The sequence below is a fragment of the Pelobates fuscus genome, chromosome 1 (genome assembly GCF_036172605.1).
Source record: "Pelobates fuscus isolate aPelFus1 chromosome 1, aPelFus1.pri, whole genome shotgun sequence".
NCBI lineage: Eukaryota > Metazoa > Chordata > Amphibia > Anura > Pelobatidae > Pelobates > Pelobates fuscus.
The window spans coordinates 264,653,834-264,857,084 of record NC_086317.1 but is presented as its reverse complement, the minus strand read 5'-3'; the positions used below and the strand labels follow the sequence as shown (position 1 = coordinate 264,857,084).

Genomic DNA, 203,251 nt, shown 5'->3' with positions numbered 1-203,251 from the left:
TACACGCTGTAGGCCTGACACACCTGCTTGAAGACAAGTAACTGCTATTTTATCTATAACAGTGGAAAAAGTTTTTTGGTTTTAAATGCACGCTATTGTGACACCAGATATGAGTGGCAATGTGCACTTGCAGAGGTTGGCAGAGTACACGCTGTAGGCCTGACACACCCGCTTGAAGACAACTAACTGCTATTCAATCTATAACAGTGAAAAAAGTTTTTTGGGTTTAAATGCACGCTAATGTGACACCAGATATGAGTGGCAATGTGCACTTGCAGAGGTTGGCAGAGTACACGCTGTAGGCCTGACACCCGCTTGCAGACAAGTAACTGCTATTCAATCTATAACAGTGAAAAAAGTTTTTTTGGTTTTTAAATGCAATCTATTGTGACACCAGATAAGAGTGGCAATGTGCACTGGCAGAGGTTGGCAGAGTACACCCAGCTGTAGGCCTGACACACCCGCTTGAAGACAAGTAACTGCTATTCAATCTAAACAGTGAAAATAGTTTTTTGGTTTTAAATGCACGCTATTGTGACACCAGATATGAGTGGCAATGTGCACTGGCAGAGGTTGGCAGAGTACACGCTGATGGCCTGACACACAGATGCTTGCAGACAACTAACTGCTATTCAATCTATTACAGTGAAAAAAAAGGTTTTGGGGTTTTTAAATGCACGCTATTGTGCCACCAGATATGAGTGGCACTGTGCACTGGCGGAGGTTGGCAGAGTACACGCTGTTGGCCTGACACACAGACACTTGCAGACAACTAACTGCTATTCAATCTATAACAGTGAAAAAAAATGTTTAAATGCACGCTATTGTGACACCAGATATGAGTGGCACTGTGCACTGGCAGAGGTTGGCAGAGTACACGCTGTAGGCCTGACACACAGACGCTTGCAGACTACTAACTGCTATTCAATCTATTACAGTGAAAAAAAAATTGTTTTTAAATGCAAGTTATTGTGACACCAGATATGAGTGGTGGCACTGGGCAAGTGGGCATAGTATCCACTGTGATCCTGACACAGAAGCTGGCAGGCAACTGCAATTAGATTACACCAAAAAAAAGACTAATGTTATAGCCCTAAAAAAGGCTTTTTGGGGTGCTGTCCTTACAGCGGACATCAGATGAGTCCTTCAGGACTGTAGTGGACACTGAATACACTAGCCTAGCTATACATTTCCCTATCAAATGAGCAGCAGCTACACTTTCCCTCCTCTATCTAAGAATGCAGCTTCAGAATGAATCTAAAATGGATGCTGTACAGGAGGTGGTAGGGTCTGGAAGGGAGGGTCTGCTGCTGATTGGCTGGAATGTGTCTGCTGACTGTGAGGCACAGGGTCAAAGTTTAGTCAATGATGACGAATAGGGGGCGGATCGAACCGCGCATGTGTTCGCCCACCGTGGAACGCCAGGAACTATTCGCCAGCGAACAGTTCAGTACATCACTACTCAAGAAAAGCAGCAGAATACAAAGTAGCAGCACTTCCTAACTGCTTTCAGGGACCTTGGAACGCTTTAGCCCCAGTCGCTAAAGCTTAATTGTCCATCTTAGGAACACTTGTAACTGACCATGCTGCAGTTTTCCTCCACACAGGTATAAATTGGGTTATTCAGCTCCTTTCCTACACCTCTACCTGAACTGTGGCCAGCTACTGCCTTTACAATTATATTTGTGGTTCTTAGAAGTGGGTCTTAATGATTTATCCCAAGATCAAGGGACTTAACATACAGCCAACAGGTTCAGAGACAAACTTACAGGGCTCCATAAGTAACAAACCAGAGGAACCAATTCAAATTCCAATAAAAACTTACACATTCACAGACTAGCTTGTATTCTCATTAGATAAAACTTACAGTGACAAATTAATTTTAAAATAAATATCCAAATCATATGGGGAAACATGTCGGGACTCAAAATAACATATTAAAAAAAAAAAAAAACCTTATTATCCAGTAGATATTACTAGTAAGGGTTGGTCAGCGTTGGTTGTACCAATTCCACCCTAGGGCTGAACCCTAATTAACTTATAATGGTTAGATTTCAAGAAGTGTACCTTATAAATACCAATCTAGGGATCTCCTTCTGGGATCTCTTGAAATCTAATCACTCAAAATAACACACAACATATTCATAAAGGGAGGGAATATCTCAAAATATCTCCCCTGCCTGCAGAATTCTTAATATGCAAATCTACCTAAATATGGAAATGAACAAGCCTTGCTATTAAGGAAGTCTATATAGCTGTTTCAGTTTAAATTTTACAAAGCGATTTAAAATAACCTATCTTAGCAAACAAATATGGGGATTCAGTTCCACCATTTGGCCAATTGGTCATATTGTGTTAAGCCCACCACTACGCCACAGTACCCCAACATCAGCCCTGCGATCATTTTAATTAAACATTAGACATGTGCAATTCGTTTCGGTCCGAATATGTATTCGGACGAATTTCGGACAATTCGGACATTCGGGTACTTCCAAAGTTCTGAAGTGTCGAAGTTCCGAAGTGTCGAAGTTCCGAAGTGCTGAAGTGCCGAAGTTCCGAAGTGTTGAAGTTCCGAAGTTCCGAAGCACAGTATTGCCTAAGTACTAATAAACTTACCCAGTGAAAGAAGAAGAATGTTACATTGTAAATAATTGTAAATAAAAAGTATACAAACATAGCCAGGATTCAGCTGTAAGCATTTGCAACACTTACAACAATCAAGTAACACACATTCATATAAAATGTAAGTTACTTGGCCAGTCAATGTAATGACAGGAATGAATAAGTAGATAACTTCCTAATTCCCATGGCATTAGGGAGCTATCTACTAAAAGGCTGAAAGACCTAAATTGGTCTTTCAGCCAAATTTACTAATGCTAAGTAAAGATTACTTAGTATTAGTAAATTATGCCCCTACTCGCTATACCGCGAGTAGGGGCATTTCTATTAAACAGTGAGCAGCCTGTGGCAGCTCACTGTAAAAAATAAATAAATAATAAGTTCCCCCCTCCTGAGCCCCTGACCCCCACCCCTGAGTGGTGGGTGGGGACCCTAATGTAAAATAATGGGGGGGGGCCTATTGTCCTCCCACCGGGCCCCCACCCCTGAGCAGTGGGTGGGGGCCCTAAATCAGAATAAGGGGGGGACCTAATGTCCTCCCCCCTGGCCCCCACCCCTGAGCGGTGGGTGGGGGCCCTACAGTAACATAAGGGGGGGGACCTAATGTCCTCCCCCCTGGCCCCCACCCCTGAGCGGTGGGTGGGGGCCCTACATTTAAATAAGAGGGGGGAACCTAGTGTCCTCCCCCCTGGCAACCACCCCTGAGCGGCGGGTGGGGGCCCTAAATTGAAATAAGAGGGGGGGACCTAGTGTCCTCCCCCCTGGCCCCCACCCCCCAGCGGCGGGTGGGGTCCCTAAATACTAATAAGGGGGGGGACCTAAGGTCCTCCCCCCTGGCCCCCACCCCTGAGCGGCGGGTGGGGGCCCTAAAAAAAATCCCCCCACCAGGTGACTAGGGGTCCCCAAACCCCTAGTCACCTCCTCCCCCCAATAAAAATTATCCCCCTACCTACCCCCCTCACCCTAAAAACTAATGAGGGGGGGACCTTCAATTAAGTACCTGTAAAAAAAAAAAAAAAACTTACCATTCGATGTTTTCTTTCTTCTAAAATCTTATTTTTTCAGCCCCAGAAAAGGCCAAATAAAAAAACATAATAACCGCCGCAATTCTAAAATAAAAAAAAAAAAAGGAGCGCGAAAAAAAAATAATCCTTCTTCACCCGGCGAGGGCTCCGCGCAGACTGAGCCTTGCACGTCCCTGCAATTAGGCTCAGAGCACTCTGATTGGTGGGTTTAAGCCATCCAATCAGAGTGCTCTGACAGGTAAATGAAGAGACTGACAGGTAAGTCTCTACATTTACCTGTCACAGCACTCTGATTGGTTGGTTTGAAATCCACCAATCAGAGTGCTCTGTGTCATTTTACACAGCGTGGGAAAGTTCTTTGGAATTTTCCCACGCTGTGTAATTTGACTCATAACTCTCTGATTGGTGGATTAAGTAACCAATCAGAGAGTTATGAGTCAAATTACACAGCGTGGGAAAATTCCAAAGAACTTTCCCACGCTGTGTAAAATGACACAGAGCACTCTGATTGGTGGATTTCAAATCAACCAATCAGAGTGCTGTGACTTACCTGTCAGTCTCTTCATTTACCTGTCAGAGCACTCTGATTGGATGGCTTAAACCCACCAATCAGAGTGCTCTGAGCCTAATTGCAGGGCGGGTTAAGGCTTTATAAGCCTTCCCCCGCCCTGCAGAGCTCAGTCTGCGTGGAGCCCTCCATGGGTGAAGATGGATTTTTTTAATTTTTTTTTATAATTGCATCAGTTATTATGGTTTTCTATTTGGCCTTTTTGGGGGCTGAAAAAATAAGATTTTAGAAGAAAGAAGAAATCGAATGGTAAGTTTTTCTTTTTACAGGTACTTAGTCAAAGGCCCCCCTCATTAGTTTTTAAGGTAAGGGGGTAGGTAGGGGGATAATTTTTATTGGGGGGAGGGGGTGACTAGGGGTTTGGGGACCCCTAGTCACCTGGGGGTCATTTATTTTAGAGCCCACACCCGCCGCTCAGGGGTGGGGGTCAGGGGGGAGGACATTAGGTCCCCCCTTATTCTGATTTAGAGCCCCCACCCGCCGCTCTGGTGCTAATTGGGTGCTAATTTTTACTTAGTATTAGTAAATTTGGCTGAAAGACCAATTTAGGTCTTTCAGCCTTTTGGTAGATAACTCCCTAATACCGTGGGAATTAGGGAGTTATCTGCCAAGCGGCTGCAAGAGAAGTCCCGAAATGCCGAAGTGCCGAAGTACCGAAGTTGGCGAATTTCCGAAGTGTCAAAGACATGTGCAATTCGTTTCGGTCCGAATATGTATTCGGACGAATTTCGTACAATTCGGACATTCGGGTACTTCCGAAGTTCCGAAGTGCTGAAGTGCCGAAGTTCCGAAGTGTCGAAGTTCCGAAGTGCCGAAGTTCCGAAGCACAGTATTGCCTAAGTACTAATAAACTTACCCAGTGAAAGAAGAAGAATGTTACATTGTAAATAATTGTAAATAAAAAGTATACAAACATAGCCAGGATTCAGCTGTAAGCATTTGCAACACTTACAACAATCAAGTAACACACATTCATATAAAATGTAAGTTACTTGGCCAGTCAATGTAATGACAGGAATGAATAAGTAGATAACTTCCTAATTCCCATGGTATTAGGGAGCTATCTACTAAAAGGCTGAAAGACCTAAATTGGTCTTTCAGCCAAATTTACTAATGCTAAGTAAAGATTACTTAGTATTAGTAAATTATGCCCCTACTCGCTATACCGCGAGTAGGGGCATTTATATTCAACAGTGAGCAGCCTGTGGCTGCTCACTGTAAAAAATAAATAAATAATAAGTTCCCCCTCCTGAGCCCCTGACCCCCACCCCTGAGTGGTGGGTGGGGACCCTAATGTAAAATAATGGGGGGGGGACCTATTGTCCTCCCACCGGGCCCCCACCCCTGAGCAGTGGGTGGGGGCCCTAAATCAGAATAAGGGGGGGACCTAATGTCCTCCCCCCTGGCCCCCACCCCTGAGCGGTGGGTGGGGGCCCTAAATTATAATAAGGGGGGACCTAATGTCCTCCCCCCTGGCCCCCACCCCTGAGCGGTGGGTGGGGGCCCTACATTTAAATAAGAGGGGGGAACCTAGTGTCCTCCCCCCTGGCAACCACCCCTGAGCGGCGGGTGGGGGCCCTAAATTGAAATAAGAGGGGGGACCTAGTGTCCTCCCCCCTGGCTCCCACCCCCCAGCGGCGGGTGGGGTCCCTAAATACTAATAAGGGGGGGGACCTAAGGTCCTCCCCCCTGGCCCCCACCTCTGAGCGGCGGGTGGGGGCCCTAAAAAAAAAATCCCCCCACCAGGTGACTAGGGGTCCCCAAACCCCTAGTCACCTCCTCCCCCCAATAAAAATTATCCCCCTACCTACCCCCCTCACCCTAAAAACTAATGAGGGGGGGAACTTCAATTAAGTACCTGTAAAAAAAAAAAAACTTACCATTCGATATTTTCTTTCTTCTAAAATCTTCTTTTTTCAGCCCCAGAAAAGGCCAAATAAAAAAACATAATAACCGCCGCAATTCTAAAAAAAAAAAAAAGGAGCGCAAAAAAAAAATAATCCTTCTTCACCCGGCGAGGGCTCAGCGCAGACTGAGCCTTGCACGTCCCTGCAATTAGGCTCAGAGCACTCTGATTGGTGGGTTTAAGCCATCCAATCAGAGTGCTCTGACAGGTAAATGAAGAGACTGACAGGTAAGTCTCTACATTTACCTGTCACAGCACTCTGATTGGTTGGTTTGAAATCCACCAATCAGAGGGCTCTGTGTCATTTTACACAGCGTGGGAAAGTTCTTTGGAATTTTCCCACGCTGTGTAATTTGACTCATAACTCTCTGATTGGTGGATTAAGTAACCAATCAGAGAGTTATGAGTCAAATTACACAGCGTGGGAAAATTCCAAAGAACTTTCCCACGCTGTGTAAAATGACACAGAGCACTCTGATTGGTGGATTTCAAACCAACCAATGAGAGTGCTGTGACTTACCTGTCAGTCTCTTCATTTACCTGTCAGAGCACTCTGATTGGATGGCTTAAACCCACCAATCAGAGTGCTCTGAGCCTAATTGCAGGGCGGGTTAAGGCTTTATAAGCCTTCCCCCGCCCTGCAGAGCTCAGTCTGCGTGGAGCCCTCCATGGGTGAAGATGGATTTTTTTATTTTTTTTTTATAATTGCGTCAGTTATTATGGTTTTCTATTTGGCCTTTTTGGGGGCTGAAAAAATAAGATTTTAGAAGAAAGAAGAAATCGAATGGTAAGTTTTTCTTTTTACAGGTACTTAGTCAAAGGCCCCCCTCATTAGTTTTTAAGGTAAGGGGGTAGGTAGGGGGATAATTTTTATTGGGGGGGAGGGGGTGACTAGGGGTTTGGGGACCCCTAGTCACCTGGGGGTCATTTATTTTAGGGCCCACACCCGCCGCTCAGGGGTGGGGGCCAGGGGGAGGACATTAGGTCCCCCCTTATTTTACTGTAGGGCCCCCACCCACCACTCAGGGGTGGGGGTCAGGGGGGAGGACATTAGGTCCCCCCTTATTCTGATTTAGAGCCCCCACCCGCCGCTCTGGTGCTAATTGGGTGCTAATTTTTACTTAGTCTTAGTAAATTTGGCTGAAAGACCAATTTAGGTCTTTCAGCCTTTTGGTAGATAACTCCCTAATACCGTGGGAACTAGGGAGTTATCTGCCAAGCGGCTGCAAGAGAAGTCCCGAAATGCCGAAGTGCCGTAGTACCGAAGTTGGCGAATTTCCGAAGTGTCAAAGACATGTGCAATTCGTTTCGGTCCGAATATGTATTCGGACGAATTTCGGACAATTCGGACATTCGGGTACTTCCGAAGTTCCGAAGTGCTGAAGTGCCGAAGTTCCGAAGTGTCGAAGTTCCGAAGTGCCAAAGTTCCGAAGCACAGTATTGCCTAAGTACTAATAAACTTACCCAGTGAAAGAAGAAGAATGTTACATTGTAAATAATTGTAAATAAAAAGTATACAAACATAGCCAGGATTCAGCTGTAAGCATTTGCAACACTTACAACAATCAAGTAACACACATTCATATAAAATGTAAGTTACTTGGCCAGTCAATGTAATGACAGGAATGAATAAGTAGATAACTTCCTAATTCCCATGGTATTAGGGAGCTATCTACTAAAAGGCTGAAAGACCTAAATTGGTCTTTCAGCCAAATTTACTAGTGCTAAGTAAAGATTACTTAGTATTAGTAAATTATGCCCCTACTCGCTATACCGCGAGTAGGGGCATTTCTATTAAACAGTGAGCAGCCTGTGGCTGCTCACTGTAAAAAATAAATAAATAATAAGTTCCCCCCTCCTGAGCCCCTGACCCCCACCCCTGAGTGGTGGGTGGGGACCCTAATGAAAAATAATGGGGGGGGACCTATTGTCCTCCCACCGGGCCCCCACCCCTGAGCAGTGGGTGGGGGCCCTAAATCAGAATAAGGGGGGGACCTAATGTCCTCCCCCCTGGCCCCCACCCCTGAGCGGTGGGTGGGGGCCCTAAATTATAATAAAGGGGGGACCTAATATCCTCCCCCCTGGCCCCCACCCCTGAGCGTGGGTGGGGGCCCTACAGTAACATAAGGGGGGGGGACCTAATGTCCTCCCCACTGGCCCCCACCCCTGAGCGGTGGGTGGGGGCCCTACATTTAAATAAGAGGGGGGAACCTAGTGTCCTCCCCCCTGGCAACCACCCCTGAGCGGCGGGTGGGGGCCCTAAATTGAAATAAGAGGGGGGGACCTAGTGTCCTCCCCCCTGGCCCCCACCCCCCAGCGGCGGGTGGGGTCCCTAAATACTAATAAGGGGGGGGACCTAAGGTCCTCCCCCTGGCCCCCACCCCTGAGCAGCGGGTGGGGGCCCTAAAAAAAAGAATCCCCCCCACCAGGTGACTAGGGGTCCCCAAACCCCTAGTCACCTCCTCCCCCCAATACAAATTATCCCCCTACCTACCCCCCTCACCCTAAAAACTAATGAGGGGGGGACCTTCAACTAAGTACCTGTAAAAAAAAAAGAAAACTTACCATTCGATGTTTTCTTTCTTCTAAAATCTTTTTTCAGCCCCAGAAAAGGCCAAATAAAAAAACATAATAACCGCCGCAATTCTAAAAAAAAAAAAAAAAAGAAAAAGGAGCGCGAAAAAAAAATAATCCTTCTTCACCCGGCGAGGGCTCCGCGCAGACTGAGCCTTGCAAGTCCCTGCAATTAGGCTCGGAGCACTCTGATTGGTGGGTTTAAGCCATCCAATCAGAGTGCTCTGACAGGTAAATGAAGAGACTGACAGGTAAGTCTCTACATTTACCTGTCACAGCACTCTGATTGGTTGGTTTGAAGGTTTGAAATCCACCAATCAGAGTGCTCTGTGTCATTTTACACAGCGTGGGAAAGTTCTTTGGAATTTTCCCACGCTGTGTAATTTGACTCATAACTCTCTGATTTCGTGGATTAAGTAACCAATCAGAGAGTTATGAGTCAAATTACACAGCGTGGGAAAATTCCAAAGAACTTTCCCACGCTGTGTAAAATGACACAGAGCACTCTGATTGGTGGATTTCAAACCAACCAATCAGAGTGCTGTGACTTACCTGTCAGTCTCTTCATTTACCTGTCAGAGCACTCTGATTGGATGGCTTAAACCCACCAATCAGAGTGCTCTGAGCCTAATTGCAGGGCGGGTTAAGGCTTTATAAGCCTTCCCCCGCCCTGCAGAGCTCAGTCTGCGTGGAGCCCTCCATGGGTGAAGATGGATTTTTTTAATTCTTTTTTATAATTGCATCAGTTATTATGGTTTTCTATTTGGCCTTTTTTGGGGGCTGAAAAAATAAGATTTTAGAAGAAAGAAGAAATCGAATGGTAAGTTTTTCTTTTTACAGGTACTTAGTCAAAGGCCCCCCTCATTAGTTTTTAAGGTAAGGGGGTAGGTAGGGGGATAATTTTTATTGGGGGGAGGGGGTGACTAGGGGTTTGGGGACCCCTAGTCACCTGGGGGTCATTTATTTTAGAGCCCACACCCGCCGCTCAGGGGTGGGGGTCAGGGGGGAGGACATTAGGTCCCCCCTTATTCTGATTTAGAGCCCCCACCCGCCGCTCTGGTGCTAATTGGGTGCTAATTTTTACTTAGTATTAGTAAATTTGGCTGAAAGACCAATTTAGGTCTTTCAGCCTTTTGGTAGATAACTCCCTAATACCGTGGGAATTAGGGAGTTATCTGCCAAGCGGCTGCAAGAGAAGTCCCGAAATGCCGAAGTGCCGAAGTACCGAAGTTGGCGAATTTCCGAAGTGTCAAAGACATGTGCAATTCGTTTCGGTCCGAATATGTATTCGGACGAATTTCGGACAATTCGGACATTCGGGTACTTCCGAAGTTCCGAAGTGCTGAAGTGCCGAAGTACCGAAGTTGCCGAATTGCCGAAGTGTCGAAGTGCCGAAGTTCCGAAGTGCTGAAGTGCCGAAGTTCCGAAGTTGCCGAAGTTCCGAAGTCTTGAAGTGGCGAATTGCCGAAGTCCCGAATAGCGAAAATCCCGAATTTTGGAATGCTGAACCGAACCAAAAATTTTCCCCATGCACATGCCTATTAAACATGGGAGACAAATTAAATAGTGCTAATTTTCCAAATGTTCCAGCCCTATTACTGCTGCAAGAAAGTCAGTGCTCCATCAGCTGATCATCTGCAATAAGCAAAGGTAGCCTTCTGGAAGACCACACTAAGACTCTATCCTGCACAGCATCATTTAATCAACATATAACGTAACCATCCTGTAAATTTACTTTATTTTATACATTCTTTGTGCATTGCATATATTCTTACATTTAAGTCTTGTATGCAATGCTAAAGTGTAGTTTTATTAGCCCTGTATATAATTGTTTTATTTACATATATACATATCTCTATTTCCCCTCTGATTTCTGCCCTTTGACCCCTCCCTTCTTTTATTGATATCCACTCAAATGTTTTTGTTTGAATAACAATGCCCTCATCTCTGTGCTTAGATGCATATCTATGATCCCTCAGCTTTATTGCAGGCCTATGTGACCCCCACATACATTTCTTCCACAGCCTGATTTCCAAACTTTCCAGCCCCATTACTGCTGCAAAAAGTCTGATACCCGCCCACCTCAAGCTCATTCTTACATTTCTAGATAGTCTGTCATACCCAAATTGTAGATAAGCAGAAACAGCAGGTGTACACACTGCCTCTTATCAGTATACGCCTGTACTTTCTTAACCTCTAACATTTAATATTTACCCTTCTTACTCCTGTTATTGATATTCCATATTATTATTTTTCTCCAAGCTTAGCAATGCTCTGTCTTCTCCTCCTCTTCATTTCCTCCTTCTCCCTCAGTATCAAAATCTCTCCTTACACCCACTTTCCTCATCCTCAGGGCCGGCGCCACCTGTAAGGCGACCTAGGCAGCCGCCTAGGGCGCAACTTACCAGGGGGCGCCAGATCCCTGTCCCCGCTGCGCCTCCTCATGCTGCGCCGCCTGAGCGCTTTAACAAGCCCCAGGCGGCGCAGCACTGCTGCATGGAGGGCGGCCGGGTTTCAGTGACCGGCAGGAGGGAAGCGCAGAGCGCTCCCTCCTGCCGGTCTCTCCATGTAGCGTGGCCGGGCGGTGCGGAACCCGGGACAGGAACCTCTGTTTCCTGTACCCGGCCACCGGCGGACTGAAGGGAAGCGCTCACTGAGTGAGCACTTCCTGTCAGTCCGCCGGCGGCCGGGTACAGGAAACAGAGGTTCCTGTCCCGGGTTCCGCGCCGCCCGGCCACGCTACATGGGCAGGAGGGGAGGGTAAGGACCACTATGGGAGGGGGGGATAACGGACCACTAGGGGAGGGGGGGATAACGGACCACTAGGGGAGGGAGGGAGGGGGGGGATAACGGACCACTAGGGGAGGGGGGGGAATAACGGACCACTAGGGGAGGGAGGGGGATAACGGACCACTAGGGGAGGGGAGGGGAATAACGGACAACTAGGGGAGGGAGGGAGGGAGGGAGGGGGGGATAACGGACCACTAGGGGGGGGATAAGGACCACTGGGGGTGGGTAAGGACCAGGGGGTAAGGACCACTAGGGGAGGGAGGGGGGATAAGGACCACTAGGGGAGGGAGAGGGGGGGATAAGGACCACTGCGGGTGGGTAAGGACCGGGGGAGGGAGTAAGGACCACTGGGGGGTGGGGGGGTAAGGACCATGAGGGGGGGAAAGGACCACTAGGGGAGGGGAGGGAGGATAAGGACCACTGGGGGTTGGTAAGGACCAGGGGGGTAAGGACCAGGGGGGTAAGGACCATGAGGGGGGAAAGGACCACTAGGGGAGGGGAGGGAGGATAAGGACCACTAGGGGAGGGAGGGAGAGGGGGGATAAGGACCACTGGGGGTGGGGGGGGAATAACGGACCACTAGGGGAGGGAGGGAGGGGGGGATAACGGACCACTAGGGGAGGGGGGGATTAACGGACCACTAGGGGAGGGAGGGGGGATAACGGACCACTAGGGGGGGATAAGGACCACTGGGGGTGGGTAAGGACCAGGGGGTAAGGACCACTAGGGGAGGGGGGATAAGGACCACTAGGGGAGGGAGGGAGAGGGGGGGATAAGGACCACTGGGGGTGGGTAAGGACCAGGGGGGGTAAGGACCACTGGGGGGGGTAAGGACCATGAGAGGGGGAAAGGACCACTAGGGGAGGGGAGGGAGGATAAGGACCACTGGGGGTGGGTAAGGACTAGGGGGGGTAAGGACCAGGGGGGTAAGGACCATGAGGGGGGGAAAGGACCACAAGGGGAGGGGAGGGAGGATAAGGACCACTAGGGGAGGGAGGGAGAGGGGGGATAAGGACCACTGGGGGTGGGTAAGGACCAGGGGGGTAAGGACCACTGGGGGGGTAAGGACCATGAGGGGGGGTAAGGACCACTAGGGGAGGGGAGGGAGGATAAGGACCACTAGGGGAGGGAGGGAGAGGGGGGATAAGGACCACTAGGGGAGGGAGGGGGTGGATAATGACCACTGGGGTGGGTAAGGACCACTGGGGGGGGGGGGTAAGGACCACTGGGGGGGCGGTAAGGACCACTAGCGGAGGGGAGGGAGGATAAGGACCACTAGGGGAGGGAGGGAGAGGGGGGATAAGGACCACTAGGAGAGGGAGGTGGTGGATAAGGACCACTGGGGGTGGGTAAGGACCACGGGGGTAAGAACCATTGGGGGGGGGTAAGGACCACTAGGGGAGGGGAGAGTAAGGACCAATAGAGGAGGGGGAGGAAGGACCACTAGGGGAGGGGAGGGTAAGGACTACTAGGGGAGGGGAGGAGGGAGGAAGGACCACTAGGGGAGGGGAAGGTAAGGACCAGTAGGGGAGGGGAGGGGGGGAGCAAGGACCACTAGGGGAGGGGAGGGTAAGGACTACTAGGGGAGGGGAGGAGGGAGGAAGGACCACTAGAGGAGGGGAAGGTAAGGACCAGTAGGGGAGGGAAGGGGGGAGCAATGACCACTAGGGGAGGGGAGGGTAAGGACCAAGGACCACTAGGGGAGGGGAGGGTAAGGACCACTAGGGGAGGGGTGAGTCAGGACCACTGGGGGAGGGGGTGAAGGAACACAGGGGGAACGGGGGTGGGAAGGTAAGGACCACCGAGGGAGGAGGAGGGGAGGTCCACTAGGTGTTTGGGAGAGGGAGGACCACTAAGGGGGGGTAAGGAGGGAGGACTACTAAGGAGAGGGAAGGAGGGTAAGGACCACTAAGGGGGGGGGAGATTACCACTAAGGGGGTGGTGGGAGTAGGGGAAGGTCTACTAAGGGGTTTGGGAGAGGGAGGACCACTAAGGGGTTTGGGAGAGAGAGGACCACCAAGGGGGGAGAGGGGAGTGAGAAGACCACCAAGGGGGGACTGCAGAGGGACAGGGGGCCAAGGGAGAGCACTAAGTGACACACACACACACACACACACACAGAAACATACAATGCATTCCTACTCACACACAATACATCCCTTACGTTCTCTTACATAATTAATGCACCCCTTACAGACACACACTGCATTCAATTACATACACAGAAACAAACCTTGCACCCCTTACACACACACACACACACAGAAACATACAATGCATTCCTTACACGCAAACACACACTACATCCCATATAAACACACTACATCCCTTACACAAATTGCACACATAAAAAATCCCCAACTCATGGATGGGCCATGTAGATGGATTTATGGGTGGGCATTGTAGGCGTATGCCCCCTGGGGGCCCAGACCTTGAGCTGTGTAAGAGGCCCTAAAAATGGAGCTGCTTCCTGTTCGTTAATTGTTGTGAGCACTGTTAAAAACAGTCTCCAGAGAGCCTCTTCTACACCAGACCTGTGGAGCCAGACTGAGCCCATCATCAGCCTCTTGTCCTCATCTGGTGGTAAGTAGGCAATCCAATATATTATTAGTGGCACTAATCTCTAATTTACCTCACATTAAATGGATACTATAGTCACCAGAAGCACTACAGCATAATGTAGTGGTTCTGGTGTCTGTAGCCTGTGCCTGTAGGCTTTTTAATGTAAACACACTGTCTTTTCAGATAAAAGACACTTTGTGAAGACTGGCGTTGGCCCATATGGCAGAGCATATGGGCGGGGCATTGTGATGTCACATGGTGGGCAGGACATATGGGGGGGCGGCAAAATTTTTTTTGCCTAGGGCGGCAAAAATTCTTGCACCGGCCCTGCTCATCCTCCCAACAACCTTTACATTTCCCCCTCTCTTAACTCATGCCCTGCACTCATTTTTCTGCTCCCTCTCTCCTACCCACAATCGATCTCATCTTAGACCCCATGCACATAAAACCCACTCACACATCCTGTCACTATTTTAAATCTCTTCTTCGCCATGTGTCTCCTCCTACCAACTTAACGGCCACAAACTTTGTAACTCACTTCACTGACAAGCACTCTACAATCAGGGAAGAGATCTCTAATTTCTCTCCTTCCACTTACAATACTTCCCCCACCCTCACTCCCTCTGCTGTTCTATGCTCATTCGCACCCGCTACAGCAGAAGAGGTTTCTGATCTGCTCCGGTCCTCCGGCCCCACCACCTGCTCCCTTGATCCTATTCCCTTGCATCTCATCCATATTCTGTCTCCTTCTCTTGCTTTGCCTCTCACTAAAATTCTCAATCTCTCCCTCTCCTCTGCCATATTTCCATTACCCTTCAAATATGCAACTGTAACCCTGATTCTAAAAAAGTCCAACCTTGACCCTAACTCCCTCTCCAACTACCGCCCTATCTCGCTACTGTCTTTTGTGTCCAAGATCCTTGAAAGACTTGTGTATGTGAGATCGACAGACTTTCTCAAATCCAATTCTCTGCTCGACCCACTTCAGTCCAGTTTCCGCGCTCAGCACTCTGTGGAAATGGCTCTGACCAAAGTATCAAACGATCTACTCACTGCAAAATCTCATGGTCACTACTTTATCCTAATTCTCCTTGACCTTTCTGCTGCTTTTGATACTGTTGATCATCAACAGCTTCTTCTCATCCTCCGTAATCTCGGTCTACGAGATATTTCTCCTGGTGCTCCTTCTACCTCATTCAGCACTCTTTTAGCGTATCTTTCTCTGGCTTTGCCTCTTCCTCACAACATCTCTCTGTTGGTGTCCCCCAAGGTTCAATCCTTGGTCCCCTACTGTTCTCGATCTATACTGTCTCCCTTGGTAAACTCATCAGGTCCTTTGGCTTCCAATATCACTTCTATGCAGATGGCACGCAAATCTATCTGTCCTACCCTGATCTCTCCCCACCCCACTTGACTAATGTCTCTGACTGCGTCTCTGCTTTTTCTAACTGCCCACTTCCTTAAGCTCAACTTGTCCAAATCACTTTGTCTTGCCTCCCTCAAGTGTTGCTACTCCCATTTATGTCTCCCTCCACATTAATGGTCCACCATGCAGGCTTGTTGACTAGGTGTTCTCTTTGACTCCGACTTCTCCTTCACCCCTCATGTCCAGTCTATCGCCAAATCCTGCCCCTTCCATCTCAAAAACAGTGCGCGCATCCGCCCCTACTTAACGTCAGATGTGGCTAAGGTGCTGGTCCATGCCACTGTTCTCTCTCGCCTTGACGTGCTCCCAACTTACCCCATTGCAGTCTATAATGAATGCAGCGGTGAGGCTCATCTTCCTGTCCGCCCGCACCTCCCACACCTCACCCCTCAGTCTCTGCATTGGCTTTCCGTAAGATATAGGGCTCAATATAAAATTCTTGATCTTGCTTTCAAATCTCTACATAATGCTACTCCCACCTATCTATCCTCCCTAATACACAAGTATGTCCCGTATAGGCCCCTACACTCTGCTGAAGACCTGCGTGTATCCTCTGTTCGTACTCCTACCTTTGATGCTTGTATCCAAGACTTCTCTAGGGCTGCACTGTTCCTTAGGAACTCCCTTCCCTTTTCCGTTAGACGCTCACTCAATTTCCACTCCTTCAAAAAATCATTAAAAACTCACTTTTTCACAAAATCATATCAATTAAACTGTTAATGGCTAAAAAAAAAAAACACACTAAGTCTTCATTGAATACTATTCTACCGATCTATTACCCTAATACTTCCCTTACCTTTTGAGTCACTTTACCCCATTCCCTCTATCATGTAAGCTCATTGAGCAGGGCACTCAACCCCTCTGTTTCTGTTTGTCAAACTTGTCTGGTTACAATTACATGTTTGTTAGTCCACCCATTGTAAAGCGCTATGAAATTTGTTGGCGCTAAATAAATATAATAATAATAAATGAACTAAAGTGTATTTAATTTATCTGCTGTAATAGCATTGTGAATAAATATCATGCAAAATTAATGTGATGAAAAAACATAATAAAAAAAAAATACAGTGTCATAACCAAATAATTAAAGTGATAGTGCTTTGATGTATTTAGTCACAATGCATATCATATACCTGCTCTATATCAAACAAAAATTATTATTAAAGTGACATGGCTATGTAAAACCTCCTCAAATATATACTTTCCTGTGATCACCTCCAAAGGGGCATTAGAGACTTGCTGCTGAAGTGCCTTTGAGGCCCAAAATGCATACGCATCATTGTGGTTGTGACTATCCCCTGCTGAACAGACTTAGCCAAGAATTGTAATATGAAGCAATGCAGATTTTACATTGTACTAAGGATGTAATATAACACAAAAGTACAAAACCCCCAGAGGGAGGCTGGGTGCAGGAAAAAGAGATGGCACAGTGTGCCACGGTAGAGTGAAGGCTAGTGAAGCAACAGAAAATAATAAAATATACCATACAAAATACAATAAGAATGTTAAAATACAATAAATATATACAAGTTAAGTTTAGAGAAATATGGAGAAGTACTTAGCTGAGGAGGCAGCAGCAAAGAAAGAGGGGTGGCTTAAGGTCACATGGGACATTATTGTGCAAGGAGCATTATCATTGGATAATATGTTTATAATGTAGTTACCCCGTTGGGGTATATGCTATTTGTTTTTTCTTTGAATATTTCAATATCCTTTCTTTACTGCTGAGGAATAAAGATAGAGATAAAGCATAATATGAGCCTTGTTGTGTCCTTTAATAAAATTAATAAACGTGTTAAATTAGAATAACGTAGTGATGGCTTTCCTTGGACACTAACTTTGTGACTGCGATACTAAAAGTCATAGACAGAGGGAACTCAAGAGCAGAAAATAATCAATAGGTTAACATGCTCATATAGATGGAACATAATAAAGATATTGTAAGCTGATTAAAATATTTGCAGCAAATAACATCATACATGTCTTGCATTACTTATTCTATTTGCTGTGTTAGGAAGAGGATTGAGAGACATGTGCCCTGTCTCAGGGATTTGACTTGTTCTTCCTCTTTTAACCAAGCTCAGCATTTTGTTTTATCTGTTGCCAATAATAATTATTACTATGTTTTAAAGCCTATTTACAGCATTACAGATCACGATAGCTCTGGTATATTTCAAAGTGGAAACTGTGGGCTTGATAAGCATTTGTGGGTTTATTTACTAAAATGTGAGATGTCGTGAACTGACAATTGAAATGCAAGATTTAACCTATGAACCTTTAGTGGCTTTATAGTTCCAAAAGTGGAATTTCTAATTTCTATTTATTATGTGTTTGATTAATCTGAAAGAAGACACAAAGAGGGGTAAGATACACAAAAGAGCAAAAGTGGCAAACAGGCATTAAGAGAAACACATGTTATACTGATGAAGACTTATTTTGGGGGTGGCAAAGTGTGTCTTCACCTATATATCCAAAAATCCTTGCACTGGTCCTGACGGCAGGGAGATGGTCAATTATTATTATTGCAATTTATATAGCGCCAACAGATTCCGTAGCGCTTTACAATATTATGAGAGGGGGGATGCGGAATGTGGAGAGAAAGGGAGGCTACGTTTCCATGCATCTGTCCATGACTTGAATTATATACAGTACTGCATTAACAGAGCAAGCCCTGCTTCTATTTCCTTTATATTATGGATTAAGTGCCTGTATATTCTGCAGCGTTGTACCAACAAGTAGTTGCAACAATACAGTACAGGAGATGTGAGTATATAAATATCACAATCAGGCACAACACACAGTAAAAGCAATTAAATACAAAAAATATATACAATGAAAACTTTATTTGTAGCTGCACCATGATCAGGGCATCCTATTATTGGTTCCCAACTGAAAATAAACATCATAATAACAACTCGTTTTACTCTGAAACAGCACAGCTGTCATTGGTTTTGACTTATCTTGCTATCACTTGAAATCCCTATAACCATATAAATAAACTTCTATCTAAAGTCAGAGTCACTGTGTGTTAGGGAGAGCAGTATGGAAGCTGCACGAAACACATAGGAAGCATTAACTACAGCAAACTGAAAGCTGTGCTCTGATTGGCTAATGGGCGTGTCATATGCAAAATAGTATCTACTTGTTTTTAGAGCGATAATCAAATACATTGTAAATAAAACAATGAAGGACAGTGAAAATATACATTTAATAGTCTTCAAAAATATGTTTTCCCCTTATTATAATTTAAGGAAAAGTGTACAAAATGTCACCACATGCTTAATAGCAATGCCTAACAGCCTGTACCTTGGTTGCAGCTGAAATTCGTTAAGACTATACTTTCAGGGATCATTTCTATAGTTTGTAACTGGTGAAATGTGCTCTAAAGTGTCCAAACTCAGTAACCACGAGGAAGAGCTTAAATGTTCGCTCCTGAGCGTGAAGTGGGTATTTAGTGCTGCTTAATTGTAGCTGCTAGATGCCGTTGATGATCGTTCCTCTCTTCAGTAATGGAGAGTTGGAGGGAGAGAACACAAGCTGAGTGGTTACTAACTAACTGGAAAAAAGTAGAATTAATTTAAAAATTCTAGCAGTTATTAGAAGTATGTTTGATAAACGCTGCATGTTTATTAATACATGATCGCTGTGCGATTGGTTGATATATGTAAGGAAAAACACTAAACGTTACTACTTATCTTATTATCAAGGTCTAAATGATATTGGTGGTAAGGTTATACAAAAGGATGTACCTGTAGTTATCCAAATATATAGTATGGTGATATGTTATTGCCATTAGTGTTAGAATCGCATACTTATTTCGAATGCAGTGTAAATGTAACAGAACGTAAATACACCGTTCTGGCGCCATCTATTGGCAGATAGGTGCATTATATTCTGAATGAAACAACGTCTTATTCCTAGCACTATGAAAGTGTTAACATTCTAGATCTGTTTGTTCTTTTTACCAGTGCTAACCACGAATACTCAGCAATCATGTAATGCTAGTTATATTACTCTATTAATATCGGGACAGTGAGAGGGTCTGCATAACTCATGCAACATGTGTGCATCATGTAACTAAGTTTACCTGTTTCACTATAAATCACTTATCTGTGTGGATGGGCATTACATGGAAAGTGGTGCCCTGCTGTAGGCATCATTTAAGTGCTGCAAGCAAGGAATCAAGCCATGAATTATATAGCGATCCTGCAGCACATTACTTCTTCACACTGCAGAGTAACGTCGTGTATTGCCCATCAACTCAGGAAGAAATGTTAGTTCAGGGAAACGTTAGAGATTTGGCAGCCCTGCAGTATCCATACTGAGCAGCATGCAACATAGGCCATGTGAAGCGTGATGTCACTAATGTCACACCTTTCAGAGAGCGATTCATGGCGTGGAGCGCTAAACACTAGAGAACTGTCAGTATACAGTGGTCACAATTCATATCAGCCTCCACTGACAGTTCTCTCCAATAGCCGTACAATACGCTGAACGTCGACCCGTGTGCTGTATGACTGCCCGTACATGAATCGGGTGAACGCTGGTACGAACTCTGTGAATGTCCTGTATGTGTCTATAACACTGGGCTTCACACACGTCACCAGAATTATAGTCATTGGAGGAAGCCGCGGCCATCTTTGATCAGGGCAGGTTTGCTATAAAACGGATGAGTTTTTTTAAGTGTGGGTTGAAAATGATATAAAACATAATTAAATAATCAAATGCTGAATTCCGTTCCTATAACACACGCTACATCAACACAATCCTTCCTGTCTACAATGACTGCTGTATAGTCTCCATGGTAACCCAGCTCCCCCCTGCTTCCCAGAGTGCTTCGCGGTCCAGGAAGCAGCCAGCGTCGTCCAGTGGGGAGCAGCTGGTTGTAGAGATGGACGAGGATGAGCTGGAGGTGGTGGAGGAGTTGGAGGCCGTGTTACACCTGTCCCCAGAGGTGCAGCAAGCCATAGAGCAGGTGGGGCACCCTCACACTATTATATTAGCCTTGGAGGACTTGTTTAACCCTTTAGTTAACTTGTGTCAGCTCATCACTCTGGCTATCAGAGGGTTAATGCTGTGGGTGACAGTAAAATAAAACCAACCAACCAACCTGTCTACAACATGAATTTAGCATTGCTCTACTTGGGCTCATATGTCTTGTATGAAGCCCATTTCTTGTAGGATTTTTCTTAATACCTAATGTTGGTTTTTGAATGGAGTGATACATGGGCAGTAGGATGGAACTAAGTGTTTGTTTATATTTTCCTTTGTTAATTCAATTTAAATCATTTAGTTTCATTGCCAGCTGTATGCTTATAGCAAATATTAAATGGTTATTGCAAGCACCATAACCACTTCAGCGATTTGTGATGGTGCCTGGAGTCCATATATGCGCGTTTTGTCATGAAGCTACAAATACAGCGTTTAACCCCTCTACTGCCAGAGATGTTACTCCACCTCATTGGTCAGCATCATGGGGTAATGTCAATTCTGTGCGACTTTCCATGCACAGAATTGCAACCATTGCCTGAGAGCAGGCAGCTGTCATACTCATCCAATGAATACCAAAAAATTGCTGTTTCCAGAGTCTGCAACTCTGCAGAAGCCATAAACCTATCCACCAGGCAACCTCAGGGCCTGTTAGAAACCCAGGTAAGAAGGCAAACCGTTGCTAAACAGTTGGCCCCATTACTGTAAACTGGGCTAGGGTACTGGCATCATAACCACTACAGCGGACTGCAGTAGTTATGATGATTGGAGAAACCCTTGTAAAGGTGTCATTCATGCTTGGGGTTCTGAGGCCTGGTGTTCCTTTGAACGGTAAAAGCTGGTCAGTGTGGGCGCTGCACTGCCATCTTTTGTATTCAGCCTCTGGCACTTCATTCACCAAGAGCCGCATCAGTGTTGTTCTGTTCTGTGCAAGAGTACAACACTGTCTACTGAGGATTCTGCAATATGGGAGCCTAAGCAAAAAAAACCTCTCACAGCCCATGAGAGCCTCGTTGTTAACAATGGCTAGTGGAATTGACTAAACTTGACAGTAGAAGCAATGCATTTTTGTCAGCCTCAGCCTTCACCATAAGACAGGCAGACCCTGCTTTTTCTTATGGTTGTTTTAAAAAAACAAAAAAAAAAAAACACACGTACTGCAATTTTCTTTCCCCACTTGTAAAGTTTGTGTTTTCATAATAAAATTACAAGAGTCAGTGTACAATTATATGGTGTTGCAGACAGTATACATCTCTGAATATGGGTTACAGTATCAATTCTGATATTTACATAATAACATGTGACAATTACAAAATAGCTTAGTTCTTTTTCCTGCCAATGTATAGATTCCCCCCATAGTAGGGCCATGGATGTCTATTGATGAAGGATTAAGATGAGCAAACTTTGAAACAGATTCACAGCAAGCCCTTTAGACCCTCCCTATAGGAAAGCATTGCTTAAATTTTTACTGACGCTGGATGTCCTAATGCAGAGCGTGGGGACTTCCAGCGTCAGTTAGGCGACCAAAGGTTGAACGTCTTTGCGATGGTGGAGTCAATAAGACTGTCCGGATCCTGCCCCGTGTTAGATTAGAGTCCTTTATATCTAGCCATTGGACCTGTGTTTGTGGAGCAAAGAAGAGAAAGCTTTGGCATAATAGTGAAGCTTGGTAATCATTCCTTAAATCAAATTTAGAGTCTCGTCTGGTGCCTGGATTGGCATTGTGCGGAATGGGTATAAAAGTTTTGGTATTACATTCGCGATTCTACCAGGCCATGATAAATCACACCCCCTCAATTTAAACATGTCACCTTGAATGTGTTTCCATTTAGCCTCTATATTAGGGATCAGAGCACCTGGGGTCTTTGGAATTTTGAAATTTGATATATGTATTTTAAATAGTTGGTCCTTCAATAATATCGGAATGATTGTTTAAGTTGGTTTATATCCCTTTTGGATATGCCCAGTGGAAGAACTTTGGTGATTTGGTGACCGCTAACTTTATTATATGAAACTGCTGAATTCTGCTGGTGTTATCTGCAGGTTAGAGAGAGACATAAAGGCTTTAGTCAGAGATATCAATATGTCTGCAAACATTCATCGTTTGCATGTTACTGAGAGGGAGAATGTTAATTCTTTAATGTTAAAGTTGTCCCTTATTGCTAGTGGGGCTAAGTCTTATAATAATGAGGACAATCGATATAAGAAATTTAGGGGAGAATAATCCTGCTTCGAGGACAGAGGCTGATTAGCGAATAAGATTTTTATTGATGTTATGAAAGTTACTGGTATTCCGAATTTTAAAATTATGAACATATATTGCTAATGTACTCTATCAAATGCATTTCAACATCTAAAGAGATAGCAAACAGGGATTTTATTTGTATACGAGTGGTAGAGTAATTTGATAAATTTTCTGGTGTTATCGACCGGTTGGCGAGTTAACACAAATCCCACATGATCGTTCTGCAATAAGTGAGATAGGAGAGGGTCCAGTCTGTTCACCAGGACACTCGCATATATCTTCGTGTCTAAGTGTCAAAGAAAAGTTGGAGTAAAAGTTATGGCAAACATTTATTTCTTTCCCCGGTTTTGGGAGGGTGACAATATGGGCACGTGTGAATTCCTCGGTGGGATGGGGATCGATAGGAGGTGATTAAAGCACCTGATCATCGAGGTGAGATTTACCAGAGGTTGAGTAATATGCCCTTCACAAGCTATCTGGCCCAAACTTTTGTTTTTTGGTAGTCCTTGTATCACTTTGGAGATTTGTCTCCAAGATTGAGAGTAGGAATAGACTAATTATCGGTTTGGCCGATATTCCGTATTTAGGCAAATATCATTATCGGCCACTATTGATATTGCTGATAATGTGAGAGGCGGCAGTGGCCCGTGCGGTCCTAGGCGGGACACGCGGCGCATTAGGGCGCACCGACTCTGGGGAGCGCAAGAATAGAGTGACCAGCAGGAAGGAAGGGCACAGCACTCCCCCTACCAGTTACTCTGTATAGCGTGGTCAAGAGGAGCAGACTGTGGTACAGGAGCTTCAGTTTCACTAAGGGACGGGGAGGGGAGAAGAACACTAAATATTCTTGAAAACATAAAGAAATCTGACTGGCATGTATATTTTGTGGATTTACCGTTTAATAAAATTATTTTTTTTGAAAAAATAATAATAAACATAATAATAAATTTGTGTAGAAATTTTCTTTTTTAAAAACTGTAAATGTGCCAAGTATCGGTAAGTTATTGGCTGTGGGCCTTAAAGTTCACAGATTATCGGTATCTGCCCTAAAAACCTATATCGGTCGATCGCTTGTTGAGAGAGTTTAAGTATAATTTAGTTGGTTGAGTCTCTATGTAAGTTGTCTAGAGAGGAGTAAAAGTTGTCAAACTCTTCATCTATCCTGAAAGGGATAATGATCTTGTTGCCTGCAGCTTAGTTAAGATAGTCTCTTGTGGAATTTGCCCTACGAGCTTTGTTTCCTGGCTAACCATGCACCCTAATTGTTAGACTAGGAGTAATTGGTCTGTTTTTGTTTACAGAGATGCCATTCAGTTTTCTGGAGCTCCTGTATTGCATTTTTGATTTGTTTAAGTTTGAGACTGGCATTTTTAGATGAAGCTATCTTTTGTTTGGAGTCTAGTAGTATAGAGCAGGGCTCGACAAATCCCAGGTCGCCATGGCGACTAGAAATTTTACCCTGGCGCCTTGGATTTGTCAGCCCTTTACCGGCTGGGCAAACAATGGGGCCGGCCGCCTGCCCTGGGGAGCATGGAGACGGCCGGTTCATGGAGCCGTTGCAGCTGGCCGCCCGCCCTGGGCTTCGACAGCCTGGGGCAGCGCGCGAAGGAGCAGTCTACCTTTGGCTCTTCTGCTCCCTTGCGCTGTATAGTTATGCCGTGAGCCGGAATGCAACGTCATTCCGTCCCCGGCATCACAACAGAGAGTGTGAGGGAGCAAAGAGGAGTTGCAATTAAATTACTGCTCCATCGCGCGCAGGAACAAAGCAACCCCACTGGACCTCATGGAAAGTCCACTCAACTCTCCCAAAGGTAGGGAGGCTGGGTGGATTAAAATTAAAAATGTAAATTCGTGAAAGTGTGAGAAAATGTGTCTCTGTCAGTGTGTATGCCTCTGTGAGTGTGTGTGCGTATATTTGCCTCTGTCAGTTTGTGCATATATGTCTCTGTCAGTGTGTGTATGTATGTCAGTATTTGTGTGTGTCTGTTTAGGTACCTGACCCCCTCCGAATACATGAGAGGTGTTTTTACTCACATTTTGTCACTTTTGATGATCTTAGCCAGGCCAATGTTTTCCCATTGGAAGCATCGGGAGTCTATTGCTCGTGCGCGACAAAACGCTGCGCCGTGCCAATCAGCATCTCCTCATAAAGATGTGTTAAATCAGTCCATCTCTATAGGGAGCAATAATCCTCTCTCTACAGAGTGTGGAGACGCTGAACCTAGTTGCTGCACACTTAGAAACTACACTGTCATGGGCACCAGCTAGGAAATCTAATTTTTATTAGATTTAAAACTCATTTCACCCGAGCTGTGGCAAGATGCTTGGCTACAGATCAGATCTGAGAAGAAACTATGGTGTCTTTATTTTTTTTTATTTTTAAACATTACAAATTATTTGTCGGGGTGGAGCCAAGCCACGAACCTGAATGGCCGCATGTCACTGGAGCTCCGAACCAAGCCACAGCATTAGACCCGCTAACACGGCACCAAACCATCACCAACCAGCACCTCTAAATAAGTGTGAAGAGATGGGCTGGAAAACTAAGAAGCCCAAAGCCCTGGTTAAGCGGAACTATTGGCGACTTATGGCGGCAGGCCTGCAACGCCACAGGCTCAAACATGGGCGACTACGACGACGACTACTCCGAAATGTCTGACGATTTCACAAGCGGGCCTGACCTACACTGCCCAGCCGCCCTAACTGCTCCTGCCCAAGCAAGCCCGCAAGCGGACAACTCACCCGTTACCGCCGCGGTGATGAAAGAATTGCTGGCGGGGTTACAACTCACCATACAGGCGGACATGGCCCAGATCAGGGGAGACCTGCAGGGCCTGACAGGCTGCCTGACCACGTTAGAAGCAGACACCCGCCGTAACACACAGGAAACATCGCGGCTAAATACAGCTGTGCAAGATCTGCAACTACTGTCCCGCACAACAGACCAACGATTTGCTGACCTTGAGGATCAGAGGAGAAGCCTGAACATTAAGATCAGGGGCCTCGGAGAGGATATCCCGGAAGCAGAGGTACCGCATTTCATACAACGCCTACTAGCTGATCTGCTACCCGCCAAACAGGCAACTCTAAGGGGGGGGGGGGGGAGGGGGGGCTGTTCCGCCTCCCACGTCCACCTAAAGCCCCAGCTACGGCACCGAGAGACCTCCTAGTGCGCTTCGTGAACCACGGGGACAGAGCAGCGGTCCTCCAAGCGACCAAAACACAGTCACCATACGTGTTCGAAGGCAATCAGCTCACATTTTACGCGGACCTCTCAGGACCGACACTGGCCTGGCGCCGTACTCTGAAACCCTTCACGGCCCTCCTCCGCCTACATAACATCACTTACCAGTGAAGGCGACCCTGGATCCTGCTGATACAACACGGCGACACTTCATACAAGGTCCACGACTTCCAAGGGGCCAGTGATCTCCTGCCAACCCTGGGACTGCCGCAGAACACACTAACCACCGCAGGACCGGCAACAAGGTCGACAATAAGAGACCCTCCGACAGCGACACCGAGCACCTTCCGGCGGGCGAGAGCAGGCGCACCAACATCGCCAACAATGAACAGCCCCTGAGAAGCACCGGGACTCAAAACCACCTCATACTCACCTACTAAAAGCCCCAGGGCTACATGGACACACTGTTCACAATGACCGGGACTCTTCTTTCCCTCACCCACTAAGCCTAAATATAAGTACACACCCCCCCCCCTTTCCCCGGGGTAATGGGGCATGCCTTACTAGTGGGAGCAAGTAGCTCACGAACCCACGCACCAGAAATAGCTCCCTAGCAAGAAAAGGGTATCATACCTAAAATATATAGCCATCTAGCCAACAGCCTAACAGCCCCTAGCGACGCCGGCTATACCGGCCTTACGACCATGCCACTAGACCCCCAGGCTTACATGTTATTACCGATGCCCACTACCCAAAATAAAATTCCCTCAGCTCATGGCCCTTGGTTATTTAACCCCATATGAATGTTCCACATTGTTCAAGTTTAACGATATGTATATGCTGTACTGTTCACACTGTTGCCTTTCTTCTATAAGACTCAACGGTTACACAGAAACCATGACCTGAGTCAAAAATAAAGAATTTAAAAAAACAAATTAGTTGTCTTCGCTTTTTAGAAGATTCTTGATTTAGGCAAAATGTGTTTTAAGTGGTAGTTTCCCAAGTGTCTTTCTCTAATTTTTTGTGTTTGTTTTTTTCTTATTTTTTGCATTTCTTTTCACTGTCTTGTGATTACTACGAATAGGTGTGCAGTTGGATGTTTTATGGCCTATGGGGAATATCATGACCTGGACCAAGGGTTTCTGTTTTTACAGGAGTACCTGTCTAGAGGTCAAGGTGAATACCCACTTCTGATTACTGCTAACACTAAGGGAAAAAAAAAATATTTACATTAAAATTAACATTTACTTATGTCTGAATTGGCATACTCTAACATACTGTATTCTAAATTCTCTCTTTGTAGGTTTTTCCGAGTCAGGACCCTCTGGATCGTGCAGATTTCAATGCTGTTGAATATATCAATACTCTGTTTCCAACTGAACAGGTGCGTTTAACCAGTGTTCCTAAACATTTCTTATTCTACTTGTTTTGTTTGACAATAGGTACATATAGAAGGAGAATAAATCAGCTCTATTGTATTACAGTAAAATGCTTTCATCCTACAAACCTTACAATGTAGCACAACAAAAACTGTTCTCAAGTCTAAGCAAACACACATTACACATCATGACAACAGCGATTAGCAATTCGCAAGGTGTGTTTCTATGGTTTGTTGATCTGTTATTTCACTGCTCATGCCATTTTGCACCCTATTCCTCAAAAGCAGTAGCTGTTCTTTATGTATTGTATTAATGTACTACATGTTGATGATATGAATGTTATTTGTTCTGTAATGGGTATAACTATGTGACAGTGTGATGTAGACTTTTTTTAAAGCCAGACTTTGTCAAAATACATTATATAAAGGGAAAATTCTTGCTACTTCTGTTGGTTCACAGTCAAGCAATCGAAAGCCCATCTCAGACCAATAACAAATTCCGTCTATCAGGAGCCTTTCATTCAGATCCAGCAGAGGTTTAAGAAAGATGCCTTGGGTGGGAGTTCCAACCTACATCTAATGAAGTGAAACTGTAAGCTATGCCTCAGAGGCCACACAGAAGAAACAGTTTTTTGTTTTGTTTTGTTTTTTACTTTAAAGTAATCAAGAACATTAAAACAGACAATGGACAATGAAATAGCCGCAGCAAATCTTCTGAAGGACTGCTGACTATACTAGTCCTTCTTCCCAGACCAGCTTGAGTGATAACAGTATATTTTTATAGAGGTGATTTTTGTGAACATGGCTGAAACTCATGGGGAGTTAGAGACTTATATGGCATATGCTCCTCAAGTTTACACAATGTACACACAACTTGGGCAGGTTTTGGTATGTCAAAGTATAAATGAAAGCTGCCACCATTTGTACGAAAAAGAGCAGTCTTTTAGCTGTAGTGATGTTTTTATAAAAAAAAAAAAATTACATTATTGTATGCAGGGACACTTTTACAATGAATCTTCTGTTACACATGCAAAGACTAAAGTTGTTATGGTGATTGGAGTGACCTTTTAAAATATATCTTTCATTGTACCCACTACTTACATTAATTTTAAAGAGCATTAAAAGGACACTATAGCATTACGAATACAAGCCCTCCCCTAGCTGAGATCATGAAGATTGATGATATCAGCAAATCTAATGCTTCCCTACAGAGAAGCTTTGTAAGACTGGTGCAGAATGTGCTGCAAATTGCCACACTGCGCCCATCAAATGCTCTCTAGCAGCAGCATTTAATTAAGAGTGGAGTCTGATTTGGATCTCAGAGGGATGGCAAGCACTAGAGGTGTTTTAACTGTGCAATCATAACATTTATCTACTAAACAGCAATTTTAGATTGAAGGGTTTTATAAGTAAAGATGAAGTGGTCTGGTTGCCTTTGGGGTTCTTTAAATTCAATTTATACTTTATGCTTGCAGAAATTTTTGCAAATGTAAAATTTTTAATTTAATGCTTTTTAAAATTTTGACCATTCCCCATCTGTCAATACTTTTCATTAGGACCTAGATGCCAGCAGCACAGAGAGGGTCTTTGTGATTGACATAGAGGGGAGAGCATGAGAAAGTTCACCAGGCAGTACATTTGCTCCCTGTCAAAGAGTTACTCCTATAGCTTATGTGCTTGCACATTGGCAGCAGTGATGATTGCCCTACTTGGTTAATTGTCATAACAGGGAGCAGCAAAAGAGGGTGAGTTTACAAAGTGTAACACTCACAGCCCCCCCCCCCCATAAATACAGGTGATACTCGAAAAATTAGAATATCGTGCAAAAGTTAATTTATTTCAGTAATGCAACGTAAAAGGGGAAACTAATATATGAGATAGACGCATTACATGCAAAGCAAGATAGTTCAAGCCGTGATTTGTCATAAGTGCGATGATTATGGCTTACAGCTCATGAAGCTGTGCTGTTTCTGTTTGCATGGACATGTGCTAGTGCAGCAGCTGCTGGGATTTTAATGGGACGTATCCGTTTTTACAATATGTGTTTTTTCTTTGTTTTTTGTGTGCATATTTCTATTGTATTCTCTATATAAAAATCATAAAACATTAAGCTGCATCCAGCCTGGTGTTCCATTTAAGCAGTATAATATATTCTCCAGTTTTAACTTTATTCTGTTATTTTTGACTGTGCCATATTGCATACGTTGGCAAGATTTGTTTTAAGAAAGAATATCTGAAACATGTATGTGCTGTTCTCTTCATTTCCACTAGAGGTCTCCATTTACCTATGTATTTTTATGGAGTCATGTTCGCTGTGCAATTACTGCATTCACTTCTTTTCAGACGTATATTGATTTGCATACAAAAATATTGTATAAATATACATTTTGAAAAGATTCAGAATGGGTTAAAGGGATATTCTAAAGACCCTATCACTAACAAAAATAATTGGTGTACTATTAAATTAAGCTTAGACACCGCACTGTCAAAATAATATGTTGAGCACTTTAGTGAAATAAAAAAATAAATATATTTAGGATAAACTAGAGTTGTAATTTCATTGATGCTTGTAGGTCATTTGCTAGTACCTCAAAACACAGCATTCGGGATTTATAGTGTCCCCAAAATTAAGTGCATTATGATAAAAAATAACAGGGTTGCAAAATATAGAAGATAAGTACTGATTTGACAAATAAGTTCCAAATTGTCTATAATCACAGCTTGGCTATATTAGCTTAAATTTAGCAATTTCGTTTTCAGTTAGTACAATTATGTGTTTATTGAACTATGTCATATGTATTGAGGTTAAAATTCAGCGCAAAAGTTACAAATAATAATAAAATAGGTATATAATAGCTATACATCAAATACATAGACAGCTGCTGTTACATAAATGGAATTTCTTAAGGTTTTTGTAAAATGTGTAAATTTGGAACCCCACCTTTTTTTCCCTCATCTGTGGATTTTGATTATTATTATTATTTCTATAGATTAAATGGGTGTGTAGGTGTATTGTGCACACGTTCATATATGATCACTATTGAAAATATCCTTACATATTATCAGTGTATTGTTTACTTTATTTTCCATACATATGTGCATAGTACCTCTCCACTTTAATGTTCAACTAATATCAACATATAGAAATCTTTACTAAAACTTTTTGTAGGATCATATAAAACCATCCATAGTGTATTAAAATGTTTATTCCTGTATATGTTAATATTAAAATAAACAGAGCTATTGAGATGTGCCATGTGTCTTATTTCCCTCTGTTCTTTTCTTCCAGTCCCTGTCCAATATTGACGACGTAGTGAGCAAAATTCGGTTGAAAATAAGGTAAACTCTTTATCATTTCATCGTTGTGGTGAAGCCAAGTTGTGATAAATGGGTACCTCAAGGCCTAGGAGCTGTTTCTGTGTTGTATAGAATATTTTTAGTTGTTTGACAGCAAAGCTTGTAAACTTTAATACCCATATCCTAAATGTGACTGTAATGTCATAAAAAAGTAAGAACTCAGCTTTTTCTAAATGCAAAGGAATTATACATAATACAGTATATAAGCCTGCAATTGGGATAATAAGGTGTGGCTGCCTCAGATTTCACTGTTCAACTCCTCAAGAGCATGAAAAATTGCTCTTTTCAAGGTGTAGTTTGACACAAATGTGGGTAATTTCATTATAGTTTTTTAACTTGTTGCAAATGTTTTATAGTTCTCTATATGAAAAGCATTGTGTCAGCTTTATTCACTAAACTAGAAAATGTGGGAAAATTGGCAAGGTAATTCTAGAATAGCACAACTGGAGAAAACAAATATATTGCCTTAAGTGTCCATTGTTCCATTATTGTTTGTTTTCCACAATCCCTGGGTTTTGTAGATAACTATATTTTGTTTGTTTTTATATTATTTGTATTTTTTTTTTCTTCCAGGCGTTTGGATGAAAATATTCGAACAGTGGTTCGAGGTCAAACCAACGTAGGACAAGATGGACGACAGGTATTTTCATGTTCTCTCCAGGCTGACTTAATCCTCAATAAACATGCTTCATCGCTATACATTATAGAATGTTTAACCTTGTCATTATATAGCTGGTTCATTTTCTCTATAGCTCTTGTCATGCTTTTTATACATCATTTTTTTTTTTTTTTATATAACCTGTGCTGAAATAAGATGTAAATGTAAAGCTTTCTCATTTGTATTTTGGAAAAGAGTAAGAACATCACTTTGCAGTCTGCTTACAGCAAGCATGTGAAACTTGCGGCCCATGTGCCGAATTCGGCCCACAATGAATATATTTGCGGCCCTCCTGCCCTGGGCCACTTTGTGCTATGGCTCTGTCTGTTACTTGTTTTCCCTACGGCGGCCACAAGAGGGCACCCCTTCCCTCCTGCTCGCAGTGCCAGAAAAGCGCCTGGTGTGCTTGAGCAGAGCAAAGCTGAAACTGGAGGATGGGGAAGAGGGGTTTGGGGATCCTTCCTGTGTAGTGTGTTAAATTGAGGAGGGGGGCCAGTGTATTCATTTGGCGGAGGGAGAGAGCAGGGTATTCATTTGGGGGAGGGAGAGAGCAGGGTATTCATTTGGGGGAGGGAGAGAGCAGGGTATTCATTTGGGGGAGGGAGAGAGCAGGGTATTCATTTGGGGGAGGGAGAGAGCAGGGTATTCATTTGGGGGAGGGAGAGAGCAGGGTATTCATTTGGGTGAGGGAGAGAGCAGGGTATTAATTTAAGGGAGGGAGAGAGCAGGGTATTCATTTGGGGAGGGAGAGAGCAGGGTATTAATTTAAGGGAGGGAGAGAGCAGGGTATTAATTTAAGGGAGGGAGAGAGCAGGGTATTAATTTAAGGGAGGGAGAGAGAAGGGTATTAATTTAAGGGAGGGAGAGAGCTGTGTATTCATTTGGGGGAGGGAGAGAGCTGTGTATTTGGGGGAGGGGCAGTGTATACATTTTGGGGGAGGGGCAGTGTATACATTTTGGGGGAGGGGCAGTGTATTCATTTTGGGGGAGGGGCAGTGTATTCATTTTGGGGGAGGGAGGAGGCCAGTGTATTAATTTTGGGTGGGGGGGAGGCCAGTGTATACAATTAGGAAGGGTGGCAGTATATTAATTTTGGGGAGGGAGACGGCCAGTGTATAATGGTGGGTGGAGGCAGTTTATTAGAGTGGTGGGAGGGGGGCAGTGTAATAAATTTGAGGAGGGAGGGGACAGTTTTTTTTAATTGGGGTGAGCGAGAGGGACATTGCATTCAATTAGAGTGGAGAGACGGGAGCAGTGTATTTGATTAAGGAGCAGTGTATAAGAGTGTATGGTGGGGGCAGTGTATTGGAGGCATTGCTGGTGCAGCAAAGTAATTGTCACACATGCCCCCTGTCTCACATGAAATTGTCACACATGCCCCCTGCCCCCAAAATGCTTCTCTATGAGTCTATGTATAACCATTTCTGAGCAAGTTAACACTTGTCCCTGGCCATCTAAAGCCCAGCCTTCACTGGAGTTATGGCTAAGGCAGAGATTGAAAGATTGAAACCTCGTTTGTACAGGGCCTTTTTTTATATTGCCTTTCTCTAATTGTAGAGTGCTGCAGAATATTTTGCTAATAAATGCTAATAATAATAATTACACACGTCCTTCTAGCCATACCAATTCATACCAGCAGTGTGTGCTGTAAGTTTATGGGCTGCTTAGGATTCTCATTAGGATTAAAATACTAACCAATTAAAAAATTCACCTGTGCCACTTAATCTCCAAGAAGTGGTTTGGATGCAGTGGCCGGGTCTTTAAAACCCTTCAATGTTTAACCATTGCAGTTTTGTAGAAACACTCATCTTGCGGCTGTCTTCTCAGACGGCCTCTAGAGTCACTTCCTTTACAGCAGTCAAGTAAAACCTGGGCATGTGATGTTGCATCTCAATGCTTTCATTGTAGAAGCATGTTGATGTGTGCAATTGTCATTCACAGTGCATGCGCATCAGTGCATCAGTGCTCCTCTATGAGGAGAATTGGATCGGACCATTGGCTTGAGAGCCAGATGACGTCAAGGGAGGAGGAGTGGACGCCAGTGCAGAGGGACGAGGGAATCTATGCGCTAGGAGAAACTGTATATGTATTCGTAATGCTATGGTGTTTTTTTAATATTGAATGGAAAGACAGTAGCAGGGGACTCCATACACTACAACCACTTCAGTTAAATGCCTACTGTGTCATTTAAATACAAACTGTACACAAGTATGTGGTTTATATCTGCAAACCAGCACATTACATAGATTTGACTGCTTGCTGTAGCATCAATTGAGTTTTGCTTTGACAGGTGCACTTTGAAGTATGGATATGTTGTAGACACAACATGGCTTTAAATCATTCAATTTTATATACATTTCCTTGTTAAATTGAGACATTTGGTTCTGGAGGAGCTAGCAGCTGGTCTTTGTAAAATAAAACTTCATTTTGAGAACGCCATAAAATAAATCTGCAGAAGCTAGTCACATTATGTTCCCACAGCAGCAAAACTTCAACTTTGTAAAGCTGTATCATCTTTCCATAAGGAAGTTGTCATCACTAGTACTATGCAAAGCAGAACATAGGTCGAATAACGCACCCATTAGCATTTTCCTGCTGTAAGTGTCCCCATTTGAACCCCACATACCCAGGATAAAAAAAAAAAAAATAAATGGTTTATGCCATGTTCTGCAATGGCAGTTCAGACATTTTGTATGTTAATGCCATAATTAGTGCTGTTTAAACATTCAGCATATAACGTACTGCCTTACTAAATCATTAAAAGTACAGTTTTAAGTTTATATTTGTCTAATTTACAATTTTTCTCATTATCTAAATAATCATGGAATATTTGAATGAATGTTGTGTAATATCATATATATCCTCCAATACGTCTTATTGGAGGATAATACAGTGCAATATTGAGCACATCCCAAAAACTATTCATAATTACTGCAATAGTGAAAATGTTTTTTTTTTTTTTTTTTAACATAAAAACAAAGCACAAGAGAATAGTGAGAATGGATAACAGCTCAGTTAGCTTGCTCTTTCCTTGGTTCATGCTCAGTTCTCAAGCCGGTTTCAGCAAGCCCAGACAATCGTTTTGGCTTTGTTGCCTCTCATTGTATGTGGGAAAAATAAACATAGTTACATATAATTACATAGTTACATAGCTGAAAAGAGACTTGCGTCCATCAAGTTCAGCCTTCCTCACATATGCTTTTGCTGTTGATCCAAAAGAAGGCAAAAAACCTAGTCTGAAGCGCTTCCAATTTTCAACAAACTAGGAAAAAATTCCTTCTTGACCCCAAAATAGCAGTCAGATGTCTCCTTGGATCAAGCAGCTATTACCCCACTAATTAGAAATTATATCCCTGTATGTTATGTTTTTGCAAGTATTTATCCAATTGCAGTTTAAACATCTGTATAGACTGACAAAACCACCTCTTCCGGCAATGAATTCCATATCCTTATTGCTCTTACTGTAAAAAAACCTTTCCTTTGCCTTAGATGAAATCTCCTTTCTTCAAGCCTAAATGTGTGACCTCGTGTCCTATGTATAGCCCTGTTTATGACATCTTACATTCACAATATATAGTGTAATACAGCGATCTAAAAAGGTGATCGTAATAATAGGGAGTTAGTTCAAATGTTCTCCTACATGTAAAAAGTAAGTTTTGTTATTCTTTGGAAAAAATAGTCAACAAAGTCAAGCATATTGCAGAAGTGCCACGCCTTACATCAAAGCTCAAACTAGCAGCTCTTCCTATCTATGTTAATTAGGAACACAAGATTAATTGTTTGTCGATATAATGTGCATACACTTGCTCAGGCTTAGAACTCTTATGTGATTTTGTCAATTTACATGTAATTGCAATATTTAAAGTGTGTCTGTCATGGTGCACACATGTACCGTATATTGAATTCAACAGTAAATAAAATGTTTGAATTTTGGATAATTAAACCTAATTTAATACTATTGTCTGATTATAAATTGAACATGAGACCAGAGCTTTATAAGCATAAATCAATATAACATCATGTACACATATGTACTTGTACTCCGTAAATGCCTATGCAACAAAATCATGGATACACTATACATTTTGAATAATATGAAAAGCTGGAAACAGCAAAATTAGAAACAATTACAGTCCTTGCTTCTTACAAAAGATCATACTCCTTCCATGTTATCCACATAATAATGATATACTTGATAACTGCAACAATATTATCACTCCCAAAACAATAGTTAATCAAAGAACAATCAATAATGGTCAACACTATTAATAGCATACCCTGTAAATGAAAGAAAGAAAAATATATACAAAATATAAATTAAAGTGTGTGTGTGTGGTGTGGAAAAAACAAATTGGTGAAGAAAAAAAAGTGACAAAGTGACTGCTCTAAATCTGTGCATATGCTATTGTGAATGAGAAAAAAAATACATGTATGTGTAAAAAAAAAATTAAAAAAAAAAAATATATATATATATATATATATATATATAATCTAAGTGGGAAAAATCAACCATGTCTAAAGCCAAAAAAGTTATATTAATGAAAACATTCTGAAAAAGTTGATAAACAAAATAGCTGTTGGCAAAAGGCTTTTGTGTGTGTGTGTTTTTCTTTATATATATATATATATATATATATATATCGTCCCCATGGTTTCCTTTTAGATTGTAAGCTCACGGGCCATCTAGCCAAGCACTTTGTATAAAAGAGCTCCGATGGCTAGATATTAGCTTACGGGCAGGGCTCTCTTATTTGTCTGTGTATATTGTACGTTTCTCCACTAATTGTACAGCGCTGCGGAATCTGTTGGCGCTTTATAAATAGCAATAATAATAATAAATAATAATATTATATATTATTGTTTCACACACACTGAAAAGAGCTACCAATATGCATAACTGTTTTTAATGAGTAATTAACTGTGTAGTGTTTACAATTTTATAGCAATTTATTTAAGTAAAATATGTACTTGTGTACGACAAATGCAAGAATTGTAAGAAGGACAGTACATTGACGTAATACTTATTGATATCGCTCCATGTTTACAACAATACTCCTATGTTTACATCAATACCCTCGCTTCTCAGTTGCTTTTTACTTTGTTACGTCAAGCATCTGAGGTACACAGCCAAGTCTGTGCGCATTGGTGTTGCTTTGTCTGTACCAAAGCTGCAGCATGTAACTCTTGTGTTTGTGACCCTTTAGTGGTGTGTGGCCCCCTGTGTGGCCCCTACACCCCCTATATGGGTGGGTGCTCGGACATTGTATCGTTGGAGCGGTGGATGTGGCTCTTTGGGCTCTGGGCCTACCACCTATCTCGATGTTTAGTTAGCTGGCGCTGTGGAGACTCTTAGGCGACGGAGTCGTGAAAATCTCAATGCAGGGGTAAGAGGTGACATACAGGGAGAGGGAGGATGGGGAGAAGGAGATGGAGAACAGGCGTCTGAGTGGGACCAAGGTCTCTAACCTAATTGGAGTTACTCTTTGGGGCTTTGTTAGGGAAGTGTGTTGGCCTAGAATTGTTGAGGCAGTGTCTAACCATCTAATCCTTCTGTAACTCTGCCCACGCCCCCTAGTATTCCCTACCTGCCATCCTTTTATGGGCTCTACTCAAGCTCAAGAAATTTCCATCTCCTTGCTTTTAGTAGGGTCGCTGATATTAGGATATGGAATACCAGGGTCTCTTGGGCTAAAGTAATGTCGCCTGGGAACATAAAAAGCAAAAAGAATTTGATTATCCCTTGTATGGGTTTGCCCAGCAAATTATGACAACAGTGTGGCTATCATTTCCCAATATGGTTTGAGTGCTGGTCATTCCCACAAAATGTGTGACATTGTTCCCCTACCCGATCTGCACCTCCAACACATGTCAGACGTGTTAGGGTATATTTGAGCTAGCCTTGTAGGCACTACGTACCATCTAGTTAGTATTTTTCTAATCAGCTCGATGTGGGACACGCAGTTAGTATGGGGTTTGTGTGATCTGGAGGCTTTGAACCATTCGGACTGTGAGATGTTATAGCCTAATTCTGTTTCCCATGCTTTGTTGTAGCTGGGTAGTGGAATGGACACATCTACCATTAGTGTGTCTTAGCAGGTCGAGATTTGTCCTCTTTTCGGGCACCTTAGCGATGCACATTTTTTTTTTTCAATTATTGACATATCATGATGGGGGGGGGCAAGGACTTGGATTTGGTTTGTTTGAAATTGTATTTGGAGGTAAGACATGTACATGGATGTGGGTAGGTCGTGGGCGGAGCAAAGTATTGAAAACCGAGTTTGTCACCTTTCCAGATGTACTCTAGGTGTGTTAAACCTCGTCCCTCCTAGCCTCTGCTGTTGAATGTGGGAGCAAAGTATTTTAAACATCTGAGTGGTGTGGCGAGTGAAAGGGGAGTCCAGGTTATAATTTTCTGTTTATGGTCATCCCAGGTTTTTAACCTAAAATATATTTTAAAGCCTTCTGCAATGATGTGCTTTAGCACATCTGCTATTCCTTATGAAAGGAAGACTATAGTGATAGGAATACAAGCATGTATTCCCACAACAACCTTCCAATGATTTAAAATACACCCCTTATTTAAAATATAAGCTTTGCATACCTTACTTCCCGCAGCACCCTGGTTTCAGGATACAATCATCGAGAATGATGATATCAGCCAATCCAATGCTTCCCCATAGGAAAGCATTAGAAGGCTGGACACATGCGTGGCAGAATGCTGCACTGCACACATCAACTGCTCTGTATGAGATTTATTTTGCCTCTAACAGAGTTCAACTTGCTTATAGCTGCTGAAGTGTCTCTAATGACTGTATTCTTAAGAGATAATAGAGGCGTGTTATCCCTTCAATGAATACATTGCCGTTCTGTCCAAACGGCAATATCTTTCGCTTCCAGTGTGAAAATGATGCAGTGGTCTGGGTGGCTATAGAGTCTCCTTAATATTTTCTGATACAGCCCTTCCTTCCTGCTATATTACATGCTATAACTTGGTTAAAACCTCTAAAGTCAAAAGGCTATATAACTGCTCTCGTTCTTGTAGATGCTACTCAAGATGTTCTTTCTTATTCTAATTTTGTAACATAAGAGAATTCCTCAATGTTAAACTTCATTTGTTTGTGCCTAAATATCATTTGGATGGGAACTGTATGCTGGAATAACATTTATATAAATTAGCTATATAACCACAGTTGGCATCGTAGCTAAAGTGCTACACTTTTTTTTTTTTTTTTTTTTTTACCATTTACATAGAAACATAGAATGTGAATGCTTACCATTGATATCCGTGTGCTGTGACTTGATTTACATTTTAGAGCGGTTTGGCATTATGGCGAAATAACTGGAAAAGCTCCATAACATTGTAGTTATTACATAAACACTTTAAAAGGAAAGCTTTTCTATTGTTTTAATTGGAGGGTTCCTATTTGTCTATACCAATTCCAGCACTAAAGGATTAAAAAGCTATTAAACTATTCCAGCCTTGGACAGCTTCAATCCGTCTCCCGTGAAGACATCATTACTGATGACTTATGTCCAATCAAATGTTTCTCAAACAAATGCCTTCGGACATGCGACACATGCGCGTCAATCACTGTTATTCACAAATAATGCTTCTCACTTCTTCTTTGTACCATAGTTAACTGTGAGTAATGCAGGGTACCCTCCCTGCTCTGTTTCCGAGCCATGAGATGTTACTAAGGGGATTTTAGACGAAAAGATGTTAATAAATTATTTTTAAAAGTCAGAGAGGGCATGCGGTTAAACTTTAAAGCCCCATAGCAAGCTGAAGTGCTTTAGGGGCCTGGAGTATCCTTTTAAAGATTTTATGAATTTGCTCCGAAACTGCTCTGTTATTCTCTCACCGGAACTACATCTCACATGTATAGTGTCTCAAACGATTGTGTTACTTAAAGCACCATGGCCACTTCAGTGATTGGATTTTTACCAAAATATGTCTTTTAATGCAGATTTCCAGTGTGCTTGTTTTTTTTAATATGAAGAGCAAAATGTTTTTGGCATTTTACTCGCTTGTGGGCACAAAGAGAAAGAAAGGCACATGAGCAATGTGAGTGAACAAAATGCCACAGGAAAAATGTAATGAATTATGAAAATTACAGCTACAAATGCAGCTTCCAAGGCTGAAGATTGACATGTGCACTTTCTTGAAAAGAGGAATTGTGCTTCATCTGTTGTGAATTTACAGGTGATATGTCTGAAATATATAAAGGATAACCGTAGAATGTGGATTCCCAAGTGTATACGTAAACTGCGCAACAGATATACTGCCCAAAACGGCAGTTTATTATTTTTTGGAATTGAAAAAAAAGTGATTATTGATGTTATTTTAAGTGTAGCTAAAGTAAGATGTGTGAAAATTGTAGAGAGTATCCCAAACTCTCTCTATGAAACAGATAACCAATAGTAAGTAGAAAAGAAAGCGCAAACGTAAAAATTCTTACACATACATTTAAAATAAACACATTTATTGGTCTTATTGCATCAAGATGATGATTATATACAAAGTACAAATTAATTAATAAAACATATTATTTAAAAGAAAAAAGGTAAATTGCTGGTATTGTAATAGAATTCAGTGTGCACACTCATATTTTAAAAAATAGATAAAAATAAAATTAAAAGTCCAAACTTAGTATGAAGAAAAGGGCTTTGTGCCCATTAGTTTTGTTGGTCTGAGGTGCTTATGTAGATATGTTGGTTGAAAGCCCGGTATGTGTATATACCTTCTAGGCCTGGAGCAATATACATCAGCTGGCGTATATACGGTACATACAAATGGTTGTAGTATGTAAAAGAGATTCCTCTGTATAAGATGGTATAAATGCTGTGGAGTTACTGGTGTACAGGTCCACGAGCTGTGAGAGAGAGTGCCTCCCTTCGTCTGTATATATCTGTGATTGAGCGCGCTCGAGCGGCTAGACTGAATACGGTGACTCACTGGGTATCTCCGTTTGAATTCGTAATTCAGTGTTCATTTAAATCCTACACATTTCGTAAGTCTGCGTTTACTTCCTCAGGGAGTGTTGATGAATACGAGTAGTGAGAAGGATTTTCTTATATAGGTTTCTGATCTTGATTATCATTAATTGCATCTGAACAGGTGAACTAGATGTCGAGTATACAGCAATCATATGTATTGCAAAAAGCATTACTAAAGGATTTACAATAAATAAAAATTGTGTGTGTGTGTGTATGTATGTGTATATATATGTGTGTGTGTGTGTATATATATATATATATATATATATATATATATAATGCTGTTCAAGCTATAAATCATGTAACTGTTTAAATTGTATGAGCTCTATATTTTCCTTTTCTTTTGTACATTTTTATTTTCTAAAATGTAACTTCAAATGATACTTCGTATACAATAGACCTTGCTGGTAGATTATGCTAACTAAATAGTAAGTTACTAATTGTATATAAAATAGCATTGAAAGAGCATATATTGTGTTAATGAGTATTATTGAGCAGTGGTTATGTCCATACCTAGTGATAAAAGTCCATATGTTGGAACCAGTTTGATGGACAATTCGGATAGTAAAAAAATTGGTGGTACTACTTGAAAAAATATATAGATAGGAATACATGTAAAGGTAAAAACAAAAAATTTATAAGAGATAGAAAAGTATGTATATCAATACAAAATAAAAATAAATAGAAATAAATAATGAAAGTAAAAATGAAAATAATAATAAAAATAAATATAGAAATTAAAATAAATAAAGTAGAATTGAAAATAAAATTGGCATATTATTTATTATTTATTATTGCCATTTATATAGCGCCAACAGATTCCGTAGCGCTTTACAATATTATGAGAGGGGGATTTAACTATAAATAGGACAATTACAAATAAACTTACAGGAACAATAGGTTGAAGAGGACCCTGCTCAAACGAGCTTACATTCTATAGGATATAGATGAATAAATGAATGTGTAGTATAAGGAGTGTAAGTGAAGGATTAGGATTTCGTAGAGCATAATAGAAATAGTTTAAGCTTTATAGGACAGACAGATGTTTATAGATAGTGTGCATATGTCTGAAATTGCAGGCTTGTGTCCATATCGTATAAACTGGATAAAAGAGGTTGAGCCTGGGAATACTAAGAAAATAAAAAGAAACACAATAATAAGCTAAATATGAGACCACATATATAACAGTATTGCATAATATACTGAACATTCATATACTATGAATAATAATAATAATATGGAAGAAAAAATTCCAGAAATATGGTTGTTTGCCTTATGTTCGTCCAGAGTAGATTAAGAACTTTCTGTGGAATCGATCATTTTTAGGGCAATCAGTTGTCTGCAATACTTAAGTGAAAATCTGCCAAATAGTTTAAGATAAACATGAGTTGTTTTCTTTATTTGGGCACTGGCAGATATACATACTCTGGAAGAGTAGATAAGGTGAGTAGGCCTGGTCTTGACTATAGGCTGATGGAACTTCTCATAAATGATATGTGAACATAAACACATGGAGAGAACGCCAGTAGTGTAGTACTTCTACACCAGGTGGTCTGGGTGATAGAAAGTCAAAAACACATTTCCAAACAAAGAGCTCCACAATCAGCTCTAAGGAATCAGCATACAGTGTAGTACAATCCTAATATAGATATGGGTCTCTTTCCAAAAAAATGTCAGTGGAATACAAAAAAACAAAAAAAAAACCAACCATTTACTGCTCACTGTTTTTGACAATGCTTAGAAATGCAAAGTTGTATTCCTAACCTCTGAATCCCCCCCCCCCCCCCCCCCTTTCCCTCGGGCTCTTTATTTACTCACCCGATTCCAGTGCCAATTTCCCTCTGCGCTAGGTCGGTGCTCCGCCTCCCACAGGGGGCCTAATGCACATGCGCAGGGCTAATTTTGGCAAAATGTGGCCTTAGGCACAGCTTCCACTAATGCATCTTGGCAAGTTCTCATACTCCTGTGATGGATGAACATACAGGAATCTTTACATTAGTCATGATGAATGAAGAGACAGACATCTTCTTGTCCAATATGTAATAGATGCCTGTGACATCCAATTTTGCTTGTGCAAGAGTACAAAAGTGGAGCAGCTCCTGGCAATTAAAGCGACCAGGACAAGTGTCAAAAAAAAAAAAAAAGAGAGGTTCAGGTGAGTGCATTTATTATCACTATTACTGGCATTTATAAAGTGCCAACATATTCTATAGCACTGTACAATGGGGGAAAATAGACATTACAATATAGATAAGTCAGTACAATCGCAATAGAGGACCCTGCACATGTGCTAAGATAAAGCATTTAGATGTATCTTGCCCCCTTTTCTCCACTTTTATTTTTTATAATGCTCTAAAAAAGTAGTGCTCACACTAATTTATAAGTTTGTTGACATATTTGGTACCTAAGGTCCACTAGCTGCTTGGTCTTTGTGGCTGTCATTGGGTCATGGGAGTTGTAGTCCGGTAGTAGTTAACTTGTTCAACTTGCATCATTGTATCTCACCAAATCACTGTTAATAAAGCTCCACTTCAATTTAATATCCTTACTAAGAAATGTAATCACTAAATTCCACTAAGATTGTCAGACATGATATTAACATTTACAACTGCACAAAAAAGGTGCAATAAGAAGTTATAAACAGTCCAGTTTATGAATGTTTGTCTTTGTCAGTTCCAAGGCTGCCGTTTATTTCCTGTATAGTATGTGTTAAGAATGGTGTGAACATACTTCAAAACTGATCCTGATAATGACCCCCTTTTATAGAAGGAAATGGTTCAAGCTTGGTGTGAAAATTCCTCCAAAGGGCGTTGCGTGTTTCCCTGATATCCTGCATTGCTGTTATTTTGGGTGCACTCAGAGGCTGGAAATTCAGAGCTGCGGCTATTTTTTTTGTAGATTGTTTTAAAATATATTTTATATGTTTCAAAATATATTTTCGCAATAATGCAGCTAATTTTTTTCTTTTACATTTTGCCCTCCCCTGTTATTCATTTTCTATACGAAAACTATAGCTATATAGTTTATATAGTAAAAGCTATTTGATAACTTTTTATCAATGACGGTTGTAACCTATTTCCTAGGGGAATAGATATGTGCCAAACTGTATTAAGACTATCGGTTCTGTGCTGTCTCTTGCTAATTTTCCTCAGTCATCTACAGAAATGCCTTAGGCCAGGAGTTCCCAAGTACCCCCTACCAGTCAAGGATTTAGGGATTACCCTGTTGTGACTTAAGTGATTGTTTTTTTTTCTTTTTCTAAAAAAAATACCTTAGATACATTTGGGTAATCCCTAAATCCAGGACTATTAGGGCGTACTTGAGGACTGGGTTGGGAACCACTTCCTTAGACAAACTGTCTCCATACATTTTACCCCATGTGTGTAAAAATACATTATTGTGGATGATTTCTGCATGAATACCAATCCTATACCTGTGCAATATGTTTGATCTTTTATAGTTTTCTAAAAAGGGAAACTCCAGTGCCAGGAAAACAATCCGTTCCCTCCCACCCCCAATCCCCGAGGTAGCGACGATGTCCCACGTCGCTGCTTCTTCCTCCGCCGCTGCTCCTCCCTGTGATTGCGTCGGCCGGTGGGCGAGACTGATCCCGCCCACCGGCCGGTGTGACCTAATGCGCAAGTGACTTACCAGAGGCAGCGACGATGTCCCACGTTGCTGCTGCTTCCGCCACCGCCGTTCCTCCCTGTGATTGTGTCGGCCTGTGGGCGAGACTGATCCCGCCCACCGGCCGGGGAGACCTAATGCACATGCGCAGAGCTCCTCATAGGAAAGCATTAAAAATGCTTTTTAATGCTTTCCTATGGGGAAATGAGCAATGCTGGAGCACAGGTTTTCAATGGGCAGAAGTGGTCTGGGTGCCTGGAGTGTCCCTTTAAATTATGAAAAGTTTCCTTTTATATTCAGCTCTCCCCAGTGATTTAAAGTGGTCATCGGGTCTGGAGTCTGTATACAGCATTTTTACTTTGAAACGCTGCACATTCAGAGATTAACCTCCATATCTGCTGTAGGTGTAACTCCACCTCCGGCCATGTCCTATTGGTACCATCAACCAGCCCTGAGCTGGAGTTCTAGGCTGGCTAGTGTCAATTCTTTGGCTGAGAGTGGTCAGCTGACCGGTTGTAGTGGTTATGATGCTTGGAGAACCCTTTAACTAAAGAGTGAATAAATAGTGATGTATGTGTTAGTTAATAATATTCTATATATCTCCCTAGCATATATTTCCATACATTAGAAAGCTTCACAGAAAAACAAATGTAGATTGCAAGCTCAGTGGTTCAGTTTGACTTTAAGTCATGAACCCAGAGATTTGTGCCCATCAGGGCAACAAATTCAGATAATGTGAACGTTACAGTTCTAGCAGTTCTACTATTAAAGAAACACTATAGGGTAAGGAACACAAACATGTATTCCTGACCCTACAGTGCAAAACCCACCATTAAGGTGGCTTGCCCCCCCCTCCCTCTTACCCTCATTAAAAGCATGAAAAACTCACCTTATTTCCAGCGCCGAGTGGGGTCTGCCGGCACTGGCCCCGCCCCCTTGGTGACATCAAAATTGCCGATATTTAGCAAATCCAATGCTTTCCCAACGGGAAAGCATTGAAATGGCTAAAATCGTCAAGGGGTCGGGTCGAAATGCCGTTTTGGGCAATCAGCACCTCCTCATAGAGATGCATTGAATCAATGCATCTCTATGAGGAAAATTCAGCGTCCCCATGCTACTGTGCAGCACTGAGCCAGGAAGCACATCCAGTGGCCATCTGAGTGGCCGCCACTTGGAGGTGTCCGAAGGGGAAATGTAAACCCTGCCTTTTCTCTGAATGATTATCAATGATTATACTCACCAGAACAACTACATTGAGATGTAGTTCTTCTGGTAACTATAGTGTCCCTTTAAGGATAGTTATTACTTTATTGTAAACTATCAATCAGAATTTCTTTTTGTTTCAGTTAAACGTCTACATTTTTATTTTAAATATACCTTATATTAAATAAACCGGTATACTTGTATGTCCCTAATACCTTCTATTTTACTTCATGCTTTCAGTTTTAGTTGACTGCAGTATTTTTATTTCTCTGTTGTATTCATGTGACTTCTATTTGCATAGGTCTCACTGCAAAATGTTTTTCATTATTTTTCATTAACAATATAAACATTTTTTTGTTTTGTTTAAAGCTGATTTTTTTTTTTCTCATAACATTCCAATGGATATTTAAAGCTAGTTAATTGGAACTGTTTGTACGTTCATTACCACTGCCAAAGTAACACTTCGTTGAAAGGTTTTGATATAATTACCTAAATTAAACCTCTAAAGAGCATTTCAAAAACCTGTTTCACAAAAGTCAGCAATACATTGCAGCAAAATATTAAACCCATGCACTCATTGAGTCTGAAATCAAACTATTTTTTATTTTCCTAGTCTTTTTATCGGAGAGGGTTTTTTCAGACTCAAGACATATTTTGATAGTGAATGTTAAAGGTGTCACGAAGCATGAAAGTTTCCACAGTTTTCAAAGCTGTCATAAGATTACAGTGTTATGTCTTCCAGACACTTTGTTGATGTTAGCCACTGCATGCTTTAGTCTTTATAATAAAATGAAATAAAACCAAAAGTGGAAATACAGCTGTGTAAGGCAGAAAAGAATGACCTGCAGGCTCCGCCAGCTCTTGGGAATGTATTTTCTGATACTTCTGCTATTTATTTTTATTGGAAATGTTATTAGGAAAGAACTAAATAGATGGTAACATTTTTCACGCTTAAAGAAAAAAAATCTTTCTTCTTCTAACTTTCTTGAACCCATAGTTTGGTGTTTGTAGCAATTTCCATTCTTAAAGCACAAAGGCGTAAAAGTTCCCAGAGATGTAAAAAACTGCTGCTGAGAACAAAAAAAAAAAAGGCTCTCTGAATGTGAAGCATAACACATATAAGTGATGGCACTGGGAAAAAAATAATTCATTTTTTTTAATAGTATGTTTAAAGAGGAAAATGTGTCCTCCTAAGAATTTTAATATTGTTTACTCATTCCCGGTGTTGTGTTCACTTTTTATGCGTTTATATTTTTGTTTGTTTGCTTTTTTACTTTTTTTTTCCCAAAAGAGGTAAAGTATGGTTGAATAGATATAAAGCTCAAATTCTAACTTTTGTTTTTGCCAGAACTTGTTTATTGCCTCCGTGGTTAATGATTAATGTGTTAATATCAATTTAGTTTCAATTTGGCTTTTGATAAATATCTGAATTTCCTTTTTTACTATAGTAAAGTTTGAGCCGTGGTTGGGTGTGTTTTTGTTTTTATTTGTATTTTCAGGTATAGCTGAATCAGTATGAAAATTGATTTATTTTTTTTCACATCCCTTAGCATTCTCTTTATAATAAACCATATGTCTCTTCTTCCTTGATGTTATATTTTAGTTACGGGTACTATTTTCGCTCTTAGTCCTTGCCAGAAAACATTTATTGTTGTTACTGTCTACAATTCTGCATCATGTTAAGTAGAGCCGCATCCTGAAACTACGAATTTCCGATCCTGGAGAAAGCATTCTGGAAGTAATAAGTTAGACAGATGTGCCCCCCATATCCTATAAAAATCAAAACAGATTTTAGAAGAGGGAGATAATATGTAGACATTTTATTCTTTGAACTTTATTATTCATTATCAAGTGTTTTGTTGGAATAGTTCATTAGAGTTTGTAAACCATTTCAGATGTATTGATTAATGTGCATAAAACAGCATAACTTGTTATATTCATTTTCTTTTTAACACGTTAGACACTAAATAAAGGACCACTAAAGTCACCCGGACTAGTTTTAATGTTGCAATGTAAAACATGAATTCCATTAATTCATTTCTGGCCCTCTATTTCTCCAGTATTTGTATTGTGTTTTTTTTTTTTTTTTAAATGTATATTTATTTGATTTTTTTTAACATAAGAAGTAGGGGCTACTTTTTTCATGGGAAGCATGATCTTTGGAAAATGTTGGCAATGGGCAGAGCTTAAACAAAGTTCCATTTCAGATGCTAATCTGCTTTACCCACAATCTATCAGTCAAAAGAATCCCACAGAATTTCTAAGTTCAGATAGAGCAGCGATGCTACCATATGTACCAAGCAAGCCTCAGATATTTTCAGCTAGCATGTTAATCCCTAGGCTGTAAGATTAATCAGTATACTGCATTACTAAACTCTGAGACAGGCAGATTTTCTGTGCAACTATGATCCATTGTTTAACCTTTCACATATCTCTTATCTTGAATATAAAAAAAAACTGTGCTATAGCCAAATCTATGTTTCCAAACCTGCTTGCACCTGCTATTGTGGCGGTACAAACATGATTGTTCAAGCTATGCACAAATAAAATAAAGAATTAAAAAAAAAAAAAAAGAATCCCACAGAAGGGCAGACTGCTAACTTTACAGACCAGTTTGCTTCCTCACTTTCTACTATTAAATGGACACTCCAGAACCCTAAAGCACTTCAGTTTGCTGACGTACTTTGTGTGTGAAGAGTGTTCTGATTTTTCATTTGACAAAAATTGTTGATATCAATGGAAATTGGCACTTTTATAAATAAGCCTGTTTACACCGCTGGATGTCAGACAGCCCATCTTGTTACTTCCTGGTTTGTTTAGCTCAGTGTGGCTCACCTCAAGAGGCAGCAATGGCCCAGAGCACCTGCCTTACAAAGACTTCTCATTGAACTGTCGTGGGAAGTCTGTGATTGGACAGAAACACAGAAAGTCCTGGCTTCATAAAAAGGGGGAGGACTTGCAAAGGCTTTAGACAAGTGATCTGTAGCTTTTGCAAGCTGTTTTTAGATATACCGTATATACTCGAGTATAAGCCGAGGCCCCTAATTTTACCCCAAAAAACTGGGAAAACTTATTGACTTGAGTATAAGACTAGGGTGGGAAATGCAGCAACTACTGGTAAATTTCTAAATAAAATTAGATCCTAAAAAAATTATATTAATTGAATATTTATTTACAGTGTGTATATAATGAATGCAGTGAGCGTATGAGTGCAGTGCGTGAGTGCAGTGTGTGTGTATGAGTGCAGTGTGTGTGCGTATATATTAATTGAATATTTATTTCCAGTGTGTGTATATTATGAGTGCAGTGTGTGTATGAGTGCAGTGTGTGTGTGATGCAGTGTGTGTTTGTGTATGTGTTGGTGGGGGTGGGCATTTGATATATTATTAATTATTTTTATTTTTTTTATATTATTATTTTTTTTATTATTATTATTTATTATTTATTTATTATTCATTTTTTTTTTTTTTTTATCTTTTTTTTTTTTCACCCCCCCTCCCTGCTTGCTAGCTGGCCAGGGAGGGGGGCTCCTTCCCTGGTGGTCCAGTGTCATTGGCAGTTCAGTGGGGGGAGAGGGGTGCTGGCAGAGCTGTACTTACCTTTCCTGCAGCTCCTGTCAGCTCTCTCCTCCTCCGCGCGGTCTGTGCAGCTCCCTCTGTCAGCTCCCAGTGTAACTTACACTGGGAGCTGACCGAGGTGCTGAACGGACGGCGCGGAGGAGGAGAGAGCTGACAGGAGCTGCAGGAAAGGTAAGTACAGCTCTGCCAGCACCCCTCTCCCCCAGTCTGTATTATGGCAATGCAAATTGCCATAATACAGACTCTGACTCGAGTATAAGCCGAGTTGAGGTTTTTCAGCACAAAAAATGTGCTGAAAAACTCTGCTTATACTCGAGTATATACGGTAACCACTAATGAAAAGGAAAAATTAAATGCATGTCTTCATTGAGGGGATATTCACTAAACAGTGATTTTTAAGAGGTGCTCTGGGCAGTTGCCTGCTTCTTGAGTGTAGGTGCTCTGAGTAACAAGGTTATTAAAGTGCCAATTTCTATTGAAATCTGAACTTTTTGTAAAATAAAGAGGACACACTCAGGAAATTAAAGTGCTTTAGTGGATATGGGGTTTTCCTTTAACCATCAGGTTCTTGGCCCATCTAATAAATAAACAAAAAAAACACAACCCCACAGAGTGTACATAATATAGATTCAGTTCGTGATAATCCAAATTGGCTCTTCAGGTTTATTGCAGAGGGTTTACCTCTCATGCATCATTGCTAAAAAGCGAGTATGATCCCATCTAACCACATTGCTACCTTTCTATTCCCATTGACTTTGTTTTCCCTCACATTACTGTAGGGTTGTTTGTTTTAAATGATGTCTATTTCTATGAGTATAAAATCGAAATATATAGGCCTCAGTTGACTATCGAGATTGGTAAATTTTACAGGGTTATTTTGTAATCTTATTTTTTTTGGAGGGGAAGCCTTAGGCCGGTATTGAGTTATTTTCCACTTAGTTGCTGCAGGAATGCACTGGGCACAACATGACACTAATTTACCATGGTGCCACTGTGTTTATAAAAGGTGGATAAGGGACAATATATGTGCTTGGGGATATGGGGAACAATTTGATCTATTCTTTTACCAGAACAAGCAGAAGAAATGTAGCAAGGTCATGAGGTGCCAGGAAAAAAAAAAAACATAGTTACTGTAATACATCATATCAGAATACTGCTTAGATACACAGGTTAAAAAAAATAATTGTGAATACTCAAAATAATATATATATATATATATATATATATATATTTTTTTTTTTATTATTATTTTAAACAGTAGTGATGTCCCGAACAGTTCGCCGGGAACCGTTCGCCGGCGAACACGCGCGATGTTCGGTCCGCCCCCTATTCGTCATCATTGAGTAAACTTTGACCCTGTACCTCACAGTCACCAGACACAATCCAGCCAATCAGCAGCAGACCCTCCCACCTCCATGACGAATAGGGGGCGGACCGAACATCGCGCGTGTTCGCCGGCGAACTGTTCGGGACATCACTATTAAACAGCTATGAGCACCAGCTTATCGTTCAATGTATCAGTCCCATCTGATAACACGTATGGTAATGGTATTAAAACTTGCACTGTATGCTGTTGCACACCTGATTAAAAATATATATAATATATTATATATATATATATATTTGTTTTAATTCTTAAATACCATAAGTGCGCTATTTGTTTGATATACTAAAGTGCTGGAGTTTGACACCAGGGCAAGAAACACTGGGAGACGGGCAGGGTTATTCAAAGTTCAAACGGAACTGCAAAATGTATGCTAAAATAGTCAAGCTACAGTATCACTATAGCTGATCTCAAAAGATCATTTTAAAGAATGGATGTACTCTATGACACACACTCACTGTTGCTCACTAACATAGTTTCACTGACCCATATATGCTTACTGTCAGATACACAGTGATCACTGACACAATCTCTGATGCCCACATACACTAGTATATACATAGATGCACATATAGTGACCCATACAACCACACTGACTTTCAATCATCAATGCACATACTCTGTGACACAGTGGCACACATGATGACCCATACTGACACATTGACCAATGCAACCACACCAACACACAATCACCATTGCCCACATGCACTCACTAACACACAATGGCACACACTCACATACACTCATTAACACATACTGACACATGTGCATACATACAGTGACCCATACAAACATATTGACACATACACACACAGACCAATAGAAACACACTGACAGACACAATGACTAATGCAAACAATGACACACACAGGGACTAAAACAATGGCACACATTGTGGGTATAGATGTCAAACTGAAACACACACAGGGATCAAAACAATCATACTGACAAAACAGTGACCCATACACACACTGACACACACATAGTTACACCCATTCAATTGTTGCCAAAGTCTTAACAGTCCCTAGCCTGCTGCCTGTGCTGATGGAATATAACTTCTTATGTATCCCGGGAACCTTCAGCTCTCTGCATTGTGAGGAGTGACTGTCCACATTTGCCCCAGTGGAACAAATAATAAATATGTTATTTGCCTGTCCATTCCTACTCCAAATATTGAGCCACGCTGTATAATCAATTTTATTTTATTTCTTTCCTTTTAATTAACCTGGAGTCACAGGAGCATTCATCGGATCCCACGTACCCAAGGGGCTGATCCTCCCTGGGCGAGATAGCTTAGAGTGGGGCTCATACCACTCTACATTTGTGAGTTGCATTCTTAAAGAGACAGTTTATTTTAGTTTAAATTTTAATAATTGTATTGCACTAGGAGTGCTTTCTCTGTTCCCTCCCCCCTACTTTTGTCTCCTTAAACTACAGATATCAACTGTACAGTGTAACAGGCTATAAGTATATACACATATACCCCTGGGCTTGTAGACAACCTATAAGGGATCACACTTGCTTGCACTGTATCATCTGTTTGTAAATACTTCTCAACACTTGAGGGGTTCTGTACATATGTATACGCACCAGCACTTTTCTGTTTTGTGATTGTTTCTGTACCTTATTACCTGGGTATATTGTGGGTGCTGCAAACCTATTTATATTTTATCTGAATTTTTTGCGCCAACTTATCTACTGCACATTTTTTTTGGAAAAATATTATGTTCAATTAATTTTGTATCATGGGAAAAGTATGGAGATGACGTTTCCACAAAATGATCTCATTCAGAATTTTCGGCACCCAAATACAAATCAATTAAAGGCATTCAATATATTTGTATATATTCTAGATTTATGGATTGTTAAGTACAATACAATTGAGAACCAATGTAGAATATTCAGTCTTTCTCTCTCTCTACAAAGCCAGTATGAGGTTACAAGCTGAATAACTCTCTTCAAAGGACATATAGTTCTCAATTGTCTAAGCTTTACTTTCAAGGAGGTCCTTAACCTTGTAAAACTGCTAAATGCCAGAGCCAGATTGTAACAGCTGTCAGCATTCCATGGGGCTATTTAACACAAGGACAAATTATCATTTATTAAAGGAAGTAAAAACTTGAAATCATAATAGCATCTTATTCTCCATCTTGGTTGCAGAAGTTGTATTATTTTGCGATAGTTTTTTACTTGAGACATTAAATATATGATGTATTTACATCTATTTAATACATTTGTATGTAAGATTTTTCTTTTTGCTTATTACACAGGTACATTAACATCGGTACTGTAATTATTGGCATTTGAAGAGAAAATGTGGTTTACAGATCTAAATGTATTGCATTATCCAATAGTCCACTCTAGACCATTCCACTTAAGAGATTCAGTGGCTGGTGGTTTGTCAACTGACCTTAAATGGAGACTCCAGGAAATGTAAAGCTAAATGTAGTTGTTATGTTGCTAGTAACTAGAGTCCCATTGCACCCCACCAATCATTTTTAAAAATGTTAGAAAAAAACTTCCATATCTCCAGTGCCTAAGGCTGCCCAAGCACAAGGAAATTTCACTTCCCCACTCTCCTCCAAAGTTCTTTAACTGTTTGAAAAACTGTCAGATCTGTATATTATAACTGACAGAATTTAAGTCTCTCAATGTGGAAACTTTTTTTTTTTTATTATTTTTTTTTTGGTGGGGCTGTCAGTGTAATTTTGTGTACATTGACAGCTTTTTTTCAAAACCGATTAATTTCAAATTATTCAAGACTTTATGGTCCTTTTTCCAGACGTGGAAAGGAAAGATTGACTTGTGAATTTAATGCTGACTGTGCTCTAACTAGACTATAATTTACTAATGGCAACTGTTATTGTTATTCCAAGCTCTATGACCACTTCTGCTGCCAGAGATGTAACTCAACTTCCATCAGCAGCATTGGGGCTTTATTAGCCAGCACAGAACAAGAGTTCTGGGTGGCTAATGTCAATTCTGTGCATATTGGACATCTGATGCTTGCAACAGGAACCCAATGGTATCTCTGCTCTCCCTGATATCCGTACCCTTCCAGTGAGGTGGTAATGTCAGTGGAAGAGAATCGGTCAGAGGGAGAAGTTTGTCTCAGCACAGGAATTTAATTTTAATTGGGTGGGTCAGAGATATGGTTTCTCTATCCAACAACTGTTACAGATTGTGAAGCCTCGGCGTTGTAGCTGTGACCGTATGCACAGAATCACAGCTTACCAATACTTGTCAATGAGTAGTAGTACAGCTCATTGAGAAGGTTGGAAGGGAGGCCCACACAGAGACAAATAAAACCGCAAATTCTGAAAGCAACCATATCCAGATCTAGCCCAATGGGCTAGAACCTAACCTGCCAAACTATTTTAACCAACCCCAGCAGTGTGTATTTATGAATTCGGGAATTACGACTTTTCCTTAGTCCGTTTCCATAATCAAATATGTTGCACTGCTTATGTTCTTTCAATTATGCCATTCCAGATAGGGCATATGACAGTAGTGAAATAAATATATGGACAAATAGAACAGCAATTTCAGCAGAAGTCATATTCTGCCTCCTTTGCAGAATTCTGTGGTCACCTCCTCCCATGCTGCATTAATTGTGTGTGTTATGTCTCTAGCTTAGTGGCATAAAATAATACTTATGATATTGTGACATCTCTGGAAGAAGAACTTTTGGCAAAGGACCGAGCAGTACACTAGTACTTACATTCACTGATACTGCACACATCTCTACCCTTATTCCTCATTCAGCAGTCATATTCAGTCATAGTTACATAGTTACATAGTTACATAGCTGAAAAGAGACTTGCGTCCATCAAGTTCAGCCTTCCTCACATTTGTTTTTTTTTTTTTGCTGTTGATCCAAAAGAAGGCAAAAAAACCCAGTTTGAAGCACAATTTTGCAACAAGCTAGGAAAAAAAATCCTTCTTGACCCCAGAATGGCAGTCAGATTTATCCTTGGATCAAGCAGTTATTACCCTACATTGAAATATTATATCCTTGAATATTCTGTTTTTGCATGTATGCATCTAGTAGCTGTTTGAACATCTGTATGGACTCTGATAAAACCACTTCTTCAGGCAGAGAATTCCACATCCTTATTGTTCTTACAGTAAAAAAAACTTTCCTTTGCCTTAGACAAAATCTTCTTTCTTCCAGTCTAAACGCATGGCCTCATGTCCTATGTAAAGTCCGGTTTGTGAATAGATTTCCACACAATGGTTTGTATTGGCCCCGAATATATTTGTATAATGTTATCATATCCCCTCTCAGGCAACGTTTTTATAAACTAAATAGGTTTAAATTTGTTAACCTTTCTTCATAGCTGATATGTTCCATTCCTTTTATTAATTTTGTAGCCCGCCTCTGCACTTTTTCTAGTGCCATAATATCCTTCTTTAGAACAGGTGCCCAAAATTGCACAGCATATTCAAAATGTGGTCTTACCAGTGATTTATAAAGAGGCAAAATTATATTCTCGCCCCGAGAATGAATGCCCTTTTTCATGCATGACAATACCTTACTGGCCTTGGCCACTGCTGATTGACATTGCACATTGTTGCATAGTTTGTTGTCTATAACAATTCCCAAGTCCTTTTCGTGTGTTGTTATCCCTAATTCGCTTCCATTAAGGGAATACGTTGCTTGTGTATTCTTTACGCCGAAGTGCATAACTTTGCATTTTTCAACATTAAATTTCATCTGCCATTTGAGTGCCCAGTCCCCCAGTCTATCTAAATCCCTCTGCAGCAAAGTAATATCTTCCTCACATTGTATTATTTTACAAAGTTTTGTGTCATCTGCAAACACTGAAACATGACTTTCAATGCGGTCTTCAAGATCATTTATAAACATGTTAAATAGAAGGGGTCCCCTAACAGACCCCTGAAGGACACCACTTGCCACCTCTGTCCAGCTTGAAAATTTACCATTAAGGACAACTCTTTTTACTCTGTTTTTAAGCCAATGTTCTACCCAAGAACAAGCATTTTCATCTAGACCGATTTCCTTGAGTTTGAACACTAATCTATTGTGTGGAACTGTATCAAATGCCTTGGCAAAATCCAAATAGATCACATCCACTGCAAAACCCTGATCTATACTTCTACTTACTTCTTCGTAGAACGCAATCAAGTTAGTTTGACATGACCTGTGTTTCATAAAACCGTGCTGATATTTGCTGATAACCATGTTCTTCTCAAGGAATTCTTGAATATTATCCCTTAATAACCTTTCAAATATTTTACCAGCCACAGAAGTTAAGCTCACAGGTCTATAATTTGCAGGCAAGGATTTTGAACCCTTTTTGAATATAGGAACCACATCTGCCTTCCTCCAATCCTCCGGAACACTTCCTGAAAGAAAAGAATATTGAAAGATTAAAAACATTGGTTCACTTATTTCTACACTTAGTTCCTTAAGAACACGTGGATGGATACCGTCAGGCCCGGAAGCTTTGTTTATATTAACTTTCTTTAGTTGCTGCAGCACCTTGTCTTGAGTTAACCAATTACAATTATTCTGCGAGTTTTTAGTAGCAATAATTTGCACATCTATTGCTATGGGTTCTTCCTTAATATATACGGAGGAGAAATTGTTATTTAAAATTCCTGCCTTTTCCTGATCTTCATTAACTACATTTTTTTTAGAATTTATGTACTTAAAAATGCTTTGGGGTTGGTCTTGCTCTCTTTAGCTATCATTTTTTCATTTTGAAGTTTAGCAATTCTAATTGCCTTTTTGCACGCATATTTTGCTTCCTTATATCTTTTATTAGATGCATCTGATTTGTCCGATTTAAATGCCCTTTTCTCTTGTTTTACTTCTCTACTAAGCCACATTGGTTTTAATCTGTTTCTTTTATATTTATTTCCTAATGGTACATACTGAGAAATGTACCTTTCTAATATTTGTTGGAAGATGATCCATTTAGCCTCAGTGTTCTTTTCACTAAAGAGTTTATGCCAGTCAATATATTGTAAAGCTTCCCTTAACTTATTGAAATTGGCCTTTTTAAAATTATATGTTTTAGTATACCCCATGTGCTTTTGTTTTTTCGAGTTTATTTCAAAGGACACTATATTGTGATCACTATTTCCCAAGTGCTCACCTACTTGAATGTTGGTCAAAAGATCAACGTTGTTTGTTAAAACCAGGTCCAGACAAGCGTCCATTCTAGTTGGTGCTTGTACAAGTTGTGACATGGTGTAATTTAACAAGTTTAAAAACCTAATTCCCTTTGCTGAGCTACTAGTCCCTCTGTCCCAATTTATGTCCGGGTAGTTAAAATCTCCAATAATTAAAGTGTTACCCAGATTTGCAGCTTTCTCAATTTGCTCAACCAGCTGTTGTTCCTCGTCAATATTAACATTAGGTGGTTTATAACATATCCCAACCAATAGTTGGTTTCCCTTCTTTTCCCCCAAGCAGATATTTACCCATAAAGCTTCCACATTTTTCTCATCTCATTCCATTTGCTTAAGATTTGGTTTTAAATCATGGTTGACATACAAACATACCCCACCACCCTTCTTGTTTTTCCTATCCTTCCTAAATAACATGTACCCATTTAAGTTAACTGCCCAGTCATGTGTCTCATAATGTGTCTCATCCCACCATGTTTCAGTTATGCCTATTATATCATATTGTTTAGTGTATGCCTCTAGTTCCCCCATTTTGTTATTTAGGCTCCTTGCATTAGTCTAGTCATGTCTAGACCTTTCAATCCTTCTTAAATTTATATCCTACTCTTTGCCCTTTGACTTGACAATTGATGTGTCCCTATGTCTAATTGAACAGACATTTCTGCAAGCCTTTCTCTTTTCATGACTAAAATTAATGCGGAGGAAAAAATATGATCGATAACGAGGCAGACATTGGCCTGGCTGCTTAGGCATTAATTTTAGAGGTTGCAGTAGCCAAGGCTGTGTATTATTGCTGCTCCCCATCTGTCAGAGAGGTGAAGTGGATCTGTCCTTCAATTCCTGAGCATGTCAAAGAGATGTGATTCAGTATGTCTCTGTAGAGTGGATGGAATTTGCCTACCTCCACCTCCCAAACATGCCAAGCTAATCCAGGTTGGCTGATATCTGGCTGCACTGAAATGTACTCACCACTAACATTGTAAACAAACATTTGTTTAACTTGTGAAATTACGCATGGAATTGCCCCCATTATTACAGACATTACACAAATGTACTCATTATTTTAATTGTCCCACGAGTTGCATATACTGACATGGCACACATATAAGCACACATGCAATCACAAAGCTACATAAATGCATGTGGAATGCATAACATTTTGTACTTTGACATTTGTTCATAATAAATGTTCTAGGCCATTAGAGTCAGAAAAGTACCCTGTCTGTAATCTGAAAATATTTTGGCAAACTTGTATTAAGATTACTCTGTCTATATTTTAACTCACTGTGTTGATTTCAGTCATGGATAAAAATACTTCCGGAGTAAACGTAAGCAGATACTTTTAGAAGGACAAAACAGATGTCTCATTGCTGGATTCAGAAACGGCTTAGATTAGCTTTGTATTTTTAATAAAGCTGGCAAGTACCAAAAAAAAAAAATCTGTACAAAATAAGACAAAGGAAGTTAATGTGTAATTCAATATCCTTTTATTTCCTGCCGTTTTGTACTATTATCTGCCAAAGTCACTGATGCTCATTGGTAATTTGCTTGCTACATTTAAAAGATCATTATTTACATCCACACTGTATTCTCTATTGGGTATTTGGAGCAGCAGAGGTATGTGATATAATAAGATATGACTGCCGTTTTCTTGTTTTTTGAGCACTACACTATACTGTCTACATATACCTTTCATTTTGTGGGATCAGACTTGGCCGTGCAATTGTATCAGTTTACTAAGTAAGTGTTTATGGCACCCTTGAGTAACATAGTGTTGGCGTAGTCTGTTGAACAGCACACCATCTCCATTAAAAAAAAAAAAAAAAAAAGTATCAGATCTCTACTCACGTTTGCTCTTTTTTTGTTTTATATGCATTCTGTATGTATTGATTTTGAATAACTGACGTTTTAAAATGACTTGACTAGACAATCCCGAAAAATGTATCTCTATTTCTCCTTTGATAATTTTTTCCCATTTTCCTTCTTTGCCCTTTTCTCTTTACATACAGTAAAAAAAACAAAGAAAAAAGTTACCTGTGCACTTCCCAAATAACCTATGCATATTTAAAGGGACACTATAGTCACCAGTGCAACTACATATATTCCTGTTACGCTACTAGGGGTGATTTGGATTGGAACTCAACTGCAGCTTGTAAACTCCCTAATTACAATAGTGAAGAAATGGAGAATCCTTAAGTATCAATACTGTAGCTTTAAGAAAAGAGAGAATCTCTGGTAACTTGATTCAACCGAAGTTTTAATAAGTGTTAAACTTAAATGAATTGCATTTAGGCAATAATCCAATAAGAAGAAGGGCAAGTAATCAACAACACAAAGTTCATTATTAAGTATTTCTTCACAGATCCATTAAGTAACATTCTTTAAGTTCATGAGAATAATCTTCAATAGGAACAATAATCAAGTAGCTAAGAATATTTGCAAAGCAAGAACAGTTCATAGTGAATAAGCATGATGGGAGTTGTCCTTCATGAGATTAGTAACTTGTAGCAATGAAGGTTTGAGTAAGCAAGCATTAGTTCATTAATAAATGATTTTGTAGACCAATATCTGAAAGATATACTTAAGGTTAATATGGGTAGTCCTCCAATAGTTCAGAGATATGGTCCACTTGTAAAGTAGCAAAGTATCCGTTATCCAGTAATCCTTTATGGCATGCAGCATTCCTTGCATTTGCTCAAAGGCTGGAACGACTTGTCTGAGCTTGTGGAGAGGCAAGTCCGGTGGAAGTAGATCCCAGTAGCAGAGCCTGTGGAGCCCGCGGTCTCGAGGCAGCTCACACGTTAGCTCACACAATCAATCACCAAGCACCCTCCCTCTGGCCCAGTCTCCCTAAATACCATCAGAGCTGTGTCAGAGGGGGGCGGGGTCCGGCTCCTCACAGCTGAGTGCCGAACCTGGAAGTGTTACTCCATGACAATTCCTGACCCTATAGTGTTAACACGACCATCTAGCCCCCCTGAATAAAAGTATAGTAAAAATCTTACTGTACTCAAGCCAGAAGCTGTAAATCTGCATGCTGTTAGACTCCGGAAAAAACAGCAGTCTGCTGACATGTGATAGCCTGATCCAATCACAGTGCTTCCCCATAGGATTGGCTGAGACTGACAAGGAGGCAGATCAGGGGCAGAGCCAGCATGATTCAAACACAGCCCTGGCCAATCAGCATCTCCTCATAGAGATGGATTGAATCAATGAATCTCTATGAGGAAAGTTCATATTATGCCTCCATCAACTCAGAATTTCCTCTGGTTCACTCTGAGTGACTGCAACTGGAGGTGTTCCTAGCTTTCAATGTAAACACTGTATTTTCTCAGAAAATACAGTGTTTACATGAGAGAGGCTACAGGGAGCTATAGTTCTCACCTGAACAACCTCATTAAGCTGAAGTTGTTCAGGTGACTATAGTGTCCCTTTAAATACATGGAGATTATTTTGTAACTCCAATGGCCATAGGAGCAACTAAGTAACCTCCTTTTATTTAAATATGCATAGGGATTTGGATAGGTAACACAGCTATGTTACAATGCTGCGGCTAACCCCATGTGTTCCCTATTAAGGGTTTATAACAATTAGGTAGGGGCTTAGAAAAAATACCCTTCTCTGTCTCATTAAAGATTTCTTTGCCTGAAGGTCAAGGAAGCAAGGTGAAGTTGGTGTAGGACCCACCTAAGCGGTTTGCGTTGATGTGGCAGATGGGCTTGCTTCTAATGGCCATTGGGGTTACTAAATAACCTCCATGTATTTAAATATGCATAGGGATTTGGGAAGTGCGCAGGTAACTTTTTTTTTTTCTTTTGTTGCCATCATCAGTCACTTTCACCTTAAAAAACTTGTCCTCCGCTTTTGTACAGAAGATGCTAAGGAGCTTGTTCATGATCTTGTAATTTCTTGCATTTGATTGTTCTAATTCCCAGAAGCCGTACTGCCTAGCTGCAGTCTGTAATGAATGCTTCTGCCAGACTGACTTTTCTCTCCTGTTTTTGCATTTATACCTCGCCCCTTTGTCAATCCTTACATTGGCTTTTCTATCCGATAGGAGTTCATTTAAAATGTTAACCCTTACAGATAAAGCTGTAAACTGTAGCCTCTGCTATATTTCTTCACTGATCCATAGATATGCCTCTCCTAGGTCTCTCCACTCTGCAGGTGACCTTCTCTTGTCCACTACTTGTACCCTTACTGTACCTCGTACTTGCAGGACTTCTCGCGTGTGGCTCCTTTAGTTTGGAACAGCCTGTCTATCCTCATCAATCTCTCTCCTAGTCTTCAATCATTTAAGAAGTCCCTCAAAATCCATCTCTTCAGAAAAGCTTATGGCCTTCCAGAGTAACTTCTACTTCACAAACTCTTACACTCTCCTTAAGGACTCCACTCTCACATTCCAGTTCTGCTACTTTGCTACCTTGTCATTGGGTTGCTATCCCCCTCGATGACCTACCTATTGTGTTTTTATACCCCACCTCATCTAGACTGTAAGCTTGTTTGAACAGGGTCCTCATCAACCTATTGTTCCTGTAACATTTTGTAGTGGTTTCATTTATTGTTAAATGTCCCCTTTTATAATATTGTAAATCACTGCAGAATAAGCTGGTGTTATATAAATGCCAATAATAATAATAATAATAATAATAATAATAGTGGATTTCTACCAGACAGCCACTAGAGGTGCTTCCTGCTATTATTGGCTAGAATGGTTAGATTTTATAATTTCAGAAACCAATTTTAGAGATTCTTTTGTTCTTGTCTGGGAAATGAATTCTAGATAATTCTCAACCACTTCATATTACTAAGAAGTAAAAATAGGGAACAAAATATACTATTCATGTTTTCCTTAGATAACCCCTGAGTTATACCGTCTGTACAAAGAAACATGTATAACAAACCAAATGAGTGTACTTTAATTTATTTCTTTAAATACTTATTACTGATTTTTAAACTATGAGAAATCAGAGGTATTATTTAAAGTACCATAATTGTTCTGGCAGATAAGTTTAACATTTACCTCACAAGGATTCATATATCACTTGGAGTTAAAACTGTTATGACAAGATTAAGTGGAGAATAAAAAAAATAAATACATTTTATGTTAGTTGTGTATTTATGTGATACTGCTACATAGATGGAGATTGGTATATATATTGCCTGGTTCCCCAAAAAAATATTTTCCTGGTCATTTACATGTCCACTTATGTAAGGAACAAATTCAATGAGTAGATTTTGAAATGCTTCTAGATAGTCATTTCTAGTTACAGAAAAGAAAATACTAAATTTAACATAAAAAGTTAAAAAGCAAGAGCAGAAGTAGGCACGAGGGAAATGTCCTGCTCTGTGTTGTGGGTAGCACTTCTTTCAATGGGAGGCCAGTGATAAGCTGGACCATCATGTACCACTCTCAGCCTACCACCAGGTACACATGGGGTTAAATAATTTGAAAACAATTTAGAGGGAAACTATCATGTCTCTGGAATTTACACTATTGAATAAAACCTTGAAAATCGCATCACCTTTTTTATGTGATGCTCTATTTTTATTTTAATTTAGTAAATAACATCAAGATCTAGTTCAGACAAGGCAAAACAGGGGTATGTATTTTAAATGAAGAGGAGAAATAGCAACATTGATTTCTCCTCTTGTCTGTATGCTTTCTCTGTGATGGCTACCAGGTGGAATAAAGAGTTAAAACCCATTTTTTCCCCACTTATATCTTGACTCCTCCAGCGCCATGGTGATAGGGGAACCTAATGCACATGTGCGAAACCTAACAAGCAATATGTATTTCCTGTAGAAAAGGTTTAAACCAATGCTTTCTGATGGGGATTTTGAAGACTAGGCGTCCTCATGCAAACCGCGAGGAAATCAAATTTTGTCTCACAGAGTTAAACTTTGTGAGAAGCTTGGAAGCACCTCTGGGAGACAGCCACTAGAAATTGTCTTAACCTTGTTTCTTTAAAACTGCAATGTTATGGGGACAGGGGCACTTCACCCTCACCACTCCAATGAGATGAAGTGGTCTGGGTGCTTTATAGGGTCCCTATATTCTCATATGGTGAAATGGCTAACAGAACCTCCATACTCTATAATAACTATATTGAGATGAAGTTGTCATAGTACTTGAAGCCCTCTAATGTATCAGTCTTGGAGCCTAGATGCTATCCATGTAGACTGGCAAAAGCACGTACTACTGAATTAGAGAAACGGCAATGTTTACATTTGTGAGTATGTCTCTAGTGAATGTCAATCAATAGAAGCGCTTGCTCCAAGAATGCCATAATCCATGTCTGACATGATGACAACTACAAATGTAGAACATTTTCTTATAGAAAAGCATTGATGCATCTCTGTGGAGAACAATTGGATTGCCCAAGAGGAGGTTAAAATAACAGTTGGTTTTAAATATTTTAATGATGCTAATGAAATGTGAATTATCAATCAATATATTTTCCAGTTGCTAAATGCATTGGAACTATAGGAAAGGAAGTGTCCACTACTTCATTGGAGATATCTGGATTAGGGTCCACGGGGCCATAACTGGAGATGATGATAATAACTTATGTTGGATATCTGAAATACTGGAAATGAGCCCATGCAAGTAGTCTTTGATTAATCTCAAAATGCTTAAATGACCTCTGAATAATCCGGATATTTCTACGCTTAGAATAAACTCTCAAGCATTTCCTAAATTATTCCTGAGTTTTATTTATTTTATTTATTGCCAAAAAGCAATGAATTAAATACAAATAAAATGAAAGAAGTTCAAGAGACTATAACCAAAGCGAACAGAAGCATAAACAATTGTCTGAGGGTCAATTTCTGGCTTGTCCCATCATCCCCTCATAGGAAGCATAGTTGATATTGTTGCACTCCATGTGATATGGATGTAAGTACAACAGTTGATAATGGAGGTTGTGGTCTCCGAATGATTAGTGCATGTCTGAATATTAGTTTTGAAACAATTTTTTGAATTTTCACTGATATTTGCAATTTGGGGGCTTAATGCAGTTGTGTGAATACCACCAAAATGACCTTGGCAGTCTGAACATCTAACAACTAATCCAAATTGAAATCTATTTTGAAATGATAAAGTAATCATATTTTGTGAGAGTACCTTGTTTGTTTGAACAAGCTTTCAGTAGAGACGATTAAACTGTGCTCCTATTCGTGTTTCATAGTATGCAAGTACATGTTGTATATGTTGGTTTGGCAAGTACCATTGGCGCTGCAGTGTAGCGTGTTTATTATTGCAAATTATAGATAAAAAAGTGTTTAGAAAAGAGCAACTGTATATATAATGTTTATTTGAAATTTTATATACACACAAAGTTTATTTACACTCATACATTTTATGTGTAACAAAATGTAATGGTATTGTGCTCAGAATAAATACATTGTTAAGAATTTGCGTGTTGAATAATAAATACTGTCATCGTTATATAGAATTGATAAATTGCTAAGGCTTTTTTATTTTACACACATAGGCTCTGGAAGAAGCCCAGAAAGCCATACAGCAACTCTTTAGCAAGATCAAAGACATCAAGGATAAAGCCGAAAAATCAGAACAAATGGTATGTAGAATGAGGACTGTCCGTTTAACTTTAATGTGAATCAAGAGTCTTCTAATTTTTTTTTTTAAATTTAATCCTTAATGCCAGCATTTTTTACACCACAATCTATGATGTTTTACTGCTTAAGCAATGTTTACCTTTAAGCCATTTTTGCGGTGTACTAATAAAATTAAGTAAAAGCTCTGTTTTGCATTGGAACATGAAGCTAATAAGTATGTGCATTACTTTCCGATGTTTTTAAGTTAAATTCTGCTTTATGTGCCCGTGATTATATGGTTTTAGGAAATGCCAGTAAGGAGATTTTCTATAAGTGAATCTGTATGTACATATTCCCAATGATTTTTTATTTTTTTTGCCGCACCTAAAATATATAATATAATTAATTTGTGCTATAAAACTTCAAAATCCCTTTGCTTAATTTTGATATTTCATTTGTTTAGTAAATAACACCCTTATTATCCTTATGTTGGATTGCCATATTTAAGGATACCAAATTTGGGTGCTTTCTACTAAACACATACATATGTATATACAAATACACATAACCAGATGTACACGTATACACACAATCACAGACCTTTATACAGACATACACACGCACACATACTCAGTCACAAACACACACATTCAGATATACCTACACAATCAGACCTATACAGACAGATATACACACACAATCACAGATATACACACAGACCTATACACACAATCACAGACACACAATCACATACAGAAACCTTTGGTAATGAAGAGGTCCACCCAGCCTCCCTACCTTGCTCTAGGAGGGCTGGAGTGGAACCTCCCTAGTGGCCAGTGGTTACATAGAAACATAGAATGTGAAAGCAGGTAACAACCATTCGGATTATCTAGTCTGCCCAATTTTCTAAATACTTTCATTAATCCCTGGCCTTATTTTATAGCTAGGATAGCCTTATGTCTATCCCACGCATGCTTAAACTCCTTCACTGTGTTAACCTCTACCACTTCATCTGGAAGACTATTCCATGCATCCACTACTCTCTCAGTAAAGTAATACTTCCTTATATTATTTTTAAACCTTTGCCCCTCTAATTTAAGACTATATCCTCTTGTTGTGGTAGTTTTTCTTCTTTAAAAAATTGTCTCCTCCTTTACTGTGTTGATTTCCTTTATGTATTTAAATGTTTCTATCATATCCCCCATCTCGTCTTTCCTCCAAGCTATACATGTTAAGATATTTTAACCTTTCCTTGTAAGACCGTGTTTTCTGCAAAAGGGAATGATTCTACTTACCAGAACAAAAAAATAAGCTGTAGTTGCTACTGTGATGGGATCGCTGCTCTTCCTGCACCGGTCCCTCGCGTGTCCAGTAGGAATGCCAATGTTGGGATGAGATCATATCCCAGCTGTTGACTCACTGCAGGGCACGCGAGGGAACTGTGCAGGAAGAGCACAGTAAGTCATGGGCTCTCTGCCTCCCTCGCTGCCAAGATGGCAACTGGGTTGCATTACACGCCATAAACTCAATAAAAAACTAGATATTCTGCAGCCTTTTAACTTAACCCCTTAAGGACTGTGGGCGTGCTATGCCATCCTTGGGGACCCGTCTCTAAACGCCGGCGGGCAGCTTAGCACGTCCACGCCTTCCTATTCACTTACCTGCTTGCCGGCGATCGTCACTGCGAGTCCCCCTGCTGCTGATCTGGCCAGCAGGGGGTGTGCCTTGGATGACAGGTAGTCCCCTTGCTGCCTGAAATATAGTAAACAAAAGTTTAAAACTGTTTAAAATTAAATATATACTTAGATCATTCTATATATGATCTAAGTGTGTGTGTATATATATATATATATATATATATATATATATATATATACTTACATAGATATACACTTACACATACATACAGATACATACACCTACACTGTCTAAGTATATTTTAATATTAATATATATAATCAAAATACACATAAAATTATATTAATTAAAATATATATATATATATATATATATATATATATATAAATCTGTTAAAAATTAGAAATAATAAATAAATATGTGTAATTTCGTTCTAACTGTATTTTGATATCAAAATACGCTTAGAACAAAATAATACATAGATCTATAGACATAAATATCTGAAGTCGGGTAAGGGAACTCTCCTTATTTATAGTCAGTCATTAATGGTACATGCTATTTGTGTCCTGATGAAAGTTTACTGAAGTGAACTGAAACGTTGACTATGGATTAAAAGCTATTTTTATTTTTATAATGTCCTTGAGTGCTTTACTTGGAATCTGTATGTTTGTGCAGCTTTCCATTTTAAAAAGAGGAAAGCTGGAGTGCAAAACCCCAACAAATTGTATATCACTATATATACGTAAATATGATTTAAAAATACATTATATATACATATATATATATATATATATATACACAGACATACGTATATGTTTATGTAATATTTTTACATAATTAAGTAATTTTATTAATTACAATTTGCGGGTCCTGTCTGATAACCAAAAGTCCAGGGAATTTAATTTGCTAGCACTATATTTAACCCTGTAACTTTCCAATAAACTATAAAACCTGTACATGGGGGGTACTGTTTTACTCGGAAGACTTCGCTGTTTCAAAACAGTAAAATTTATTACAATGATATCAGTGAAAGTGACATTTTTTTTTGCATTTTTCGCGCACATACGGCACTTACACTGATGATATAATTGTTATAACATTTACGGGTTTGAAATACTAATATTTGTGTTCAGCGAAGTCTCCGGAGTATACCAGTACCCCTCATGTACAGGTTTTATGTATGATGTTTTTAAAAGATACAGAGTAAAATATAAGGCTTGTGTTTCAGTTTTTCACATTGAAATTCGCCAGAATGGTTACGTTGCCTTTGAGACCATATGGTAGCCCAGGAGTGAGAATTACCCCCATGATGGCACACCATTTGCAAAAGTAGACAACCCAAGGTATTGCAAATGGGGTATGTAAGTCTCTTTTAGTAGCCACTTAGTCACAAACACTGGCCAAAATTGGCGTTCAAATTAGTTTTTTGCATTTTTCACACACAAACAAATATTAACGCTAACTTTGGCCAAAGAGATCCAGGCCATGTTTAATACGGACATTGCGCCAGTCCGTGAAGCAGTGTCCACCCTCACAACACGTGTGCACAAAGTGGAGGAAAGCATGGAAGGCTCCAAACTCGCACAATCAGCTACAGATGCTGCCATAGGAGCATTGCAGAAGCAGTGTGCTGACCATCAGTCCCAGATAGCCAATATGGAGGACAGGGCCAAGGCACGCAACCTGAGGATCAGGGGGGTGCTGGAAACTAATTTCAGGAGCAGAGCTCCCTCATTACAGAAGACTCCTTGCCGCTCTCCTCATGCCCAAACAGACCAAGCCGCTTGTGGTGGTTTCCTGCTTCCAACTCAACAAAGCGACCAACGCAGCCCAGGGATGTCTTATTGAAACTGGTGCGGGACTCTGACTGTGGAGTTATCATAGGGGCAGTCAGGGGCACCCCCACAGTCTCTTTTGAGGGGGCACATCTGCCATTTTATCGGGACTTCTTAAGGCATACTTTGACATGTCGGAGAACTCTCAAGCCAATTACCCAGCTCCTCCAGGAGAACTCGAACTCTTTCAAGCGGGCAAGACATATGCCATATCACACCCTACTGAAGCACCAGCCTTCCTGCAATCCCTCGGCCTGCCAGAGGAGAAGTCACCGCCACCAGACCACTCAGCCTGGAAGGTAGCGGACATCACTCCGTTTGTGCCCAGAAGGAAAGCGCCCGCGGCTGCCGAACTGCCACCCTGAATTCTGTGGCTGCATCTTCCTGTGCCCTAACTTGCACATAATGCTCCTTAAATATGTAATTTTTTTTCTTTTTCTTTGATGTTAGTTGAGATTATCTACCATACCCCTGTTGTCTTGGCTCTGTAGGCTTCAGATATAGCGCTAAGATAGCATATCCCTGGTCCCCCCCCCTCACCACACAGAGCGCGCAAGTGGTACCCCTGTACTATTACAGCCAACCTCTGCATGCCCCACATACGACCACGGCCTCCTATTTCAGCACCAGCGTACTAAAGCTCTGCTCCCTAGCCATTGAAGGCTACCCAGCTGCATATACTTACCACACATGCCTTACTAGAGCCTTTGTTTCAGGGCGCTACGACAATTAGCCACAAGGCGCATGAAGCCCATTACTAGCATCCCCCAAGTTATAAGCTCTGTTAGCTGCCCTATAGGGGAGTCTGGGTGTCTTAGTTAATAACCATAAAACTGAGTTGGTTAAGCTAGGTGATGTCTGTCCAGCTCCGGTGTCCATATTGTTTATCTGTTATTCACATAAAAAGTTGTACTCTTTACTAAAACTCGCAAAAAAAAAGCAAACGGTATTATGACATTCACAGTTAAAATGTCATGCAGAACTAAAATAAAAAATATTGTAATTTCTCCCATTTTTTTATATTTTATTCATATTAAATGATGTTTCATAGCTAAATAGTTGATGTTAAATGAAAGCCATATTTCTCCTGAATAAAATGATATATATTAAGTGTGGGTGCACTTAATTTGAAAGAGGTGAATTACAGTTGAACAGACATATAATCAAATTCCAAGTTTTGCTTAGGTTTTATTTTGATCAAAACGTATACATTTGGCTCAGTCCTTAAGGGGTTAAAGGAGTGCACAGTATATTTCCAGTTTTTGTATTGTTGCATCCACTAAATGCATTGGCTCTTGGTGCACTAATATTAGCCAGGAAATTTGCACTAAGACTTCTATCTTCGCTATCTTTCTATTTACTGGACTTTTTAAACAGCATTTAGAAAAAGGTAAGTGTATTTGTACCCACTGTGGAGTATCTGAATGTTTATTGCCTTGACCAAAATTACAAGATGCCATATAGCTGCTGGAAAATTGCATGATGTCTGAAGTCACATATTGACTTTATGATTATTATTATTTTTTTTTTTTTTTATGAGAATTTTGCACTCTCTATCTTGGTGGTAAAAGCTCAGTTATTAGAGACCAGATAATGACCCAGACTTGATTTTCCAAACTCCCATGTTAGGCAGTCTTAAAATAACCTATTTTAATATGTCTTTTCAGGTGAAAGAAATCACTAGGGATATCAAGCAACTGGACCATGCCAAGCGTCATTTGACTACCTCAATAACAACGCTAAACCACCTGCACATGTTGGCTGGAGGAGTTGATTCATTAGAGTAAGTTCTGAAACATTTTAGAAAATAAGCAAGTAAGTTCTTATTCAATCCTAAAATAACACAGCAATGCACATAAATATATATATATTTTTTTAATTCTTTATTTTTGTGTGCAAGGTTTAACAAGCTGGCCGTGTTGCCACAATAGCAGTCACGAGCATAATAACATCATACATGGTCAAACATGGCATATAGAGGATCTGCACAATTTTATATTATTATAACGTTTAAGTATGTGGAGCTCCAATATTATTCACCGAGTGTGTTTTCAGATCTAGCAATAGGAGCATTAAATAACTAGCATAGTTTGGAGTTATAAGTAGCTTCACTGTAGTTTGTACGACATAGTGTTAAGTGTTTACAAGCTATAATCGCGTGAATGTCTGGTCGCTATTGTGTCGTTTGGGCTGTACAGTTGTATTCTAGCTTGGTCTGGCACGGGTACCAACGTGTAGTGTGTAGAATTTCTTGTGTCTGGCCTACCAGTGCTCCCCTTGACGGGTCTGAGGTCTATATCGGTAGTTGTGGGGGTTGTTGTCAGGGCCTGCATATAGTAGGATTAACTGCGGCATTGTGTGTCCGTCAAATGCGGTGTCATGGTATGTGCGTTAGGTGTGCTCTGGATACTGGTGGTGCTGCATGGTTGTCAGGTAAGTCAAGGGGTATGTGAGGCTGCGGGTACAGTCTGTGGTTTCTGTGCTTGCAGGGATGGTACAGCTTTACAAGTGCCGGGCACAGAGTCCAGAGTTAGCCAATGCCTAGGCTAGGTGGTGAGCGGAGGGGGCTGCAGGCGATCTGATGGCATAGTTCTGGTAAGCCCTCCTCAGGGTCCTGGACTGTCCTGGGGACCTGCATTTGTGGACCGCGAGTTTGGTTACTCTTGGAGAGGGCCGCGTTCTTCCCTGTGTAGGGGCTGTTGAAGGTCCTGGTGTGGAGTCTCCTTCTGTGGCGTCGGATCCTCCGCGCCTGTGGCTGATGTTCCGGGGGTAATCCCCTGGTTGTTTTCTGCCTGAGTTGGCTCATCTTGTAAGGTTTTGTGTTTTGTGTGTCGGGAGTGCCCATGGGGGATCCCCTTGTTTCCCGCCCTTTGTCTCTCCGCTTGCGTTTCATTGCCGGAGCTTGTAGGCGCTTGAGGTGGGTACCTGGCTTTTCCCTGGGGCATGCGGGGTTCGCAAGTCAGTTCTGCCATTTGGGTGTGCTTGCGCTCTTTGGTGGTTCGCTCTCTGCCTGCCCATGTGGCTGCGGGACATCCACTATTCTGGAGTATGCCATCTGGGTTTTATTCTGCGGCTTAATTTGTACTTGGGCCAGGCAGTTGTCGGTGTTGGTCGCCCGTGGGGCTAAGCCCTGCCGGTCCAAAGGGGGGTGGGGGGGAGCGGCGGCAGCGGGACGCCGTTCGGAGAACCAGGGGAGCGGCCATCTCTCCCCGGCTCAAGCTCGGGTAGGCTCCAGGTCTCGGTCGGGTTACTCCAGTGCCGTATCGGGTCAGAAGCGGTATCAACGTGTGCGCCCTCATCTTGTGAATAGATTGGGTGTCAGTTTGGGACTGTGGCTACTGATGGCACGGAGTTACCTCCGAATTTCTGGCCCAGGTGCCAGAGCTCAGACAGTACACGTCTGATCTGTTCAGCGGTCAGGCTCCGCCCCCCGTACATAAATATTTTAAAGACCATTTTGTTTAGCGTTTAATGGCTCAAGTGGACTGAAAACCAAATTATAACAAATAGTCAAAATGGTGAAAAAACTAAACCTAATATAAACGTGTAAAGAATCGTTTACTGAGTAAATATCCCTTTCTCTCCCCAATTTTAAATGGTTTTATATGTAATTGTTGTTGGAGTTGGGATTTTTATTTATAAAATAAGAATTTTCAACCAACTTTTATTCATAAAATAAGGACAAATATACCTCTAACTAGGAGTTAAACCTTGATATGCTTGTTATGTAGACAATAGGGAGAAGTAGTTTTTTTTAATATAAAGGAAGAGTTGACTACTGTGACATGACAGCAAGGCCAACACACAGGTTTACACCAGGAACTTAAAGAGAGTTATGCAGCTTTCAGATGGAATACTACTATTAGGTAACACAAATTTAATGATGTAACATGGATGTAGCCAGGATTGGGGTGTACTGTCTTGACTAGCAGAGTCTAATTTTGTGGTACATTAGATCAGTGCTCTCCGTTATCCTTTAAAGGAATACTATAGGGTCAGGAACACAAACCTGTATCCTTGATCCTATAGTGTTAAAACAACCATCTGCCTCCCTAAATATAATAAAATCTTACTTGTATTCAAGTCTGCAGCTGCTGCCTCTGCCCCTGATCTGCCTGCTGTCTGCTGACATCATCAGAAGTGGTGGTGTCAGCCAATTACAATGCTTCCCCATAGGATTGGCTAAGACTGTCAAGAAAGCAGATCAGAGGCAGAGCTAGCACAAGTCAAATACAGCCCTGGCCAATCAGCATGACCTCATAGAGATGCATTGAATCAATGCATCTCTATTAGGAAAGTTGAGTGTCTGCATGCAGGGGGTGGAGACATTGAATGGCAGTACTGCAGTACCCCAGGAAGCACCTCTAGCAGACATCTGAGGAGTGGCCAGTGGGGGTATCCCTAGGCTGTAATGTAAACACTGCATTTTCTCTGAAAAAAAGCCTGAAGGGAATTATTCTACTCACCAGAACAAATACAATAAGCTGTGTGTAGTTGTTCTGGTGACTATAGTGTCCTTTTAACTATACACCCTAGAGTACCTGACTATGCCTGTTGCACCATATCCACAATGCTTACTGTGTTAAAAAATGAATAAATAAAATAAGCGGAATACAAAAATCTGAGGAAATGGTCACACAGAATAAACCACATGTTGCATAAAGTAATATTATCAAATAACTGTAAAGTGTTTGAACAGAGAATAAAAAAGGGGGGGAGGGCCATGGGCGAAAAAAAAAGAGAGAGAGAGAATTATACACCAACATAGGAACACAATCTGTGTCGTACTCGGCAGGGACCATGTAGGCTATGCCTCAGCTCCTAACAGGTCCCTAAAATGTTCCACATTGTTATATTTATCCAACCAGAAGCCTCGGATAATATATAGACATTGGCAGTTTTCTTGTAAGATGCCTTTGAGATTCTCAATATGCATAATGTGCCATATCTTGGCATCGAGTTAAAATTGCTGCTGGTGAAAGCTGCCCCCCCCACCCCCTTTTCCCTTTTATTGACTTGAAATGTCTCACCTCTCTATGATTCTCCCTGTTTGCACATCAGTTTTATCACACACAAGGTTATTTACTAAAGTGAGAATTGCCAGGAATTCAAAGTGAATTCAACATTAATTTCAAATTTTAGGTCAAAGTAACCAGTATGTAATTACAATTGCCTTGGAGAATCATTCTAATTCAGCTATTATGTACCAAGTTTTGCAAGTCACCTTAAGTTCCCAGCAATTCCCATAGTAAACTGTGCGATATGTTTTTTTCCCCCCATGTAGGGATTTCGGTGTCCTGTATAAAGTATTATTACTTGAATCTATGGTGCATTATTCAAATATTGTATGATATTGTTATTAAATAGGACACTGGCAAACAAAATAATCATGTGGTCAACTTGTTACCTAGTTGATCATAACATTTCACTGAATTTTGGGATCCAATGTTTGGAGCACTAGGCATTATTTATGTATTAGATACTATTTATTCACATTCTTAACTAAGTTACATCAGTTTGACAAACAGCCCTGCAGTGCATTGGCTGAATCATTGTCATTCTACTTCCTTCCTGTGTTGTACCAATAAAAAGGCCAACACTGATTAAGGATTGCTGGACAATTTGTTCTACTTGAGGCTGAATTGGAAAAATGTTTCATCTGTGCTATTTGGCCCTAAATGTTTTCATTATGTTGACTTTTGAGTGTATGAACACCACATGTGCTTGCTGGGAAAATAGACTACGTAAAGGGACACTCTAAGCACTGAAACAATCTTAGCTTAATGTAGCATTTTTGAAGTCTCACTGCTTACTTCTCTGCCATTTAGTATCCAACTCACTTTTGTTTCTGTTTTTATGCAGTATATGACTCGCACAGCCTTCATGAAAAAAATGGTTTAACTTTCAATCAAATCTTACAGTATGGTCAGTTTGCTTAGAAGTTCTTATCTTCTGCTCTGTTAGTTGAACGTTAATCACACGCATGAAGCTCCTGCAGGCTATCAACAAAGCAGCTGATAAGAAATTCTAAATTAAACATACTGCAATAAAGGAAGCTAAAATATTTAGACTTCTTTTGCAGGAAGTGTATAAGGAGGCTGAGTCTCAGCGAGCAGAGGTGTGGCTAAGACTGCATAAACAAAGTGATTTATTTTCTTAATGGCAGACAATTAAGAAGTGAGACTGCAGGGCCTGAAATATACACCAAAACCATCTCAGCTGTTTTTGTGCAATTTTCCTTTTCAATATTATTGAAGTAGATTCATGTTAGATAAGTATGTATGTATATGTAGTTGGTTACTTTAAGTATCTTTATGATCTCTAGGGCAATGACAAGAAAAAGACAGTACGGAGAAGTTGCCAATCTTCTCCAAGGAGTGGTGAATGTACTGGAGCATTTTCAGAAGTATATGGGTATTCCACAGATTCGTCAGCTCTCCGAAAGGTAAGCTATATAAATTGGAATTTCCCAGAATAGGTGCACATTAATTATATAAACGAACGTCAAATTCTTGGATATGTTTTCCATTTAAGCTGTCATACTCTCAGTATGTCTAAAAATTGATATTGTGGACTAAATGTTGTGAACTTGTAGGAAGTATGGAGATACCCTTTAATGCAGAGGTTATTTTATTCATGGATTTATATTTTGTGATGGGGTCCCAATTGATGTGCACAGCTTTAAAGCGGCACTGTCATGCCGAGTTCCGTTTTTTTTTTTAACCCCCCTCCCGCCTCAACTACATCCAATCGACCCCCTAGTCATCCCCAAATGCCCCTATGCCCCCCACATTACCTATTTTTTATTCTTTATTTTCTGCCCCGATCTATATTCAGGGCGCCGCCATCTTTGTGTGGGTAGGTGAAGTCCCTGTGGGACACGTCATCTACCCACACTACACAGACTGTGAGATTCCCGCACATGCCCAGTGAAACATCTGGACATGCGAACGGGAATTTCACCTATTCATTCATTCATCAGACAGACGAATGAATGAATAGAAAAAATCAGACGAACAAACTAACACTGTGTATCAGTGTTCGTTTGTTTGTTCGGTTTATTACAAGGAGGGAGCTACCGACGTGCAGCTCCCTCCTTGCAATATGTAAAGACAGAAGCGGTGGGGAGCTGTGCTCCCCACCACTTCATAAGCCCCCCAGGTCCCCCCCTCACTCTATGGGGGTCAATATGACCCCCATAATAGCACAAGGGAGATTCAAATCTCCCCAATGCCCCTACTCGCTGTATCGCGAGTAGGGGCATGTCCACTAAACAGTGAGCAGCCTGTGGCTGCTCACTGTAAAAAAAAAAAAAAAGGGTAATAAGGGGGGGGACGGGGGACCTACTGTCCTCCCCCGCCGGCCCCCACCCCTGGACGGCGGGTGGGGGCCATAATGGGAATGAGGGGGGACCTACTGTCCTCCCCTCAGGCCCCCACCCCTGGGCGGCGGGTGGGGGCCATAATAGTAATAAGGGGGGGGGGACCTACTGTCCTCCCCTCAGGCCCCCACCCCTGGGCGGCGGGTGGGGGCCATAATAGTAATAAGGGGGGGGGGACCTACTGTCCTCCACCCCCCGGCCCCCACCCCTGGGCGGCGGGTGGGGGCCATAATAGTAATAAGGGGGGGGACCTACTGTCCTCCACCCCCCGGCCCCCACCCCTGGGCGGCGGGTGGGGGCCATAATAGTAATAGGGGGGGGGACCTACTGTCCCCCCCCCCGGCCCCCACCCCTGGGCGGCGGGTGGGGGCCATAACGATAATGGGGGGGGACCTACTGTCCTCCCCTCAGGCCCCCACCCCTGGGCGGCGGGTGGGGGCCATAATAGTAATAAGGGGGGGGGGACCTACTGTCCTCCACCCCCCGGCCCCCACCCCTGGGCGGCGGGTGGGGGCCATAATAGTAATAAGGGGGGGGACCTACTGTCCTCCACCCCCCGGCCCCCACCCCTGGGCGGCGGGTGGGGGCCATAATAGTAATAGGGGGGGGGACCTACTGTCCCCCCCCCCGGCCCCCACCCCTGGGCGGCGGGTGGGGGCCATAACGATAATGGGGGGGGACCTACTGTCCTCCCCCCGCCCCCACCCCTGGGCGGCGGGTGGGGGCACTAAGTAAATTCCCCCCCCCCCCATCAAGGTGACTAGGGGTGCCCAAGCCCCTAGTCACCCACCCCCCACCCAAATAAAAAATGCCCCTACCTACCCCCCTCACCCTAAAAAATAGTGAGGGGGGAATAAAATTGCTAACCTGTAAAGTAAAATTAAACTTACCATTCGACGTCTTCTTTTTTCTAAAATCTTAATTTTTCAGCCCCAAAAAAGGCCAAATAAAAAAAAACCATCATAGCCGTCGAACTAAAAATAAAATAAAAAACCCGAGCGCAAAAAAAAAACCCGACGAAAAAGAAAAAACCCGAGCGCACAAAAAAAATAATCCATCTTCACCCATGGAGGGCTCCACGCAGACTGAGCTCCGCAGGGCTGGGCAAGGCTTATAAAGCCTTGCCCCGCCCTGCAATTAGCCTAAGAACACTCTGATTGGTGGGTTTAAGCCAATCAGAGTGCTCTTTGTCATTTTACAAGCGTGGGAAAGTTCTTTGGAATTTTCCCACGCTTGTAAAATGACACAGAGCACTGTGATTGGATGGCTTGAAATCCATCCAATCACAGTGCTCTGTGTCATTTTACAAGCGTGGGAAAGTTCTTTGGAACTTTCCCACGCTTGTAAAATGACACAGAGCACTGTGATTGGATGGCTTGAAATCCATCCAATCACAATGCTCTGTGTCATTTTACAAGCGTGGGAAAATTCTTTGGAACTTTCCCACGCATGTAAAATGACACAGAGCACTGTGATTGGATGGATTTCAAGCCATCCAATCACAGTGCTCTGTGTCATTTTACAAGCGTGGGAAAATTCTTTGGAACTTTCCCACGCTTGTAAAATGACACAGAGCACTGTGATTGGATGGATTTCAAGCCATCCAATCACAGTGCTCTGTGTCATTTTACAAGCGTGGGAAAATTCCAAAGAACTTTCCCACGCTTGTAAAATGACAAAGAGCACTCTGATTGGCTTAAACCCACCAATCAGAGTGTTCTTAGGCTAATTGCAGGGCGGGGCAAGGCTTTATAAGCCTTGCCCCGCCCTGCGGAGCTCAGTCTGCGCGGAGCCCTCCATGGGTGAAGATGGATTATTTTTTTGTGCGCTCGGGTTTTTTATTTTATTTTTAGTTCGACGGCTATGATGTTTTTTTATTTGGCCTTTTTTGGGGCTGAAAAATTAAGATTTTAGAAAAAAGAAGACGTCGAATGGTAAGTTTAATTTTACTTTACAGGTTAGCAATTTTATCCCCCCCTCACTATTTTTTAGGGTGAGGGGGGTAGGTAGGGGCATTTTTTATTTGGGTGGGGGGTGGGTGACTAGGGGCTTGGGCACCCCTAGTCACCTTGATGGGAGGGGGGGGGGGGATTTACTTAGTGCCCCCACCCGCCGCCCAGGGGTGGGGGCCGGGGGGGGGCAGTAGGTTCCCCCCCCCTTATTACTATGATGGCCCCCACCCGCCGCCCAGGGGTGGGGGCCTGAGGGGAGGACAGTAGGTCCCCCCCCCTTATTACTATTATGGCCCCCACCCGCCGCCCAGGGGTGGGGGCCTGAGGGGAGGACAGTAGGTCCCCCCTCATTCCCATTATGGCCCCCACCCGCCGTCCAGGGGTGGGGGCCGGGGGGGGGGGACAGTAGGTCCCCCCCCCCTACTACTATTATGGCCCCCACCCGCCGCCCAGGGGTGGGGGCCGGGGGGGGAGGACAGTAGGTCCCCCCCCCCTTTATTAACATTATGGCCCCCACCCGCCGCCCAGGGGTGGGGGCCGGGGGGGAGGACAGTAGGTCCCCCCCCTCATTATCTTTATGGCCCCCACCCACCGCTCAGGGGTGGGGGCCGGGGGGGGGGGGGGGGACAATAGGTCTCCCTCCCTTATTTTACTTAACGGCCCCCACCCGTCATTTAGGGGTGGGGGGCAATATTTATTTATTTTTTTTCTACAGTGAGCAGCCACAGGCTGCTCACTGCTTACTAGACATGCCCCTACTCGCGGTATAGCGAGTAGGGGCATATTATTTACTAATACCAAGTCATTTTTACTTGGTGTTAGTAAATTTTGGCTGAAAGACCAATTTAGGTCTTTCAGCCTTTTAGTAGATAGCTCCCTGATACCGTGGGAATTAGGGAGTTATCTACTAAGCGGCTGCAAGATGCAGCCACAGCAATGAATAGGATCGGAGTTTCATTCATTTGAATGAAATTCCGATCCGAACAAAGTACCGAATTGCATCCTAACACCAATGGAGAAACAGTGCTCATTCTGTTAGGATGCAATTCGGCAGTTTTGCCGGCGTTCTGTCTAAGTGACAGGACTTTCGGCAATACTGACAGGAAGCATTGTGGGAACAGGGAGGAAAGCTAGGGATCATGGGAAAATTGCTCTGACCAGCGGAAATGAAGCACACTTTGCTCCTCCGCTGGTCAGAGCTGGTCAAGCGGAGGAATCCTCCATAAGACAGAGTCCCTACTTTGTCTTATGATTTTAAAGAAAACTAAAGAAGACAGGAAGAAATGAATAACAGATCCCGAGAGAGGGTGAGAAGAGGAAGAGATTGAGGAAAGGTAAGTTCGGCATGACAGTGCCGCTTTAACTCAGTGACCTATTACTTATTCTTAAATACATTTTACAAAATATTACATTTAAACTCTTCCTAGTATCAGAGGTGTAATGCGTGTGTTGTGGGTAAATGACTTGATGATAGTGATAGACTGATTATCTATTGTCCTTATTATTAGAGTTGATATTCCGCATATTTCGGTCTTGTGAATTACCGATAACTTTCCTCTACCAGTCACTGCACTCTGTCTTCCGCATGCAGAAACTTCAGCTGCGTGCCTATGAGGCGCTATATTGCAACCTCATGTCACCCCTACCTGTGAGTTCCTACATGCAGAGCTCAGCTGAAGCCAGGGAGGTGCCACAGTGAATAATCTAATGTACTGGACAAACTGCCTGAGATTAATAGGATTGTTACTGCTTTTAGCTTGAACAAGCTGTCTGAGAGTCATATGAGTGTGATTTCTGTCAGCATGTTGAGTTAATGCCAGATTTGTGTGGAAATTGTTTGCTTTTTAAATGTACGGATTATCGGCACCAGTTATCGGCAATTGGCCCAATAGGCAACCAATAAAATACAGCTCCAAATGAGGAACATAGAAAGAAACAAAAAAGCATATATAGTATAATATTGTAAGATAAAAGTAGCCAAAATGCAGGAAAAATAGGAAATTAACACACAAACCTAGAGCAAATAAGTCTGCTCTACCTGTAATGGCCCAAAACATAGACTTCCGCTGCTGCCAATGTAGATAGGTAAGCACCGTTTTTATTTCCAAAGTAACAAATGAAACACTATGTAGTAGATAAAATATCACCGGGTTCCTTGTGGTAACAGTCCGTCCTGGAATTGGTGTAACCGCCGGCTGACTTGTATACAATACAATTGGTAATTCGTTAAAATATCACCATTTAGTGAATATTTGTTTTAATTGAATGAAAAGGTGTAAATGCTTTCCCTAAAACTAGGGTAGAGCGAAGTCAAACTAGGCTTTCCCTAAAACTCGGGTAGTTTTCAGTTTCCCATTGATATTTATGTACATCCTATCATTCATACAGTTCTGTTATATGGTTATCAGCTGGGAAATAACCTTGGGAAGCTGTGTACCTATAAGTTAAGTTTTTATTTTTGTTTACACAAATCACTTTTTTCACGGGTGATTGTGTGTATTTGTATTTTTTCGAATCCCATTGATATTTAAAGGGACACTATAGGCACCCAGACCACTTAATTTCATTGAAGTGGTCCGGCTGCAGTGTCCTTTTTCCCTTTACCCCTTAAGGACCAAATTTCGGGAATAAAAGAGAATCATGACATGTCACACATGTCATGTGTCCTTAAGGGGTTAATCCTGTAATATAAAACCTTGCAGTTTTAGAGAAAATGTTAAGACTCTAGTGGCTGTATACCAGACCGCAATAAGAGACACTTCCTGCAGTTTCGCAGAGTTTGACTTGGTGAAACGACGCTGGATGTCATCACACTTTGCTTTAGGACACCCAGCGTGTTAACAAATCACATAGGAAAGCATAGAGTTAATGCTTTCCTATGGGGAATGCCTAATGCACACGGCGCTTGCCGCACATGCGCTTAGGTTCTTGAATGGCGCTGGCATCAGCGGAGGAATAACCCGATCCAGTGCTAAGGGACATCGGCGCTGGCATCAGGTAAGTGTTTAAAGTGTTTAAAGAGTTTTTTTAACCCTTTACATGGCCACGGGGAGCTGCGGTCGCAGAGGGACACTATAGTGTTAGGAATACAGTTTTGTATTCTTAACACTATAGTGTTCCTTTAACTAAGACTTCTTTGCCTACAAGCAGTATTTCCTCCATATGGGACAATTTGCAATTTTTAGCCATCCAGACTAGCACTCTCTGGAGAGTGATATCACTAATGGGCTTCTGTATGAGTCACCAAGTGACTCTGTATTCCATAGGAAATGTTATTTTGTCTACTTGTATTAAATAGTGTTATAGTGCTTTCAAGAAGGGCATGTAGGTCTGCACATTTTGTACATATCTTTGAGTTAGAAGATCCAAACCCTAAATCTTATACTGCAGACTTTCAATCTCTTTCAACAAAGCTCTAATACATTGAGAAACACTTAACTGAAACTTCAAGTCCTTTATAATAAAGGATTGAGATACTACCGGTAGTTTTATTTAGGCAAGGTTTGGTTAGCCATCTGTTATTTAACATTTCATTGTGTCTGTCTGTAATCAAAGGTAATGAGTGGAAATTTGTGGGCATGGTGATAGCGGTTTAATTTTGAACAGGCAGACTGGAAGATAAAATTCAAATTCAAATACCGTCCCTTTTTTATTTTTATTTTAAAGGGCAGTGTGAGAATGTCATGGATCGCTTACATTGGATATTTTTAGTTTTTTCTCTCCTGTGTGCCCTTTCTGTCATATTGTTTACTTTCTGATAATAGTTCCATCTGGTTGTGATAGGAATAGTAATTCCTGCAGAAACGAAAGGCACACCCTGCACATTGTTAACATCTTTAGATCTCTGGAGTTCAGTGTAAGGAAAGACAGCTTCCGTGAGCAGCCAAAATCAATAGAGCTAGTTCATTTGAGTCTCTTGCAGCTTTGATGCTTTTGAATTTTCAGTTTATGCTGCTTTGTAGGTATATCCCTTCACTCCTCCACTCTTTCCTATAGTATTCATTTTCCCACCCAATCTCCTTATCTATAACACAAACTCCCTATTCTCCTAATAACGTTCTCCCTTCTATTTATCACTTTACCCTCACTTCTGTCATTGCGAAAATCTATCTTTCTGTTTACCTGTTCCTGCTGGAACAAATTGTATTGCCCCCACTTTACGTCCTTCCCCTCTTTAATCATTCCATGCTCTTTTCTTATACATATCCACCCTTTCTCCACCAACTCCATCCATAGCCTGCAAATACAAGCTCTCACCCAAAACATTTAAATCTTACCCCCACCTTCTCCTCCTTTCTATCCTTATGCTCCTGGCAGCTGGTGATGTCTCTCCAAACCTTGGTCCCTTGTGGGACTTACTTGTTCTAACAGCAGAAACCACACCAATCTTATGTCCATCTCATGTAACTCTTCTTTTAAGTCCTTCTTTCATACTTACCTCTGGAATGCACACTTTGTGTGCAATATTGCTAAATCAACTGATGTTCATGACTTATTCATTTTGCATTCCCTAAATTAACTGGTATTAACTGAAACATGGCTCTCTCCATTTGACACTGCTCCCCCTGCCTCATTATCCTTTAGTGGTCTTCAATTAACTCACACCCGTTAGACATTGGCGCAGTGGGGATTCTGCTTTTATCCTTCTTGTCCTTCAAACTTCTATCCTCCCTCCCTCTTTCTTTACTCTTTTGAACGTCACTCAGTTCACCTGTTCACACCCGCCTCTGCAAATGTTGCCATTATTTACCACTCCTTTGATTCCCCCCTTCTTGCCATTTTTTGCTGCCTAGCTTCCCTACTTCTTGTAAAGTAATATTCTTGGAGACTTTAACATTCCATTTAACCCTCCATTGACCTCGGTAGCCTCAGAGCTTTTAAATTGCTTCCTACCTTGAGTTATCCCAGTGGGCTAATTCCCCACCCAACTCTCCCCCTTATTTAATGTATTCCAATTATATTTATTTATCTACTCTTTACTTTGGTGGGTCCTCTTTTATTTATATATATAGTGAGTGTGTGTGTGTGTGTATGTATGTGTATGTATATATATATATATATATATATATATATATATATATATATATATATATATATATATATATATATATATATATATATATATATTGAATTCCTAAAGGAAGAGCGACTGAATTGTCTGGAAGAGTAATTCCTACCTATCTCAGTAGTCACTTGGTTATGTACTGCTCTTCTTACAGTCAAGTCCTCTTCCTAAACACTACAGAACCCCAACACATTAAACCCCACAATCACTAAACATTAGTGCACTACATTACTCTACTGAATATTTGTTGGAAATATATCTACATTAAGAAAGCTGTGCTAAGTTGAGGAATAATCACATCTATTATTTTTACACTATTACTAATAACCGTGAAATGTATTATTGAAAAACAGTGCCATCTCAGGGTTCTGGAAACCTTTTATAAAACACAACACCTTAAAGGACCACTATAGTGCCAGTAAAACATACTCGTTTTCCTGGCACTATAGTGCCCTGAGGGTGCCCCCACCTGCAGGGACCCCCTCCCGCCGCGCTTGATGGTGAGGAAGGGGTTAAAACTTACCTTTATTCCAGCGCCGGGCGGGGTGCTCTCCTCCTCCTCTCCACCTCCGATCCTCCCATTCGGCTGAATGTGCATGCGCGGCAAGAGCTGCGCGCGCATTCAGCTGGTCTCATAGGACCTGGCACCCAGACCACTTCATTAAGCTGAAGTGGTCTGGGTGCCTAGAGTGGTCCTTTAAGTCTCCTAGTTTATTATGAAGTCTACAGAGCAGCATTTTTTCCCCATTGTTCACCATTATGTCTCCCTGCCTGGGACTGCCATTAGGTCCCATTCCCATATCTTAGAGCGACTGGAGAGACAAAGACAATGATTATTATCTCAGCACCTCTCCTTCCGAATCACTACAATTAAAGAGGCTGAATTAAAGGGACCTTCCACTGCCCAAATAGAAAGAAAATACCGGTACTGTTCAGTAGTTATGTCCCCAATGAAAGCTTCTTGCATTTAATTGTTTGTTTTTTTCTTTTTCATTGGGGGTACATCTAACAACTGTTTGCAAACTCTGTAGATCTCTTCTGATGCCTTTGCAAGCATTCCCTTCTTCCCCAGCCCAGACCTTTTGTGGCTGCCCAAATACAGACATTGCAACTCAATGAGAAATCTTTGCAGTGCAGGTGCTCTGAACAATTTCCTGCCTTTTGAGTTTCACTCCTATGAGCTAAACAAACCAGATAGTAACAGGGCCTGTTGTGGCAGCCATGGGTGTGTAACAAACTTAATTTTAAAAAGGGACCATTTCTATTGAAATCTACACTTTTTGAAAACTGAAAAGAACACAGGACACACTCATCACACATAAGGCACTTCAGCAAGCTGACTTTAAGGACAGCAGTTGCAGCCTGGGAGTGTAAATCATGCCAATCTCAAACAGACTGTGGCATGTATGTACCAGTGCTGCTTTATGATTAACCCCTTAAGGACCGTGGACGTATGAGATACGTCCTACAAAAAACGGTCCTTAAGGTAAATTTGATTGCTTCTAGCTGTTCTAAGGGTATTACATTATGCCTTGATAATATAAATTGAGGGGGGAAAAAAACACATTTATAAAAAAAATGCTAACTTTGAGCAGCATTTGTGACTGGCTACTACAAAAGACTAAATATACCCTATTTAGAATACCCTTAGTTGTCTATATATGAAAATTGTATACCATGATGGGGTTATTTCACATTCCTGGGCTACCATATGGACCCAGCAAACCAATCTTCCAAACTGAATTGGGCAAGCCCTATATTGACCCTGTAACATTCCAAAACACCATAAAACCTGTACATGGGGGGTATTGTTATACTCTGGAGACTTCGCTGAACACAAATATGAGTGTTTAAAACAGTAAAACATATCACGGCGATTAAATCACTAGTAAAAGTGCCGCTTTTGTGTAAAAAAGGAAAAAACAAATAAAAACAGTAACTTTGGCCAGTGTTTGTGACTAAGTGGCTACTACAAAAGACTGGACAAACCCCATTTGGAATAGCCTGGGTTGTCTACATTTGAAAAGGGTATGTCATGATGGAGTTATTTTACATTCCTAGGCTACCATATGGTCTCAAAAGGCAACTCAGACCCAGCAAACCAATCTGGCAAATTTCAAGGTGCAAACATGGAAAAGGGGAAATCCCTACATTTGACTCCTGTAAGTTTGCAAAAACCCATAAAACCTGTACATCAGTACTCGGGAGATGTTACTGAATACATATTGGGATGTTCTTTGTCAGTAACACATAACAGGAACTGAGAATCCATGCCTAAAGTACAATGTGAGAGAAAAATAAAACAAAAAGAATGACTACCCAAAAGTTTGACAAAAACTGGTGGTAGAATTAGTGCATGAAAAGTGTTAAAATACCACCATTTGAAATACCCTAGGATGTCTACTTTTCAAAAATATATGGTTTGATGGGGGTAAATTACATTGGCCGGCTTCAAAAATGTGCCAAATAGGACATGGGTGCATGATGATCAGCTGTGAAAATTCCAAATTGGAAAACTGGAATGTTGGAATGTGCACCCTCCAAATAAGGTCTTTTAGCCCCCAGAGATCCCGACACACCTGTACATGGGTGGTATCACTGTACTCAGGAGATGTTGCTGAACACATATTGGGGTGTTCCTTGGCAGTAACCCTTAAAGTTCTCCATACATGTATTCTTAAATTGCTATGTGTGTCAAAAAAAAAATCACCAATTTAAAAAAAAATATTTTTATTTGGCATAGATTGGTGGTATAATGGTTGCATGAAAAGAGTCAAAATACCCCAACTTTAATACCTTGGGTTGTCTTTTAAAATATATATACATGTGAAGGGTTATTCAGGGATTCCTGACAGATATCAGTGTTACAGTGTAACTAGCATTAATGTTGGGGGGAAAAAATGGTTTGGAAATAGCAAAGTGCTACTTGTACTTATAGCCCTAAAACTTTCCAAAAAAAAAAAAGCTAAGAACATGTTACATTGGGCATTTCTAAACTCAGGACAAAATTTAGAAACTATTTTGCACGGGTGTTAGGTGGTTGTAGATACGTAACAGATTTTGGGAGTCAAAGTTAGAAAAAATGTGTTTTTTTTTGTTTAGTTTTTTCGTCAGATTTTTTTTTTTATATAGTAAATTATGATATGATTAAAATAATGGTATCTTTTAGAAAGACCTTTTAATGGCATATAATAAAAAAAACGGTATATAATATGTGTGGGTACAGTAAATGAGTAAAAGGAAAATTACAGCTAAACACAAACACCTCAGAAATGTAAAAAGAGCCCTAGTCCTTAACGGTAAGAAAATTGAAAAACGGTCTGGTCACTAAGGGGTTAAAGGAAGCCTAACTCTATTTAGTTCTAACTGCAATTAAAATAAATTAATAACGTAACCTAAAATATACAGATTGTTAAAACGTGCCAATAACAATGACACATTGGGATTCCATAGACATTCAGATGCATCTTGAACCCCACACGTTGGGGTTCTATAGACTTTCATATCCATCTAGGGTCTAGATATTGAGTGGGTCTGTATGTGTCCTAATAAAGCACAAGACCAATAGTCTAGATTCTAGAGTCTAGAATTTTAGACTATTGTTCTGGTGCTTTATTATGACATATGCAGACCCCCTTCACCATTATCCATTACATTTTCCCCCTAATATTTTAAATATATGAACATTCATATTTCATAATTGTGCGATAAGAAGTTTGCAGTACATATGCTTTTAAAAAGAATTGCTTTCTTTCTGGAGAAATAACGGTACCTCTGTTCTCCAGTTGATCCTTTGTGCCCTGAATAGGTTAAACGGCTTTAATGTAATTGAAATGGCCTGGAAAGTATTTTAACTGAGACATAACAACTGTACCACAAGACAAAAAAGACAGGCTGCTTCAGCCTCTTTTTATCAGCACACTGCCAATCGCTGTCTAACATTTCTAGTAGGCTAAGCAAAAAAGAAACTTGTGGTTTAGTAAGATTTACTGGTATTTAAAAACTCTGTATATTAACTGCAACAAAGGAGAAAAATATGTTCTGCAGTAGTTTTTGGGTTTTGTTTTTTTGGAAGAGGCAGTAAAGAAACTCCCCCCCCCCCCCCCCCCCTCCGGAATAATAACTCATAGAGCGGTTTTCCTCTAGTTGGTGTTTGCATTTTTTTTAAATGCACGCTGTCGGATTTTAGCTGATTAATAAATGTTAGGATTACCCAACTGAATGATACTCTGTATCATTGGCACTAAAATCAAGCCTGCCTCCCTGAGCTTTGAACAGATACAGGTCAGACCATTTAGAAACTAAGTTAGCAGGCTATTACTTCGGAGATTTTAAAAGCCAGGTACATTTGTATATATTATATTCCTGATTATCTCTTCATCTCACCCCTTCATTTTGTTAATTGATTTCAAAATCAGCTACGTCCTTGTGTAAAGTGCTGTCTGATTCGTGTGTAATGTATCACACATGCACAACCAACACAGGGTTCATAATGCTCATCTCAAAAATCAGATTTTTTATTTTTTTTTGACTGACGGGTTTATAAAACATACAAGAGATAAGTTATAAGTTGTGACTGACCTAACGCCGTACAATATTTCTCCTCAAACTATTACATATCCAATAATGGGAAACAGTCTTATTTTTCAACAAAGAAATCAACATTTTATAGCTGATACCCAATTACAGTGGGAAATACATAACTAACTGGCATATTAAGATTTTATCAAGTTTAGACACACATTTAAACATGGAGGCCTCTATTTTAGCAGTTACACATGGTTATGGCATTTTTGGTTGATAATTTTACTGCAAAATGTGAAATGCGCAACATTGTTTAGCAAACTTCCAAAAGTATGTAGTATCCAAACCTACATGGCAGGATTTGCTATGGTAAATAACGTTTTGCTGTTTTTGACACTGTTGGTCATGTGCTGCTTCTCCTAACCCTTCACACCCTTGGCTTTCATGATGTTGTTCTGTTTTGGTTCTTGTCCCATCTCTATCAACAATCCAGGGTCCCCATTTCTGGTAACACCTCTTCCTTTCATCCCCATTTGTTGGTTGGATCCCCCCAATGCTCGGACCTCTTTTCCATTTTCTCTCTACATTGACTGTCTTGGCAAACGTATTCATTATTTTGGCCTATACTACCGCAAGTATGCCAATGACAACCAGATTTATCTCCCAACCCTGATCTCTCTCCTACTGTCCTAGAACAAGTCTCCAGTTGCTTCTCTTCCGTCTCGGATTTGAATATCCATCCACTTTATAAATCTGTGTGTCTAAAACTGAGCTTCTTTGCTCCCCTCCATATAATAATAATAATCCTTATCTGTCTCTCTCCTTGCAAGATGATGGTACATGTATTTCACATTTCTTGCAAGCTTTTCTGCCTTCATGTTGTAATCTGGCCTTTCCATTATACCTCATATCTAGTATGTCACCAAATGCTGCCAATCCCACCTTTAAACCATTACCTACATCCACCCCTTTCTTACCCCTTTTCGTACAAGATGCTACTACGGACCTGATTCATACTCTTGTAATTTCTCTCATTGAATACTGTAATTCTATCACTGCTAGCCTCTCTAGACACCTTACTGCCTCCCTACAGTCCAGATTTGTCTTCCATTCCTCCTCTCATACGTCATCCTTCTTTCAATCGTTACATATGCTTCCTGTGCCCTGTAGCATTCAATTCAAATATTAACTTTTGCCTACAAATTTCTTCGCATCTCTTGCCCCAGCTTCATTTCATCACAAATTCATAAGTATGTCTCTTCTCAGCCCCTCCACTTTGCTGGTGACATTCTCCTGCCCACTGCTCATATCTGCTAACTTGTGCTTACAGACATTCTAAGACATTCTTATGGAACAGCCTGCCTCCCCCATCATATAGAAAATATAATATACACAGTGGGTTGATATGTGTGGTAGCGCAACCGCTACAAGCCACCTGAGTGGGAACCCCTTATACCACTCTAAAGAATTAACATAAAATACATAAAATAGATGGATCACATGTCTGATGTCTCTAAAAAAAAGACAAAATAATATAGTACAATATTGCCAGTACAAACAATGAATAGATGTGTAAGGTATCAAGTATCATACATATGGTCCCTTTAAATTTAAGAGCAGTATTTATTTATTCGTACATCAAGTAATATATTATGGAATGTTCACATTACAAAAATGACTGCATTTCTTAGTTTAAAATATTTTTTTTTTATTTTTTTTTTAATTCTTTATTTTTGTTGTGCGTAAGTTGATAACATTCGCTGGTGAGGTACGCCAAAGGTAATCCTCTAGCGCATGAAGACAGTTAAACATAGAGGTACATGGTAATGGTAAGACAAGCACATTTTTTGTGGCTATAAACAGTTTGGTTGTACATTGCTGATGCTTTAGAGTGATATAACATAACCTTGTCATAAGCTGACTACAAGGGTCAACAACTTGGTGATGGTTGAACAGGTTTAGACAATTCAAGTATAAAAGTAAAGTTAAAGTTAAACAGGTGTAAGCTTGCTTCTTGTAAGGTCAGTTATACTAAACAATAAGGTATTCATCCCTGTGCTTTGAACAGTTTAATATAAGTAGCTGGGTGTATGCTTTTTATGCTGTAGATTTTATGCAGTGCTACTGCCTGTGGTGTTGCGACCTCGACAGGGCTTAATGTCGGGCATGTTTAACGTTATATAAAAGACGTAATGATTGAGGTAAGATACCACTGGATCCTGGCAATTCAAGCTATTACGGGCTATTAATAGGTTGGTCTAAGATATGCATGAGGGTGAGCATTAAATAGGCATGTAAGCAGGGGCACTGCAGATAACGTTATTTAAAAATGAAGAATTATAAGGAGAGTGTAAAAGTCCATTGCCGGGTTAGGCCTGACAAGTTTCTTTAATCTTGTCTCTGAGTGTCTGCTTGGCTCTATGTACCGTGTGTACCGCCATTTGCCCCTGCATGCTGTGAGTTTTCCTGTAGATTGCTCAGCCGATGCCCTGTACTGGTAGGCTGTCTGTGTGCAGCTGCCTTCCTCCCTTGGTTGTCAGCATTCCAGGGGTCGAAGCCGTCGCTTGTTCCTCTCTCCGGACCCGTCCAGCGGCCTGTGTGTGCTGTGTGCCTTTCCGGTTGGTCCCTTCGCTGCGGGTTGGGGCTCGGAGGTTGGTGGGTGCGGCATGCAGGTTAGAGGCCTCCGGGATCTCAGAGTGGCTGAGAGGTCGGGTATACTGGCCGGTCCCACGTTTGTTTGAGCATGTGTGAGTGCTGTCTCTCAAGGGCCTTGTCAGCTTTACCGGCCATCTCGCTTTTCGGCGCCATTTTAGTCGGGAAGCCCCTCTGTTAGTTCGTGGCGGGAGTCCGCCCAAGGTTCGCCGGGCGAATCCAGGCCGCAGCCGCTTTCCTCGCCATCTTGAAGGCTCGGCGCCCGGCATTGGGTTCCGTCCAGAATCCTGCGCAGAGCCGGTCAAAGAATGCCCAAGTATGTTTGGGTGGGTTGATATGAGTGCTCTGTGTCGCAGGCCGTGCCTGTGCCGCCATCTTAACATCTCCCTTACAGGTTCGCTTCACCGCATGGTCAGTCGCTTGTTCGCGTTGTTTTGCGGGGGTAGTCTGTCCCCCGCCGGTCCAGAGGGGGGGTAGTGGGGCAGCGTGTGCTTCTTGCTTTCGAGCGGTTCCCATGCCGGGCGAGCGGCCGCCTCCCCCAGGCACCAGTCTCCACTCCCGCTTAGGCCTCGTGGCCGGTTTGAGCACTCGTGTTGCTGTTAATTGCGGGATTCGTATCGGTGCATTCCGCCGGGTGTCCTGCTGCATTTTTCGGGCATCAGGTGCTGCATGCATGATTTTATTGTCCGAAATTCTTGCTTTAATGCCCGCTGGTACCGGAGCGCTTAGAGAACACGTCCGGCCATTTTGGCAGTCAGGCCCCGCCCCCTACAATATTTTTTAAATATATTTTGAAAATAATAAGAAATTAATCAGAGGGAGAATAAACTATTGCCTACAGTTTTTCTTATATTTCTCTGATATATATGGTTTCTCTTATCCAAAGACGAAGTTCTTATCTACCAATATATTCAGACTAGGATAGTATAATCATCTTTTTAACGAGTTATCTAATTTATACTGAATATTGTTAGTTCAGATGTGCACAAAACATGCCAAGTTTTAGATTGTATATACTACTGTATTATGACCGTGAACCGCAACTTTTGTGGGGATACCAAATTCCCCCAGTGGAAGGCACGCGCCATACGGCACGCATTCCAGCGACGCCAACTATGCGCCCTATCGGCATAGGATACGCAACCCGGAAATGGAGCGCATTACGTATGCATTAGAACTAATATTGCGTTCCAAGTGCACACAGCTAAACCCAGAAATATTCATGAGACGGTTTAAAAGGACGCCAAGGAGTCCCTCCATACTACATACCGACTGAAGAAGCCCCCACCATAGGGCGAAACGCATTCCGGACCCATCAGCCACCAGGCAGAACCCACATTGGACAAAATAGACTTATTTGAGCTTTTTCCTATTACTTATTTATATTTTTATTTATTTCATTGCACATAGTGCATTATTTATTCCATCCAATAAAGTATCTTTTTGGTAATTGAGCAGTCCAATTTGCCTTTACTCCAGAAGTCCTAAAGATCATACAAGAAAAACTGGAAGAAGGATGGGGACATCCTATTATGAGTCCCTCTGCTCTACCTATGAGAGCCATAAGCTTATATTTGGCTCCAGGCTTGTGAGTACTTGATACCTTACACATCTGTTCATTGTTTGTACTGGCAATATTGTACTATATTATCTTGTCTTTTTTAGAGACATCAGACGTGTGATCCACCTATTGTATGTATTTTATGCCTCCCCCATCAGCCTGTCCCCATGTCTCCAATCTTTTTAAAAAAAAAGTCTCTTTTAAAATATCTTTAAAATATTTTATGGGCTCTCAGGGTGACTGCCATTGCACTCTCAACTTAATTAGTGAGTCCATTCTCTCCTGCCTCTCCTGCACTCTCACCTTCCAATTATGCTTCCTTTCCACCTTGTCATTTGGTTCCTATCCCGCACTCTGCATTTTCATCGTGTTTTTATACTCCATCTTCTCTTTTGAGCAGGACCTTCATCAATCTATTGTTTCTTTCACAAATTTTAATAATTTGTCTCAATTATTGTTAAATTCCCCTTATTAATAATGTAAAGCACTGCAGAACAAGTTGGTTATATAAATGACAATAGTAATCCCAATCCCCAAAAAATAAATGACAGTTTTACTAAAAATATCATAAGTACATTTAATGATTTATTTGCTAAACCGCAGATATTGGTGGGTTGCTATTGCCAAATTGCAGGGCACAATAGGTGTGCAGGAACAAGTCTCCAAATGGAAAAAAAAGAAAAAGAAAACTTAATACATTGGGGCTTCTTGTTAGACATTTTTTTTTTCTTCTTCAATTCTGTTTAGAAATATCTTTGCTTTAACATGTGCACTCAAGGTAATTAATTATACACAGTTCAAATATCTTTTCTTTCTATACAGAGTTAGAGCTGCCCAAACTGAATTAGGTCAACAGATTCTGGCTGACTTTGAAGAGGCATTTCCTTCACAGGGCACAAAGGTAAACAGTTTGCTTTTTTGACAGTATTATATGGAAGGGCTTCAAATTCCTAGTGGCCAGTGGAAATTTTGAGCCTTTTTATGGAAAAGGTTAAGATAAGAAAATGAAGATGTTACAATAATTGCTTATATTAGTCTTACAAACCCTTAATGCCTGTTATTCTCTTTTACTGCTGTGAAACAGGTTAATGAGCATAACATCAAACTAGTGATATTGCTTATGGATACAGTTTGAGTTTTGTTTTTATTACATAATATTACAGCCTCACTGTTGATGTTTCTTCCAGAGGGCTGGTGGACCCAGTAACGTACTGCGAGATGCCTGCTTGGTAGCCAATGTTCTGGATTCTAGGATTAAACAGGAAATCATCAAGAAATTTATCCGACAGCATCTCTCTGAATATCTTGTACTCTTCCAGGAAAACCAAGATGTAAGTTCTTTTTCCACTCTAAATATCTTCCCAATACTTTTGTAGATTTAGTAGTATAATTCTATGGAACACTTCGAGAAGGGGAAGGAATTGTCCCAAGAAGATTTGTAGTTCTGAACTCCTTTTGATCCCATCTGCCCTATGTCTATAGAGTGAGGAAATAAAAGATCTGTGTCCCTGGTCATGAAAGAGCTAAACCTATGAGTCGCCATTCCTGCACTTGAAGGCTTAAATTTTGTTAACCTCCTAGTTACAAATATTATGCCAGTTACATCTTGAAAACAAGTTTTTGAGGATGAGTGGCACTCAGATTTTCTATATGAACCTCACCATACAATTTTGGTTCCCAACAAAGGTCACTTTTTGCATCGAAACATGCATTGAATATTATTTTTAGTTGTTTCAATTTTCACTGTGTGAGTTATGAGGGCTTAAGAATTTTGATCAGGCTAGAAGTTTGTGTGACTTGGTACAGTAGAGTAGGATTTTTGAGAGTATGCTTCTAGTAGCCGAGGTATTTGCAGTGTGACTGTTCTTCATAGAAGTGGGTAGGCTATTGCCTACATGGGCTAGGAGTACAGACCCTATTTAACGTGGAGTGATATTTTGGGATATAGGAGTTTCTCAAACCGTCGACTGTAACCCAATCTCTGCCACTATACACTGTGATATCAATTTAGTTTCTTTTTTTTGTTGTTGTTGAAATACCTCATCTCTTGGCTCACTTAAAGTGGAACTGTCACCGTCTGTTGAATTTGCAGACAAAAGTCAATACTTTGTAGAGCCACCTTTTGCGGCAATCACAGTTTGAAGTCGCTTTGGATAAGTCTCTTTGAGCTTGCCACATCTTACCACTGGGATTTTTGCCCATTCCTCCTTGCAAAACTGCTCCAGCTCCTTCAAGTTGGATGGTTTGCACTTGTGAACAGCAATCTTTAAGTCTGACCACAGATTTTCTATTGGATTGAGATCTGGGCTTTGACTTGGCCATTCCAAGACATTTACATGTTTCCTCTTAAACCACTCAAGTGTTGCTTTAGCAGTGTGTTTGGGGTCATTGTCCTGCTGGAAGGTGAACCTCCGTCCTAGCCTCAAATCACGCACAGAGTGGTACAGATTTTGTTCAAGAATATCACTGTATTTAGCAACATCCATCTTTTCCTCAACTCTGACCAGTTTCCCAGTCCTGGCTGCTGAAAAACATCCCCACAGCATGATGCTGCCACCACCATGTTTTACTGTGGGGATGGTGTTCTTTTGGGTGATGTGATGTGTTGGGTTTGCGCTAGACATAGCGTTTTCTTTGATGGCCGAAAAGTTACATTTTAGTCTCATCAGACCAGAGCACCTTCCTCCATACATTTTGGGAGTCTCCCACATGCCTTTTGCGAACTCCAAACGTGCCATTTTGTTTTTTTGCTGAAAGTAATGGCTTTCTTCTGGCCACTCTATGGAGTGTACAGCTTATTGTCGTCCTATGTAAAGATACTCCAGTCTCTGCTGTGGAACTCTGCAGCTCCTCCAGGGTTACCTTAGGTCTCTGTGCTGCCTCTCTGATTAATGCCCTCCTTGCCCGGTCCGTGAGTTTTGGTGGGCGGCTGTCTCTTGGCAGGTTTGCTGTTGTGCCATTTGGTTATGACAGATTTGATGGTGCTCCTGGGGATTATCAAAGATTTGGATATTTTTTATAACCTAACCCTGATTTGTTTTTCTCAACAACATTGTTCCTTACTTGTTTGGAGAGTTCCTTGGACTTCATGGCAGTGTTTGGTTAGTGGTTCCTCTTGCTTAGGTGTTGCAGCCTTTGGGGCTTTTCAAAAAAGGTGTGTGTATACGTAATGACAGATCATGTGACACTTAGATTGCACACAGGTGGACATCATTTCACTAATTATGTGACTTCTGAAGGTAATTGGTTGCACCAGAGCTTTTTATTGCCTTCATAACAAAGAGGGTGAATATATACGCACATGCCAAATTTCTAAAAAATAGTTTTCTGTATATATTTTTCTAATTTCACTTCACCAACTTAGACTATTGTGTTCTGATCCATCACATAAAATTCAGATTAATAAAACATTGAACTTAAGGCTGTAATGTAACAAAATACGTCAAAAGTCAAGGGGGTGAATACCTTTGCAAGGCACTGTATTTCCACACTTTGTTTTGCGCTAAACCAGCACTTATTCATACACACTCCCCAAGAACATACAGTGGTAATTTAAATATATATATATATTCTTTTAATAAAGGAGTATATTTTTTAACAGTGTTACTGTTCTCTATATTGGATATAATTTCTACTTGCCAGGGGTGAATTTGCATTTACCAGTGGCTAGTGTAGAGTGGAAATGTTTCCTAAATTCCTTAGCTAAATATTGCATAGAAAATAGTAAGACGGCTTAGATGAAAGAATACACAATTCTTAGTAACAAGACAAACTCAATCATTTAAACATAGGTTTGTATATTTACATGTAGATGATTTTTCTCATAGGTTATAATAATAATAAGTTGAACATATGTACTATTGTTCATGTGAAAGTAAATTATACAGTAGAGGTTAATACATCAAAAGGTCAAAAACGGAGAAAATTAACATAGGCAAAAAATAATACGCATTCGTTAAATCACTAGTCAGTATCAATGTGGCCTTCAATGCAATATTTGCCTTAAAAAGCAAGGTAAAACCTCAGTTTCGACCACTTTACTTTTTACAGTCACATACGTACTTTTACAATCAGTCACGCCCACGGTCACATACAGACATAGTATATAGATAAACAGTCACATACAAAGACACACATGATCATACCTGCAGTCTTGTGTGTATGTATGCAAGTGTGTATATATGTGTATACGCATATGTATTATTAAACACACTGTTCTCATATGCACAGTCGTATATACATAAATTAGACACACAATCACATAAGCTTCCCTTTCCACTCCCTGTAGCCTACATCTGGCTCAACCAGTGGGAAGGACTGGTAACTGCAGTTAGTGTCCCTGGTGTTAGTGGTAAAGAAGCAGGAGAGCTCTGCATCTACTTGCACGGTCTCGTTCCTGTTTCCCCACTGCTACTAACATAACAATAGGCACCTGGTTTAAGTTTAACAATACTTATCTTACCCACTGGTGCTACTATGTACCAATTCTAATTAAATAACTAGCTGCTTGCTTAATGATACAGCAACAAGCTGGAATTCTGACATCCTCTTTGTCCTGTAGGCCTTGGCCGAAATATAGAATTGCTACATATTTAGGCAGTTTTTTTTCTGTTTTATTGTTGTCAGTTTATTTTTGTCACTTTGTATAATTTAACTTTTTTTGATATAATTTGGTGAGTTGTGTTTGCAGTATTATATGTTGTGCTATTTGTCTGAACTGAGGGGACCTGTTCTTACCATCTTTACACTCATCTCTGAATACACAACGATTTTACCATGTTTACATGTCATGATTATGCTTGTCTGCACCGCACCTAACCGTGTGCATACTAACCTTGGTATCTCTTGTAGGTTGCATGGCTTGATAAAATTGACAGACGTTATGCATGGATAAAACGACAACTAGTGGACTATGAAGAAAAGTATGGTCGCATGTTCCCAGTGGATTGGTGCATGACTGAACGCATTGCTGTTGAGTTTTGTCATATCACAAGGTAAATCAGCAGATCACAGAGGGTTAAAGGTCATGCTGGAGTGTTTATTTTGGTAAAATGTCCACATTTTGTAGTCTCTTTCCCACATATTACACTTTCATTTTGGCCAGATTTTTAAATGCAATTATCCAAGTAATCTGAAAAGTGTATTTTATTTATGGTCCGTAACCTGTTTGCATTTATTACAGTGCTGCAGCAACTAAAGAAAGTTAATATAAACAAAGCTCCAGGGCCTGACGGTATCCATCCACGTGTACTTAAGGAACTAAGTGTAGAAATAAGTGAACCTCTGTTTTTAATCTTTCAAGATTCTTTTCTTTCAGGAAGTGTTCCGGAGGATTGGAGGAAGGCAGATGTGGTTCCTATATTCAAAAAGGGTTCAAAATCCTTGCCTGGAAATTATAGACCTGTGAGCTTAACTTCTGTGGCTGGTAAAATATTTGAAAGGTTATTAAGGGATAATATTCAAGAATTCCTTGAGAAGAATATGGTTATCAGCAAAAATCAGCACGGTTTTATGAAGCACAGGTCATGTCAAACTAACTTGATTGCGTTCTACGAAGAAGTAAGTAGAAGTATAGATCAGGGTGTTGCAGTGGATGTGATCTATTTGGATTTTGCCAAGGCATTTGATACAGTTCCACACAAAAGATTAGTGTTCAAACTCAAGGAAATCGGTCTCGATGAAAATGCTTGTTCTTGGGTAGAACATTGGCTTAAAAACAGAATACAAAGAGTTGTCGTTAATGGTAAATTTTCAAGCTGGACAGAGGTGGCAAGTGGTGTCCCTCAGGGGTCTGTTCTGGGACCCCTTCTATTTAACATTTTTATAAATGATCTTGAAGACAGCATTGAAAGTCATGTTTCAGTGTTTGCAGATGACACAAAACTTTGTAAAATAATACAATGTGAGCAAGATATTACTTTGCTGCAGAAGGATTTAGATAGACTGGAGGACTGGGCACTCAAATGGCAGATGAAATTTAATGTTGAAAAATGCAAAGTTATGCACTTCGGCGTAAAGAATACAAAAGCAACGTATACCCTTAATGGAAGTGAATTAGGGATAACAACACACGAAAAGGACTTGGGAATTGTTATAGACAACAAACTATGCAACAATGTGCAATGTCAATCAGCAGTGGCCAAGGCCAGTAAGGTATTGTCATGCATGAAAAAGGGCATTCATTCTCGGGACGAGAATATCATTTTGCCTCTCTATAAATCACTGGTAAGACCACATATTGAATATGCTGTGCAATTTTGGGCACCTGTTCTAAAGAAGGATATCATGGCACTAGAAAAAGTGCAGAGGCGGGCTACAAAATTAATAAAAGGAATGGAACATATCAGCTATGAAGAAAGGTTAACAAATTTAAACCTATTTAGTTTAGAAAAACGTCGCCTGAGAGGGGATATGATAACATTATACAAATATATTCGGGGCCAATACAAACCATTGTGTGGAAATCTATTCACAAACCGGACTTTACATAGGACACGAGGCCATGCGTTTAGACTGGAAGAAAGAAGATTTCGTCTAAGGCAAAGGAAAGGTTTTTTTACTGTAAGAACAATCAGGATGTGGAATTCTCTGCCTGAAGAAGTGGTTTTATCAGAGTCCATACAGATGTTCAAACAGCTACTAGATGCATACTTGCAAAGACAGAATATTCAAGGATATAATCTTTCAATGTAGGGTAATAACTGCTTGATTCAAGGATAAATCTGACTGCCATTCTGGGGTCAAGAAGGATTTTTTTTGTCCTAGCTTGTTGCAAAATTGTGCTTCAAACTGGGTTTTTTTTTTTTTTTTTTTTTTTTTTTTTTTCTTTTGGATCAACAGCAAAAAACAGGTGTGAGGAAGGCTGAACTTGATGGACGCAAGTCTCTTTTCAGCTATCTAACTATGTAACTATGTAACTATGTATGTAACTACAGAGTTCTAAAACCTGACTTTTGTTGTTTTACATTCTGCTCTTGTCTGCACCATTATTGCATAATTTGCAATTTTCCTGTGATTAGTCCAGGTTGACTCTGCCTATGCTGATTGTGCTTCCTAAGGCCTGTGTGGGAGACTTGCTACTGTGTGGTGGATATTTCAGTATCTGCTATAAATTAGTGTTAGAAATAGCACTTTCATGTTCCAATGAGCAAATTTTGTATAGAGCAAGTGATCTTCCTTGTGAAATTTTTGCTCACGAATATCCACAGTGAGGGGCGGAGCCAAGTAGTCAAGCAAGACGGGCACACATTCCATGAGCTCCGTAATACACAGCGATATTTACAGCCTCCAAAACCCTGCAGTGACCCGAAATCGGGAAAAACAAGCATCCACATTCACGACGGGTCGCAATACTAAGAAACAAAAGCCCGACAAGCCCAGGATGAGGATGAATATTGGGGATCTCCTGAGACACGCGCACGGAGTGAGCGGGCCCAAGATGGCCGCCGAATACAACGTCTTCTCAGACTTCTTTGAGGAAATGGGGACAAATATACCACCTTTACCTCCACCCCAGGCAGTCCCTCGATGTGCTGACTCCCAACCCGTGACAACGGCCGTCCTGAACGATCTGCTCACCAGCCTTCAGAAAACTGTTCAGGCCGATGTGGCCTCCCTCTGCTCCGACCTCTCAGGCCTTGTGGGTCGAATAGAGAACGTGGAAGCGACATCCACGCAACAGTCCCAACGGCTCGGCTCTCTGGAAGATGAAGTGCGATGCCTTAAAAAACAACAACTCACCTTCGAGCAGCAGTTTGCAATATTGGAAGATGCTAGGTGCCGCAACAACATAAAGGTGTGTGAAGTACCAGACGACCTACCAGGGGCAGAACTCCCACACCTTGTACAGAGACTGATCGGGGCCTCGCTGACTCCCACCAGGCCAGAAGCATCAACATTGATGGTACCTTCCGAGTCCCGAAACCACAGAGAGCACTGGAGTCCACCACTAGCGACATTGTGATATGCTTTACCTGCAACAGGGATAAGGCGGCAGTACTGGCGGCACTAAAGGGAACGTCACCATACGAATTTGAAGGCATGGCGCTTACTTTCTACGCCGACCTCTCTGGAGGCGCACTTAAATGGAGAAAATCCTTTCAACCTTTCACGGCATTGCTCCGAAACAGAGACTCTCGATATCGATGGCGCTCCTCAGGAATGCTACAGGTCCTGCAGGCTGATGTTACCCATGTGGTTCGAGATCTGACGGAGGCAGCCGCCCTACTAGAGGTCCTGGGCCTCCCGCGGGCCTCTGTAACCAGGCCTGGCTTACGCAGCACCTCAGCGCCACCACATACCTGGGACATGGAGAAAGTTACCCCTTTTGTCCCGGCGGCCACCTACACTCCAGCCACAACCTGAGCAGTGACAATGATTTAAGTTATTGTTGTTTGCTTTCTTAGCTATCATATTTGTTATGTTTTACACACTTTTAGACAGTTGACTTACACAAGTCCGTTCACCACTGCAGAGGGTCATTAAGACCCGACTTCCAAGGCTCCTCAACCCCCCGCCTCTATACCACTGACGACCACCCAACTGCTCAAGCTACGCCCAGGGGCATAAAATAACTATAGATACCAGTCTATTATCCAACAAAACATGCGCAAAGCCCATCAGGTCATTCCTTGGATAATAGCCTAGCTCACGCGACGACCACACACCAATACCACTCTAATTGTTTTGGTTTCTTTTTAACCTTCAATCGTTCTCCTTTTTTTTTTTTTATGGCCCCCACACGCAACCCCCAGCCCTAGAATACCTAGAGGCACACGCTCAATATTGAACCTTGCAATTGACGTGACATACTGTCGCCCCATACCGAGGCCACTTAACAGCTTGTACATGACGAACCAACCCAAGCTTCTCAATAACCCTAAAAATACTCTCCTCCATGTATAAGACACCTCTGACACAGCGTACCCAGCTGGAATAGTAACCTGGCTTAGATAAGGCTTACTGTAAATGGAGAATTCCACCTTAAATCCAGCACACAAAGAGTATACTCCAACCAGAAGGAACGAAGTTTGGACATGCTAAGTCCAGACCACAGTCCTAAATTAAATACAAAAGATTCACAAGTACATCACGAACATGACTCCCAAAGATAAACGGCTAAGGGAATGCCTGACACAACAACTGATAGAGGATGCTGAATAGGTGGTTACAGCCCCATTCATCTGGGCCATTGCAGTTTGATTTATCCCACCCACCACTCCCTCTTCCAATTCACTGCCTTCTGTGAGTCTTGAAGTTGATGTTTGGTGGGTGAGTGTGCGCTGGATCTTGTATGAATGTTTAGTTGAGTGGAGCCCTCTTAGACTTTCTTAGACTTTCTTAGACTTTCATGTTTGATGAGCCCTTCAGGTTTGGAGTGGCAAGTTTACATTTTGAGCCCCGTATAAATATATACTATATACTATATAGTATATAAATATTTATATACTATATACACATGTTTATCTGTATAGCTTCTATAAATTGGTGTGAGATTAGTAAGCTGGAACAGCTATTTTGCCAATTATAATTTGTGTTTATTAACTCATATGTTTATTGCCTCAGAGAACTAAGAACCGAGTTGTCTGATTTTTTTTTTTAATTGCACCGGTCTTGTCTTTCAAATGTCTCTTAAAAGATTTTGGATTATTTTTTTACAGGCTAGCCTATTCTCTATTACTGTAGTTTAGTGATACGTTTTTTTGCTGAGCTGACTCCGGGAAAAATAAACTTTCCCTCGAGATGAAAATGATCGACCGTACAAGAACTTTTAAAATACCCCTTATACCTGTCATTGTTTTTTTTTTCTCTAATGAATAACTGTGTTTGCTGCCATACCTTTGTTCTCATAATACAGATTCTAGCTTAAAACCTCATTGTGAACTGTACCCTGAACTCCTCACCTTTCCACAAACAGATCTCTTGCCCAGCACTAACAATGAAATGATTAGATTAAAACAGCAATTTGGAAAAGTGGTGGCAATGCTTTCTGTTTGCTAATGTTGAAGGGAAACTGATTTGTATTAAAGAGAGAACTTTCTACTGTGAATCATTCACAGTACCTACATACCAATATTAAACTGCAGTTTTTATTGACATATGTTTTTATATGGCAATTTATATATCTAAAACCTTATTTTATTCCCTTAAGCTGTTATGGTACTCTGTGTATTAAAGGACCACTATAGGCACCCAGACCACTTCATTAAGCTAGGTTTAACCCTTTCTGCTGTAAACATAGCAGTTTCAGAGAAACTGCTATGTTTACCTATGGGTTAATCCAGTCTCTAGTGGCTGTCTCATTGACAGCCGCTAGAGGCGCTTCCGCGCTTCTCACTGTAATTTTCACAGTGAGAAGACGCTTGCGTCCATAGGAAAGCATTGAGAATGCTTTCCTATGGATTGGCTGAATGCGCGCGCGGCTCTTGCTGCGCATGCGCATTCAGCCGATGAAAAAAGAGGGAGGAGAGTCCCAGCGCCAAGGCAGCCCGGCACTGGAAAAAAGGTAAGGGATTAACTCCTTCCTCCCCCCTCAACGCCACGGGAGTGGGACCCTTAGGATGGGGGCACCCTCAGGGCACTAGTGCCAGGAAAACAAGTATGTTTTCCTGGCACTATAGTGGTCCTTTAATTCTCTTATTCACACTTTGCATAGAATACCTGATCTGCCATGTTTATTATTATTATTATTTTATTATTTATATAGCGCCATCAGATTCCGTAGCGCTGTTCAACTGATATGTGATAGCATTTCACTGTTCTATATAAAAATCTATGTTTGGGAGACATACATTTAAGTGTTTATTTAGGGAAAGTCTTTCATATGTACTGCAATATGCCACTTAAGGTCATATAGTTATTTATGAGTGGTAGAAAGTGGATCCAAGCTTGACAAATACCCTTTCAGGGTTTGAAACTTTTCTGTGTCTCACTTTTCCAAATAAATAAAATTGAAGATACTTGGAGTGCCTGGATCCTCTTTCTACCACTGATATCTACTACCTGGGACAGGGGCTGGCCCTTGGTCCAGTTTAGCACCCGGATCTTCACGTGATTGGAGTGTGTTTTTTTTGGGTTTTTTTTGTGTTTTTTTCTCTCTTTTTGCATAGTTATTTATGGTCACAGAAAATTCCCGAATAGGACATACATAGATATAAGAAAAGTTGGCTCAATGTGCGGGTGAGCCTGTCAAAAAGAGAGCTTACCTATTGAAAAGACTAACTATCTATATGTATGTCTATGTATACATGATATACATGTGTGTATTTGTGTACATTCATTGATATATATATATATATATATATATATATATATATATATATATACGTACACACACATATTGTTAAACCCAGATCTGTGCACACCAGTTAAGTAATATGACTTGCTTTTCCCACAGAAATATAAAATTTGCAGTGATGTTACTACTGCAAGGGATTCTGGGTGTGCAAATGAGTTTAACAAAGACTCTGCCTCATTTTTTGGAGTTACTTTGCTGTATACAACTCAGGAAGGGATGCAAAGCAAGTGAACCACTCATGGACACCTGTTACTGGCTGGTTACTGGCTCATGCTGATGAGTTGCATTAACAATGAAACTTTGAGCTACAATTTTAGCGCTTGGACGGTATAATCTCCGCTTGTGGATATAGGTCCATTGTATTTGGCCAATATGTTGGAGTGTAGATAGATATACAACATAATCAAAAATAGGGCACAAGGATAATGTAGTATGTCAGCAAATCCGATTGATTAATTAGATTTTCTGACATGTTACACTATCCTGGTGCTCTGTTTTTGTTGTATATCTACATTACACTGTATTGGACCTATATTCACAGGCGAAGATTATACACTACACTATATATTTTGCCCCCCCAATTAGCCACCGCAGAATGGGTTCAGACCCACCTTATTTTCAGCTCTCCACGGGTGGCCCGGCACTGGGCCCGCCCCCTTGGTGACATAAGCAAAATTGCCGATTTTTAGCCAGCCCCGTGGGGAAAGCATTATATTGGCTAAAATCAGCAAGGGGGCGGGGTCAAACACCATTTTGGCCAATCAGCACTTCCTCATGATTATACTCACCAGAACAACTACATTAAGCTGTAGTTGTTCTGGTGACTATAGTGTCACTTTAATATTTTTTTTGTGGGAGCAGTTTTTTTTTTTTCTTTCTTAACTTTCCTGGAAATCTTTTAGATGCCAAAATCACATTTTTGTCAAAACACAAATAATTGTTTTATTTGAATTTTAGATCTCATTTACTTGCTGAACTAATGTATTTATTAAAGCTCTTATTTTATTTACATTGACTTTCAATCACTTTGCTGCAGGAATGATCTGGCTAAAATCATGAGGACTAGAGCCAAAGAGATTGAGGTGAAGCTGCTGCTGTTTGCAATTCAGAGAACAACGAACTTTGAAGGCCTTCTTGCTAAACGTTTTTCTGGTTGCACCTTAAGTGGTGATGTCATGGTAAGGAGCATATTATTTTGGAAGTAGAACTGAAAGTTGTTGTTTGTTTTTGGAATGGTAATAAAGAAATATAACTGGTAAAAGTTGAGGAATTTCACAGAAGAGAACAATCGAGGATGGGAAATTGAAACATATAGGTTACAAATGTATAAAGTGATTTAAAAGTGCTGTATGACAAGCAGGTGCAGCATACATTTAAATTGTAAGAGTCTGTGTTTATCAACTGCAAAATAGTGAAACAGTTTACCCTAGCAGCTCAAAGACTAGAGAGTACAATTATCAAGAGACATGCTCTTAAAGTCACCAATTTTTTCCTATTTAAACATTTCTTTAGAAGACATAATGTGCACTTAAAGGGGGACACTGGTTACCAATACAACTTTAATGAATTTGATTCAGGCTCATTATTTTATTTCTTCATGCTCAAATCTTTATAGTTTTTGCACACCAAAAAAAAAATGTTTTGAAGAATTCTGCACCATAAGCCTGTTTCCTTAGCATGCCACCCAATGCCAGATAGCCTTCCTTATCGAAGGTATCCACAGTCTCAGCCCCAACAGCCCTGAGTGAGAAGATTTCAATTCACTGCTTAGCTGCAGACAGTCAGAGAAACTATAAACAGCAAGTCATATCATTACTATATGCCTCCCAGGGTGTCCTCTCCTTACATTGCAGGTTGTTTTGTTTTTCAGATCATTCAGTACTGTCAGTGAATGAGATGTGTGCATACCATTTTGATCAGGAAGTAATTTTCTGGAGTGAGGGAGTGTAGCTAAAGAACCAGACTTATGGCGCAACATCCTGTAAAACAAGCATGTCAAACTCAAAGGTTAACACAGACCAAATAAACAAGGCTTACGTTTATGTGGGCCGCAAAAAAACTAAACCTTCAGTTTTCATAGAAACGTAGGTTTATTTAAAAAAAGTACAGTATAAAAAATTGCCTTACTGACACTGAACGGTCTCACACTCATAGGGCTTCAAAGTAAACAAAAGAGCACATTTATTTTAATGAGATATGTATTTGCATATAACCAATGTATCAGTCCAACTACCTTGACATCTTAGGAAAAAATTGGTAATGGAACTGAAATAGTGAATGTAACAAATGATGTGATCTTGTTAAAGGGAGACTCCAGTGCCAGGAAAACAATCCGTTTTCCTGGCACTGCAGGTCCCCTCTCCCTCCCACCCTCCAATCCCCGGTTGCTGAAGGGGTAAAAACCCCTTCAGTAACTTACCAGAGGCAGCGACATGTCCCACGTCGCTGCTTCTTCCTCCACCACCGCTCCTCCCTGTGATTGCGTCGGTTGGTGGGCGAGACTGATCCTAATGCACATGCGCGTTAGAGCTCCCCATAGGAAAGCATTGAAAATGCTTTTCAATGCTTTCCTATGGGGAAATGAGCGACGCTGGAGGTCCTCACATAGCGTGAGGACGTACAGCGACGCTCTAGCACAGGACACGGAAGTGCCCTCTAGTGGCTGTCTAGTAGAGGTGGAGTTAACCCTGCAAGGTAATTATTGCAGTTTATAAAAAACTGCAATAATTACAGTTGCGGGGTTAAGAGTAGTGGGAGTTGGCACCCAGACCACTCCAATGGGCAGAAGTGGTCTGGGTGCCTGGAGTGTCCCTTTAACTTTGAAGTCCTATGAGAGTGTTCTTCACTTTGGCTGAGATCATCAAATTTGATGATCTCAGACAATCCAATGCTTTTGGAAAGCATTGGTTGGCTATTGTGCATGTGTGGCAAAAAGCTGCGCGGCCAATCAGCATCTCCATGGGGAGTGTTAGCGCCTCCATGCAGACCCAATCTAATACACTGCCCTCTCTTCCCATTCTAATACACTGCCCACAAATGCAATACTCTGCCATCCCTCCCTCCACTCTAATACACTGCCCCTTAATCTAATACACTGCCCCTCCTCCCTCTACTCTGCCCCCCCTTAGCACTAATATACAAGTTTAAAACTCAGCATATCTCCAGCGCCGCACAAGTCTGCTTGTGCTGGCTCCGCCCCCTTTGTGACATAATCAACATGGCCGATTTTATTTTGCCAATCCAATGCTTTCCCATAGGAAAAGCATTGGATTGGCTAAATTCAGCAGGGGGCGAGGCCAAATGCTGTTTTGGCCAATCAGAACCTCCTCGTAGAGATGTATTGAATCAATGCATCTCTATGAGGAAAATTCAGTGTCTCCATGCACGTGGGGATGCTGAACGGCAGGGCTGCTTACTGTGCAGCCCTGAGCCAGGAAGCCCATACAGTGGCCATCTGAGGAGTGGCCACTTGGAGGTGTCCCTAGTTTTCCCTGAAAAGGCAGTGATTACATGAAAATGCCTGACGGTAGCTATTATACTCACCAGAACAACTACATTAAGCTGCAGTTGTTCTGGTGACTATCGTGTCCCTTTAATACACTGCCCACTCCCTCCCCCAATTTAATACACTGTCCCCTCACCCCAATTTAGCACACTACACAGGAAGGGTCCCCAAGCCCCTCTTCTCCTACCTTAAGATGAGCTGCCAGTCTTCCAATTACCACCCTGCAAACAGGAGTGAAGGGGGAGTGGCTGGCATGCGGGGCGGGAGCATGCAATCGGCCATAGGAGGTGAGACCAGATGGGGCCACAACTGTTGTTGTATAATACTTTACATTTGGGCAGAGCCTTAAAATCATTCCTCGTTGTGAAATATATTTTTATGAGCATTCAGAGCCAGTTTGATAAAACTTTTGTAAATAGTGCTTAAGCTGCACAAATAGCATTTAGATGTTGAAAATGCAGAGCCAGGGCCATTGTTTGTTTTACATTGTGTAATTTGTGAATATCTTGAAATATTGTTAATTTTCCCTAGCCGTAATACTCTCCTCTCTTTTGCTCTCCAGCACATGGTAAAGCAATCTCTACTTTGGTATTTTGATAGTTATAGTTTGTGACTGATATGTATTAAACAGACATCAATCCTTTCTCAGAATTTCATACCTCGCGAAGAAAGTCTGTTTTTCTTTTTCTTGTATAAAACAAAGGGTCATATTAACCAAGGCAAAATTTTGAGAAATTCACGATCAAAATGCCTGTTACAAATACCCATTGATGCCTATGGGGAATATGTCTATTTTTTTATTCTTTTATTTTTTTTAATATAGGTTTGCTATAATTCTTTGTTGCCAGAAATTTGGCTGTTTTCACTTCAGAAATGTCAATTTGAGGTCATAAATACAGAGTCTGTTGAAACAAAACAACAAACCTGAAGCAAGTTAATTTCGTCCTGTCACAGTGTGGGATGGTTTTGAGTTATATACTTAAATGTATAAGGCAGAATCACTTCCATTTAAAGAGAGAAAATATTCCGTTGCTATACTGAAAGTTCTGTACAAAATTCACTGTTCATGTTCATAGAGTTTTTTTTTAATATTTGAGAAAAATTATATTTTTAATTTAACATAAAATATTTTAAGAATATTATGATGGCTTACATAACCAGCATATACTGTTAACAATTATCTCACCAATACATTAAACAAGGCTCAGAATTCCCACTTGCCCCTAGCCATTGGCAAGGGAAAATTTAGCTATGGAGAGTAGCCATGGGACACTCACCCCACCAATTAGCCACTCTCTTCTCCAGCCAGGGGCACATTAGACACTCTCACCCTAGCCGTGGGTTCATTAGGCAACCTTTCCCCCAGTCATGGACCCATTATTCCCACCCTTACCCAGCGAGGAGGCCACCATTCTCCCTCTCTCCAAGCGAGGATCCCTCCCTCACATTAGGAGCCATCATTCACCTCCTCCCCCTTCCACCTCCCACCGTCTACCACCTCCCCGTCAGGAACCCACCGTACACCCACTCCTCCAGCTAGGTGCCCACAATCACAGGGTGCAGTTTAGTATGTGCTGTGCAGGCATTGATAGGCCCCTAACATAGGCATTTTAATATATTCCACTGAGACAACTCCTACGTCTCTGAACAATATATATATAATTTGATATGTCCCTCTACCCAGTCAGTAGCCCATTATCCATCTCTTCCCCTAGCCAGGTGCCAATGTCTACCTTTCAATAGCCATTAAGCCCACCCCACCAATAGCCAGTAAATTCATTCACCTTCTTTGATTGTGAGCAAGCCCATTTCTGTTCTTACATCCCATGTGTCGGCTGAGTGCACAAAGGCATTCTGTGAAGATCCTTGAGTTCCACTGTAGGAAGTGACAGCCCACTGCAGCTTCAGCAACGCAGAGCATCGCTATGTGTAAGCACAGTCCTGCACACAAAGACACAAAGATTGCAGAATTGGCACTTGTAATCCCACACATACACGTAACGTGCCTCTGCTGTGTTCTACTTGTCCATGGTGGGGCTAACTTATGTTATTTTATGTGGACACACAGACACCACCACCCCAATATCCCAACTTTATGAAAATTCAATAAAATGCAAGTTTTTGATTTGCCTTTTCAAAGTCGTGTCCCTTTAGATCTGGGGTTTTCAACCCAGTCCTCAAGGACCCCCTACCAGTCCAGGATTTAGGGATTACCTGGGTGTGTTTAGAAAAGGAAAAAAAACACCTTAGACACACCCAGGTAATCCCTAAATCCTGGACTGGTTGGGGGTCCTTGAGGACTGGGTTGAGAACCCCTGCTTTAGATGGTGCTGAGGAGGAGATACCACTGGAAAGAGCAAGCCCCTCACAGTAATGAGTAAGATTATCCTAACTAGTATAAAGAGAAGAGATTGTCTTATCCCTATTACACTTCAGAGATATGGACATTATATTGTCCTCCCCATTTCAGAAGCACTGAGGGTGGGTCATTATCCGCAGTGAAGGGGTTAATGTACAGATTATTTATTCTTTTATAATGTTATTACTTTCAAATAGCAGCCTTTACGGTTTAAACTAGTTTTGTTTTTTACTTAATATTTATAATTCAGCACCAGGCACTAAATTTGGAATCCATTCTAAATTCTTTCCTCAATTAGTCACAAAACCATAGCACTCACTAACAAAAGCAATATGTTATATTTATTGTGTATTTCTTTGTGGAATATTGCATTGTTAGAATATTACCTTAGAGTGATATGTTCTAGTCAATAATCTTTTAATGACAGAAATCCCACCTAAATCCAACATAGCTTTCTATGCTACATTATTCTGACATAGCTTTCTTTCTGATAGGTGCCCACATGGGTTTAGTATTCGGGACAGGCGCATTCCTAACGCTATAGTATTCTAATACAATCACATCTACAGCAAAGTCTTAAATAACTTTAGAAAGATGGCCTCAATCAGCATTCATACATCTTAACCCCTTAAGGACCAAACTTCTGGAATAAAAGGGAATCATGACATGTCACACATGTCATGTGTCTTTAAGGGGTTAAAGGATCACTATAGGGTTAGGAACACAAACATGTATTCCTGACCCTATAGTGTTAAAACCACCATCTAGCCCCCCGGGCCCCTCATGCCTCCATAAATATAGCAAAATCGTACTGTATTCAAGCCTGAAGCTGTAACTCTGTATGCTGTTTGCCTCAGAAAAACAAGATGTCTGCTGACATCATCGATAGTGGTAGCCTGATCCAATCACAATGCTTCCCCATAGGATTGGCTGAGACTGACCAGGAGGCATATCAGGTGCAGAGCCAGCACAATTCAAACACAGCCCTGGCCAATCAGCATCTCCTCATAGAGATTAACTGAATCATTGAATCTCTATGAGGAAAGTTCAGTGTCTGCATGCAGAGGGAGGAGATACTGAATGTTTGGATGCATTTTAGGCAGCCATGACCCAGGAAGGATCTCTAACAGACATCTGAGGAGTGGCCAGTGAAGTTATCACTAGGCTGTAATGTGAACACTGCATTTTCTCTGAAAAGACACTGTTTACAGCATGATTCTACTAACCAAATTCAATAAGCTGTAGTTGTTCTGGTGACTATAGTGTCCCTTTAAGGTTAAAAATATGTTGTTGTTTTTTACGCCACTTGATCCAGCATCAAGACTCCCTCGGTGCTACTTTCCTTTATTTCCCAGTGTTTCAGTATGCATCTAGGCGTAATGGCCTTCTCCACGATAGACCATTCACATGCTCCTCATTGAGGTGAATTGAGGAACTAATGCGCACATTTTACATGTAAGGCACCCCACCACTCTATAAATAAAGCCACCTTTTATCATTATACGTGTGAAAGCTGAAGCTTATTATTTTCCTTCTTCCAAGCTGATCTCTCTCTGAGTGCCTTTTTCCTGAGCATTCATAGCCAGAAGCCTGTATTTATTTAGTAGCAATGTATTAACGTTATTAGATTGTTTTACAATATTGTAACACTTCTGTGCTACCAGGTTTATACAGTGTTTCAGTATGCTACTTTCTTTCAACTACACTGTGCTAAGATGGACTACTAATGCTGATTTATGTAATTTTAAAGGTATTTAGACCTAGGTGCTTTGGCTTAGGAGTCTTAATGCTAAACTACTTGGTTTTAACTTGTTTTGTAGTTGTGTGAATTTATTATGATAAAACTTTTTTTTTTTTTTAATGTACACCTACTTTTTTCTGGAAAAGACATATTTCTGTAAACTACGTAATAATGTTCTAACTATTATATTTGGAAGCAAACCTTTTTTATGTTTCCCTTCTTGAGGGATATATATATTTTGTTAAAAAGTTGTATAATTTGATTTAAAGGGACACTATAGTCACCTGAACAACTTTAGCTTAATGAAGCAGTTTTGGTGTGTAGAACATGCCCCTGCAGTCTCACTGCTCAATACTCTGCCATTTAGGAGTTAAATCCTTTTGTTTATGAACCCTAGTCACACCTCCCTGCATGTGACTTGCACAACCTTCCATAAACACTTCCTGTAAAGAGATCCCTATTAAGGCTTTCTTTATTGCAAGTTCTGTTTAATTAAGATTTTCTTATCCCCTGCTATGTTAATAGCTTGCTAGACCCTTCAAGAGCCTCCTGTATGTGATTAAAGTTCAATTTAGAGATTGAGATACAATTATTTAAGGTAAATTACATCTGTTTGAATGTGAAACCAGTTTTTTATTTCATGCAGGCTCTGTCAATCATAGCCAGGGGAGGTGTGGCTAGGGCTGCATAAACAGAAACAAAGTGATTTAACTCCTAAATTACAGTGAATTGAGCAGTGAAATTGCAGGGGAATGATCTATACACTAAAACTGCTTTATTTAGCAAAAGTAATTTGGGTGACTATAGTGTCCCTTTAAATAAATAAATATGGTTAACCCCTGATTAAGTATTGTCTGAATTGGTTGATCAGCCACCTAGGGGGACACTATCAATTAATAACCAGTCATGGAGTGCACACTGCTAAGCTCAGCCTCTATTGCACTGAGTTTTAAGGAAATAGTGGATAGTTCCATATTGCTGTTCAACATATTGCTCTTAGTCAAGGATGAGAAAGCCTCTTCTGTTGAGGGTTCTGCAAAAGCTAGATGTGAAAGGTTACATAAGGAAAATTACTTGCTCCTGACTGATTAAAAATTACTTTTACATATGTGTTTGAATATTACCAAATGTTCGTTAAAAAAAAAGAAAAGTTTAAAATGTACTATTTCTGTAATTTCCCCTTAAATGTGTGCCAAGCAGTTTTTCTTTCTTCATTTAGAACTTGCACAATTCCATTGGGGTTTATTCACTGCACACCAAATTATAGTAAAGTAGAAACTGAACTCCAATATTTGGAAAACAAATAGTCAAGATGTGACCATAACAGAAGTTGCAATTTTTTTAATTTATTTTTTTTAAATGGGGTTTTTTTACCTAAATTTGGTGAATAAGCCCTTGGTGATCATAGAAATACAGTGTATGTATTTGTTACTTATGCACTTGTTAACCAGCAAGGTGTGTACTGTATATCGTTGGGGGGGGAAAGTGCCTATGAATGGTGAGTCTTGCTAATAGCAGGAAAACTTCTCAACAGCTCACAAGTGAAAGAGTTCAGTTGATACAGGGTTAAACTCTCATAGCACGGCAGTTAAATTACACGTTATTTATTACCTCATAACTAGGTGCAAGCAGGATTTTCACCCCTGAGTTCCCTCAACAAAGACTCCACCCCATACACTCAACCTAGAAATATGAATCCTGCCAGGCCAGCCCCTTGCAATCCTGGACCAGTCCAATTGCTGATGTCCAGACATAAGGTACATCATTCCCTGTCACAACTCAGGAGCAAGATTCATGATTACCAACCCTGAAATTTGCAGACCGCATAGCAGATTGCAAACCGTAAAATCTGACATCTGTTCAACCCTTTATACGATTTAACGTTAAACTGCGGAAGTCAAATCTCCCAGAGTCTAGCCAGTAGTTTAATCTAGGGGCCATAGACCATACTTTTGCACATGCCCAAATTTGTTCTGACCTTGGTCTATATAAATACGCTATCTCATAAGTTCTAAAATCATTAGGGACAATGGACCTCTTTTAGAAGACCTTTAAGTTCCAGAGTTAGGCATACAACTCTCACAATACATGATGGTATTGCAGTATTGCTTACGTCTGCTCCCTGTTTCTTTGCTACATCAAACCATGAGCTCTATCCTCCTTTTTACAGACCATGACTTTTAGAAGTTAACTTCGACAACTGGCTTTCACCTCTAGTATTCACCCTCCCCTTTCACTAGTCATGTTATACTTGGTTTAAAAGTACCCTTTACTATGCCCCGTAGCACGCAAGTACACATGGCCCTACTTTCTTCTATCGGGGGTTCTAATATCCCAAGTTTTCCATAGCCTCCTCCAGCAGTCTAATTTGCGGTGTATATAATTGGACAAAGTACTGCCTAACCGTAGCAGGGTCTGGTGTACCAGGCAGCATGAAGACCGTCTCTGGCGAAGGCCTGTTAACATAATTATCTTTAGTCTCCTTGGTTCTCTGAACCTTGTCATGCGCGCCATACTGTGAGGTTGCAACTACATTATCAAACTACTCTGCTAACTCCCTGGTCATGCGCTACATTAACCCTGCCATGCTCATTACGCCTCTTCTAACAGACCTTTCCACATGGTCAATTTTTTTAAAAAAAAATTTTTTATTTCTTATAGGAACAGGATGCCACGTCCATTTCCCACAGTCTGTTAATTCCCCCTTTATATTGCAGATACAGCTGCCACACGGGATCTACTGCCATTTTAGGTCACTGGTTCTGTGACTTGTAGCCCCACTTGCTCTTTAGTATACTTTGGGCTCTTTGTATGATACCTCACATTGCCACTGTTTCCCAGGGGTCTCTATGGAGTGAGTATCTGTCAAATGCTACTCAGACAACACATCAGGTTGTGAAGTACATCAGGGTTGGTTCTCCCTACTCAGTTACACGGTTACTTTCGAAGTTCACTGGCTGGCAACACAGCAATTCTATCTTGACAGCATACTTATACACGCTACCTTTCAGGACAAAGGAGTGCAATAATATCGTATATATATATATATATATATACGATATTATTGCACTCCTTTGTATGTGTATATATATATATACATGCACTCCTTTGCATGTGTATGTATATATATATATATATATGCTTTCAATTTACAGAATGTTACATGTACACTTGCCTTTAATTATTACACTTTCTTACGGCACAAATTCATATAAGGACGTTGCAGTACTTGTTAACGAATCTGCACATGGCTTTTTTAACCCACAATAAAAAAAAAAAATGTAAAGGTACTCTATGTTCAATTGTTTGCAGGTGAAATTTTTTTTTTTATTATTTTTTTTTTTTGTGTGTGCCAAGAATAAAGCATTAACACACAATGCCCATTCACCACTGACCATTTCAGAATTAACGTTGCAGTATAGTGCTCTGTATGCTTAGGGATTACGGTCTACCATATCATAGCCTGTATTTTACAATTCATCAAAGTATTCTGGAGACATTATAATAAATCAAAGGATAGAAGGCTGAGTAGTCTAGAATGACTCCAGAACCCCAGAAAGGCACTGTTTTCATTGATCTCTTGTATATGGTTCCTTTAATCTCAGTACAGCACCAGTACATTGGCGGGAGTTATACTTTCAGGCAACTGCAGCTATTTGCAGTTATCACTATTAGTACAACTCCTCTCATTGATATTCCAGGAAGAGAGCTGAAGAGACAGTAATGCACGATCTCTGCAGCCCCTCTACCCTACATATCATTAGCATATCACAGCTGCTGTTACCTGGGCGAGTAACTCACCAAATTTGTGCAGGTTGGGACATGCATGTCTTTATATTGCATTGTGGTAAAGTGATGTACCTAAAATCCTATTAAAGATGTGAAATATGTTTATTCTGTAGAAAAAGCCAGAACCAGCACCACCAGTCTCTACCAATCCTTTCTTAGATGATGACGGTATGACAGACGAGTCTTCTCTTGACAGAGAAGGGGACCTGGATAAGGTGAGTTCAGAAGGTTGTTTAAACCATACACTTTGTTTCATGTTTCTTAACCCTTCGCAAAATTTGCAGTAATCCTCTTGTGATAAAGTTAAGGCAGATAGGCCTATAACATGTAACCCCAGGGGGAGTATTTGTAGTATGTGTTGTAGGCAACACAAACCAAAGTTTAGTTAAGGGCCCCTGGGGTGGAGCGTTTGGAGAGCAGGGGGGGCCAATGCTCCACTGTTTGTATACAACTGGGACAAATAAGTTCCAGGCCAGAGTTTTGATCTGTCTCCAACCCACTGCTCAGCTGCAGATAATCAGCTGCAGCAGTGGGAATAAACCCCTCCCTGCTAAGCAGGTAAAGAGGGATTGCTGGCTTCCTCCCTGGAAGCAGGTAGGGGAGATGCTATTCTCTCCTGTGAGAGAGTCAAGGAGACTGGGCACTGGGAGTGCAGAAGGAAAGCAGTTAAGGATGGCTTGGAGCACTGGGAGTGCAGAAGGAAAGCAGTTAAGGATGGCTTAGAGCACGTGGAGTGCAGAAAGGAAAGCAGTCAAGGCTGGCTTGGAGCACTGGAAGTGCAGAAAAGAAAGCAGCAGGCTAGCTGAGAGCACTGGAGTGCAGAAAGGAGAGATAATTTTGTTTCTTTCTAGAAGGAATGGAAGCCACATGCTAACGGAGTGTGGAGTGCAGAGATCTGACAAAGGCACTAGGTTGGTGAAACCAGTTATTGTTCTGTTATAGTTTAAACCCTTGAGAGATAGGGAAACTTGATGTTAGTAAGGCTCAGACCGAGCTAGGTCTTTGTTTATAGGAATTTGTGTTACTGTTTTTTTTTTTTTTTTCATTTGCTGCTGTCTCTGTGGTGGAGCTTAACAATAAAGTGCCTGGAATTAAGTTGCCTTAAAAGACTGTGCATGTTTGTGCCCAAGAGGACCGTGCTATCTGCAGACAAGGATCACACTCTGTAATGTGATTTATTCCATAAAGAAAATGTTACCTGATTAATCTGTTTATCAAGAAAGTTTAATTTGCTGACATATACTACACTCTATCATTTGATATTTATCGACCTATTAATGATTGCAGATGAGCCATTAACTCATAGTTGCACTGTACATATACTTTAAAATAAGTTGACCATTACTGGATTGGTTCTTATTATTATTATTATTATTATTATTATTGTAATTTTTATAGCGCCAACAGATGTTATGTTGAACAATCTAGTTAAAGTGTTCACGGTACTTATGGTGAGGGAACGTACCAGTACGGGATACCGGCTGTGGGTCCTAGAAGACCATACAGGGTGCTAGATACCAGTGGGGTCTGGTAGGGGTGCTTGACAGGCTTCTAAGACATGAACTAAAGCCCACCCGCACTAGGAAACAGATGAGGTGGTTTAACCTATCCTACGACTCCAGGAGAATGTCTATGTACTAGGGTATAGAAAATAATTAGAACCTGATATTACTGTATACCCGCAGAACTACACCAGATCTCCGAGGCGGGCACTGGAGCCTTGTTCCCCCCCCCCCCATCCCCGCCACCCCCCAAAAAAGGTGATATCGTTACCTTGAAAAGTTACTGAAAATACTTTTCTAGCCATAAACCAGTAGCCTGAAATATATTTCCATGTGTTTGGGTATGAGCAGAACACTACAGACACTTCCCCTCTATGGAGGATGTCTGCAAGCAAGAACAACTAACTTCAAATAATAACCCTTGTTAAAGCGGCACTGTCATGCCGAACTTACCTTTCCTCAATCTCTTCCTCCTCTCCCCCTCTCTCGGGATCTGTTATTCTTTTCTTCCATTCTTCTTTAGTTTTCTTTAAAACCATAAGACAAAGTAGGGACTCTTTGTCTTATGGGATTCCTCCGCTTGACCAGCTCTGACCAGCGGAGGAGCAAAGTGTGCTTCATTTCCGCTGGTCAGAGCAATTTTCCCATGATCCCTAGCTTTCCTCCCAGTTCCCACAATGCTTCCTGTCAGTATTGCCGAAAGTCCTGTAACTTAGACAGAACGCCGGCAAAACTGCCGAATTGCATCCTAACAGAATGAGCACCGTTTCTCCATTGGTGTTAGGATGCAATTCGGTACTTTGTTTGTATCGGAATTTCATTCTAATGAATGAAACTCCGATCCTATTCATTGCGGTTTCTGCATCTTGCAGCCGCTTAGTAGATAACTCCCTAATTCCCACGGTAACAGGGAGCTATCTACTAAAAGGCTGAAAGACCTGAATTGGTCTTTCAGCCACATTTACTAACACTAAGTAAAAATGACTTAGTATTAGTAAATAATATGCCCCTACTCGCTATACCGCGAGTAGGGGCATGTCTAGTAAGCAGTGAGCAGCCTGTGGCCTGTGGCTGCTCACTGTAGAAAAAAAATAAAAAAAATATTGCCCCCCACCCCTAAATGACGGGTGGGGGCCGTAAAGTAAAATAAGGGAGGGAGACCTATTGTCCCCCCCCCGGCCCCCACCCCTGAGCGGTGGGTGGGGGCCATAAAGATAATGAGGGGGGGGGACCTACTGTCCTCCCCCCCGGCCCCCACCCCTGGGCGGCGGGTGGGGGCCATAATAGTAGTAGGGGGGGGGACCTACTGTCCTCCCCCCCGGCCCCCACCCCTGGCCGGCGGGTGGGGGCCATAATAGTAATAAGGGGGGGGGGACCTACTGTCCTCCACCCCCCGGCCCCCACCCCTGGCCGGCGGGTGGGGGCCATAATAGTAATAGGGGGGGGGACCTACTGTCCTCCCCCCCCCCGGCCCCCACCCCTGGGCGGCGGGTGGGGGCCATAATAGTAATAAGGGGGGTGGACCTACTGTCCTCCACCCCCCGGCCCCCACCCCTGGCCGGCGGGTGGGGGCCATAATAGTAATAGGGGGGGGACCTACTGTCCTCCCCCCCCCGGCCCCCACCCCTGGGCGGCGGGTGGGGGCCATAATAGTAATAAGGGGGGGGGACCTACTGTCCTCCAGCCCCCGGCCCCCACCCCTGGGCGGCGGGTGGGGGCCCTAATGGAAAAAGGGGGGGGGGACCTACGGTCCTCCCCCCCGGCCCCCACCCCTGGGCGGCGGGTGGGGGCCATAATAGTAATAAGGGGGGGGGGACCTACTGTCCTCCAGCCCCCGGCCCCCACCCCTGGGCGGCGGGTGGGGGCCCTAATGGAAAAAAGAGGGGGGGACCTACTGTCCTCCCCCCCGGCCCCCACCCCTGGGCGGCGGGTGGGGGCCATAATAGTAATAAGGGGGGGGGGATCTACTGTCCTCCCCCCCCCCCGGCCCCCACCCCTGGGCGGCGGGTGGGGGCCATAACGATAATGGGGGGGGACCTACTGTCCTCCCCCCGCCCCCACCCCTGGGCGGCGGGTGGGGGCACTAAGTAAATCCCCCCCCCCCCCCCATCAAGGTGACTAGGGGTGCCCAAGCCCCTAGTCACCCACCCCCCACCCAAATAAAAAATGCCCCTACCTACCCCCCTCACCCTAAAAAATAGTGAGGGGGGAATAAAATTGCTAACCTGTAAAGTAAAATTAAACTTACCATTCGACGTCTTCTTTTTTCTAAAATCTTCATTTTTCAGCCCCAAAAAAGGCCAAATAAAAAACCATCATAGCCGTCGAACTAAAAATAAAATAAAAAACCCGAGCGCAAAAAAAAAAACCGGACGAAAAAGAAAAAACCCGAGCGCACAAAAAAATAATCCATCTTCACCCATGGAGGGCTCCGCGCAGACTGAGCTCCGCAGGGCGGGGCAAGGCTTATAAAGCCTTGCCCCGCCCTGCAATTAGCCTAAGAACACTCTGATTGGTGGGTTTAAGCCAATCAGAGTGCTCTTTGTCATTTTACAAGCGTGGGAAAGTTCTTTGGAATTTTCCCACGCTTGTAAAATGACACAGAGCACTGTGATTGGATGGATTTCAAGCCATCCAATCACAGTGCTCTGTGTCATTTTACAAGCGTGGGAAAATTCCAAAGAACTTTCCCACGCTTGTAAAATGACACAGAGCACTGTGATTGGATGGCTTGAAATCCATCCAATCACAGTGCTCTGTGTCATTTTACAAGCGTGGGAAAATTCCAAAGAACTTTCCCACGCTTGTAAAATGACACAGAGCACTGTGATTGGATGGATTTCAAGCCATCCAATCACAGTGCTCTGTGTCATTTTACAAGCGTGGGAAAATTCCAAAGAACTTTCCCACGCTTGTAAAATGACACAGAGCACTGTGATTGGATGGCTTGAAATCCATCCAATCACAGTGCTCTGTGTCATTTTACAAGCGTGGGAAAATTCCAAAGAACTTTCCCACGCTTGTAAAATGACACAGAGCACTGTGATTGGATGGATTTCAAGCCATCCAATCACAGTGCTCTGTGACATTTTACAAGCGTGGGAAAATTCCAAAGAACTTTCCCACGCTTGTAAAATGACAAAGAGCACTCTGATTGGCTTAAACCCACCAATCAGAGTGTTCTTAGGCTAATTGCAGGGCGGGGCAAGGCTTTATAAGCCTTGCCCCGCCCTGCGGAGCTCAGTCTGCGCAGAGCCCTCCATGGGTGAAGATGGATTCTTTTTTTGTGCGCTCGGGTTTTTTCTTTTTCGTCGGGTTTTTTTTTTTGCGCTCGGGTTTTTTATTTTATTTTTAGTTCGACGGCTATGATGGTTTTTTATTTGGCCTTTTTTGGGGCTGAAAAATGAAGATTTTAGAAAAAAGAAGACGTCGAATGGTAAGTTTAATTTTACTTTACAGGTTAGCAATTTTATTCCCCCCTCACTATTTTTTAGGGTGAGGGGGGTAGGTAGGGGCATTTTTTATTTGGGTGGGGGGTGGGTGACTAGGGGCTTGGGCACCCCTAGTCACCTTGATGGGGGGGGGGGGGGAATTTACTTAGTGCCCCCACCCGCCGCCCAGGGGTGGGGGCGGGGGGAGGACAGTAGGTCCCCCCCCCATTATCGTTATGGCCCCCACCCGCCGCCCAGGGGTGGGGGCCGGGGGGGGGGGGGAGGACAGTAGATCCCCCCCCCCCTATTACTATTATGGCCCCCACCCGCCGCCCAGGGGTGGGGGCCGGGGGGTGGAGGACAGTAGGTCCCCCCCCCTTATTACTATTATGGCCCCCACCCGCCGCCCAGGGGTGGGGGCCTGAGGGGAGGACAGTAGGTCCCCCCTCATTCCCATTATGGCCCCCACCCGCCGTCCAGGGGTGGGGGCCGGCGGGGGAGGACAGTAGGCCCCCCGTCCCCCCCTTATTACCCTTTTTTTTTTTTTTTTTTTACAGTGAGCAGCCACAGGCTGCTCACTGTTTAGTGGACATGCCCCTACTCGCGATATAGCGAGTAGGGGCATTGGGGAGATTTTAATCTCCCTTGTGCTATTATGGGGGTCATATTGACCCCCATAGAGTGAGGGGAGAACCTGGGGGGCTTATGAAGTGGTGGGAAGCTCTGCTCCCTGCCGCTTCTGTCTTTACATATTACAAGGAGGGAGCTGCACGCCGGTAGCTCCCTCCTTGTAATAAACCGAACAAACAAACGAACACTGATACACAGTGTTAGTTTGTTCGTCTGATTTTTTTCTATTCATTCATTCGTCTGTCTGATGAATGAATGAATAGGTGAAATTCCCGTTCGCATGTCCAGGTGTTTCACTGGGCATGTGCGGGAATCTCAGGGCTATCTAGTGTGGGTAGATGACGTGTCCCACAGGGACTTCACCTACCCACACAAAGATGGCGGCGCCCTGAATAAAGATCGGGCAGAAAATAAAGAATAAAAAATAGGTAATGTGGGGGGCATAGGGGCATTTGGGGATGACTAGGGGGTCGATTGGATGTAGTTGAGGCGGGAGGGGGGTTAAAAAAAAAACGGAATTCGGCATGACAGTGCCGCTTTAAGACAAATAAGCAATGTAAGTATAAGGTAGAACAACGTAATAAATGCTCATACACACTTTGCAATGTTCATATGGAATATAATATATAGCTGATGCACCCATCACCTAATAGCATCATCAATATAGCGGGCTGTCTCTAACCTGCAACCTGTGACATCTGCTGCATTACCTGCAGTAAATGGTCTGTGAATTTTGGCTTGTGATCACTCCCCTCCCCCCAAAAAAGCAAAAAACAAAACAGAAGACCAGAGTTAAACATCCTTAATTTAGAAGTAGGTTTTGATTTATATGCACATGTATCAGTTCAGTATCATGACAGGTGCTTACTAAGAAGAACTGCTTCTGATCCTCCAAGTGTATGTAAACAAAGGAGCAGAATCTTGGTCACTCTGAGCTTTAAAGCATGTTAACAGAAAATGCTAAACTTGTGGGATCGAATGAATCACACGTGTTTGGATTAATATGCTTCTAATTGTGTAATGCCCTGGATTTGGTTACTTAATACAATTTGTCACTTGTCACTGAGATTTCAATTCTGTCACCCTTTCCTGTTATTTGTTTGGAAATTGGAGCAGAGGCTTTGCAATGAGTTTGCATGATGCCATTTTTCTCTCCTGGGTTTATTTTTAATCTTCAGATTGTGATTATTAAAAAAAAATTGACAAAAACTTCAAATGACATGATTTGAGATGTCATGTTTCCTCCAGCATCATGTGATGTCCGCTCCATGATGACAGAATACACGTTTGTTTGCCAGAAAATGACTTGCTACAAAAATGCTAGCCTATTGCATCATACAAAAAGTTCACACAAAGTTATTTTGTGATTATATATCACAATTAATTTACTATATCCATCTAAATGCAAACTGCCTCCATGGCTGGCCATTCTTTTACCCTGGATCTTCCTACTTCTACTTTGTTCATTAAAGGCAAACACATTTGTCTCAGTTTTGAGTGTTCAATTGCAGATTCACTAAATTGAAACATAATAACAAACACTGTCCAGCTGTATGTTCTCTAAATTAAAGGACTACTATAGGCACCCAGACCACTTCAGCTCAATTAAGTGGTCTGGGTGCCAGGTCCCTCTAATTTTAACCCTGCAGCTGAAATTAACCCTTTACACTGAGGGTTAATCCAGCCTCTAGTGGCTGTCTCACTTACAGCCACTAGAGGCCGCTTCCGCTATTCTCACTGTGAAAATCACACTGAGAAGAAGCTGACGTCCATAGGAAAGCATTGAGTAATGCTTTCCTATGGGCGGTTTTAATGCGCGCGTGGGTGGCGCTGACGTCGGCAGGAGGAGGAGAGTTCCCCAGCGCCAAGGGAGCCCATCACAGGAGAAAGGTATTGGAGCATGTTTACTGTTCCCTTCTGATTGCTACTAGGTGTCCAGAAGTGAGGGTAATAGAATGGATACTATGCTGTGGTTACACGTATTTAGTTGGCGTGTCCTACTCATTTTCTGCTCTTTGCTAATCTGTATGTTGCTTTTTATTTTACATTTTATTTATAGCTTGGTAAATATGTTGCCTCAATGAACTAAATCAATAAATTGAGCATTGATTCATATGCAGCTTGGCTATTAATAAATTATAAATTAATTATTTAATTCATTTTATTTTTTTCTTTTGACAGCCAAAGAAACCAAAAGTACCCGAGAACCCATTCCATGGAATCATTTCGAAATGTTTTGAGCCTCATCTTTATGTATATATAGAGTCGCAAGACAAGTAAGTCATCTGCCTAGTGATTAACAAACTACTTTTGTTATTATCCCTAATAAAGCACATCACATATATATATTTTCATATCAATCTACCTTATTCTATGCATCACTTGTATCTGTGCTTCTTGTAAATGTTATTGTGCAAGATGTCCACTGTCACTGTCTCCCAGAATTCTTTTATATACAACACTGAAGAGGAGAGTAGTTTGTTTTAATGCATTAATTCAATTGTGTATTTATTTAAAAGGGGGGGTCATCTCCTTTAGCAGCTATTTCTTGTTGCAATTTTAAATATTATATTGGAAACAGGCTTCTCTTGTTGTACAACATGATTGATAGCTGAATTAATGTACCAGAGCATAAGTACAGGAAGTCAATACTATTTTTTGTTTGTTTTTTTGTAATTTATTTTTATTGTTTAAAGTAAAAGATTATACACATACATTTAACTAAAGATAAACACATAACTAGACATTTAAAATATAAAGGTAAGCAAATATAGCTCTAAAGATGCTGAATAATCAGAATATATACTAGGCATGTAGGCAAAAGAACAAACTCTGAAACTTTTTTATAGAGCTAACAATCTTAACTGTGGCATATACACAATTCATGGGGCCCCAGTGCGAAACAGATCCGTGGGCGTCCCCCCACTCCTTTCCCTTGACAGAGACACACACACACATACATACAAACAGACAGGCACACATACATACATACATACAGACCGACGCGCACACACACTGACACATACATACAGACAGACACAGGCAGGCACACATACATACAAAGACACATACAAACAGACAGGCACACATACATACATGACACACACACAATGTTTGTCACCCTCCTGTTTTCTTCCTTTTAGGTGCAGGAGGGTGACTTTCCCTGAAGTCCAGTGGTGGCTTAGGTTGATAGGAGTCAGAGTTCCCACTCTGCTCCCTCCCACGCAGGCTGTTTGTGTTAACTTGGAGGAGTGACGTGCAATCACTTCCTCCCAGCGTGTGATGTAATCACAGGGGGCCGGTTGCGCTGTTAAAGCTCCGCAGCGCTGACCGGGCCCCATGACAATCCATCTCCATCTGGTGGCAATAACCGCATGGGCCACCCGATGGACACTTTGGACAGTGGCCCCGGCGGTTTGCCGCGTGGGCCGGGGCCGCAAAAGATGGTGGCGGGTACCCGGTCCGCAGGGGGCCTAGCCCCCTCGAGTGACGGGCCTGGTCGCAGCTGCGACCCCTGCAACTGCGGTATGTGCCTAGAGTTTAGGAGGCTAGTGTATGACAAACAAGTATGCTTTCTACAGAATGGACATAGTATGCATATATGAAATATGGGTTGCCAGAGCCAAATCATATATTTTTCATTAATGGTGCCACTAAGGCATGTAGTTTAATGATATTGGAATCACCATCTTACTGTTAATGGTAACCAAAATCTCTTTGAGGACCACTTCATATGGTGCCATATCTGGTGGAAAAGGCGGTCGGTTACATTATGATGCTGCAGGAGCTCTAGACAGTCAATTAGTTTAGACTGTCACCTCAAATAGTGGTCACATAGGCCCTAAGTGGCATCTTGGAGTGTGGATGGATTATAGTAGTCTCCATCTACTGAGATCAATCTGTTCTTGGCATCCAAGGTTGCATCAGTTGTCACGTTAATGTCCTTAGATGACGTTCAGAAGGGAAGATACATGTCAAGATGTATTTGCTCAAAGTTGAGCCTGTTAGACTTGATAAGATGGGTGAGATTTGTATATTATTTCAATATGGTTTCTTATGAGTTCTGTTTTTGTAGCATGCCTCCCATTTAACATTTGCTGGACACCCTTGCCCCGCCCCCCCCCCCCTCCCCCATCTCTGCGCTGGGTCCTGGCTTTGCCCTGTCCGAGAGGGTGCTAATGTTCTTTAACCCCTTAAGGACACATGACATGTGTGACATGTCATGATTCCCTTTTATTCCAGAAGTTTGGTCCTTAAGGGGTTAAAGGGTTAACCCTATTTTGTTAATTTGCTTAGCCTTGGCTTAAAGTTGAGATCTAGTTTGCTAATTTGCGATCATCAATGATTGCTTGCAATGAACGGTCTCTGCCTCTTTCATTTCACTCACTCTATCAGTGGACTGTGTTCTAGAATTATAGAAATTCTGTATGTAATGAGTTTAATTCCTTTGTAAAATCTAATATGTAGGTATGCATGTTTGAAGTTGTGAATGTTTCTGGATCATTTAATGTTTTTCTTTTCCGTGTTTCGTTCTAAAAGTGTCTGGTGCTAAAATGGTGTGCAGAGTGAGCTACTATATGTAAAGCCAATACAGCTAGGGGTCTCTGGACTTCCCATGCCAGCCAATGTTATCCCAATTTTCAGTAACCCTGACACACCCTGTCCTGATTTTACATTACATTTAATTTTACTTTCCTGCTTTCCGCTCATTCAGAAATGTTTTCCATTAGTATGTTTCCCTTGCAGGCTCTTATAAGCTTTAAGGAATTCTTGCCTTAGCCGAAGGTTTCTGTGTGCATTTTTCAGCATGCTGCATTAATATCCTAGCTTGTGCCTAGATTTTTATTTAACCCGGCTGTGCCCTCCCATCTCTATTTTACAGTATTTCTTTTTGAACGAACACACACCCTGTGCCTGTGGGGATTGGTGTGGCATGCAGGAGTTCTGAAAACAAACAACCACTTCCTATATATAAAGATTTCTTGAGTAAAGAAGTATGTTCACGTTTTCTGACTATAATTACAGACGCCATCCTTTTAAAAAAAAAGTCCTAACACTATTTAACCCTTTTTACACCTGAAACAAATGAAAACATTGCCAGAAAACAATGGTTTGATATATTCCTTAGGATCTGAATAAAATAAATGTAATTTTTTTTCTAGGTTTGTATTATTTTTTTTTTTCATATCAAATATTTTTTATTGAAAGATTTTCGTTTTTAACAATAATAATCATTGTAAAACAATGAAATATATGGAATAAAGAATTAGAATACATATACGGTACATCAAACAAAAAGAAACAGGGGAGAAATATCCATTCATTATAATATTCATTTATGAAAAACACCACATTGTGTCAAATAAGGTGTAAAAAGCACCTTACATGCACTGGCGATAAATAGTGTACAAATAGTTGCGTATACAATAAAAACAAGATTAAAAGGAAAAGCACATGAACTACAAACCGGTAAAAAAAAAAAATTCTTACAAATTATTTTCGTTTGAAATTATCCTCCCATATGTTCCAAGGGTAAGTTAATAATTCTGATGTGTTTGATGGCATTTCATAGCACTAAATCAGACCTCCAATAATGTGGTATTACCATAGTGGTCGCTATCAAGACGTGGCCTACCATGATCTTATCCACTTTGGTAATGTTTTCAGGAAATGACTTGAATAAACATAGTTCTGGAGTCAAAGTTACAACAGAAGGAGTGATATCCCTGATTATTGTATGTACATTCTTCCAAAATTATTGTAAACGTGGACAACGCCACCACATATGTGCCTGTTTGCCCACAGCCACGCCAGCAGAGAATTGAGGTATATTTTCTGGAGCCTGGATGGAGTCAGATACCACCGATCTAATACTGTATAGTAGTTCTCCAAATGAGCTGAACACTGGGTGATACTTTTCAAATTTAAAGAATTCGCAAACCAGCATTCAGAGATATTTCTCTCTGGAGATCCCTTTCCCATGCGACTATGTAATCCAGTTTGGTTTGGGGCCTAGAATTCATATAGGAATAACATAATGATATAGTATGTTTCCTTCCCGGGTTATACTGCACTGAGTTTTTTTCTTCCTGAAATAGCAAATTCTTTGTTTATCCTCCCTCATAATACGGTAATATTCATTCACACAAGTGGTAACTATTTCAACAAATGAGGAGAATATTACTCAAAACATCTATTAAGTAAAATGAAATCACTGTACTGCAGTGTTCTGATGGTACTGCATTGTTGTTGAATTTATTGCAGCTAAATCAGTGGATATTAAACTGTATCAGGCACTGCAATTTAGAAATAGGTTAAACTTTTTTTTTTCTGTCTGTTCTGTCTGAAATAAGCAGTAATACAAGCAGTGTTCAAGTATGTCCTAATTTAGCACCATAACTAGAGCTGAGGTGAGAGCCTGTAAGGCCGGTTGCTAAGAATCATGATGGGCCTAATTAGACTCTTATAGAAAAAAAAGCAAAACACTAATATAGACATATCTGCCGAATGTCTGGGTGGAGTTGGTGCTGGAGGGAAAAACACAGGATGCATTTATAAGAATACACATACCCTATGCTAATCTCTCACTTTAATTTCTGCACCAAATTTATCTGTTTTACACAAGCCCCACAGCTCTGAACTGCTCTTTCAAACTCTTTAATTCTAAAACTAATTTGGAAAAAACTTAGTTCATTTAGATTTCGCCAATGTTTAGGAAAAAGTTCTTTACAGTAAGCACAAAAAAATATTCACTTCTCTGCCTAAATTTGTGTTTTATCAGATTCTGAACAGATTTTTTTTTTTTTTTTTTAAATAGAATATTCTGGTATTTTTTTTAGTTAACTAAGGCGACTAAGCTTAATTTGGGTTCTAGAATAAATCTTTCCTATTTTGTTACAAAATTGTTAACCATATCAATTAACATCTTTTGGTTCAACAGAACCAAGTGCGTAAAAAGATAAGTTTTATAGGTTTGAATCTTTGTTCAGCCTATATCACAGTGTAACTTTGTAAGATTATCTTTTTTCCTGCCCTGTAACGGATTATAGTTCTAAGAAACTCCTGGTTACTTTTTGTTCTGCAGACCTCTGTTAAAGTATATATGGTTTACACATTATATATTTTGCTAGAGAGTATACTTCTATATCTGTGTCTATAATCCTGCAAAAAGAATGCAGTCAGTATGAATTAAAGGATCACTATAGTGTCAGGAAAAGAAAGTGGTTTTCCTGACACTATATAATCCTTGGGGGACCCTCACCCTCAGGGTCCCCCTACCGTGGCGCTGAAGGGGCTAAAACCCCTTCAGCAGCTTACCTTTATCCAGCACCGGGCTCCCTCTCCTCCCCCGCCGACGTCAGCTCCCGAGTGGAGCAGAATGCCCATGCGCGGCAAGTGCCGCACGCGCATTCAAACAGTCCATAGGAAAGCATTTCTCAATGCTTTCCTATGGACGCTCTGCGTGATGGATGCGAAATTCGCATGCAGCATCGCGGATGCAGCTGTCAGGAAGACAGCCACTAGAGGTTGGCTTAACCCCTAATGTAAACATAGCAGTTTCTTTGAAACTGTTATGTTTTACATCTGAAGGGTTAAAACCGGAGGGACCTGGCACCCAGACCACTTCATTGATCTGAAGTGGTCTAGGTGACTATAGTGTCCCTTTAGCTAACCTGCGAGGTTACATTTTCATTATCACATATTGTGGCTGCACTGACACAGAAGAAATGATGTCCAAATTATGGTGACCTAGTGGTTTTGTTTAAATAAAAGTAAAGTGTGCTTTATATTCTCCATGCCAGGATTTTTATTTGTTGGAAAATTAGTGTATTGAGCTCATGCTTGCTCAGCAGTGTGGCGAATTACTAGACCTATTATTACCAAGCCTTTCTTTTTCATGGCAGAATGGTACACTACTCATGTTTTCAAAGAAAATCAGACTTCTCCATTTTCAGCTGTATGTGCTGCTCCCATTATTTTTGGCACATGGTGGCCGATATAATGATACATCTCTCATTTAAGAGTTTTTCCTAGTGGCAATGAACATATGTCAAAGCTTAAGTTTTTAATGTGCATCACTAGTACTATTCCTGTCACCAGCAGCTTTGTTCTTTGGGTGCTGGATCATAATTCCTTTTAGTCAGCATTCCATTACAAAACTATTGTATAAAAATGTGCAAAAATCCGAATACAATATAAAGATGAGAAAAAAACTATATATATTTTTGGCAACAAAAGATAATGGTAATGTATTGAGAAAGCAAGCATATGTATAAAATCCTTACAGCTTTCTAACGTGTATAAGTATTCAACTTGTTGGAAAATGTGCTACATTGCACAGGCCCAAAACACAAATAATTAGGGATATTACAATGTTTTTGAAATACTCAAACATGCCTTCATTCACCCTCCATAAATCAATCTCTGACAAGACCCTCAGTTCAGCTAAACATAATTACTCTCCTTCCCAACATCATAGCCATCACTCTGACCACTACCAGTTGTGATCCCAGATTTTGTTCTTTTGGACTCTAAAATTTCATAGAATTTGTTACGTTCTTTAAACATTCCAGGGTTCAGATATTCTGTTTTTATTCTGACTTGGATTGTTAGATGCCCTAGAAGCCGTATTAGAAAGGTTAAATAAAATATTAATATAAACTAAAGACGAGATAGACTATTTGTAGTCACTTGCGGTGTAGTAATGAACCTTCAGATTTTTGTGGTGTACTGTAGGGGCCAAATGAAAATTCTTTGGGATGGTGAGGTAGCTACCATTGTAATTCCAAATAACTACCATTTTATATGGAGCGATCATATTTGATCCAGGAAATATAGATTGGCTTGCAATGAAAAGTTATGTTGTGTAATAAAATTTGAAATGAAAAACAAAGTTATTTTAGGTCATGCATTACTGAGATAAAGTACGTAAATGTGATAATTGAAAACAAAAGCAGAGGTCTCACTGTGTAATTCAAATTGAAAACCAGTATTAGTAATCGGTTTAAATTGGATCTACTGCTTTGTTTGGCAATATGCGTTTTATTTTCCTCTCTGAATCTGATTACAGGCTTCACGAATAATGTGCGTAAGCCAGGTACGAAGAATAAAAAAAAGCTTTGTAATATTACACTTGTAAAAATAGAGGTCAGTCTACTAAACTCATTAACCCCTTCGATGCTGAGGCTGTGTGTCTCAGTCAAATGCTGAATTTAGCAAATTGTTGGTGCTTTTGGTCATACAGAATTATTTTTACAGTACTTCATTTCTTTGGTGGGATAGGTGGGGAGTTGCAGACTTTATAGACTTGATAAAAAATATAATTGTTTTGGATAACCCCATAAAATGTAAATATCGTGACAAGTAACAGTGTATTGATTTACCTTTCCTCTATCCCACAAATAAAATGTTAACCACTGTTATAATTAATATTGCATAATAATTTTAAAAATAAGCAGCAAAATCAGATAATCACACAATAGTATCCTGTCGAAATTATACATAGTTGGCAACTATATCATTTATGTTTAGGGATTCATTCTGAATTATTACTTTAGAAGTAATTTTTATTTTTTTATGTTTTGAAACAAATCCTGGTAATCGTCCGTCTAATCGATTAATATAATTGAACAATTTCAGGATTATGCAAATTAAAATCCTTTTTGTAATCAGTTAGTTTGAAAATTACCACGAATTATATATGGATGAATAACTTAAAACTATTTTTTGCGCATTTCTACAGTTTACTCACCATTCTTTCTTCACCGAGGCTACTATGCCTAGCCGGCTGAAATCATCCATAGGAAAGCATTGGGAGCCATGTGCACCTACCTGGCAAATCTTCGGCAATCAGCATCTTCTCATAGAGATGCATTGAGTCAATACATAGTTTATGGGGAGTGTTCAGCATTTCCAAGCAGAGCTTTTTAAGCCAAACCCAGGAAGTCCCTCTAGTGACTACCAAAGGGACAGACACTAGACGTGGTCATAAGCAACAGCGTAAACACAGCATTTTTCACAGACTTGTACATGCACAGACATATAGATACATACACTGACACACATGCAGATATATATTTATATATATATATATATATATATATATATACACACACACATACAAATACACTCACTGACACACAGATACAAACACTACATAGATACAGCAGTGACAAACAACAACACAAGTTATTTCAGATAATTTCAGTCATGCTCCAGAATCCTACCTTTTAGGTGCAGGAGGGTAGCTTCTGCAGGCTAGGACTATTGGGAGTTAGGGGCTTGCTTCTCTCCCGGTCCATCCAACCCCCCTCTTGCAGCTCGCAAACTCCCCACCCCGAGCCGGAACCTGTGTCAGCTGGGAGGAAGTAACCAGCTCTCACTTCCTTCCAGCTCTCCCTGCAGATAAGGGACCTGGTCATGCTGTTAAAGTGCAGCAGCACACGACCCCAGACCCTTGAGAGAACATGTCTATCGGATGACTCTAAGTGCATGGGCCTCCCGATGGACCCTCAGCCTGTGGTTCCTAACCTGTGCGTTGCGGCTGTACCAGCAGTAGAACCTCCATTATCAAAAATGTTTTTATTTATTTTTTGCATACCCCTGGGGAAATGGGATTGTACCCCTGTGGGGTATGCATTTTGAGAATTGTAAAAATCTCCTAAGTTTCTATACAAGTATTTTCCTACACTAAAAAAAGATGAATGCACTCTCAAATGTTGAACAAATTGTTGCAATTTAAAAAAATAGTGTGTGATAGAAAAAAACATGTTTGTGTCTGTTTGTAGTGTACTTCTCCTCTTTCTTGATTGCTGGAAATGCAGAAAGGATGAGCAGGATGTGTCTTGTTAGGAGCATGTTGAAAAGTGAGATTTTTAAACTAACTCATTGGCTATGCACTGGTCCATCAGATCCTGTCCTTCCTCTTAGTTCCTGCATACAGGGGTCAAAATTTCTACTAGCCATTGGCGAGTGTGCTATGGAGCCTTCAGGCCTGCAGTGGCAAGTAATTTTTAATGCCTGGCTAGTAGAGTAAAACCCTGTGCATATCCTAAGGCTCTTGTTGGTTAACAGCACCAGGGTGTGAAGTCACTGTTGCTTCAGAAAAAAAAAAATCGTAAATAATAAAAGTCTAAAAGCAGTGGCGTACACACAACCCATGGGGCCCCGGTGCGAAAACTGATCTGTGGCCTCCCCCCCCCTCCGCGCTTACTCTGCGCGGGCTGGGGACGCAACACATGGCGGCGGGCACCTGGTCGCAGGGCTGCGACCCGTGCGACCGCGGTATGTACGCCCGTGCATGCATAAACTCATACACTTAAAGGACCACTACAGACACCCAGATCAAACCAGCTCAATGAAGTGGTCTGGGTGCCAGGTCTCTCTAGTTTTAACCCTGCAGCTGAAAACATAGCAGTTTCAGAGAAACTGCTATGTTTCACTGAGCGTTAATCCAGCCTCTAGTGGCTGTCTCATTGACAGCCGCTAGAGGATTTTCTGCGATTCTCACTGTGAGAAGGCGCTGAACGTCCATAGGAAAGCATTGAGTAATGCTTTTCTATAGGCGGTTTGAATGCGCGCGTGTGCATTTGGAGCTGAGAGGCAGATCGGGACGGAGAGATCCCAAGCGCCAAGGGAGTCCGGCGCTGGAGAAAGGTAAGTGCTTAAGACACACACACACACACACTCTCATGAACAGACGCACACAAACATACTCAGTAACAGACACACACACTAACTAACACACTCACTAACACACACACTAACACACACTCACTAACACACAATCACACTAACACACACACTCACTAAAACTAACACACTCACACGTTTTGTTTTTTTTTGTTTTAAATTTAATCCCCCCAGCCTCCTTACCTATGGGAGAGCTGAGGGGATTCCCTGGGGTCCAGTGGTGTTGCTGGCCCTGCTGTCACCCGGCTGGCGGGCGCACGAGGGAGCACTGTCCCCTGAGTGCTTCCTCTTCAGCTCCCTCGAGCGCCGCGTACTGATGCCGGAGCCGGAAGATGACGTCATCTTCCGGCTCCGGTTTCAGTGCGGTGCGCGAGGGAGCGCGTGGCCGGCTCCTGGGCCCCCCAGCAGAAGAGGCTGGCCCTGTGGGTACATACCTGGGTCGCAGGGCGGCCGGGCCCCCTGGTGGGCCGGGCCCGGTCGCGGCCGCGACCCCGGTATGTACGCCAGGGTCTAAAAGAATATTTAATGTAATGAAGGCATGCACATCTATAATAGGCTAGAAGTCATTGATTTGTTTTAGTTCCATACTATTGTGTAGGTTCTGCCTGACATCAGTAGATAGTCACTATTGCTTGAGAGTAAGAAGTCTTTATATAATGATGACAAGCAAATCTTTAATAATACAGCAGCAGACACTGATTTGGAATTATTTCACAGGCTATCCAGATAGTTATGTAATATCATCTCTGCTTGATCACCATTCTCAAAATAATAATAATAACAAAGTATTTAACCAGGAAAGGTACATTCAGATTACTCTGGTTTTAAAATACATCCTGGGGATGTTACCTTAGCCCAACATCCAGGGGTTGTTACTATTACCCAATTTAATGGTACTCATTTTATCTACCTCGGAAGGATGAAGGGCTGAGTCAACCCTGCCAGGATTTGAACCTGAAACCCACTAAGCTATCTCACTGGCTGGAAAAGAATTCACCCTAATTCTGTTGCTTTTGTTATTTTTGTCTTTCAGAAACCTGGGTGAATTAATTAACCGTTTTGTTGGAGATTTTAAGGCTCAGGGTCCTCCTAAGTCCACGTCAGAGGATGCTGGATCTGTTCTGCCAAGCTGTGCTGACCTCTTTGTTTACTATAAAAAGTGCATGGTGCAGTGCTCCCAGCTCAGCACCGGGGAGCCCATGATTGCTCTAAGCACAATATTCCAAAAGTACCTGCGGGAATATGCCTGGAAAATTCTGTCTGGTAACTTGCCCAAGTAAGTGGTTCCCAAAATTGATTGTAATGTGCATATTTTCTTGTTCACTAAAATGCCCTCCAGTATGCATGCAGTGTATATATAATTAATTAAATGTAAAAAACACAAAGTTTGAAAACCTGCAACCATTCTTTCTTGTATATACAGCAAATGCACCTGTACATGCAAGTAACTCTGCATCCACTCTCCCTGATGCAAGCAGATTAATTCATAGAATCCGGTGGAAAAGAAATGCAATCTTATTTCATGAACTAATAGCATATTTATAAATAAGTGGATTTTCGGTTTAAGTTAAAGACATCCTATGAGATCATTAACAGAAATAAGAAAACTATTTTACAATTCTCGCATTACTAAAAATATTTGCACTGATTACCAAGGAAACAAATGAGAAACATTTTAATGTATACTGTTTTTTTTGTTTTTTTGTTTTTTTTTAAACAATCTTTCAAAAAAATTCCGTTTTTCTTTTGGCAGCTACTCAACAGTGCATTTTGCTGATTAGCTTGTGTTGCCAAAATGTATGCCTTCTCAAATTGGCTTTATTGTGCACCGATGGCAGCTAGATTCTGGGATGTACACACAATTTTGTTACATATTTTATCAAAACAAATTGCCAGAGTAGCGTGTTTCTGTAGAGCAGATGTATGGTTAAAAAAATCAAATACAATCCAGTGTCCTTTAGTTATCGATCCAGTGTTTACTGCTAGCAAAATTACCAGATTTTACTAATTTCATGACGTAAAGTCATGATTTTATAAAGGACACGGAGGCGAGTATTATGCTATTCTCTTTCTTTTATTCCTCAGCAGCAAAAGAGAGAAATACTGTAAATATTCAACAAAATTTAAATAATAACATAATTTACCCCAAAGGGTTAACCATATATAACACATTAACAAATGAGTGTCCCTATCCTAATAATGCCCCATGTGACTTTAAGCCACTCCTCTTTCTTTTGATGTTGTCGATGAACACTTCCTCAAACAGAAAAACGATGTAGTCAATAAAGTGAACTGTGATTTCCAGAAACTTATAGCAACGGGCTCCAGATGAAACAGGCAACCTTCTGCTTGAACTTGCATGGACCAGAATGACAACCCAATTAGGATGCTGTAAAACAAAGAAATGACTTGGTAAAATACGTTCTTGGATCTTATTTCCATATAATATTACGATCCTATCTACCAAAGACAAATTTGTAATTTCAGTACTAGTCATCAGGTGAAAGAATAAATCACATTATTACACAACTCGTGCCCCATTACATGACAGTATATTCACAGGGAGGGCGTAACTTACCTGGATTGGGTGGGATAATACTCGCCTCCGTGCCCTTTATAAAATCATGACCTTACATCATGAAATTAGTAAAATCTGGTAATTTTATTAAAGGACACGGAGGCTCCTATTTTGTTAGTTCAAAGCTGCGTGATCATTGAAGTGGAAAAATGAGAAATTGGTCGGAAATAAAATTCTCGGAACGTAGATTCTCTGGACCAATCAGCTGCATGGAGGAGGTCTTCTAGCCTACCACCTAGAGAAACGGCTTTTGATGCCATAGCACCCTTTACAGAATGTGCTCCGTACGTAGAGGTATCAATGCCCGCCGACTCCATGATCCATTTAACCCAGCCCGATATGGTGATAGTAGAAACCGGATGGTGAGGTTGTCGCAGTGCCAGAAACAGATCTGGATACCGGGAATCACGAATCGAGATGGTCCTTGCCTCATATTCCTTGAGGCAGGCTACTGGACATAATTTAACGTTATGTGGAAGGGCTGGGTAGAAGACTGATGTAATGGATGTCTTCGTACGTCTTGATATGTTGAAGGAGACTCCTTCTAGTGTAAACGAGCGTGCCGTGAGGTCCAGTGCTCGACATCTGAGACACGTTTACAGGAGATTAGACACAATAGCGTAACCAACTTAGTAGTGAGTTGCTTGATCGAGAGTTCCTCATTTCTTGGCCAATTTTCGAAGAGTCTGAGAACTAGGCCAACATCCCACAAGGCTGCATATTTAGGTCCTGGTGGGCGTGCAAACTTGATGCCACGTAGAAGTCGACACACCACTGGGTGCTTTCCTGCTTGGAGTCCATTCTAGCCTTGATGGCCTGCCGAGATCGCTGATCTATACAAGTTAATTGTATGATATGCCAGACCATAGTCGTAAAGTGAAGTCAGGAAACTCAGAACCTGACTCACATTTGCAGATATGGGATCCATGTGTTGTTCCATGCACCAACCATTCCATGTGTTCCAGGCATGTAGGTACGACTTCCTTGTTACTGGGGCCCAAGCTCCTGCCAGAAGATCCAGAGTTGCCTGTGGAACATTTGTGATGTAATAGGGTCCCCTGAGAGGAGCCATGCCAAGAGTTTGAGATGTCCCTGAAGTAAAAGGAGGTGTGAGTTCCCGTCGGAATCCCGTATGAGGTCGGTTGTCACCGGTAGTAATCTCGGGAGATAAATGGACCAGGGTTGAGACGTTCAAAAGGGAGTTATGAGGATCAGAGAGGTTCGGTGACGTCTGAGATGCAGTAGAGTTCGTGCGACGAGGGAAAACGTAGTGGCGGGTTTTCGGCCATGGTTGGAGGAAAGCATCCGTCGCCAGAGCTTCCGGATACGGCCTCCAGCTGAAGAATTTTGGCAAATGTGTGTTCAAACGTGATGCGAAGAGATCGATATCCAGGGGTCCCCAAAGTGATTGTAAGTGGCTGAAGATGACCGGGTTCATCCGCCAGTTGCTGGCATCTCGTAGGTGTCTGGAGTTCCAATCCGCCACTACGTTGGACATCCCCGGAATGTACTCTGCTTGTACCAAAATGTTGCGGTCCAGACAGAATTGCCAGAAATCTTTTGCCAGTTCTGCTAGTATTGTTGACCTTGTGCCCCTGAGGTGGTTGATATACCGGACCGCCGATATATTGTCCATGCGTAATAGAATGGAGCAGTTGGTCGATATACTTAAAAGACTCCGTAGAGCAAACGATCCTGCTAGCAGTTCTAGGCAGTTGATATGTAGTTTCTGTTCCTCTAGGGACCATTTTCCTCCTGTGGAGATAGCTCCACAGCGCGCTCCCCAGCCGAACATGCTTGCATCGTATTCCACTATGATGTCTGGGGTGGTTCCCGAAGATCGCTCGGCTGTTCCATGCTTCCATGTGTTGTAGCCACCACTTGAGTTCCTCTTTGGCAGTGCAGTCGAGAGGAACAGAGTCTGAGTATGAGTGCCCTGAGCGAAGGTATTTGGCTTTCAGTCGTTGGAGTGCCCTGTAGTGCAGAGGCCCAGGGAATATGGCTTTGATTGACGCTGAGAGGAGGCCGACAATCCTGGCCAGTTGTCTCAAGGTAAGAATGGGACATGCTAAAGTCCGCCTGATTTCCTTTTTGATGGATTTGACCTTGGCTGTCGGAAGTAGGAGTGCTCCGTTCACAGCATCTATAGTGAATCCCAGGAATTCTTTTGACTGAGAGGGTTTGGTGACCGACTTCTCCCAGTTGATTAGAAACCCCAGGTTTTCTAGTAGAGTCCTCGTCCACGAGAAATGTTCGTGGAGCAGATGAGGGTCTTGCGCCATTATTAGGATATCGTCCAGGTATATTATGAGTCGAACTCCTCTGCTGCGTAAGAGGGCGACCACTGGTTTCATGAGCTTTGTGAAGCACCATGGTGCCGACGATGGGCCGAACGGTAGGCATTTGAATCGCCATAAGGTCTCTTCCCATTGGAATTGTAGGAAGTTTTGGCACTCTTCGGCCATCGGAACCGTGAGGTACGCATCCTTCAAGTCGAGCTTGACTATCCTGTCCCCTGTAAGAAGGAGATCTCTTAGAGAGTGGATGCCTTCCATCTTGAAGTGGTGTTATGTGACAAACATGTTTAGGGGTCGTAGGTTGATGACTGGATGGACGCCTCCGCCCTTTTTGGGAACCAGGAAGAGGTTGCTTAAGAAACCCGATGTGAGAGGGAGGACTTCTGCAATAGCGCCCTTGGAGGCTGAGGCTTGTACTTCTTGAGATATTAGGTATTGGTCGTGAGTGGGAAACACCATGTGGTTGGGGGGTTGTATTTGAACAGGGTAGTGTACAAAATCTATAGAGTATCCCTGAACAGTGTGAAGGATGCATGCATCTGCAGTGAGCTGGCGCCATGCAGTGACAAAATGACACAGTCTGCCCCCTACCATAGTCGTCGGCAATAGGAAGAACCTCTGGGTCCCCGAGACTGCCATGGTCTGCCCCGGACTGGGAAGAACGGTGTGGTAGTTCTGGGTTCAGGTGTTGTAAGCCTGGACTGTATGGGGCCTCGGTAGCCCCGGTATGAACCCCAGGTGCTCAGTGACGATATCTGCCGGCCCGGCCAAAAACTCTCTGGTGGAACACTCGTTTCATGTTGGCCTGAGCTTTATCACGTGCCGTAAAGGTGCCTACATATGTGCCTAGTTCTTTAACAAAAGTATCTCCAAATAGGAGGGCTTTTGCCTGGGGTCCAGTCTCTGAAATAGTTAGGTTTACTAGCTTAGGTTCTATTTTTATCAAGATCGCCTTGCGCCGTTCTGTGGCTACCGCCGTATTGGCGTTGCCCAGCAAGCATACGGCTCGCTGGATCCACCCCCTGAGTGCCTCTAAATCCACCGGGGTACCACCTGTTATTGCGCCTTCGACCATGTCGAGCATTTTTGCAATTGGCCCTAGGATATCCAGGACCTTGTCCTGGCAATTCCACCAGGCAAAATCCAGGCCCTTCTTGGCTTTCCAGCCTGATTTCCCCAAGAATTGGACAATTTTGGGGTCTACGTCCGGGGTGGCGCATGCCATATCCGGAATAGTGGGGCGTGGGCTTTCCGCCCGGAGTTTGCTCCATGCCACCTTGTCGAGTTCCGCCCGGAGTTTGCTCCGTGCCACCTTGTTTCTAATACGAGCAGCGATATATTTTGCAATGTGCTCTAGGGGATACTACTCCGAGGATCTCGGGTGTTGCAAGGTGTCGGGGTCAAAAGGTGGTTCGCCTTGCGGATCAACCAGGGCGGAGTCGTCTACTCCATCTTTGGAGTCTGCTCCCGCTCCTGTCATGGAGCTGTGCTCAGGGAGATAAAAAACTGGGGTCATAAGAGTCCTCCTCATCGGACTCGCTCTGTGCCTCCTCTTGCTCCGACTCAGATTCGGAGGATTCAATAAGGGCTCTAGCCCTTTTCCAATTCCTCACCGATTTTGCCCAGTGGGGAGCTCCTTGTTGTGGTTCAACCACATGATCTGTGACAGGACGTACCCTGTCTGTCTGTAATGTTTTGGAGGCATTTTCATCCAGGTGGTGGGACTTTTTGACGGCCTTACGCCCACTAGGGGCTACCGGATTATCCTCTGGGTGGTTAGAAGTGGAGGATTTCAGTGCCTTGGTAATTGACAGTGAGATATTGTCTGACATGGCCCCCATAGCAGTAAATATGGCCTGTGTCACGGACTTCGTCATAGCCGCGTCCAGGAGGTTATGCAACTCTTCAGAGTCCATTTGCTCCTGTGGCCCTTCAATCATTGCGTGGCCAGGATGAAAGGATTAAATGACCGACAGATAAATATGTTTAGCCTTAACTGGGCACTACTATCTGTGGAGTAGGAGTGTGACAGTTTAGCAGCTAGCTAAATAAGCCAACAGTTGAAGAGGCACCAGCTATTTAAGCAATACAGCTTTAAGAGGCACAAGTAAAACAATGCAAATCTGAGTAACAAGAAAAAACTAGGCACAGTTAGAGCAGTAGAGCAGGCTAGTAACACAGACACGTTCCCGCCCCCAGGTGAGCGTATTGGCCGTGTTAGGAAAAAGCACGGAAAAACCGCCAATCAAACCATGGCCGCCGCGATGCGCACTCGCTATGTGCTCATGCGCGAGCGGCACTTAGCGGCGGCTAACGCCGAGAACCGCCGGGACCGCAGGAAACGGTACCCGGTGCAAGGAGGGAGCCCCAGACTGAGGTCCCTTCAAAGCAGGATGGTAGAAAAGCCTGGTCGGAAGATAATCAAACTGACCAGGTGACTGAGGGAGGGGAGGGAAAAGGGAGCAACAAACATAGCAATAAAACAGTGATAAAAAAAACAAATAATTTACCACAGAAAAAAGGCCAAATAAGGCATAGGCAATGCAACAAGGATAAAATAAGGCAAATGTACCAAACTAAACTGAGATAAATAGATACTTTTCCAAATATGTAGAGAGATGTAAAATTGTACTTAGCTGAGGAGGCAGCAGCAAAAGAAAGAGGAGTGGCTTAAGGTCACATGGGACATTATTAGGATAGGGACACTCTCATTGGTTAATGTGTTATATATGGTTAACCATTTGGGGTAAATGATGTTATTATTTAAATTTTGTTGAAAATTTACAGTATTTCTCTCTTTTGCTGCTGAGGAATAAAAGAAAGAGAATAGCATAATAGGAGCCTCCGTGTCCTTTAATAAAATTCAGTTAGTTTGTGGAATTTTACTTGTTCAGGATGGCCAGTTGGAGATGCTTATAGCAGCATTGAATACCAGCCAGTGTAGGCCAGTTGCAGAAAGACCGCTAAGTTAAAACACAGCGTACCAAACGTAGATTACCTAGCATGCTGGATAATGAATAATCAAACCTAGATTATTGAGGCAATTTAGCTCATTCAGAATTCAGCTCATGAAAAATGGGGGCAAAAACTAAAGTGTTGCGTTTATAAGTTTGTTCAGTGTACCTAACGAAAAATAACAATATAACATTACACATGCAATGCTACATCAGTAAAAGTAATTAAATACAATATGTAATCCAACCTTCAGAATATGATATATAATCAAAAATGTAATATGCAGTCTGTGAATACATTCTGCTTTTGAGTATATTTATGGATGTTTATTGTTGGGATTATTTTTTTGTTGTTGTGTTTTTCACCTTTGTATTTATACATTTTCTAGTAGAAAATGTCTAATAAGTATTTGGGTGTTTGTTTTGATTTAATGATGGATTACTTTTAGTCTGATTACTGAAGGTAATGATTTTGGGTAGTTTACCACACTTCAGAAAATCTGTGTAAAGGGTTTTCAATACCAAAAGCTAGTATACCCCTATGGCATATATTAGAACAATCCATTGTCCCACAACATGAGATATTGGATCTTATTTGGACAACACATCGCGCTCTTCTTAGAAACTATAATTTCCTATCCACAACACAAATAGCTCTGAGGTTGTGGAGTTACTGGGCCCCTAAACTTCTGGGGAAAGGTAATTATTTTTACTATGGAACTTTGCAAAGTTTAACTTATTACACAAAAGATTTAAACATAACAACATGGAGAAAGAAAGGATTAACAAAAACCGACATCTAATAGCAGGCTCTTCCCAGATATACAAGTTAAATACGATCTTCATAACCGGGAACTTTATACATATCTCAGAGTGAAACATATTTTAATGAAACATCAAGTGAAGGAGGTGGAAAATTCTAGGGTGAACGATTTTGGGAGGCTATGTTTGGGGAGACGACCCCAAGATAAACCTCTATCAATAAGCTACAGAGGAATATTAAATCTAGCAAAACCAGATAAACTGCCTTTTATGTTAAATAGGGAGAAGGAGCTAAACAACGAGTGGGAGCCCTTTCAATGGTATAGGGCTATGAGATCAACTAAGGCTGCCACACATAATATACAACACATAGAAGCAACATACAAAATGTGGCTACAGGGGTACATCACACTACAAAAATTGGCGAAATATATCCAGAGAACGTGGGGACATGGAAGGATCTATGACCCATATATTTTGGCAGTGTAAAAACATTATTGATGTATGGAAACACATTCAACAATTAATTTTTTTTTTTTTTAATTATTTATTTTTGAAGTGCAGATAATTACATACAACTTGTCACGCCCCAACAGCTTGTGACAGGAGACAAAATACACAGCTTGTAAGCAGTAAGGCAGTGAGAAAACATGCACAATTTTTAAAGTTACAAAGACAAGAGTAGGTACATGCTTGGTATCGCTATTATAGAGTGAGATTATAACGTAGATTCTTATGGTATTCAAATCTATCTAGACTCAATAGCAATTGTAAATGATTATTTATAGCTTTCTTCAACACTTTATACACATTATAAGACCACTGGGGGGTTGCTCGTTCAGGCTATCCTTGGAGAAGGTGGCATTGCATCGCTAGAAGCTGGATGCTAAATTAGGGTGTGAACTAAGTAAAATTTCCACTCGTGTCCTCCATCCCATGCCGCCAGTGGCCATGCCAGGAGTGGTGTGTATGCGTCAGGCAGTGTTGCCTTAGAGGGCAATGGGAGACAAGATGAGCTCTACGCTTGGGGACGGTGACCCAGTGACATGCCCTGAGGCTATTTCTCCCTTAGAATAAGCTACTCGAATGAGCACAACACTGAGAGACCTATAGGGGTACATTGAGCCTGGGTTATCATTAACAATGCTGGTTGCACCTGATATGGTAAAACAAGTCACTGCAGTATTGACCTCTCCTGAACTAGCATGAACATTTGAAGTGCAATAAAATAATATAGCTTAAGGCAACAGGCCAAAATCAAAATAAAATCAGAGAACAATTACGTCCAGTGGGTGTAGTAGGTTGCCAGGGCATGCTGTCTGGTCATCGCCTGTGGTCTCCAGGGGTATGTTTACAGACTGATCTGCCGTGTCTTCTGATTGTGGTCGGCTCCTGTTGCCCTCCAGCTGTATAGAGCATCATGGTGTGTGGTCTTGATATTACCCCCTGCACTTTATGGGCCCGGTACTTGCACCCTCGGTGGTGATTTATGGCCAACAGCGGGAGTCCTGGGGAGGTGAAATGTCCAGGTGTATGGCTGTGGAGTGAGGGTTTACCTCTGAGGGCTCTGTGCCCAGGAAGGCAGCCGTGGGTGCCAGATGTAATCAGTGGGTTTGTGGTTACTAGCTTCTGCAGGGATCCGTTGTGTGTGACTCAGGTACCGTAGATTGATTCAGGGCACGGGCGGAGGTGTCTGCAGGCAGGCGAAATTGTCAGCGTGGTCAGCGTTGGTCACATTGCCGCCATTTTGGTGCTCAGGCACACAGTGCACCACGCAGCATAGGCCTGGTGAGAGGCCGATGGTAGGCTATGATTCTCCCCAGTGGGGACCGGGATAACCCCCCCGGTCCAAGGGGGGGGAAGCGGGACCTGCGAGGCACGTCTCAAGGTCGCCACACGGCAGCCGGGCTCACCAACAGGACGGCGGCCGTCCGCCCCGCTCTTCACCCACACAGGCCCCAAAGCCCCGTATCACCCACATAGGCTCCGAAACTTCCGATCTTGGGGACCGCAGTGCCGCCGGCAGCTACCCGGACACATGGGATATCTCCTGGGCTTCGATGCTGGTGGTAAACTTCCATATTTTTCCCATGGGGAATAAGTTTTGCAGGAGCCCCTCTAGCCTGCGACTGGACAGCATGGCGGTCAGGCCCCGCCCCCAACAATTAATTTTTAAAGTTACAAACACATTGATACCACTGCAACCAGAAGTATTCCTACTACACATTATGCCAGAGAGAATATTGCCAAAGGAAAAATATTTTGATGGCTACAAAAAATGCTATAGCCAATTTATGGAAAACAAAACAGGTGCCATCATTAAGAAGAATAAGGGAAAAGATCTCTACTACCAAAATCTATGAGGAGATGGCATATAGGCTAAAAGGCAAACAAGATATTTATGATAAAATTTGGGTGAGGTGGAAATGAAATGAGAGGAAATCAAAAGAAAACAAGGGGAAAGAAATAAGCAAAATCGCTTCCTTAATACAGATGTCTAATAATTTAGGTGGTACAAAACAAACGAAGGAAGAGGGAAGGGAAGGGAGACGAGGGAAAGAGAACAGAAAAAAAAGCGTTTGAGATTCAAGCAGCAGGAACAGATTGATATAGACGTTTGATATGAAATTCTATAAATGAAATAAAATTGGAAATGCAGACTCATAAAAGAAAGAATTACTATAATTAAATGTACATTTTTATTATTTTAATTTTATTTATATATTTTTATTTTGTTTTCTTTATAGAGAAGGAGGGATACATTTTTTTATTTAATACAAGAATCAGGATATGTATAAATTATCTCAGAAGGAAAAAAAAAAAAAGGAGAAATGCCTAATGTAAAAAAGAATTCAGTGATGTAAAGATATAAAAAAGTGTTACTGATGCCGAAAATAAGACAGAAGAGATTGTAAGATGTATAAAAGTAAAAGATGGTAATAGAATATCTTGCATTGTGAATGGTATTTTTTTCTTTCCGTATATTATTTATTTATTTATTTTATTTATTTACTTCTATATTTTATTTTTTGTCTGTTGTGTTTTTTCTGTAATTTGAAAAAGTGAAATAAAGATTTAAACATGGGGAAAAAAAAAAATACCAAAAGCAACCAGTCACTTTATTTCAGTCTGTTATACTAAATCTGAACCAGTTTCCATCTTATTGATGTTCCAAAGCTCAGCTGGCTTGTAAATTCTTCACATATGTACAGAGCTCTGTAAGCAACTGATACTGTCGGCTGTTTGTGTGCGTGCCTGTGCTGTCTGGTGCTAAATGTAGTAGTAATTCTTCAGTCCCATAAATATTTTATTACTGTCAAGGGGCTGTGTTTGTTATTGTGGTAGTTGGAAAGGTGTATGCTTCTTTTTTTTTTTTTTTTTTTTAACATGAAATAAGACACCACTCAGATTCTTTTCTTCTGAGACATTCTCCAACCTTATTTTCTTTCTTATTAGCTGAGTAGGGCATACCTGGACTTTGCACTTTTTCAATCCTTTTAATAACAGTAATTGCTTCCAAAACAAATACCACTGGAATATGGGAACAAAAAGCACTACTCTAGAATGATATTTATGTGGACTGAACTGAAAGATAAGTTCACTGTATAATAACATAACACATTTATTCCCCTCCATCTGCCATAAGGCTTCTTTCTTGGCTGAAATTAGCATTATTCTAAGCAGCACAGATAATGTGTTGTGTAGAGTTCTGGGTTTTAAACCCTGCCACATGTTGTTAACTTTATTTGTAGTCTATACACTGATCAGCACAACATTAAAACCACTAATTGGTGAAGTGAATAACATTGACTATATTGTTACAATGGCGTCTGTCAAGGAGTGAGTTATATTAAATGGCAGGTAAACAGTCCGTTGTTGAATTTCCTATGTTGGAAGCAGGAAAATTGGGCAAGCAAAAAGGTCTGAGTGACTTTGACAATGGCCAAATACTGATGGCAAGACTTGTGGGGTGTTCCCGGTATGTAGTGATTAGTACCTACCAAAACCGCTACAATGAAGAACAGGTGAACCGGCATCAGGGTCACGGGCACCCAAGGCTCACTGATGCATGTGGGGAGTAAAGACTAGGCCGTGGGGTCCGATCACACAGAAGAGTTACTGTAGCTTAGATTGCTGAAAAGATTAATGTTGAAAGATGTCAGAACACAACGTGCATTGCAGTTCGCTGTGTAGCTGCAGCCCGGTCAGTGTCCATGATGATCTGCATGCCCCTGTCCACCTCCAAAAGTGCCTTCAATGGGAACGTGAATGTTAGAACTTTACCATGAAGCAATGGGAGAAGGTAGTCTGGTCTAATGAATCAAATTTTCTTTTAATTTTGGTGGATGGCCGGTTGCTTGTGCATTGTTTCACTTGGGAATAGATGGCATTAGGGTGCAATGAGAAGAAGGCAGGCTGGTGGAGGGAGTGTTATTCTCTGGACAATGTTCTGCTGGGAGACTTTAGGTCCTGGCATTTATGTGGATGCTCATTTGACAGCCACTGAAGGCAGTTCTGCTGAAATAGCCAAGTAGTACTGTAGCTCTGTTTAGCTTTCCAATGCTTTCCTATAGGACAGAATTACAGATTTTATAATTCTACAACCGATAACATATTTTAAAAAATGTAGCTCTGATGCTTAATATATTGGTGTGCATGACAATATATCCATTAATCCATTTTTGTTTTATTAGAACCACCAGCAGTAGTGGTGGACTCAATATCTCAAGTCTTCTGAAAGAAAAAGAAGGATCAGAAGTTGCTAAATTTACCACTGAGGAACTGTGCCTAATCTGCAGTATTCTGAGTACTGCGGAGTACTGCCTAGCAACAACACAGCAAGTGAGTACCCACAGAATGCTTCAACACAGTTCACTTTTAAAGTAAATAACAAAAGCAAACCAAACATTTGTTTGTGTTAGGTGTGAATTTTAGAACTAAAAACTGTAACGAACACTCCCCACAAAAATTATAGTATTGTACGCGACTTATCATACTATCCCACCTTTTAAATAGTTTCTCAGTATTGTTACTTATTAAATGCTGGCTAACATAACCAAGACTAAATAGTTAGGTCCGACACTGGTGCTCAAATTGAAATATGATAGAATTCTAAATGTTTTAAAGAGAAACCACCGTCCAGTGTCTTAAAATATTTTTATAGACATCTCACTAAATACTTTTTTAAAGAAAACCACATGAATAACGTTTATAACAACAATGGTTCTCTGTCTCTGCTTTGCATTGTCTGTCCAGCAACATGGTTCAAATAACAGAGCTGGCAAATTACTGCTCTTTTAAGTGGTTGCCCAGACAGACACTACTTTGGGGGATTTTATTATTGTGACCGTTTAAGAATCTGCTTTTCTTTTAGTTGCTCTAATGCTAAGGCCTAACACTAATCATGGAATGTCTAACCTCGTGAAAAATCTACAGTGCAGAGCAATGAACACACAATGCTTTGTTCTCTACGCAATATAAGACATCATCCCTAAATATTCACCCTTGGAGTGAAAATTGGGTTGGTTGCAATATCATTAGTTTTATTATACTCTCAAGTGTTTTGAAGAACACAACCAATGCCGTGTTTTGTACAGTACCTGGCACACACATATACTCTACTAATGTGACCAATATTAATCAAATGCACACTGCCAGTTATGTGCCACTTTGTATGTTTGAATTGTATCCGATTTCCCGTCTCAATTACAGAATGCTTTCCAAAGATTACTTAAATGCCTAATGATATCATTAATTTATAATTGCTTTTCCTCCTCTTCATTTAACAGCTTGAAGAGAAGTTGAAAGAAAAAGTAGATATAACATTGACTGATAGAATTAATCTAATGGGAGAGATGGATACCTTCAGCACGTGAGTTGTGTTTTTGTTTTTTACCTTTATAGTTAATAGCAACATGTGTAATGTTGGTAATCCGGTAATGCATGGTTATAACTTCCAACATTTCCAAAGGTTTCATATTTGGAGGTTTGGTTCTGAGATGGGTCTATTTTAAGTTACCTCGTGACTTGAGTGAAAATAATTAGAACGCGATCAACATATCTTATGTTCAACAACTAATTTCTACTCTTATTTAACATAGTCTAAACGTGTAACTGCAGGATTTATGACTATAAATCATAGTTACACACTAAACATTTGATGTTTCTATAAAGAAAATAGAGGGATTTGGGTCCATAATATGGATTGTCCCTCCTAACAAAGTAGACTTTCGAAATATGTGATTAGGAGGAAGTGCAAAAACAAAGATTACGATTCCATGTGAATAAAAAGGGGATGATCAGATCTCATCTATTTTCCTTATTTGACATTTAGACCAAATTTTTCATGATACTTCAAGCAAAAAAGGCATTTTTCTAATGCTTGATTGGTATCAAAAATATAAGTGTACATTGCAGTAAATTGTACAAAATAGAGATTTTACTAACCTGCAATCAAGCACTGATTTTCCACTCCCCCGTCACAGGGGTCATGCGATCCAGTCATAGGCTTCTCATGAATAAGCCTGTCATTGGACCATGGGGTGCAACTATCCCTCAGCACACAATTACAAATATCTCAGTATGTGCAGTGCAGTTCAAGCAGAAACACTGCACATACAGATTTCTACCACCATGGCCACTTTAAACCACTGAAGTGGTCATAGTGGTTGGAATAACCCTTTAAGAAGTCAAAAGCAGTGACTGGAGCAGTTGCAATGTACATTAGGAGGGAGATATGTCTGTGAAATATACAGCTGTATTTGTTCTGATGTTCTTCCACAGTTTTTTTTTTTTTTTTTTGGAAAAAAACAGGTGGTGGAGCTTAAGTGTAGTTACCTTTTGCAAAAATAATACATCTGACATTAGGTACACATAATCGGGATCTTCCATCAGATTAAATTATATGCCTGGTGTCTCCCAGATCAGCTTTGGTATTTACTGTAAATATTGTGATCACAGAATTTTATATTATTTCAACGGTGTTAAAGCTGACCACTTTATTTTAGAAATCAGTTCAGAATGTAAAAAGTTATCTGAGCTTATTGTCATGAAAAATATGTAACAAGAATTCAGGAGTGGAAGGTGTATTAAGGTATTTCAGTTATTTCAATTAATAATTGCATAGATAAATGTCATCATGCTTGTTTTTTTATTAGTTTAGTATTTTTGCAAAGTCCAATTTAAGCAAATCTGCTTGAAGAAATATATTATAACCTAGTTTCAAAAAGCAGTTTGGTTTTCTAAAAGAAAATCACATTTAATGGTTCTAAAATATTAAGAAGAATATCTTTCTGTGTTTTTTATACTTATTTTTTTTCTTATTCCTTCATTGCTCTGTGTTTTTTTAGGGTTATATCAAATAGCATTCAGCTCCTTGTGCAAGATCTGGATTCAGCTTGTGATCCTGCACTCAGTGCGATGAGCAAGGTATATCCAAAAAATGACTTCATAATGTTTCATCTGTTTCAGCATGTGTATATTTACTCATCTTTGGACCAGCATATGTAGACCTACGTCCTTTTGTGGAAGAGGGAGGCCAGTCCAGGTGCTCTGAGTGTGAGAAAGGTTTGCTTCAGCCTAGTTTAGAAACAAATATGTGCCCTGTAGGCTGTAGTAAATAAAAGCCTCTGCCTGGAACCATAGTGGGATGCTGAGGCTTTAACCCCTTAAGGACACATGACATGTGTGACATGTCATGATTCCCTTTTATTCCAGACGTTTGGTCCTTAAGGGGTTAAAGTAATTTCCATGGGTAAAATCATTATGGCATATGATATGACGTAGGTTACATCTTCTTTTTGAGAAAACAAAAAATATAATCCGTGACGAATGTAAACCGTTTTATTTTGTCTAGTCTGTATATCGTATGGAAATGATTTAGTTTGGGATTGTCCAATACTTCCACTCTTCATAATCCAACCCAGTGCGCTGCAGGTTTTATTTTATTTTTTACTGCTTAATAGCACAGAAAACTAGTTAGTCCAACGTGTCAAGTTCTGTAACTGTGATTATTACACCAGGTTGCAATTGGTAGCATTATTTGTATTTATTTCTTACATTTTCTTAAATTTTTTTATCGTTATTTGTTTTGGAAAAGGCAATTGGGTTTTATTTTATAACTTTGCACTTAAATGAATGTTCCATGCATCATAACCACTAGTTATGGTTCAGTGACTCTTTGGGTGCCATCTCTCTGGATATTATAAAATTTGCTTGCAAGCACTTGGATACACACTATAGAATTTCCTGGTACTTTTTTCATTACATCCAAGAATTGTGTGAGCGAATGATAAATAGTAAATACAATACACTGTAGTGGCTGTGGTGCTTGGAGTGTGCTTTTAACCCCTTAAGGACACACCCTTTTATTCCAGAAGTTTGGTCCTTAAGGGGTTAAATAGCTAAAGGTGTCCCTAGCCAAAAAAATCTACCTATGCTTCAGTGACTGCTTGCTGATAAAACAGAAATGTGATCTAAGAGTGTGGTATAATATACAAAATATGGAGAGAATACTTAATAGTATAGACATTAATAATAAACAATTGCTAGGGTGCTATTCAATAGTGGTACTCCCTCAAATACCAAAATAACCAATAATTAAATAAACAAAGAATGCACACCAAAAAACCATAAAAAGTCTCTATCTATATTTATTACATCACTAGTAGGTTTACAATACTAATACAGCAGTCAGTGACACAATAGGTTAAATAATAAACAATAGTAAATATTTACCGCAATTCACAAGCCTAATCGGGCAGAAACACAAGTCAAACAAACAAAGCCCCCCAACGTTTCGGCTCCTCCTGGTAGCCATAGACACCCTTGATAAAGGCTACCAGGAGGAGCCCAAACGTTGGGGGGTTTGTTTGTTTGCATGTTTTTTTGGTGTGCATTCTTTGTTTATTTAACTAAGAGTGTAGTATAGCACAACACCAAAAGGCAAACTAGTCTAACCTAGAGCAGCTGTTGTGTATAAGCTGCTGTAGCCTGAACAGCAAGCAAAATATGGCAATCCAAAGTATTCATTCACAAAGCGCAGCTTAGTTATAGGAGCCCACTAGTGCAGCCCAAATTTATTCAAATAGCATTAAAAGTACAGACGTTTCAGGACCCTGTCCATTGGTTGGCATTTATCGTTCATAAAGGGACAGGGTCCGCGAAACGTCTGTACTTTGAATGCTCTTTGAATAAATGTGGGCTGCACTAGTGGGCCCCTATAACTAAGCTGTACTTTGTGGATGTATACTTTGGATTGCTTAAAAACCATCAGAGTGAGTTAGTCCTGTGCTATTTTAATGTGTGATGAGGCCGCTGTGGCCACATCCTGTGTTAAACAACACTTATCTACATGACTAGGCAAATAGACACCCACGTGTAGACAGATTACAAGCAGCAGGTAGCTACACTGAATGCTGAGTTTTTCTCTATTATGCATGTTAAATAGAACTATTTGAAAACTGCCCGGAACATGCCCAAAGAAAACACAAGGGAAAGGAAACATTTAAGGCCTGATGAGAAAATGTATTCCGACAGGGGCAAAACAGACAAAGTAGAGTTCAGTATGCCGCTAATTACTTTTCCTGCTGCTTTATTCACAAGAAGAAGAAAAAATACAATAGCGAAAGTCAATAATTTCCCAGCCACTTTATTAATTTAAAAAGAAAATAATATTTGGGGATTAAGAAAGTATCCAAAACTGATGTGTTTTGTCAGAGACATTACAATGAAGAATTTTGTTTGAAATCTGAAATAAGTTGTAATGTAAAATTATTATACTTCACATATGGCTACTGGTGTTAATTTAAGTCTGTTACAGTTGAGGTTCTGTATACTATATGATATACAGCTGTGTTTGTTACATTGCTTTTAAGGCTTTGTGACTTTAATAGGACACTAATGGTAATCTTGTTGTATTAAGTTGTTTTATTTCAGAGGCTCCATCGGCTGGTCTTCTGTGACGAGCAAATGTCTGTCAGTCAGGATGCTCCCATTATTTTCCATTTCAACTCCACATCATCGGTAAACACTGCAAGCTGGGGGTTATGGATCATGTAGTTTTCAGTGCTACTGCGCATGCACGTGACATGGCTCTGGCTACTTAAGAGTAAAGTGTGTGAAGATGGCTTTTAAGGGAGTTTAAGACCTGAGCAAACAGGCGGAGAAAGAAGTTTATGTACCCCTTGTGACATCTGTCATAAAAGGGTTACACTTATGGCTCCAGTTATACGCCAGTGGTGTTGCTAGGTGGAATGATTATTTTTTGTATTTATTGAGATTTCTCTCGTTTTCGAATATGTCCTGGGTCCACAAAACATTGCATTGATACAGTAGGGTACAATAAAATACAAAAACAATATTAATACACAATAAATACAAAATTTAACATAACAGGTAGGAAATGTATAATCAATCATGACAGGCGCATTCTGTTTTGAGGTATGTAGAGAGGGATCTCTTAAAGGACTTTAGGATTGGGGAAGTGTGCAGGAGGTCGTTCCATATTGGGGCCTTCCGTATTCGGAAAGCATTCGCGATGGGTAATTCTCCAGCTGTAGGTCTCACTCCCATAGCCGCCGCCACAGCATTGGCAAACTTTCGGGTGCCCCTCGAATCCGCACATTTTTCCTGCGGTGTCTGGCTTCTAGTGATGTGACAGTGCGGGTGAGCCCATGTTTTTGCTGGGACATTGTCTCCATTCGAGCGCGCGTCTCTAGCAACTCCTGCTCTCTTTTCCCTTCTCTTGTTTCAGCTGCGCTGATTCTTGCGGTGAGACTGTCTACTTCAGTGCGCACGCCAGCTAGGTCGGCTTTCCAGACCTCACGTAAGTCCACCAGCAGTTTTTTAATATCCCCCTTAGTGGAGGGTGAGGTGTCGGAGTCAGATTCAAGGCTCTCACTGGTGTAATACTGTCGTCCTCTGCCGAATTGTCCGAGGAGCTAGAGTTTCTAGGCCCCATAGACGCCATCTTGGGCCGTGCTTGCTGCTGCAGCCTTTCAAAGGACGCTCGGATGTCTGACTGCTTAGAGCTCTCAGAGTGGGTCATCTTGCGATTTTTCCGTCCCATGTTTCTCCGGGGGGGTTCTAGAGTGCCCAGGTATTAATAATAGGGTCAGACAGGTTTTGCTCCGTGGCTATTTAATCTATATCTTTGTGCAGCTGTAGGAGCTCCACACCAGCACGTCTTGCTCTTTGCTCGGCTAGCCACGCCCCCCCCCCCCCCCAATGGCTTTTTTTTTATTGCACATGAAACACAGATTTATGTGTGGATGGCCCTACTTATGTGGACCATGCAGTGTATATAGATCCACAAAACGCAGACTACATGCATAGTGTACCATCATATGTCTGATTTGCTTTTAAAACATCTCTGCATGTTTAAGACACAAAAAGGTCTGTTTATCATACTCTTTTGCTGCCTGTGTGAACCGGTCGGTGTGTAATAAAAGTCATGAACATTGTTTCATCTCACCAGAGACCTCATACATACTCATTGTAGCCTGGTAAACCTCCACTAGCGATGGCACCAAACATGCTAACACATCTCCTATCAATTTAATTTCAAGAAGAATGGTTAAAGGCTGCTGCCTACAACCTCCTTTCCAGCCTGCCTTCACATATTAGTGGCCTGGGGCCCTTGCCACCATTACTAGAGCTTACATGCTCATCCCCTGTTGCCTTCCCATTACCAATTTTCTTATTTTTTATGCTCTATTGAAATTCATTAAATTTGGTGCCCAGTAGCATGCAGTTGCAGGGAGCTATGCTTCAGAAAATTCCATACAGAGCTCTCTTGGCCCTCCACAAATAACTCACTTGAATCTCACACATCTTACCTGGAGGCTAGGAATTTTGGGATGCTGCTTCACTAGGAATGCTTCTCAAATAATTTTACCAGCACAATATGTGGATCATGGCTATAGCTACCTACAGGTAATATTGCCATCCTAATGGTTTGTGGCTGACGGGATCACATTGATATCTGCTTTTTGGTTTTAAGATCCACAGGTGAGCTTCACATGGAAGAGTGATACATAATGAGAGATTATTGGATTGTTTAAGTAAAACAAATATTTGTACCTTGTACAACATAGAAGCAAAGCATGTGTGTGCACTGTTCATATGATGTGAGTGGACTCTGTCCTGCCTGCCTCTGGCTAGAGAGTTAGATAATATATACCGGTACATTTAAAGTTAATACAGGACAGCTTCCAGTACCATTGATAGTAAGAATGAAATGGAAGATACTCTATTAATTTGTACTTGACAAAACAACATGCAATATTTCTGCATATCCTCTTTATACTACATTACACTATTGAGTTCCCTTTGTTCCACATATTTTTTTCATATTCTTCATATGCTGCACTGGTAATAATTTGAGTCTCTTGGACAATGCTGATATCTATTAGAGGGGATTATTTCACTATATGCTTTCACTACCAGAGCTTGCATGAAGCTCTATGTCATGTGAGTGGGCGCTTATATATCTTGTTGGTGTCTATTCACTGTTTCGGAACATACATAGTACTGGTCTCCTCTTTTTGTGTTATTTACGTATACCAGTTTAAGAAGACCCAAGAGGCATAGGAATTAAGGCAGGCTGAAGAAAAAAAAATGTTTGGAATGTATTTTATTACTGCTTTGTTTGCTCAGTGTTTGGTAGGCGCAACCGAGTTATGTTTTTTGATTGGTTTTGGGTGATGGAGGGATCCCTTATTTCAATGTACTGCATATGGTTGATCTGCTCTAGACCTATTTGTTGCTTATTCATTTTCTGAACTTTGCATTCCTTGCAGTTAGCCTACTGCTGAAAGACCGTGTACTGCTGAATGTACTGCTCTGTATTAACTCTGTATGTGTGTTTTTGGAGTCACATGGTTTAAAATGGCAAAAACAATATTTATGGAACTGACCTTTTGGTGAAATTTCAATCTAATTACTACACAATGTTCCATTTATGCATACTCTGAGTCTCTACTCCCATTCTGTACTTACTGCTAGCATTTGCTCTTTAAGATTTTTTTCTTCTTCTATTTTGTTCAGTTTATTTAAAAATACAAACCTTTTTTTATATGGCCCATTAGTGCAAATGTGTCACAATCTCCCCCACTTTTGATCTAAAACCTTTGTTAATATTCTTATTATTCTAATTATATTCTCATTCTGTGAACTAATATTATTTACACGATGTGGAGATGTCATCAGCATGCCTAGAACAAGATTTTCTGTCTGGCTTATGTTAATTATGTGCAACTTTCATTGCACAGTACGCCAGTCTTTGACTCAGAACAGTCAACTGAAACACTTAACAAAGGACCATACTGGCAGGAAACTACGCTGTCTCACCTGCACCACCGGACCAGCACGATCATCATGGCGGACGCCACGTGTAACTCCACTCCCAGCTCATCGCGGCCCTCTCTCGCTGAAAGGCTGGACCGCCTGTTAGCAGACTTCTGGGCCAAGCTGTCTCATGACAGGGGCACCAAGGAGGGGGCTCCACCGACAAAAGCCACATGAGACACCAAGCAGCGACCCACAGCACCCAAACGGGGGGCCCTGACGCGACACGAATGGCAGAAAGGAGGAGGTGGACAGCCAGTCGAAAGCTACAACGCCGGAATATTGGATCAGTGAAGCGCCATCCTCTCCCCAAGCAGCAGCCCACCACAGGACTAACCCCTGCAAGCCTCTCTCCCCTCCGGGAGATCACCACCCACCCAGCACGTAGACAACATGCAGGTGGACACCGAGCTTTAAAAGCATACTGCCATGGTACTGCTGTAACAGAAGCTCAAGAATGTGGACTCCCCCTGCATAGGCAACGCTGTTTGGCGGGAATAGGCTGGCCAATCTACCAGCATTTCTCCAGACCCTAGGCCCACTTGGACTGAATGTTTTAGGTTAATGTTTCCTCTGCTTTATGTTTGCTTTCTGTGGTCAACAGTGGAATAATTGTCCTATCACACTTCTGTGTTTAACAGCATGTTCCCTAATTTTAAGCAATACGCCTCTACTACGCATAAGCATTACCAGTGAAGCTGACTTGTTATATGTAACTGTGAACGGCCAAAGATATAATGCATACCAGATATTTTCCCTTATTTTCATTTACATGAGGCCTACTTGATCGTACTGTGGCATGCTAGATAAAATTAAGCGACCAGGCACATAAGTATCTTAGTGTAACCATTCTTGACTTCTCTTGCACTCTGACATGTATGCCAGCTGGCTTTCACGTTCTTGCAGCCTACAGATATATTCTTGTCCTACATACATTATAAAAATGTGCTGATCTATATGTACACTTATCTATGACAAACCAATTCTGTGTTATTTCCGTGTGTACTGTGCAATCTTTGGTTTTAACATGCGCAACAATAATAAAGAAATTCAAAACAAAAACAAAGGACCATACTGCAGAAGCTAGAAGGGAAGCATGTTTGTGACATCATAACCACTAAAGCGGACTATGGAGGTTATAAGGCTTAGAGCGACCCATTAAGTGCACCCCTACTTAGAGATTGTTGCAGATCACTTACGCCCCTTCATGGCAATTGTGTTCCCTGATGGCAGTGGCCTCTTTCAACACAATAATGCACCCTACCATACTGCAGACATTGTTCAGGAATGTTTTGAGGACCATGACAAAGTTCAAGGTGTTGCTTTGGCCTCCAAATTCTCTGGATTTCAATCAGATTGAGCATCTGTGGGATGTACTGTAACCACATATCTGATCAAATATTAAAGGACCCACCTTGAAACTTGCACATATATAAAGTGCTATTTGACTATCTTCAAAGTATAAAAATTAAACCATGGTTATGTACTTATGAGCTAACTAGTAAAGAGTATGCTTTGCAGCAAACACTTGAGTTCATGTGTCACTGTTCTTGGTTTATAGGTATGAACTATCACTTAGTCACAAATTCAAGAGCAGTAACTTCTGGTTAATAGTCTCAAAGTTGTGAGTGACTCACTATGTGCATTAAAGGAACACTATAGTCACCTAAATTACTTTAGCTAAATAAAGCAGTTTTAGTGTATAGATCATTCCCCTGCAATTTCACTGCTCAATTCACTGTCATTTATGAGTTAAATCACTTTGTTTCTGTTTATGCAGCCCTAGCCACACCTCCCCTGGCTTTGATTGACAGAGCCTGCATGAAAAAAAAACTGGTTTTACTTTCAAACAGATGTAATTTACCTTAAATAATTGTATCTCAATCTCTAAATTGAACTTTAATCACATACAAGGAGGCTTTTGCAGGGTCTAGCAAGCTATTAACATAGCAGGGGATAAGAAAATCTTAATTATACAGAACTTGCAATAAAGAAAGCCTAAATAGGGCTCTCTTTACAGGAAGTGTTTATGGAAGGCTGTGCAAGTCACATGCAGGGAGGTGGGACTAGGGTTCATAAACAAAGGGATTTAACTCCTAAATGGCAGAGGATTGAGCAGTGAGGCTGCAGGGGCATGTTCTATACACCAAAACTGCTTCATTAAGCTAAAGTTGTTCAGGTGACTATAGTGTCCCTTTAATCATTCTTATCTCCAGGAAAAAAATCTTCCTTTTTGCATAGTTGTTATTTTTTGTTCTTTCTTTATTTTGACATGTTTTAGTTGTTGACTTTTAATGTTTTTTTTTGGTTTTGTTTTTTATAATTTTTTCTGTTTATGTACATATTTTTCTGATTGCTACTTATTAAACTTCCTGCTACTTTTTTTGTCTTAACCATACAGATGCAATGGCAGAATGTTGAACATGTTGGGGATCAAAGTCCTTATGTTACCTCCATTATCCTTCACGTCAAGCAAAATGTTCCTATTGTCCGAGATAATCTTGCATCCACTAGAAAATACTTCACGCAGTTCTGCATTAAGTTTGCAAAGTAAGTTACCAGGGTCTATTGTAGCTCCCTCTGCCACACTCTTCTTCCCTCACTATCAGATATACACACTCACATATATATAGTTAGATACACACCCTGTCCAACAGTCACACTATACATACACACACACACTGCTAGCCAATGCATTCCAATCCAGTGAGATATAATCATCTCCTCAACTGGGCCAATAAGCTGGACTGGACCCCCACCTGATGGTAGCCTGAACCCATATACATATACCTCTGCCCCTGGTTATCGCGGCCCACCGAGCGTTTGCCCGATTGCCAGTCCGGGCCTAAATGAGGGAGTATGCTGTATATCAGGGGTTCCCAACCAAATCCTCAAATACCCCCTGCCAGTCCAGGATTTAGTTATTACCCTGTTGTATCTAAAGTGTTTATTTTTTTTGTTGTTTTGTTTGTTTGTTTTTAAAACACCTCTTTGACACACCTGGGTAATCCCTAAATCCTGGCCTGTTAGGGGGCACTTGTGGACTGAGTTGGGAACAAGGCTGTAGTGCAAGTGTAGTTCATTTTTCTTCAATGCTTTTCTTTTTTTGTCACTCAACATGTACCACAATATTTGTTAATGCTTAGTTTACTAGATCATACTATCCAGTGATTAGAACATTTCTTTATTAATTTAGTTCCAGTTTTTATACTCATTTTGTGCTTGATACACTAATATTGGCAAATGTTGCCCTTCACATTGAGAGATAACAGCAGGAGTCTGCAAATGCTGCACAGTAAACTCTAAATAGATGGATTGCTTCCTCCTTTGTACATAAACAGCACAATGACTCGGTTGGCTATGAAAAAAGCAGAGCAATCAAATTAATTTTGTGTTTTTGGCATGTAGGGTATATATTTATACTTTGATACAAATACCTTCAAGGTAAATTGTTTTCAAATGTGAATACCTTCAAACTGACAGCCTTTTAGTCACTGCTTCTTTTCAAATACAATTTGCTGGAGTTCCCAACCAGAGAAACACAATTTGTACACTGTACAAATACTTATGGGTTGCATTTTATAGCAACTTGGAAATCAAGTACAAGTTTAGTGTTCACATCATTGCACTGTTTCAGTCGTGTTATCAGATATCATTGTAATGTAATTTATACGTTTTATAACATGGGTATATATTTCTGCAAGTTCTATTTTTATTAGTTGGTATGAATATTTGGTATATCATTTAGTATTAGCAATGCTTAGCGTGTGTAACAAAGATTAAACAGACACTTACAATAACTAACATAAGAAACAGCCACGGTAAAGTCATTTTTGTTTAGTGGAAAAAAAACTTCTATTATCCATGCATCACTCAATGTCACATGCAGTTCTGGAGAATCAATTTAATTCATGCTGACATTGCTGTAATTAATTCAGCCACTTTCATTCTGTACAATTCTCTTTAGTTTGGCTGATAAAATTCCTCAGTGATTCACTTTATTTTCTACCTACCGAATTAAAACAAATGTGTGCCAACTATGCTCAAATAGATCTCATGGCAGCGGTGAGATTAGTTGGAAAATAGCTACAGTCATATGACATCCAAAACGTTAACAGAATGACAACTGAATGTCCCTGGAATTGAAGAAAAGAAAACAACTAAACCAAAGGAAAAGTAGAATTAGGTGGCGATTTATGTAGGATTAGGTATCATTCTAATATAAGCAGAGTTAGGGGTTTATTTTAAGGTGAGTTAGTGTCATTGGTCCAGTTCTATGTATAATGGGAATTATATTTGACAAAGTTACAAGACTTAGTTGCAGTTCAGCTGTTTGTGAATATCTGAATTGGCAAACATCTAGTAACTAGTATTTATATAGCGCCTTTCTCCCAGGGGGACTCAGAGCTCTTTTCAACGCACGCTCTCGGAATTAACCAAATCGGCAGCTGAATAGGAATAGATGTTATTATTACCCAATTGATGGTACTCATTTTATCAACCACGGAAGGATGAAGGGCTGAGTTGACCCTGCCGGGATTTGAACCTGTGACCTTGCATTTTTGGACAGGCTTTGTAGTCATATATAGACAATCAGCTGATTTTAACAGCTAAGTGAACACCAGTCATATAGCTGTGTATATATCTGGAGTTGCCTAGCTAAATTTACATTTTCAGTAATTAAGCATATTTTATGTTATAATGTCATACAAGAATTAATGTATCCCTTGTTAAATATCTTATGAAAACCATGAAATGCTAAATAGGAATTTGTGTATTGTACTAGTTATAACTATTAATTTGCATAATTACAAACATTTACTCAGCAATTGAAGTCCTTTATATGACCAATTGTCTCTGTGCGAACTCCCAGCAGATAGTACTATACAGTATCCCATGTCTAACCCTTTGTGAGGATTCATAGTTTGTGGCATGTTCCTAGTGAGTTAGATTATCATAAATATTAATGTTTGAACAATATTTTTGTCTGGTTCTGGTATAAGTATATTGTACCTTAATGATGCGTGTCTCATGCTGATACAATTTTTGGCACTCCACCATACTCTCCACCTATCCTCCTCACTCTGCTACATAACTAGATCATTTGGCCACTGTACTGATTTTTGGGGGAACATGGAGACCACTCTACTTGATTATGTGTATTATTCTGCTAGAGAGCAAATGCAGATTATGTTTGTTTTATCCTTCATTGGGGCTGTCCATCATAGAAATAGAAATGTTCCTTAGTGTCTGCTAAATGCTTTTTGCAATATTCATTGTTACTGCATTGTGTATCAAGTTGTTTTACAATATGGGGAAGCTGTTTATAAAAAACAAAACAAAAACGCATAACAAGACAATGTTCTGTAAAGCCTTCGCCGCTTACAGACATTGAAACATACAACGCTTTACAAAACAAAAATTTCTCAAGCTCTTTAATTGGGGATATGTGAGTCGAAAAAGTGGCTGTGCAGTGAAGGGAATAAGCCTGCATTCTGTAAACCTTTTACTACATCATTCATCTGTGACTCACTAATCCGGTCTAAATAAATCTCCAGTCTTGGTGAACGTGCCAGAGTTTGGTACCTAAGAGCCTTTGTACGGATGTGATGCAGCCTTTGAAGCAGTGGTTTTGTGAAAGATACATTTTGGTCTCAACATTCCCTTGAGAAGTTCAGAAGATCATTAGATGGTATCAAAAGGAACTTGCTGGTAAGTCATGTGACAGTGCAGTTCATAATCTCTTTTTTGTAAATATGCTGAGCTGACAATTTATTTATGTGATCCCTGTGGCTGGAAATTGGCGTGATTCCTTTGTTTGCTGTTGGACTCATGCAGTGCATGTGGTTACAGTTCAATGCTGAAAAACCTTTAAGTTAAACATATTTAATCTTATCATAAAATCAGATTAGGCACTACTGTACAGCTGGCTTCCAAAAGAGTGCACACAAAGGACTAATACTGCAAAGAGTATTAACCCCTTAAGGAGCAAGCTTAATTAAAATCAAATCTAACCCTAAATCTCATAATAAACCTAAATTATCAAAAATTACACAGAAAAAAACTGCTACCTGAGTAGCTTGATACCCATTTAGTTTTATGTTGAGACTATTTATTCATTTAGACTGGGTAGCTGCCTTTTGTCACTTTGTATTTTTATTGGATTTTTTTATTGAATAATTGGCAGCATCCATATCTTGACTCCATTTATCTCTACCTAAGACTAATTATCACATTGACATTGTGGAGTAACAAAGTGTGCATAGAGGGAGTTGTATGCCTCTACTATAATAAAGCATTTTTACCTATCTGTGTATATATATATATATATATATATATATATATATACACTGCTCAAAAAAATAAAGGGAACACTTAAACCAGGGCTGTCCAACCTGCGGCCCCCCAGATGTTGCTGAACTACAACTCCCATGATTCTTTCAATGAAACAGCCAGGGAATCATGGCAGTTGTAGTTCAGCAACATCTGGGGGGGCGCAGGTTGGATAGCCCTAAACACAATGTAACTCCAAGTCAATCACACTTCTGTGAAATCAAACTGTCCACTTAGGAAGCAACACTGAGTGACAATCAATTTCACATGCTGTTGTGCAAATAGGATAGACAACAGGTGGAAATTATAGGCAATTAGCAAGACACCCCCAATAAAGGAGTGGTTCTGCAGGTGGTGACCACAGACCACTTCTCAGTTCCTATGCTTCCTGGCTGATGTTTTGGTCACTATTGAATGCTGGTGGTGCTTTCACTCTAGTGGTAGCATGAGACGGAGTCTACAACCCACACAAGTGGCTCAGGTAGTGCAGCTCATCCAGGATGGCACATCAATGCGAGCTGTGGCAAGAAGGTTTGCTGTGTCTGTCAGCGTAGTGTCCAGAGCATGGAGGCGCTACCAGGAGACAGGCCAGTACATCAGGAGACGTGGAGGAGGGCAACAACCCAGCTGCAGGACCGCTGCCTCCTCCTTTGTGCAAGGAGGAAAAGGAGGAGCACTGCCAGAGCCCTGCAAAATGACCTCCAGCAGGCCACAAATGTGCATGTGTCTGCTCAAACTGTCAGAAACAGTCTCCATGAGGGTGGTATGAGGGCCCGACGTTCACAGGTGGGGGTTGTGCTTACAGCCCAACACCGTGCAGGACGTTTGGCATTTGCCAGAGAACACCAAGATTGGCAAATTCGCCACTGGCACCCTGTGCTCTTCACAGATGAAAGCAGGTTCACACTGAGCACATGTGACAGACGTGACAGAGTTTGGAGATGAGATCCTCAGACCCCATGTGAGACCATATGCTGGTGCGGTTGGCCCTGGGTTCCTCCTAATGCAAGACAATGCTAGACCTCATGTGGCTGGAGTGTGTCAGCAGTTCCTGCAAGACGAAGGCATTGCTGCTATGGACTTGCCTGCCCATTCCCCAGACCTGAATCCAATTGAGCACATCTGGGACATCATGTCTCGCTCCATCCACCAACGTCATGGTGTGGGAAAACAGGTAAGTAAAATCACCTTTCTCAGAGGGGGACTTGTCACCTAAACATAGACTCACTAAGAGACAGACACACACAGAGACTCACAGACAGGCACACACAAAATCTCAGACACACACATTCAGAAATTGAATTTTTTTAAATGATTTTGATTGAAACCCACCCAGCCTTTTGGAGAGGTGAAGTGGATAGGTTTCCCTGGGGTCCAGTGGGGCTGCTGTCATCTCCCTGCTCTGCTCCCTATTGTGCACGGTTTAGTTTAGTATGCCAGGGTCCCGAATGACGTCATATGCCAGGCTCCCAGCATCTTTGCAGGGTTCACGCTCTCCCATGGCTGGCCACCTGCATTCTCCCTTTGCCGCTCCAGGCCAACATATTCCAGGCACAGGGCAAAATTCCTAGTCGCCATGGTGATCTGGCGCCTAGGATTTGTCGAGCCCTGAGATACACATACACACACACATACCGTGACACACTGACATACAGGTACACACTGAAGCACAGACCCTAGACTGACGCACATATACGTACACGGACGCACCGACACATGCGCTGAAGCATGGACACATGCAACTACACAGACTGACACATGCAGATACACAGACTTACAGATACACTGACACCTACTGTGACACACACACTGACACCTACTGTGACATATACAGTGACACACAGACACATATACTGATCTACTGATACACACATGCAGATACACTGACACATACAGACTCACAGATACACAAATCCTATCTTTTGGCTGACTGGGTCTAGTGGAAGTTAGCGTCCTGCTGCTCTCCCGGTTCACTCCGCCTGCACCACATCGTCTTCTCACCGCGCAGGGTGCTCTGTGTGCAAGCTGATAGGAAGTAGTTACAAGCTTTTACTTCCTCCCAGCTCTGGCTGCAAGTAACAGGGGTCCGGTTGCAGTATTAATCCGCCGCAGTACGCGACCGGACCGATGAAGGCATATGTGTTTCAGATTGGCCAAAGTGCACTCCCAGCTCAGGCGGCGGTCGGCACCGCCGCCATTACCCAAATTTTTTCGCTTGCCCCCCCAGGGGCACTATATTGTAACCCTTCGGGTACAAGTACCACGGGTTGGGAACCGCTGCTCTACAGTGATATAGTGTCTCTAGTGGCTGTCTGATTCACAGCCACTAGGATCTGACTTAACCCTGCAATGTAATTATTGCAGTTTCACCCATTTCTAACATTGCAAGGTTATGAGGACAGGGTCACTGCACCCAGACCACTTCAATGAGCTAAAGTTATCTTGGTGCCTATAGTGTCCCTTTAATCTTAATTTATACCCTAATTATCTGCTTAACCCTAATTTTAACCTAAATCCTAAAATTAATCCTATAGCTAGTGTTAGGATTCCCTCTGCTGATATCGGTGTAATTCCCTTGCTGGTTCTATTCCTAATTTGAAACCTAAACCCAATTCTAAAATTAATTCTAAACCCATTGTAATTCTAAACCTAATTATATACCAAATCCTAATCCCTAAATTACACCAATCCCAAAGGTTTTCCTCTGCTAATCAGTACTGATATTAGGTAAGGGAATATTAAAAACTGAGGAGATACCTGGGTTTTCTGGTGTAAGCAGCGATTTAACCCTTCTTCTACTACATTGCTGTCTATGGGCATAGAGCATCACGTGGTCCTTAAGTGGTTAAACATTGAGATTTTGTATTTCTTATTTCTTATTTTTCATTTCACATATGTAGATAAAATAAATCTATGCTTTAAGAAAATAAACCACTTCTATTACAAAATCAGATTCTTTATTCTGGTGTCATGACCTTGGTGATATCTGGTTACATGCCTGCGGTGTTCTAGTTTGATTTTATTTATTTTTTTGTATTATTTTTTGTTCTCCCATTTTTGTCTCTATCCACTGGGGATATTGAAACACAAAAAAAGACTGGGGAAGGCAGTCCGATTTCTGATGATGTGTGAGCTTAATAAATCAGTTATTGATCTCACTGCTGATTTTTGCTAAATAAGATTATATTAACTGTGCAACAAAGTCCATCCAGTAAATGAAGGATAGTAATTTCTTTATTATCTTTATTTGAAGCACATACAGATGCTATTGCAAATTTAAAAATCTTGGGCTTGAAGTGTCATATTATGGCGTTAGGCTCAGCTGTTCTTGAGCTACAGCTCCTTTTTTCAATATGCATGTCCTAGATTAAACTTGCATGGCCCTCTTCACCCCTTGGGTCTGTCAACTTAATTTTATCTGTCCGGTATTTACTAGTATTAGTTGGGATACATAGCAGCAAAGTACGGCAGGATATATTGTCCCTATATAAATGGTAATAATAAAAAAATTTGACTTGCTGGGGAACTATACAAGTATATGTTTTTAACACAAATGGGAACACACTTCAGGAATAACCAAAATGAGTGATCTGTTTAGTAACAAAGAAATAAAGTAGAGAAAACTATTTATCTTATAATGAGGGTTTTTTTTTTTTTTTTTTTACATATTTAACACTAGGAATATTTGAAAAGACATATATCTCTAAACAACTCTAATAGCCATAAGAAATTAGAAGGCCTGCTAGAACAAACTGTTATGAAAAACATGACATCAAAATGTGTAAATTTGTTACGAGGGTGTAAACCTGAAGCTCAATTTGCCACAATTAAAATTTGTGAAAGAGATTTATCTATGGAAATTTCACGAGCTAGTTGGTTAGGATCCCTTAGAAAGGTCCGAATAGTGATGGCTTCGTGACTGGGCCAGAGTATCTTCAAAACGACAAGTCTTGTGTGGTGTTTCCAGTGTGCAGTGTTATTACCTACCAAAAGTGGTGCAAAGAAGGACAATTGTTAAGCTGGCGTCAGGGTCATGGATGCCCACGGCTCTTTGATAGACATGGGATGAAGAGCTACTGTAGCTTAAATTGCTGAAAAACATAATGCTGGCCATGATAGAAAGGTGTGAGAATACACAGTGCATCACAGTTTGCTGCATATGGAGCTGCATAGCTGCAGACCAGTGAGAGTGCACATTTGCACCTTTAATAGGGACGTGAGTGTCAGAACTGGACAATGGAGCTATGGTAGAAGGTTGCCGGTCATGTGAAATACTTATTTATTTATTTATTTTTACAATTTAGGTGGATGGTTGGGTTCTATGTTTAATTGGAGAAGAGATGGCAGCAGTTTGCACTTGGAAGAAGGCCGGCAGATGTAGTGTTATGCTCTCAGAAATGTACCTAACTAGATATTGTTGCAGACCACGTACACCCTTTCATGGCAGTGGTGTTCCCTGATGGCAGTAGCCTCTTTCAGCTGGATAATGCACCCTGCCACACTAAAAAATATTTTGGTTTGAGGAACATGTCAATTGACAAATAGTTAAATATGTTGCCTTGGCCTTTTGTTGCTCTGACAACATTTTAAAAATAATACACAAAATAATTCTTGTACACAAACTCTACTACTCTTGGTCAGCATGTTTTTAAGTACTTGGATCTCACTTGACGCAGAGTATTAAAGCACAGATCTGTCTGTTTGCGGAGCACTTAATTGAGTTGTGTGTTTGCTTGTGATTTCAAACTTTTTTTTATGAAATGTATCTTTCATGTTTAATGTTTTTCCCAACTATGCTTGACTTCCTCATGGGTTTGTTACCAAGTCAATAAATATGAGCAGTCCAGCTGTTTTTGGCTAGGCAGAATGTTCCCTCCAGGGTATATTTACACACCTGGATCATACAGTTGTTGTTCATTCATAACTGCCATTCAGGCGACCCCTATATTTACTTTGTTTGCAATTTGTTTTATCTTGGGATGCATTTCATATAGTAAAGTGACTTTCCTTAGATCTGTTATTGTGTTTATATTTACACTGAGGAGAGATTTGTGTTTTATGAAATTGTACACAGTTCTAAATAAAATGACAGTACCATCAAAAAATATTTGTAATAATGCTAAATGATTGTAGGATTTTAAAAAAAATGTATATGATTTTTTTAAATGTAGACCATATGCTCTGCAACAAAAGGAAGACATAGAGAAATAATGTAAACTAAAATTCATTCTGTTAACCATTATCAAGTTTTGTTATTCACCTATGCATTGTTATACAGGTTTCCTACACTATCAACTGTTTTGTTTCTCTGTACATGTAACCATGAGTCACTCTGCAAATGTCAGAACGGTAGGAAGATAACCTGGCACATAGCGGATTACATTTTTTATTTTTTTTATTAGTATATATTGACTATCTTGGTGTAACGCTATCAGTTAACTTTCCCTGTTTTGTTGTAACAGAGAGACCAGTGTTATTTGAAACTCACGTGTTTTACTTTCTTTTTCTTTCAGCTCCTTTATTCCAAAGTTTATCAACCACCTTTTTAAATGTAAGCCCACAAGCATGGTTGGAGCAGAACAGGTAAGAATATTGAAATTGTGGGAGTTTGGGACAGATGTGCATAGTTGCATTTATTTTGTAATTCCAAAATGTCCCTCTCGCTGACACTCCTACCCACTGTACTCAAAGCATTAAAACTGGAAAATCTATATCATGTATGTTGTAGTACTGCATATTTTTAACCAATCTAAGGCACATTGTTGTAATCAACTGATATCAATTCTTCCAGGTGTCATTGCTATGTCAAATGCAATGCAAAATTATTTATCCCTATATTGGTTTAACAGCTTTAATTCAAAGTTATGGGCTCTTAAATTAAAATCCTGACAATTAATGCCAAGTTTGAATATGTGTTAGTAGTGCTCATGTATAGATAGTGTAATATTACATTATGTCTCTAGGGGGTAAAGTATTGCTAATATTATCATTCGTATGGCCCACAAACTATATGATTCAGGCTTGTAGCCTAAATGAACACACATAGGCAGGCTGGGTCAACTGATCAGAACTCTGACCTCCCACGGGTTAATTCTATAGAATTATAGCTGAGCAGTTGATGGTGGTTTTAACACTATAGGCTCAGGAATGCATGTTTGTGTTCCTGATCCTATAGTATTCCTTTAATAGCTGATTTATTTTCCATGCAGAATAGTTGGAACTTTGTAAATTATATCTATAATAATAATCTTTGTATAAATATATTGTTACGTAGGCTGAAAAGAGAAATGTGTCCAAGTTCAGCCTTTCTCATATCTGTTTTTTGCTGTCAGTCAAAACAAGACAAAAAAAACAAAAACAATTTGAAGTGCTTTCCGATTTTGCAACTTTTGGTCGTTTCTGTATGGATTACTGTTTAAGTAAAATGCCATTTATCATAATCGCTGTACAGTGAAATTATAGTGCAGTTGAATTTTTTTTCAAAAATTGTACTATACAAAAGGGTAAATCGTGCCTCGGTTACTGAGCAGAGGAACTGGCATCCTATTTGTTCGGGACGTATCTATTTCTCCACATGGCCGTAAATGCTATTGAATATTTTACTCTGGGATGTGTTGTAGAGATAGGTAAAACACAAAATTACTTCTGTTGCAATTCTAAGTGGTCTACTCCTTCATCTTTTTGGTGCATGCTTGACATATTTTTCCCATGATTCCCTTTGTGAGCATGTTCATTGCCAACTTTAAGTTGCGTATCAATGTCTGCCACTCACCGCTAGGTGACTGTTCCTTTTACGTTATCAACATTGTACGTTTTTTTGTTTGTTTGCCTTTGGGATTTTTTTTTTTCCCATTTTGATCATCACTTTGGTAAGATTTAAGACAAGCAGCAGCAATCTTTTTTGTAAATATATTTGTGTTTTGTCGCAACTTCAATAACTGCCAGTGAGGAGTGTGTACAGTGTGTACCATTGACCTAAGAAGTTAACCTTTCTCTTCCCTTATGTTTTTTTATTTTTTATTACTTTTTAAAATCAGAAGAGGATTTGCAAAATGTTTATTGATTTTATTCTGGTGTGTTTTTCAGGAAACTGAAGTTTGTTTGATCAGTAAAAGGATCATAACAAAAAGTATCTATGTGTGCAAATGTACCCAATATTCTAGCAACCCCCATTCTGAACCTCTAAAATTAAAGAGAGGGAGGGGGACATTTGAGGCTTTAAAACCACTATACTGTCTGCTTCAGTTTAGTATTAAAGTGGCTGTGTCACCTCAAACGTGTCATTCTACTATTGTTTCCCCTTTCGGAATTTTCTTTTTTTCTTCATTTCTGATATATTTCTCTTTAGAACATAAGACAAAGTAGGGGACTGCTTTGTCTTATCTGTTTCTGTACTCTTGAAAATCTTGACAAGAAATGGAGCTTAAGATAAGTATCTAATTTGTGTTATGTTTTAAAGAGAAATAGATCAAAACAGATACTAGAATAGATAACCCACTTTAAAGGGACACTGTAGGCACCCAGACCACTTCAGCTCTTTGAAGTAGTCTGGGTGCTGTGACCCTTTTGCATTTAGTGCTGCAATGTTAAACATTGCAGTTCCAGGTCTGTCCTCAGTGGCTGTCTACTAGATAGCCACTTGAGGGCTTCCGGAATCCAAACAGACTTTTGGTTATCTGACTCTGGATGTCCTCACGCTCTGCATAAGAACCTCTAGTGTCTGATTTTTCCCATAGAGAAGCGTAGGCGGAGCCTGACCCAGCGGCGAGGGACATCAGCGCTGGATTCCGCTAAGTGGCTGAAGGGCTTTTAACCCCTCCACGGGAGGGGGCGTGCGAGGGAGAGGAGGACCTTAAAAAAAAAAACTATAATGCCACGAAAACGGGTTTGTTTTCCTTTCACTATAGGATCCCTTTAAGTGTACTTTGCTATTCTCATGTCTCAAAACAAATTCAGCCAGTGAATGGATGCATCAATTTTTCACACAATGTTTTGGGCCTTTTTTTCTTCCACCTGAATTTAAACATCTGATGTATAATAGAGGACTTGAATGAATCTGAAATAATGTACACTATTTCTTATTAGACAATTTTGTTAGCTGAAAATATTTCTGTAAATGTAAAACACATTTATTACTAGAGCATGTTCCATATGGTTAAAATTATAAACCCAAATCAGATATAAATATGCCTATAGTGCTCTCGAAAAGGTCAAAAATGTTACTTCAGCACTTCTATCACTTTTTCATCATTTAAATGTTTAGACCTTTTAGTCTAGCTGAGAACTTTATTCAATTTTAATTTACATTTTTTTTTTATCTTCATAAAGCATGTTACAGCATTACTTAGTGATTGAGATATCTCCAAATTTAACCAATTTGGAGCTCCTGTCCTGTATTCCTAGCTAGCAATTAGAGTACATCTTAGAGTGCAATTAGAGTACATCTTGGTGTGTATCACACTAGGCTGACATGTCTATTTTCTGGATGACCACACCTGAGATACACTTATTTTGGTTGTGCCATCATCCACAGATCCCCATGCTGGCCCACCCATTCCTGGCCCGATTTCATACCTACTGATTTCATATTATTATTATTATTATTATTATTAATTATTTATATAGCGCCAGCTTATTCTGCAGCGCTTTACAATAATATGCTGCTCTTCCAACCAGATACTCTATATCACATATATTAATGTCAGTCTATGGTCAAAGTTCTAGATGCTTACCTGTTTCTGTGATTTCCATACTTGAGCTATTCGTGGTTTAGTAAACAAAACCATTATATTTATGTAATAGTGGTTTTCATGGAAGCTTGTAATCCAATATGAAAACAGCATGCTGTAGAAACCATAACAACTACCTTAAGCTGTAGTTGTTCTGGTGACCATAGTGTCCCTTTTAAGCCTTGGGCTGATATCTGTGTACACACTGTGATAAAGGTTATAATCACTGTATCTAGTTGATAGCAAGAGGAAGCTATGGCTGTGCAAATGATTCATGAACATAAAATATCATAAAACCAAAACATCAATATTAAACTCAATGCTTAAAAAACAAACGGGGGAAACACATAATACCATACATAATACTTTGAATCATTTATTTTAATTAGCTTTAGGAAGTGTTTTAAAACATTTATTATTCTGAAAATCAGACTATTTAAACAAAGTCTTCGTCCCAAGGCTACTTTTGCCATCAATCATTGTGTTGTCTTAAGCTGTATTAGTTATTTGGCCACTTAGTATTTTCTTGCGATGAGCTCAGCCAAATTTCTGTCAGGAGATTTGGAACAAGTTGTGAATACTAAAGCATTCTTCCTGTCGGGCAATTCTATTTATATTTAGTTTCAGTACTTTGTGGCCATGCCAAGCTAACGTGAACATTTTACAATATTTATCAGTGATGAAAAAAAGTAAAGTACAAACATTCACCTAGACAGAAATCTTTGATACTTTCCATTTGGTTCCTCATATTGCCAAGATGAATTAACTGTATCAGGGTAAAATTAAATAAGTTTATTCGAAAGTTATAATGGTATCTAACACTCTAGTATGAAATCAGTCTTAGTTTTTTAGACTTTATTGAGGTTCATTTAATGAAAAATACACCAGATTTCCAAATCTGCATATCAACAAACCGTTTTAGCCTTTTTCCTGATATGTAGGACTATATCAGGGTTATTCAATAAAGTGAGAAATCAAAGTGAATTTCAGATTAAAGGTCAAAATAACTGAACTGGAAACATTCTCAAAATGCTTTCAGTTTAGCTACTCCGACCTTAAATTTGAAATTCACTTTGAATTCACTTTGAATTCACCTTGAATTCTCACTTTATTCTCACTGAATAAGGCTGTATATATTAAAACATTGATGTCCTCAGTCCTAGTGCAGTCTTCTCACTAGTGACTTTTTATTACACGTTTACAAAACATAAAAGGTAGAAATTCCATTATAACTCGACTAGCAATTTATAATTGTAAATTACTTTAACTTGTTTATATTCATTTGTTAGTATCACTTCAGGCATGTAATATATTTAAAATTGGTCACTATTTTCTGCTCAAATAGGACTCTATGACTGTTTATATCTTGCTAAAGATGCCCTAAACGCAGTGCTTAGAGAAACACTATAGGATCAGGAACACAAATGTGTATTCCTCAGCCTATAGTGTTAAAATCATAATCCACCCTTGCCCCCCATTAGATATAGTAAAAGCTTACCTCTATTTATGTCTGCTGCTTACCCTGATCTGCCTGCTTGGCTGACATCATCAGAAGTATTGATCTGAGCCAATCACAATTCCCATAGGAAATTGTGGATTGGCTGAGCTTATCAAGGAGGCAGAACCAGCACAAGCCAAACACAGCACTGGTCAATCAGTATCTCTTCATAGACATGCATTGAATCAATGAATCTCTACGATGACAGTTCAATGTCTCCTTGCAGAGGGTGGAGACACTGAATGGCAGGGATACCTCCACTGGACATATGAGAAGTGGCCAGTGGAGGTATCCCTAGGCTGTAATGTAAACGCTGCCTTTTCTCTAAAGTAACCATGTTTACTACAAAAAGCCTGAGACTGATTATACTCACCAGAACAAATACAATAAGCGGTAGTTGTTCTGGTGACTATAGTGTCCCTTTAAATAGTCTGCCTTTATGGTCTACTGTACACATAACTGCAAAAAGATGTAAGGCAATTAATTAAATTACATTTTTAACTAAATTAATAAAAAAATAGTTTTTTTTTTTTTTGTTTAAGCAAAATGCCTTTTGTTTTTAGTGGTAGCATGTAATGCTCTTTAAGGGACACCAAGCATCAGAACATGTTTATCTTAAATAATTTGATATGGTGCAAAGTTTCTGCCCCAGCAGTGTGATAACGTGTAAATATTGTAAGGGATAAGTGGGTGCAGAACATCACATAAATGTTTCAAATTTGAGGGGGTGCCAATGTTCATATTCACCCCGGGTGTCAAGTGACACCAGTCCCGTAGATCTCCCAATGCTTCTGTGTAAGAAATATATATTTAAATCGTTGTTGTGTTCCTCAAAGTACTCCTATGCTAATGTTTCCCTCCAAGGGCAACTTTCTTTTATATAGTAGTACATTAAAGGACAACTGTCACCTTTACATCTTTTTTTTTTTTAGCATTCCTTTCATGAAGCATTGAAAGGAAACAGAATTTTTGAAAAAGAGGTGTATGTAATAAAATGGAAAAAACAAACCTTTATCTTTAGTATATGACAGGTAGATATATATTATTATTTCATTATACTGTGAAATAATAAAACCTGTTCTCAATGAATTGGTCTCTGTGGTACAGTTGCCTTTTAGTACTGCAATGTAAAAAACACTGTTTTACAGGCAGCTTCCCCTCTTCTTTTTGTCAAGCATAGGAAAAATACTAATGCAAAGTATTCCCTATTTTGTCTAAATATATATTTTGACTATGATAAAATTTCAGTGAAATTCTAACACAGTTAATCTGAGTATTTCATAAATATGCTATTTTTATGCAATACTAATTTTGGATTGGGGGTGGGTGAAGGTGCCGTTTTAAATGGTTAAATACTCTGAGGTAAATAGCCTGTGATGTCTACTTTACATAAATATACACTTTTGTATGGTAATTTTGTTTTCTGTGATAGCTATTAAAGGAACACTATAGTCACCAGAATAACTACGGCTTAATGTAGTTGTTCTGGTGAGTATAGTCTGTCCCTGCAGATATTTTCAAGTAAATACTGCCTTTTCCACAGAAAAGGTCATTTTTACAGTGCTGCCTAGGTACACCTCCAGTGGCAGACATTCAGACAGCCGCTAGAGGTGCTTTGAGACAGCGCTGATGTTCAGAATTTCCATGCTCTGCATGGAGACGCTGAACATTCCCCAATGAGATGCACTGATCTCTGAGTAGATGCTGATTGGCCAGTGCAGTATTTGGCTCCGTCCACCCTTCCTCCCCAACTTCCTCTCACACCTCCTTGACTAAGGTCATCAGACTTGACAATCTCAGCCTAATGCCTTCCCATAGGAACGCATTGAATTGGCTGAGGTTGTCAATTCTGGTGATCTCCGCCAAGGAGGTGGATTGGGGCGGGACCAGCACTGGCAGACCTGCACGGCGCTGGAGTAAATGTGAGTTTTTATCCTATTTGAGGGAGGTGGCCCCCTAAATAGTGTTTTTTAACACTATAGAGTCCGAATACATGTTTATATTCCTGACCCTAAAGTTTTCCTTTTACCTATAATACAAACATATTAAATTCTAAAATCACTTCACATCGAATATTTTTTTAACTCCTTGTATTTGGTGAATTGTAACTACCAAAAATAAACTGAAATCATGGAATTTGATGTTCTCTGTAATATTTTCATTTTGTTATTTACATGGTGGCATCTCTTAGAAAACCTTAGTGTATGTTACTTGTTTTCTGATTCTTTTATCCAGTTTCATAAGCACCAATTTGGTTATACTTAGCATTACTTGTGGCGCTTTGGGAATGCGTGAATCTTTGTGATCTAACATATAAAGTACACAAACAAGATACATCACTAAGCGCACCAGAGTTCATTAACCATCGTTACTGGAAATGCACATAAATGCGAACCCTCTCTTAATCAGTATTGTAAAGGTTACTGTTAAGTATCTTAAACGAGACAGTCAGTTTGTCTCCTTTTTATTCCTGAATGCACCACTGAGCTAAGCTACCCTTGAGACTACATTTGGTCTCTAATCTTTGGATAATTAGGATTTGCCTTGTGGGAGAGCAAGCAGCCCCCAGACATTCCACCCAGGTGTGCTTAAATGACACAGACGTAAACAGGGATTTTTTTCTTCATTCATTCATTAGCTTCCTGCTGTTCAGCTGTGTGGTAGGTAGTTAGTCATTTCACCGTGAGCGTAGCAGAAAGTCATTATTTGTTTCTTAATCTCTTAAATACTGCTTCATGTTTTTGACATTGCTTTTGTGAGCGGTTTTCTTATGTAATAAGTTTCTTTGGATGGAGTGACCTTTTTAATGTGTTCTCTTTTTATAATATATCTCTGAATTTTATAACATTGTAATTTAGTAAACCTATATTTTTCATGTGATATTTTGAGTAGTTAATAAATTAAACTATATACTCTCATGTGTATGTGACCTAGTTATAGTTGACAAATGCACCATTGTTTCCTAGGCACATATAAAATTACATGCTAGGTGCAAGGGATAGGCAACGTTTGGCACTCCAGGAGTTGTGGACTACATCTCCCTCGATACTCTTACAGCCATAATTCTGGCAAAGCATCAGGGAGGATGTAGTACACAATATCTGGAGTGCCAAGGTTGCCTACCCATGTGCTAGAAGGTGGTACACAAATACTGCTGCCCTGCAGGACACGCTAGTTAAAGAAGCTCAAAGGGGCTAGCTTGATTAGTTAACATGTTCCCCCATGCAGCCTTTGATTGATGAACAATTCATGTGCTCCTCATCAGCTTGAAGTGAATGATAGGTGTTCAGGAAAATATGATGGATTCTGGAAATTTTAGTCCTAGCACATTTTCCTATAAATCTCCCATGAGTGAAAGTGATTTCGTTCAACAGGTGCCAAGCAGTGGTTTTCCTCTGGCGAAGGTGGTTGATAGAGCACTGAAGCTTGTCATTTTCATTTTTAATGTTCTCACTGTAACACTATGGGTGGTACTTTTTTTTTTGTTCACTTCTGTAGTGGTAAATTCATTGGGGGGGAGCGGGCTTACTGTTTCCTTATGTCCATACTGTGCGTTTATAGGGAGCGTCTGTTGGTAGAGGTGTAGTCTATATACACCCGTCCTCCTCTTTCTTTCCTTTACTATTTGAGATCAGTTTTTCTGCATCTTTTTGCTGCTTATTTAACCCCTTAAGGACATGTGACATGTCATGATTCCCTTTTTTTCCAGAAGTTTTGTCCTTAAGGGGTTAAGCAGACCATGTAATCAGTATTACATGCCTTATTTGTATCCACACACAATCACTTTTTGTTTATAATGGGGGGTTGTCCTCCTTTTAAGATAATTGTTAAAGCTTTTTCAAATCATATTTATTTTTCTTTAATCCCTTGGGTCATACATGCTAGAATCTTTTGTAAAGTTTCACTGGGTTGATGCCCTTTTTTTGAGATGAAAGATTTTGTGACTTTTTCCACAATGCCTCTCCCCTACGGAAGATTTTGTTTTATTTTATTTTTTATTGGGTTTAACAAGCAGTGTAATAGCTAACCACTTACTATAATTTACTAATCTTACTTAATAAATTAAGATCCAATATACTTAAATCTCTACGCACATGCACATATGTAGTTTGACACATTTATGCAACCATATATTTATACAACCATATAAAAGATCCATGAGGAATCCAGATATGTAGCCAGTCATTTTAGCCTCTAGATCAGTGGTTTCCAACCCAGTCCTCAAGGCGCACCTACCAGTCCAGGACTCCGGAATTACCTAGTTGTGTCAAGGTGGTTTATTTTTTTTTTCTCTGTAAAAACACCTTCGACATAACTGGGTAATCCCTAAATCCTCGACTGATAGGCATGTCTTGAGGACTAGTTTTGGAAATCGCTGCTCTAGACTGTGCGATATTTAGAGATTACACATCCAATTTGTGTATAAATATTTTTTTATTCTGTGTGGGACATAAAAAGTTCACTTCTGTGCTAACAAGAAAATGTAATTGAGTGATGAGAGGAGTTCCCAAGGAATAAATTAAATTATTACCTGTATTCATTTCCCTTAATTCTGCCTATAAGGTATAATTGGCTGAGCATCAAGGTAAATGGCTGCGTACAAAAACATATGGGTGTCAGGGTTAGCTATCCCTTCTGTAAATCCTCCCTGTTAGGTAATGATTAGGGTGGATAAAAATCAGTGATTTAAAAAAAAATATTTTATTTAGTTATGTTACAGGGGGCTTTATATCATGCGCTATACGTCTATAGCCAATGCCTGCAGGCTTTTAAATGTAAACACTGACTTTTCAGAGACACATCTCTAGTGGCTGTCACTTAGATGGCCACTAGAGGTGCTTCCTATTTCAGTGCTGCACCATGTGCAGCAGTGTTAATTTTGGCCTCAAATTTCAAACTAGTTTTAGTCAGTGTTTTGACTAAAAAGCCATTTTTATTTTAGTGATCTGAATTGTTTTAGTCTAGTTTTAGTTGACTAAATCTCCAGTAGATTTTAGTCGACACAACTAAAATCTAATGGGTTTAGTTGAAGGGACAATATAGTCACCAAAACAACTTAATGAAGCTTAGCTTAATGAAGCAGTTTTTGTGTATAGATAATGCCTCTGAAGTTTCACTGCTCATTTCACTGCCATTTCGGAGTTAAATCACTTTTGGTTCTGTTTATGCAGTCCTTGCCACACCTCCCCTGGCTATGACTGACACAGCCTGCAAAAATAAAGGGCTGCATAAACAAAGTGATTTAACTCCTAAATGGCAGAGAATTGAGCAGTGAGACTGTAGGGGCATGATCTATATACCAAAAATTATTTATTAAACTGAAGTTGTTTTGGTGACTATAGTGTCCCTTTAAAGCCTCTATCTCGTTTGCCCCTTTCCCATTCCCTCTGTCTCTCTTTATGTCCTCTCAGCCCCTCTAGGTGTCTTTCCCCCGCCTGGTATATATATATATTTATACACACACACACACACACACAGTGAGGGAATAAAGTATTTGATACCCTGCTGATTTTGAATGTTTGCCCACTGACAAAGAAATGATCAGTCTATAATTTTAATGGTAGGTGTATTTTAACAGTGAGAGACAGAATAACAAAAAAAATCTAGAAAATTGCATGTCAGAAAAGTTATAAATTGATTTGCATGTCAGTGAGTGAAATAAGTATTTGACCATTACGATTTAGTACTTAGTGGCAAAACCCTTGTTGGCAATCACAGAGGTCAGACGTTTCTTGTAGTTGGCCACCAGGTTTGCACATATCTCAGGAGGGATTTTGTCCCACTCCTCTTTGCAAATCCTCTCCAAGTCATTAAGGTTTCGAGGATGAAGTTTGGCAACTCGAACCTTCAGCTCCCTCCACAGATTTTTTTATGGAATTAAGGTCTGGAGACTGGCTAGGCCACTCCAGGACCTTAATGTGTTTCTTCTTGAGCCACTCCTTTGTTGCCTTGGCTGTGTGTTTTGGGTCATTGTCATGCTGGAATACTCATCCACGACCCATTTTCAAAGCTCTGGCTGAGGGGTTCTCACGGCATAGTGTGTTACCAATTGTTTTCTTGGTGACTATGGTCCCAGCTGCCTTGAGATCATTAACAAGATCCTCCCATGTAGTTCTGGGCTGATTCCTCACTGTTCTAATTGAAACTCCACAAGGTGAGATCTTGCATGGAGCACCAGACAATGGGAGACTGACAGTTATTTTGTGTTTCTTCCATTTGCGAATAATTGCACCAACTGTCGTCACCTCTCACCAACCTGCTTGTAGGTCTTGTAGCCCATTCCAGCCTTGTGTAGGTCTCAATCTTGTCCCTGACATCATTGGACAGCTCTTTGGTCTTGGCCATGGTGGAGAGTTTGGAAGTTTGGAATCTGATTGATTGCTTCTGTGGACAGGTGTCTTTTATACAGGTAACAAGCTGAGATTAGGAGCACTCCCTTTAAGAGACACCTAGAAATCTTGCTGATAGGGGATCAAATATTTATTTCACTCATTGACAGGAAAATCAATGTATTACTTTTGTGAAATGCGTTTTTCTGGGTTTGTTTTTTGTTGTTTTGTCTCTCACTGTTAAAATACACATACCATTAAAATCATAGACTGATCATTTCTTTGTCAGTGAACAAACGTTCAAAATCATCAGGGGATCAAATACTTTTCTTGTTCACTGTGTGTATTTTCTTGTTCACTGTGTAATTTTTTTAACGAAGACTCTGACACCCAAAATGTACCTTCTATCAACTAATTTTATTGGGGGCAGATTATTTAAACTTTATATGGCTTTTATTTAATGTGTCTAGGACAGTGGAATTTGATGCTTTTTAAATATGATGCTTTATAAAGAAGTTATGAGTAATATATGGTGTAAGTATACTTCATTATGTGAACTAGGGAAATTCATTTCTATCTGTAAAATGTAACATGTTCATTTTATTCACAGCTACTCTTAGATACCCATTCCTTGAAAACAGTTTTGTTGGACCTGCCATCGATTGGATCCCAAGTAGTTCGAAAAGCCCCAGCCAGCTACACAAAGATTGTGGTAAAAGGCATGACACGGGCAGAAATGATATTAAAGGTGAGGCCCTGCAATGTATTTTCTTTATAATGAGCAACCTGAAAAGTGTTTGATAGGATATATTTTGTATGCATGCTTTATTTTAGAAATGGATGCAGAGATTGAATTAAGACAGTTCTACAGCCAGGAGATATGAATTTCTGGTATCTTTGAGAATCACTTGACAGGCATAGATAAACCTGTCGCCCTTACTGTCCTTAACACTATTTCCCATTTGCACTCTAGGCTAACTAAGCATCATGAAAAAGGTAGTTCAGAAATATCTGTGGTGCCATCCAATTGTATGTGGCTGTTCAGTTACATGTTTGACTTGTTATTCTTGAATAGGATTCATTGAATCTAGTGTAAGAACATCTTGATTAACAAAATACCGGAATGAAAATATAATTTCCACTATATTAATACAACTAATTAAAGTCACGAGAGCAATGTGCAAGTAAATCATGTGTTAATGATCAATCCACTGAGCCTGAAGGTATGTGTACTGAGTTAGGTAGAATTATGTGTAGCTTGGCTCAGCTTTGACTGTTTACTGACATGAATAGAATCAATATTGTCTTAAATGGAAACACAAGTTGCCAAAGGTTCTGACAATATTTTCATGTCTTGAGTCCTTGTGGGATTGGTTGTAACCCAGGCAAAGGGAAGTGTACAGCCTATTATTATACCACTAGAAAAATCGGCCAGACTTTGCAGCACACGATCACATCATTAACATTGCAGGCCGAGCTTGACGCACTTACCACATACAATAGGTTAATGGCCATATATGACAGATATCCAGGTTATATCATTTGCCCTAATAATTCATTCAAATCCTGCAACTCTGCAATACTTTTTACAGGGCACCTGTTCTGTGCAAAATTTAGGAGTGATACCTCTCAGTATATCCTCACCCATTATTAATGAGTATTACAATATACTGTTAATAGTTGTAAATCCACTTATGATGTCAAACAGTCAGTCCCTCGTACACATAATCTCTGTGTGAAAATGTCAGAACCATTGTGAATGAATGTGAATGTCTGTTTGTGTGCAATATCATTGTGTATTGTGTTCAGTTTCAGTGTGCATCATAGTTTCACTGTCAGTGGATGCCATTGTTCAATCACACAGAGTGAAAAGGTGTCACAAATTTGCACCATAAAAATTATTTGGGTTTTAAATATCACAGTTGCACATATATTAAATTCCCCCTTTCATTTTTAGTGAGATTGAGGTTTTGCGAAGTAACTGAAGAGACCAAGCCTTACCTTGACATGTATACTGCCAATGTCAACCAGTGTTGACTGAAGTACTGTAAAGCCTGCCACTACTGCAGTGGAAAGGTGTTCTTTAGAGTTTTGAATCTTGCTATTATCTGATATCTATTCTCTGGCAGACTGATGGGAAAAGTGCTTGGATGTAAAAATGATGTGGACACCTGCCCATCACACCTAACAGTGCTATGAGTTTGTTGGACGTACCAGTCCTAAACCATGGGAATTAATATGGAGTTGGCCCCCTTTCCTGTGATTAGCAGTCAGTAATTTGGGAAGGCTTTCCAAAAGATTCTAGATTGTGATTGTAGGAACTTGTACCCATTCTGGCTCTTCATTAGCGTTGGGTATCATCTCAGAGATTGAGGAGGTTGAGGCGAGAGTTTTTCCACATCAAACTTGTCTTTGTGTACCTTTCTTTGTGCACAGGGACATAGTCATTCAGAACAAAAAGAAAGTGCCTTCTCTAAACTGTTTCTACAAATGTATACGGTCCCACTTGTCCTAAACGTATTTGTGCCCTGTAGTATTAAGATGACCCTTTACAGAAATTAAGGGGTCTAGCCCAAATCATGGAAAAACCACCCAAAAGCAGTATTTACTATGTATTCAAGTAGATGGTATTCTCCTCGTGTTTGCCACACCCAGATTCTTCCATCAGACTGCTATGTAGTGCAGCATGACTCATCACTCCAAAGAACCTGTTTTCATTGATCCAAAGTACAGTGGCAGTGTTCTTAACGGCACCGCAGCCAACACTTGGCATTGTACATGTTGAACTGAGGTGTCTGTACAGCTGTTTGAGCATGGTAACTCATTTCATGAAACTACCTATGCACAGTTGTTGTGCTTGGAGTTTGGAACTTTGTACTAAATTATGCAAAAGATGACGGGTGTTTTTTACACGTTTCAGCGCTATGCGTAACATATCCCTTTGTGGCCAGGCTACTGATTATAGACACCTCTATTTAATAATATAGTTATTACAGTTGATTGGACAGTGCAACATTTAAAGTCACCGAATATTCAGAATTATAATGCAACTTAAAGGACGCCAGAAGTCATATTGTTCATTCGTAATAACAAAGTTCATTTTTAAAACAAAGACAAACACCAGTTTCCAAACCATACATTTGTGGAGATCCTCCAAGTCTCAGGTTGACAGTGGAGACAAAATTTAAGACATATGGCATATGCCATGTCTAAACTGATACAAAAAATACTTTTTTTGTTTTTGTCTTGTTTCTGGCATAGTACAGCTCTCATGCTGATATTCTTAAAGCCAGTTTACAGATAAAAGGGTTTGACCCCTGCTGGGTACGCTAGACATGGAGCCTGGGTGAGATTTCCCTTGAGATCATTACCATGGGACATTTTTCTTTATCAAAGCCATAATTCATCATATCAAGACATGATCTCCTTTCAATGATGTTTGTTGGTGTCTTGGTTTTCATCATGGCTTCCACTTTCTTCTTTTGAATATTCAGGTCTTGGGGGGGGTGGCCTCATGTCCCAAGAAATTGACCTTGGTGCAACACCATGTCCATATTTGTTTTCACCCAATGAAATGTCTTTACATTTTTTGCAGATGAAGTGTGAGACAAATTGTCACATTCATATTTGTTGGAAAATTCCAAAGAGGTCCTGGCACACAATAATTCGGTGATCTCTGTGCACATCAGCAGATTTTCGACCTCACAATAAGGTTTTTGTCAAATTAACCCCATAGTGGCACAAAACATGGGGTTAGCTTGACAAAGACCTCATTGTGAGGTCAAAACTTTGCTGATGCACACTGATATCCAATAAAGCTGATTTTCACTGAGCTATTGTTTCCCCAGACTTTTTTTTTTGGTATTTACTTAGATTAAGGGATGTAGCGCTGACTTCAGCATCAGTTGTGGCTCTGTTAGGGGTTTGCAGACCCTGTCTTTTGCTGATACTCACATTTGTTGGCGTCTATGGATTTATCATCTCTAATTCAAAATCACCTTAATTGACAGATTTATTTTACATATTTAAGTCACACTATAAACGCCTATTATTTGGACAACGTGCTTTTCTATATGAATTTTTTAGATTTTGTTGTTTGATGTTTATATTATTTGATATTCAGGTAGTGATGGCTCCACATGAACCGTCTGTTGTGTTTGTGGATAATTACATCAAGTTGTTGGCTGATTGCAACACAGAAATATTACAGAAGATTCTGGAAATGAAGGTAAGGAAACTTGTGCCAGACTGTAAGCAATATTCTTTGATCTCTTGAATGAGATCGGGAAAGTAAGCAATTCTCTTAATAGAAACACAGTGGATATGCACATTAAAAACAATTCAGCAATTGTGTGATATTGGAAATAAAGTTAACTTGACCACCTATTCCCTACACGGGGTTCTGTTATTATTTTACCCTAGAGCATAATTTGTTATTACTATATATCCATAAATTCCCTCACTAAATATTTTGGCACACAGAGCAAATAAGTGAAGATGAATTCACTTACTTGAGAGCATATATCAGTATCTAGGTTTGCCATATTGTAGTTGTAATCTTTACAAAACAAGACATGTAAATACTAATGTTGTGGGTGTACTTTTGAGCTCAGAAGTGGTCTATGTGATGTGTCCCTTGCTCCGCATGATTCATTGCTGTCCTATGGAGAGGTCTAATGCGCGCGTGCCATTTGCTGCACATGCGCATTAGGCTCATTGCAGGACAGAGGTGGGGGCTGAGCTTCGAACCAGCGCCACAAGGTACCATAAGGTAAGTTATAAAGGGTTTTTAACCCTTAATTTACTGGGTAGGAGGGGGTGCCAGAGAGGGGGGAGGCAGAGGGATCGGTATCCCTTTAAGGTATAATCCCTGGTGGTCTTACTATCTCTCTGTTTTACTCTGTGTGTACCACTCCTCTCTGTGTGGTTCCCTTACTCTGACCATGGACACTTTGGTGAGTTGGACGGACATAAGTATTTATTTCACACCATTTACAATGTTCATGTTTATAATTAGAGGACTATCCATGGAAATTAAGGCATATAACTATAAAAACATTCTTTCCATACGTCACCACTGTAGTGTCACATCAATGTTAGCTCTTGTTATAATATCAAAATTAATTTGATGGTGTCTGTTTTTTCTGTAATGGCTGGTGTTAATGGAAAGCATGCTGTAAATGTCTGTATGGGCTCTTCGTTAATATGTATTTCCAATATGCTGATGAAAGCAGTGCCATGACATTGAAACTGCACAAATCATTGCCTGCATTTCAGGCAATGAACTTATTCTGTGTCTCATGAAAGGCAATGATTGCTTTGGGGTGGGGGGGGGTGGGTATGGTCAAATTCTGCCAACATCTGTTTTGTAATGAGTGTATCTTAGTTACGCAACTATTGTTTGATTCTTCTACATTTTCTTTTCCTTCTGATGTTTATTGTTATTAGAAGACAATACACATGAAATCTATTAACTGTGCACTTTGCTATGAAATAAAAGCAAGGAGAGATGCCAAGCAGAGTATAGAAGGCATATGTGTATTGTGTATGTGTGTTAGTATTTACATGAGAAAGTATGCATTACATGTATTTTATTAAAATACAAAAGTGCAAAATTAAGCCCAGTGCTCAAAATCACACTACTCCGGGTGTCGGCAAGGACTATAGTGCTCATCAACCGCAATACATACTATAAAACCATTTGGAAGTGTCATTGCCCCCTTTGCGCGTGTGTGTCTTAAGCACATACTTCAGAGGGCGGCATTCATGCCGCCCTCTGAAGTCCTGAGCGCACTACCGCGCATGCGCGTGGTGTGCACGGCCGCGAGCTGAGCTGACTGACAGCTCAGCTCGCGGTCTTTGCCCGCCCCCCTCCTCTGCTGACAGGCTGGAGAGAGAAGGCGCGCACACAGCCCCTAGATGTGTGTTTAAATAAACCTTTCAAAGACCGTGTGCGAAAGAGATGGCATGAATGGCTGTCATCTGGTCAACCCCGACTGACAAAAGTTGGAAATCTGATGAAGCCCGACATAGAATTGATAGCAACATGGGTTTGTGATGCATGGGAAGAGATTCCAGAGGACATGGTGCAACGCGCCTTCAAGAAATGTGGCATTAGTAATGCTATGGATGGCAGAGAAGACAGCGCTTTGTATGAGGACAGCAGTGATGGTGATGACTGCGAACTCAGTGATGATGACAATGTCTACGCTGATAACCTCACACCAGCTACAGTTGAAGCTCTGTTTGGACATACAGATGATGAGGAATCCAGTTTTGAAGGATTTTAACTCTTTTAGCTGTTTTAGCTTTAGTTGGTTTTTGTACTGTTAAAGTTATTGTTGATACCATATTGTTTTTCTTTGAAATAAATATTCAAAAACCTTTAACCTACTGATGCCTCAATTAATGTAATTTTATTGGTATCTATTTTTATATTTGAAATTTACCAGTAGCTGCTGCATTTCCCACCCTAGTCTTATACTCGAGGCTGGCCCTGCTGTCACCCGGCTGGCCGGTCCTGTGGGCGCGCGAGGGAGCACTGTCTCCTGAGTGCTTCCTCTTCAGCTCCCTTGCGCGCCGCACTGATACCGGAGCCGGAAGATGACGTCATCTTCCGGCTCCGGCATCAGTACGCGGCGCGCAAGGGAGCTGAAGAGGAAGCACCCAGGAGACAGTGCTCCCTCGCGTGCCCACAGGACCGGCCAGCCGGGCGACAGCAGGGCCAGCAACACCACTGGACCCCAGGGAATCCCCTCAGCTCTCCCACAGGTAAGGAGGCTGGGGGATTAAAAAACACAAATGTTAGTGTGTGTGAGTGTATGTTAGTGTGTGTTTGTGAGTGTGAGTGTATGTGTGTGTGTGTGTGTGTTAGTGTGTGTTAGAGTGTGAGTGTGTGTTAGAGTGTGAGTGTGTGTTAGAGTGTGAGTGTGTGTTAGAGTGTGAGTGAGTGTGAGTGAGTGTGAGTGAGTGTGAGTGAGTGTGAGTGAGTGTGAGTGAGTGTGAGTGAGTGTGAGTGAGTGTGAGTGAGTGTGAGTGAGTGTGTGTGAGTGTGAGTGAGTGTGTGTGAGTGTGTGAGTGTGTGAGTGTGTGAGTGTGTGAGTGTGTGAGTGTGTGAGTGTGTGAGTGTGTGAGTGTGTGAGTGTGTGAGTGTGTGAGTGTGTGAGTGTGTGTGTGTGTGTGTGTGTGTGTGTGAGTGTGTGTGTGAGTGTGTGTGTGTGTGTGTGAGTGTGTGTGTGTGTGTGAGAGTGTGTGTGAGTGTGTGTGAGTGTGTGTGAGTGTGTGTGTGTGTGTGTGTGTGTGTGTGTGTGTGTGTGTGTGTGTGTGTGTGTGAGTGTGTGTGAGTGTGTGTGAGTGTGTGTGAGTGTGTGTGAGTGTGTGTGAGTGTGTGTGAGTGTGTGTGAGTGTGTGTGAGTGTGTGTGAGTGTGTGTGAGTGTGTGTGAGTGTGTGTGTGAGTGTGTGTGTGAGTGTGTGTGTGAGTGTGTGTGTGAGTGTGTGTGTGAGTGTGTGTGTGAGTGTGTGTGTGAGTGTGTGTGTGTGTGTGTGTGTGTGTGTGCGTTAGTGAGCGCGTTAGTGTGTGTTAGAGTGTGTGAATGTTAATGTGTGAGTGTGTGTTAGTGAGTGTGTTTGTGTGCGTCTGTTAGTGAGTTTGTATGTATGTCTGTCACTGAGTGTGTGTCTTTCAGTAAATGTGTGCGTCTGTTCATGAGAGTGTGTGTGTGTGTCTTAAGCACTTACCTTTCTCCAGCGCTGGACTCCCTTGGAGCTCGGAATCTCTCCGCCCCGATCCGCCTCTCAGCTCCGAATGCGAGAGCCACGCGCGCATTCAAACCGCCCATAGGAAAGCATTACTCAATGCTTTCCTATGGACGTTCAGCGTCTTCACTGTGATTTTCACAGTGAGAATCGCAGAAAACCCTCTAGCGGCTGTCAATGAGACAGCCACTAGAGGCTGGATTAACCCTCAGTGAAACATAGCAGTTTCTCTGAAACTGCTATGTTTTCAGCTGCAGGGTTAAAACTAGAGACATGGCACCCAGACCACTTCATTGAGCTGATGTGATCTGGGTGTCTGTAGTGGTCCTTTAAGTGTATGTGTTTATGCATGCACTGGCGTACATACCGCGGTTGCACAGGTCGCAGCCCTGCGACCCGGGGGCCCGCCGCCACGTGTTGCGGCCCCAGCCCGCGCAGAGTAAGCGCGCGCGCGGGGGGCCCACGGAACAGTTTTAGAACTGGGGTCCCATGGGTTGTGTGTACGCCACTGACTCGAGTCAATCATTTTTCCCAGTTGTTTAGGGTAAAATTAGGGGCCTCGGCTTATATTCGGGTCAGCTTATACTAGAGTATATATCGGTATATTGGGTCTTTGCAGATTTAGTGTGGCCTGATCCACATTTGTAGTTTCAGGATGTGTGTAATATATTAGCTTGGCAATCAGGGTAGTGGAGCATCCGACAAAATAATTGTTAAAAGCATTTGCTCTGTCATTTCTCAAACATGAATAACCCTGTATTGCAATGGCGGAGTATGGTATTTTAGCTGTTAACCATGATTCTGAGAGCTTTAATTGCAACCACATCATAGACTCTTCTGGAATTTTGTTGCAGCTGTTGCATTATTATTATTATTTATTAATTGTATAGCGCCAGGAAATTCCGTATTATGTGTTATCTTTTGTGTATAATTCTTTATACAATTCCTCTCCTCTGGTGCCTAGCGTGGTGCATGTCTTTAAGTTCATACCGAGATGTAGTTTGTCATTAATATACCCATAAGTTAAATAGCCATTCATCTGAACCTTCCATTGAATATCATGTTTCCTATCTAGGGACTAAAGAGGAGCGAGCAAAATGCCATGTTGGAGCTATTTCGGCAGAGACTTCCAACACCACCATCTGGAGCTGATAGCAGCTCTGTCGCTCTACAGACCCCAACTCCAGAGCAAGAGTCATCCAGGATACGCAAGTTGGAGAAGCTCATCAAGAAACGACTCTAAACAAAATTGCTTCCTCTGTGATTTACAGATGTCTGTGGGAAGTGTTACAAGTAATTGCGCTGTAAACATTTTCACAGCCACCCTATTACACTGTCACATCTCTTTTCAATGAATAATGTTAAGTGTCAACAATGTAGGAATCCAGCCAGCTCAAGCATATTGGGTCTGACTGACTGGTATGAGGTTGTCTCTGTCTAGACAGCACATATCAAGATCAGCCATTCCCTCAAGCATGTAAAAAGCATTGCGTGGGAGTATGTGGTCACACACAATTATTCTTCCTAATTTTTCTCTTTGGTCTTGCTTTGGGCTTTTGTATGCAGGCACATAGCTGTGAGTCCTGTCTATTTACAGAGACAACTTCTGGTGGATAACTTAATTCTTCTACACATTGCCAGCTTTGCAGGGTTTTACTGTCGGTGTACAGGAGACAAACGTTAACTTTCAGAGTGACATTGAAGCATCATGCTGTGCAGCTGTATGGTGTTTGAGAGGTTAAATGAGCATTATTTTCTTTATACATCACACATTCATAGCTAAATCGAAGTGATCTATGCATTGTAAATGCTAAGAATTGACTTGAGAACCCAAACCATGTTTGTTAATGTATTTTATTTAAGTGTAACTACTGTACAAGTACTGCACACAAGCAAAAGGAAAACATCCTGCAAAGGAAAAGGTTAAAATTGGTGGTTTGTGAAAATTATGCAGAAGATTTCCTATTTCAATTCACCATGGGGCAGCACCAAACTCTTCAGTTCAAAGAAAGCACTTCTGAAAGTTTTGCTTTTTTATTTGGAGGTGGAGGCGGTGGGGGTTCATTTTCTTTAAAAAAGAAAAAAATTGTATTGGAGTAAAAAATACTTGGTGCTTTAAAACACTAAGCAGCTGTAAATACTGGGAATCGGTATATTTAAACATTGTATTGTAGTGATTCAAAAACCAGATTGCAAAATGTAGGCATAATTTGCTGATTTAAAAATAAATAAATCTCTAACTCCACTATAATAGTTTAATTATTTAGCCTAAATTTTACAACTCAAAGCTTAATGAATAATTCTTCAGTAAATTGTTTGTCACACTACTAAAAATAGGAGTTATTTTAATCCATAATTTCCTTATATTTTGTATTGGTATCTAAAAAATGCTGCCCACATAACTTAAAGGGACACTTCAGGCACCAAAGCAAGTTCATCTAAATTAAGTTGTTATGGTGTTTGAAGGCCCCTGAAGACACCCTCACATCAAGGGGTTAAACCATTCTTGAACAGTCTAAACCCAAAGTTGCCTGGGGCAGCGATGTCCACTCCCCCCAGACAAAGTCCAGTTCCAGAATTTTCATTTTCAGGCAGCGAGGAGTGCCGCTGGGGCAGGGGCTATGCTGATTGGTTGAGAGCAGTCAGCTGACGCTCTCAGCCAATCAATGACTCCCCATTCACTAAACTGGCTTGGTAAAGGTAGATTTCTTTTCAACCCAGTTTAGTGAATGGGTAGTCATTGATTGGCTGAGATTGTAGCTAACCAATCTCAGCCAATAAGAGACGCCCCTGTCTGGCGGTTGAAAATTCAGAAGCTGGATGCCGCCTAGGGGGTAATGGACATCGCCGCTGGAGGCAACTTTGGGGTTAAACCATTTGAGAACTGTTTAACCCCTTGAGGTAAAAGTGCCTTTAAGGACTTCATGACCAAATAACATCTTCATTTAGATTAAGTAATGTTGGGGCCTAGAGTTTCCCTATAAGTATGCCCTGTATTTTATGTTATTTTTTCATTGTTGCATCCTGCCATTAACTCAATGGGAAAAATATGTTCCAAATACATCTAATAGCTAAAAAGCCGTTTCCTTAATTTGTTAAAATATTTTTTTGTCATATCAAAGGCATTTTATGCACTCTGGACATTGTGATAGGGTCTGAACGATATAGAAATTCCCACATATTTATCTAATATGTATCCGTTGCAATGCAAGCACTTTATGAATCTAATGGCTAATTAAAGGAATACATTTGAACCTACTTTCATGTTATCCCACTGTGTTGTTTAGAGGCCTTGGAGGCCTTTTATTAGATAAGATGTCCACATTGCACAAAGTTAAATAAAACAAAAAAAAGGTTTGGTTGAGCTATAACTCATATTTTATGTTTGTAAATGTATGTGGATATTGGATACTTATGTGTGTGTGTATATAAGGTAAATAAGAGTGAACCATCTATAATGGACTTACTCTGTCATCATAATCCACAGGTCCGAAGGTATCAGTGGCACTGGCTTATCATTCACTGTTCACCATTTTGCATCTTTTATATTGCATGAAACATAGTTGATCCATTGAAGATTTATTTATTTAGTATTTAATTCAATCAACATCGGTTCCAACACTTTAACTTTTCTTTATAGTACTGTTCCTTTGAATCAGCAGAAATCCCTGCAGCTGCTCGGTAGTGATAAGACACCTGCACAATAAAAGGATATTTCATCTTTGAGTTGGTGATTATTCCATTTGTCCCTAAAGGAACACTCCATACTCCTAGAGCACTTGAACTTGCAAATGTCCACATTAGTCCTTATTTTCTCATGCATGGTATTATTAATTTATAGTGATTTTCATTATATGTAAATTGAGTGATTAGCTCTCACATGAATCACTCAGTCTTGGGGTCATTCTGTTTTGCAGGGAACAAAACAGAATGACCCCAAGGGTCAGGGTTCGCTAGGTTTAGAAGGAACACCAGATTTTGATGTGATCAATATGATGACAATGTCACTTTGGGAGTAAGTAAACATCAAAATGATGGCATTTCTGTAATTCGATCCTATATGCTCTCCACGAATGTGCAGTAATATATATTTGGGGCATTGCTGTAATCAGCTGTGCAGTAGTGGGACGCAAGGCATGTGAAATGTATCATTTCAATTTTAGATGTATTTGCTTAAACACATAACAGAAGTGGCAAAACAGCCTTCCAAATGCACAGAAACTTTCAACAGTCACTATGGGCTTATAAGGATTGCTGTTAAGGGATACCAAAAAAAATATACAGGATGCTGAACAATTTTAAATTTATATTTATTCATCTCACATTTTAAGTGGACAAAATTATTTAGATACTATATAGTATTTATTTTATTTAATTATTTCAGACATGTTCAAGAAAACATAGCTTAGAAGCAGAAAACTTCAAAAACCGCATGTGAGCACATACAATCCTACTATAACATGCTTATGGTTATTTGTAAGAGATCTGGGAATGCAGCCTTATATAAATGATGCCAGCATGTAAACAATTTTGACATAATGTCCACATACATTAAAGGACCACTCTAGGCACCCAGACCACTTCAGCTTAATGAAGTGATCTGGGTGCCAGGTCCAGCTAGGTTTAACCCTTTTTTATATAAACATAGCAGTTTCAGAGAAACTGCTATGTTTATATAAGGGTTAAGCCAGCCTCTAAATCCTCTAGTGGCTGTCTCACTGACAGCCGCTAGAGGCGCTTGCGTGATTCTCACTGTGAAAATCACAGTGAGAGCACGCAAGCGTCCATAGGAAAGCATTGTAAATGCTTTCCTATGCGACCGGCGGAATGCGCGCGCAGCTCTTGCCGCGCATGTGCATTCAGCCGAAAGGGAGGATCGGAGGCGGAGAGGAGGAGGAGAGCTCCCCGCCCGGCGCGGCAATAAAGGTAAGTTTTAACCCTTTCCTCTCCCCAGAGCCGGGCGGGAGGGGGTCCCTGAGGGTGGGGGCACCCTCAGGGCACTATAGTGCCAGGAAAACGAGTATGTTTTCCTGGCACTATAGTGGTCCTTTAAGGAAACACTATAGCAATAGCATTATAAATACAAATCTATATTCCTATCACTATAGTGCTCGCGCCCCTAGTTATATGCAGGTCCTCCCCGCCCTTGTGTGTATTTAAAAGTAATAGCATAACCGTTTTCCTTACCTTTTTCCAAGATCGAGGCTCTCTTGGTGTTACTTACTTCTTCACCTCCCACAGCCTCATCAAGGAGGCCTGGCCTCTTATAGAGGAGCATTAGAAACCTTATGTGCATGGAAAATGCTATTAAATGCTTTCCTTTGAGATTCCGTGGCATGTGACAGAGTTTTACTAGATCAGTTAGGCTGAAGCGGCTCTAGGGGCCGTCAGGAAGATAGACACTATAGGCCATTGAACCATGCAATGTTCTATATTGCAGAGTTCAATGGACAGGGCCAATGCACACAGACCTCTTCATTTAGATGAAGTTGTCTGGGTGGCTTTAGTATCCATTACACTTGCCACAAGTATATGCACTGCACGGGGTGCTGCAGGCTTCTATTCTAGTCTGCAAGAATCTCTGTAATATACTTTGTGTATCCAGGTAACTCTCCCCCTTCTCCACTGTTTGCTGGAATTCAGAATTTTGTCTTTTTAAAAAAAAAAAAAAATGTTGTGTAGTTCTACAGGTGGGAGAGAGGCTGTCATTTCCATGTTTCTGTACAGAGCAAAAATAGCACTGAAGCAAAGAGGAAGATGAGTAAGGTTTATTGGATGAATTCATTTTCGATTGCTTAATAAGACAAAATTATATTTATCATGAGTAAACACTTTGTTCTGATGGTAGTGATTAAAAAATAGGTTATAAGGAAAGTGCTGACAGCAAGCTGGAAGTTCAAATGTTTGTGATCCCTTGGTAACTTTAAGTACATCTTTTTAAATTAGATGTTTAAGGACAGTGGAAATTGTGACAGGGAATTGGTTATAAAGCAGTGTTTTGAAACACCCAAAATACCAAGAGAAACCTTTTTCCTCTGCTTGGTGAATTTGTAATTCATTGTTTAACATGGATTTCTGTTTGGAATAAAGACTCCATTGCAAGTTCTGATACTCTTTGAAATATACCTTTTTATAAAAGTTGAGATTGTCTATGCCATTCTAGATCACTAATTTGTCATAACTGACAGCAATTAGAGAGTCCTTGATCTGTGCACAAGACTGTGGATAATCTGTACATAAAATGTTTTTGTGAGATTATCAGGTATTTCTAAATAAACTGCATTGTCTGCTCCCAAGATACAAAACGTTATTTAGATGTTTTGCTTAAAAAAATAGCTTTAGGTTTTTATATTTTGTTTTTGGCCCAAGCACACCTGTGAACGAAGTCCTGGTGATGTATATTTTGTATTCCACAGATAGGAAATAGGAGTTAAAACCATTTTTTATTCTTAATATCTTGTTTGTTTATTTTTATTACTGAATTGCAATTCTAAAACGTTAGTGTTTTTTTAATTCATTTTTTTTAGCTACCTACAGGATTTTTCATATGCTTCTTATTAGCATTTTGACACAGTATATGTGTCAAGTTAAAGGAACAATCAAAGAACCATAATGACTATAGCACAAAGTGGCTATGGTGTAGGCAGTGTCTTGGTGCTGTACTATGGTAAACAGTCAAACTGTTTTAATATTATATGGCAGCCCCTGCTCCTGGTCTTTTACAGCATGAGAATTTGGTTAGCTTTAGAGAACCAAGCAGGGCTATGCAGAACTACTTGGCTGAGAGCGTCAGTGGACCTGAATTGGCCATGCTTAATATATTAAGACATAAGTTGTTCTTAAAGGAATACTACATTGTCAGGAATTCAAACGTATTCCTAAATACAGAACAGTAAGTCAGTGCTAATTAACAGAAATTGGGCAGGCAGCGGCCCCAACAAAAGGAATCCCTCTAAAACCCTTTGGAGGAAACGAAGACAAGAGAAAAGGAAAATGCTGCTCCAAAAGTAAATAGTAGTATCGAAATCTAATAATACAACTGTATCTAGCACAAAGGCAAGAATAGGCAAAGCAGTCTCACAATGTAAGTTATTATCCAATGATGAAAGTCAGTGCTTGATAGGGTGTACTGTCCTCAGTTCGACTTGAACATAGGTGGATATGGAAGACAAGAGACAGGGATAGGTGATAGTGAAGCTTGTTGAGTACAGTCTTTGATAAGTAGAAAGCTAGCGATGGAACACACATTTAAAAGAGCTATAGCCAGCTCTCGCCGTATAGGCGTACAGAGGTAAAATCCCCGCTTTAAAGGATAGACGGCAACTGTCAACCACATCCACAACAAGATGATATAAAAGACAGGGGCAGGTGATAGTGCAGATTGTTGAATTCAATCATATAAAGTATAAAATAGCGATGAAACACTTACATTTCAAAGAGCTATAGCTAGCTCTAGCAGTAAGGTTGTGCAGCGGTATAATTCCCGCTTTAAAGAATATGCTGCAACTGTCCACCACGTCCACACACTCAGGAAGGAATAAAGAAAAGGCAACAGATAGTGCTCTCAATAAAATAGAATAATCTCCAATAAAATTAAGTAAAATTATACTTACAAGGATAGAACAGGCTAATTGCTCTATAATCTCAGCGTTGGTGGTATTATCCCTACCTTGGGATTACTTGAAGTATAAAACTTAAAGTTACCAGGGGAAGTGCATGTAATAAAGGAGATTGGCACAAAAAAGGTGACCAAAAAACCTTTAATAAGTTAAAATAGACAATATTAAATGTCCATAATGCGTTTCACCTTTGCAGGCTTTTTCAAATGGAATAAAAACATTCAACCTGGCTATACGGGTAACTGCGTTTAAAATTGGCGCCAAAATTGGTATTTTCCAATCAGAATTCGACATATTATAAACATAATAAAGGTACATAAAAAGTATTACATTTCATTCTTTAGATAATACAGAGGCTAAATATCATAAATTATAATAGAAACGAGGGTTAAATATTTCCTTTTCTCATGTATGCCTGACACTATAATGTTGAACTGTTATAGTTTCAGGCCCCCCTTATATCACAGTAAAAAGTGTTTCAACTGACCTTTTTTCCCACCCTGCACCAGTCTCTCTGTTGCTGGTCACGCCTCCATGGCTGAAATCATCAATCTTGATGATCTCAGCCAATCCAATGTTTTTCCAAAGGAAAGCATTGGGAGACTATAGCCCATGTGTGGCAAAACATCATTCTGCGCCAATCAGCATTTCCTCATAGAGATGCATTGCAACACTGAGATATTATGCACCTCTAGTGCCTGTCACTAGAGGTTCTCTGAAAAGGCAGAGTTTTCCTTGCTGAGCATGCAGGGACAGGCTAATGACACCAGAATCACTACATTAAGCTAGAGTGTTAATGGTAACTATATTGTCCATTTAAGCACTGTACATAAGTTTTAGTGATTATGGGCTTGGAGTGTTCATTTAAATGCACATACTACTGAATATTTTATCTATTGTGTGATTGGATCTTGGTGGAAAACTAAAGCTTTATTTGTTGATTGAACATTCATATATTCTGTAATTGATTAAGCATGTTACAAAACCTATGATTGAATACGCAATAATCTTGAACATTAAAGATGTGTAATTTGTGTGTGACTTATTTCTTTTGTCAGCTATCCTTTTTTTTTGGAATCGTACTTGTGTTGCATCCAAGCAGAACTAAATTTGGAAGAAGAAAACATTAACTAATTTTCAAATATGGCTTTATGATAGCTTGCTAACATCTACCGTCATCTGTCAGTCTAGGCCAGCGTTTCCCAATTAGTGTTCTACGGAACAAAATTAGGGTTCCATGGTGATTTGCCCATCGGGTGGCCCAAGCACTTAGGGCCACCCGGTGGGTATTCCTAAACAGGGGTCAGTCAGGCACCGCGGTCATCTAAAACCGTGATCGGACCCCTGTAGTATGGGATGCTGGGAGGCAGTGACAACACTTCCTCCCAGACAGACTGCGCAGCATGGAGGGCGACCACGGGGACTGAGCCGCACACCAACCTCAGCCTGCAGCACCGAAGATCATCCTGCAGGAAAAAAGGTAAGTGAACAGCAAATTTAAACATATATATGTGTGTGTGTGTATATATCAGTGTGTGTATTTCCCAATGTGTGTGAAATTGTTGTGTATGTGCCAGTTTGTGTATCTGTGTCTATTTGTGTGTCAGTGTCTGCATGTGTCAGTGTGTATCTGTCATCTTGTTTGTTTGTCAGTGTGTGTATATATATATGTGTCAAAGTATATCTGTGTTTGCATGTGCCAGTGTGTGTGTGTGTGTGTGTGTGTGTGTGTATATGTATCTGACACACAGCTACACACACCTTGACACACAGATACATACATACATACAATACACACAGATACGCACTGTGTGTCAAGGTGTGTGTATCTGTGTCAGATATATACGCACATACAAGCACTTTGACACACACACATACATACACAGATACACATTGTGTGTCAAGGTGTGTGTATCTGTGTGTCAGATTCATACACAGACACACACCGCCACACGCAAACACAGATGGGTCACAAATGGTTCAGATATTATCAGTATTTCCAAGTTAGGAAAACACGCTACCAATTTTCAAGCTTACAGGGCCATAAAACCCACCAAGACCACGTCATTACAATGCGGTCATTGGCCCCGTAGTATTTACCTTGCAATGTAAAACATTTTAATGTAGGGTTAACACACCTCAAGGGGCTGTCTTCTAGATAAAGATGATCTCAGCCAATGATGGGAGGCCGGGTAGAGAGTAGCAGGCCGAAGGGAAAATGTTAAGTGAAACTCACTGTCTTTATGTACCCTGAGGGGAAGGACAACTAAACAGCTACAGCAGTTGGGAACCTGTGCGGCTACAGCAGGCCAACCCTTGCACTAAACCGGCCTATCAAGTACAAGTCATCGAGCCCGCTGTCTACCCCCACCTCTAAACAGATCCAGGCCACACAAATTTCTACACACCGCTCTGGGGTGGACTCACATTGTAGCAATGAATATCACTACAGGCCACCTTCCAGCAAGTAAGTGATGGCTCTGTCTCCTTCCTATATGTGTTCACTACAGGTGTGCTGGAATGCATACCACAGCATTTCATTAAGCTGCCTTCTATGTATTTGTGTCTGTATGATTGTGTATGGTTGTATGTTCATGTGTATGTATAACTGAGTGTGTGTGTTTGGATAAATGTGTATGTGTGCCTTTATGACTATATGTATGTTTGTATGGCTCTGTGGTATTTTTAAATTTCTGAAAAGTAACAATGTGATAAATCAATCATGGAAAAAATATATATGTTCAAAAATAATAGGTGACATGGATGAGAAAAGGAATGGGCATGAGGACAAGAATAGGGCTTTTCTGAACTTTGATCTTTAGGCTGTTTAGTTGGGGACTCCCGGATTTGGCATCCTTGTATATGTCATTCGCACGTAAAGCAACCAAGAATTAAAGAATGGGCTACTTTCCTGTGTTTATTGTTATTACCACTGTTGTTTGATTACTGGATTATAGTTTTAGCTATATGGATGGATACTGTTTTTTTATCGCCTCCAGTTGTAGTTAAGATTATTTACAAATCTGCCAATTTTCCAGACCCTTTCTTTCAACCAAACTAAAAACTTGTTAAACTTCTTTTTCAATTATTATCACAGCTTAACAAGTGCTGTCCTGCATGTACCAGCAAGCAAGAAGTGAACTTTGTATGTGCCATTTGTTTCTACATACAGCTCTCTGAATACTTAACTGGGTACAATTGCCTTCTTAATAATTAAACACTGTATAATATGTTTATCTATACAATTCCACATTTCAGATTCCCTTGATCTTTGTACCAGGAAGACCAAAGCTCAGAGTTTATTATATATATAGCAGAGCAAAGTATGATTGAAAATATGGACCACAAAACACTGAGAGGAATTTGCCCTTACCAAGAAGTGACAGTTCCTTGTTCCTTCACCCTTGTAAACACTATTGCACTGTTTACTGAGGTAAATAATGCAGCATAGGTAAGTAAAAACATCCACACTGCACACGCAAACAATCATGTGGCATCTGACAAGATAGAAACATAGAATGTGACGGCAGATAAGAACCATTTGGCCCATCTAGTCTGCACAATTTTCTTGACATATGCACCGTCGTTATTCGGCAGGTGCTACTTTAGTTTTACCTTAAATAAAACACTGACACCGAATTTGTCTGTTGGATTATAACGTCCACAGCTTTATTAATTATTAAAAATATATAAATAAATTAACATTTAGGGTCATTGTCCAGCTAACATTATATTACTATCCCCCCGCACAATACCCCTGACAATGACCCTATCTTTTGAACAATAATTGACATTCACTTAACATTTAACTAGTAACACACGGCCTACCAGAGAGGCCCCAAAACCATACTGTTAACTGTAGGGGTGTACCCAGACACCCCTACCCCCTAGGTTCGTAGCCACCGAAGAGCTTGAACCTACCAACACTCTAATCCATCTGGCCTACTTCAGCCTAGGCCTTGGCCTGTCCATTCCCAATTCCAGCTAAATCCTGCCTTTAACATGCCCTGATCCCGCCGCTGTGACCAAACGGGAACTAACCTTAAATATAGGGAGAGAGGGAGGGAGGGACAAGTAACAGGTCAGTGAAATTCAGATTAACTGGCCCTTCTCTTAAGATGGCCGCTTATTTAAACTACCTATCTCCTCCCCTTCTTAGCCCTGCCCTAAACCCATCCCATAATTTTTTCACCTGCCCACTTCCTGGCCTTGTCAAGGCCCACTCCCCTGTTTCACTGTTCCATGGGCTTCAAAATACTTTCATTAGTCCCTGGCCTTATCTTATAGTTAGGATAACCTTATGCCTATCCCACGCATGCTTAAACTCCTTTACTGTGTTAATCTCTACCACTTCAGCTGGAAGGCTATCCCATGCGTCCACTACCCTCTCAGTTAAAGGGACACTCCAGGCATCCAGACCACCTCTGCCCATTGGAGTGGTCTGGGTGCCAACTCCCACTACCCTTAACCCTGCAACTGTAAGTATTGCAGTTTTCATAAACTGCAATAATTACATTGCAGGGTTAACTCCTCCTCTAGTGGCTGTCTAGGAAAGCATTTTCAATGCTTTCCTATGGAGAGCTCTTATGCGCATGCGCATTAGGTTTCCTCAGCCGACGGGCGGGATCAGTCGACTGACATGAGGAAGGGGAGGAGCGGCGGCGACCCGAAACCACCACCGAGGGACATCGGTGGGGGTCTCAGGTAAGTCACTGAAGGGGTTTTACCCTTTCAGCAACCGGTGGTGGGAGGGAGAGGGGACCTGCAGTGACAGGAAAACGGATTGTTTTCCTGGCACTGGAGAGTCCCTTTAAGTAATACTTCCTGATATTTTTAAACCGTTGCCCCTCTAAATGCTGTATTACCCTATGTTGGCATGTTCTCCAGCAGTGTCAAACACGCACATGTACAACAGAGGAATAGTTAACTAATTTATTGTAACTTGAATGCTTACAAGTGTGTAAAATATGTCCTAAATCATTAAAAGAAAAACAATTAGCATAACAAATAGCTAGTTGTTAGTTGACTTCAAGTGCTAAAACCTGTTTAAAACTTTTTAAGACAGTTTTTTTTTTTCTTTTCTTACAAATAAAACAGAACATTGTTGTGCTTTTCATAAAAGAGGTTTTATTTTTAGAAGGATATATCATGGTACTAACTACACACGCAAACTACAATCACTAACATTAACCCCTTCACGACGGGTGACGGACGAGGTCCGTCATCCTGGGGATGCCCTTAACGACGGGTGACGGACCTCGTCCGTCACGCGGTAAAATTAACCCCAGATCGCCGCAATCGCGGCGATCGTGGGGTTAATGGTGCTCCGGTCTGCCTCTGCATTAGAGGCAGACCGGGAGCACCGGATCGGGCTGTCCCAGCTCATGTGCCCGCTCTGACAGCATGTCAGAGCGGGCACATGTGCTCTGTATACTCACCTCCGCCTCCCTGCACTTCCGGGTTCACTGTGAAGTGCAGGGAGCCGGATCAGTGATGATCCTGCCCCCTGGTGTTAAAAAAAAAAGTTAAATTAAAATCCCACCCCCCTTTACCCATATTAATAAAAAATTAACCCCTTCCCTGCCAAATGATCACTGACTACAGTGATCAATTGGCAGGGATTACATTTTAATATGATCTGATTTTTTTTTTAACCCCTGAGGGTTAATTCTTTTTTTTTTTTAACCCTCAGGGGTTAAATTTATTTTATTAATTAATTTAAATATTTTAAAATGATAAATTTAGCTAGCTGGGGAGGGTGGAAGTTAGTGGGGAATTGGATTTAGTGTTAGGCTAACTAGGGGTTAACGTTAAAAAAAGTTTTAAAATAAGCTTTAAAAAGTTAAAAAATTAAGTAAAAAAAAAGTTTTATTAACGTTTAAGTAAAAAATAAAAAAAAAATAAACCCTTTACCCAGTCCAAATAAAAATTAACCCCTTACCTGCCAGTCTATCACTGCCTACAGTGATCAAAATACAGATCACAGTATTATACTGTGATCTAATTTTTTTTTAACCCCTGACGATTAACTTTTATTTATTTTTTAACCCTCAGGGGTTAAATTAATTTAATTAACTAATTTAAATATTGTATAATTAAATATTTTGCTAGCTGGGGTGGGTGGGAGTTATGGGAAAATGGGGAATTTACTGTTAGTGCTGCTTACTGCTAGTTAGGGGTTAACGGTAAAAGAAAAAGCTTAGAAAAATGTTAAATCTGTAAAAAAAAAGTTTTACGAAAGTTTAGGAAACTTTAAAAAAATTAATAAGCAAAACAAAAGTTTAAAAAATAGTTTTAAAAAGTAAAAAAAGTTTTAAAAAGTTACAAAATTAATTTAATAACGCTCATTACCACTACACCTGGTACAAGCTAGCGGAAAAATGATCCCACGCTAAGGTTCAAAATATGCCTTTTGAAATACCCTGGGATGTCTTCTTTAAGAAATGGTATGGCTTTATGGGGTATTTGGATTATATAGCCTGGTAAAATACTCTAAAATGGGACATGGGCACAGCATAAAAATTTAAAGTTTGAAAAAAAATGGAATGGCTGTGTCCCAAATGTGCCCCTCCGATGTCCACATATACCTGGCAAAGGTACATACGGGGGTATTTTTGTACTCAGCCGACATAGCTGAGCAACATATAAAGTATTATAGAGTGGTGGTACACATAAGGTTTGCAAAATATACTGTGCAAACTCACTTTGTGTGTCAAAAAGGCAGAAAAAACGCTTATTACCACTACACCTGGTACAAGCTAGCGGAAAAATGATCCCACACTAATTTTCAAAATATGCCTTTTGAAATACCCTGGGATGTCTTCTTTAAGAAATGGTATGGCTTTATGGGGTATTTGGATTATATAGCCTGGTAAAATACTCTAAAATGGGACATGGGCACAGCGTAAAAATGTAAAGTTTGAAAAAAAATGGAATGGCTGTGTCCCAAATGTGCCCCTCCGATGTCCACATATACCTGGCAAAGGTACATACGGGGGTATTTTTGTACTCAGCCGACATAGCTGAGCAACATATAAAGTATTATAGAGTGGTGGTACACATAAGGTTTGCAAAATATACTGTGCAAACTCACTTTGTGTGTCAAAAAGGCAGAAAAAACGCTTATTACCACTACACCTGGTACAAGCTAGCGGAAAAATTATCCCACGCTAAGGTTCAAAATATGCCTTTTGAAATACCCTGGGGTGTCTACTTTAAGAAATGGTAGGCCTTTGTGGGGTAGTTTGAATTTAAAACTTACGAAGATGCTTGGAAATTGCATATAGGCCCAGCGTCAAAATTCAAAGTTCTGTAAAAACTGATATGGCTTGGTCTCCAATATGCCACTGTAGCTTCACAAAATAGTGCCAAAGACATTCATTGGGGATGTCTTTTTACTCAGAAGACTTAGCTGAGCATAATTTGGGGGGTTTGAACTTAGTGGCACATATGAAATATACAAAATGCCCAGCAAAAATGCAATCCGTATGTAAAAAATGCACAAAATTATTTTTTACCACATACTTTGGCATGTAATGGTAAAAAAATGGGGGCATGTTAAGGCACAATATGCACCTTATGAGATACCCTGGAGTGTCTACTTTTACAAATGGTAGGCCTTTGTGGGGGTTTTTGAACAGTCAAACTGTTATAATACCCCAAATGGAAGCATAGGCTCATTAAATCCGTCTCTCAAAATTCTACTGTGAATACTGAAAAAGACAGGTCTCCTGTATGGCACTGTAGCTTCACGAAATAGTGCCATAGACATACAATGGGGGTGTCCTTTTACTCAGAAGACTTAGCTGAGCATAATTTTGGGGGTTTGAACTTAGTGGCACATATGAAATATACAAAATGCCCAGCAAAAATGCAATCCGTATGTAAAAAATGCACAAAATTATTTTTTACCACATACTTTGGCATGTAATGGTAAAAAAATGGGGGCATGTTAAGGCACAATATGCACCTTATGAGATACCCTGGAGTGTCTACTTTTACAAATGGTAGGCCTTTGTTGGGGTTTTTGAACAGTCAAACTGTTATAATACCCCAAATGGAAGCATAGGCTCATTAAATCCGTCTCTCAAAATTCTACTGTGAATACTGAAAAGGACAGGTCTCCTATATGGCACTGTAGCTTCACAAAATAGTGCCAAAGACATACAATGGGGGTACCGTTGTACTCAGCAGAAGTAACTGAACACATAATAAAACTTTGTACAGGAATAGCACACACCAACTTTACAAAATACACATGAGAAGTTCTTTGTTATACGTTTGTGTGCGAAAACCCCCCAAAAACACAATTTTACTCCAATATTTAGCAGAGGTTGGCGGTAAAATGGCTACGTAGAAAGTGTCAAAACAACCTTAGGTAAATAGCCTGTGATGTCTACTTTATATAAATATATACTTTTGTGTGGCAATTTTGTTTTATTTTATGGCTATTAGGCTTACAAGACAAACATACCAAATTCTAAAATCGCTCCACATTAAAATTTTATTTTACTCCTTGTGCTTTGTGACCTGTAACTACCAAAAAAAACTTAAAATCCCAGACACATTATATATTCTGTAAATCAGAACAAATAAATGAATTTATTTTTAATTACTTTCCTTAACCTGCACTAATTATGCACACATTATGATTGCAAAAACTGTAAAAAAAAACAATATTTTTCATTTTTTTTGCATTTTTCTGTATTTTTTTTATAATAAGTAAGCATTTATATATATATATGTTATATCAAATTAAAGCCCTTTCTGTCCTTTAAAAAACAGTATATAATATGTGTCGGTGCAATAAATGAGAGAGATGCAAATTGCAGTTGAACGCAAACAGCAAGAAAATGCAAAAATTGCTTGTGTCATTAAGCGTAAGTCAAGCTTCTGAAGCTCTGTCCTTAAGGGGTTAAATAGAAGAAAACATGTTTATAAACATTAATACCACCCCCTTATACCCTTATACAAATCCAAAAAAAAGGACTGGACATAATTGAATGCTGAACATATTAACATTAATGTTATATGATATAAGTATGTGTGTGTGTGTATATGTATATGTATATATATATATATATATATATATATATATATATATAAAATACACAATCCAGCGCACTCGCTTATTCACTAAACAATGGTTTCAAATCTAGGTGAGGTGTTTTTAAATAAAACTATTACAATCTCTTAGATTTTAAATAATTGTTTAGTTAATAAGCGAGTGAGCTGGATTGTATATCTTGTATATTTTGGCCCCAGCAGCACCCTGTAATGTATGCATGTTCAGTTGAGTGCAGCCCTCTTTGTTTCATATATATATACCCGCTTAGGGGGGTCTGCCTTGACGTTGGCAGGCGGGCATTCCCTCCAATGGCCATTGGAGCAACTAAATTACCTCCATTTGTCTAAATATACATAGGGATTAAGGAGAAAGCGCAGGTAACGTTTTTCTTTTCTTTGGTTTTTACTATATATTGGGGCTGATGTGTGTTGTAGTCCTTGCTGCTTAAGCGCAGGACTTCTCTTTTTTTAAAAAGTCGAGATGAGTGGGGGGGGAGGGGGGTGATTGTGAGAGGGAGGGGGTGATGAGGAGAGGGGGGTGATTGTGAGAGGGAGGGGGTGATGAGGAGAGGGGGGTGATTGTAAGAGGGAGGGGGTGATTGTAAGAGGGAGGGGGGTGATGAGAGAGGGTGAGTGTAAGAGAGAGGGGGGTGATTTTGAGAAGGAGGGGGGTGAGTGTGAGAGGGGGGTGATTGTAAGCGGGAGGGGGGTGATGAGGAGAGGGGGTAATTGTGAGAGGGGGGTGATTGTAAGAGGGAGGGGGGTGATGAGGAGAGGGGGTAATTGTGAGAGGGAGAGGGTGATGAGGAGAGGGGGGGGTGATTGTGAGAGGGAGGGGGTGATGAGGAGAGGTGGGTGATTGTAAGAGGGAGGGGGGTGATTGTAAGAGGGAGGGGGTAATGAGAGGGGGGTGATTGTAAGAGGGAGGAGGTGATGAGGAGGGGGGGTGATTGTGAGAGGGAGGGGGTGATGAGGAGAGGGGGGGTGACTAAAAAAATTACCTTAAATCCCTGGTGGTCCAGTGGGGGCTGCCTGGTGGTCCGGTGGGGTCCCTGGTGGTCCGGTGGCCCTCATTTCCGCTCTGCAGCTCCGTAGAGCTGCAGACCATGGATCTCGCGAGACCCAATCAGAGCGTTGCCGTGGTAACCTGCGGCATAGCTCTGATTGGACGTGAGATCCATGGTCTGCAGCTCTGCACATTGCGGAGCTGCAGACCGCCAGTCTCGCCGATCGCGGCAGGAGGGGCATTGCAGTCTGCCCCGGGCTCCCCCTAATAAGTGGCACCCGTGGCGGACCGCCCCCCCGCACCTCCCTTAATACGCCACTGGTCATATCATATGTGTAGAATTTCTCCTTATTTTCGGTTCAGTGTTTTAGTGTTCACTGTTTTTAGAATAGTGTAATTTTAATTTTGCTAACAATTTGAATGTAGGCCCCTCTTGATCTTGATAGCCTCTCAATGGATCCCTACTGGGAAGCATTGGATTGGCTGGGTTTAACAAGATTGGTGCTCTTAGCCAAAGAGGTGGAGTTGCCATGACAAGAATAGCGCAGTGCAGGATATAAGGTAAGTAAAACATACCTTTTAAACCTTTTGAAAGCCTTAAAGGGTGCAGTACCTAAATAGTGAGGAGAACGCTATAGTTTTAGAAATACCTTTTTATATTCTTTTAAAAAATAAAAGGAGCAGACTGGGTAACTAATCAAGTCTTCTGTTGTCTAGGATCATCCATCTTCAAAGCTCTATAAACTGGGCAGGCTGCTCTTAAAACATATTCTACAGATCTTTATCTGGAAGGCCTAGATGTGGAGCTATGCCATGCAGAATTCAAGCACAAGCCAAGTTCATTTACATGTACTGATTAAAACATGCAAAATATACATTCGATATTTAGAAAATTACATTTTGACAGGTGGTTGAAAATAATTGGCCTGCAACCTGTTAATCTCCTTAATTCTTTTTGGTTTTTTTAAATCGTTTACTTATGTTAAGATGCAGACGTTCCAGAACACCATCTCACATTGAATTTAATGTAGCCAGAATGTCAATTTTAACTAGCAAGAACCATGCTCCTAAATCCATCTACGTTAATAAAGGCTATTTAAAAAAAATAGTTGTTAATTTTATATTTAGTTTATATTAACTTGAATTTGGGGAGTGTCACATATTTCCCCCAGCACTTTATAATGGCTAAACACAAATCACTTGTTCTGACATTTATTCCTATGTCTGCTATTTCTTCCCCCCCCCCCCCCCTTTGCCCCCCCCCCCTGTCTTGTGCTGGGAGTTTCTTCACACATTCCTTTTTTCCACCTTCCTGGATTTATATAGCTTCCATAAATGACCTTTTTAGCACAATATACTCTTTCATGGTTATAGAAATGTTTCACGTAGCTTTTTGCTGAACATAGATGGCATGGAGGATTGTTGGAAATATACTGTATCAGGACTACAAACTGCCCTAAACTATTTTTGCTACAATACCATATGTTACTAAAACCATTAGTGCCATTAGTCTAGAAAACCAGACCAAATAGTCTGGGTAGGACAAATTCTTCAAACATTTGACATAACAAACCAATATGGGTTTAATACAATGTTTATAGCTTGGCTTTTGTGAGTTAGTTTTTGTTTTATTCAATCATATGTATGGTTCTGGAGGCAGGACTTGGCATAGATTGTAAATCAGTGGAATCCCATGATGCTGAGTTTTTTGGCCTAAGATTGAAAATGTGTGCACAAGGCATCATGGGAAGTATGTTCACCACTCACAGCAATACAAAAAGAAGTTGTGCACATTCAGGGCATCCTGTAAATATTTAATTGCCCCTAATCAAAATGCAAATGTCACCAGTTCAAAGGCAATTGTTCCTCTTTAATACTCTATATTTGATAGATGTATTAAACATATTTGCGTTGCTCAATCTTTGTATTTTAGCAGGACTTTGAAACATAGATCCTATGCAAGCTAGCATAGTAGTATAGCCTAACTCCATAAACATGTGCCACAAAAATATGAACCTTCTCACATGCCTCCTTTATATGTTTCAAACATTGCCCATTATGCTAATCCTAATATCCTAAATATCCTAATGCCCTTTTAACTCCTTACAATCACTACTCATTAAGTACACATGGAAAAAGGAATAATAAAAAAAAAAATTCCCAGCTAACAAGTCCTGGAGCTTCTGGCAGTGTAAGATTTTAATTTAAATTGGCTTGCCATCTCTTGAGCGTGGTTGAATGGGCAAAAGAGAGGATGGATGCTCATTGGAAGGAACTGAAAAGGGTCCAGGTTGGTAGGCCTTTACTGGCATTTTTGTAATCTGATAAGAAAGTTTATAAAGGTGACCCTCTTTTTTCGGTACTTCCTGGTACAGCTCTCACCATTGACTAAATTGTTTTTTTTAATCCCTCCTTCCCATCTGTGTTTGAACCCAAAGCATTTCAGATCCTATTCCCACATATGGTCCCCCAGGTCTGTCATATTATTGAGCCGACTGGGCCCACTATGGACACTGGTATAGGGATCCCTACATTTATGCAACAATTTCAGTATCCTTAGATCAAGGCTTAGCTAAAGGGCTACTCACAACATCCATGCCTTGTGCAGGACTTGACAAGCTTTGGGACATCGTGTT

At 40.7% G+C, this 203,251-nt stretch overlaps 1 protein-coding gene and 1 non-coding gene across 3 annotated transcripts; both read left to right on the top strand.

Annotated features, from left to right (window-relative positions):
• The first annotated feature begins 18,799 nt into the window (after nucleotides 1-18,799).
• Nucleotides 18,800-19,016, top strand: LOC134579176 (small nucleolar RNA U3). Its single transcript, XR_010086163.1, has one exon. It is a non-coding gene; the product is annotated as a small nucleolar RNA U3 (small nucleolar RNA).
• A 1,199-nt stretch (nucleotides 19,017-20,215) lies between these two features.
• VPS53 (VPS53 subunit of GARP complex) lies at nucleotides 20,216-186,295 on the top strand. Of its 2 annotated transcripts, XR_010090947.1 has the most exons (23): nucleotides 20,216-20,445; nucleotides 27,192-27,272; nucleotides 30,556-30,605; nucleotides 31,197-31,263; nucleotides 63,726-63,812; nucleotides 68,930-69,045; nucleotides 73,588-73,707; nucleotides 91,220-91,298; nucleotides 91,585-91,728; nucleotides 95,249-95,391; nucleotides 102,730-102,871; nucleotides 113,201-113,302; nucleotides 120,832-120,926; nucleotides 131,375-131,617; nucleotides 143,627-143,774; nucleotides 144,722-144,804; nucleotides 146,282-146,360; nucleotides 154,681-154,829; nucleotides 164,126-164,195; nucleotides 175,779-175,916; nucleotides 179,292-179,396; nucleotides 184,000-185,294; nucleotides 185,334-186,295. XR_010090947.1 is itself a non-coding variant. In XM_063457083.1 (22 exons), the coding sequence occupies exons 1-22, from the start codon at nucleotides 20,272-20,274 to the stop codon at nucleotides 184,165-184,167; spliced, it is 2,583 nt and encodes an 860-aa protein (XP_063313153.1). In that variant the 5' UTR covers nucleotides 20,216-20,271; the 3' UTR covers nucleotides 184,168-186,295. The 2 variants fall into 2 exon arrangements, 1 of the variants encoding a protein (XP_063313153.1); XM_063457083.1 differs by having other exon boundaries at nucleotides 184,000-186,295.
• The last annotated feature ends 16,956 nt before the right edge of the window (nucleotides 186,296-203,251 follow it).

What these genes read in the sequence shown, in the direction of transcription:
- VPS53 (XM_063457083.1), top strand. Translation starts at nt 20,272, where the DNA reads ATGGTAACCCAGCTCCCCCCTGCTTCCCAGAGTGCTTCGCGGTCCAGG. An exon ending in TGCAGCAAGCCATAGAGCAG is followed by an intron (nt 20,446 to 27,191) that starts GTGGGGCACCCT and finishes CTCTCTTTGTAG; the next exon opens with GTTTTTCCGAGTCAGGACCC. An exon ending in GCCTAGCAACAACACAGCAA is followed by an intron (nt 143,775 to 144,721) that starts GTGAGTACCCAC and finishes TTCATTTAACAG; the next exon opens with CTTGAAGAGAAGTTGAAAGA.